Source organism: Paroedura picta, chromosome 4 (assembly GCF_049243985.1).
Source record: "Paroedura picta isolate Pp20150507F chromosome 4, Ppicta_v3.0, whole genome shotgun sequence".
Classification (NCBI taxonomy): Eukaryota; Metazoa; Chordata; class Lepidosauria; order Squamata; family Gekkonidae; genus Paroedura; species Paroedura picta.
This window is the reverse complement of record NC_135372.1, coordinates 122,065,126-122,353,483: the sequence shown is the minus strand read 5'-3', so window position 1 is coordinate 122,353,483 and position 288,358 is coordinate 122,065,126. Positions and strand designations below refer to the sequence as shown.

Genomic DNA, 288,358 nt, shown 5'->3' with positions numbered 1-288,358 from the left:
AAAATGCTACAAATCAGAGTTCTGTTGACCACATTATTATTATTATTATTATTATTATTATTATTATTATTATTATTATTATTATTATTATTATTATTATTATTATTATTATTATTATTATTATTATTATTATTATTTTGGCAGCCGATCCATGGTGAGATGGGTGGCACTAGGGCCAAATGCATATTTCACTCCCGGCCACCAGAAAATGAGAAATCCAATTTAAATGACCGCTTTCGTCTAGGCTGTACTTAGAGAACCGAAAGCACGTTGGATCATTTTACAAATTCCGGTCCATCCCAGAGGATTATTCTGCCCTGGCACTCATATATCAAGGGGCTCCAGAGCGTAGATTTGCCCTTGACCTACAAAAATCCCTCTCAGCATCCCTGCCAAGTTCCACAAGAATATCACCACCCAGTGAATGGAGATACGGCTGCACTGTAGAAGAGACGTGCTTGTGTGAACAAAAAAGAGCTGGAGAAAATCTGATCGCAGAGGACTATTAGGTCCTTCGCATTTTCCAGATTCTGACTGGCACAGGGAAATAGCTGGTGGGAGTCTGGGGTGCTCAACCATCCTTGCGCTTCCTGAAATGCCTCACCTGCATTTGATTTTCCTCACCCTCTCTCACCTCCTGCTAGGACCACAGTGACAATCTGGAGTGAGATGTGTTTGGGGAGGTCAATTCACTAGGAGCCACTGTACATTTATGCAGCCCCAAATGACCCTGAATTCCCCTCTTACAACCATCCACAGAATATTTCATGACAATAGCTGGGGTGGACTAGCCACTTAACATACAGGAACATTGGCTGGGGGGGGGGCTCCAGCCCTAGGTGACAGACTGATATAGTGGATGATGTGTTGAATTCGGGCCTGGGTTCAAATGCTGGCTAACCTTGATTGCATTTCTAATCTCACAGCAATGGGTTCGCATCCATGAAACAGGATTTAGAGCAACCCCCTGTACATGGTTGTGGTAGGAATAAGTGAGAAAATTATGTTCCTAACCCCATACTGGGTTCCAGATGCTAACTGGGTCGAATGCAGAGAGCAAGAAACAAAACCAGCACCAGACATAGCTAGAAACAGTTTTTAGCGTAACCATATGGTTTATTCACATAACATATTTACAATGCAGTCCCAAGAACACTTTCCAGGGAGTAAACCCTACTGAAGAGACTAGGATTCTGAGTTCACCTGTTTAGGATGGTTCTCTCCGTTTGGTTTATTCTTTCATTATTTAGGAAATTGGTATGCTGCCTCTCCAGATCTGCCCAAAGCAGCTCATAGCAATTAAATGAAATCACTCAACACAATGAAACAATTCAGTGAAACAAATCACATAATGAAATCGGTCGATTCAATTTCATGTATTTAACGTTCATTACCTCTCTGTAGAGATTCCTCCTGCTCAAGAGGCTGAAGACCCAGAGAAGGAGGAAGCTGAGCTGCTGATCCCACCAAACAGTTTAGACACCTCCAGGAAACCCGCACTGGTGTACGGAACAAGCCTTGGGAAGTTGAGGCAGTGGTCTCAGTGAGGCCTTCTGCCTCAGATTTGGACTTTGAACCATCAACCTGAGCCCCCATTGCAGCACCTGTGGTCTTTCCACAACTGAGTTCCTGCTCTAACCACGATAGCAATGCTGGCTCTCAGTTGCAGCACCTGAAATCGTGATAAGAAGCCTGCTACAAGACCCAGGGCCATTTGCAGCACATTATGCTACTTAAAAGAGCCTCTTGTGGCGCAGAGTGGTAAGGCAGCCGTCTGAAAGCTCTGCCCATAAGGCTGGGAGTTCAATCCCAGCAGCCGGCTCAAGGTTGACTCAGCCTTCCATCCTTCTGAGGTCGGTAAAATGAGTACCCAGCTTGCTGGGGGGTAAACGGTCATGACTGGGGAAGGCACTGGCAAACCACCCTGTATTGAGTCTGCCATGAAAACGCTAGAGGGCGTCACCCCAAGGGTCAGACATGACTCGGTGCTTGCACAGGGGATACCTTTACCTTTACGCTACTTAAACAAGGCCTCCCAAATGATTACTGTATTTAAAACTATGTAGGAAGGGTCAGTGTGCATTACTTCTTCTGAGGGCCGTGTCCCTATGAGCTTTCTTTGGGAGCCCAAATGTGTGATTCAATGTAACCCGTGTCCAAGAACTGCATGCAGAGCCCACACCAACAGCTAAATGAAATCTCCAGGCTTACACGGAGAAGGAGTAACAAGAGGGAACTCTGTGCATGCTTTGCTTGGTGGCTTCCTGAGAAATCTGGCTGGCCTGAAAACCAATTGCTGGATTTTGGCAGTCTTTTAAGTAGTGGCAGGACAGATTCCTGTCCTGGATGCTTTAGGCTGATCCTGCATTGAGCAGGGGGTTGGACTAGATGGCCTGGATGGTCTCTTCCAGCTCTAGGATTCTACGACCAGTTGGGTCTTCATCTGATCTATCAGGGCAAGGCAGAGGAAGTAATGAAGGGCAGGTCCATCAATAACTCCATATCTCTGAATACCAGTTGCAGGAAGCTACAGCAGGAGGCAGCTTGGGCCTCCGTGCCTCCAATTTGTGAGTTTTCCAGGGATTCTAGTTGGCCATTAAGAACATAACAGCCCTGCTGAATGAGACCAGCGGTCCATCTAGTCACACAGTGACCAACCAGTTCTTCTGGAGGGTCAACAGCAAAACCTAGAGGCTGAGGCCTTCCACTGATGTTGCCTCTTGGCTCTGAGATTCAGAGTTGAGTGCCTCTGAATGTGGGAGTTCCCCACTGTCACCGACATCTCCGCCATGAATCTCTCTCATTCCTTTTTAGAGCTCTTTATTCCTCTGGCCATCACTACATCCTCTGGCAGCCAATTCTACATTTTAATCACACTCTTTAGATAATAGGATGCTGGGCTAGATGAACTGTGATTCTGATCCAGTAGGGCTCTTCTTGTGTTCTCATATTCTGAGTGAGGACAAATGGCACAGGGGAAAGGCAAAAGAGGACTGCAGAACCTGGCTGGTTCTTTGGGAGGAGGGTGGGAGACTCCTGCCCACACTTCTGCCCTTGGAGTACAGGAAGAATGGGTATGCCATAAGATATCTAGGATTTGTGTAATATCAGTCCTTTGTACATATGGGCTTAAACACTTTTGCCTTGTGTGTTAGAAAAGGGCTTTGGTTTGTCACAGGTTTGGATCGGGCTGGTTTTGCAGAGTGCAGCCAGCCCAACTGGTCAGTGTCTGAAATATATCAATGGCTTCTGGCAAAGAGAAGATGTACAGATCGCAGGCCTTGTGCCCTTTGGCCACCTATATCCATCACAACAGGTAGGGACAACAAAATTTGAGTCCAATGGCACCTTTAAGACCAACAAAGATCTATTCAAGGTGTGAGCTTTCATGTGCAGGGCACACCTGAACTGAACATGCTTTGAGTTACCAGTGCGGGGGCTGCAGTTCTGTAAGTATTGCAGATGTGGGGAATGTGGGGAATCCAGATTAAGTGCCACATGAGACTCCTGTGGTGTCCAGCAATGCTTTGTGTCCTGGTGGTGTGATCAGAAGAAATTGGTGGCATTGTGATTCCAGTGGCATGTCAAATTTGCAAAATGCTGTCTGTTGCTCAGCTGTACAACTGCCTTGCAAGGCAGGTCGCTGTGACACCTGACTGCAAACAAGGAACCTGGGCTGAGGCTTGCCCGAGGCTACACATGGCAGGGACCGAATTGGAACTCAGCTCTTTCTGGGCCAAGATCAACATGTGGTCCAGTGGTTCACATTGCATGTAGCCATGATGATGAGAGGCAGAAGACAACTCCACCCGTGCCTTACCAAGTGAAATCAGCACTGCCACCCAATAGCCATCAAGCCCAGGGCCAGGTACTGAAGCAATGAAAAGACTCATGACCGAGTGATCAGGATCCCTCCTGCTTTGACCCTCTGCCTTTCTTCCCAGCTATTCATTCTCCCATTCTGCCCTTGCAACAATCTGAGACATCTGCTGGGCTAAGGCAGAGAGACCTGCCCAAGTCAGCCAGGTGGTTTCAGTGCAGAGGGGGTGGGGGTGGTGACCAGAGCACCACACAGGTCAATGCGCCTTTTTCCTGATGTGGACAGCAACCTGCATCCTTCTTCTCATCTGTGGACTACTGGCCAATTGTCAGCATGCAGCACACGGATGCAATTTGAGTCAGGCTGGGCAAGTGGTAAGGGACCCAGGGGTCTGAAATGGATCCCACCACTGCCCCCCTGCCACCAACATCCCCCCAAAGCCTGGCAGCACAGCCTCCGGTCCATCCGTCTCCCCGTCCCCCTTTTTCATCCCCATTTGTTTGATGCTGCCCCGTGGGCGGGGGTGGCGGGGTCCCCCTGTGTTTTGGGAGGGGGGCGAGCGACCGAAAGGCCAGTCGGCGGGAGGAGGCGACGGCGGGGCTCGTATGCTAATCCCGCGCGAGGGAGGGCCCCGCCTCCCCCCCCCCCCCCCGCTCGGCGAGCCGGCCCGACTGCAGCCAGGCGAGCAGCGAGGCAACGTACAAAAGCGAGGCCGGGCGCAAGCAGACCGGGGTGCCTGGAGGGGAGACCTCCCTCCTTCCCTCCCTCCGCTCGCCTCCCCCCGCGCCCGGCTCTGGTGCCAGGACCTGCCCGTCCTCGGAAACCTGGAAGGGACTTCCCGGGGCCGGAGCGCGGCGGCGGCGGCGGCGGCGGCGGCGACGACCCACCTTCTGCCCCGCCCTCGAGGGCGCCCCCTCCACCCACCCACCCACCCCCCGCCGGGAAGGCAGCCGCGACTCCGGAGCCGGCAGATCCTCGGGGACCGGCAGCAGGGGCAGGCGGTGGCCCGGCGCGCGTCTCTCCCCGCTGCCCGTCGGAGAACATGACCAGGGCCAGGAGACTCCGCGGGAAAGCTCTGCCCTGCGCTTCGCTCTCGCTGCTCTGGGTCGGCACGCTCGTCTGCCTGGCCGATGCCAAGGGCACCTATTACCGGCCCCCGGTGCCCATCCCGTTCGGCCACAGGTACAACCTCTACACCTCAGGATCGAGCCCCCAGCTGACGCCGGGCAAGCCCATGGGGAAGCACAAGTAAGCCCTCGCACCGCCGCCGTCGCGTCCCGGCTTCGGGGGGCTTTTGTTCGCTCGCTCGCTCGCTCGCTGGCGTTTGGCGAGGCGAGCCATCGGAAGAGCGGCGGGGCGGGCGCAGCTCCCGTGCCGCTCCGCCGAGGATGGAAAGTTCCCTGGAGAAAGGGCTGGCCGGGGAGGGGGAGCGGCGAGAGCTGGGCACCTGGTCACCCACCCCGACGAGGGCGCGATCGCTTCCCGGGCGCCTGCATGACCGCTCGCCTGTCCCCTCCTCCGCCCGCCCCGCTTCTCCCTTCCACGAAAGCAAGAGCTGTAGAGTTCCGATGGGTTTTCAGCATGTCCCAAAGCCCCGGGCAGGGGGGCGGGGAGGGGAGCGAGTCTCGGCGCGGGGCTTTGGGTCGCTTTCTTTTCCCGCCCCCAGCGGACTTCGCAGCGGCGTATGGGAGGTCTGCTGTCTGGGTTCGACGGCGGCGATCTATAGGAAGGGGGAAAGGCGCAGCCCAGCGAGCTCCCCCGGGCCCGCTTTCTAAGAGAGGGGGGACACCTTCCCCCCCCCCCGGCAGAGCAGAATTGTTTCCCGCCGGCACGCTGGGCAACACCCCCCCCCGGCAGCGCCCCCTGCGACATGCACTCGAGGCAGCCCCAGGTGGGGCGGCGGCCAGCCGGAGCCAAGCGCCCCCCCCCCGGAACCTTTGGCCTGCCCGGGGAGAGGCTTGGCGCCCGAGGAGCTCCGGGCTCTGCGTCGCTCCCCTCGGCTGGGTGGAGCCCGGCGGCGCCCTTGGCCTCGCCTTGGCGGAACCGCAGGCAGGCAGGACTAGTCGGGACTCACCTGCCCGCGCCCCGACGGGGCAGCGGCCAAGTGGCGGCGCAGAGGGAGCTCCCGCCCCGCCTCCTTGGGCGCCGGGCTCCGGTTCCCCCGCTCAGCGGCCTGGCAGGCACGAGTCCGAATCAAACGGCCTGCAGAGCGCCGCCTCTCGCCGCCAGACTCCCCCCCCCCCCCCCCCGTCTTGCACCAATAGTCACGGCTCCATTGATTTAGCCGATTCCCCGAGTGGATCCCTCGACAGCGCGAGCCTTTCATTCTGCACACGCTGGGTGACGCGCTCGCAATGTGCTTTTGCACCTGGCTTCCCCTGTGCGGAACGGGGATCTGCTGTGTGCATTGAAAGGAGTCCACGGGTGTGGAGTGCCTCGCGTCCACCCGGCAGGCGCGCATGGGCCCCGCCAACTCCGCCTCGCATTGCGCTGGAAGGCAGCGCAGCGCCCCGCCGCGTTCGCGGTCAGGGGAGGCGGGGGAAGGAGGACGCTGCGGGGGGCGGAGAACCAGCCGGCTGTCGGCGGAGCCCTGCGGGGGGGAGGCATCGCCTGCAGAGGGAATTGCAAACAGCCCGCGGGTGGAAAGAGCGCTGGCGGCGCGTACTGCCTTCTACCGCAAAACAACTGTCGAGGCCGGGCGGAACCGTTCGCACATCTGCGTTTTAATAAAGCCAGGAGGATCGGCTTTTCCAGCCCTCTGCGCAGAGCAAGTGAGTGGGTCCCAAACTCAGAAAAAGAATCCCCATATGAGCATAGGGACACCGGATAAGAAATCCAAAGTAGCAGCTCTCTAAAGCAGGGGTAGTCAACCTGTGGTCCTCCAGATGTCCATGGACTAGAATTCCCTGCCAGTACTGGCAGGGGCTCATGGGAATTGTAGTCCATGGACATCTGGAGGACCACAGGTTGACTCCCCCTGCTCTAAAGGGATTTTGCAGGAGGCAGGTTTCGTCTGAACCCGGTAGACTCAACGCCCTGTTCCCCACATTGGGTAATGCACCTTCATTGCACTTCAGAAGCAGTGTTCTGTTTTGCACAGGAAAATCAAGCTGGAAAAGCACAAAGAAAGTGCATTGTCCAACCTACACAGGACCTTTGATACGCTTAGCCTTTTCTCCTTTGACCATAGAAGCTAAGCAGGGTCAGCTTGGGCTAGTATTCAAAGGGGAGACCTCCGAGAAATACAGGGCTGCTTAACGGAGGCAGATAATGGCAAACTATCTCTGAACATCTTTGGTTTGGAAAACCCCATAAGGTCGCAATGATTCTCCTGTAAGTTGGCAGGACTCTCCGCCATCACAGTAGACTGCAACTTCTTTTTAAAGCCACCGTGATAAATTTACTAAAGGTTTGGGACTTGGAATGGAATAAAATATGCTGATGTTAAAGGAGCAATCTTAAGCAGGTCTACTCAGACCTACTCAGATGTAAGGCCTAGATCAAGGGTGGCCACACTCTGGCTCTGCAGATGACCAACAGTGGGGGTTCATGGTAATTGTAGTCCACGGACAGCTGGAGAGTTACAGTTTGGCCACCCCTGACCCAGGTTGTTCAGTGTGGCTTACTTTCAGGAAAGTGTCTTTAGGACTACAGAACAAGTCATCATCTTCCCCCCCCCATCACAGAGTGTCTTGATCCCTTGCTCTAGGAGACATGAGGTCCAATGAAAAGGATGCAGGAGTTGGGGTTAGGAGTGGGACAAGGATGCTTGTTCCTGGGAGATGGGTCCCCAGGTATGAGGTTTGCATGCAAGACCTCAGTCCCCTGCATCTCCAGTTGAGGGATCTCAGGTAGCTAGGCTGGGGATGTCTTCTGCTGAATGCTCTGGAGAAGCGTCTATGCTGGGTGCGAGAAACTAATGCTCACTCAGAAGCTGTGTCCTCTGTTCACATCACTGTCTCCTTCTGCTGGAGCTCTATAAGTAACCAACGGCCCACCCAGCATCCACAGGGAGTTTGCAGGTGGTGGCATTTGGAGGCCCAAGCCCATAGTCTGGTAAGGTGCTAAGCTGGGCAAGATTTCATTTAAGGGAGCAGAAATGGGAAAGCTCCTCTTTAATTAGACATGAACTATGGCAGGGACAATAGCCACCCCATGAACTACAGAGGAGGCTAAGCACTCCTGTCTTTTGCATCTCATATGCAGTAGCATGAGAAGCAGTGTGTTCTAATGGTTAGGAGTGGTGGCCTCTAATCTGGAGGAATGGGTTTGAATCCCCATTCTTCCACATGCCGCCAGTTGGGGGATCTTAGGCCAGTCACAGTTCTCTCAGAGCTCCCTTAGTTCCACCTACCTCACAGGGTGAAAGGAAAGGAAGCTGCTTTGAAACTTCCAGGTAGTGAAAAAGCAGAGTACAAAATCCAACACTTCTCCTCCTTCCTGGGCAAGTTTCTCCATTGTGTAACAGACAATATAGTCAGGGTTGTGTGTATTTTGTGACTGAATGAAATATAAAATTGTGCCCAGTGGTTTTACACCTTGGACATATCATTTTTGGATTTTTATTAGAGCAGTTTGTCTGAAAAAGGAGTGTGGAATTGTGAGGCACAGCCCAATCTCTTCAGCTGTCAGGAGTCAAATAAGGTCGATATTTGGATGGGAGACCTTGGTCTCAATGCCCTGTTGCTGGACCTCCAGCGGAAATGGTTGGCCACTGTGTTTGAGGCCAGATACTGGACTAGAAGAAGAAGAGTTGGTTCTTGTATGCCACTTTTATCTACCCAAAGGAGGCTCAAAGCAGCTTATCTTCGCCTTCCGATTCCTCTCCCCACAACAGACACCCTGTGAGGTGGGTGAGGCTGAGAGAGCCCTGATATCACTGCTCGGTCAGAACAGCTTTATCAGTGCCGTGGCGAGCCCAAGGTCACCCAGTTGGTTGCATGTGGGGGAGTGCAGAATCGAACCCAGCATGCCAGATTAGAAGTCCACACTCCTAACCACTACACCAAACTGGCTAGATGGATCATGGTTCTGCTCCAGCAGGGCTCTTATTGTGTGCTTCTTTTCTTATGGCTACCAAGGAAGACTGGAGAAAGGTTGCGGTGATCCATCTTTGCATCTTACTTGCCTTGAAAGCATCTTACTTGCCTTGTTCAGGTCACCAGAAGCTGGTTGTGAGTTCATGACACACTGCTTATAGATGTACATAGACTGCAAAAATAGGCCTGAAAGTCTGTGAGTAATGACTGCTAAGATGATGGTGATGATGAAGGTCATTTCCTGCCCACCTTTCTCAAGACCCAGAAGGTAGACTGAGCAGGATTTTCAGTGGGACCAGGGCTTTAGTGCTTTGCTTGAAAAAGCAGAATAAGTTACTGGAAAAAAAGTAAATGTATCCAGCTGTTCCTGATATAGATAACTGATACAAATAGCACCAAATGTGGGTTACCTTTGCACAAAATATGCATGAACTTAGCACCAGATTCCTGGTATCCTGAAGGCTAAATCATACTAGTCTGGAAACTTCCCAACCTGCATGTATGTGTTTTTCCCTGTCTTTGACTTGGAATTTTTAGAAATGAGAGGAAACATGGCTCAACAGTTGAACACCCTGCTTGGCCTGCAGAATGTCTCAGGTTCATCTCTAGCATCTTAGGTAACATAGGTAGAAGGTGATATGAAAGATCTCTAAGCAAGAGCCTGGAAAGCTGCTGTCAACCTAGGCAGTTCTGAACTTCTGACCTTTCTGAATTTCTGACCATTTATCAGGTCTCCCCTTCTGTTATGCCAATAAAGGGGTCTTGAGTCCTTTCTCCCCTTCCTGAGCTGGTTTTCCGCTCCCTGAAATTACTCCTGGGAGCTACTGTTTGCCCCGTAGGGGGAATTGTGCGTAGTGACCGATGCACTTGAAAGTTCCCTGGTGGACAAAGCATGACTCCCTGGGGCTATTTTAGATGGAGAGAACACCATTGGGAGGGGAGACTGTGTCCATTGTAGGTCAGAAAAAGGTAGGGAGATCCTTGCCTGGGATCTTGGAGAACTCTTCACTGTAGTACATTATACACCACCCCTCTCTGGAAATAGGCTCAGGGCAGTTTACAACATTTTAAAATTCAATTTTAAAAAACAAGACAAAGATGCCATAATGCCCCATTTTCCCGCCACTGTTGTGGTTGACCAGGCCCAGTTTTAATCATTGACTAGAGCAGGGGTAGTCAACCTGTGGTCCTCCAGATGTCGTGGACTAGAATTCCCATGAGACCCTGCCAGCCTTGTTCTTCACCCAGTGGCTGTTCCACTGCACTCCAGACTTGGCTCCTTCAAAAGTGCACATTGGAGAGCAACTCTGTCACTTTCCCTGGCTGTCATGAGCCATTGTAGCCTGAAATCCCAGATGGCCACCATTTCTCACCCAGAGTTGTGAGAGCCTCCCAAGCAGAGGTGAAAGTGAGCTGCTGTGGCTGGTGTGGAATCCCAGTCAGAAAGTGATTGATAAGGAATTGATTTCATTCAAGAGCCATCTTCTGGTTGGTTGGCAAGCATAGCTGTGCACATGCCCATCCGGGGCTCCCCCCTTCTTACCCACTCATCCATTATTGGCCATTTGGGGAAGGGGGGCTTCAACATAACCATATATGGTCATATCACCTGATAAATGTTTAACAAATTTAATATCCATATACAAAATTAACTCTCACCCACTTAGGAAACTTCCAGAGCCATCAAGAAACCCCCGGGTTTCATGAAGGAAGCCTGCCATGGAGTTTTCAGGGCAAGAAATATTTGGAGGAGGTTTGCTATTGCCTGACTCTCTTATACTGCCATTGCTGGGATGGAGGAACGGCCTACCTCCCAAAGACATACAGGCATTGTTCCATTTTGTAATTAATATCCCTGCAAGTAAATGATTTAGAGCTCAGAGACACACTGCACATGCTTAGAGTCATCGCTTCCTCGTGTTGCAGGTGAGGGACGACTTTGCTAATAAATAGTTTCAGGGCTGGGTCTATAAGATGTCCTTCCTTTGTGTAGTCGAATCTCGGAATAGACCCAACTAACCTCAAGCAGAGGACCTGATGGTTTCCACGTGTGCATTCCAATTCAAGGTCTCTTTAAATGTTCCCACTTATTTGAAAGAGCTACATTGTATGATAGGGTGCGCATGTATACTCCAGGGTGACTTTTTGTGTGGTCTTTTTCTAAAATACCATCACTTTGGTCTTCTCGTAATATGTACCTAGTTCTTGCAGCTGCCTTCTTAGTCTGATTTTAGTAAGAGAAATTAAGGCCATGTCATCAGCATACAATAAAATAGAGGGTTTTTTGTTGGCCAAGAGATGGCGGGAAAAAATGTGGGCTGGAAAGCCTCTCAACTATGTTGTTTATATACAGATTGAATAGGAGGGGAGCCAATACACAACCCTATTTTACTCCTTTATTTGTTGGAATTCTGTTAGTTAAAGATCCTAATGTTCCTACCCTGATTTGAACAGGAGTATCTGTATGTAGCTCGCGTAATAAGAGTAACTGTCAATATTTGTTCATGCAAACTTTAATCATAAGTGGTTTCTGTCAGAGGAGTCAAAAGCTGCTGCCAGGTCAACGAATGCTACATACAGACTTATCCAACAGACTTATTGGTCTATAATTTGTGGACCGTTCTGTCACCTTTCTTAAAAATAGGGACAATAATACTCAACTTCCATCCAGATGGCATTAGACACAATCCATCTATTTGTGTAAAGACTTTGTATAGCCTGGGTGCCCACCATTCTGAAAAGGTTTTAAGCAAGTCTGGAGGAATCAGATCTTCCCCAGGGACTTTTCCAGAGGGCAGTGAGGAAATTAAACCCCCTAATTTCTGCCTCTGTTACTGGAGGCTGAACTGGAAGGCCCAAGATGTCAAGGGAAGTATTTTATAACTGTGACATGGCCAGTATAGATGAATTAACTCCAAACACCTTGCTAAAATACTTAAACCAAACCTTTACTGGGATTTGTGCTTCAAATTGACACAATGAACTACTTAAACCATTTGAGAACAGTTCCCAGAATTGTGTATCATTCTTTTCAAAAACTGCCAATTTCAACTCATTCCATAACTGTCTAGCATGATCTTTTGTTTTAGTAGGCTTTTATGTTGAATTGCTGAATTGGAGAAGATGGGTCATCAAGACACTCGTGTTACTATGTCTGACCTGTCTCATACAAGAGGTTAAGGTTTTTTTTTTGGATGCTTTGCATTCTTGATCAAACCATCCATTGCTTGCATAAGGTATAGCTTTTACTGGTCTATTGTTTATTAACAGTGGTTTGAGGCAATTGACTATAGCCTCATAGCATTTAATAGCATCATTCCTAGAGTGTAAAAGAGTTAACCTCAGAGACTCCCATTCTGAAGTTTTAAAGCTTTGAAGTAATTTGTCATTTAGTTGTTCAGACCATTTAACTCTTCTGGAACCTGAAACGGTATCTTCTGTGAAACCTGGGACTAGTTTCAGTAGGATGTTAGCTCTAGTATACAGCAATAGTCTCAGAGGACAATGATCGCTCCAAGGGCAATTTCCGACCTCAAAATAATATACTAAATTCAATAAACCAGGCGATATATCAATATAGTCAATTGTAATTGCCCAACAAGTTGACAGGTTAAAGTCCCACTGGTTGTGTCATAATTGGTACCATGCAAAACATGTAAGTCAAATAGCGGGAGCAATTCCAAAACTCTCAAGCCAAACTTTGATAAATGCTTTGATAAATGGTCCAGAAGGGTAGCATGGAGAGCAATTTGGGCATTGGTGCCAGGCCTTAAATCTCCATTGTAGTAGCCAAGGAGCCCCAGGGATTCTCTTTATCCTGATCTAAGGAACTCTTGGGTGGTATGTATACATTGATACACACTAGATTTCCAGAATAGAGACCCTTAATTAAAATTGACCAGAATTGATTGGAACAACAGTTTACTAAAACTTGCACATCAATTTTTATGTCAACATTTACTAATATCGCTAAACCTCCACTACCTTACTTTGGGTTAATCCTAACTGCTATAACTGAAAAGGCCGATAACCTTGGAGGGTGGGAATCAAATTCTTGGGACTAGGTTTCCTGGAGACAGAGGATATTATGGCCCTGTAAAAAGGTTTTAAAAATCTGAGTCATAGAGCCATAGAGTCATTCTTCCAACTTCCAAGATTCCAGGATAAACTTTTTAGTTGTCAGTCCAGTCTAGAGATAGTATTAAGGTCGCCATCATGATCTTAAAAAAAACAGCTATTTTTTGAAGACATTGTAGAGACAGGGTTAGTCTGCTGGTTTGTCTGGGAAGCTCTGTCTGGGTACAACTGAGTGATACACTTTTGTGTTTCCCAATATTTCCAGCAGTCATTTTGGGAGGAAACGGGGTAACTGACTCTGATGGATACGATTCTGTTGTTCCATTCATCAGTATTACTACTGGCACCTGTGGAGACAGCTTATTTTTTGTACTGAAATTAGGTGATTCAGTCTGTTAGTGATCTCAGTTTGTTCAACAGGTGGGAGGGATGAGAAGGAGTTGATTAAGTTTTCTCATGTGGAATAAGGAATAAAAAGTTAACATTTCTTAGTAATGCAATCAGTAGAACCAGTCCCATTTATCAGATCTCCATGAACACTGTCCTTCTGATCTTCTTCAAAATGGGTTTTGTTGTTGAGGATTTATATTGCGGGGGCTTTGATAGCATCAAAGTTAAAATTAAGTTATCAAACTTGAGCTGGAAATATCCCTTTTGTACTCAAAAAGCGTTTCTGGAGCAATAGAACTATAGGAACCTTAGGAGTAGTGATCAAAAGCATGGGTCTTTGTACCAGATTAAAGTTGTTGAGGCTCAACTGAAATCAAATCAATAGGCAATATAGACTTGCCAAGGAGATCTCTTAGGTGTTGAAATACCTGCAGATAGTCACAGACTTTACAAGGCTGTAATTTTAGATGGTATTGTAGGTTCTTGCCATCTTGTTTTCTCTGCATATTATGTGTTTTATCCACTCCCATGAGGGGTTTAAGATTCTGTTTTCGTGGTAGAGTTTCGTTAGAACTAGAATTAGTAGCTTCCCTCTTTCTATGACATGAGATAAGCTGAGTAAGATTATCTATTTTAGCATCAATTTCATTTAGCCTTTCCAAAATAAACTTCACAGTTTTAGCAGTCAGGTGTAGAGGATCACTTGAAGTGTTACCTGAGTCTTTGGGATATTCTTTTTTCACAACAAATTAACTACATAGTCCTTCTCTTCTTCACAAAAATTACCAGTTGTAAGGTTGATCAGAGGAGAGAATTTATCAGCAGTTGGCAGAGTGCGTACTACATCCATTTTTAACTGATTGGCTCCCGGAGGTGAGCATGATTCTTCTTGTGGCCTTTTGTTAACGCCCATAATTAAGGGCACAAGCACAAACACAAGCAACAGCAGAGAAGAATTTCTATGAACAGGGGTGGTCAAACTGCGGTCCTCCAGATGTCCATGGACTACAATTCCCAGGAGCCCCTGCCAGTATTCGCAGATTTTTCCAGGCAAAGAACCAGTGTGAGATAAACACAAAACTGTGTTTCCCGACCTGCCATCCAAGCAAACATGAGCTCAAAACAAAGGAGAGTCTCAACCAGACTATTATGCAGATACTAGTCCCCAGTTTCAACAGTAAACATGTGTACATACAGGATATATATGCATGCACTGTGTGAGCAGGTGTATAGCCTACATTGTAAGAACTGCAGAATTATCCTTTATAGGCAGGTGTGGAATTTGTCATCTTTGATCCTATCCACACCTACAATTCTATTATCAATACAGCAGTGAAAAGGGGCAACCCACAGATGATTCAGCAGTCTCAGAAGACTCCCTCAGCATGGGACAAAAATAGGGTGTGTTTATTTGTTTAAAACCTAAATCCAAACCCAGCCTATCTGATCATGCAGAACACACTAGGGTGGCCACAGAATTTATAGGACAAGCAGAGATTTTAGTTGAAGACCTTCAGCCTTATTTAATGCCAGCAATCAAGACCTTGGGTATGTCTGCAATTTTGTTATATATCACTCCACTTTCCATTCATATTGAATTTGATTTTGATGAAACTGCAAACATGGTGCTCTACTGGTCTGTTGTTGCTGCACCTCACCAGCCCTGCCAGGGATTTCAGAACAGAAATGACCGGCAATGTTCTCAGATTTCAGATTTGTTACCTTTCAGACAGATGCAAGATTCTTGATTAGGATGACACTAGCTTTCTTTTTAAGGGTCTCTAAGTGAAGCTATGTAGCTCCTTCTCATGTTTACCAGGAGTGAAACCACCCTGTCTTCATTTCTAGAAACCTTGCCCTTTCCTTTCTCCTGTCCCTGAACAAAATCTCCAGTTTCTGCACCCTGAACTTCAACTCCACCCAACTCATCTGCCATGACCCAGGGACCTACTTTCCCATTATATTGCTTTATCCTGGCATCCTTTTGCCTCCAATAATGCCATCTGCTACATCCCTCCATCCTTAATCTCTTCCACTGTGTTATCAACTCTTACTTGCTGCATCCTGAAATTTCTCATCACTCTCCATATGTTGCTAAGTATTCTTCCTCACTCTCCATCTGTGCCAGCCTCAACACCTGTAGTCTTTCCCATGGAAGATTTCCCTGGAGGCTGTGAATGTGTGTCTTAAGCATATTTTTGTAATAAGCATATTTTATAAGCATATTTTTGTAATAATAAGCCAGGAGGCTTATTATTAGTCCAACCCACCTGCTTTAATGTGAAGCCATCAGTGATTCAAATCCTCACTGAGGCCAGTGTGAGCTGTGGGGAATTCCCTTTGCTTTTCTGTTCCAAAGACTACATAAGTCCCACAATTTAAGGTGCCTTCTTCCATCATATAATGAAGCAAGGACATCATGGAAAATGATAATGAATTAATGAATGAATGAATGAATGTAGAACATAGGAAGAAATAGGAGAAGGGGACTATTAGTAGAGGCCACATGTTCAGGTGTGTGGTTGTGGACCGATTAGGAGTGTCCATCACAGGTGTGGGATGCTAAAATCACTGTTGACCTGGATGGCCAGGTCAGGTAATTAAATGGCCCAGGGGAGACTACAACTTCCATAAGGCTGTGCAAAAACGTACATGCCCAAAATGACATTGGTAACAGATACCCAGACAAAAGCCAAGTGGTATGACTTTAGAAACAAACAAACACAGTGCTTGTTCACAATCACTGGGTGACTGACTGCTCTGCTTGCTCTTTATTTAAATAATTGACGGTTGAGTGACATACAGTGACAACAGTCCTTTGTGTGTATCGGGGTGGAATTAGGGCTGCCATTGAGCCGCGTGGAGAGAACATAAGAAGAGCCTTGCTGGATCAGACCAGTGGTCCACCTAGTCCAGCGTCTTGTCTCACATAGTGACCAACCAGTTCTTCTGGAGGGCTAACAGCAGGGCAGAGAGGCCAACCCCTTCCCCTGATGTTACCCACTGTTTGTGGTATTGTGAGGTTTTGTGCCTCTGAATGAGGAGGTTCCCCTCAGTCACCATGGCTAGCAGTCATCTGATAGACTTAGCCTCCATGAATCTATCCAATCCCCTTTTCAAACTGTTTATTCCTGTGGCCATCACTACATCCTCTGGCAGTGAATTCCACGTTTCACTTCCTTTGTAAAGTATTTATTTTCTTTTATTTACTGGTTTGATATGCCGCCCCTCCCTGGGGCAGTTGACAACACGCATTGCATGTTGTTGTTGTTAGGTGCGAAGTCGTGTCCGACCCATCGCGACCCCATGGACAATGATCCTCCAGGCATGTACATCATATTATAGATCACAGTCAAAACATTATTAAAACCCTTTGGTGCCCGGTTGTTCTTGTTCATTGCTTTGTCTATCTGCCACTTTGTGGGCAGGATGAGATATTATTTCCTTTTGTCCATCCTGAAGCTTCTCCCCATTGGCTTCACTGGATGCCTTCAAGATCTAGTATTTTGAGAGGGGGAGGAAAAATTCTCCTTGTCAACTCTCTTCACCTCATGCATAATTTTAGAAATCTCTATCATATTTCCTTGTAATCGACTCTTTTCTAAACTAAAAAGTCCCAGCCTCTTCAGCCTTCCCTCATAGGGGGAGATCCTGCAACCCCTGAATCATCTTGGCGGCCCACCTCTGTACTTTTTCCAGCTTTGTAATGCTGGCGATTGCACTATGCTCAACCATTTGGATATGTGGAATGTAACCTGCTGGACAGATATGAAATATTCACATAGAATCATAGAGTTGGAAGGGATCTCCAGGGCCATCTAGTCCAACCCCTGCACAATTCAGGAACTCACAACTACCTGCCTACCCACAATGACCCCAATTTCATGCCCAATTGTTCCCCCCACCAAAGATTTCCAGAATCCAGCCTGGTCTGGAGGAAATTCACCTATCACCCCACAGAGGTGATCAGCAATCCCCTGGAATTGAGAAGGTACAGAGGAGAGCGATGAGGATGAGCCTGGGGACCAAGCCCTATGAGGGAAGGCTGAGGGATTTGGGGATGGACGTTCAGCCTGGAGAAGAGGCGGTTGAGAGGGGACATGATTGCTCTCTTTAAGTGTTTGAAAGGTTGTCACTTGGAGGAGGGCGGGGGAAAGTACCTGTTGGGAGCAGAGGATAGGACCTGCTGTAATGGGTTTAAACTACATGTACTGGCTTGATATCAGAAAGAACAATTTCACAGTCAGAATAATTAAGCAGTGGAATCAGCTGCCTAAGAAAGTACTGAGCTCCTCCTCACTGGCTGTCTTCCAGCAGCAGCTGGACAGATCCTTATCCTGGATGCTTTAGGCTGATCCTGCACTGAGCAGAGGGTTGGACTAGATGGCCTGGGTGGCCCCTTCTGACTAGGGTTCTATTATTTGCTTCTTATAGGAAAAACCTATTTGGTCTGCTGCTACTGAATGTTTGGCATCCCTTTGCTATTGACACAGCCACTGGCAGGCTCTGTTCCTTAAAGGTAAAGGTAAAGGTATCCCCTGTGCAAGCACCGAGTCATGTCTGACCCTTGGGGTGACGCCCTCCAGCGTTTTCATGGCAGACTCAATACGGGGTGGTTTGCCAGTGCCTTCCCCAGTCATTACCGTTTACCCCCCAGCAAGCAAGCTGGGTACTCATTTTACCGACCTCGGAAGGATGGAAGGCTGAGTCAACCTTGAGCCGGCTGCTGGGATTGAACTCCCAGCCTTATGAGCAAAGCTTACAGACAGCTGCCTTACCACTCTGCGCCACAAGAGGCTCTGCGCCACAAGAGGCTCTGTTCCTTAGCTACTAGTTAAAATCGTGCCTGCTGAAGGATGTAAGAGCATGTACAGAGTTCCTCCCAGCCTGGGAAACAAGCCATAAAAACCTCCCAGCTTAGGAGAGGAGGGAAATGCCCAGGCATGGCTGTCTTTCCAGCCCAGGACACATATCCCGGAGAGAGGGAGCATGCAAGAACAGGGACCAATTAGAAACAAGCTGATATAATGTAGAAATTCACGCATTCGTAACAAACTCTTTTGCTATGTCATAGTTTTGCAACCAATCACAACAATACAAGGGGGCAAGGAATGGAATGAAATGTATAAATATGAGTGCTTATCTCTGCTGGGTTGAAGAAAATTGGGGGGGGGGTTACTTGACTGGCGATGTTTTTTTCCTTCCTTTGATAGCAAAATCAATTTTAACCCTTTGCTAGTCAAGTGGTCTCACCTCTTGTTCCTTCTTCTGGCTGGGAGTATGATGCACTTTGTGCGCAGTTCTTCCTTGCAGATACCAAACAGATGAGATCCCAGTTTCATCCATTTAAGGAAGCATTAATGGTAGCTCTCTCTGGGATGTTTCTACCTGACAACCATACAGCCCATACTCTGACTCCCTGCTGCGTCACCCGGGCAACTCTTCTTGTTATGATCCTTTTCTAGATAGCTCAGCATCCACCTTGGTTGTGGCTCCGTCAAAATTCTGTGCTCTTTCCCTGTGAATTTTCCAGGTCACTGGTACCAGCTAGTTAATTATTCCAAATGAACGAGCTGTCTGAAGGAACCCTTTAGCCAATTCAATCTAGCGGCGGGTCACTGTCAAAACCTGGGCGATTTCAGACTACATCTGGCCTGGAGTTTTTGGAAGGGTTAGGGAACCAGATTCAGAGCCAGTCTGACTATCTCTTGCTTCATTTCCGTTGCAGGAACTACTGTGCCTATGTGGTGCAAAGGAACATAACGTGCACCCTTCAGGATGGGGCAGAGAGCTATGTGAAAGCTGAGTATCACAAATGCAGCTGGGGGCCGAAATGTCCTGGGAAAGTTCTGTAAGTACATGCTTGGATGCAGCTGTAGCATGGCAAAGATTGCAGCAGACTTTTGATATCTAGTTGCCTCTGTGATACCTAGAGGATTATCCATTACACAAAGTAGCCACAAAAGCTCCACTGGTATGATAAATTCCCTCATATTCTCCTATGGAATCTTCTCTCCTGACATCCTTGCAGACGATTGGCTGACCTTTTGTGATGTCACAGTGGGCTTTGTGCCACAGTCTTTCTTGCAGCCATTGCTTTGGTTTACTTGATGCCAAACAATTTAGGGCTGGGGATTAATAGTGCAAGCCAGAGCCGAATCATACCCTTCTTGGGCCATTGACTCCAATGGACTTAGAAGAGTGTAACTCTGCCTAGGATTGCACTTTTAGGAGCTCTGGGAGAGTTGGGAGAGGAGTGGAATTTTAAGCTCCGTGAGTAAATTTTGTTAAATGAAAGATTGTATGCATTGTCTGTATACCATGAACTTTACAGCTACAAGTCAATAGGTTGAGCCTCTTTGGAGCCTCATGATGGAAAGCAATTGAGTGCAGGGAGAGACAGATGCTTATGGTATGTGATGCTTCACTTAGGGTGAGGCACACAGCGGCTTCCCAGGCTCCTGCGGAGAGTTCTGCTTTCCCACATCATATTTCTAAGTGACACGCATGCTCTCATGTATCGCAAGCATAAAAACGGGAGGGATTCCTATGCCTGCCTGCTTCCAGCACAGACCCATGAATGCCAAGAGTCCAAAAGCAACTCGACAAAACCATGTATTTCTTGGAAGCCGACCCACATAGAGCATAAATCTTCCCCATGCTGTAGATGCAAGAATTCCCCTATAAATTACAATTTAAATCAGTGGGAAAAACCGCTTAAGTTGGGTTTAATTGTAGTCACGAAGTTTATCCAGATGGTGGATCTCTATGCTCTGTCCTGATTACATACAGAAGCAGGAGAGCAGATAGTATCAAGGGGAAAGAAGATGACTTTCCTTCCAGTATCTTTGAGATCCAGCTGCATGGACAGCAGAGCCGATGCCAAATCCTGTCAGTCATCTCCATTCCCAGGAGTGGATCCAGAAGAGTGTGTCCGTGGGTGGAAAGGTTTCTGTCTGTGGAGTGTGGCTTTCTTCCCCCCACCCCTAGAATCATAGAGTTGGAACGGATCTCATGGGTCATCTAGTCCAACCCCTTGCACTATGCAGGACACTCGCAACCCTATCGCTGTAGCCCCAAATGTAGCCCCAAACTCTTCTGTAGCCCCAAATGTTACACCTGGGGGTCCAATCAACATAGGCTGGTATACCTCACACTTCTAGCCTGGAGGTGAAACTAGACTGTTTGTCAAACTTCAAATTCCATTGAAATACTAAAATTCATCTTGATTCCACGCTATACTTGGAGGCCCTCCAGAGTGACCCATCTCATGATTTCCCCAAGGTGTCTGCAACATGACTGTCTGTTATTCACCTGTATTTCAGTTATGGTTACAGTGTTTTGTCAAAAAGCCTGTGTGTTTTGTACACGCCCTTGAAGAAAAGATTGATTGTGTGTTCCTTGAAGTACTTTTTCAGGTGATGCATGGACCGTTTACGCACTGGAGGTTTCATGCCAGGCTGAAGGCTGAAGTTTTAGCCGTGACAGGTTGCCCCACCTCTTCCTGCAGCCACATGGGGGAGCATTTGGCCTGGTGCACATCATCCGCCCACGATTTGTGCTCCTGCATGGGAGCCGGGACAGTGAAGTTCCCAGTGCATAAACGGTCATAAACTTATAAAACTCACTCTTGTGGCATATTGGGATGGCCCCTGTTGCTCTGACCTGGAGGGCCTATGTAGCCCTGTTCACATTAAACACCCAGTTATCCCACATGTATGTGCGTACACCTGTTTGTAACAAAGAGTCAATAAAATGCTCACTTTAGAAATTAAACTGGGGACAGGAACCTGAATAAATGTGAATAAATGTGCAGTTCCAGTCAGTCATTCATTCAATTATACCGGTGTTGAATGAGAATTACTGAACGCACATACAAAGTGGAATCAAGTGCACACTGCACACAGATTGTACATCCGTTCACTGTAACATGTGAATCGGGCTTGTGCTATGACCAGTGATGCTTGCCTTGAATTTGCTTGAACAAATTAAGCTGTCTTATTCTGATTCATCAATCCCTCGAGGTCATTGTTGCTTACTCAGACTGGCAATAGCTCTCCAGAGTCTAGAGGGTCTTTCCCATCACCTCCTATTGGTTCTTTCAACTGGAGATACTGCTGGTTGAACCTGGGACTTTTTGCATGCAAAACACAGGCTCCGCCCTTGAAGCACGGCCTTTTGACCCTAACCTTTTTTCCTCTATCCAAAGGATAATATATATGCTAGTTGAGAACAGGCCTGCCTCATGCACCGGATAGAGCAAGCACTAGTCCATGAAAGGTTATTTGTTTAAGGTGCCACTGTTGAGGGCAGGGACCTCACCAGGAGTTGGTGTGCTTTAGAGTAGAGAGAACTATGTAGCCAGGGACCAAGGAAATTGTTTTAAAAAAAACCCACAGTGATGCAGTTCTACAAATAAAGAACTGAGGTCCAGCAGTGAGAAGTGGGACTTTGCTCCCAGTGGGGTGGAAATGTCAGGAAGGCTCCCAGTCTCCTGGCTTTCCACAAATGCTGCAAAAATGAATTATTCAAGACAGATTCTCTACAGAAGTAACAGGGTTATTATTATTGTTTATTATCAGTTTTTGTTAGCAGGGTAAATAAGTCATAGATATGCACATGCTGTATTTTAGGATAAAGGAGATAAAAGGATTTATATATAGAAGACCATACTGTGATAGTGCAAAGGAGAGATAGAGACAGCGTATGTATACATGGCTACCTAAGGAGAGAGAAAGGGAGAAGCTTCTGAGAAGAAGCAGGATATTGCCCAAGTAGCAATCTAGAGACAGACAAGAAGCAACACTTAAAAGAGTAGAAAGGTCCTGAACTCTCTGACCTAACAGTCTTCTTGCTGCCCCCTTCAGGGTCTTCTTCTCTTCTCTTTGTACACCAGACATTGCCTGTTCCAACAGCTTTAATACACCGCCCCTCCCCAAATGCAGGCTCGGGTTGACTCACATTACACTTTTCATCATCTATAAAACCACAGTTAAAAACATCATTAAAACTTACGATGCTACATTTCATCTGCTCAGGTTTCCACAGACAGTTTGCTCTTCCAATCGGGCTTCAGCTCGGTGAAGGGAAACCCAAAGAGGCCCAGAGAGTTCATTGGGTGCCCGGGTCTCAACGGGCAGCTCATTCCACCAGGCTGGGGCCATGGCCGAAAAGGCCGTTTCTACATTCCTGTTCTTATTTCATTGTTAATTGAATGTTGATTGACCGGACTTACTCTGCGTGATCTACCTGGCGCCCCAGTGAGGAAGGAGGGTGAGGATGTGAGCCTTGAGAGGGAGGCATTTGAGGACAAGAGGAACCTCAGCAGGGTGAAATGCTGTTGAGCCCACCCTCTGACGCTTCCATTTCTCCATGGGAACTCTGTAGCGGGGAGATCAATAAAGGGAGATGGGTGTTGGCAGCGAGTGTGCCCCTCAGCTGTGGATGATGGGTGTCCTGCCTGCTCTATTTAATTTCTTTCCAGCTGGGAGGGCATTTAAATGGAGTAGGCCTGTCATCAACTGATGGGAGCACTAGTCAATCCCTTTTAACTGCAGCCAGCATGCCAATAAACTGCTGATGACAGGTACACCGCCCGCTCCAGCTGGGGAGGGATTTAAAGGGAGTGGGTGGGGCACCTGTCATGATCAGCTGATTGGCACATGCTCTCCTCAGGCCTTCTCAAGCACTGCCTAAGAAAGTATGGGGGAGGCACTGTTTGCATTTGGGTGGCCAAATCATGCCCTAATCCACAGTTCAGCCACTTTGATTCAGACTGGCTGTATGTAAGGAATGGGTGGTTCGGCTCAGATGAGCCAAAAAAGTATCCGAATCAGCCTTGATCTGAGTGCATTATCCGACCTGAACCACCCATTTGGTGGAGTGTATCATTTGTGATAATGCATGCAAGGACCCCCTCTCTCTCTCTGCCACCTCCGCACCACAAATGCTAGCTATGCTGAAATACGTTGAGAAGGCAGAGGTGGCCAGTAGCTCCTCAATCCACCCGCCAATTAGCGGAGAAGGAATGAGTCGTCCTCCCTCCCTCTTTGACTCCTCCAGGGTCAAGAAAGGATGTTTTGTGAACAAAGCCAGCCTTGCAAGATGAACTTTCTACATGGCTTTGGAGGGCTGTGAAAGAGATGCGACCCCCCCCCCTCCCCAGCCAGGAGTGAATGTTTATCCAGCTGCAATAAATACTCCTTTTTGCTGACATGCGAAGGGGAGTAGTTACACTTCGAGAGGATTTTGTTGTTTTCGTTCCTGAAAAGAAACAGCCTCATTCCTAACTGGAAGCTGAGCTTCAGGGCAGCGTGGCACAGCAGAAGTGCCCTGTTGCCAGTCACTTTCCTGCTTGGGCTGGTGAGAGTTTTTCCTCTCTTTACAACCCCAATCCTCTGCCAAGAGCAAGGCAGAGAGAGGCCAGCCGTGGCCCAGATGTCTGCAGAGAGGCTGGGTGACAGCTCACGCCGATGTTGTTGTTGACTGTGGCTCAGCTGGGTAGCTTTTACCGCTCTCTGGGTTTTATAGGCACTGCCTGTTGTTTTCCTTTTAAACTACTGCAGTAATGGGGAGGATTCCGTAGGGAACTGGACTCCACTCCCACTCCTCTTGGTCAGCCAGGAAAAGCACAAACAGAAGTGGATGGCTGAGTTTTTGTACAGCACGGAAATCCATGGCAGCCTCCCAAAGGAGGCAGCCAGGAACTGATCCTTTTGCCCTGTCTTGTGGCTCACCAGAAGAATAACTCAGATGGCATGCAACCCTGCACACATGGTCCAAAACAGCTGTTCAGCAGAGGCCTGGGAATCCTGCTCCGTTTAGAACAGGCTTCCTCAACCAGGGTTTCATGAAACCCTGAAGTTTCTTGACCGCCCTAGAAGGGTTTCCCATATATGGTCAAGTTGACCCACCCACTCCCAAATGGCCAATGATGGGCCTGGAGGGGATGGGAAGGGGAGGGGCCCCATGTGGCTCTTATGTTCTTACGGATAAGCATGACTGCATAAAGTCAACTGAAAGGGCTTCTCATATTGGGACCAATGCATGTCTTTTTAAAGAGATAAGCACACGGCAGGGAGACTGAAGCAACCCCTCTCCATTGGCTTCCATGTGACTGGAAATTTGAGGATCACATGGTTCCACCAGTTGGGTGGAACGTGCTCCCAAAGGAAATCAGACCCCACGGGACCTTAACCAGTTCCTCAGTGCTTGCAAGACAGAGCTGACCCACCAGGCTTGGGGCCCAAATAACCACCAAAACTTGCTGGGAGATGGAAAGATCAGCTCCTTGGCATGAAAAGCCCCTTGCCTGACATGTTAGCTGGCAGATTAGATTACTATAGTTTTAACCTGATTGCTTTATGGTGTTTACCTGCCCTGGGCAGCTCTGGAAGGGCAGGCTAGGAAAATTAAGCATTTATTTATTTAAAGTGTCATTGAAAGTCGTTCCTGATCTTTATGAAATATGCTGCCTTCTGAAGTGTCAATAGATAACGTTTAATGGTTTCATGTGTTTAGATCCTTGTACCTGCTGTTGTCCCCAGTGTTGTCCCCAAACCAGTTTACAACATGACTCTCCCCTCCACTGTTCTTATCGTCATTGCAACCCTGGGAGGTAGATTTGGCTACGAGAAATTCTTCAGGTATTTCCCAACCCAGAGCTATGCTTTGGTCTGATCCTGCGTTGAGCAGGGGGTTGGACTAGATGGCCTTTATGGCCCCTTCCTACTCTAAGATTCTATGATTCTAACCCTATTTTGTATAAACTATGCACTTTAAAAAACCCTGCTTTCTCTCATCTCTGATTGATGGATTGTGGAGGATTTATCAGCTACTGCCCCTATAGTGCCTCGGCTTCTCTCTTCCACGAAACATTGAAAAGATGGCCATTATTGCATCCCATCAGCACAAAATCAAAAGAGCAGCCGGCTCCTGTACAGCCAGTGCAGCATGCAATGTTTGGCTCTTTGCTTCCCCCTAGTGCTAAGAAAAAACTATGCTTTGAAGATTCAGTAAATATTTGCCTAGGCTAGACCAGCCTTTCTCAATTTGTTTACTGTTGAGAAGCATTCTTGAATCATTCTTCAGGCTTGGGGAAGCCCCAGAAATGGCGTGATCATGCAGAATATGGTTGGGAAGCATTTCTGTGTGCATGCCTCCTCTGGGCCCCTCCAGACCCATCAATGGCCATGGGGGGGGAGGGGGGCAGGTCAACCTGATCATATCACTTGCTAAATGTTTAACTTTAAAAATATATTAAAAACTAATTCCACCCATTCAGGAAACCCTTCCATGGCTATCAAGAAACCCCAGGGTCTCACAAAAGCCTGGGCTAGACTCTGACCATTTGCCAGGGGTGGGTGGGGGGAGTCAAAACTAGTTTGAAGGCGAGACAAGTGTTTGTGCTATGTGCATTCATCCCAAGTTTGCCTCTGGTTTTCCAAATATCTACTCCGCCTTTGCACAGACGAATCAAAATCAAGGAAAGCTGCAGATTTGTCTTCAGTTGTGGTACTTGAATATATAGTGGCACAAGCTTTTCTGGAGGGCCATAGCCCTTTCTGTCAGCTACAGAGCAAATTTCACATTCAGGCTTACTGCCATCAAATTGTTTTCTCATGAGCCAAGTCTCTTATAAAATCCTCATGAGGTTTATCTAGTAACCGGAGTCCATGTGTATGCCCCTTGTGTGTAAAGGAAGTTGGAAGAATGCATGGATTTGGTGGATCTGGGCAGAGGACAAGATCCCAGCCCCCTACACATTCATTATCCATAAAATCTGACTGAACAAGACTTCTGTGAACACACATTAAAAGTCACGCTTAAGGGGACATAACAGCATTGCTGGCAGCTTTAACTCCGGGTGCAAATTTTGTGTGAATGTGGACTGATGGACATACTTACTCCTCTTGTCTCACATATATTGCATTGTGCTGGAAGACTTATCAGACTAACACAATGTTAGGGACAACGGACTTATTATGGGATACATAGGTTGGGTTTAGGGTCCCCATTCTGTATCCCAGCAACCAGATAGGAGTTGTAGGTTCTCCTTAGTTCCCCCATGTTCAGTGCTTGATTCCAATCATGACTATGGCACATGTGGCAAAGAGGCTTCAGGCTTCTCCTCCCTAAACTGCTTCCTCAACCTGTAGGCCTTGGGGGGGGGCACTATTAGGCCCACTAAGAAAAGCTAAATGCATGTTTGTGGTTTTCTACAGCAGTCCAAACCGCACCCTCTTTCAGCCCATTTCAGGTCAGGAAAATAGTGCTGGGGGGGTGGGGAGTAAGGCTGATGTCCTTTTCCCACATATGCTGGAGCCGTGATCTGAATTGGTCACTATGTATGAGGGTATTGCGGGGAACTCATACAGGACCCCAGTCTCTCAACTGTAAGGCTTGTATTGGCCCACACGTTTTAAGCAAGCCCTAGGTATTATTGCTGAGATTTACATGGTCAGCCCTTAATCTTGTTCTGCCTTCTCTATCTATCGACAATTAGGTATCGCACTTTCTTCAGACCCCGATACAAGATTGGCTACAAGACCGTGACTGAGTTAGTATGGAGATGCTGTCCAGGCCTCATGGGAGAGGGATGCCACGACAGTCCGACTGACCAGCCAGGACTCCTACCCCAGCACACCAGTCCCAAGATGCCTCCAACTCAGAAGATGTTCCCAGGTCCTAGAGTCCCTCCTCACCCTAAAATACATCCCGATCCATTTCCAGGACCACAGAAGAATCATTATGGTAAGTGACAAAACCTTCTTTTCAGACCATCCTTATGGTTATTGACTTAGGTGGCTGGAGCCTAGCTAATCTGTATATTTATTGGTATTTATATAAATGTAATTTGATTGAATGAATGAATGAATGAATGAATGAATGAATGAATGAATGAACCAAAACTCAACCTGAATATGCCTGGTTCATGAACTTCAGAAGAGGGATCCCACTGGAGTCTCTCTGGTCTAAACTGACCAGACCATCTCTTCTGGCAGCATCACAGTGTCTGTGGCTGCATTCTGTTCTTGGTTACCATTTCCCTGAATTCCCTGCTTCCTCATAGTGAGGCATAGGACAGCAGAAGGGGAGGGAACTAGTATTGACCATTCATGTTAACCTTCAGTATCCCAGTGGACAGATGGGATGGAGAAAACCTTACCCCTGAGTCTCTGTGGGGCTGCTCTTCAGTGGAACATTTTGATGGCCAATAAAAGTAGGGACCCCTTTTCCTGTCTGTCTGCAAATTAGCAGGGAAATTATCTTGGGTGAGGGATAAGATCTATGAGGATTTCAAACCTCCTAGATGGGAGGAAATGTGATATGTTTTTCCTTGCCTGTCAACCAGAAATTCTTTTCCCTGTCTACCTGAAATCTCCGTAGAATAATGTCCCAGTTTGGTCAGGAGCAAGTTACCTTTAATTTCCTGCTTTGTGAAGGGGATTGGTCTAGATGACCCTGGAGGGCCCTTCCAACTGCATGATTCTATAATTCTTTGCATTGAGAACCCTATGGCTTTGCCATAGATCAGGTGCAACTTGACAGCACTTTCCACAACATGTACCAGTTAATTAACATGACCGTGGACCTCTAGGAGTAACTTCTTCCTTGGTACTGCATGCTAAGCAAGGGACCAGCATACATGGCTGCAGAAGTACTATGAGAATGCAGAGAAAGTGCCTGTCTTCAGTTTAGTGCCTGTATTTCCCATTTACAACACATGCACTGAACAGGAGAGTCCTGGAGGTGCCCGTCTGAACATGCACTGCTGGGCACCGATGATGACTGTTGTCTTCTTGTTGTCTACAGGTAGAAAAATGCCTGGTTTGATTGGAGACAGGCTAGATCGGCTGGAGGAGGAAGTCCGGCGTCTCACGCAGTCCTATGACAGCCTGCATACCATGGTGAGTGGCCTGGGGGACCATTTGCGGATAGCCATCCAGGAGGACACCAGTAAGATGATCGGATCCCTGATGAACAGCCCAAGCGTGCCCGATTCCACCATGGGATTTGGGGTCATTCCTGATGGGATTGTGGATGCAGCGGACAAAGCTGACCTTTCCCCATATCCACCGGTGGGTGAGATCCTAATCAAAGTGAGCGAGGTGAGTGATGCACTGAAAACCAAGACCGATCTTCTGGATGAGGTGCATGGCATGGTCCTTGATCACGATGGACAAATCAAGCATCTCCTGGAGTCAGCCCGGCCGTCACCCCTCACCTCCATTGATATGCTTGAGGAGTATGTGGACAGCAGGCTTAGCAACCTGCGGGTAGAGTTGCTGGATGGCTTTGAGAAGAAACTGGTGAATATCCAGAACACGTGTGATTATCGAATCAAGGAAGTACAAGAGCAGTGTGAAGAAGAGAAAGCTGCCAACCTGCGCCTCCAACAGACCCTAGATGGCAAAGAGCTAGAGATCAAGAAGGAGATTTCTCAGCTAGAAACCCAAATCCAAGGGCTTACAGTTGTGGAAAGCTGCTGCAGCAACTTAAACTACCTCACCAAGCGGATGGATATCCTAGAGAAAGGCCTGCACAGCATATCTGAGTCTCAGAAGAATCTACACTCCAGGTTGGATAATGAACTTTCTGCAGTTGCTTTGGGGAGCCTCTTTGAAGGGCGCTTTGAGGACCTGGAGGGCAGGCTGAATATCTCGGAGAGGGAAACAGGAAGTTGCTGTTCAATTGTGGAGGATTCTATGAGAGGCCTTTTGGGGTCAGAGCTGGATGGCACAAGGACCTTGTTTGATGACAAAATGAGAACCTTGGAAGACAGGTTCATGACCATTGTAGGAGAAGTGAACAACATCAGCTCCACTGTGGGAGTGGATGGAGCTGTAATGCCGTTCCTGGAGGGAGAGCTTGCTACCGTAAGGCAGGAAACCAATGAGAAGCTGGAGAATCTACAGAGTCGGATGATCACCTTGGAGGGCACATGCTCACTGGGGTGCATGTCTACTTCCAAAGATGTAGAGATCTTCCGTACGGAGATTGAAGACTGCCAGAGCAAAAACCAGGATCTGCTGCTTCGGATGGACAGCAACTCTGACCTACTGCGGAAACTGAATGCCACCATTCTGGAGATCCAGAGGCGGATCGAGGAAGAGGCATCAGGCGCTTTGCAAGGAGAGATCACACTTCTGAAGATCAATCTAAATACCATGAGCAGATCCCTCACTGGACTGAAGGATTCTGTTTCCCAGTACTCAGACACGGTGCTGCACGTCAACTCATCTCTAGACGAGCGTGAACGCAAGATAGAGGATGAGGTCTACTCCATACAAGAGAAGATCAATGACCAAGGCTCACAGCTACTGTTCAGCAACAGACGTGTCCTGAACCTCAAAGGGGACCTCGAGCGGCTCAAATCCAGGATCATCAATGATCTGAGCAACTGTAAGAACGTGGCTCACAGCCTGCAGAAGGAAGTCCTCCAGTTCGATGACCGGGTGGCCCAGGTGGAGGACATGTGTGGCAGACTCGGTACAGTGACGGGAAGCTTGGACCGCATCCGAAACGAATTGGAGAACAGTGCAGGGACTGTTTGGGGCTACATGGACCATATGAACAAAACCTTATCTGCCCACTCTCAGGAAATAACCCTACTCAAGGACAACTTGTTGGATTGCCAAGCTAAAGTCACTGAATTAGCTGAAGACATCAGCCTTTTAGAAGGCAAGCTGCAAGACCGCCACCATTAGCCTCTTGAATTACAACTAACTTATACCATGAAGACTCCAATGTGATATCAGGAATTATTTGGGGGGCAGGTGTTCTTTTTTAATTTAAAAGGAGAAGGGAAGGTTACACAAAAGTCAAAAGCTGCTATGTCTTTAATTTCACTCTGAAGAGTGACAGTCTTCACTACAGCTAAGGCTGTACATTTGCCATTACTGTACTCTCTTGCAAACATTGAGCAGCTGTACCATGTAGCAAGGTGCCTTCCCGTAGTCAAGGTCATGTTTGGGTTACATTTCAGTATGTTGTTTAATTCAGGAAGAAACTGGAGACAGACCTGTCTAATAGATCCTTTGCTTGGGGAATAATTAAGACTCTGGTATTTAAGAGCTGAAACAGTGAGATTCAGTTCTTGCCAATTATATGAATATACTGGAAGCAGTAAAATCCAGTTCAGGGACCATTCAAAGCAATGTCACCATTGATGAGAAAATTCTGTCTTAAAACAAAGGCCTTTGTTGTTGTTGTTATTCTGTTTTGTAAAAAAAAAAATTACAAAATCTGGACTGGAATTCTTCGTGGCAGCATTGACTGGTATGCGAGACACTCAATTCAGAAGACTACAGGTATCAAGGAGGTATACGGCCTGAGAACCCCTCTGTGTGCACACTCTTGCCCCTTCGTTGGACTCAAAAGTCACCAAGTTCCCTGCATGAAGGAAGGTGTAGATAGGGGTGTTACATTTGTACTGATACTTGTAATAACTTTGGATCTGGGTTTTGGGTAGGGCGCTGTTTCCTTATCCTGACTTTTCAGTGTTGTTATTGCCAGTTCAGGATTCAGAAATTTGGGACCATTATTTTTTTTCCCTCCCCTACCAAGGCAGCAGGAGTGGGGAAGGAGGAAGGAAAAGAGAGGATGCCAGTTCCAATGTCAAAGATGGCAGAGCCAGCCCTGCAACTAGAAACTAGAAAATGCCAGGGCATCTGTTTCCTGCCTCCATTACTTTTTTAAAAATTGCTAATTGAGCAGGATCATTTCATTGTAAGGATACAACAATCCATGCATCAGGTACTCTGAATCCCCAGCTTACATTTTAAAAAACAAACCCACATGTAATCCTCTGCAGCCTTTGACACCAAGTGGTGCAAAAGAGCCTCCAGCAGGGGTAATGATGCCATGGTAAGTCTGGTCTGTTCCCTTCCAAAATGCACAGGGCTGTGGGTGGAGGCCAGGTCAAGCTGATCACCAGCAGTCAGCAATTCTACTTGTTTCCTGGGCTGGCTTCCTCTTTTCCTCCTCCCTTCTTCCGGGCCTTCTTGAAACCATGAAATACTCCTGAAATTCAAGGAGATAAACTTGCATTCCTCCTCGAATTTCAAGAGTGTTCCAGATTCTTTTGGGTATCCCTGAGCTCACTTGAAACAGCGAATTTGGGGTATAATTTCGGCTCAGGTATACTATGTATACTCCTATGGTGCTATATCTCCTGGCTTCTCAGATAGGTGGAGGAAAGGGAAGGTTATGTGGTGCTGGTCTGTCCCAGTGCCAGAATACACAGTGGTCTGCTCATTACAGCCACTATATGATGGCACAAAATCACTACATTTGGCAGCTGTTATCCTATGCTATGAAATGCTCCAAGTGCATGGCAAGTCATCATAAACACAAATGGCTTAACATGAGATGGACCAAGTTGTCACGTGGAGAGGCAGGGTCTGTGGCTCAGCAACTTTCGCATGCTTATTTTCTTCTTCAGGCAAGTAGCTGCAGTTCATTCTCAGCTGCATCCGTGCCTGTGATCATAGGGAGAGATGGAACTGTGGGTCCTAGCATGCATGTCTGTGGCTGTTTGAAAGCACATTTGGGTGAAGAAGAAGAAGAGTTGGTTCTTATATGCCACTTTTCTCTACCTGAAGGATGCTCAAAGTGGCTTACAGTCTCCATCCTTTCCTCTCCCCACAATAGACACCCTGTGAGGTGGATGAGGCTGAGAGAGCCCTGATATCACTGCTCAGTCAGAGCAGTTTTATCAGTGCCATGGCGAGCCCAAGATCACCCAGCTGGCTGCATGTGGGGGAATGGGGAATAAAACCCGGCACGCCAGATTAGAAGTCCGCACTCTTAACCTCTACACCAAACTGGCTCTCCAAAGGTTGAGGGACTGGAACTGTACTGCTGGCCCCACCCCCTGGCTGTCCCCATACTCAGTGGAATATTTGCAGTGAGCCTTATGGTGGTTTGAGTGTATATGCATAGGGCTTGCTGTGTGAGCACACATCAGCCCTTCCACATAGTCAAAAACCCAGTTGCATGGAGAAGTATACCCTTGCATGCACACTAATGCATATTTCAGGTATCCTACTGAACATAAGGCTGTCCTAGGGGGCAGCATTTGCAGGCACAGTACCACTCCCCCCTTTATAGGCACCAAATAAGTATGCTTTTAGCACCTCTCTGGGTCTTACATCTATGATCACAGCAGCACTGGTGCCTGCTGCCGCCACCAGAGAATTGCTCTGAGATGTCATGTTTACTTCACCTTTCATTTCTTCACAAAATGACTGTTATGACTGGTAACCATTGCACTAAGAAGCAATTTGGGTTCCAACTACTTCCTATCCTATTTTGTAATCCTCACATTGTATGTTTGGCAGCTGGAATATGAACCTATCCCATCTCAAAATTAGGTGCATTGATTTCCATGGGAATTTATATCAAAGTCTTTTCTTCATGATTACATGCAGTGTTCATACTGCTTACCCTTAAGAATTGGCTTTCTGGATCAGACAAAGATGCATCTGTTTCTGAATGGCCAACCATATACCATTGAAGATCATCGGCAGTGTAGTGTCATAAATATGGCCTACTGTTTACACCCAACATCAAAAGAGAGACTGCCTTTACTCATGGGTAGGGGTGGGCATGAACTTTAGTTCATGATTTATGAAGTCAAGTTTGTTGCAGGTAGGCCAGCACAAATTTTCCACAAACTTACAGTTTGTAGAGGTTCATGAGTGGAAACATTTCCAGACAGACTCTCATTTCAACCAAATGTTTATATAAAATGTCAATGCAACAACTTGGAGGGCATGTAGAAGAGTGAGTTTGATGTATCCAGCTTGCACAGTTCTTATCAAAGGCTCCCAAGTAAACTCAACATTCATGGAATAACAGAACAAGTCCTCTTGTGGATTTAAACTGGTTCATTAACAGGAAACAGTGAGTATAAATGGACAGTTTTCATAGCGGACAGTGTTAAGTAGTGCTGTACCACAATGCTCGGTAGTAGGACTGGTGCTTTTAAACTTGTTAATGATTTGGAATTGTAAGCAATGAAGTGGCTTAGTTTGTGGATGACATTTCAGTTTTTCAGGGTGGTGAAAACCAGGGAGGACTGTGAGGTGCTCAAGAGGGATCTGTCAAGGCTGGATGAGTAGGCATCAACATGACAAATGAGGTTCAACATGGAGTCAAAAATCCCTAATATAGATGCACCTTGATGGGGTCTGAACTGGTAGAAACTTAAGAGGCATGAGACCTTAGAATCATGGTAGATAACTCTGAAAACGTCAACTCTGTGTGTGACTGCAATAAAAAGGGTGAAAACTATGCTGGGGATTATTCAGAAGAGGATTGAAAACAAATCAGCCAGTATCATAATGCCCCTGTACAAACCTATGGTGCTGTCTCATCTGGAATACTGTGTACAGTTCTGGTCACTGCACCTCAAGACAGAGCACTGGAAAAGTGGGGGGGGGGCGCTACTAAAATGACTGAGGGGATGGAACACTTTCCCTATGAAGAAAAGTTAAAAGAGGTTAGGACTCTTTAGCTTGGAGAAACAACAGCTGATGGAGGTTTTAAAAATGCATGGAATAAAGTAGAGAATGAAGTACTCTTCCCCCTTTCACAAAATAATAGAATGCATGGGCACTCAATAAAATTGATGAGCAGTAGATTTAGAACAGAAAAAAAAGCAAGTCCTCCTTCACCCAAAGAGTATTTAACACATGGAATTCACTGCCACAGGAATCATAGAATCATAGAGTTGGAAGGGGCCACACAGGCCATCTAGTCCAACCCCCTGCTCAACGCAAGATCAGCCCTAAGCATCCTAAAGCATCCAAGAAAAGTTTGTATCCAACCTTTGCTTGAAGACTGCCAGTGAGGGAGAGCTCACCACCTCCTTAGGCAGCCTATTCCATTGCTGAACTACTCTGACTGTGTAAGTGGTGGCAGCTGCAAACACAGGAGGCCTCAAGAGGAGATTGAATAAACATATAGAGTCAAGTGATGCTTTGTATTCTTAATGTTGGGGGGACACAGTGGGAGGGCTTCTGGAGTTCTAGCTCCACTGGTGGACCTCTAGTGGATGGGCCAGTTGCCTGATCTAACATGGCTACTAGACCTACGGCCAATTTCTCAGACTAAAACAGGGAAAAGGGAAGACCTCGTCTTCATCTCTCCGCAATGTTACTACACTTGCATTTTTTTCTTATCCAAGCACTTGACAGTTTTTGTAAATTTCAGCCTTGTTTAATGTTATTTTCAACAAGTAAGGCGTTGCGTCTTTCTCAGAAAACGAAAATAGCGCTCATTGCTTGCTTGTTTTGGCAGAGTGTGGCCAATATTGGGAATAGATCCCGTTCAGTAGAGTTTGAATTGTTTCTTGTTTAAGATATTGTACATTTGTCCACTGTACTGCAAGGAGGAAGAAAAAAAGACTCCCATCAAACTGTCCATAATCGCATTACTGTGTCTTCTAAACATAACTCGCTTGGCCCAGAAGGCTTAAGTTACTGAGAAAGTAGAAAGTTGAGATACCATTTTATAGATGAGAAGAAAGGTAAGTTTGCAGCGGTTACAAAATTTGTTCTGTAAACCTCAATGCCTCTGCTTTTGAAATTGGGGGAAATGCTTTTAAATCTGCCTGATGCAAGCACTGCTACTCATGTTTTAGGGCTGCCAACCTCCAGGTGGTAGCTGGTAATCTATCAGTATTACAACTTATCTCCAGGTGAAAGAGACCAGTCCAGCTGGAGAATATGGCCACTTTAGAAAGTGGACTTGGTAATATTATACCCTCCATTGAAGCCTCCCTCCTCAATGAAGCCCACCCCCAAAATCTCCAGGTATTTTCCAACCCAGAATTGGCAACCCTATCGTGCTTATTTCACAACCATGCTTCCCCTTTCACATCTTTCTTCCTCAAAAGTCTCTCTTCCCCAAAGCAAAGATCCAGTCCTGACTTTCTTCCTCCTCGCTGAGCTGATGCTTCAGAAGAGGCCAGGGGGCTCCATCATTGAATGATGCTTAGCTTGCAGTCTCCCCCCGCTCCGTGACTGGTCATTTTGTAGCAACGACCACTATGTGTTCTCAAATTTCAAACAGGATCCCTAGGTTGTGCAAAGTTTAGGATTCCTACCTTAGAGTTCCCCTCTAGGAATCATATTCTCCATAGTTTGATGTCCAGTTAGCTGGTCACAAGCGCTTCAGCACACCTTTGGCCCAAGCAACATCCCCTACTATCTACTTCATATGTTCTGGAGCCAAGGTTTTGATATTAAAGAGAACAGGCAATTAATTTGTCCAGCTTATCCATAAGAGCAAGGTAATCAGGTGTGGAGCTTTTGAAGTTAACCGAAGCCTAATAGAAAAGTCCAGTGGCACCTTTATGACCAGCATAGAATTAAACTGTGTTGGGTGGGGTTTTAATGTGCATGCCCATTTCTTCAGCTACAGAAGTCAGCCTGTGCTTATTCCTTGCTTATATCTGCAGTATTCAGACACACAACTCTCTTGACATCTTACCCAAGGCTCTTCTGTTTATTTCCTCAAATAGCACCAGCTCGTATTCCAGTAAAGCAGGCAAGGCTGTAGCCCAGGTGGTGGGACCTGAAGTTGGCAGGTAGTTCCCACCTTGATACAGCCACAATGGAAGGACTGGAAGCCAAATAAACTGCAAGCTTCCCTGATAGGGATGCCAGTGTCCAGGTGGGACCTGGCGATCCCTTAGAATCATCTCCAGACTATAGAGATCAGTTTCCTGGTCAAAATGGATGCTGTGAAGTGTGACCTCTATGTCCTTATAACCGCACTGAGGTGCCTGTCCTCCCCTAGGCTCCATCTCCATGTCTCTTGGAGTTTCCCAATTCATCGGGCAACCTTGCTTTAGGATGCTTAGGGCTGGTCCTGCGTTGAGCAGGGGGTTGGACTAGATGGCCTGGATGGCCCCTTCAACTCTATGATTCTATGTCCAAGGAGCACCTGTTAGCCCTGGTCCTTGATGTGCAGGCCTCATTCCAGGGATGGAAGTTTAGGGCATCTCTTCCTCAACAACTCACTCTTCCGCCTTCCCATAGCTTTTGCACCTGGGCAGCTGCTAGGAGAGCAAACTGGCTGTGAAGAAGAGGGCCTAAAGCCTTCTCCGGGTACCTCAGAAATCCCAGTATGACATAGTGGTTAAGTGTGGTGTAGTGGTGGCTTCTAATCTGGTGAGCTGGGTTTGATTCCCTGCTCCACCACATGTAGCCAGCTGGGTAGTGCTGTTCTGACCAAGCAGTCTTGTCAGAGCTCTCTCGGCCTCAACTGCCTCACAGAGTGTCTCTTGTGAAGAGAAGAAGGGAAGGAGATTGTAAAACGCTTTGAGACTCCTTCAGGCAGTGAAAAGTGGGGTATAAAAAGCAACTCTTCTAATTGTAACACATCCGGCACCATGAAAGCAAAACTGGTGGTATAGGCAATTCAGAAACCTCAGCTAGGAAGAAAGCCCACTAGATTAACAGGAGCATCAGAGGTCTCCAACTAACATCAGAATTTTAGCAGGCCTCCCTGCCTAAATCCAAATATATCTCCACATTGTCTTCCTCCTCCTCTTTCCCCTGGCAAGCATGTGGTGCTGGGCAAAGCAGCCTTTTGTAATTTTAGAAAACTGTTTTTAGAATTTTTTTAAAAATTAAGATTTATATTTAAGAATTTTAAGCTGGGTGTTTTGATATGAATTTTAAACTGGATTATTTTATATGTTGTAATCTGCCTCAAGCCTTTGAGGGCATCTGACTAAAGATATAATAAATAATAATTTCATTGGCAATAGCTCAACAATTGGTTCGCCGCAAAACGCCTACGAATGGAGGAAGATGACATATGGGAAAGATTGGGTGGGTACAGTTCTCCAATCCTTTGGCCGTTATTCATATTGCTACGCTTATCACAACTTTGGGTTGCCGGCATAGTTATCGCTCTGCACGATCATGCAAGTAGAAAAGCCTATTTCTTAAAAGGACGCTACACACCAGTGCTATTGCAGTGACTCTGCCATATTGTACCTGTGCAGTTCAAACACATGGGAACGGAAGCAAGGTGTAACCAGGAGCTATTTTGTCTCTCCCAGAGCAATGTGTGTCAGTGTTTTAACTGCCAACTAACTTGTTGTCAAAGGTACGGATTGATGTGAAAGGGCTGTTGTGCAGGAGGTCATTCTGTGCAATGGGGATTCCTGTTCTTTCATATCCTTTACACGATCGCCATGGAGCCTACTTTTTATGGAGCCCTTTCAAAACAGTCTAGTTTTTATTACACTTGTCTGCAGTGCCTGTTAAAGCACTTTTTGGGTAGGAGGAGATAATTCTTTGAATGGGCCATCTGGACCAAGAATCCAGTCTTGATGCAAGGCTGAGATTTACAATGCAGTCTTGATCAGATAGCCTCTTGTGGCACAGAGTGGTAAGGCAGCAGACATGCAGTCTGAAGCTCTGCCCATGAGGCTGGGAGTTCAATCCTTGAGTCGGCTCAAGGTTGACTCAGCCTTCCATCCTTCCGAGGTCAGTAAAATGAGTACCCAGCTTGCTGGGGGGTAAACGGTAATGACTGGGGAAGGCACTGGCAAACCACCCCATATTGAGTCTGCCATGAAAACGCTAGACGGCGTCACCCCAAGGGTCAGACATGACTTGGTGCTTGCACAGGGGATACCTTCACCTTTACCTTGATCAGATACAAGCCTATGTTTTGCTGGCCCAGCCAGCAGGGAACCCAAATTATCTTAAAATATAGCCGTTTAGACTATACTACATTCAGAAGTAATCTTATTCTACTTTTCATTAATAGTAGAAACACCAGCTAATCCATCTATGAGACCTAAGTTTATCTAAGTCTTTACAGCTGAATCCAGGACCAAAACCACAAGGCCAGTCTTACTGGTTATACCAGATGATCCTAAAAAAACAAACAAACCCACATCTGTACAGAGAATTAAATTTGACACTAAGAACTTGAGAACTTTTGTTTAGGAAAGTGTTAGAATCACAGAATCATAGAGTTGGAAGGGATCTCCAGGCTCATCTAGTCTAACTACCACTGTTGCTTCCAGGTTTTCCCCAGAAATGACATCATCATGGTTAAAATGCTGCCCCCCCCCCCCGCCATGTCCCTACTCTCGACCTTTCTGCTGGCTGCTAGGCCTACTCCAGATTATTAGTTGATGAAAGTATGGAGTGAATGGAAGCAAAACCGAACAAAAATGCAGTCTCTGGCCTTCAGGTATTTAACGTTTTATTGACACATCTGCACAGCAGAGTCTTTCAGCTCCAAAGTGCATTCATTAGATATATCACAACACAACTAGGTCATGGGATTTTTTTCCTCCTTGTTATAATTTCTGTTAAGCCATCCCTAGCTCTGTCTAGATTCACCAAAAGAGGGAAGTAAAAGTGAGGTAGAAGAAGAACAAGGAGTCCTTCAGCTAAATCCTAATGTCCTGCCTTCTGAAACATTAGTTTACAAGTAGTCCCAATGTCCAGTGAGAAAAGTGTGCAGGCCCCTGTCCATGGCTATCTGTAGCAAACCACAGCTACAATAACCAAGGACAACGGCCACCATAGCACAAGACCTGGGGTGTCAGAACCACTGCATACTCCCATGAATATGGCCCGACAATCTGTTTTTGTTCAACACATTAGCCATGTAGAAAATGGCACCACTCCAGAAAGCAATGCATTCTGAAAAGCACCTCACAATGCTTCCTGATTTCAGGGCCATGTCTAAAAGCACATCACTGAATAGTAGGACCCAGGAAGGCCTGATGCATATTACCATCTCCAGGATGGACAGCGTTACAGTGAAGATGCAGTGGCAACTGTGCTCCCTTCAGAAGCAAGATGCCTTTTAAGTTTTTTTAGCCAACATGATGAACATTCCATTTTCAAATGTTACCATTAGCATCTGTGACAGGAAGTAAGTAATGGTTTTAAAGAGACTTGAAGGCAGTACAACAATATTTCCTGCAATGGTGCAGACCCACTGCTTTTGTCCTATTGTAATCTCTAATAAAATTATCGAGCAACTGAATAAGACGGGAAAGAAGTTGCCCTCAGGTTGTTGTTTTTTTAAGCCCAATGAGGTTAAGACTGAAACATACAGAGAGTAAGGCACTAAGGATCCAATTGCATACCCATGCTACTGATGGACTACCTGCCATAATCTGATGCTGTTTTGTCAGATCAAGCCAGAAGAATGACTGAGCAATTCATTCAGTTATCATTGCTACAGGATGGCAGTCTAAAAATGTGCATTTGCTCTATTTTTCCTTCCAAGACATATGGCTTCTGTCAACTGTTTCCACATCGGCTGTGGGGCAAAGAGGTGAGTGTATGAATCACAGCCATCATCAGTCTTTGGATAAACTGAACAGGAATCCTCTCTCCAACGTCAAGAACAGATGCAACTCAAACTCCTCTATGAACCTCACAAATGCTCCGAGTTCACGAGAAAAAGTGCATTCAGTCAAAAGGCATGCGTAAGTTCATCAGAACCTCGACTGAGAGGTCTCTTTCAGAACAGCAGAAATAGAAGTTTCAATGCCAAAGTGCAAGTCCATCCCGGCACTGAAGATCTACTTTGCCCATCCACCCTATTAGAGGCCAAACAGCTAAATATTCTTCAGGATGATGCATCAGTGGTTCATAAACTTCACTCCAGATCTTCCAAGTCAACAGCAGGCAAGGAAGTTCTCCAATAAGAAAAGTGGCTATACTCTGGACACTCCATGGGAAAGCTCACATCCTTGCCAATGGGTGGAAAGATGAGATCTACTATTTCGCTCAGCCGTTCATACCTAGAGAAAACAGGGCATTAAGCATTAAAGTCAGCAAGTCTCCTTTTCTGCATATGCATCTCCTGCACTGGAGCATTTATCTCCCTTGCATTTTAATAAAGCAAGGAATGTAATGCATGCACATACACTGTGTGTGTGTCACGGCTACCACAAGAGTGGAAGCAGATGCAATTTCTACCACAAAAACACCATCAAAATTACCCATTACATTTAAATATGGTTGCATCATCCTGCCATATTCAACATCAACAGCAGAGGATGATGGAGAGGAGCAAACTCATAAGCTAGATCTAACCAGCTTTTCCATTTGTGGAAGATATGAGGGGTCCCACTGTGATCACCTAAAAGTCCTATCCTTGGGACTGTGAGACCTGCATGAACAAAAGCCATGTAGTGCAGGGGCTGTAGCAAGGTTAAGAACGTAAGAGGTCTCCTAGATCAAACCAGTTGTCAATCTAGTCCAGCATACTGTTAAATATAGCAAACAACCAGTTGTCCTGAAGGGACAAACAGAACACAGAGGATAAGGCCCTCCCCTGCTGCTGCCTCCCAGCCCTGGATGGAGATGGAGGTTCCCTTCTGCCACCATAGAATCATAGAACCATAACGTTGGAAGGGGCCACGCAGGCAATCTAGTCCAATCCCCTGCTCAACGCAGGATCAGACCAAAGCATCCTAAGGCATCCAAGAAAAATGTTTATCCAACCTTTGCTTGAAGACTGCCAGTGAGGGGGAGCTCACCACCTCCTTAGGCAACCTATTCCACTGCTGAACTACTCTGACTGTGAAATTTTTTTCCTGATATCACCATGACTTATGGATGTCTACTCTGAATCTGTCTAACCCTCTTTTACAGCTATTTATGCTTGCGGCCATCAGTGAATTCCACACTTCATTAAGTAAAGAAGCATTTCCTTTTGTCTGAACATATTTCGTATCAACTTCATTGAATGTCCCCCAATTTTGGTACCATGAGAGAAAAATACACCTTATTCTACCCTATGAATAATGACTGTATATTATGTCCCTACCAAGTTGTTTTTTTCTAGATTGAAGAGTTCTAGACTCTCTAAGACTTTCCTCCTTTGTATTTTCCCCAGATCTGCAATATAATGGCCAGAATGGCACATACTATTCTAAATGATGCTGCACTGTCGCTTTATACAAGGGCATCACAACATTGGCCATTTTATTGTGAATCCTATTCCTATCTTGGAGTTTGCCTTTTTCACCACTGCCACAAACTGGGTCAATATTTTAATTGAGTTTTCCACTACAACTCCAAGATTCAATCTTAGTTGCAGATAGTTTAGATCCCATCAACATGTGTTTAAAATCGGGATTTTAAAAAAGATATTCCACTGTGCATCACCATAACACATTGAACCTCATTTGCCATGCTGTTGGTCCACTGTCTCAGTTCAGAGCTATCCTCCAGTAGCTCTTGATAATTTGCCTTGGTTTTCACCAGCCTGAATAGTTTTGTACCATCTGCAAACATGGCCAAAATGGGTTTACCCTCAATTCTAAATCATTAAATTGTAGCTATTTTTCCACCATCTCTCCATCTTCCTTTTATTTCTTCATCATCCATAGACCCAGGTGCCTCCCTAGACAGTTTCCTGCTCCTGATATATTTGAAGCATTGTTCATTGCTTGACTTTAAAGTTTCTGTCCATCTGCTTCCCAAATTCTCTTTTTGCTTCCTTACTGTGTTCAAGGGATAAAGCTTGATGGAGCCTGCCCATAAAACAATTCCACATAAACATTCCTGGGGTAGAACATGGTAAGGAGAAGACTCATTTTTTTTGTAGCAGAATGTGATTTCATTTGTGTATTAATGCCAACCACACACTGCCCTGCAGTGAGCTTCACACACTTATGAAGGTAATACAAAAATATTTTTGAAAGCTTACGTAGATTTGTGGATCTTCACAAGTTCTTGGATCAGTTCCCCCTTGGGGTTCACGGTAAATATACGAGATTCCGGCAGGTTCACTTCCTTGTAGGCATGGACATCCTACTCAAGACACAACAGAACAAAAGATCCAAATATGCAGGATCATTTGCTCAAAAGGAGCCAAGAGGAAAGACCCTCCCACTCCCCCATAACAAATGGCCTGTACTCACATTTGTTCTGTTCCCAAAGGCAGCATGGAATGGCTGCCTGTTGGAGCCAAACAGGTTTCGGATATCTGTTAAGCAGGCAATTTTGAACACCTCTGGCTTTCTCTCAATCACTTCCCTATAATGCGGTGGGGGCACAGAAATGCCACAAGTGTCAGAGCAGTGTGGGTTTTCCCCTCCCCTCCCCCTCCTCCTATGGGTGGCTGATAAGCCAGCAATTTGCCCCCTTCCCTAGTCAAATAAGGATTTCAAATGGAAATATAAGATGCCTTAAAAAAAAAGACATCTTCCCAATATTCCATTACTTCCCAATATGCCACTGGACATGGAAAGGGCATCTACACTGCTGGATATTGTACCGTCCTAATCATTCACCTCTTGGATTTTCCTATCCACATATCTGCTCCCTTTATCCACATCCTCAAGTAGTTGGGGGGACGTGCACAAAAAGCACCCACTGTCATGTGCCAAATACAAATGATCAAGGAGCCAGTGTCTACTGTATGTTTCCTGCTATAGTGAGATTTATTTATTTTTATTGATTTATTTCTTTAGATTTATAAACCACCCTTTTTGCTAGAGCAGACTCAGGGCAGTGAACAATATATAACCAACAATACATTAAAGCCACAGTTTAAAACAATTCTAAAATTATTCTAAAAATTCTGCCCATGGGTTTCCAGGGTAGGGGTACAATACAGGAGGGAGACAAACTAGATGTTGATATTTTGCTATTTTATTGGCCTCAACCGTAGGCCTGTTGAAAGAGCTCTGTTTTGCAGGCCTACGGAATTCAGTAAGTGCTGACAGGGTCCTGATGTTTTCTGGGAGCTGAATTTCTCTGGGGACCACTAGCCTGTTTGTATTGGTTGAGCACAAGGCTCTTTGGAGGACATGTTCAGAGAAGCAGTCCCAGGCGGCATATGGCCTTGAAGTTTAAAACCAAGACCTTAAACTTGACCCAGAATACAACTGGTAACCAGTGCAGCTGCTGGAGGACACGTTGGATATGAGCCACCCAAGGGGTCCTAGTCAGAACTTGGGCTGTTGCATTTTGCACCAATTGCAGTTTCTGGATTAGAGATAAGGGAAAGCCCACATAGAGCATGTTACAGAAGTCTAGTCTGGAGGTGACAGTCACATGGATCACTGTGGCCAGTTGTTCTGGGTCCAGATAGGGCACTAGTAGCTTGGCTTGGCTAAGACAGAAAAATGTCATCTGAGCTACTTCAGTGACCAGAGTGACCACAGTCATTCCCAGATTCCTGATTCTGTGCAGTGGTAAGCTGCACACTGTCAACACTAGGCAGGCAAGCTTCCTCATCTCGCCCTTTCCTTCCCAGTCACAGGACAACCAGCTTGGAAGATGTGCATGTGGCTACATTTTATAATGTTCTCCACTGCCAGCACTGGCACAAGAAACATGGCTGCTGTCTAAAAGGTCTTCACTGTGGTTTTCAATTCTGGGATCAAAAATCTGGGGATGTCGGAATGCATAGAAGTGGCAACTGTTGCTGGTGTTCACCATATTTCAATATAGGACACTGAATTAAAATATATGAGGTTTTGCACACAAAGCGCCTCAAATGCTGAATTAGCTTGCCTGCTGTTTCTGCACTGATTAAAACCTATGGAGGAGGAACCGATAATAAAAGTGAGCCTGCATAAATCATATCCCAAGACCCATCATTATGTAGAAAGCTGACCTATGAAGAGCTGAGAAGAGGCTGCTAGGTGCCAGCAGGATGGGGCCCTTTGGGAGAACACAGCCCTCGTCTTTGACACACTCCAGGTATCCTTTGGTGATGTGTGCCATCCCAATGGTTCTGGCTGAACAATAGAGGAACTTGTATCCATTCCTAGAGTGAAGAAGGCAGAACTAAAATAAGTGATGTCCACACTTAACCCATTGTTCTTCAGCTCCAGTTACATTGAAGGGCACTGGTACACATTCAACTCCAATAGTTAGGGCTGTGCTGAATATTCAACCATTTTTGGCCTGAACCTTCTCAATTTTGTCCACATCCTTTTTGAAGTGAGGCTTCCAGAACTACACACAGTACTCCAGGTGGGGTCAAAAACCAGTCAAACATTTCATAGAGTTGGGAATAAAACATTAATTTAATCTACACTGCAATCCTAAACAGAGCTACATCCCTCTAAGAACACTGACTTCAATGAACTTAGAAAGGTCTACATCTATTTAGGATTGCACTGATAAACAATCTTCTTTGCTGCAGGAGAAAGTGTAAAAACTCATATTGTTCCCAAGAGCCAAAAAGGAGGAAAAATTATTCATAGACCCATTTGATCCTGTAAGGGAGCCATCGAACCCTGCACCTGTTCAGTGAGGGACTACTGCAAATTACCCATAAAGGCTTCACAAATATCTTGTACTTACAGATGAATTTTGTGGTACAGCCTAGCAATCCCTTGGTGGGTCCAGTCTTTCCCTAGATGTGGTAAGATGTGACCCAGTGCATCAGATCTGAAGAAAAGGAAGAGAAATATTTAGAAACACACATGTACACATCACTCAAATTTGAATCTCATTCCAACTTGAGCTATAATGGCCAGAGTTCACTGCACAGTGAATAGCTGGTGAGCATACACCGGTGTCAAAGGGTGCAAAACAAGACTCCCATGGCAACCACTTACTTCGTGATGGTCCCATCTATGTCAGAGATCACCACCTTGTCATCCCAGTTCCACAAGTAGATGGTGGCTTCACAACGACATGTGCCTTGGTACTGAGTGGTCACACTGAATGCTACCTCATTGGGGCCATCTCTCAGGTTCAGACTCTTCTACAGTAAAGAGAAGTTTAAAAAAATACATTCAGTATTGAACCTTTCCTAAAGAGCTTTAGTTATTTACATTTATGCAGCCCAGACCTGCATAAATTACTCGGAATTAAGTCTCAGAGTTCACTGGTACTAACTTCCAAATAAATGTGGACAGCATGCCTTAGTTCAGAACAAAGGACCCCTTCAGGGATTAATAGGGCCACAGGACATTTCTCTCACTGCAGATGCTAATTTCCAGCCCCCAGATACTTCCCCTCTGCTCTAATCAAACTGATTACAATATACATTGTACCTCTGCATCCTTTACAACAATCCTACCAACTTACAACTGTGATGAAAATATTTATATTCCTACTTACATCTGGAAAAGGGTGCTTTGACTCCAGAAAGCTTATACTAGCCTGAAACTAGTTGGTCTCTAAGATGCTGCTGGACTTGCATCTAGCTGTTCTACTGCAGACCAACATAGCTGCCCTCTGAAATGTATTTCATCAACAACAAATTGCATCCACACACACACACCCTTTTCAATATGCTCCCAACCCCCATGCATGCAAACAGCAATTCTCATTTGTTTAAAAAAAAACACTTTGGCTGATCCATGCCATGCCTTTGTTTGTTTGGTATTGCCAGCCACAGAAGCTGAACATGAAAAAAGATTGTTTTCTAGGTGGCAGTTTGGTTAAAGCAAGGCAGTGGCTTCAGAGACCAAGTTCTGCCTCCCCACTGCTGTAACATCACTCCAGCAGCCACAGAACAAGTCACTCCTTCCTTCCACATTCCCCAAACAACCTTAAAGACCATGAAGCAGCTAATGCATGCCCAGTGAGGCCTCTTGATAGTTCAGAAAGCTATACTGGGTGCATGTGCAGGCTGATGCTTGGTTTTTAAAGATGGCTGGGAAATAAGGAGGGAAGGTGCATCAACAGCTCCAGCTCTTGGACAACGATAACGAAAGGTAGGGATAGTGGCAAAGGCTCTTGGTGGGGTGGACCCAGGAGGCACGGTTTGTTAAGCTTCCTCTGAACATCTACATTTCTCATTTGTATCTCCGCCTTCCTTTTCTCATTCCCCCAGTGTAATGTTAGTGTCTCCAACATACAACCACAGCAGCTGTTCCACAGCATGCTTGAAGTGGCATTTCTTTCAACTTGGTTTAAAGAGAAGAGCAACTGTTTATGTTTGTACATCTAAACCCTGCAATAGGGCACCATTTAGAGAGATGCTGTCAGAAAAGGGTTTAGTCTACAAAGTCCCACTCCGTTCTTTCTCCCCAAAAGCCTTGTGCCCAAGTGCAAAGCCAGCTGTGACCCTGCTTAGCTTCTGCGGCTCAAAGTGTGGGATGGTTCTTAATCTGTAACTCACAGCCCTACTGCACAGAACCACTCAAGAGCAAGGCCAAAGAGACAAGAGTTGTTATCATACAGTTACTTGACATCTGTTAAATACACAACTAGGTAAGTGTGAAAGCTTGAAAAACCACATACAATTTGATCTGAAGACAGTCTTAGGGATTTCTTGTAGGTTGGAAGAAACTTCTGTGTAATAGAATCTGCTATGGGTCTGACCCCTCGGCTGGAAGATACAGGCTCATCGTCACTGGATGAAGCATCGTCCCTCTTTCTTTATTGGCACAGAAACAGGATGAGGCATAATTAAAATAAACAACCATACATCTAAAATATTGCCCAAATCCCAGAGAGGGTTTTTAGTCCAAAACAATGTCAGAGAATATCATGGGAATCTGAACTCATGATCGTCATGAAGCATAATCCCAAGTAGATATTTAGTATGTCCTAAGCAGTAGATCTTTTCCTTCTAGAGCTTTCCCACTCAATATAGAGCATAACCTTAGATTAACACTACCAGAACAACACTCTTGAAGAATGGAAGAAGAGAAAAAAGAGAACACAAATATCTCAATAAGTCAGAAGGCCAGTTCCCATTATAACAGTGCAAGGAAGGAAATTAAGAAGTTATCTGTAAGAATCTGGGATGGGACACAATGTCTAGGGTTTGCAACAGATTTGCAACAATCACCTACCCATCCCATAGACACCTCAATTAGCAATGTGCTAATTGCCAAACTGGGTACCCAAAAGTTATGAATGACCCCTTTGGCCCTGGCTCTGAAAGCCCTTTGAGTGTGGGCATCTCTATCAACCTTTAACTGACCTCACATTACTTGACTAGAAGACGAGGTAGCAAGAGATTAAGAGAGTTAAGAGACAGAACAAGCATCCCCCCTGTTAATGAGGGGAAACATTGGATGCCACACATGTGTTAGAATTTCTGATTAATTAACATCCTCCAAGGGACAGCTACTTCTCCTGGCAGTGGGATACAAGTGGGCTTGCTATTACGTTGCCTCAGATTAATCTATTGCAGTTTATTGTGATTTTTTTAAAAACATCTACAGATAGTTATGCTTCACTCATTCTGTATCTTTCAGTCACAACTGGGGAATGAAGAATGAACAAACAGGAACTCCCTCTCCGCTTTTTAAGGTAGATAGGGAAGAAGTCTCCTCAGCATATACCCTTTCTCCAAATGTACAAGATATTAAAAGTTCCCTGGCGCTTATCATTCTCATATCAAACAACCCTCTTGGGTAGTCACAAGTTCCATGGAAAATCTTCTGACACAAAAACTTCAGGAACAAGATGAATCAGTTCTCCAAGATTCCATAATCCAGAGGTAGCCAACCTGTGGTCCTCCAGATGTGCATGGACTACAATTCCCATGAGCCCCTGCCAGCAAATGCTGGCAGGGGCTCATGGGAATTTTAGTCCATGCACATCTGGAGGACCACAGGTTGACTACCCCTGCCATAATCGATCGTTTCCTCATTGCAGTATTACCCTTCCCACCACCAGCCTCCATGAAAACATTAAGATACACCACCTCTGCTGAAAGGACTCTGTTGGATACATTTTCTGGGTGCTGGATTCTGGCTATGAACATGAAAGAGATTGGAAGTGGTTAAGCTATATTACACATTTATTTATTGTATTTATATAGAAGTAGTGCATCAGCCCAACATCATACACTCCTCAAGCAGGAATACATGGATATAGCTCTCACAAAAACTGCTACAGGTGTATGTAGGAACAGAGTAGAAAAGTATGCCTAGGAAGGCAGAAGTTTAAGAGTACATCTGAAGCTTCCAGAATGAGCACCAATTCAACCAATGAAGCATGAGATGTTTTCATGCTAGGCTATTGGGGTAGCAGAGGTTTATATGTTCGGGTACGATATGTACTAAGAATGTAGGCAAATTTATCAGCTATAGAATAATTGCTTTAGGATGCTTAGGGCTAATCCTGCATTGAGCAGGGGGTTGGACTAGATGGCCTGTATGGCCCCTTCCAACTCTATGATTCTATGATTCTATACTGCCCTCCCCGAAGGCTCAGGACGGTTTACATGGAACAAGAAAATGATTCAGGTAACATCATTCCTAGAACAAGGTGAATAACAACAATAACATTAACATAATAACAATAACATCATTAAGGAATGGTGGAACTACAAGGAGCCTTAGCTCAACTCTCACTGAGACCCAGTATGTTGGATAGATTCGTGGCAGTCGTAGTAGGGGGACGGGGGGCTTGGGGGCCAATTGGAAGCGGTGGTACTGGTCGACCGCAACCAAATGCCTGGCGGAGGAGCTCCCTTTGGCAGGCCCTGTGGAACTGGTCAGGTTCCGTCGTCTTCTTGCCTTGCATGGTAGCAGTCAGTGGAGCAAGCACTAAACTGAAGTCTCATCAGTGCTACAGATCAATGTCGGCATCAACATATCTGGAGCTGAGGCAGCTGCCAGAACCCAGGGCTTTTCACAGACCCAAAGCTGTCCAGCCCCCCCCCCCCCCACACACACACACACATTGCTAGCGTTCCACCATCTTCCCAGCTACACTCACTGCTCAGTGCCACTGATGGAGGTCTGTAGGCAATGGTGAACACGGGCAGAGCTCACAAATGGGGAGGAGGAGAACACACAAGTGAGAGGGAGATGTGCCCTTGGAAGTCTTCCCAGGGGCCCTGAAACCAGCCCTGCTACAGAGGATTGGGCATGAATGCTTCTCCTAACACAGCTATACATATATTAAAAAAAACTCTGGCTTTCACTTAACCCTCATGCACATATACAGAGTATTTGAGATGTTGTCACCAAGGCAATTAAGAGGGAATTCATGTGCTGAATCCCTCCCCCACAGTTAGAGGAAAGGAATGGCAAGAATTCATATAAACAAAACTTAAGAAAGTTTGCTACAGTCAGTCATGGTCGAGTGTGAAGAGATTCTGCTCTAGCAGCTAGGCCTACGCCTCGAGTTTGGCAAGACAGGAGATGCCTAGGAGGAAGCTAGACTTCTGGGAATGAATAAAGAGTAGGATTGGAACCAAAGAACCTAGGAATAGGAAATGACTGGCAGGAGATGAGTAAATAAGAGGGGCAGGCAGTTTGCTAATCTTTCAAAGAGACAGAGTTGCTGCTAGCTACTAGTTTCAACTTGCTAGACTTTGATTGGAGACACTGGCAGAAGAAATAGGCCAAGTGGATTTTAATGTCCTTGCACTCACCTCAGACATGGGAAACATACAGAAGAGCTTGTAACTGAACTGTTTCTGACAAGATGGTGACACATTCTAGCAGCAGGAGGCAATGCTTGCATTTTATTACCATGTATTGTTATAATAATAATAAACCTTTAATAGCATAAAACAGTAAGAGGCAAATACAGCCAAGCAGGGTAAAAATATAATAGGGTAAAATAAGCTAATATTATAAACCAAAACAGTCAAATCATAGAAACATAGCGTTGGAAGGGGCCACATAGGCCATCTAGTCCAACTCCCTGCTCAATGCAGGATCAGCCCAAAGCATCCTAAAGCATCCAAGAAATGTGTTTATCCACCCTTTGCTTGAAGACTGCCAGTGAGGGGGAGCTCACCACCTCCTTAGGCAGCCTATTCCACTGCTGAACTACTGACTGTGAAAACTGTTTTCCTGATATCTAGCCTATATCGTTCTACTTGTAGTATAAACCCATTACTGCGCGTCCTTTCCTCTGCAGCCAACGGAAACAGCATCGGCTTAGTTCTAGCTCGATAAACAACCATTAAAAATTCAGCTACACACAATGTGGTCTCTGCAGAGCAGGAACTGGAGTATAACTTCATCATTTAGCATGTATTGTTGATCTTTTTGAAGTGGCAAAGACACACCAACATTTTCCAAAGAGGGCTGTAAATATTTTTCCTCTGAATAAGTTACTATCCACATATAAATACTAGTCCATCTGAAGCCCACTCAACTGCAACTTTTTTTTTGGGGAGGGGGGGGTTGAGCAGGAAAAAAGAGTCATTGCCACATAATTTCTTCTCTTGACATGGATTGAGGAACATCACAACACTTTTACCTCCTCACTGGAAAGTTCTCTTCTCCTCCAAGAAAACCACCACCGGCCACCCCTTTTGGGCATCTTCTCCTTCTTGAGTCTGTCAACAGTACTCTGCAGACAGAAGGAAATTAGGGCAAGGATTAAATCTTTCAGCAGCAACTCATGTTCTGACACAAAACAGCTGATCTACATACCTATGACAGGAAGTTCTTACTACCTCAATTAGAAACAACAATTAATTATACAGAAAGAATACATCAGTAACCAGCCTTCCTTCGTATGATTATTCAGCTAAGAACAGCAACAACGACTTTGCCAAGAAGTAGTGCATCAGCCCAACATCATATACTCCTCAAGCAGGAATACATGGATATAGTTCTCACAAAAACTGCTACAGCTGTATGTAGGAACAGAGTAGAAAAGTATGCCTAGAAAGGCAGAAGTTTAAGAGTATATCTGAAGCTTCCAGAATGAGCACCAATTCAACCAATGAAGCATGAGATGTTTTCATGCTAGGCCATTGGGGTAGCAGAGGTTTATATGTTCAGGTACGATATGTACTAAGAATGTAGGCAAATTTATCAGCTATAGAATAATTCATAAGTTCTTGTAATTATTGGAAGGTTATCAAATGAAGCACATATCCTGAGTAAGATCACTGATATATCAACCTCAAGTACTGCCTGTTCTGATTGACAACAACTCTCCAGGGTAGAGATCTTTCACATCCATTATTCCCCATCATTTTAACTGGAGATGCCAGGGATTGTATCTAAAATCTTGGAAAGCAGATATTTTACTGCGGCATCTAACATTTTTTGATAATGGGGGTGCTTAGTTTCTCAGAATATGAATTTGTACAGCTACCTCCTATCGTCTTGTTAATAAGCACCCATTTCTAGACAAATAATATTAGCAGTTCTGCATCTAATTTTTAAAATTAGAAATTATGAAACCCTTTACTAGGACTCTATCTCACCATTTATCCTGTAATATATTTAAATATTTATAGATCATTTATTCAAGTTTACAGCTCTAGTGTATCTTTCTACCTATCATTAATCCAATCCAAAATAATACTTATAATTGCTGGGAAAGAACCAGCATGTGAAAAGTTTTATTAATGTAAATACTAACACGGGGCTTTTTAGTCTAAACACTACAGAAAGCTATAATTTACACCTATTCCTGCCTCTCATTATGTTTCCTCTTTGCTTTACATCATGTCGTACATCTTGAAGATATCTTCATTGTTGGAATTAGCTAATACATTGTGCAATATTTTGTTGCAGTAGACTTTTTATAATGCAAGTTTGCCTGTTTGGGACTGGATTTTTTTCTCCAACACTTCTAACAGGTTATGGGCCCAGATCACAAGATAAATAAGTTTGCAAGAACGCTATAACAGTCAGTTAGAAAGGAAAGCATGTCCAGAGAAGGATGGTAAGCATTGAAGATCTTAAGTTTGCAGTGGCCAAAAAAATAATGAAAATTATCAGTTGTGGAAATTCAAAGTAGATATAATCCCTGGGCAAAGATGACCTCTGGGATTTTTTTAAGCAGTGACAAGAACATGTGACAATCCAATAGAATGGGACAGGAAAAGCAAAGCAGTCAAATGCCTGCAAGTGGGAGATCCATATAATAAAAGAAGACACAGCCAAAGGGTGTGCAGAATACACCCCAAAAACTGCATGAACATTCCAATCTAAACAGCATTAAATGTTTTATATAAAGGATACAAGGTGAGACCACAGAAGCAGCAGGATATGCATGAATTTGTAAATGCCATGCTAGAACCAGTAAAACCAGTGAACCAGTGTAAGAGGAGTAGAGATGGGCACAACTCAATTTGTTGCACTGATATACTAGCTTGAAAACCAGTTACTGAGCCATTTAAAGTTTAAACCCTTGCTTTCTGCTCCCTGCAACTTTTAACAGGGAGCAGAAAGGGGCTTTCATTCAGCTGTTTTGTTTAAACCAAACAGTTTGCGTAGCTGTTTGGAACCCACTGCTTTCTGCTCCTCAGGGCTTTCTGTGGGGAGCAAAAAGCCAAGGGTTAAATGGTTCTAGGTTATTTAAACCTAACAGCTTAGTAGTAGTCCTTGCTACTCAGCTTTTTAGAAATCCCTGCTTTCTGCGGGGATCAGAAAGCAAAGACTTAGATGACTCCACAGCATTTAAATTAAACAGCTATGTGGCTGGGAGCCCTCTGCTGCTCAGCTGTTTTCCATAAAAAGCCACAAACTGCCGTGAACTACCTCAAAATTCATGGAAGTTCATGACAATTCTTCAGTTTGTGAACATTGCTCCATGAAACATGAAATACCCAGAATTTATTATGAACTTAGTTCGTCAGCCAGTTTGTGCCCATCTCTAAACAGCAGCTTAGGCTTAAGGAAGAAACAAAAGACAGTCATACCCCTGCATAGACTTCTCACTGACTACCTTGAGTCCAGACCAGAGGCAGCTCTTACACTAGAAAGTGTTATGGAGAAATTAATGTAACTGTAATGACAGACACAGAAAGGAATTTCAAACAGGTAAGACACTGAAAGATCAGAGACAGCCCTCAAGGTAGGACAGAGCACTGGAGAGAAACCGGGGTGTATTACAGCTGAGGAAAGACTGGACACCTGAAAGAAAAAGTTAAATAGTGGACAGAAATCACAGAAACACCCAAAGCAAAAGCTCAGGCAGCTGCAGGCAACTTTGCAGAGGTAATTTGGGGTGGATTCTTAAAAGCAATGCATCATGAGGTTAGTACACAGATGTAAGGGCAATAAGCCACATGATGCAAGACCAGGAGATCTTTCACAGATCTTGACCTCAGCATAAAGGAAAAGATCTTCCTTGCAGATGGAAAAAGCATCACTGCTGGTGGAATAAGATCTGAATTCTTATAGCACAGTAGTCCATTCTGATGGCAGTCTTTGAGGAAAATGTCCTATATATCCCAGCACAGAGGGAAGCCTTCTATTAGTAATACATCTCTCCAGTAATTGCCTCAGTGCAGTTTCAATGTGAGTTTAAGAATGGGGCAGAGGTTATAGATACAGGAATTATAAGCTTCCCCAACAGAATGAGCAAGCTAAAACCACAAACTCATAATTGACAAACACACCCTCCCTGTGGCAAAGACACCTACGACACAATCACCCAGAGCCTGAAAATCAGGATTTAAACACAGGTCATGAAAATGATATATGTCAAATGCATATTAAGTGCATGCACTGCATTAATCTGAAAGGAACATGCAACCTGCTCCCCAAAAGTAGTCAAAGCCAGCTGACACATTCTTTGCAGATTACCCATAGCAATGTTTGGGAAACCCTAAGCACTTACACACCAAGTAGAAACAAATAGTTCATAGCATTTTTTATGACTACTCCAGGTATATTGCCATGTATCTAATGAAGCAGAAAAGAGAAATGCTTGGAAAACTCTCACAGTTTGGGGAAACAGCCACCCACATATTTCAAAGGAAGTCATAAATGATCCATGCAGATGATGGAGGAGAGTATACAGCTAAACAGTTGAAAGAAGACTTCAAGGAACAGGCTACTGAGCATCAGGAAAACATGCCATACATACCTGAGCAGAAAGGAGTGGCAGAAAGCAAGAGCCACACACCAGCTCAGATAGCCAGATGCATGTTCTTGGATACCGGATTACCATAACGAGGCGATTAACATTAACAGGGCTCCATAGGAATTGTAGCAAAGATCCAATCCAAGCGTAAAGCACATCAGAATGTTTGGGTACAAATCCTGTACTTACATTCCCAGTGGAAGTGCTCAGAGCTGGATAATAGGCCCACAGAAGGGTTACAGTGATCAAAACTAAGAGTGCAGAACCCTAGTCCCAAGGACGTATAACAGCACACAATGTGTGGAACTGTATGCTTTGAGATTCCATAACCCAAGCTATCCGAATCCTAAACTGCTGAAGAAGACTCAGATGAGCAAGCAAAAACCCACAAAGGAAAATGGAGAGGAAGTGGAAGGTAGCAAAGGCCATGCCAGAAACTCGCGCGCGAACCGGAGTTGGTAAAAATGACAAGAATCAGGCGCTCAAACTGGGCAGCTAGAAGAATACCACCCCATGGACTTTCCTACCTAGCCGGAACTGGAAAGAAAATACCTGAACCTTTGTCTTGGGAAGGTATCTCAAAGCTGCCCGAAAGTGAAGACTGAAAGTGGAGAGAAGCAGCAGAAGGAGACATGCGATCACCTTGCAAAAATAGGAGTTGGACCCTCTCCAAAGTGTCATCTGGGCAGAAAAGCATGAGATACAAATGAATATGGTGGAATAATATGCGTACCATTGAGAAGAATGTTGGAGAGGTGGCAGCATGTCAGCAGTTTTAATAATCTAAATACTAACACAGGGTATTGCTTAGTCCCCTTGAATTCTAGGGAGAGCTGCAATGCTTTCTAGTAATTGAATGCTTGTTTTCCCTTGCCTTTTGTTGCACTTCCCTTTCTGCCTGTAAGATCTTATATCCTGAAGGTCACTCTGCTGGAAGGCATAGTTAGTTAAATGCTTTCTGCAAATCCTGTGGTGGTGACGAGCTTTACTGAACACAAACTTTTTCTAGTTCTAGAGGCAAAAGCTTGATCAAAGATGGCAGACTACCCAACTAATAGAGCAGCCAGACACTTCTGAAAGAAGCCATTTATTTCTAGTTTTTCTTTCTAAGCCTTAAATTGTTGGGCAAATCATGGCCAGGAAGCTGGAAAATTTCTAATGGACACATAGGAAAAAAATGGTTTGATATGCAGATACATATGAAGACAAAGAATCAGGGTATTTGGATGGAGATAAGAAGAAGAGTTGGTTCTTATATGCCGCTTTTCTCTACCCAAAGGAGTCTCAAAGCGGCTTACATTTGCCTTCTCTTTCCTCTCCCCACATCCTGTGAGGTAGGGGAGGCTGAGAGAGCCCTGATGTTACTGCTCAGTTAGAGCAGTTTTCTCAGTGCTGTGGCGATCCCAAGGTCACCCAGCTGGCTGCATGTGGGGAAGGAAGGGGGAATTAAACCTGGCTCGCCAGATTAGAAGTCCGCACTCCTAACCACTACACCAAACTGGCTCTCTGTGAGTGAAAGCAACCCATTATACCAGCCTGGGTCAAGGACCTTTCAGGGTGCAGGTGCGGGTTTGTTTATTTGCACAATGTTGCCATATTCTCATAAAAGCTCATATCTAAGCTTTCTTTGTGCTTCGGATTCTAAGAATTTTATTTTTGTGGAAATTTTTACTTAAGTAACCCTGAGTCCTCCAACTTACTTTGGGAAGATTCTTCTGGAAAGCTTGTAGAGAAAGGATCATGGGAGCTGCAACCGCCCAGTTATAATATCTGCAAGGGGAGACAATTTGCTATGTATATAGTTTTTTTACATTTTAACTGCCCATTATCAAAGCAGTAACATGCAGAGCATCTTCAGAAAACACACTGTAGAAGGAAGACACCATAAGATCTCATTTTATATAGAAAGGATTGGGTTCTTATCACAGTCCCACAGGGGTATCACAGTTAAGATACTTCAGCAACAGACAAAACAGCATAACGAAATGCTGATTGACACTCTGGTATTTCAGACTGCCCAAAAATTCCACTTTCATTACCTGATATTACCCTGTGCTGTATCATTTCTTCCTCCCCCCCCCCACCCCCATTTCTTTTAGCACTGTTCTCCCATGTTTTTTGTTTTCATCAAAAAATGAATTTGCAAGAAAATCTTTCTGGGAATCTGAACATTTCCCCTCACCTTGAGGACTGCTACCAAAACCCATCCAGAAGAGGTGGCTTTGGGTGTATTGTTTAGTCTTTTAATTGTATTGCAACATTTCAGTGCTGGAAGGCTCCTGCATAGAAACAAGCAGTCATTCTCACTGAGGGTACTTTCTTTTTCGCTCTGCTGGGGGCGGGGTGTGTGTGTGCATGTCTGGTCTGGACTCCTCTCCCTGCCGCTGCTTCTCTAGACTGAGAAAACTTGGAGCTTACTTGCCATCCCCAGCCCCAGTTCCTTAAAACTGCTCTTAAGGTGTTTACCAGAACAACAAAGTATCAGCGGAGGGGGGTGATTTTCATGCAGATTCTAACATGATCAGCTTTCTGACATGCTGTGCCCTTTAAATACTTCCCCCAGCCTTTGCAGACATTGATTTGTGTCCTTTTTGGCTTGTCTGAACCAAATTGCCCACACCTAGCAATGAAGTCTGCCTAATGGTAGCAAATAATTTTGCAGCAGTAAGTCACCTCTGATAGAATGCAGTGGGGCATGCCTTTTATCCAATTCAAGAACGGCCAAAATATGTGAGAAGGATGGCTGCACCAAAAGAGTAATGCAAATTTATATTTATGACAGGCTCAGGCACGTTCCCATGCTTTTGGCTTGAGAATCCTTGAAATGAGTTCTGATTTGTCACAACATTCAGAAGCAGTCAAACTGGTTGCTCCCTGCAAACTGGGATGCGAAGACTCAGACGGAGGTTTGATAACAGGCACCCAGCAACACAGTCACACATGTATAAGGATATGAGAGTTTCACACATACTAATAATCCTTGAATTAGGGGAAAGAGGGATTTCAAAGGCCATATGGGAACACATATCTATGCTTGTTAAATGCAACTTGAAAAGGCATATAAACACACTAATTGCTTTCTGGACAGTACAGGAAAAAGCCCAAGTCTCAGAGCAGGAGGAGATCATTCTACTCACTTCTTGTGGATCTGCACTACCAAGTTTGGATCCTCGATAACTGCTGGATTCTCTGCAAACTCTTGATAGGAAACTACATGTTTCATAAATTCCTCTGCTAGAAGTGAAAGAGACAAAGAGAGAAGAGGACATACTAGTTCTCCAACCACCGTGCACTGTGAAACTGGGAACAGGTAGAAACTGCCAACCCAAAATATGTTAAACAAAAGAGGCTACTCCATTTTAGGATGGAGCTCCCATATAGGGATGGCCAAGCTGTTGCTCTCCAGATGTTCATGGACTACAATTACCTGCTTTGTACTTAGCAGATCGACAGTATCATTAATGGTCTTGGCTTATGCTGGATACAGCAGTTTTCCAAGAGTATTAAGAATGCTGTTAAAGATCTTTAACTCCCTTATGGAAATACAGTTTCCCAGATTTCCACAGGAAGGCATGAATATCAAAACCGGCATGAGTTTAAAGTTCCTCCTCTTTTATTATTCCTGTAGTTCTCCTTCTCCTAATGTAGATAGTTCTCCTCCTCCTAATTTAGATATTTATATCCCAAATTTCTTGCCAGTGAGGATCCAAAGTAATTTACACCAGGGGTAGTCAACCAGTGGTCCTCTAGATGTCAATGGACTACAATTCCCATGAGCCCCTGCCAGCATTTGCTGGCAGGGGCTCATGGGAATTGTAGTCCATGAACATCTGAAGGACCACAGGTTGACTATCCCTGGTTTACACCATCACTTTCCCCTTTCCTCCATCTTATCCTTACAATGGCCACCCTTTTAAGTAGATACAAAAGTATGACTGGTCCAAGGTCACCTAGTAAGCTTCCACAGCAGAACAGGAATTCAAGCCTGTGCCTCACAGCTCTTACCTATCCAATGTGCTAACCACTATACCATCCTGACTCTTTAGGAACAGGAAGTCGGCCTGGGGCTTTCTTAGCATCAATCCAAGACAAATGAATAGGCGGCAACAAAGGAGTTGACCATTCAGTCATGTGTTCTGCCTTAGACTTGCTGGTGAGCCATTCCAACTGAGTCACTGAAAGTCTCCAACCCACCAACTTTCAATATTATACTATTACAATACTTGTGGCAAATCCTGCTGGCTAATAAAATTGATTTAGTTCATATTCTAGAAATGCATCTTAATAACGAAAATCAAGGCCGCCATAGAGCAAAAATTGTAGGACAGGAATCACATACCATCATAGCGACTTATGCCCAAAGCAACACTGAAACTGTACAGCTGGTATTGACTAATGTTCACAATGACATCCATACAATTGTAGTATTAGCTGGAGAAATACATGTTGTCAATGTTTACAAACCTCCTGAAACTTCATGGCCAGCACATGTCCTATCAACCTATCCTCATCCTTCTGTATATGCTGGAGACTTTAATAGCCATCATGAAAATTGGATATATATAGTTAATGGTAAGAATGGTGAGGCTCTTGTCAACTGGGCTGAAGAATATGGCTTGCATGTTGTTTTCAACGCTAAAGATGGTGGCACCTTCAGATAAGTGGCATGGAATAGAAAATTCAACACTGGTTTAACATTTGTCTCATCTGATTGGAAAAGTCAGCCCTTATATAAGACCACGATGGAACTTTAAGAGGACAAATTGGAAAGGTTCAGTGAAGATCTGGATAGGTATCCTGGATGGGCCCCTCCAACACATAATTTCTGCCAATTTGTTGGAGCTATTATATTTATGGCTAAAAGGCACATTCCTCAAGGAAATTGGAAGGAATATATACCAGGCTGGAGTGACCAGATTGAGAGTCTGTATCAAAACTTCCTCAACAGCAAAGTCCCAGAAGTAGCAGATGAATTCATCTATGAACTCAACACTACAGACAGACAAAAATGATCTGAAGCAACTCTGAATTTGGATTTCAGCAATTCCAGAAGGAAAGCCTAGAATCTGTTAAACAAACTTAGGTGCCAAGAAATCTGGAGTTAACAACAAACCATGTAGCTACCTGACTATTTCCTTATCCAGAGCTCCAAAAGATTGAGGTTTTATAATCAGGATAAACAAAGAACTCCAGATTTTGAAATGCACCTGCCCTGAAGACTGAGTTGTCAGGGGATTTCCAAGGCAATGCAAGATATCAAGAACAGTAAGGCACCAGGCTTTGACTGCATCTATATATAATGAATACCTTACCAACAGCGGCATGTTCACTAAGAACTGGCTTGCAAAGTGTCTCCCTGACATCATGAGAACAGGAAGACTCCCAAGGGAATTCAAGAAAGCAAAGATAGTTGCCATTCTGAAACCTGCAAAAGCTGAAGCATCTGGTGGAAAATTACAGACCTGATTCCCTTCCGAGCTCCTATTATAAACTCCTAAAGAGGCTAATCCTGAACGGAATCATTGACACAATTAACAAACATGTCCCTATACGGCATGCATGATTTAGATCCCGTCATAGATATGAAGACCGGATTCTCAGTTTAACAAGTTTCACTGATGCTGGGTATCAGAAGTGTCTAAAACATCAGCCATTTTCATTGATCTGACTGCCATTTATGACAAAGTCTGGTCTGCTGTACAAGTTTTTTCCTTTAGAACATTATTTTGACTCCTAAATAACAAAGACTTTCCAAGTTATTATCGGTCAGTCAATTAGCAAGCAGAAAAAAGTGAATGCCTCCCATCCACAAAGACATTGCTGATCGCAGGTCTATCCATACTAAAGTCCCACCGGGGTAATAAGATCTGCACAAATCCTGCAATCACCAGATTTCAATCTGGGGAATGAATGGTTACAAACATGGGTGAAATCAGTTTTGTATGATATCCATAACCTGATAAACACCAATAACAGGCCTGCAGGATTTGACTTGCCACATAAAGTATGGAAGACAGCTAATAGAATATGAACAGGCTTTGGCACTTGTGCAGACCTTCTGTTTAAATGTAGCAAAATACCCATGTCCCAAATGTGACTGTAGTGCAGCTTGCCAAACTATTTGCTATCTGTCACAGGAATGTGAACATTGTGTTTTCCAGGGAGATGCAACAGAACTCTTTGTACTCTCTCCAGCTGCAACTGAATGAATGGAAAACCTAGATATTAGTATTTAGGGGGATTGCTCAATTGCCTGTATAACCACTGTACTAGTTGGCTACATATTTTGTATTATTATATGCTTCCTGTATGTAACTCTGGCATATGACATAAATACTGAAAGTCTCCAAGACCTTTCAATGCACCATCGCAACATACTCTGATCAACTTGTCCTGGATTCTGTTCTTTTGCCCTTCATCACCATAAATATAACTGTAGCATTACAACAGAGGCCAACAAATATAAAGCACCTTTGCTAGAATGTTTGAAGTCCTAATGTATAGATTATTCTCTCCCTTTCAGGCTTACCACGTGATAATTCTCCACTATCTCCGAGACCCCCACAGACAGACAGAAGGATGTGCGGCATCAGGTTACATGCCATAGACTCCAGATTATCTGTGCCACCCTGCAAGTGAGTTCGAGAGAAGCCGCTAGGTTCAGTCTGTGCTTGGCTGGTCACTTCAGCACCACTGAAAATGAGAGAATGAGAACATATCAATACTACACAATGCTATTAATACCAAACCTTAGAGTTTGAATAGAGGAAATGTAAAAAATATGACAGGAACCCTTTAGGTTAGAAAAAAATTCTCCCTTATTGAGATATTTTGACCAGCTATAGCAGAACAATGTAGTTCCAATCTGCATCCCCTTTCATTTTTGTCTCTAAATGGAAATGTACATGAGTACCTAAGAAAGTGATTCCTATTCTTTGCAATCTACCTGAAGAAGTCACGGCTTATGATCTTTGCAATCTATTTCTTTTCAAAAATGTAAAACAATTTCCCAGAAAAAAGATATTTGGGGGGGGGGGGGGAGAGGAGGAGGAGGAGGAGGAGGAGAGTTGGTTCTTATATGCCGCTTTTCCCTACCCGAAGGAGGCTCAAAGCGGCTTACAGTCGTCTTCCCATTCCTCTCCCCACAACAGACACCCTGTGGGGTGGGTGAGGCTGAGAGAGCCCTGATATCACTGCTCGGTCAGAACAGTTTTATCAGTGCTGTGGCGAGCCCAAGGTCACCCAGCTGGCTGCATGTGGGGGAGCGCAGAATCGAACCTGGCATGCCAGATTAGAACTCCTAACCACTACACCAAACTGGCTCTTAGGGTGCCCGCCCAAGGCAATTGCCCAAAGATGTACACATAGCTAACACTGGTCCTTTTTGCTGGTAACTTGTTTCAGTTGCTTCTGTTTCCGCACTGGGAATTTCACTGCCCCGGCTCCTGTGTGGGAGCACAAATCCGGGGCAGATGAGGTGCACCATGACAAACACGCCCTTGTACAGGAGCAGGAAGAAGTGGGGCAGCCTGCCCAGGCTCAAACTTAACCTGCAGCCCAATGGGAAGCCTCTGGTGTGGAAATCAAAGCTAACAAAATATGACATTATAGAAAGTCAATGTTCTTAAACCTATAAAACCGGCATTTTCCTCCACCGTCTTTCCACTAACAAGAAGTAGAATGATGACATTTGTGGAAGCCAACCCCCATGTCCCCACTCCATTTAAGGGTAACTTCATCTCATAGATAGTGATGGTGGACAAAAGACAACCAATGACAACTCTGTAATGTAGGTATCAGTCTGTCTTACACACATGCCCAGTGCAGTAAAATCAGTAGCTCAAAGTCATACCTTTTAGGGAAATAGAGTGCCACCTGTTCAGCATCCAAGTTTGAGAGATCCTCCAGGTAAATATCAGTTGGTCCCAGGTGAGGATTTCTCTTCACATAACCTCAAAAGAAATGCAAAGTATTAAGATAAATCATGCCGATTGTTTTTGCAAAATCTTGCAACAATGCTATTGCTTTCAGTCCCTACTTACCCCTTCTCGTCTCCTGCTTCAGCTCTGAGCTATCATTGGGTTCTGGTTGCCCCAAACTAGCTTTCCCTGGGGAAGGTGCTTCCTGATCCAAACTGGATTTTCTTGGCGACGGTGCTTCGCAATCCAATTCCTGAATCTGTCCAATTGTCTCTATGTTCTCTTCTTCATTTCCTGCAGGCTTTGCCTGGCTTTCTACCTCTCCTGGGAAGGAGCACATTGTGTCTGGGTCACTGGCCACCACCTGAGCGGACGAGGGGGGCTCTCCAGAGCCATTTCCAGTAGAGAAGACAGGTGTCGGCCTAATTAAAGGAGTGACTGGACAATGTGGTGCATTAACAGTGTCCTCAGTGCCCAACTGGCATTCAGGAATGGCAACAAAGTGTGTCGTCTCACTCACAGGAATGGTAGTTGGAGTGACAGATGCTGTAGTTGCAGGACTCGTGGTAGGCTTTATTGATTCAGGTCGTTCTGATTTGCTCACCTTTAAAAAAGAAAAAGAGTCTTGAACTGGGCAGTGAAAGAGTAAAGAAGGAAAGTAAAATATATTCATTGGGTATTTTGTGCATTTGACAGCTGTTCCATATGCCCACATGCTCTTTTGCACTTGCCGGATCAGGGGTGGCTATGCATTCAGTTTTTCTTCGAAGTCAGATCACTGATGCTGTTAAATCGCCCCTTTTTAAAACGTGCATTTTTATTTTGCATACCATAGTTAATCCAGGTAAGATATTTTGCATTTGAGTGAGCTTTTCTCAAGTGGGAGAGTACATCCATTGTACTACGTGCTCATTGGTAGGCTGTGGTCAGCAGCAATGTCACCTGATTGACACATGCTGCTGGCTCAGCCTCATGGGAATTGTAGTTCATAGGCTTTCTGTTCAGCCATTGGTGTAAGACAGTTCAGGGGAGGAGACAGAAAACACAGTAAGGTTTATGCATGCCATAAATAGCATCTCTGGAAGCAGCTTACAGGAAAGAATTGTAGCAAAGCCAGTTTACAATAGCGTGAAGAAACGACGCAGAAAATGCCATGAAGGGAGAGAGTGCAATGCATAATCAAAAATACTCCAATACCCTGTTTTCAGTTGGTGAACAAGTATCCTTCTGTACCAAGAAACCATTCCTGGGACAGGAGGGAGGGAGGGAGGGAGGGGGAGTCTTGGCAATTGATGATTCAGTCCTTAGGAATATAGCTAGATGGGTTGTGAACCTACATACCAACCGCATACTGACTTGCCTGCCTGGTGCTAAGGTAGCCAACATTACACATCGTCTAGATAGGTTGGTAGACAGTGCTGGGAGTAGCTGATGTTCGTGCAACGTATTGGCACCAATGAAGTGCGGAAATGTAATGCGGACCTAGAGGAAAAAATTAGGCTGCTAAGCAGGAGATTCATGGTCTGGACCTCTAAGGTAGCCTTCTGAGAAGTGTGCCTGTTCCACATGCAGGTCCAGATAGGTAGGCACAAATTACGAGTCTCAACACATGGATGAGGAGGAAGGGTTTGTTAGGCACTAGGGTGCTTTTTGGAACAAGCAGGACCGGTACAAAACAGACAGGCTCCACTTGTGTCAAATAGCAGCAGTAAAAAGAAGATGGACATTTCCTGCAAAGGAAGCATGTGCATTTTTTAACAGAAGCATTTTCAGGAGCTCCTCTTTAACCACTCACTCACTCACTTCAGGCAGTCTTCCCCAGGACCAATGCATGTGGGCTTCAGAGCCAAGAGGCATCTCCGGATTTTTGATTTCCAGTTCAGAGTCACTTTTGGGGGCTGACTGACAACTTGGAGAAAGGCTGAAAGAGGAAGATAAAAGTAAAACAAAAATGAAAACCCTTTTACTAACTGAAGTAGTTGAGAACCCTACTGACCTAAGCATGGTAAAAATTGCCTAGATAAAGAGTCATAATAAGAAAGGGAGGATACACGGGTGGGAAATGATATCCTGATCTTCAGACAGTGCATCAGTCATGAAGCCAGGAACAGAATCCAGCTCTGCTAGTCTTCTGAACTAGGCTTAGTAGGCTGTAAAATGGACATCTTGGGAGCAATCCTAAGCATGTCTACTGAGAAGTAAGCCTGAAATAGTCAGACTGAAAGACACTGTCTACCTCCTTGGGTCACTCAGGACTGGAACTGGAGGGAAAGCCAAGAATCCTCAGGTGAAAGGAAAAGGGTGGACACCTACCCAAGCTTCCTTCTGGACCTAATGATGATTAGGGTAATGACTGGATTTCTCATTGCAGGCCACGCCAATTCAAAAACCTCATAGTGGCCAGGATCCAGAGCCCCTGAGATATTCTAATATTTTCTTTTAAAGAAAGCCATGTCATGTTATGCAAGCCTCTTCAGTTTTCAAAGGTGATTTCCCATAATGCATGCAAAGCAGTTGGGTATAGATTAAGGACAGCCAAAAGGAAATTCTTTACACAAAGAGGCTAAACTGGCCTCAGTTAGGGCCAGGACTTTTTTGGCTCTGGCCTGGGGGAATGTGCTGACTAAGGCAATCAGGGTCCTGCAGATCCTCAAACAGCTCAATAAAAAAGAGTTATTCCACCAGGCTGATGGTTAAGGCCTTGAAACGACATCAAACCTGCTGGCCTCTCTGCCCAAAATTTGCCTAATATAGCCATTGCAATATAAGCCCCCCCCCCCCCCCCGTGAGAAAGAGGCAGCTTTTAGGTAGATTAGCTTGTAACAGATTTGTTTCTTTTAGCATTTTCAAATGTTAATAACTATATTAAAATTAAACATTTCTGTACTCTTGCTTTGATGTGATCCGCCCTGAGCTTTTGGCAAGGTGTAGAATATGAATGTGAAGATAAATAAAATACAATGAGACCAGCCTAGTTAATGGCAGCCAGCCTGGTTAAAGGCAAGCCAGAAGAATTTAAAGAGTTATGGCATTTTTATACAGACTATATACATAGATAATCCATGCATGTATTAGTATATACACACACATACACACACACATATACAGTAAAGGTAAAGGTATCCCCTGTGCAAGCACCGAGTCATGTCTGACCCTTGGGGTGATGCCCTCTAGCGTTTTCATGGCAGACTCAATACGGGGTGGTTTGCCATTCCCTTCCCCAGTCATTACCGTTTACCCCCCAGCAAGCTGGGTACTCATTTTACCGACCTCAGAAGGATGGTCAACCTTGAGCCGGCTGCTGGGATTGAACTCCCAGCCTCATGGGCAGAGCTTTCAGACTGCATGTCTGCTGCCTTACCACTCTGCGCCACAAGAGGCTCTATATATACAGTATACAAGTTGTTGTTATGTGCGAAGTCGTGTCTGACCCATCGCGACCCCATGGACAACGATCCTCCAGGCCTTCCTGTCCTCCACCATTCCCCGGAGTCCATTTAAGTTTGCACCTACTGCTTCAGTGACTCCATCCAACCACCTCATTCTCTGTCGTCCCCTTCTTCTTTTGCCCTCGATCGCTCCCAGCATTAGGCTCTTCTCCAGGGAGTCCTTCCTTCTCATGAGGTGGCCAAAGTATTTGAGTTTCATCTTCAGGATCTGGCCTTCTAAAGAGCAGTCAGGGCTGATCTCCTCTAGGACTGACCGGTTTGTTCGCCTTGCAGTCCAAGGGACTCGCAAGAGTCTTCTCCAGCACCAGAGTTCAAAAGCCTCAATTCTTTGACGCTCGGCCTTCCTTATGGTCCAACTTTCGCAGCCATACATTGCAACTGGGAAGACCATAGCCTTGACTAAACGCACTTTTGTTGGCAGGGTGATGTCTCTGCTTTTTAGGATGCTGTCTAGATTTGCCATAGCTTTCCTCCCCAGGAGCAAGCGTCTTTTAATTTCTTTGCTGCAGTCCCCATCTGCAGTGATCTTGGAGCCCAGGAAAATAAAATCTGTCACTATCTCCATTTCTTCCCCTTCTATTTGCCAGGAATTGAGAGGGCTGGATGCCATGATCTTTGTTTTCTTGATGTTGAGTTTCAAGCCAACTTTTGCACTCTCCTCCTTCACCCGCATCAACAGGCTCTTTAGTTCCTCTTCACTTTCTGCCATTAGAGTGGTATCATCTGCATATCTGAGGTTGTTGATATTTCTCCCTGCAATCTTGATCCCAATTTGTGACTCCTCTAATCCCGCATTTCTCATGATGTTCTCTGCATACAAGTTAAATAGGCAAGGCGACAGTATACAGCCTTGCCGAACTCCTTTCTCAATTTTGAACCAGTCAGTGATTCCATGTTCAGTTCTCACTGTTGCTTCTTGACCTGCATATAAATTTCTCAAGAGACAAATAAGATGCTCTGGTATTCCCATCTCTTTAAGAACTTGCCACAATTTGTTGTGCTCCACACAATCAAAGGCTTTAGCATAGTCAATGAAGCAGAAGTAGACGTTCTTCTGGTACTCCCTAGCTTTCTCCATGATCCAGCGTATGTTGGCAATTTGATCTCTAGTTCCTCTGCCTCTTCGAAATCCTGCCTGTACTTCTGGAAGTTCTCGGTCCACATATTGCTGGAGCCTAGCTTGTAGGATTTTGAGCATAACTTTGCTAGCATGAGAAATTAGTGCAATGGTGCGGTAGTTTGAACATTCTTTGGCATTGCCCTTCTTTGGGATTGGAATGTAAACTGACCTTTTCCAATCCTGTGGCCATTGTTGAGTTTTCCAAATTTGCTGGCATATTGAGTGTAGCACTTTTACTGCATCGTCCTTTAAGATTTTGAATAGTTCAACTGGAATGCTGTCACTACCACTAGCTTTATTGTTGCTCAGACTTCCTAAGGCCCATTTGACTTCACATTCCAGGATGTCTGGCTCCAGGTCAGTAACTACCCCATTGTGGTCATCAGGGATGTTAAGCTCGCTCTTGTATAGTTCTTCTGTATAATTTTGCCACCTTTGTTTAATCTCTTCTGCTTCTGTGAGGTCCCTACCATTTTGGTCCCTTATCATACCCATCTTTGCATGAAACGTTCTCTTCATATCTCCAATTTTCTTGAAAAGATCTCTGGTCCTCCCCATTCTATTGTTTTCTTCTATTTGTTTGCACTGTTCATTTAAGAAGGCATTCTTATCTCTTCTAGCTTTTCTCTGGAATTCTGCATTCAATTGGGTGTATCTTTCTCTTTCTCCCTTGCCTTTCACTTCCCTTCTCTCCTTAGCTATTTGTAAAGCTTCCTCAGACAGCCATTTTGATTTCTTGCATTTCTTTTTCTTTGGGATGGTTTTAGTTGCTACCTCTTGTACAATGTTGCGAACCTCCGTCCATAGTTCTTCAGGCACTCTGTCTATCAGATCTAATTCCTTAAATCTATTTGTCACCTCCACTGTGTATTCGTCGGGGATATGATTTAGTTCATACCTGAGTGGCCTAGTGCTTTTCCCTACTTTCTTCAATTTAAGCCTAAATTTTGCAACAAGAAGCTCATGATCTGAACCACAATCAGCTCCTGGTCTTGTTTTTATTGATTGGATAGAACTTTTCCATCTTTGGCTGCAGAGCACATAGTCAATCTGATTTCTGTGTTGACCGTCTGGTGATGTCCATGTGTAGAGTCGTCTCTTGGGTTGCTGGAAAAGAGTGTTTGCTATGACCATTGTATTCTCTTGACAAAATTCTACCAGCCTGTGCCCTGCTTCATTTTGTACTCCAAGGCCAAACTTGCCTGTTATCCCGGTTATCTTTTGGCTTCCTACTTTAGCATTCCAATCCCCCATGATGATAAGCACATCATTTTTGGGCGTTGCTTCTAGAAGGTGTTGTAGGGCTTCATAGAACTGATCAACTTCATCCTCTTCAGCAGCAGTGGTTGGGGCGTAGACCTGGATCACTGTGATGTTGAATGGTTTGCCTTGGATTCGAACTGAGATCATTCTGTCATTTTGGGGATTGTATCCCAAGACTGCTTTTCCTACTCTCTTATTGATTATGAAGGCTACTCCATTTCTTCTGTGAGATTCTTGTCCACAGTAGTATACCTGATGGTCATCTGAATTAAATTCACCCATTCCTGTCCATTTTAGTTCACTGATTCCTAAAATTTCGATGTTCAGTCTTCTCATTTCTTGTTTAACCACGTCCAGTATACAAGTATAAAGCCCTTTTATAGTATAAAAGGGGAATTAGACACACTCATGGAGAATAGGTTTACCAGTGGCTATTCATTATCAAGGAGAAAGGAAACCTCCACATTCACAGTCAGGAAATCTCTGAATACCAGCAACAGAAGGCAATACCAGAAGGCCTCTGTGCCCTGTTGCTGGCCCTCCAGAGGAACTGGTTGGCCACTGTGAGAGATAGGATGATGGACTAGATGGGCCACTGATTTGATCTCAAGGGCTTTTCTTCTGTCCTTGTTGGATGGGTTTTGCGATTCAAGAAACAAAAGCCTCCCAACATAAAAATGCTTGACATGAAGATGTTGCACAATTCCATAGCTCCTTAGGTCCTGGCCTAAGTCCTCCACGTTCCTCCATGAAGTATTCAGCACACAGGGTTCTCTGATTTCTCATATGCTACCAACTCAATGGTTATTCTGCTCAAGATCACCCCTTGCATGTGAGTCTCAGTGAGTTTTATTTATTTATTTATTTATTTATTTATTTATTTATTTATTTATTTATTTATTTATTTATTTATTTATTTATTTATTTATTTTATATCCCACCTTTCTCTCCAGAAAACCAAAATGGCTTACACCATTCTCCTCCACTTTATCCTCATGACAACCTGTGAGGTAGGTTAGGTTAAAAAACTGAGACTGGCCCATGGCCACCCAACAATCTTCCATGGCACAGTAGGGAATCAAACCTGGGCTTTACCTGGGCATAGGAGGCAGCTCTCCATCAGAAAAGGGATGGGCTTCCTTTGGCTGTAAAGTCTCCGATCCTTCACTCTGAACATCAGTGAATGAGTAGTACATTGAACTGCTGATTTAAAACAAACAAACAAACAATACATTGGCACTGTTAGTTCCTTCAGAGCTTAATGAAAACAAGTGTCGATACAATTCTCTGTTTTTACAGCAGGGCTACGTTAGGAAGAATTCAGGCACTGAAACCTCTACAGGTTCAACCTTAACAGGTTTCTCACTAGCTACATCCCTGGTCCCCTGTGGAAAGTGAGGATCTGCTCAAGACAACAGGGAAGAGAAGGAATACAGCCCTTCTGTCATCTTTGGACAATTGGCAACCATTCCATGCAAGCAGGCAAATTCTTGTCCACGGCTGCCACCCTCACCTTCTCTTCCAGTTGAAGAAAAGCTAAGAAAACAAAGGAAGGGCTGTGGATCAGTGGTAGAGCATCTTCTTTACATACAAAAGGTCCCAGTCTAAATGTCTTTGGGAAACGTTTAGGTAGAAGAAAAAGAGACCTGGAAGGGGGAGTGAGAAGCTCCCTCACAAGAAATAGCCATGACCAGTTAAGGCCACTTTCTTGACATACTGAAATGCAGGGCCATACATTCAGCTGCATCTGAAGTAGAGTTGCTATCCTCCAAGTGCAGCCTGGTGGTTTCCTGGAATTGCCAAACTACAAAGACCACTTGTGGCTTTATACTTCTGACACTGTGAAGTCCTTGCCCTTTCCTGCCTCTACCCACATATCTTGGCATAGTGGTTAAGAGTGGCAGCTTCTAATCTGGCAAGCTGGGTTTGATTCCCCGCTCCCCCATATGCAGCCAAGCTGGATGACCTTGGGCTCATCACAGCCCTGATAATGTTGTTCTCACAAAGCAGTCCTGTCAGCGCTCTCTCAGCCGCAACTACCTCACAGGGTGTCTGTTGTGGGGAGAGGAAGAAGACAATGGTAAGTTGCTTTGAGACTCCTTCAGGTAGTAAAAAGTTGGCTATAAAACCTCCCAGCCTGGAGTTGGAACCCTTAAAACACTCTTCAAAATGTGAATAAATGCACATAGCTGGTGTTTATTTTCAGATTTCTTATGGCGCTCTTCCTCAAGGGTTCAGGGTAGCTTACAACATGTTGTAACAATAAAACATTAAACATTAAAATCCAGTATACATTAAAAAATCAAGATGCTCACCACTTTCTCTCCAGTGGGAGGGAGGGGGAGTAAAGTGCTATGATGTTATTGACAAATGGCATGCAGATTTTACTGCCTACATAGGGAGGTCAGCTTGCAGATGGTATCTGGTAGGCCTCACCCATAGGCCTGGCAGAACAGCTCTGTCTTGCAGGCCCTGCAGAACTGTTTTATGTCCTGCAATTCTCTGATCTCACTTCGGACAGCGTTACACCAGGGCAGAAAAAGCCCTGGCTCTAGTTGAGGCCAGCTTGACTTTTCTGGAGCCAGTGATCTTGAGCAGATTTTGCAGGCTCAACCACAGATTTCTCAGGGGAGCATAAGGGAGAAGGTGGTCACGCATGTACGAAAGTCCCAGACCATTTAAAGCCTTAAAGGTAAGTACCAACACCTTGAACCTGATTCGGTCCTCAGACTGGAGCCAGTGCATCTGGAAAAACACGGGTCGAATGTGCTCTCTCCACCTGGTTCTTGTAAGAACCCAGGCAGCTGCATTCTGGACCAGCGGAAGTTTCCATATCAGAAACAAGGGTATGGGTGGAGAGTATGGTTGCCAGCTCTGAGTTTAGAAATACCTGGAGATTTGGAGGGATGGGGATGGAGCATCATGCCATAATCTTCCAAAGCAGCCATTTTCTCCAGGTGCACTGATCTCTGCCACCTGGAGATCAGATGTAATAGCAAGAGAGCTGCTACGTGGAGATTGGCAACCCTGCTGGCTAGAGATTGTAGCAGTAGCCTCTACTTCAGTAGCCTCCACATGCATTTAATTTGAACACAACTCGTCTGCACACCTGGGCAGCCCTGCCAGAATTCCCACAATTTTGCAGGGCCTGGATAAGGGAGCTCCTCCACCAGGCATTTGCCTGAGATTGACCAAACCCAACAACATCCATAGGTCCCCCTTCAGACATCCATGACCTGAACCAGCCTGACCTCTCTGGGGGCCTATTCTAAGTTACCGTTCCTGTTAATATTGTTGCTGATTAAGATTCAGAACCACTGTTAGATTACTGTTGATATTATTTTTGACTATGTTATATGTTAGGTCATTCCATGTATCCTCCCGCAACGTTATATGTAAACCGCCCTGAGCCAGACAGAAGGGCAAGATAAAAATCTCATAAATAAAATATATGTGATTATGAAATCTGAAAGGGGTGTGTGCATCCCTCAGGCAGACAGCTACACACACACACAGGCTTTTTGTATGCATTTAAATGACCAATACCAAGCCATTGACAAACTGGCTAGGCAACATTGGATTAGAAAAACCAGGTGTCCAAAACCACCATGGATGGTCTTCCATGGCAAATGGTTTTTGTGAAAGGTGGTATGACCAGCTATTTTGGGCACTAATGCAGTTTTGGGGTTACTTACTTGGAAGCCAACAGTTTCCGCTTCTCCTCCACAGACATCTCACTCTCGGTTTCCTCTTGCTCTTCAGAAGTGGAGCCTGCTGATGACTCCCTCCTCCTGGCCTTCTTCTTACGCCTTCTTTTCTTACGAAGGGTTGCGTCAGACCTGGAGGCATCGTGGTTTCCATACAAGCTGGAAGCCTCCCTAGAAGATCTCGTTGCCGGATCGGAGTTTTTTTCGGAAGGGATGGGAGATGTACACAAGGAGATGGGAATGGTCTCCTGGAAGGCAAGAACAGATTTTCCCAAACATCTGATAGACATTAGAGTCGGCTTAAATGAGAAACCAAGCAAATCTTTGACATCGAGGGAAGCCAAATTCCATGAATGAAATTCAAAGTCCAAGAAATGCATCACTTCAGGACTAGTCCTTGATGCCTACTGAAATCAGTTAAATACACTAAAGCACAACAGCCAAGGTTTTTTTTTTCTCCTGAAGAACTTGTATTTCAAATAAACTAAACATATTTCAAATAAATTATACCCACTAGTCATTTCACGGGCAATGCTGTGTGTTACTCCGTTTGCTAGTAACCTGCTTTATGACAACAATTACCAGAGTCTTACAGCACCAGTGCCAGAGGGAAGCCAAAAAGGCACAAGCCAGAGACGACAGTAGGCAAGAAAGCCAAGTAAGAAACCCAGCAGTTTCCAGGTTTTAGCATCCTGAGGAACCCCACTTGGATTAAAAAATGCTCAGAGTTCCCTGACTCTTCTCTTCCTGACCTGTTCCATTCACTGGACAATCCCTTTTCAAAGAACCTGTGGCAAACCATGCATGCCCTTTGAAGGTTTCTGTCATCAAAACAATACAGCGAACCTCTTATCAGCAATATTCTGAAAGCCAGCTTTAGAAAACTATAACGTTTCCTAGATCAGGTCTCAGAAGGTAGCCAATATTATGGGGCCACAACTCAGAATGCCCTGACCCAATTTCCTATGCTATGCTGCCTCTTGACTGGAAGGGACTTTATGCCAGAGACATTAGGAAGGTTCCTTACTGGTTAATAACTTCTAGGCAAAGGCCATCTAAACAAAAGTGGAAAAGCTTTCAGAGCTGCTCGTAGAAAGAGAGCACAAAATCTGAACTTCTGTTATTTAACTGAAAATTGCCATTGGTTACTGTTCTCGTGCATGCAGGGACTTCTCTGTACTTCTCTGATGAAATGCTTTGATCTGGAAAATCAATTGGGTGTCAAACTGGAAGTGACTGATGACTGTGCTCGGACTTTGTCTCCACTCTGCCACTCAACACTTTGGTTTCTTAAGCTTCAGTTATCAGTTCCCAGGAACGAATCAGCACATTTCCTGAGTAGTGTGTTGAGTGGATCTAGAAGCTAGCTGATGGCTGGTGGTGGCAGTGGCTTCAAAAGCCTTCAAGAGCCAATTCCATCCCCTTCCCATGAGATGGGCAGCCCCTGTTCCTATCTTGACCGCACCTCGCGGAGCGGATTAAATAAAGCAATAAGGGCTCCGTCAGAGGGCCCTGTCCGGGATGAGGAAGGGTGCCAATAGGCCCCTTGCCGCCGGACTGACAATCGGAAGGCCCAATCGGCAGGCGCTGCAGCGGCAGCGCCGCCCATCCCGCCAACCCGACACCCAAGGGTGCCCAAGCCACGCCGAAGTAGCCGCACCGCCCGCACAACGCTCCACTCGCCCGCTGTCCCTGAAAGGAATGGAATAGGGAGATGGACAAAGAAAAGCTGTTTTTTTTATACCCCACTTTTTACTACCCGAAGGAGTCCCAAAGAAACTCAAACACATTTTCCCTTCTTCTCCCCACAATAAATACCCTGTGAGGTAGTTGTAGCTGAGAGTGCTCTAAGAGATCTGTCCTGCAACAGCTCTAAGAGAACTATGACTAGCCCCAGGTCACTCAGCTGACTGCATGTACAGCAGTGGGGAATTAAACTTGCTACTCTTTAACCACTACAACACACTGGCTCCCAGCTGTTCAGCATGTATTTAGTAGCCTGCATCCTGATACATAAAGTTATTTGGAAGCACAACAGATTCTTCACTGGGGAGGCGCAAAACAGGAGAGCACTGAAAACACATCATTGCCTTTAGTCTAGTCCAGATTTCACCAGTGTGGCAGCCCTGTGCTACGTAGTGCCCACTAGTACTTCGTGCTTCGTGAACTCTGAGCTTTTCAGAAAGTGTCTGGGGCCATTGTAAGACACTATTTATTACTGACTGCCCTCCTTCAAATGGAAATTTTTTACAGTGGAGGATTTGGAGATCTGGCAAGGACCTGGGCTTTCCATAGTCAATGTGGTTCCATTTCCCCTTCTGGCTTTCCTTCTTTCCAGGAGGTGGGAAAAGGAGGGTATTCTGCTTGGCTCAACCTCCTATAGCAGCCATTTTGAGGTGGCATCTGCCACCCCCCTCAATAATTCCAGAGGTGTCCAAAGGTTACGGATAACCTGGTTCTAATACTTAAGGCAAGTTTATAAAGAACTATGCTTTTGTGCCTCACAGTCATACCAAGAAACACAACTGACCTTTTGTTCTTCCGACTCTTCAACGAAGAAAGCTTCTCCATTGTCACCTAGCTTCATGCGCAGGTCAACGGACTCCCCATTGACTTCTATGTCAACCTAGAGTGAGGTTAATTCTTATTCTTATTTTATTTTTTTTATTTATTCCCCGCCACTGCCTAGCCGGCTCGTGGTGGGTTACAGCGTCTTATAAAAACCGTATTAAGACACCCATTAAAAGACATAAAAACCCCAACATGGCGGAAAACCCATTCCCAACCCCCACCCCCCCCCATACCACCAATAGAAAAGTTAGCACAAAGAACTGGTCCCAGTCTCACCAATTCATAACATATGACATGACCATTGCCAGCCGTTTTTAAACAAATCAGAATACATATTTATATTTCAGAGTAGGGTGCATCCATCTTAGATCTGGATGAATGTCTGATATCACATCCCTACCCATCACTTGAAGGCCACAGGCCCATTGAAACATTTAATTATTTTTATTTGTTTAATTTGTAGACTGCCCACTCTCTGCAGAGCAGGTTCAGGGCACCTGACAACATAAACATGACTGTACAGGGAACTCGGCCATGCCAATTTGGGTCTTATGGGTCTGTCTTGCTAACAGAAGATCTTCTTGTACTGGTGGAAAAGCTCATCCCTTAAAGAAATGGAGTTGTATTGAGTCTTCCCAGTGTTTGCAACAGGGCAAATAACTTCTATTTTCCCATGACAATGAGATAATGTGGATGGCCATCCTACATGTGCTTAGTTGCTTGCGTCTCACCACGTAAAGTTACTTGGGTTCCAAACTTTGGGTGAAATTACATCTTACAGATCAGAAATTACATCTTACAGATCAGTTCTCCCTAAACAAAATGGCAGCTTCAGAGGTCTCATCACATGAGGAGGTAGCTGAACTCCCTCCCCAAACTCTCTCCCCCAGATCTTCAAGAATTTCTCAGGCTGGAGTTAGCATCCTTATCTTTAGCTACAAATAAATACAAAAGGTCACAGAAATGAACAGTCCCAAATTAATCTATTCATTCAATTTATAGATCACCCCGCCTCAGGGATGGGCTCGTGGTGGTTTTCAACATTTGTACGGATTTAAAACATTTGTATAGGTTTAAGTTGTAGAATTGTCATTCATTAGTTACATACAGGGTAACAAGAGACCACTGCACATACCCAGTCAAAGCTGGATGCCTTATATCAGAGATCACTCACCACTTTCTCAGTTGAACGCAGGACACGGAGCTTCCCAAAGCGGACATGGAAAGGTGAGCACAGTAAAGAGCCATCTGGTTGCCTCACCACAATGACATCAATGCAGCCTGTCAGGGTGGCCGGATTCAGGCCCCTATAGAGCTCCTTCACTGTGCCAAAAACAGTCTCGGCCAGTTGGCCTACGTAGTTCATTGTTTGAGACTAAAAGAAAAATGGAACAAAGAAACAGTCTCAAGTTAAAAGAAGCTTCCAGAAGTTCACAAGTGAAGTTAAGGCCTTGAAAACAACTGGTTACCTTGCACCTCCAAACAGCAGATGTCACTGTACTATTTTCTTGACTGTAGAGTTCAGCACACTGTATGCTACTCTACGTTGCTGCACAGACACAAAACTGAACACCAAGCTTGTCTGCAGAATGTTCCAAGAATCTATGGTAAGTCCATGTGCTTTGATGTGGCTGGCTAGCATTTCATGATGCTTTATAATATTTTAATATTAAGATACGAGAGAGTGTGGCGGCCCGTTATCCAGTTTCAAAGTAATCAGGTTCATCAAAGACATTTACCATAGGTGAATCATGGTGCGAAATAATACACAAGGTACTTAGTATGTGGTGTAGGCCAAGGGTAGTCAACCTGTGGTCCTCCAGATGTTCATGGACTACAATTCCCATGAGCCCCTGGCCCCTTCTGCAGGGTCGCCAGGTTGGTGGCCACAGAGGCGGTGGTGGCAGTTGCAGGTGGTAGGCAGTGTGCCTGTGTGCACGCCTGGGGGAGCTTGCCTGACATGCCTGCACAGGACTTGCCCTCCCTGATGGCCAGGAGGTCTATGGGCAGCAGAAGGAGGTGAGAGAGACCATGCAGCCCGCGTGAGCTGCTGCATCTCCTTTCCTTGCTGCTCCCCTCTGGGGAAGCTGCCTGGCGTGCATCAAAGTAGCCCCTTCCGGTGGGCAGACACGGTGGCCGCCGCCTCGATTGTTGTGCACCTGCATGCACCCACTGCCTGCGTGTGCACGCCACCACCACTGAAGCTGGGGTTGCGGCCCCCAAAAGGTTGAAAACTGCTGCTCTAAATGTTTCAGTCTCCAATCACCCACTGCTCATCATAGTTCACTAGATGAGCTCACAAGTCTTAGATTGCCTAAGTTAGACCAATCTTCCCCCTTACAGTGCTTTCTGGCACCATGATGTTCACCAGTGCTTCCTAGAGCCACTCTCTTCCCCAAAGCAAAAAAAATGAATCCCATTCAGGGAGGGAGGGAGGGAGAGAGATAGAGAGTGAGAAAGAGAGAGAAAGAGAGAGAAAGAGAGAGAAAGAGAGAAAGAGAGAAAGAGAGAAAGAGAGAAAGAGAGAAAGAAAGAAAGAAAGAAAGAAAGAAAGAAAGAAAGAAAGAAAGAAAGAAAGAAAGAAAGAAAGAAAGAAAGAAAGAAAGAAAGAAAGAAAGAATAGCCAACCAGCAAACAAATCTGCCCTTCCATTCATAGTCTGCTGAACTGCTAGCTGAGAGAACTGCAGTCTTGTTTTGGAGACCAGAGGCCCAAGGCATAACTTGCATTAATCCATGCAAGCCAACACAGTCTGTTCATCTTTTTTTTAAGCCAGGACAAAGATTTGGAATGTTTTAACCAAGCTGCTAGAAGTTATGACAGACATCAAAGTCCTCCTAATAGCAATGCAGTGACTGCCAGTAAATACCTACTCTGATTAAAGCATGATGCACGCTGAATAGGTCACTGCACATTTATTTGCCATACCATAGATAATTAGTTAAATGGTAATTATTACTGCCCATTGCAAAATAAAAATAAAGTTATTATCATTATTAAAATGGTAAGATAGGGGAGAATGATTTTTATCCTGCACCTATTTGGGAGCAAGTGGGAGACTGCTGGATGGGGAGAGAAAGGCATATAGCATTGCTTGCTCCAGGTGTCAGTACGGACAAACCCACCGCAGCAATTCTGCTCAGCAAATGGCTCAGTGGCCGAGTACCAGCTTTGAGCGCAGGAGATCCCAGGCTCAATCTCCGACATCTTCAGCTAAAATGATCTTATAAGAGGTGACATGAAGGACCCCTGCTTGAAACCTTGCCGGAGAACTGCTGCCAGTCAAGAAAACAGGTTCGATTCTGGTAGATGAGGGTCTTGCACAGTACAGTGGCTTCACATGTGATCCCCTGGTCATCAGAAACAAACACTTCCCCCCCCTTACTTTTAAGGTAATTCAAGAACATGTTTCATAACCCACAATGAGACACAACTCACACACAACACGGCATCCCAAACTGCAGTTGTCATGATGGCTTGTGCCATCATGATTTCCATTCGACACATATGCTATAAAGGGACACATGATTGTTTGCCCACCAACAATTCGCATATGCACACATGCACACAGATGCACAGCCCTGTCATCCTTTGGAACTGCTTACAGACCAGTCAAGAGCATTTCAGCCACACACAGCAGAGAAAGCTACTTCTTACCCAGCAAGAGTGGGGCAATTCCATACTGGCTCCCTCCCTAGAAAGAAACCCACCTCTCCAGGGCAGAGCAAGAGAACTCATCTTGCTCCCAAGCATCCCACACGTCATTCGGAAACCTACACAAGAGTCAAATGATCCCCAACGGAGGAGGACTGCGCTCCTGCTTCCCGTACAGAGGACAGAAGATAGAAGTCTGGCTTTTCTATTGTGAGCGAGTCAAAGAAAAACACAATTCCTAGAGCTGGCCCCGCTAGCTCTAGAAGCTTCAGTGTTTTGGTCAGCTCTGTACCGCCCTGAGCCGAGAGAAAGTCACGAGAGTCCCCTAGTCACAGCAACCTGCTGAGCAGAGTGTTTTAATCGGCAGCTGGTTGTGAGTAATTTTGTGAATGATGAACAAGTAGGATTTGTGTGTGTGCAAATTTCTATTTATATATTTTCACATACTCTCTCTCTTACAACCGAATGGCATGGAAAAGTCCAAAAGGGGACAGAGATACCAGCTGCTGAAGTTCTTCATTTCAGAGAGAAATGCTGCCTGGAAAAATCTCCGTCTCAAGGTAAGAGGCAGCAGCACACTAACTGGAGGAGAAGCTGGCTGTGGGCTGGGAAACTATGACTGTGTTATGACTGTGTCCCAGGTCTGGGAAACAACATTTCGTCATGAGTCAGTGGATCCAAAACCAAGAGTGAGAAACCATCATCTAAATAGACACGCATTTGAAGCGGATGATCTCAAACAAAGACGCTAGGAGCTGCTGGTACACGTGACAAGAAGAATATACAAGCAGACAGAAGATATGCCTGTGTTGCAATACCTGCATACAGTAGGAGGTAAAACAGCAGGTTCCCTAGGAACGCTGAACTTGACTAAGATTGAGATCTCAACCGACTTCGTGCCTCTTTCTGCCAGGGCCCCAGAGGATGAGAAGCCATTACTGACAATAGCTCAGTATCAACCTTAGACCTAAAGGGACTGGAATGTTTCCAACGGGCCAGAGGCTATGAGGTCACTGAATCGCATTAATGAATTACCAATCTCAACTCAGCAGCAGAGTCATGTTGAGAAAAGACTTCAGGGCCCTGCCTTGACTTCCAAACTCTCAAGCATTGCAAGGCAAAGGGGGATGGGCCCCCTAACAGGCAGGAAGGTCAGATATTTGAATCCATGTGAGAAAGTTGCTAGCAGAGTTATTCAGCTTGGACACAAACACAAAGTGTCTTGCTTCATATTCACACATGCTACACGTAACACATACTTCAGGAGGCTACTGCCTGGGCTCCAAGTAAAGGAAGGAAGGATCTTGCTTTAGGAATGCTGCCACCTCCCAACTCAGATATGATTGCCACCATTTTTCTACCAGGGCTTTAACAGCAGTATGCTAGAGTGTCGCCAGACTAGGTTCTGGGAGGCCCAGGTTGCCATACCCACCCACCCACTCACAAAAGCTTGCTGGGTGACCTTGGGGCGTGACATGCAGATCAAAAGATGTCATAGTCCCATTGTACACTGCATTGGTCAGGCTGTACCTAGAGTGCTGTGTGCAGTTCTGGAGGCCTCCTTTGGGAAAGAATGTGGACAGAATGGAGCGGGTCCAGAGAAGGACAACAAAGATGATCAAGGGTCTGCAGACCAAGCCCTAAGAGGAAATACTGAGGGGCTTGGGAATGTTCAGTCTGGAGAAGGGGAGGTTGAGGGGGGGAAGGCATGATTGTTCTGGAATCACAGAATCATGGAGTTGGAAAGGGCAATACAGGACATCAGTTCAACCCTTGCTCTATGGAGGATTAGCCTACAGCATCCAGGAAAAGTATCTGTCCAGCCGCTGCTTGAAGACTGCCAGTGAGGGGGAGTTCACCACCTCCTTAGGCAGCCGATCCCACTGCTGAACTACTCCAACTCTGAAAACCTTTTTCCTGAAAGCTAGCTGGTATCATTCTACACTTAAACTCCTTACTGCAGGTCTGTTCCTCTGCTACCAACAGGAACCATTCCCTGGCCTCCTCTAAGTGACAATTTTTCAAATACTTCAAAACAGCAATTATGTCCTCACTCAACCTTCTCTTCTTCAGGCTGAACACTCCCAAGTCCCTCAGCCTTTTCTCATAAGGCTTGCCTGATTGCTTGCCTCCAAACCCTCTCAATTTTGTCCACGTACTTTTTGACGTGAGGCCTCCAGAACTGCACACAAGGTGGGGTCTGACCAATGTGGTATACAATGGGACTATGGCATCTTGTGATTTCGATGTGATGCCTCTGTTGATACAACCCAAGACTGCATTTGCCTTCTTTACCGTTGCATCACACTGACTGTTCATATTTGGCTTTCAGTCCACAAGTACCCCAAGATAACGTTCATACACACTGCTACCCAGAGGTGTATCTCCCATCCAGTATGCATGCTTCTCATTATTGTGACCCAGTTGGAGAACTTTGCACTTCTCCAGTTTGGTGTAGTGGTTAGGAGTGTGGATTTCTAATCTGGCATGCCAGGTTCGATTCTGCGCTCCCCCACATGCAACCAGTTGGTGACCTTGGGCTCGCCATGGCTCTGATAAAGCTGTTCTGACCGAGCACTAATATTAGAGCTCTCTCAGCCTCACCCACCTCACAGGGTGTCTGTTGTTGGGAGAGGAATGGGAAGGCGATTGTAATCTTCATTGTCATTGTCTTCTTCTTGAATTGTGTTTTGTTCTCATTTGCCCACTTTTCCAGCATGTTCAGATCGTGCTGAACTCTATCTCTATCTTCTGTTCGCCAGATCACTTTGGTGTCAACCACAGATTTAATGAGGAGTCCCTCCACCCCCGCATGCAGATCATTGATAAACATGTTGAAAAGTACTGGACTCAGTACCAAGGCCATGGCACCTCCCTGCTCACCTCCCTGCAATCGGATGAAATACTATTGACAACCACCCTTTGGGTGCGGTTTTCTAGGCAGTTCCTTATCAATCAACCAGTTTACCCTCATAATATTTGAAAAGCTCTCACTTACAGGACAGAGAGCTGTTCTTGTTGGCAACAGAGGGTAGGACTCATAAGGGTTTTAATTTTTTTATATAGTAAGAGTAGGTCAGCCGTGGAATTGGCTACCTAAAGAGATGGTGCGCTGTCTGTCACTGGCAGCCTTCAATCAACACCTGGATGAATTCTTGTCAGGGATGCTTTATGCTGGTCCTTCACTGAGCAGAGGGCTGGATTAGATGGCCAGCATGGCCCCTTACAACTCTAAGATCCTATGAGTTACTTTTTCAGCCTAAACTACTGCACGGGACAGTTCATGTGAGGATAAAATACACAACAACTGGACTTCTAGCTACCATTAAGAGCCTGATGAAAGACTTGGACTTTTAACTAATCAAACTGGAAGTTACAAAATTAAAAAGCTGGGGGAGAAAAAGATATTTCAGGCCATGTTTTATTCAAGGTTATTTCTCACGAGCATTTGTCTGCTGTTATGACAGTCAGGCACTGTTATGGGGGAAGAGAGGAACCACCATACATAAGAAGCCCATGCTAACCAATCTGGTGTAATAGAGTACCAGTCTAGCAAATGTGAAACCAAATTTGAATTCCCACTCCACTATGGAAACTTTCTTGGTGACCATGGGCCATTCACACAAATTCAGACTATCTTAAACTTTCAGCACTGTTGTGAGGACAAATTTGAAGGAGAGTAATATGAAGATGTAAACCACTTCAGGTCCCTATCAGGTTGAAAGATGGGAGACATCTAAACACCAAATACTGGGCCTATTCTGTCACTACCGAGGATCTAGGATTGAGGATACAGGAGTGCTGCAAATTTTAAAATAACATCTGTATTCATGCTAGCAGCAGCGACATTTTCACAAAACACACCTGAGAGGACAGTATTCCTTGATGCTGCTAAAACCTTCCCAGCTATTATCAGGTTATGAAGAGGAGCTGAACCATCACCAGCTGTGAAACTCATATTAGAAGTCATTGGTTTGGGCTTTTCCGCACATATACACATTAAACACACACAAGGCAGCTATATTTTCTAAGTGTAAAACCTGCCCCATCTCTAGAATACATGGGGACAAATCAGGACATGTTTCATTATGAAAATGCACTACCATTGCCCCACAGCAACTGGCTCCCACAAGCCTTTGAGTAAAGTATTCCACTTCTGCCCTGTCCTTGCTGCCTGTTGCCCCTTTACTCTCTTGCCCAGGAAGAGAGACTATTTACTTTGTAATAACTCCACTGAACTCGGTACCAAAACTCAGAACTTTATTAGAACTTAAGCAAAGCCTGGATCCAACCCTGCTAGGCCATAACCGGGCACAGCCAGCCACCAAAAACACAAGTGAGACTTAAAACTGAAGAAAGGCGATCATGCTGAAATAACTTCGCCATACAATAAAGGTACATCAACAACTTCAGAGCTGCCCACAGTATAATATACATCTCATTCAGTGAGGGGGATATCTTGCAAGAACCCTCTCTTTAGCCCCCCCTCTCCCATTCATAGAACGTAACTCTGAAACAGGACATACATACTGGTTTGGAGGGATTTCTCGGAATTTTCAAGAGCTGGCCATACAGATGCAACAAGTCTGAAGTGATGAAAAACTCCCCGAACAACCCAGAGAAGGAGTAACAGCACGGCAGGGAGAGTCACGGAATGGTTATCTGCATTCTCCGAACACCTCCCACAGGGAGCACAAACGAAGGCATGCCCAACCTGTAGATGCCATCAAGTCAAACACAGCCCTGCTTCCTGTTTTGGCTGCCTGTGGTTGCAAAATGGGGACAGATGGGTAGATTATCATATAATTCAAAAGGCATAGCATGGAGCTGGTGGGCTGTATGGAGTTTGATGAGATGTAGAATGTGGTGGGCTAAATTACAAAATTTTCCCTACCTTCTGAAAAATAAAATTACACAAACAGCATTGGGGATATGCTGCCATCCCAAACCAAATTCCCCACATGCCTAGTGATAAATACGTCCTACTAATTTTTGTGTGTGTGGTTGTCATTGTTATGATTGGGAAATGCAGGTTACTTTGATTAACACACAAATAATGCTGGCCCAGATAGGTCACCCTCTCTCCTGAGAAGGAAGTATTACGGTGCTCAGATATCAGGTGGAGAGGAAATGGTTTCCCCTTTATGGAAACAGATGAGCAGGATGGAGAGGATAATTTGCTCACCCGCCAGGAAGAAGCAAGATGGCTCATCCTGAGCTTGGAGATCCTGAGCCAGGGCCATAACTGGGGAAAGGTGCAGGAATACAAACAGAAGTCCAAGATAGGTCAGGGAGAAACCAGAAAGCAGGGAGTGAAAGAGTTAGAAGCTTTAATAACATGCTGGGGAGATGTACAAGAAAATCAGGGCATGGGGAGAAATAAAGCTAGGGTTGCCAGACACAGCCTGGCAGCCGGTAGGAGATAGGGGAAGGGAGGGGAGCAATTGTCATTGCCACACAATGATGTCCCTTCTAACACAAATCAAAAGAAGAGTTAGTTCTTATATGCTGCTTTTCTCTATCCGAAGGAGTCTCAAAACAGCTTACAGTCACCTTCCCTTTCCTCTCCCCACAACAGACACCCTGTGAGGTGGGTGAGGCTGAGAGAGCCCTGATATCACTGCTAGCGAGCCCAAGGTCACCCAGCTGGCTGCATGTGGGCGAGTGCAGAATCAAACCTAGCTTACCAGATTAGAAGTCCGCACTCCTAACTACTACACCAAACTGCTGGGCAGTTCTCCACCCCTTGCCTCCAAACTCTAGCCTCTGGGAAAGCTCGAGAGCAGTGGTCCCCAACACCTGGTCCGGGAACCAGGACCGGTCCATGGATCAGTCGGTACTGGGCTGCGGCTCCTCCTCGTCCTCCTCCCCAGCTGCTACCTTGGGGGCTGCCCTGCCACTCTGCGGCCAGCTCACCTTTGGTGCTCTCTAGTGGCCACAATGGCTGGGGCTCCTCCTCGGCGTGGCACTGCGCAGCTGCTGCTGGCAGCGCCCCTCGGAGGGCAGCAGGAAGTCAGGGGCACCGGCGGGAAAGCAAGTCGAGCAGGGGCTCAGGCGGCGGCAATGTTCCTTGGCAAAAGACTACCCCTCCCCCCAGGCCTCAGTAAAATTGTCAAGCTTTGACCAGTCCCCGGTGATAAAAAGGTTGGGGACCACTGCTCTAGAGTATCATCCCAGACTGATACTAGTGCTTCCAGATTTTGCTAGAAATGATGTAACAACAACTGCTCCACCCCCTTGGCCATTTGGCCAGCCTGCTTTGGCCAGCTGAGCATTTCTGGGAATTTGCCCACCTAAGCTGCTTTGACCAGACACTTTCAGAGCTCCAGCTTTGCTCGCGTCTATCACTCAGAAAGGAATGTCAAAGTAAAACCAATGACTTGACCAATAATCTAATTAGCGTCTTGGTTTTGTAAGTGGATTCATCCCAATAGTAATTCCATGGTTCAGGAAAGTCATAACACATTGGAAGTTGCACCATAAAGTACCGGTTCGTTTTAACTCAAACAGCTAGTTGCTGTGGCTTGATAAAAGAGCATCTGTTTTGCTCCAGTTTCAATCCCTGGCATCTCCGAGTACAGGGAGTAGTAGCAAGTGATGCAAAAAACAAATGCCTAAAACTTTGAACAGCTGGTGGCAAACCAATTACACAATACTGTACTTGATAGACTGGTGTTCTGATTCAGTTTGAAGGAGCTTCCTGTGTTCCATCATAGTAGATCTGTTTGCATCTATACATGACACAATGGTCATCATTTGCAACTGAATTGATCCGCTTGTGACTGATTGGTTTAGTGTGCAATGCAGAGAGAAACAGACTTAAGGTTAATAATGATTAATATACTACTTGTAGTATACTTGCATGTTTAAATTCTCAATACTTATTGATAAATATATACTGAAGACTCAGGTAGGGAGCTATCTTATTGCATTTATTGTTATAATTTCTTTTGATATTGTAATAATAATTCTTATTTAATGTTCAGGACTTGTCACTGATGAAAGAATCTCACTGAAAACGGATATTACCTGGATTCCGTTTTGACAGAAGTCCTAAAGAATAAAGAAACAAGGAAAACTACAAAAATAGGACACTTTTCTTTCTTTTATATATTTATCATATTGCCAGTGGATAGGTCTGTTTCTCTCTGTTTGGTTTAATCATTAGACTGTCCTTCTTATAGTCTTGTATGATTAGTGTGCAATGCGACTGTCATATCACATGAACACAGATCAGGGGTGGCCAAACTGTGACTCTCCAGATGCCCATGGACTACAGTTCCCATGAGCCCCTGGGGCTCATGGGAACTGTAGTCCATGGGCATCTGGAGAGTCACAGTTTGGCCACCCCTGACAGAAGCAGCTACTTTTTACTGATTCAGAATATTGGTCCATCAAGAGCCGTAAAGAATGGGTGGCATGAAAATCCAAATAAATAAACAAACAAACAAACAAACAAAACCTGCATCGCCTACTCAGGCTGGCAGCAGCTCTCCAAGGCCTTTTAAGCCACCTATTTGCCACCTTAAAAAAAACAAAAAAAACCTTAGGGGATTCTGGGAATTGAATCTGGGGATCCTTACTGGACTGCATCTGCCACAGCCCTCCGGCCATCCAGTGATGTGTGGATACAGCCCATCAAGTTGGATCGGTGGAAAGAAATGCTAAACAGCAGCAATTCTCTGAAAGCAATCTATCAGGCTGAGTTGTTGCACGGCGGTGGCTGCTTTCCAGAGTGTTTCATGAGCCAGGCAAGGACCTACGTGTAGCTGAAGGCAACATTAATATTGCACAGGGGAGCACAGGAGGATGCAGTGAGGCAAAACGGGGGGGGGGGAGCCATTGCCAGGAAAGGTCAGCAGACAGACAACCCAACCAAATATAAATATCACGCCAGCCATTTATATCTTTCCCCAGACCCAGGTAGTAGACAGAGACTAATTAAGGAGAAAATTGCTATCATCCAAGCAGAATGTTTTTAATGAGTCAAGGAGAGGATAAATAGGATGCAGGGAAAGGATAAAAAGACGGGTCTTTGGTGGAGGCCAGGGCCTTTAGCTTTCCTGGAAGCTCATTTAACCAGGTTGGGGCCAACAGAGCAGTCAGCTAGCTCAGGAGCAGCCTGGGATGCTTCTATCCCTTTAAACAACTGATTGGTCTGCATTAAGTAAGCAGGCAAAGCTTTCTGTGGCTGGGAACCAAAAGTTATCACCAGTTCACTGCCATAGAGTAGATCACCTTGCTGTTAAAGCTGCAAGAGTCCAGTCAAAAGCTGGCCAGTGGTGCTAGCAGAAAGGGCCCTGGCACTACAGTGAAAAAGACAGCGCAGTAGTGGTGAGTAGCTGGCTGGCTGGCGAGGGCAAGGGGGAGTATTCACAAGGGGCTTCAGTCCACAAAAGCTAATGCTGTAATGGCCTTGTTAGCTTTTAAAGTGTCACTAGACTCCTGCTTCTAGCCATCGCTGCCGCTGTGCAAGTCACCTTTTACACCCTGACTTAAAAGTGTAGGAGGAAAAAACAGCTACACCCAGGTGATAAATGAACAAAGCACTCAATTGTGGTATAGATTAGAACACCCAGCAGAAGGTATGGCCCATGAAACAGCTCTGGGGTAAAACAATCAGGAGTAAAACAATCTCTTGGGCTGCAGTCCTAAGAACACTTTCCTAGGACTAAGCTAAGGTGACGAGATTGTCCCACTTTTGGAGGGACATCTGGGGGCACCTGGCAAATTGTACTTATGTTGAAATTAAAAATATATATATATTACAATACTATTTTTGCGTTCTATGAAAATTTTTGTTGCTCCATATAGACCAAATTTTTAATCAAGAACCCCCCCCCCCCCGCCCAGTCAATGGTGTCCCGCTTTAAAGGTAAAGGTATCCCCTGTGCAAGCACCGAGTCATGTCTGACCCTTGGGGTGATGCCCTCCAGCGTTTTCATGGCAGACTCAATACGGGGTGGTTTGCCAGTGCCTTCCCCAGTCATTACCGTTTACCCCCCAGCAGCAAGCTGGGTGCTCATTTTACCGACCTCGGAAGGATGGAAGGCTGAGTAAACCCTGAGTCGGCTGCTGGGATCGAACCCCCAGCCCCATGGGCAGAGCTTTCAGACTGCTGCCTTACCACTCTGCGCCACAAAAGGCTCTAGGTGTCCTGCTTTACCAATGTTAAAATCTGGTCACCTTAGAATAAGCTCCAGTAGAGAAAATGATTACATGAACTGCTTCCAAGTTGCTCTGTTTAGGATTGCTCCACAGATGTCTTCCTAGAGTGCACTTTCCACCCAACATCATCAAGTCCGTAACTTTTGCATCTCTAATTCATAATGCTATGCTAAACTGAGTTACACTTCAGTGGACTTGGAAGGGTGCAATTCTATTTTAGATTGCACAGTTAGTTAAGACATGTTGCTTTGCAGGCACAGTCAGAAGAACTAGAAGAAGAAGAAGAGTTGGTTCTTATATGCCGCTTTTCTCTATCTGAAGGAGGCTCAAAGTGGCTTACAAACACCTTCCCTTTCCTCTCCCCACAACAGACACCCTGTGAGGGAGGTGAGGTTGAGATAGCCCTGATATTACTGCTTGGTCAGAACAGCTTTATCAGTGCTGTGGCGAGCCCAAAGTCACCCAACTGGCTGCATGTGGGGGAGTGCAGAATTGAACCCGGCGTGCCAGATTAGAAGTCCACACTCCTAACCACTACACCAAACTACAGTGGTGAAGTGAGGTCAGTTTTCACACATGTAGTTGTGCTATCAGTGCTTTAGAGACACTGGAGACCATACTTGCAGGGAGAGACTGGACAGAAGCACAAATTCTGTTGAACATTTATGCAGAGCTAGACCATTGGCATTTCAAGGCTAGCATTGACCCCTCTGAAAGATGTCAGGCCTCTTTCACATCACCTACTGCAGCCTTTTATACCCACTTGATTTTGGATGTGAACAGAGTGCACATTATATACAATCTTCCTGTTATGCACTTCCAGCATTTTTTGTGAACAGGGCAATGCATATATTTTCTGTACATATATATGTACAGCTTCAATACATATAACTTGCACTACAGACTTTGAGGGAACACATTTATCCATACCAAAGATGTACATGCATGAAAGATGTGCAAGTTGCCCTTTCACAGAACTGGCAGCTGTATATACTGAAGAGTGCATTGTGCATACATTGTCAGCACATGGGCCTGAAGGATATAGGGATGCCAGTCCCCACAGGATCCCCTGAACTTATAGTTCATCTCCAGCCTAAAGAGATCAGTTTCCCTGGAGAAAATGGCTGCTTTGGAGGGTGGATTCCATAACATTATATTCCACTAAGGTCCCTCCCCACCCCAAATCCCACCCACCACCGGCTCCATCCCTGAAATCTCCAGATACTTCTCAACCTAGAGCTGGCAACCCTAAGCATGAAAATCAAAGCTTGCCTGAAGATGCCAGGAGTTAGGATCTGGGCCCCATTGCATGCAAAGCAGATACTCTGCCACTGAACCACAGCTACTCATAGAGTCTCATACTCTTCTTTCTAGCTTCAGGTGGCTAGCTATATATTAGTCTATAATAGCAGAACATAATTTGAGTTAAGTAACTCTTTAAAGACCAACAATGTTCTCCAGGGTATAAGCTTTCCCAAGTCAGTCTTTGCTTCATCAGATATAAACTAATGTCATCATCTACTGTTTGGACTAGCCAAGGGTTCACAGAGACATTAGTATAATCCTCACTGTATAGGAGGTTCAGGAGTACTGAATGGCTGTATCTGAATTAACTTTAAACTGAATTAACTTCTGTTCTGGAAACCCATGTACATCTTTGATCAGCTTAGTGGACAGACAGGTTCATTAAACCCTTTGCTTCTCAGATTAACAGGGTTTAGTTACAGAGAGACACTTATTTCTCCTGCTAAGGTCCATAAACTATCCAAAGTCACAATGTGTGTTCAAAAAACAATAGCAAACACAATCTTCTGAGCACAAATCTGTATGCGCTCCAGAGATCTTTACTATACTATAGTCTGGTTAGCATCCCTGTTACTTCTGAGTAGTAACTATATAACTTGTTCATACTGGAGAAAAGGTCCTGAATTAGTAAATTTACCATCAACTCCTCCCACCTAGAGTTTCCCATTACCTCAGAGCCAATTCCGTACTATTAGAAGGCTAGCCCTGGAAGAATACTGTTTTCATCTAAGCAATGAGCTAACTCATGTTCACTTAACATTGCAGTAGCAGTAATGAATCACAAGATACATACAGCCATCCTCACACACCCACTGGTCCATGAGCACCAGCTAATCAGACACCTTTCCTACTTACAGAGTAGGAGAAATTTCAGTGCCACCAAAATTTAAAAGGCCCAGCCTTCTAGATCACCTCCCTTAAAGGTCAAAGCAATAGTTCCAGTCTACTCGCATACACAAGCTAATAACGGCAGACAGAAGACAGCACATGGATACGTTTCCGTATCGTGTAAGTCTGGCGACTCTTAAGAGATGTTTTTATCACAAGACTCATAATGGAAGCTGCCTGCTATGCTAGAGGAATTCCCCAGTCAGCACACAGACTTCACAAGGACATTCATACACAAAACATATTCCCCCCCCCAGTCTTCACTACGACAGTATCAAAGAAGTTTACTAGAAACACAACCACAACCACAATCATTGAGCTTGTTACCTGAGCTGATCTTAACTCCAGCTTAATGAGCCATGAACTTTGAAACAGTCACTGCCTTTAGCTTCCCCACAAGCAGCTGCTTACAGACACAATTTCACTTGGCTCCACCCACACCTGCCCGATGCTTCCTGTTTCCTTGATACCTGAGTAAAGGGGAGGGGCCTGTACTGCAAACATCAGCAGGGGAGCTTTCATTAGAGCCGACACCAACGCAGAGCTCTCTTTGCATCAAACAGCTGACATCTGACCAAAGTGGTTCCGTCAGACTTGCACCACCACTGGTCAAAGCTGCCCGATATCGCTCGGCTATAAGGAGAGGCTCCCTAGCTGGTTGGCTGATGGTTCTCTTCATGGGCAGACATGAATGGGCTGGGTTTTGCAAGGTGTGCTGCAGGAATGACAGTGGGTATTCTGAATATTTGCCTGGAAAAAAAATCTTCATGGTCTGCTTTTGGGGGTGAATATCTTTGGTAGGAGACTAATTCCTGTTTCAGTGGTACTGAGAGAGCAAAGCTCCATTGGGATAGGTAGCAACATGCCACCTGTGTTCTGGCAAAGTTGGACAAAGCTCTGCACTCTTGCAAAATGGGAATAAGAAGAACTAGAGTTTTAAAAACTTGGCCTGTTTATACTGGGGCTACGAACATCAGGCTGGGAAATTCCTGGAGATTTGGGGGTGGGAAGTGGGACTTCAGGAGGGGAGGGAGCTCAGTGGGCTATTAGTGTCATAAAATTCACCCTCCAAAGCAGCCTTTTCCTCTAGGGGAACTGACCTATGTCTATCAGGGGGAGCTGAATTTCTGCCTGTTGGGATGCTCTTAAATGCTCAGCAGCAAGGCCAGTAAAAGGATGGGGGGGAGCAGGGTCATCAACCCTTTACAACGAATGTGCACCTTGGAAGCCAAAACCTAGGATACATCTTTCCAATGCGCATGGTTGCCATCTTGTTCAAGCAGGAGTAATGTGTATATTTACCAAGCGCAGCTCTGGCCTATGCAACCTGAATGCTGAATTTTTCAAGAATCACGCACACATGTATGTACCTGATAAGCACACGTTGTTTCTGTTTATGCAACTTGTGTATTGTGAAGAGTGTGCATTGCATGCAGCAGCAACAAGCATGGGTGGTAACTCCCATATGCACAGTTGTAACCTCTGGAGAAGGCGGCTATGGGGATGGAATGTTGGAATGTTGCTGTACTAAATCCTCACACCCTTCTTTCCTACCGCAAATAAACAAACAAAAACAGAACTACACCTTGCTGTTCTCCTTTTCCTTCTCAAGTTTTACTTGGAGTCAAGAAAGCCTATCATTGTAGCTGAGATTCTGATTTTACTCTGTTCTGTTTCAGGAGACTCTTTATCACCAAGTTCTGTATTTTTCAACATCCCTCGTACTTTCATCAAAGACACCTGAATGTCACTTCCTGTGAGATTTGCACTTACCTGCCTTTATATTCTGCTTTGTATGAACAGGCGATCGGTCTTACTCATGCAATGAAGAGGGCTGAACTCTACGAAAGAACTGCTAGATTAGAGTCCAGCAGCAACTTAGAGACCAACAAGATTTGGGGGGTAAAAGTTTTCAAGAGTCAAAGATCCTTACAATGTAGACCAACACAGCTGCCTTCTGAAGCAATCTATGAAAAGTTGTATACTACGTATTTTTTAAGTTAGATGTTAAGGTGTCACTGGAGGTGTTTGGTTTTATTTTGTGTCATCTGAATTGTAAATTGTATCTTTTGTGTCCAAGTGCACAGATTATCCAAAAACCCTGTGAAATCCTGGGCGAGGGGGCAGGGAGGGGGCGGGGGAGTCAGGAGAAAACCAGAATCTCATTTCACCACAAGATGGCAATGGCCACCCTCTTCTGAGCCGCCTCCCTGCCTCCTCCAGCTCATTGGCTCCAATCTAGCTTTGGATCTTGCCCAGGAACACACACATTCTTTCTAAAGAAATAGGACGCGAGCACAGACAGTCTCACCTACGATTGTTAAGATTAGCACGGTTATGTCCTAGAACTGAGTGCATAGATCACAAGAGGACAGACTTTCTCAGTCTTAGAGCCAAATAGCACATTATGTGGAGAGGCGGTGATCAGAACTCAAGAGAACAGTCTAAGCAGCTTTACTCAGAATGCTACTCAAGTCTATTTGGTGGGATTTATTCCCAGGGAAACATCCTCATGATAGCATTGCTAAGTTCAAATAGCAGTCATTTGTTTGTTTATTTATTTTTGGATTTATACCCCACTAACAACAGAGTCAGAAAAACATATACAATAAATTGACAACATTTTAATAATCTACATTAAAATAATCTAAAAATGGTCAGTCAGTTATATGGACAGGCTAAAACAAAGAGCATCTAGCATCAACCATCACTTGTTGATTTTCATTGTAAACCGATTGGTTTATTAATTACTGTTTAATGTTTATTGTTCATTGTTATGGATTTCAGGGGAATTGGGTTTTTATGTGAGCCACCTCGAGCCTTCGGGAGGAGGCGGGATAATAATAATAATAATTTTTGAAGGGAATATAGGTGGAGGGGAGGGGGTCATGGATTGGGGTGCTGGTACTAGGGCCATATCCTTTCCTCAGTGATAAGTCAACCTCCCCCAGGTTATTTTCAGCCCTAGAAGTTGGGCGGAAAGCAGGCACTTATGTAGGCTTTGCTCTCTACCAAAACCTCAGGTGCAAGTCTCACAATGAAGGTATGATGTTTTTACATTAATTAAAGATGTTGAGAAATGTCAGACCCTGAACCAGCCATTATTCACATAGAGATAATCCTATCTGCTCTTTCCAATGGTCTCTTGAATTTCATCAAGTTTCAGTGTGTTTGTGTGTATGTTTGCTTGTTTACTGCCTAGAAGACTTCAAGGCTTTTAACATCCTCAGAAACTTTACTGTTTGGTAAAAAATACATGAAACCAGTAAATAAAAGACACTGGGGCCTGTCTTCAGGGCAAGTAAGCAGCCTATTATTTAGCATCTGCCTCTGCCCTAGTGTTGTCAGCTCTGAGTTGGGAAATACCTGGAGATTTTTTTTTTTTTTTTTGCGGGAAGGAAGGGACCTCCACGGGGTATAATGCCATATTCACCCTCCAAAGCAGCCGTTTTCTCAAGGGGAATTGATCTTGGAGAGCAAATGGAAGATCACCAGGTACAACCTGCAGGTTGGCAACTCTATTGTATCTCCCCTCCTCATCTCTGTCTCCTGATGGGTTGCTAGGCTGGCTAACCCAAGCAAAGCCTGTATGGCGAGGTCCCTCCTGGCAACCAGCAGCGGACTGGGGGAATTTTCCTGGAGAATGAAAAAGGCCCATCATCATACCAGTGACATCCGGGTGACACTCTGGTATTTGGGCCAAAACTCTATGGTAAAACTGGCTTCTACCACTGAGGTTTTGCCTACATACCGGAGTATCACCTGGCCATTGTACAGGAAGTGACATCATCACACCAGCAATGCTAGTAATTCCCCTAGTGGCCAGCTGATCAGTTGCTAGGGGTATGGCCTATCAGTGAGGGACTCCTAACTCCTCTAGGAGGGGGAGGTCTGGTAACCCTAGTTCCATGCATTGCCTCCCTATTGTAGTTGGTATGCCTGTATCCTCCCTCTGTCAGTCCTGATGTATTGGTTTCTGTTTTCTGGCATATGAGCAGCCCCAGATAATGAAATACCTCAGGCACCCAAGACCTGTGGCATGTCTGTCCAGAAAGTCCCCCTAAAGCCAGGCAGATAATTCAGTGGTGGACTGAAAATTGTATTTGTTTACATAAAACATTTTAACTTTCTACCCAATTCAAGGTTCCCAATGCTGCAAATAGTATATATGCACTTTAAGATGTGGTTTCAATGTTATATATATATATATATATATATATATATATATATATATATATATATATATATATATACACATACACACACATATATATATACATATATACATACACACACATATATACATACATATACATATACATATACATATATACATACATATATATATACATACACATACACACACACACACACACACACAAAACATATACATGTAAATAGTAAGAAGGGTTAATAAGGGAATGCCAGACAGAACTGAAAAGTCTTCACCCATTGGCAGAAGACAGTGATAGAAAGGGGCAAGCAACTCTCCTCGGTACAAATTGTTGACCTAACAAGACTCTTAAAACCAACACTCATTGACCATATTCTTTGTCCATTGATGGGTGGCAGAATGACACAAAAGAAAAAAGGTGTGAAATTTCCAAAGCTGCCCACATATTCGTCATAACATAAACAGAGCTGGCATCATAATATTTACCCAGACATATATGTCTGCCACTTAGTCTGATAAATATTGAAATGCTGAGTCATTTTACTGGTCACAGCTTTTCCATGCTTCTAAATCAGGTTAATTAGAACAGAGACTGCAATGCATATACTCTAGTATACTTGTTGGATAAAGGAAAGATGAGAGTCCATCTCTTAAACCATTTTCCCCAGGATACATAACTTTCTGATGCCTTGGGCCAGTTAAGAAAATTAAAAACCTCGCCTCATCTACCTTGTGCTCCCTTTGGAAAGTTGGTGGCACCAAGCATTTCATATCCAGACCAAAATCTGCTTTATTTCAGTGCCAAGACAGGTTCAAACGACCTCAGGCCATACTCTGGTGTCCCTTTTTTACCCTGCCCAGAATAGGTACGTCAGCACAGTAGCACAGTGCAGCCAGAACACCCTTGCATGGGATGGAGCTCTCCAGTGAGTAGGGAGGGGGGGGGGAATAGAGAGTCCAGCTTTGTTTTGGAAAATTCAGGGGATCTCAGTTGGGGGGGGGAGGTAACAGAATTGCCAGCTTTTCAACCAGCCATTGGTTTCCCACTATTTATCCTAACCAGCTGATCTGCAGAAATTAGTAGCTGATCATGTCTGCCTATTGTTTCTGAAGGTGAAACCTATTAAGAGCAGAAGGAGGCTTGTCCAGATCTCTCCTGGTCAACTAGCTCCAATGCTTCTCTACATCCCATCTATTGCCCTTGATCTCTGGTTCCTCACCCAGATTCATGTATAACTCAGATGCTCCAGCTGCTTCCCAGAGTTTTAAAATGACACCACTATGACTGGCATTTGATTTCTGTGCCACTGCTTTTATTTCTTTTTTAATGGGTATGCAGGAAGTAGCAATAGGGAAAAAGGCTTCTGGGACCCTAGAATGGCACAAGGCACTAGCTGTCAGTAGCAAAAAAAAAAAAAAAGCCTCAAATATTTCTCTTTTTCCAGGATTACAAATGACTGGCAGATTACAGAGATCACTTCCCCTGGAGAAAAAGGCTGCTCTGGATGGTTGACTGTATAGCAATATACCCTTGCTGAGGTCCTTCCTTTCCCCGCCCCACCCTGCCCTATCTCACCCCACTCCATATATTGCCATCCTGAGACTCCACCTCCAAATCTTCCGGAATTTCCCAACACAGAATTGGCAACTTAAAACTGAAGCTTTGGCAGGAAAGAGAATTCCAACTCTATTTCTTCTAATTATCTTATACTGTTATTTATTTCAACATTTAATGCCATTTCTCCAAGTGCTTATCCAAGGCATCTTAGAAAATAAATTAGACAAAATATTAAAAGATATTAATTAAAATCCAGCATTTAAAAAGCCAAAGCCCAGCATAAAAACTTAGACAATAAAAGCAGACCATAGACATCTCAGAGATACAGTTGTTAGGATAAATCACCCCTTGAAAACCTGGGTGAACAGAAACATTTTGGCCTAGTGCCTATAAGAAAGCAATATAGGCAACAGGGAATCTTCAAGAAGAAGAAGAAGAAGAGTTGGTTCTTATATGCCACTTTTCTCTACCCGAAGGAGTCTCAAAGCAGCTTACAGTTGCCTTCCCTTTCCTCTCCCCACAACAGACACCCTGTGAGGTGGGTAAGGCTGAGAGAGCCCTGATATTACTGCTCAGTCAGAACAGCTTTATCAGTGCTGTGGCGAGCCCAAGGTCACCCAGCTGGCTGCATGTGGGGGAGTGAAGAATTGAACCTGGCTCATCAGATTAGAAGTTCACACTCCTAACCACTATACCAAACTGGAAATATACAGGACATTCACATCCCAATCGCTCATCTACTCTAACCTGCCACCCCCTTGAACCTTCACAGAATCAGCCTGTCAGATGGATATCCAGCCTCTGTTTAAAAATTTCCAAAGATGGAGAACCCACCACCTCCTGAGGAAGCTTGTTCCACCGAGAAACCACTCTGTCAGGAACTTCTCTGTCAGGAACTTCTTTCAGATGTTTAGATCGAATTTATTTTAATTAATTTCATCCCATTGGTTCTGGTCTGTCCCTCTGGGGCAAGAGAGAACAAATCTGTTCCATCCTCTATATGGCAGCCTTTTAAATACTTAAAGAAGGCTATCAGATCCCCTTCATGTGGGGGAGCGTGGAATCAAACCCAGCTGGTCAGATTAGAAGTCCGCACTTCTAACTACTACACCAAGCTGGCTCTTTTCAAGGTGAAAGACATTACCCAAGTGAGGTGCCATTACCAAAAAGTCCTGTCTCTGTCATCCTGACTCCTGTAGGCAAAGGCACAGAAAGCAGAGGTTGTAATGAAGATCTGAACTAGTGGGCAGGATGATTAGGGGAGGGGCCAGTCTTTCAGATATCCTGTTCCCAAGCCATTCACTGCTTTAGAGAACCAGCACTTTGAATTGTGACTGGAAACAAATGGGCAGCCAGTACACATCTTTCAGCACTGGGTTCATTATAATCCCTGTATCCTGCCTCTGACAATCGCCTTTTGGTCAAGCTGAAATTTCTGGACCGTTTTCAAAGGCAGTTCCACTTAAAGCACAGTTGGCTTTGGATAACAGAAACGGCGATTTTATTTTCCTGGAAGAGTTTCCTGTGCCTTTCGTTCAGTTACTAGCAAAAATTCAACAGGTGTAGCTTCCCTTAGTGTAGAAATGTTGGTGGTGGGGAATCTTTCATTGTTAAATTTGTCCCTGTTATGCAGTTACAGGCTCAGAAACCATAACAGGTCCATTGTGTGTGGAAATTACTTGGGGAAATAATTTACTGCTTTACAAAAGGAACCCAAAGAACAATCAGTTCCTCCCCCTTTGCTGTGTTTGTCCAGAAGGCTTTGTGCTGGGCTGCAGGCTGGAGTTTGGGCTGGGGCAGGTTGCCCTGCCTCTTCCTGCACCCGCATGGGGGAGCATTTGGCCCAGTGCACCTCATCTGCCCCAGATGTGTGCTCCTGCGCAGGATCCAGGGCAGCCAATTTCCCAGTGCGGAAACACAGAAGGAGTTGGTAAGAAGAGAAGGATGGGAACAAAGGGGTCTTTTTGCTCTTATTCCCTCCCTCTTTCTTCCACCATAACATTTGCACAGGGGTTGGGGGTGAGTTTTGCTCAACAGTTATGCATATAATTGATACTCTGGATCAGGGGTAGTCAAACTGCGGCCCTCCAGATGTCCATGGACTACAATTCCCAGGAGCCCTTGCCAGCATTCGCTGGCGAATGCTGGCAAGGGCTCCTGGGAATTGTAGTCCATGGACATCTGGAGGGCCGCAGTTTGACTACCCCTGCTCTGGATTATTACTGACAGTAATTGTTGGTAATATTTCAGCTCAAATGTTTGTACAGTCAGATGATCCATGACGCGACTATTTCCTTTTATAAAAGATCCACAGAAATGCAAGGCCAGAAGCCATGTGGGCCACAGTGTGCTACTCAATTGCCAGCTTCTGAGACAATCCGTTCCAGACATCCAGGCCGTGTTTCAAGACAAACTCAATGTCATGACTAGTAACAGACCTCCGAATTACTGGTGGTGCCTTGATGACTAGTTGTGTAAGACAACATCAAAACGGACTCCAATGCCACCTGTTTGTTTGGAAAAGGCTAAGGTAAGCAGCCACAAATGCTGCTTAAAGAGAGAAAGGGCTACAGCCTCCTTTGGTACAATCTTCACAGACTGGGGGTCATCTTAATACAAGGAAAAGAAGAGAAAAATTCCATTTTTTCACTTCTGAGGAAATAAAGGGGAGAGTTGCTCAGTTTTGTCAGTTCCAAGATAACTGTGCTCTCAGTTCCGGTATTCTTGGCAAACCTTTTGAAAAACATTTTGAATATATAGAGCTTGTACTAATAATCTTCAAGTGTGGCTGGGGGGAAATTCTGTGGCTGAAAAAGAAAGTCTTGTGCACAGGAAGGGAATTTGACAGAGGCCATAGCTCAATGGTAGAGCACCGGTTTGGCATGCAAAAAGTTCCAGCTTCAGTCTTTGGCTAAAAGGTAAAGGTATCCCCTGTGCAAGCACCGAGTCATGTCTGACCCTTGGGGTGACGCCCTCTAGTGCTTTCTTGGCAGACTCAATACGGGGTGGTTTGCCATTCCCCTCCCCAGTCATTACCGTTTTACCCCCCAGCAAGCTGGGTACTCATTTTACCAACCTTGAAGGATGGAAGGCTGAGTCAACCTTGAGCCAGCTGCTGGTATCGAACTCCCAGCCTCATGGTCAGAGCTTCAGACAGCATGTCAGCTGCCTTACCACCCTGTGCCACAAGAGGCTTCAATCATTGGCTACTCCACTTAAAGTACTGGACAGCAGGTGATGTGATAGACATCTGCCTAAGACCCTGAAGAGCCACTACCAGTCTTGGTATGGTTCACTATTAAGTAGATAACACAGAATCACTGTGTAAAAAAATGGAAACAATCACGGTGACTAGTTGCTCCTATGTTTTATGACTGCAGATAAATTATATATAACCCTTACATATTAATTGGATGACTAATGAGTACATCACACCAGCTAATATGATCCTGTAACATGAACTTAAGAACGTTCTAGCCTTATGATACCGCAAAGACAGTTTATATAACGAGTGGAAAACAAGCAGGCAAATCTCTTAGCTTAGTGATCCTGTAGACAAGCAGACTAATAAATGGTAGACAAGCCAACAACTGTAGAGAGGTAGAGTCCTATTTTAGGAAACCTACAGACAAGACGATTGCTAAATCTTAGGCTAGCCGATAATTGCGGTACTGTGATAAATTCCGGCATTACAAAATGGTCTTACAGGAGTAAAGGTAAAGGTATCCCCTGTGCAAACACCAGATCATGTCTGACCCTTGAGGTGACGCCCTCCAGCGTTTTCCTGGCAGACTCAATACAGGGTGGTTTGCCAGTGCTTTCCCCAGTCATTGCCGTTTACCCCCCAGCAAGCTGGGTTCTCATTTTACCGACCTCAGAAGGATGGAAGGCTGAGTCAACCTTGAGCCAGCTGCTGGGATTAAACTCCCAGCCTCATGGGCAGAGCTTCAAACATCATGTCTGCTGCTTTACCACTCTGCGCCACAAGGCTCTTTCTTACAGGAGTATGTCCTACAAATAACATGACAAGTCCAAGATCATGACTCCGTAATAATATGGAAGCATCTTGGGTAGCAGGTTTTGTAGAAAAGGAACATATAGCTATTTTGATGCTCAAAAATGTTACCACATCAAGAAGCAACTGGTAGTATGACACCTATGGTTGCCAGTGATATGGAGATCAGTTTTCCTAGTGAAAAGGCAGTTTTGGAGAACAGAATACATGGCATCACATTCTTGCTGTTGGGGGCTGGGGAAGGACAGAGAGATATGTGGGGGGTTTCAAGCAAACCAATCCCTATCCCTCCTCCCAAGGGTTAATCTGTGGTATGCAGAGGTTACATCTCACAGGTGCTCACAATTAGAGCCAAGTTTAGGCTGGCTTCCTTATCACTTCCAAGGACACCACTCTGACTTGGTTAATCGCTTGTGTGGGAAACCTAGTTGTTTGTGAAAGGAGGGGGATGAGCGAGATAATTTTCTGGAGGATTCCACCAAGGATAGACCTGGCCACAGTGTACCCAAAACTATATCTGGACCTAATGATTGAGAGATGTTATGCCAGCTTTCTTGTGGCCTAAGATCACTGTAGGGTTATAGTTCATAAACATCTAGTTTCTTTAAATGAAACAAAATCTTCTGGGCCAGATAAACTGCATCCCATGGTACTAAAAGAACTTGTAGATGTAATTTCTGAGCACCTGTCCATTATTTTTGACAATTCTTGGAGAACAGGTGAAGTGCCAGAATATTGGAGGCAGGCAAGAAGGGGGAAAAGGAGTGCCCAGGTAACCACCAACCCATCAGCTTGATGTCTATAGTTGGCAAAATTTTAGAACAAATCAGCAAACAGTCAGTCCTTGAGCAGCTAGAATGGATGATTGTAATTACTAAGAGTCAGCATGGCTTTCTCAAGAAGAAGTCATGTCAGACTAATCTTTTCTCCTTTTTTGAGAAAGTTACTACCTTACTAGATCATGGGAATGATGTGGACTTTATTTAACTTTATTTCAGTAAGGCTTAGGTTAGACATGACATTCTTACTGGCAAATTGGCAAAATTTGGTATGGATCCTATTACTGTTAGGTGGATCAAGAAGTTGTTGACAGATTGCATTCAAAGGGTGCTTGTAAATGGTTCATCATCTTCTTGCAGAGGAATGATGAATGGAAATGCCTCAGGGATCTGTCCTGGGCCCTGTGTTATTCAACATATTCATAAATGATTTGTATGAAGGAACAGAGGAGGTTGCTTATTAGATTCGCAATTGATGCTAAACTGGGAGGGGTTGCAAACACACCAAAAGAGAGAATCAGGATACAGGATGATCTTGTCAGGCTGGAAACCAGGGCTAAAATGAATTTTAATAGTGAAAAATGTTCTGCATTTAGGTAGGAAAAACAAATGCACCACTATAGGATAGGTGACACTTGTCTTGATAGTAGTATGTGTGAAAAGAATCTGGGGGTCTTAGAAGAGCAGACACTGAATATGAGTCAGCAGCATGACTCGGTAGCTAAAAAGGTACGTGGGATTTTGGGCTGTATTAAAAGAAGTATAGTGTCCAGGTCACACTCAGCTCTGGTAAGTACAGTACTCACTTGGAGTACTGTGTTCAGTTTTGGGCACCACAACTGAAGAAAGATTTAAAGAAACTGGAGAGTGTCCAGAGGAGGGCTACAAAGATGGTGAGGGGTTTGGAGACCAAGTTGTATGATGAAAGGTTGAGGGGCTCTGACTGTTTAGCCTGGAAAGAAGACAACAAAGAGTTGATATGATAACCATCTTCAAATATTTGAAGGGCTGCCATATAGAAGATGGAGCAGACTTGTTATCTGTTGCTCCAGAGGACCAGAACCAATGGGTTTAAATTAATTCAAAAGAATTTTTGGCTAAACATCTGAAAGTTCCTGACAGTTAGAGCAGTTCCTCAGTGGAACAGGCTTCCTCAGGAGGTGATGAATTCTCCTTCTTTGGAAGTTTTTAAGCAGAAGCTAGATAAGTCATCTGACAGAAATGCTTATTTTATTAATTCAGGCAGATTCTGAGTGAGTGGGCATGAACGGGTATGCCAGTGTTTGTCTCTTGCGGCCCTCTGTGGCATTCCCAGGGAGTTGCTAATTGCCACTATGGGATGGTAGGTGAAGTTCCTCCACACCAGGCTAGATTCTGAAAATTCTGGGTATGTGTGTGGGAGGACCACTTGGGCATGAAATCAGGGTCACTGTGAGTAGGCAGATAGTTGTTGAGTTTTTGCATTGTGCAGGGGGTTGGACTACATGACCCTAAAGCATGCTTCTAACTCTGATTCTGTTAATTTTCTGCGGCTTCATAGGAGAGACTTTGACATGAGGCCTGCTTATGGAAGGAACTTATGATGCTCTTCCTGATCTAGGTTTCCATATGTCAGGTGGTAAGCTAGCTTTCTTGTTTTGTGTTGATTGTCTCGGGTGTAATGTGCTGTATGAACTAAAATTCCAATTTAAAAAATTTTCTTCAAATTCTTTATTATTTATATATATGTAGTGTGTGTGTGTACAGATATAATTTAAGCAAACATCTGGTTATTTGCACATACCTATCTTGGGAGCCCATGGAGTTCAGTCAAGAATTCCTTGACAGGGTGCCACCAGCCAAGGCAATATATTGCTCCCTGGAAAAATCCTGAAGTGACACCAGCCCATTCTAGGAATTTCTGGCGATTCCCACAGCAGATAGATTTCACCTCTGGGTTTTCCCTATAAGTGATAGAACACTGTCAGCTGATTTTCTCCTGCTGGCCACTGTTGTGGTGACAAGAAATAAATAGGAGACAGAGGCAGGAAGTTCCCCTCTGCTGGTGGGAAATTTGCAGCTCCAGCTTCCTTTCAAACTTAGCCCACCATTAGCACCACCTGCATGCATGAAAATAGACTGCTGAAGCTCTTCTTGGCATGAAGGTAAAGGTAAAGGTAAAGGTATCCCCTGTGCAAGCACCTTGGGGTGATGCCCTCTAGCGTTTTCATGGCAGACTCAATATGGGGTGGTTTGCCAGTGCCTTCCCCAGTCATTACCTTTTACCCCCCAGCAAGCTGGGTACTCATTTTACCGACTTCGGAAGGATGAGTCAACCTTGAGCTAGCTGCTGGGATTGAACTTCCAGCCTCATGGGCAGAGCTTTCAGACTGCATGTCTACTGCCTTACCACTCTGCGCCACAAGAGGCATGAAGGTAAATGACATCATTTGGTGAATAAATACCAATACATCTCTTAAAGGGACAGGACATTGCCCCCTCTGGGAGATCTTACCAGCACACTTTTGGTACCTTCATTGCCACCATGATTTCATAGATCAAAGGGCAGCTTTGGAGCAAATTTGGTATACTGGTTAAAAGCAACAACCTCTAATCTGCAGCAATTCATGATCAATTATCATTCTTCAGTCTCTGGAAGCTAAATATCTGGAATGATGCATCCTGCCTAAGGTGGGGCCTAGAGATCTCCCATAATCACAGCTATTTTCCCAATGATATAACACTTCACACCTAACAACAACAACAACAAATAACAAATTTAGAGACCAGTGGCACCTTTAAGACCAACACATCTGAGGAAGTGTGCATGCACACAAAAGCTCATACCTTGAATAAAACTTTATTGATTTTAAAGGTGCCACTGGACTCTAAATTTATTCTGCTGCTTCAGACCAATATGGCTACCCACCTGAATTCCAAATGGTAGACATCAGTTTCCCTGTTTCTCCCTGGAGAAAATGGCTGCTTTGGAGGGCAGACACTAGGCATTATACCATTACTAACATTCCTTCCTTTCGCAAATCCCTCCACCTACATCTCTCCAGGAATTTCCCAATGTGGAGTTGGCAACTCTGAACCTGCGTCTAATTTTCATCCATGCAAAAGCCATGTTACGAACTTTCATGCAGAGTTTTGCCATTTCACAATCTCATTTCATTTTATTTCAATTTCATTTCAACCTGTTCACTGATAACACAACGTTGTAATTTGTAAGTTTTTCATTTATTTATTGCCATTATAGCCCACTTTTCTGCTTGATTGGCTCCTCGAGCAAATTTAAATCCATAATGGTACGCATTGTATATAGCAGTTGCTATTGAAGCCACTTCCCGAATTCTGGCTGATGACCGTTTTAGCATTTTTGTTCTCTGGCTGGTTGGTTTTAGGGAGAAGATAATCTCAGCAGGAGAGAGGGGCTTCTTGATTCACTGCAAATGGCAATCCAACATTTAAACTAATTGTGCCTTTGTTCTCTTTCCAAATCTGATATGTTCAGTTCTTGTTCTGTCTCTGAGCGGCTTGTAGACATAGATGCTGATTCTTCTTCTACCCTACCAGATGTTGGTAGTTATAATTTCTCAGTCAAGCCAGGCTTGACTTGTTGCTCTGGGTCTCTTCTGTTATTGTTTGTTATGTCTTTAACCAAAAGAAGCACTATTTACTTTTTGGCTATGCAGACAGACTGAAACAATTTATTTTTCTGAGAATAATAATGACTATGGCAAAGTGGATTCTTTTTGGTTGTCCAAACACCAAAAATTCCTAGGAAGTTGTTTCCTTTTCATGACCCATACACCAAGTATCACTTTCTCAACTCCCCCCCCATTTAATTTCCCCTTAAAATGCATTTGATGATGATGTCATACGTTCAGTCATGTCCGACCCTCGGCGATTCTATAGGAAAGTCTTTGCCATGCCCCCTGTCTCTGACCGCTTCTTTTAGTTGGTTCATGGTCATGCCTGTATCAGCTTTGATCGTGTTGAGCCAGCAGATCCTTTTGCGACCACATTTCCTTTTGCTCCTCACCATGCCGAGCATTAATGATTTTTCTAGTGTGTTTGATCGCATGATGGGTCCAAAATAAGTGAGCCTTTGCCATAATATCTTGCCTTCTAATGACATAGTTGGTTGGTAACTTTGGCTGTCCATGGTATTTGCAGCATTCGTCTCCAACACCATAATTCGAAAGCATCTATTCTCCTCCTGTCTTCCTTCTTCAGGGTCCAGCTTTTGCATCCATAGGTTGTTATGGGGAAGACAACGGCATTGACTAGTTGGCACTTTGTATTAAGGCTGATATCCTTACTCTTCCATATTCGGTTCATGCCTAACATTGCATTCCGGCCCAATGTTATTCGTCGTTTAATATCACGGCTGTATCCACCAGTTTGATTGATCGGAGCCAGGAAAGATGAAATCATCAGTATATTCATTGTCAATCGTGACTTCGGTGCTACTGCCAGTAGTTGTCATGATCTTGGTCTTTTTGATATTTAGGGATAGTCCCATCTTTTCACTTTCTTCTTTTAGTCTCTTTATCAAGGTGTTAAGATCATGCACCGATTCAGCAAGGAGTGTTGTATCATCATAGCGGAGATTATTGATGTTACGACCTCCAATTTTGACTCCTATCGTAGTTTCTTCCAGATTAAGCTTCCGCATAATTACCTCTGCATAAAGGTTAAAAAGAAAGGGTGATAAGATACACCCTTGTCTCACTCCTTGGCTGACAATGAACCAATCAGTGTCTCCATATATTGTTCATACTGTGGCATACTGTTCATACTGTGGCATATATATATTGTTCATACTGTGGAACACCATATATTGTTCATACTGTGGCATACTGGTTGAACTGATGAGGTGGGTTAAGTGGAACGACAATTCCAATTCATATAAGGCATCCCATAGCTTCTTGTGATCAATATAGTCAAACTCCTTAGAATAATCAATAAAGCATAGATATTTTTTTTGATATGCATGTGTTTTTTCAAGAATCCAGTGCAAATTTGCAATGTGGTCTCGGGTGCCGCAACCATGTCGAAAACCTGCGTTTAGGAGAGACAAAAGACGGATAGGTTCCTAACTTTATCTCTAGCTAAGGTGGGGTGGGAGTGGGGACCGAATGAAGTGCTTCTGAGAAGAAGATGCTGATCTCACTATCTAATTGTCTTCTTGCTGCTTACTTCAGGGTCTACTTTGCGCAGAACACACTCCCTTTTCCAACACCCTTGAAAACTGGTTTTCCAATTATTTCTGGAGACGTCAAAGATCACTTATGGGTTTTCCTGGGAAATCATGTCACATCATCAGTCCTTCTGCCGTGGCCCAATGATGTGACATGACTTCCCAGTAACTCTGTCCTGTGTCTGGAAGCCGGCAACCCTGACAATTGCCCATCCACCTAAGTTGTACCAGTAACAGTTTGAATGGTATCTGTTTTGTAATTAATGGGAATTATGGGGGTTTTATCATGATTTTATCTTTTTATTATTGTAAACTGCCAAGAACCCAACTGGAACGGCAGTATAGAAATCTAAGTATAAATTTAAAACGAATAAAAATAAAAAGTAGTTAGGTGCAACTACATCCGCATTCAACATTTTATTAAATATCCTCACATCCAAGAATGGGAGAGTGTAATTTTCATCATGCTCAAATACTTTGCTGCTGAAGAGGTTACCGTAGTCTACTCCTGAATAATTTAAACTAGGAAAATATTTTACGCAGCAAGTAATGAGGGAACATTTAGGCAGTGATCCTTTCTGTGAAAATACAAGCCTTGTAAGTACATATAAGTACGCCTACTTAAATTATTAAATGCTGGAGGGCATTCATGCATTTCAAGTAGGCTGCATTTTGACTATCATTCCAGCTTTCTTTTTGGAAACAGCACACAGGTAGGAAAAAAGACACTGAAAAAGCATAGACATCTAACTAAACATTTGTCTTATTTCAATGCTGCTTAATATCCTTTGGTTCCTTTAAAATCTGTTCTGTTTGTCAACCATCTCCTTCCCTTGTACTGCCGTCCAGTTGTGTGGGTAGGGTTGCCAATTTTTGCCGTGGAATTTCCTGGAGATTTGGAGACAGAGCCTAGGGAGGGTGGAATATCAGGGCAGAAGAGACTTCAGCGGGCTGTAATAACATACAGTCCACCCCCCCTCCAAAGTTGCCCTTTCCTCCTGGTGAACCAATTTCTGTAACCTGGAGACCAGTTGTAATTCCAGGGGATTTCCAGGCCCCACCTGGAGGTTGGCAACCCTCCCAATTTTTCTAAAGCTACCCAATTTCACTTCTGAGCTTCTACCAGAAGTGACACTCTGCTACATATGATGCAGCATTTGCAGCATTTTCTCCTGCCACTGCTTGGAGCAGCAGCAAGCAATGCGAACTTTGGGCAGATGAGCCAGCATCCCCACCAGGGACTTGGCAGTCCAACGTCAAGTATCGGCTATTGGGGTCTGAACTGAATAACACCGGATAACAATGAGAGGGGTAAAGATATTGGGATTTTGTGCTGCAGTAATGAAAAAGGCAAACTCTATGTTACGGATTATTATGAAAGAGATTGAGAACAGAATGACCAATATTGTAATGCCCCTGTATACATCTATGGTACTGCCTCATTTGGAATACTGTATACAGTTCTGCTCACCATATCTCCAAAAGGACATTACCAAGCTGGAAAAAGTACAGAGGAGGGCAATCAAGCTGATAGTGGGTTGGACCATCTTCCTAATGAGGAAAGGCTGGGATTTTTCATTTTTAAAAATTACAACTTTTCATTTTAAAAAAATGGGTTGGAGAGAGTTCTCCCTCTCCCAATATTCTGGAACTTGAGGGCATCCAATGAAGCTGATGGACAGTAAATTCAAGATGCAGAAAAAGAAACACTACTTTACACAGAGAGTACTTAAAATGCAGAATTCTCAAGGTCCTATTTGTCCAGCTAAATTGCAGTAAGAAAACCAAGGTATGTCTCATGAGGCAATATTCCCTTAAACTGTTTACCATCAAATCATAGCTGACTTATGATAACCTCTTAATGCTTTCAAGGCAAGAGATGTTCAGAGATGGTTTGCCATTACCTGCCTCTGTGGGGCAAACCGGGTATACCTTGGAGGTCTCCCATCCAAATACTAGCCAGGAATGACCATGCTGAGCTTCTGAGATATGAGGAGACTGGGCTAGCCTGGGCTATCAAAATCAGGGCAACAGGATACGTAGTGGATGAGTATGTGGCACTAACAACAGCAAGTTTCCGATGACAGAAGGACTTTGTCATCAGAAGAGGGGAGAGCAATTTTTGTTCTCTGCCACATGCAAAGGATGACTTGGTCACATTAAGGAAAGGGAAAGGAGGGAAACAGCCAAAACTTCTTCATCTGAATTGATGCCTCTTAACCAGGGGTGGTCAAACTGCGGCCCTCCAGATGTCCATGGACTACAATTCCCATGAGCCCCTGCCAGCATTTGGGAATTGTAGTCCATGGACATCTGTAGGGCCACAGTTTGACTACCCTGCTCTTAACAGTCAGTGCAGAAAGCCCATTTGGCCAGCAGACAGCAGGCAAATGATGCTGGCGAACATAGAGGAGGAGTGAGACATTTGGCCTAATTCAAACAAGCGACTGCTGTTTGTGTTTCCACATTGCTTTGCTGCAGTCTGCCGTCCAGGCAAGCGAAAACACAGCAGCCAGCTCTTAGCAACTGTTTTTGTGACACCCTCCTCTCTCTCTCTCTCTCAGTCTGCTTTACTGAATCCCTCCAGGTCAGAGGGAATCCCCACTGAGTGGAGGATGGAGTTAAAGGGATTTCCCAGCTGGTCCACTTTTCTTCCAGGAGAAGTGATACAAGAGCCATTTCAAACCACAGAGAGAGGCAGTGGGAGGAAGCCTGCCAGAGAGTGTTGTTTTCTGTCTCTCTCAGCTGGCCTTTGAAAGGGGCTCCAATTTTTCTTAAGCAGATCAACAAAGAAGTTTTTGAAAGAGGTGATTCAGCAAACAGTAACACAAAGAAGAAGAAAGGGAGGGGGGGGGAGCAAGACAGAAACTCAGAGTCAGTTTTCCCCCCAGAATGTCAATTTCCATGTGGTGAATCTAACCAAAATAAGGTAATTTTTTTTCTCTCCCAGGGGTAACTAATTTTGAAATATCAATATCACTGATCTCAGGTTTTGGATCAGAAGAGCACTGAGTGTCTGTCATTTATCTTTCATCTACTAGGCAAGGCAAGGCAAAATTGTAATGGAATGTTTAAGGGACCTGGCCAGGGCTTAAGATCAGCTGGGCCTCTTCATGGGATCAGATCCCTGCACTTACACCTGTGCATTCTGTCTGGGGTGGCTGTGGGAAGGGAGTATGGTTTTTAAGGGGGTTATAACGTTTTACTGTTTTACCTTGTAACCCGCCATGAGTCTTTTTGAGAAGTGGCAGGATAGAAGTCCATCTATTAACCAAGCTTAACTACAAAAGAGATAGAACAGCATCTATTATCAGTGGTGTGCCAAAAAGGTGCCCTATCACACTGACACAACATTATGTAAGAACATCAATAATATGCTGTACGTGATGAAAAGATTACAAAGCCATGGATGGCTGGACATCATTTTACGCTAGACCTTAAAAAAAAAAATTAGAGTCCCAAGCAAACTGGCACAATCCTCTTCTAGACTTTCATAGTGGTCAGAACTTGAGGAATGATCAAAATGTGGAATTCAATTCCAGAGGACATAGTGATGGCCACAGGAATAAATAGCTTTAAAAGGGGATAGATTCATGTATGCTGTCTATCAATGGCCAGTAGCCATGGTGATTGAGGGAGAACCTCCACATTCAGAGGCACTAATCCTCTGAATCCCAGAACCAGGAGCCATGATCAGGAGAAGATCTCAGCCTCTATGCCCTGTTGTTGGCTCTCCAGGATGCTGGACTCGATGGATCCTTGGTCTGTTCCAGCAAGACTCTTCTTATGAGTGGGAGAGCATTACCTAGCGGGGTCATAAATGAGCCTCTTGCTTAGTACATCAGGATATGATGCTGCTTTAGGTGTGGCAATACAAGCTATTGTTTCTAGCACGACAGCTAAAGTAGATCTTCAGGACTGGGCTGTTGAGCATTGCAGGCATACAGAAATTGACAGGAGCCTTTCCGGTGACTCAGAGGCAGGACAGAGCCTACCAACGGATGTGCATAAATACATTATTAACCAAACAGGTCCTGCTGGAAAATCATCCCAAAATGGAAAGAGCAGGAATGCGAGAAGCATTTTGGCAGGGATCTTCCTATATTAAGGAAGTTTGTGTCCTTTTGGTCCAAACTAAAATAAGACTGAAGATTTGAGGATGAACAGATCTGAAGAATGGTTTCTACATTGTAAATTATAACATGTAGAAGGTTGGGCTGGGAAAGTGTTATTTTCTGAAACTCTTAATGTTTCAGTGGGTAGCCATGTTGGTCTGCTGTAGAACAGCTCAATTTAAGTTCAGAAGAACCTTCGGCACCAATGAAATTTGGTGGGTATGAGCTGACAAGGCCAAGGACCTCTAAGTCTTGAAAGCTCATACTTCCAAAATCTTGGTCTCTAAGGTGCTGCTGGACTTGAGTCTATTAAAATGTTGTCAGTGTTTGGAACTTTTTTGGATGACTTTTTATTTATTATGCTTCCTGTAAGGGGCTCACAAAGTAGCATAACACACAGGTCGTGAGCAGTGGCCTGTAAGTATAATGAATTAATAAATAATGAATATTTGCTCATTTTACCCTCAGAATGAGCCTCTTGTGGCGCAGAGTGGTAAGGCAGCCGCCTGAAAGCTTTGCCCATGAGGTTGGGAGTTCAATCCCAGCAGCCGGCTCAAGGTTGACTCAGCCTTCCATCCTTCCGAGGTCGGTAAAATGAGTACCCAGCTTGCTGGGGGGTAAACGGTAACGACTGGGGAAGGCACTGGCAAACCACCCCGTATTGAGTCTGCCATGAAAACGCTAGAGGGCGTCACCCCAAGGGTCAGACATGACTCGGTGCTTGCACAGGGGATACCTTTACCTTTACCTTTACCCTCAGAACCTCCACATTTGCTGTATGTGGGTGAGTGAAGCTCTGAACTGGGGTCTCCTAGATTATATAACCTCTACACCATTTCTTAACACAGCAGGGGGAAACTCACCTAAAGAGAAAAAAAGGCTAGAACGGCATTTATGAAGATGCTCTGAACAAACAATTGGACACCACAGCTCGATTGACATCCTGTGTGAAGTTTTTATGGCCAAGCAAACAACTTTGGCAGGCTGTCAACAGCCAGGAGAAAAAATGTCGGGTCCTTTGAACAAAGGCTTAATGAAATGTCACCCATGCCATGAAAAGCCTCAACTGCTACTTTCTACACATGAAGCCTCTATTAAAAGGACAGGATATTTTCCTCCAAGCCTGTTGGCAACCCTGATGTCTGTGCACAAGGAACAAGTTGGCAAAAGAAGTCGTGGAATCTTAGGATTCTCTTGTTTTTTAGGGTTTTTAAAGTTACTGCGCTGGAATTTGTCCCTTGAGACATGAAAAGAGCCCTCAAACAAACAAACCACAAACTATTTTGAGAACACCTTGGAAAATTAATAATTTTCCAGAAAATAACATAGTTGTTTTCAAGTGACTACACTTATTCACAACCCACGTATGCATAATTTTAAAAGGTACATTTTATGACCATCCTCCAAACCATTTGCCCTGTGCTACACTGGACTGAAAGAACACAAAAGGCTTTACGTATCTTACCTTTTCAGAGCCCTGTTGCCAAAGGCTGCCGGCAGCTCTTGTCTCCTTACAAGCTTCCCCCTCACAGCTTCCTTTTCCTTCCTTATCTGGCCTGCCTTTGTCCTTTAAATGGGACAGCTAGTATGAGATGAGATTGGTGTGAGTCAAATGCAGACCCGCTCCTCAAACAAATCAGGGGTGTAATTCTGCCCTTTCCTTGGTCTTCCTGTGCCATTACTGTCCGCCAGTGTGGGGCTGCAGGAATGTGAGGTTATGGTTTCAAACTTGGTGTATGTGCAAGGATCCCACTACTCCAGGGAAACAATTTGGCCTTGTTCACACTCATACTGTGTGATTCTCATTGCAATGCCAATAGGTCCTTATCTACCAGATCTTAGGGGAGGTCATTTTGTGACTGTCTCCCAAGTTTTAACATTCAGGATGCGCTGTTTCCTAGAAGAATGGAAAATTATGAGTTTTGGGCATTTTGTAGTATCTGACAAATTAGCATCAGAATAGTCCAGGAACATGTATATTTGTGGGGGCTCATCTATTGCTTTTCTATTCACTGGAAGGTTCAAGAGCATGGCAGGTTAGTGGATTGAGAGATAAAGGTTGTGAGTGTCCTGCATAGTGCAGGGGGTTGGACTAGATCAGCGGTCCGCAAGCTTCCGCTTGCCGCGGACCGCTACGGAGTAGTGGGTGGAGAGGGCGGCCCGCGCATGCGCGGCAGCCCCAGCGCAAACGCGCGTGCGCAGATTGCCGCGCACGTGTGTTTGCGCCCGGCAGGGGCACAAATGAGCGTGTGCAGTAGTCCGCGCATGCGCGTTTGCGCCGCCACCATGCTGCCGGCCGCAGCTTCCCCTCCCGGCCCCTCTGGGCCGCGAGCAAATCGGCCGCTTAAGCGGCCGATTAGCTTGCGGCTCGGCAAGCTTCTCTTCCCTCCCCTCCCGAAGTGAGAAGCTTGCCGGGCTGCGAGCTAATCGGCCGCTTTGGCGGCCAATTTGCTCGCGGGCTGGCGAGCTTCTCGCTTCTGGGAGGGGAGGGAAGAAGGAGCCGCGGCCCGATGCAGAGGACTTCGCAGCCTGGCGCCGGGCCGCAGCCCGCGGGTTGGGGACCACTGGACTAGATGACCCAGGAGGTCACTTCCAACTCTATGACTCTATGGAAGGAATGAGTTCTTTGCTCAGCAGATACTAATCTGTTAGCGGTCCCTGGCCCCAACCTGGTGGAATGAGCTCCGGGGAGAACCGAAGGCCCTGATGGAGCTGTCAAAGTTCTGCAGATCCTGTAAAACAGAGCTCTTCTGCCAGGTCTGTTAATATCAAATAGGCCCCCTCAGGCTACACTATTCCATCTGATGAACCCCTTCATGGACAGTTGTGTGAAGGCTGGAGGATTTTGCTTTTTACCATCTTGACTCGCTGATTTTTATTGTGTCAAGATTTTAAATAGGTTTTTATGGGGTGCTATTATGAGATCCGCCTTGATTCCAAGGAGGAAGGCGATCTATACATTGAATTAATAAATAATAAGACATTAATTCATTTTATATTACAATGGTAGTGTGTATGCATGTGAAAGAGAGAAACAGGTGAAAACGAGACCCCGCCCCTCCCCCCAAAAAAACCTCGTGACTAACTGGAGGGGGAAAGAAGGAAGGTAAGGAAATTTCCAAGCAAGAGGCAAAACGAGCACCCCCGCCCCGCGCCACAGGAAGCGCGCTCCCCAGCTAAGCGAAACGACAGCGCCGCGGTTCTACCCAATCGCCGGGCGCATGCGTACTCCCCGGGCCTGCCACCGGTTACGTCACCCCCCTCTGAGGCCCCGGCTCTCCCCTCGAGTTCCCGACGCGCGCCGAACTGTATGTGTGTCGCGCCCGCCCGCGCCGTTTCCCTCTCCCCTTCCCCCCCGCCCCCTGGCGCAGGCAGCCGACAGAGTCCACCCTCCAGCCGTAGCGCTGCTTCTGTGGCGTCGATTCGGCGGTTTCTCTCCCCCCCCCCAGCTCCTCCTCCTCCTTCTCCACGCTAGACGGAGCGAGAGTTGGGGCCTCGGCTGCCGGCTTCCGAAGACGCGCTCCCTCGCCTCACGGGCACGGGCACGGGGACGCGGCGAACCGAAGGGGAAAAGTTACCGCTGGAGGAGGTGAGTGCCGGGGACGCGGGAGCTCCGCAGGCGACCCGCCTTCCCTCGAGCGCTCGGGACGCCCCTTCATGCCGGGGTCCTCCTCGCGAGGAGCGGGGGGTGTGATTGTGGGGAGGGGAGGGGAGGGGGAGGAGGGGTGCATTCTGCCTTCTCCATCTCGGGGGTCACACCCCCCCCCTACTCCTCCTCTCATTGACCCCGTCCTAAGCCGCCCAGTTGGGTCTCGCTGTTCTTCCCCTGCCATTTCCTCTCCCCACAACTCCCCCGAGCCCCGGATCGCCAGCCCGTCTCCCGACCCTCGTTCTCGCCGGACCTTGCTTTCCCCCTTTCGCCCCGCCTGAAGGCTCCGACTTGTTGTCAATAATTGCTAACCCCCGCTTATCACATACCCCTCCCACCCCACGAGGAGGTCTCCCCACGCTGGCACCCGTCTCCCTTTGTCTTAGCACTCCCTCCCCCCAACTCTCGGGGGATCCTTAATTTCTTGATGCCTGCGTTGCAGACAGCTCTCCACCTCTTGGCACTTCCTTGGGGAGCCTGCCTCTCTCTTTGCTGGCCTGTCCCCCCAGGTCCCCAGGGACAAACGCGCACCTCGATCCAGACTTTTCATAACCTGTCGTTCTTAGATTAAGGTGACCAGATTTTAACATAGGTAAAGCGGGACACCATTGATTTGGGGGGGGGGGTCTTGATTAACAATTTGGTCTATATGGAGCAACAAAAAGTTTCATAGAATGCATAGAACGCAAAAATAGTATTGAAATATATACATATTTTTAATTTCAACTTAAGTAAGTTTGCCAGGTACCCCCAGATGTCCCTTCAAAAGTGGGATAATCTGGTCACCTTAAGGCTTAGATCCACTCCTTCCCCATCTCTGTGGCTGCCAGTACAGCAACTTGGGCTTCTACATGGCACATTTCCCTGCCCTAGTGCCCCAAGCAGTGGCCATCCCCCTCCATGAGCTTTTTCAGGGTTTTTTGTTTTTAATCAGCAATAAAATGTTGTTCTAGATGTTAAAAGTCCTCTGAATTCCTGTCTTTTTATTTCTCTTGGTAGCAGAGGTAGCTGCAACAGATGCTAGAGACTTACCTTTTTAAATGTAAAAGCTGGAAGTTCAGGAAACCTGTTAGATTTTTTAAAAATTGAACAAAGCCCCAGGGGCTTGAAGAATCCTCTACTTCTTAATTATTTTTTTTAAATATATAAAAAGACTTTCAGGGGTGGTAGGGGGTGGAATGGCCATGGTGGGCAGGGCAGCGGGATTGGTGGGTGGGAATACCTGAGTTTTCCTACCCGCTCAGCAACCACTCGGGCTTTTCTAGGACCTTTTCCCAAAACTTAAACAGCAAAATAGGCTTGAGAAACATTGGAGGGAAACTGGGCAAGCCCTGGAAGGGTACATTAATGTATCATGATGCTGAGGGGAAACACCCAGGGCTATGTGGACATAGCCTGCCTCCCATTAGAAAAACATTAGTAACCCCATTTTCCTGTGGCTTTGGCAACTGGTGGCCACTTTGTGTAACAGAATGCTGAACTGGGCAGACTGTTGGTTTGATCCAGCAGTGCACCCCTGTTAATTGCCTGTCCCTTGACTTAAAAGGAAAGGAAAGAACAAGATGCTGGTGGTTTATGTTACTTTCGCAAGGTATTTCTTGTTTGACCAACTGTTCTGGGTTTTTAACTACTGCTCCACTTCATTTTACTATTATGTTGGATTTCTACTGCTTCCGCGATGGGTGTGTTTTTTCTTTCCATTCTTTCCCAGGATATCATTTATCTTGATTTCCATTTTATTTGTTGTTCATCTAGTCCCATACAGAAATTCACTGGATGACTTCTTTCTGTTCTCTAGATATTCCTTCAATGCCTCTGTTTGAATTGGATGGCATTTGCCACCATGCCTTACCTTTTGCTTTTGAATATAAGATATTTCTGCTGCCATCAAAGGTTCTGTGATATATTGCTAAGCAGATGAAAAAATGTATTGAGAGAGATTTAATCTGACTCCAAAAGATGTCATTCCCATGTTGAGAGATCAGACTGGGAAGAACAGCTGAGATTATCAACTGTCTATTAGTTTGTAAATCCAGTATTTAATTTACTTCATTTATACATCACTTTTATCCACAATGGGGATCTGAGTGGTTTACAGCTTTCTTTCCTTCTCCGTTTTATTATTACAACGACCCTCTTAAGGAAGGTTAGAATGAGGATATGCACCTGGCTTGCGTTCAACCAGCAAAGACCACGACAACGAGCCTTCAGCTCAAGATCTCTGAAGTCCCAGTTTGACACTGTAAGCCGGGGGCAGTCAAACTGCGGCCCTCCAGATGTCCATGGATTACAATTCCCATGAGCTCCTGCCAGTGAATGCACATCTGGAGGGCCGCATATTGACTACCCCTGCTGTAAGTACTACACCATGGTGGCCAGTAGTGAAGTCAGTGTAGTGAGAGTGTGCACACTTGGGACAGCAAAATATTCACAGTTACAGATCAATCTGTAATGACGCTTATTTTTTTCCTTCTTTAAAATATTTATTTATTTTTATTTATTTATTTAGATTTATATACCGCCCTCCCCGAAGGCTCAGGGCGGTTTACATTAAAACTAGTCAACGATACATGAAACAGTCTTCGTTAAAATATCCATAATTTGTACCAAAATGAACCTTAATGATGGGCTTAAGATAAGTTAAGTAAATGTTCTTGCATAATTCTTCCAGGTTTCAAGTTTTCATAGGATGTCTCTTCTGCCAACCCTCTTCCAAATATTTCTTCACAGCCTTGAGGATTAGAAATGTAGGTCCTGAACACAAAAGCCAAGATTTCTCAGAACGCCATAGTTCTACATTTGTGCATTAACTGGCTACAAGGAGATGATGTGCCTAGGTAGTGAGGTTGTAGATAATTGAGAGTGGTTGGCGTGTGTCACAGAAATAAAGAATCACACTTGTTCCATAGTACATGTTTGCTTGGCCATCATGTTGCTGGCATGCCAGCTTATCGTGAACAGTGTCCTGCATGTGGCTCCTGTGCCAGGCAGCTGATTATGCAATCCATTTTGTAAGGCACTGTTAGCTTCAATCACATCAGAAGCTATTAGCTTAAATCACATCAGAGCATAGCAACTGTGTCTGGCAAATTAAAACAAATGTTGGCTTTCTACTTAAAAAAAAACTTGAGTATTTTGCTGCTTAAAAATATGTTTATGTTCTTTTAATTGATAGCCATTTGGCAGCAAAAGCCTCCAAAGATTCATTCCACAATGCTTTTTCTGTATTATGTTGTTGTTTTTAAAAACCCTTTATTGGGTTGTTTCATATTGTGAATTATATGAAAATTTGATTAATGCCTCTTCTCTTCCTTCGGAGTATCGTATGGTCCAAGCACAAATAAAGATATTTTTTTCTTTGTAGTTCTTCACCAAATTGTTCTCAGTTGTGACTGGAAAAGGCAGAATTCAGGTCCCAGCTTCATCTTGGCATTGTTTGATTAATTTGCCTGGTTAAGTGACACCATCAGTGGGCCAAAGTATAAGTTAGAATTTTTGCATGTAACTTACTCTGGCATTTAAAAGAATTAAAGTTAGGCTTGGTAGATTGCCATCTTGAGCAAAGGACATGTGGAAGATGGGGGCAAGTTTAATCTTTTATTTCAAACTGTTTTTTCACTCAAAATCACCCCCATATTTTGCTGTTCTTCCTGTTGGGGAAAAGTTAAGACAAACTATGTGTTTACCGGCGGGGAGCTGGCAACGGAAGGTGGGAGGAGAGGATGACTTTGAATGGGGAAATGGCCAGCAGGAAAAGCGTTTAGCACCTGCAACACACCCCTTTTCTGCTTCTGTGCAACCTCAAATGGCCTCAAATCTTTTATTTAAAATAAATGTCAGAGGAAAGTTGGATGCAGTGGGGTACATATAATTAAGGATGTGGTTTTTTGGGGGGCATTTCATGAAGGGCCTAAATACCAGTATTTGGGGAGATTTGCATCCCCCAATACCATTTTGGGATTTGGGTTCATGGGGGGGAAATTCTGGAATTCTGGTTGGCGGATCAGACAAAAAGATCCAATTCTATTGAGTCCTGAGCAAGGAGAACCCTGGCCATAGTACTTGGCTCCATTGTTTCCTGTGGGGGGAAAAATTCAGAGAAGCCAATAACCAAACACACATGCAAGAGCAACCACTGGCCAGAAGCCTCCAATGCATACAGAGCCAACAGATTCAGTGTCAAGCCAGAGAATCCAACAGAACCAGCATAAGCAAGTGACAGTGTTGTAAGCTCAACTCAAACAATGTTAAACCAAAAAATCCCAACAGAAACTTGGGCTGGTGTGGCAAGCCCAACTGAACCAACAACTCTTCATCACTGGCACTTCTGTTCCCTCCCACCCCTGTAAAGAAGAAACGCAAAAGCAATATTTTATGTATTTCTGTGCTATTTGCTTCTGCTTCTTTTAACTCGAGGCTCTCTTCATTATCTAACATCTCTTGTTCCATTGATATTGTGGGGAGTTTCTATGCTTTCTGAAAGTGGCAAGAACATTTTTGGCATCATATTTATTATCTGCATAGCAGTTCTCCCCATAATGCTTGACCCCATTGCCTGGGAGAGTTCCCTCCCTTTCTCCTGTTGCCCTGAAAACCTGCAAAATTTAAGAATAGATCTGGTAGCCTTAAAATGCCAATTCTAATTTTTGTAATGTTTTTGAATATTTCCAGAACTTTTTTGGAATTGATATCACAAATATCATGGATACCTGATTATACCTAGAAAATACTGATAGGAATTTTGCAGACATATATTGGGACTGTAAATATCCAAATGCACGTAGCCATGCATATAATGTGTGTTTTAAAAGTACTAGTCAGGTTTCCCCATCTTAACAATAGGAGTAACAGCAACAGCTCTTCTGTCAGGCCTACGGTTAAGGCCAGTTAGGACCTACTTTAGACCAACTGCTGGGACTCCATCTCCCCTTGACCTCTTATTTCCTTGTATTGCAATGGAGTAAATCAGTGGTCCCCAACCATTGGTCCGGTGACGGTACTGGTCCATGGATCAGTTGGTACCAGGCCGCGGCTACTCCTCGTGCCCCTACCCGGATGCTGCCTCAGGGGCTGCTCTGCCACTCTGCTGCCGGCTCACCTTTGGTGCTCTCCAGCGGCTGCCATGGCTGGGGCTCCCCCTTGGCATGGCACTGCGCAGCTGCTGCTGGCAGCGCCTGCCAGTGGGAAGTCAGGAGCGGCGGCGGGAAAGCAAGCGGAGCAGGGGCTCAGGTGGCAGCATCATCCCTTGGCAAAAGACTCCCCCCCCCCCCCGGACCTCAGTAAAATTGTCAAGCGTTGACCGGTCCCTGGTGATAAAAAGGTTGGCGTCCACTGGTGTAAATCACTCCCTTGGTGGCTTTGATGAGGGCAGAAAGGCAGGGTATAATTTTTTTTAATGAATAAATGATTATGGAGCGAACACATAAGAATAATTAGCTGAAGTTATGGGCATGAACTGATATGGAGAGCATCACTTGGAAAACTCAGAGGGTCACTCAGATGTCCCACCTTGACCCAAACACTGATTTCCCCCTCCCTTAGAATGTTTGTGTGTGTCACGGACAGGAGGAATACTGTATTCAGCCTTTCTGACAATCTTGTATTTATTGTCTAGGCAAGTAGGATCTTACCGGACTCAAGAACCTCTTATTGCACACAGCTGGCTGCAAAGGATTTGGGGAACTGGAAACATTTTGAGTGGGATGCCGAACCCAGATGGAAAGAGCATGTGCTATGGTCTTGCGTCACTTTCACTTGGATGGTTAACATTTCTGAGAAATGACTGATCTGGGATTAGTATGTTTTTAAAACTTTGCTGCAGTTCTAGGAGGGAAAGGGTTCTTTTGAAATGGAATACTTTTATTTCTCCCCCCACTTGTTCACACTAACCACCTCTTCTCTTGTCTTCCTTACCTCTCAAAAAAACCTTGCTACTTGCAGACGGCTCAGGCAAACATATTTTTTTCTCTCAGACTGTTCAGATGTCGTTTACTCTGTTCTTTCTGTGTGAGCTGAGCACTTGTATTTTCTAAGTCCCAAACTTAGGATCATTGTGTCCTAAGAAACATTGATGGCTAATTCTCCATGGACTTAGAGGAGCTAAATGTTTCCTCTTTAGTTGGAACGGGCTATGCTGAATGGATTTGTTTTTTTTAAGAGAACAGAAAAGAGCAAAAGAGCAACCAAATGAAGCAGCACACCACTAGTGAGGTGGTGTAGAATGAGTTTAAAAGGCAAATTACTTTCTGATGCAGGCTTCTTTTTGGGTTAACTGTTAAATATGTTGAAATGTTCTGTGTCAGTTGTAGTTCAGGTGCATCTGGCAATGGTGATCTTTAGAATTTGAAATGTTTACTAACTGTATCTGTCATCCTTGTCTGTTAGATACATATTCATAGCATTTTCATAAAGCTATGTCCATTAATACAGATGGATATTCTTCAGCTCATCAGGCTTTTGGGTTAAAGCAAACATAAATAGGTAAAGGTATCCCCTGTGCAAGCACCGAGTCACGTCTGACCCTTGGGGTGATGCCCTCTAGTGTTTTCTTGGCAGACTCAATACAGGGTGGTTTGCCATATCCTTCCCCAGTCATTACCGTTTTACCCCCCAGCAAAGCTGGGTACTCATTTTACCGACCTCAGAAGGATGGAAGGCTGAGTAAGCCTTGAGCCAGCTGCTGGGATCAAACTCCCAGCCTCGTGGTCAGAGCTTCAGACAGCATGTCGGCTGCCTTACCACCCTGCACCACAAGAGGCTAAAACAAACATATACACTTTAAAGCTGCTTTAGGGTACATGTAAATATCCAAAATTTCTACAGTGAGTATTCTGCATTATAACCTATTCCTGCAGCCTGTATATACCATGTGTATTACTTCTGGACCATATAGTATAAGTACCAACCTTTGCTTGATTATATTTAGGTACTTTTATTTTCCAGACTAGCCTAGTTTAGTCAGACCTTGAAAGCTAAGCAGCATCAGTTCCAATAAGTATTTGAATGGGAGACCACCGAGGAATTCCAGAGTTGCTATGGGGAGGCAAGCAATGGCAAAACACCTCTGAATGCCTCTTGCCTTGAAAACCCTTAGGGTTCACTATAAACTGGAACTTTGTACACACTCACACTCTTCTCCTTTCTTTCCTTGCTGCGGTGCCTGCCTCTTCTTGTTATTTGGACTGACTTTTCAAAATTGATCACTTTCTTCTTTACTGACCCATGAATCAGCTAGCTTCTTGCTTACCCCCTACAAGAAAACCTGCTTGGATCATGAGATGCAAGGGTAGTAAGAAATGGCAAGAAAGAGACCAAAATAAGAACAGCTCCATAAAAATTTGAGTAATGTACTATGGATCTCTCATTGTTAATAGTGTTCATATATTGGCTTGCTTCTCTAGATAGAAGGATTTCTACCCACAGAGCACAGACCTTCTTTCCCCCCTTTGTAGGAGGGCAGTTGGGGCTGTAGTGAGAAGGGAATAATAAAATTGCACCCCATAGGCAGAAATCCCCAAATCTGTGACAATCTTTGTGCTGTTTTCACAAAAGCCCCATGAAATAGATCCTTAATATTTTCATCCTGCAGACATAGGCTTAAAATAGTATTAATTAATTAATTAATTAATTTATTAAATTTATATACCACTGCTACCAGCAACCTAGCTTGTGGCGATTTAAAGCTTGATCACTTTGGTCATTGCTGTTATTCCTTGGCTCATATTGTGTCAGGACTGTAAAAGAAATAAGCATGGCTAGAACCAGTTGGAAGTTCCACAAATGAATAGACTTAAGAATGTTATAGTATTGCAAGGTACTTTAATGTCTTTGTTACATCTCTTGGGGCAGAGCCCTTATGGATTTTACAGATGAGGAACTGAATCTAATAGATTCTAATTCAGTTGGGATCAGAACCCAGGTCCAAAGATCTGTTGTCCAACACTGGCTATTATAATTCATTTTTTTCTGATTATAGGTTGTGTGTACAGTAGGAATGTCGTATTTCCAGGCCTTGGGCTTTATCCCCAGAGGGAATGAAAGAGGTTAAGTTCTCACTGTAAATTTAATGAATACTTAGGATTAACATATTGTAGGTTAATTTATTTCCTTACCTTAATAAACCTTGGGAAAGCTCTGAGAAGTAGGTCACTATCTGCAGGTAGACAGCATATCCTGCCAAAGGATTTGAACCCAAGCTAACATTGTATCTAGTGTACCACACTCTCCTTTCATGGAAGTTCCTGGACCAATTTTGTGGCACATGATCATTTTCTGTTAATATGTAATTGCAGAAGCTGACGTTGGCTGCAGATTGTTTACACAGTGATGGCTCTTGCTATAGAAAACCCACTGTGATTTTTAGGGATACATTTAGGCCTTCATATTTGAAAGGTGACTACTTTCACTTGTTAGAAAATTAATTTTTGGTTTGTTTGAGATAGAATCATAGAATCAGAATCATAGAGTTGGAAGGGGCCATACAGGCCATCTAGTCCAACCCCCTGTTCAACGCAGGATCAGCCCTAAGCATCCTAAAGCATCCAAGAAAAGTGTGTATCCAACCTTTGCTTGAAGACTGCCAGTGAGGGGGAGCTCACCACCTCCTTAGGCAGCCTATTCCACTGCTGAACTACTCTGACTGTGAAATTTTTTTTTCCTGATATCAAGCCTATATCGTTGTACTTGTACTTTAAACCCATTACTGCATGTCCTCTCCTCTGCAGCCAATGGAAATAGCATCCTGCCCTCCTCCAAGTGACAACCTTTCAAATACTTAAAGAGGGCTATCATGTCCCCTCTCAACCTCCTTTTCTCCAGGCTGAACATTCCCAAGTCCCTGCATAAATTCTGTTGGATTCAAATCTTGTTCCTTTGCCTAATCAAGATCAGGCATATTCAGGGGGGTAGCCGTGTTGGTTTGAGGCCACATAACAAAGTTTGAGTCCAAGTGTTGCCTAGGTAAGTAGGTCTTGCACTTTGTTCCTGTTACTGGCAAACCATCTTGTTGAATAGAACAACCTTAAGTTTAGATAATATTCTTCAGTTTGGGATTATATCTCTCTAAAGATAAAGATATAATGCCATGTTGTCAAGGTGGACAGTTTGGGGGGTGGGAAAGCTCAATGTCTTAGTCTGTAATCCTAAACATACTGAGTAAGCAGTAAGCCCCATTAAGCTCAGTCGGATTTATTTGTGACTAAACAGGTTTAGGATTTAATGGAAGAATAGTGCCTAGAAATTTGAACTATTTCTTCAACCCAGCAAAAAGTCTGGTTTCTATTACTGTGCTTTGGCCCCTAAGAATCACTGCTTCTGTCTTGAAATAATTGAACAACATTTTGTGGCATCTTCAATGTACATGCTGTAACATAAGCTTTCTTGTCCATAAAATCAGGTATTCCCTTCCAGAAATATAACCTAACATTTACTAATCCATGTGATGGGGTAAAAAAGATAACCAGGAAACATTTATTACATTTGGTTATATTCCAGTGCTCCTTGTATCGTGGAAATGTGTTTGCCTTATTCTTTTCTTTTTTAAACTTCTGATTTGGACATTTCTGTTGATTAGCAAATAGCAAAGGAGTTGTTGGAGAGTAGCCTCAGTATTCTTATTGGGTTCTTTTGACTGGATTTTAAGGGGATCCTTTTGAGTTCAGCCAGAACTGTTAATGCATTTCGTTCATTAAACATCTCCTTATTGCCTTCCTTTCCCCCTTCTGTCTTGGAAGATGTGCTTCATGCTGTGTTGCAGCATGTGGCTGTTTTTGCAGTGAGAACAGATATGCTTAATAGTAGTTCAGCGGCTATGATTTAAATTCAGTTTCATCTTAATCAGTCAACTTAACCACATTTTTCTAGTTATGCAAATAAGAAACCTGTATTATGTCTTTGGTGTGACATTAAACTTCCGGTACACTATTCTAACCTGCTAGTCTAAACCACATTTTCTTTCCACAGTAATAATGTTGATGGCCATTTCTTCTTCATGGCTATGGGGTTTTTGTAAGTAGTTTTGTTGCCTTCAGTTTGTCTTTGGAGTTCAAGGTTGAGGACTACTTTGCATGTGGTCAAAGAAGCCATAAGAAAAGTTAAGCACTTCAGGAAACATGGAGTATCCATGGAATGGGTTGTTTCCTTCTGAGTCACTAATGACTCAGATGTTCTAGTGCTTGGTGTGCTCATGCTGAGCCATCTGGCTTATTAATAAACGTCAAAACTAAGGTATTAACCATCTACAGATTTGTCAATTCTTTTTTTAGAGTAGTTCTGCTGCTTGCTGCTACTACGGCTAGTTTATCTCACTTGCTTTTGAATCTACCTTATGAGATAGAGATGAGCAAAAATACAGAAACTATTTTGGATGTGGCTGAAAACACATGTTCCTGCAATATTTATGACTAGGGGCCAAGCCCATCGCATTCAGGAATACAACGGGCACTAGATCGGGGGGGATGGGGTAGAAGAATTATGTGGATGGCCTCTCCCTCCCCCCAGGACCTGGAAAGGCTGCAGATTGGAGGCCCCCAGGAAGGGAACTCACTGGCAGGGGCAGGGATCTGCGGCCTCTGAGCCTCGGAGGGAAGTGGAAAGAGAAGGGTGTGGTCAGGGCTGGAGGACAGAAGGCAATTGGATGGCTGCTGGACAGATAGGCAAGCCAGTTGGAAGAGGAGGCACTCAGGGACGGGACAGCCGCCCTGAATGGGTGTTGCCACTTAAGCCATGAAACACTTCTTCTTCTCCAAGCCCATACCAGAAATATATTATGTGGAACAGATTAGCCCCCCACCCCATGTACTGTCACAGTCTAAGATTGGGCTTTTTCAGTGGCTCTGCAACAGCCTCCCAGAAGAGGGAATCTTCTGGCTTTCTGGCAAGGCTGGAGAGCTTTTGGGACACCTGAGCTTGGCCAAAGGGGTATTTGGTTGGGTCTCCAGATTAGAAACCCCTGCTCTTAACTATTATACCAAGCTGGCTCTCTTTCTAAATTAAATAGATTTTAATATTTTAGCATGGAACTTTACAGATGTATAAATCAGCTGTCCAGTGGTAGTCTAAGTATAGCACATGGTAGTTTCACTGGTAAGTCAAAGATAAATCACCCTTGTGAATTCATCCATGGCTTGTGTTGCAAATTTACGTTTGCCTGTTCCACAGATAGTACATGTCTATGATGCTTCTGTCACTATCCTTACAAGATTATTGTACTGAGAAATGCCACTAGTTACTCATGCTCAGAAATTATAGTGGAATCTGAAAGGCATAAATAATCAATTTCCCTAATATCTCTGGTTACCAAATTTCATACTCTTTTAAATGAATGTTGCATCAATTCGTCCGGTATGGAATAGATGAGAAATCTCACAGTACAAAGCTTTATCATCAGAATGAATACTTTGTACCAGCATTGCAAGTGGATTTTGTCAGCTTTTCCCTCTCCCCCTGCCTGTGTTTGTGAGTTCTGTCCCTCCTAATGATGGCTTGCCACGGGTGTGTGATCTAAAATAAAAAAGCTGTCGAGACGGATTTGCCAACGTGGTGTCCTCCAGTGCAGGAAAGTGCATGGAGAGCCAAGGTACCTTTCCTGAAATATGTATAGTGATGATGATGATGTTCACTGCATATGATCCATACGCATTGGATGCTGACCCTTAAAAAGTAACACATTCTTAGAAATTGGGTATAAGTAGAAGATACAATTCACAGTTAGACATTCCCATTGTTATACCACAGGTACATTGTTATGTTTATTATAAAATCTAATAAATATATAAATATAAATAAATTTTAAAAAATAGTACCACTGCAAATACACTATCTGAACTGGAGAGTCATGCTATGAACTTGGTGGAATGATTCTCATGACTGGAATGTAATGGTGGATGGATATGAACTGTTCAGAAAAAACAGAATAGATCGAAGAGGTGGAGGAGTGGCACTGTATGTGAGGAAAGGGCTTACCTGTCAGGAAATTCTAGTGAAGGAAAGCATATCTACAGTGGAAAGCATCTGGGTGAAAATAAGCGAGGGGAAAACAAACAGTGTGGTGTTTGGTGTCTGCTACCGACCGCCTGACCAACAAGAGGATGTGGATGCTGCACTTTGTGAGCAGATTGAGAAAATATCCACGCGGCAGGACCTTGTCATCATGGGTGACTTCAATTTCCCAGATGTGTGCTGGGAAACAAACTCTGCGAAGCGTCCTCAGTCATGCAAGTTTCTGACCTGCCTGGCTGACAATTTCATTTATCAAATAGTAGATGAACCCACAAGAGGTTCAGCCATACTGGACTTAATACTGACCAACAGGCAAGAGTTGGTGGATGATGTGAAGGAGGTGGGGACCCTAGGGGGAAGTGACCATGTCCTCATAGAATTCCTTTTGAGATGGGGAGCCAAGGAAGCTTGTAGCCAGACACGGATGTTGGATTTTCGTAGGGCAAACTTTAATAAACTCAGAGACATGATGAGTGTCATACCATGGACGAGAATGCTGGAAGGGAAGGGAGCATGTGAAGGGTGGGCGCTACTCAAACAAGAGCTATTGCATGCTCAATCAATGACTATCCCAGAAAGACGAAAACACTGCAGGAGCTCTAAGAAGCCTATTTGGATGAACAGAGAACTTCAAGAGGAACTAAGAAAGAAAAGGAAAATGTTCAGGAAATGGAGGGAAGGACAGAGCTCTAAAGAAGAGTACCTACAGGTTACTAGGCACTGTAGATCAATCATCAGAAAGGCCAAAGCTGAGAGTGAGCTAAGATTGGCCAGGGAAGCCCATTGTAACAAGAAAAGATTTTTCAGTTATGTGAGGAGCAAACGTAAAGTAAAGGAGGCAATAGGCCCACTGTTGGGTGCGGATGGACAAACTCTAACGGAGGATGCAGAGAAAGCAGAAAGGCTTAGTGCCTATTTTACATCTGTTTTTTCCCACAGGTCAAAGTGTTTAGGCACATCTAGAGATGGCCGTAGCCAAAGGATAGTGTCTGGGTGGCAGTTTAACATGGATAGAGAGGTTGTCGAGAGGCATTTAGCTGCACTGGATGAGTTCAAATCCCCTGGTCCGGATGAAATGCACCTGAGAGTACTCAAAGAACTTTCCAGAGAACTTGCACAGCCCTTGTCCATCATCTTCGGAACCTCTTTAAGGACTGGAGATGTCCCGGAGGACTGGAAGAGAGCAAACGTTATTCCGATCTTCAAAAAAGGGAGGAAGGATGACCCGGGAAACTACAGACCAGTGAGTCTGACCTCTGTTGTGGGGAAGATAATGGAGCAGATATTAAAGGGAGCGATCTGCAAACATCTGGAGGACAATTTGGTGATCCAAGAAAGTCAGCATGGATTTGTCTCCAACAGGTCCTGCCAGACCAACTTGGTTTCCTTTTTTGACCAAGTAACAGGTTTGCTGGATCATGGAAATTCAGTTGATGTCGTTTACTTGGATTTTAGTAAAGCTTTTGACAAGGTTCCCCATGATATTCTGATGGATAAGTTGAAGGACTGCAATCTGGATTTTCAGATAGTTAAGTGGATAGGGAATTGGTTAGAGAACCGCACTCAAAGAGTTGTTGTCAATGGTGTTTCATCAGACTGGAGAGAGGTGAGTAGCGGGGTACCTCAGGGCTTGGTGCTCGGCCCGGTACTTTTTAACATATTTATTAATGATCTAGATGAGGGGGTGGAGGGACTACTCATCAAGTTTGCAGATGACACCAAATTGGGAGGACTGGCAAATACTCCGGAAGATAGAGACAGAGTTCAACGAGATCTGAACACAATGGAAAAATGGGCAAATGAGAACAAGATGCAATTTAATAAAGATAAATGTAAAGTTCTGCATCTGGGTCAGAAAAATGAAAAGCATGCCTATTGGATGGGGGATACGCTTCTAGGTAACACTGTGTGTGAACGAGACCTTGGGGTACTTGTGGACTGTAAACTAAACATGAGCAGGCAGTGTGATGCAGCGGTAAAAAAGGCAAATGCCATTTTGGGCTGTATCAACAGGGGCATCACATCAAAATCACAAGATGTCATAGTCCCATTGTATACGGCACTGGTCAGACCACACCTGGAGTACTGTGTGCAGTTCTGGAGGCCTCACTTCAAGAAGGATGTAGATAAAATTGAAAGGGTACAGAGGAGAGCGACGAAGATGATCTGGGGCCAAGGGACCAAGCCCTATGAAGATAGGTTGAGGGACTTGGGAATGTTCAGCCTGGAGAAAAGGAGGTTGAGAGGGGACATGATAGCCCTCTTTAAGTATTTGAAAGGTTGTCACTTGGAGGAGGGCAGGATGCTGTTTCTGCTGGCTGCAGAGGAAAGGACACGCAGTAATGGGTTTAAACTTCAAGTACAACGATATAGGCTAGATATCAGGAAAAAGGTTTTCACAGTCAGAGTAGTTCAGCAGTGGAATAGGCTGCCTAAGGAGGTGGTGAGCTCCCCCTCACTGGAAGTCTTCAAGCAAAGGTTGGATACACACTTTTCTTGGATGCTTTAGGATGCTTAGGGCTAATCCTGCGTTGAGCAGGGGGTTGGACTAGATGGCCTGTATGGCCCCTTCCAACTCTATGATTCTATGATTCTATGATCCACTGGCTGAGATCTGCTGTTGGAAACAGGTGCTGCCTTATTCATTTCTATGATGTGGCTTAGCCTATGTGGAGAAATAGACTTAACCAATGCAGGATTGTTCTGTAATACTGAAATAAATGTGTGTGGAACACAGTGTGCTGATCTGTGTATTGCTGCAGCCTATATAGGTCCTGTTCAGTGTGTTTAAAGGCTTCCACTTCTGAGTAGAGCCATATACATTAATTTTATTCATATCATAGTAAAGAGGGGGGAAAGAAACAACAGGAAAAGGTATGTGTTTCCTCCCAAGGCACTGGCTAGGATAAACAAGGGCAAAGCCAGTACCTTTAGTTCATCTGAAGTATACAAATGATGTTTGTTTGCAAGGGTATAATCTTCAAATGGCCTCCCAAGTAACATTTGTATCTAATTACTAGGAAAGTTTATTAGAGTTAATTTTTCCCCTCCTGGTGAATGAGCAGTTCTTAGTCTGTGGATGACACAGATTTGTTTTACTGGGCTCTAATATAAAGCTATGTGAGTGATTGCCTCTCTTTATATGCCTGCTATTTGCTGAAGGCCATAAAGTTATCTAGATTTTTCCTTTGAGAGCAGCATTTGGTAATCAGAATAGCACCACACCTCTCATTTTATTCCTTCTTGGAAGCAGTTTGGAACAGCCTGAATACTTAGGGAACAATTTCATTCCCATAATATGCTGTTTGCTAGTTATTTCTCTATATTTGGATGACAATAGCGTGAGCATAAGTATTAAAACTGGAATGAGGCAATGACTTCAGGGACTTCAACCATTAAATTGATTGAGATATTTTATAATGTGGGCGGCTTTCAATAACTGTAGGTATGTTTCGTTTGGAGCTGATAGTCTTCGTAGGGTGAATCCGTCAGCAAAGAGGATGCATGGTGTCAATAGGAAGCCTCATAGTGATTAAGGTAAGCCAGTGGTTCTCAGACTACAAATCAGGAATTGGGGGTGGGGGGGCACCATTCTTCTGCATGCGGATCACAAGTCTAGAAGGGAGAATAAGGAACAGGGCAAGCTAGGAAGGAGACAGCTTCTTTCCGGTGGCAAGAAAAGGGGCATTCCTTTCTCTTCCATTCCTTTTCCCTGTAGCCTCAAAGAGGGAGAGGCTCATCCTGCCTGCTACCAGTTGCATACCTGAGTGCTCCACATACAGGTTGTCTGACTAAGCCAAGCCCAGATAGCATGAGAGAGGCAACAGATATGAAAACCTATGCCTATGTGCCTACTGGATCTGTACAGCCTATGGCTGGGTCCAAGCCAAGCCTTGACCTGTGGTGTTGGGCATGGCTTGCTGCTGCCTGTGGCATAGGAGGACACAGACGAGTCCCACTGCTGTTGTCTTCTTGACATATGCCATTTGGAGCAATGTCTGAGTTGAGTCTCATGCCACAGTGGCTCGATGTGATCCCAGCCAGAGGTGGTGCAGGAGGCAACAGGTGTAGCTTAACATCCATTGCTTCTCAAATGAATGCTATGGATGACTGACACAAGCTGTGTATCAGTGGAGGTGCTCGTAACTCTCTTTCATCTCAGTTTATTTTACCACTAAGGTGGTTTATAATAAGTATCCCACCTGAACTCTTTTAGAAGAAAGGAAAATTAAAATCTGATCAAATAGTCGACCCTTTTCAGGTGTTTTCTTTGGTCAACTAGCCTATCATTCCCACGTTTTCTCATTTGTCTTACTATTGCACTAGGTAGCAATGAACTCTTTCCCCATTCCTTTATTTTTCCTGAAAATATTGTTTCTTCAGACAGATAGTGGAGGGACAGATCAGTTTTTGAGCCTAAACAATGTAAAATGTATTTTACATTGAGTCAGGCTAGACTCATGTTTTTGTAAATGTAAATATTAGGCAACGTGCTCATCCAGATGGTTGCTACATCTCCTGTTCAGCATGCTCGGATTTCCCTCAACTTTGTATACAAAAAGGCCACGAGATACAGGCCATTGCTTGATATACTGTATGTTTATTAGAAATAGTAAAACTGAAAACAAAATCTAAATTGTTTAGTGTTAAATGCTGTGGGATTCTTGTATTTTATCTTGGAGTGTAAAAGTGGCATGGTGCTATTTAACAGAGTATTTCATAAGTTTAGCAGAAGTATGTTACATCACACCTTGAAAAGTTTGAGAGCCCTTGAGATATTCCTGTTTGTGCAAACATGACTTGCAGCTCAGTAATCCTGCTGAAACTAAGGGTTGGGCCTGGTCCATGTCTGAGTGGGAGACTTCTCAGGGGGGCCCTATGTGTGCTGCTTTGAGTTTTATAATGGGCAAAAGCTAGGATATAAACATAGCGAATAATTAAACCTCAGTCGAACAGCCCCTTGATGTACCTAAGCTGTTGTTCTCTCATTAACTTGCAGTGAGGAGAGTAAAGAGTAGGAGTAATAACTGTTGCCAATGTGTCTGCACAGCTGAATAACCTTGTAGGCATTCAGTTGAAGCCAGTAAGCATTGCCGTAGACTGTAGCTTAAACCAATGGGCAGCTAAGTCTATTTCTGTTTTAAAAGCAAGTAAAAAGTCAAGAGAATAGCTAAACACATGTCTCTGTTAGGGGCCAAGAAAGATCATCTCAGGGCAATGAACAAAGCAACTTTTTCTTATTAACAAAACACATTGAACTGTGTGAGGTCACACTGTGAATCTACCTTGCCTACGAAATTCCCTTCAATTCCTTTCAGTGTTTCTGAATACAACCCAAAACACCTTTAGTAACAAGCCTCTGATTGTTTGCAGTTGCTTAGATTTCTAGATCAAATACTTCTCTCTTTAGCTAGATAATATATAGTTTTGGGTCCTTTCAGTGGGGAAAAGGAGACGCTGGACAGGAGCCAGGGGAGCTCTTCTGCATACCACAAGTGAAGGGGTCAGTGCCCAAGGAGAAGGCTTTCCAATTGTGTGTAGCAAACAAGGAAACAAATTAACATTTACCCTGCCAGAAAAAAGAGTAGATGAATCCTGAATAGTGAACTATCTGCTCAGAGGTGATCTGTTTCGGCAGTTTAATCTAGGCTAATAGCCGGAAATTTTGTCGTAAGGGATCCTGAAAATACATTGGGAAGGGGGCATTGTGAGTCATGAAGGATCATCAAAAACCTAAATGCCTGATATGCCTATAATAATATAAATTGATCTGGATTTTAGGTTCCATATGCTGAGTGTTTATACCCTAGGTTTTGCCTGATCCTCTGTTTTAAAAGAGAGATTAAATCGGTCCAGTTATTTGGACCTTGGCATCTTCCTGACCAAACACTTTTGTACCTGACAAGCAACCAATCACAGCCTGATTGCTGGCAGTAGTTATATTTCATCTGGCTCCAAAGCAGGCAAGTGATGAGAAGCCTCTAAATAGATGAAGAAAGAATAATAAGTGGAAGGGGAATGTGGTGTTCTGAATTCCTCTATTCTATTTATTTAAAACATTTATATATTGCCTTTCTACTTACAATAAATCAAGGCAGCTTACAATAAAAACCAACAAATAATTTAAAATGGTAGGTATGCAGAAAAACTAAAACTAATTGAATGAAAACTTTTGTGAATAAAACTGTCTTTAGTTGCTTCTTGAGGTCAAGAGTGACCCTGGGGAGGTTACTCCGTAGTCATCAGGCTAGCACTGATTTACCTACCAAATGAACATCTTTGGTCAATGGAACAGTCAATAGGACCTTTTCCTGTGAGCTTAGTGCACTTGCAGGAACTTTTCTCAGCAGTATCATCTGAGAAGAGACTGAATGTTCAGTTGATCAGAAGGAAAGAGAGGTAAGATAGCAGGGCTAGAATCAAACATGGTAGTACAACATTGGAGTTAACAATTCTGACTGGATGCAAAACTTGAAATATTGTCCTGCATCCATTCTGGTTATGATTGCTGGAAGAAACATATGTCCATTAATCTGTACTGAAATCTGGTATAAATTGTTTTTCTCTGGCAGGAAGAAACTAGGAATACTTGCTAAAGGCTAAAGTGTGACTATCTTTTAATATAGGATAGGATAAGACAAATAAATTGCTTTTCATTTTCTGTATTAAATGCAGGTGATACTGTACTGAATTAGAAGAAGAAGAAGAGTTGGTTCTTATATGCCGCTTTTCTCTACCCGAAGGAGGCTCAAAGCGGCTTACAGTTGCCTTCCCTTTCCTCTCCCCACAGCAGACACCCTGTGTGGTAGGTGAGGCTGAGACGGCCCTGATATTACTGCTCGGTCAGAACAGTTTTATCAGTGTCGTGGCAAGCCCAAGGTCATCCAGCTGGCTGCATGTGGGGGAGTGCAGAATCGAACCCAGCATGCCAAATTAGAAGTCCCCACTCTACAGCATACTGGCTTTCTAATTAAATACAATCCGTGCTAACTGATTGCGTCAGATTCCTGCATGTACTACGAATATCTATGAACTGATCTGCACTACTTCTGGGCAAGAGCTGGTTCAGATTGCACACTCACTAGATGGTCTTAGCCCATAATAACCCATTTCAGCCTTCCATCTTCAAAATATGAATGATAATACTGGCTCTAGAGGGGCATTATAAGCATTACTGTGATAGTGTAATGAACATTAGAGCTAATATATCCTTTTCTCCTCACTGCTTTAGAAGGTAAATCTGTACCTCTGGTACAGCAAATTTAGCAAATGCGCAATACAGTAAATGTACTGTAGCAGCAAATGATTTTGAGGTAACGGCAAAACTCCTGGCTACTCTTGGCTGAGCTGCTCAGATCTTGGAGAAAAACGAAGAGCAAAGAAATGGATGGATATAAACCTGAAAGAGACAGGATGCCAAGGAAATAGTCTAGGCCAGGGGTGGCCAAACTGTGGCTCTCCAAATGTCCATGGATTACAATTACCATGAAAATTGTAGTCCATGGACATCTGAAGACCACAGTTTGGCCACTCCTAGCCTAGAGGAATAAGGGTAGGAATGGGGAGGAAGGTGTTTAAGAGGTCCAAGCAAACTGGGGACGAGAAAAGATGAGGAGTCACATGGTGATTTCAAATAACCACTCAGATCATTGGCTGCCTGCTGTTTGCTCTCATAGCCCCTGTTGCATAACAAGAATTAACACTAAGAAGCCTAGACCAATTTCAGGTCAAAGTAAGTTGCAGCAGAACTTTTTATACAAGGCTTTCAAAATAAAACCCACTTGATCAGCATTTTGCTTGTACTCGTCACTCAGTGTGCATTAAACTTTTCCTGGCAAATTATCAGTTACTTCATAGCTCAAAGTCTTGGTATCCAGTCATGGCTTCTTTCCAAAGTGTGTTGAAATTCTAGCCATTGAATATATATATTTGTCTTTGGTTTCTATTCTTACCTATGAATATTAGGTATAAAATAGCTATGAGCCTGTTGCGGGGCCAGGCTTTTCATTACCTGTGAGTGACTATGGCAGTTTGGGAATGATCATTGGACCGTTTTGTGAACTCCCCCACGAGTCTATCACTTCAGGCTAGAAAACATGATGTTCCTTCCCAGAAATTGCTGTGATGTCACAAACAACATTTAGCTGTTATAGTTACCAAACAGAATTGGAACCCTTTGCATTGAGTGGGCTAAATATTGTGAAAGTGACTTCTCAGTCCGAGGCTGAGGATGAACAAAACCAGGAATACTAGTAATTGGTATGTGTCCAGTAGAGGTCAGTTGTAGGGAAAATGTTTTGTTTTTGAAGAGTCAGGGAATTTAAGACTGGTGAAGGAGAGGCGCTACATAATCCTGAATGCTGTTTAAACATTTAGGAAGACATTGTAAGAGGCCTTGTTTTCAATCACAGATTGTAATATTGGGTAGAACATGATTGCACTGCTCAGATACGTAAATGGCTACTGGGATTTGTGTGGGGAAGTGACCTTCCATAACCTGATCTTGTAGCCTGTAGTTACCATGCCACTATTTAATTGTACTGCTCATGGGCTTTGGAGAGGTGGCATCGTTGGGTTTATTCTAAGTGAAATTCAACTCCTATTGGCATTTTTCCCTTTTAACAAATTTACGAACTATTTATAGTTTTGTCTTCCTTTCCCACTTTGTAAAGTACGGATGTAATATGTGTGGGACTCAATGTTGGGAGTACAGTAAAATACATTACAAGTCAACTTTAAAAGCTATCCATCAATAAAAACAAACAAAGCAGTAGAACAGCAATTAAAACAGTAGTTTAAACAAACAGTAAGGAGAGGACAATAAGGAACACTGATTAAAAAAAAATTACCTGTCGATGGAATACAGTGGTAGAGGACAGATGAATCTCCCAAAGATGGGATTCTTCATTTTTGGACTACAGCTAAGGACACCATGGGCTGACACTTGTCCCTCCACCTCAATAACTGTAATTATCAGATAGGTTCTTATTGGAGTATGCAAATCTTAAGTATGTAAGTCCAACAGTGTATAGGGTTTTAAAGGTCAGAATCAGGTTCAAGGTATCAGTCCTTACCTTCAAAACCCTAAACGGTTTGAGACCATCTTATCTGTGAGACTGCCTCGCCCAATCTGTCCCCCAAAGAGCACTAATAACACTGCCCTCAACCAGGGCTAGGGTCTGGTAAAATTTTCTGTTTAGTAAGAGTGCTGTGACACCTCAAACCATTCTGCAGGGCTTGTAAGGTAGAGCTGTTCCACCAGACCTATGGTTGAGGTCTTGTTGTAGACAACATCTAGGTCCACCAGCCTCTCTACTTTACTCAAATCCACTTAAGTCTTTTAGAAAATCATATGCCCCCTTCTCTTCTTTAGTGTTAATACACTTTTAACTTCATTTTATTCCATATTTAAATTCTAAATATACATGTGTGTATTTTTATATATATTGTATGTTTTAACCTAATATGATCTGCACTGAGAATTTTGGGAATAGTGGAATAAAAATGTAATAAATACATAATAAAGTATCATCTCCTTGAATTGGGCCTAGAAGTACTGTAGCAGTGAAAGAGTTAAGGGCATGATTGCTAGGGGGGTAAACTCTGTGGTCTCACCTTTCCTTGGTGCTCTAAGCATGTGCTTATTGTGCGTAATGCTTGATCCAGGGTCATTTTGCATCTCTTTCATGTAGCTTCTCCCTGCTTCAAAAAACAAATGAGTATTCCATTCACTGAATGCACAAGAGAAGCCCTGTTGGATCAGGCCAATGATCCATCCATTACAACACTCTGTGACACACAGTGGCCAAAAAACAGGTGCCATCAGGAGGTCCACCAGCAGAGCCTGAACTCGAGAATCCTTCCCACTGTTGCCACCCCAGCATCAAGTATCCAGAGCACCACTGCCCTATGTTATACCTTGAAAAGTTTTTTAAAGAGAGTTTTTTAAAGATAAGAGAGCCTGCACGGAGCAGGAAAATCAAAGAAGATAGCATTGGACTAGAGGTCCAGTTGACTCAGTTGCTATTTGCAGACTGAGTCTGCTGCTGGTCTGTTCCTTGATGTTCATACTAGGCCAACAGAATGATTTGGCCTATGTGGTCAGCAAGGTAGCATATATAGCATACTGTACATCTGGTATTTCATGGCATGCCTAGGATGGAAAGGTATCTGCTTTCCCAGGACACTTTCCACAGACGTGTGCTGTCATTGCATGCTGTGCAGCATGTAGCTTGGGAGGATGGGAAGCTGCTTTCTGAACCTGTGCCCTTTCTAAAGGAGGGTCCCGTGCAAGGGTCCCGGATGAATTAAGTTATTTTAATGCAGAGAGCATTATACAGAGAAGGGGAACAACAGTAGTAGTTCTCAATAAAGAGCTTGTGCTTGATGACAGCCCCTTAGCATCCCATTTCTGTGGTGAAATCAGAGCAGATAAGAGATTCACATTCTGTCATTTGACCAGAATTGTATGTGCTCCAGTTGAAATCTAGCAGCCAGTCATATCAGAAGTAAATTTTAATACCCATTCTCATGTTCCATTTTTCCAACCTGGGCTCCCCCTCCCCGAACTACAGGTACCCTGCTGGAAGAAATAGGCAGGAAGCCATGTTATGCCCGTTTGTTTCCCCTGCAGAGCAAATAGCAGCTCTTGGAGGGCCTTTAAACTGGGGTCCCATGCAACTGCTAGTTATCCAATGTGAAATTCATTTGTAGGTTTCTCTGTGCCTGAATTTGTTAAGCCTTAAGCGTGTTCTGTAGTGGTATTCCCTACAGGCTGTGATTGTGAAAAGAAGCAATAAAATGTAAGAGACTATCCAGTTTCCTATGGCTAACTTCAGCATCTGCCTCCCATTGGCAGTTAGTGAATATCCTGAAATGTAATTTTGTCAGAGTAATAATAATACCTTACTATTTATGTAACAAATTCATTTGGTACATATCCAGTAGCCTTTAAATAACCTTGTAAGGTAGGACAATATTAATAGCCACACGTTGCAGATAGTGCTGATAAAGAGGCCTTGATGAAAGCCATCTACAGTGCAATCCTAAACAAAGTTATGCCGATTTAAGCCCATTGACTACAACAGATTTAGAATGGTATAACTCTGTTTAGGATGCTAGTGTGCTGAGTTGAAATTTGAACTGGAATTTATCGAGTTGCACTTTTCTCTTACACTGGATCAGTTCCTGTAAGGGACCTGTCACCTGTGAGATGCCTTAAGTATCCCACATTTTCCTAGATAATTTGAAATTAGATTTAACAGTATCACAAGTACAACTGGTTTAAAATAAATACACTGCAGGTCTAGCAAAGTGACCTTTCTGGGTCCCTATTTGGGAAAATGGCCCTTGTAAAGTTTCAAAACAAAATTTGATTTTGGATGTTCCTACAATTATGTCAATTTTTGAAATGGTGAATCCTAAATCTGTGTGTGTTTGGAAGAACGCAGAGTGCTATGAAAGGATTCCTGGTGGGGGAAGGTTTGGGTGAAAGATGAAGGCTTTTATTAGGGATGTGTGAAGTTTAGAATTCGCTTGCTTTGCTCATCTTTGCAGTTGTGCTATGATCGAATGGAAGGCCTGTGAGGCAGGGCTTTTTCAGCTTTGGCCCCCGGATTTGTGAGTTTTCTGCCCTAGGAGGGTGTTATCATCCCTCTCATTCTTTGTCTTCCAGAGAATATGTTTTGCAGGGCCTGGAGTGTGTGTATTGCTGCACAGAGCATTTCATTTTATCCTGTTCTTGCTTGGGCTGAGTTTTGTGAGCTGTTATATATTCCTTATTGGTAGGATTTTAGAGTTGCTTTTTTTTTTTTTTACTGTTCATTCTACTTGAGAGCTGTTTCTATAGTCCAAGTAGCAGGTTTGGAGGGTGGATGCCATGACATCACATTCTTGCTGAGCTCGCTCCCCTCCCCAGACTCTACCCACAAATCTCCTGGAATATCCCATTCTGAAGTTGGTAAGCCTATCCGGAACTGACACACCTGGATCACTGCTCCAGTTCAACAGGCAAATTGAGGCAGAATGTGGATAGGGGGTGTTCTTAGACTAGATGCCCTGTACTCTGTAAAGCAATTTGATGGTCTGTGGGCAGTTATAATTGGATGGGGGCACACACAAAAAAAAACAACCTTGGGAGAATGAAATTGCAAGTGCAATATGGCAAGGCAGTAGGAATATGCTCCCTATCCAAAGCAGCAACTGTCCAGGCAAATCGGCTGAGAACAAAAGAGAGAAAAATAGTGTCATTTTTAAAATCCTTGCAAACATTTTTGCACCTCTTCAGAACTGTGACTTTCACATTAAACGGGTGAGAAAGACAGACTCTATCTCCCCCTCCCCTTTAGTCTAGCTCCTGGTGCTGTCGTTTTTTGAGGCATAGTAATTGTATCAGAGATTGTAATTTAACTCCTCAGGAAGCAGGGATGAATCGCTCTCCAGCGGCAAGAATCATTAATTCCGTTTAAAGGAAGTGAAATTGCAGTATCTTGAAGTTTTGTTGTGTGACCTGTGTATTTTGTACTGGGGAGAGGGTTGCATGCATTTCTCTACAGGGACCTGTTTGTTAAATTGGTTGATGGGCTTTTCAACAAAGAAGCTGGTTTAACTGGGTCTGGGTTCTGAGTAGACAGACTTAAAGGAGATTTAAAAGACAGATTTGAAGGAAGAGAGGAGGCAGAGTGCAAAGTCAAGTTCCAGATTTAAATATAGCTATGGGTTATAATGGTATCCGTTTGGTTGTGACAGCTTCTTTAAACTACTTCCTGGCTAGCTGATGCGTGTGGTATTTGGGACTTCTAGCTAGATAACGACATTGCTTCTGGTGACTTGAATTTCAGTGAGCAGTGCTTATTCGTTTTACTCTTTATGTTTTTCTACTTTCCCTTAAAAATAAAAGATCAAAAAGATTTGTCAAATGATCATTAGCCATAATAGTGAATAACCACATCTGATTGCCAGTACTGAGGACTGGTGTGTGTGTGTCACAGTTTCTCTTGAGCTCAAGGCATTTGTCCAACTCCTGCAGGAAGAAAAGGCTAACCTAAAATGCATCCTCTTTTAGTTTACCTGCCGATTCTTATATTTTTCACCAAATTATTAAAATGGGAAGTTAAACTAGGGAAATGTTTACCAGCAGTACCTGAAGACTGACGGGAAGTTGTTTTCTTCCTTATTGAGAAATGAAATACTGTTGCTTCTCCCTTTTCTCTCAAACAAACAATTGCATTCATATTTTCCTTGTGGCGTCCCAAAGCTTGCTCTACTGATAAATAGTCAATAGTGATGAAAGCTCAGTCAGAGATTCTGCTCTGGTCCAAAGAGAGCTGGTTCTGGATGGGTAAGGAGGAAGGGAAGACAGAAGCTGAGAAAGACAGGAGCTTCCTTTCTTGGACTAGAACATGTCTCCCTGATGAGCAGGTGTTCTGTCTGCAGAGAGGTTTTGCATATATACATTTTCTTTCACACCTGCAGGGTCTTATACTAATGCTGAAATCTGTATCTGTTGGCAGAGAAGCGGTACCATATGCTGTCTCCTCCTTAGTATTTCATTAGCAGAAAATGGCTGAAGGTAGCTGCATTGATCCAAGGCATAATCCAGTTCTATGAAAACTTTTATTAGGACCAGCATGTATAGCACAAAACAGTATGCAAGCTTTCAGGTTCTCCAGAACTCTTCATCTGGTTGGATGTTAATGTTGTTTAGAGCAGCTTTTTGTTGCGTATTTTCAATTTTTCCACACACACCCCACACACACATTTTCCCAGAAGACCACTAATACAACCTGATTCCAGCACCATTTTAAATCTGCATACCTGCCGAGTATTCTACACAGGGTACTTGCTAGATGAGACCTTAATATTCTGCCCTGAACTTTTTTCTCCTCTGCCTTCACATTTAAAACACCAATTTCAGTTTTATGAAAGTCGTTAAAATTGTACTCATGTTGAATTAGATTGTCCCTGGTCTGACTCACTTAAGGCCAGTCTTATCCTTAAAGAACTTGAATTGGTTGTAATTAATTTCTAGGCATTAGTAGTAATGAATGTTTTTACTTCTCACAGGTCTGATTCCAGAGGACTGCATCTGCCAGGAAGCCTAAGTTATAGGATGCCTACAAGGAAAGAGAAGGAGAAGTTAAATAATATGTGAAGAGAACATTAAAGATCTACAGGTATTTATTGATCATGATATTAATACTGCTTGGCATTGCTTCACTCTTGTATATGTTTAATATCTTCACAGCATTGTGAATAAGATTGCCACTCTACAGAGGGTTTTTTTTTGGACTAAAATGTGGACCTGGCATGCATGACTGAGATCTGTGGGCAAGAGGGCAAAACAGTTGCCCTGAAAGAGTTGGCTCTACCCATTTCTCATTCCTCCACTATTCCCAGACAAAACACCGGGAGGTAGAGGTTGCAATACTGATTTGAGAGTCTTTCTCCTTCAGGGCACTCCTCACTGCAACAATCCTGGGCACTGAATATGTGGGGCTGGTGTGGGACCCATAGTGGAGAATTTCGAGATCTGTCTGGTGTACCGGCCACCTAACGCACTAGCAGATGCCCTGACAAACCTCCTGGAGCTGATGGCTGAGTGGGCCTTGGAGTTCCCCAGGCTGATAGTTTTGAGGAACTTCGACATCCATGCAAAGAAGACCAGGTCCTTGCAGACTTCAGATCTGGTGTCTGCCATGGCAATGCTGAGTCTCAACTTGTTACTGGTCCCCTACACCACGCAGGCCACGCCCTAGATCTGATCTTTGGGATAGGGGTGCACAATTTACTATTACAATTTACTAGAGTGCCACGGTCTGACCATTTTGCCCCCAAGGCCTGAATCAGTACCCTGCTTCCTTCCTGTAGAGATGGAAAGCAGATTTATGCTCACCCAACAAGTGGTGGTTTAAGGCAGTGGTCCCCAACCTTTATTAGGCTGGGGACCGGCAGGGCATCGGGTCGCGCCCGCAGGGACCGCGCCCGCGTGGGCCACGCCCATGCTTCGGGCCGCGCCCGCGAGCCGCGCCCGGGCCGCGCCCGCGGATCGGGCCGCGCCCGCGAGCCGCACCCGGCCGCGCCCGCGGGCCGCACCCACGAGCCGCGCCCGGCCGCGCCCGCGGGCCCCACCCACGGCTCGGGCCGCACCCGCGGGCCGCGCCCGCGGATCGAGCCGAGCGGGCGCGGCCTGCACGGGCGCGGCCCGGCCCTGATTCCCTGCCCGCCCTCCCGCAGTAAGTAGCTTCCCGGGCCGCAAGCTTGCGGCCTGGGAAGTTTTTTACTGCGGGGGGGGGCGGGGAGAGGGAGCCGCGGCCCGGCGCCATGGCCTTTGCGGCCCGGCGCCGGGCCGCGGCCCGCAGGTTGGGGACCACTGGTTTAAGGTCTACATGCAGTCCTTTCACTATTGTCTTTTGGTGGCTATCCTGAAAATTTGGGGGTCTTCATCTGTTCCCTACCACTTGCTTCCCTAGATGGCTGTGATGTATACAGGAGCTGCACCCATTGCTTGACTTAGCCTCCTGTGACCTTTTGTATCTTGGCATTGGAAATGCACTGGGTCTGTAGCAGAATACAGTTAGAAGTGTGTGTATGTCTGTGGGGGGGGGGTTCTTTTGTTCAGACACTGCCTGCTTCTGCCTCAGTGTGGAACAGTTTGTTCTGCTGAAAGAATAAGCCAGTTCAGTTAGCAGAAGAACACAGAGCTATAAACCAGCATATTCACAAAGCCTCAATATGCTTGATATTTTCTAGCTGTCTGGATGTAATGCTCTAGGACAGGAACTTCTTTTCTAGCCTATCTTTTCCACATTGAGTTAGGCACAAAGTTCTGTGGATGTGACATGGAGATTATTACAAATAAACTCAGACTAAGAGAAGACACCCATGGATCTTTCCCATTCCCCTATCCCAGCTTTCTGCATTTGGCATTCAGAGTCTGAAGATACTGCATTCTGTGACTCACCATTAGGATCCGATCCATAATACAGTTCATGAATTATCAATGCCGGCTAATAATCTGCATTCTGAATTTATTCTTAAAATGTGACTAATTTGCTTGAGCACAGGATAAGAACTGGCACTAAATTTTTGTATTGCCATTTGTGAAATTCTGGCACAGAACTGTAAGTTAGAGTTTTCAAGATGTCTTGAATATGTCCATGAGCTAGCTGAAATCTCCTTTTCACAATTACGAAAACTCTGGTCTGAAAAGGTTTTTCACTGGGTACATGCTTGTCAAAGAGGGGAGTCAGTGTTGTTTGCATTGGGAGTTTGCATCCCAAGTAGCCGCACTGGTTGGGGAGAGAGGGTAGAATCATAGAATCATAGAGTTACAGGCCATCTAGTCCAACCCCCTGCTCAACGCAGGATCAGCCCTAAGCATCCTAAAGCATCCAAGAAAAGTGTGTATCCAACCTTTGCTTGAAGACTGCCAGTGAGGGGGAGCTCACCACCTCCTTAGGCAGCCTATTCCACTGCTACCACCATGAATGTCTGTTAGCACCATGAATTGTAAACTGTATGGGATGATAGTTTTAATGGGTTTTTACTGGGGTTTGTATTTTATGTGGGCTTATTATATAACCCGCCATGAGACAGCTTGCCATGGGTGACGGGATGTAAATTGAATTATTATTATTATCATTATCAATAATAATAATAATAGAATCATAGAATCATAGAGTTGGAAGGGGCCATACAGGCCATCAAGTCCAACCCCCTGCTCTACGCAGGATCAGCCCTAAGCATCCTAAAGCAATAATAATAAGTGTATGGATTGAATCAATATGTGTTATGTACCAAGCTAAAAATGTTAATCGTTATTTGCCAAACAAACACGGTATTCTACTGGTTTCCTTGATTGCTCTTTTTTGTCCTGCTATCTACAGCTCCTCCCTCCTAGCCAGCAGGGATCTTCTGGAAATTCTCAGGCTCTATGTTCCTGTTATTTAAATTACAATAACCCCTACTCTATGTCTGTTGGCCTGTCCGACCTACCTGTGGAAATGTGCTAACTGTGTCCTAGCATCTTTTAAAGATTGTATCAGAAATTCCAAATCTTAAGTCTGCTTCCATAACCAGCTGCTCTTTTCTACTAACAAGCTTTTCAGTGCAATCCCAATACAATGGGTCTGTAACAATAATTTCTAGACTAATCAAGAGTTATACAAATCTCATTAAAGAGATATTTTATGTGCTTGATTTTTGGTTCCTTTTAGCACACAACAGGAGCTTGGATTTGTTTCTACATACACTTATAAGCATTCCCTCTTTGCCTAACCTACCTCTTATGGTGGCTGTGAGGATAATATGGGGAAGGACAAGGACAACGGGCTTGGTTTTGGCCTATGATAGTGGAGGAGAAATCTTATTTACTTAGCTCTGTTTCTGCAAGACACTATGCAAGAGCTCCTGTAAGATCAAGCATTTATTCTGATCATAGTTGCTGTGTACAAAAATAAAAAGGCTATTCGATGCTGCCCTTACAGTCCAGTTTGGAGGTGCAGTGTGATTTAATAGCAGAAGTCTATTATCGAGTGGTGGTGGTAGGATTGGTGCTGAAATATGCCTAGCACTGTGTCTTGCGCAAGCAGAAAGGCAAGACAGGATACAGTTAAGTTGACGTGGCACAAGGGCTCCTTGCCATTAATTTCTTGTGTTTCTGCTTGTACAAGAACTCTTGCGCAAGCAGAACTGTTTCCTGGGATCCAGCTTGATATACATTGCCCTGAGAGCAGTGGAGGATGGGGGAGGATAAAAGGTTTAATCAATTATACTAAATATTTTCTTTCTGTCAGATACATTTCTAATAGCATTTCAGGTCAGGAGCATAATCCCCCCCCCCCCGGAACACTGAGAAGTTCATTCTACATAAAGAACAGTAAGAAAAAATAGAAAAGACAAGTGTTTGTGAACAAAATCAACAAAATTCCTTTTTATTAAGACGAGCTAAAATGACACAGAGCCACGTGCAAGTTTAAGAGTTCTCCGGATCTCTTCATGTGGTAGGATGCTTAACAAAACAAAGGGGGGTGATGTTTTGTGGAAAACAGCTTATATTACCCGCTGTGGAGGTGTGCACAGTTAACAGAAATGGCTCCCTGAAGCTGCAGGCTCAGAGTCGCTGACAGGATTTTTTTTCTTGGACCTCCTTCAGAAAAAATAATTTAAATTTTTTCAGAACCCTCTTTCAGTTTTTATTAGATGCTGTGAATTTTTGTTTTGAAATCATGTTTAACTAAGGTGGTATTCCAGTCAGGACACATTAACAGTTGTCCATAGTTTATTTTACCAGAAGCCTGTTTTTATGCTCTCCTAATCATGGTCCATTACAGCTGTCTCTTTTGCTGCTGTAGTTGCATGCTCCTCTGCCCTTTCCTCTCATATACGTTGTTTTCATTGTGCAAGGAGCCTGAGGGTTTTTTTTTGGGGGGGGGGGATTAACAAGAGATTGAAGCATGTGAGTTCCATCCCAGAGTCTCAACCAATGCAAGGTTGGTCAAAAATAGTTGGACATAGGCCTCCCTGACTAGTGTATATGGGGAAATGCTAGGCTTGTTATAGGGCAGCAGTTCTCAGACTTTAGCAACATAAGGATCCTTGCTTTGTTTTACTAATTTTCATGCTCCCCAACCAGGCTTATCGATTGAAGAAAAAAAATTATTTGTGCACATAACTCTGAAGACAAATTGGCCATCACTTCCACTTTATCTTCAAAGTTGTTATGGCTGCCCTTTGTCATCTCTGATTTAAGATTATTTAAGACCTCTCGTTTATTATCTGTGAGGTTTTTGCTATCTTTAATAATTGATCAATAAGCAGAAATTCATCAAGATGAGCTTTTTTTCCTCCAATGAAATTGCTTAGAAAAGTGGCTGGTGGAAGACAGGGAGAACAAGAAAGAAATAGTTTTATTACCTGACAACATGTTTCTCAACTGCTGTCCCCCTGGAACACCCTCTTAGACCCTTGTTTAAGAATCAGTCTTCCAAGGTGTGTTCTTGGTTTGTATGTGGCATTGTCGAAGGTTAATAATCCCAGCTGATGTCCTGGGTAAGTTGGGAGGACATCATGGAAGGTGCTTGAAAATCCTTGTTCAAATACCCAGATTCTCTAGCATAGCGATCCCCAACCTGTGGGCCATGGACCACATGTGGTCCTTCGACTAATTGGAGGTGGGCCCCAAAGGACGCCTTCCCCCCCCCGGCCCTTTACTTCATCCCCCCCCCCCGGCCCTTTACAACACACTTCGGGTTTCATTGTCTCCCATCACTCCCAGATGGGACTATCTCGTTGCAGAGAAACGAGCTCAGGGTTCCCATTGATTTGTCATTGTCATGAGTGGCGTGTCTGTATCTTATTTTGAAGGGATGTTTAAACATTACCATAGTGATCAGAGAGCGTTAAGGCAGTGGTTGAGAGTAGAGGAGTAAACTACCCCCCCCCCCCACACACACACACCGGGCCTCAGTAAAAGGCGTCGAGTGGTCCCCGGCGTTGAGTCGTCCCCGGTGATAAAAAGGTTGGGGACCACTGCTCTCAGTGGTCCCCAACCTTTATGAGGCTGGGGACCGGCAGGGCCACGCGCGGGCGTGGCCCGGCCCTGATTCCCTCTCCCCGCCCTCCCGCAGTAAGAAGCTTCCCGGGCCGCAAGCTTGCGGCCTGGGAAGTTTTTTACTGCGGGGGGGGGGCGGGGAGAAGGAGCCACGGCCCGGCGCCATGGACTTCGCGGCCCGGCACCGGGCTGTGGCCCGCAGGTTGGGGACCACTGCTCTAGCAGATACCTCTGATGTGGCAAAAGTACAAAGCAGAAAGGCTAGTGTTTTGGGTTAACAGGCAAGTAGTTTTGCACAACACTGTAAACTAAAAGTGGATATGCTGAGTTGACAAAGGGCCAGGCATTTTCGTACAGGATCCAGTAAACCCAAAGTACAGTGTTAGATATACTGCAGCAGGGAGAAGGAAAGAATGGAAATTGCCATCTTTGTGAGGCAAAATATCTTTCTGTTCACACAATAGTAGCAAACCATAATTACCTCTTCCAGTTCAGATTCCTTGGATGTAGGAAGAGCTTAAGAAATTGGTTTTGTGGCTTGCTGGGAGGAGCTACGACAGGAAACGTGGTACAGCACTAAAATGCTGGACTGCAGCATTAGTCCAACCACTGGCCCTTTATGCCATAGGACCTCCAACTGATAGTGTGCCACAAACTGACTCAGACCAGGGGTTGAAGAAGTTACCTGCTAATTAAATTGTTTGACCTTATAAAAACAGGAGTTTATATCTTCATTATAACTGATGAGCAGCAGCTAATGTTAACCGGCAACATCCTCTAATTGGATGTTATTTGAAGTTATGCTTGATCATGTTTTGCTCTTTGCTTTTTAGGGTCAAAAGAAATTGCTCACTCAGTCCCTACCCTGTTTTTTCTCTTAAATCACATGTAATTGTAGCCTTAATGGTTGTAATAAGGCTTTCCTACCATCTCTGTGGTAGATTGATACTGACCCATACATCAAGATCGGAGGCAGGCAAATGTTGTCCCCATCTGCAAAAAGGGGAAAAAGGAGGATCCAGGTAACTACTGACCCATCAGCTTTATGTCAGTTTCATGTCATCGGACAGTTGGTCCTTAAGCAGCAAGAATGGTTGGCTGAATTACTAAGAGTCAGCATGGCTTTCCCAAGAACAAATAATGTCAAACTAACCTTTTCTCTTTTTTTGAGAAAGTTACTACCTTGCTAGAACAGGGGAATGCTGTGGACAGAGTTTACCTTGATTTCAGTAAGGCTTTTGATAAGGTTCTGCATGATATTCTTATTGACAAGTTGGTAAAATCCAATATGGATCCTATTACTGTTAAGGGGATTGAGAACTGGTTGACAGATGGCACCAAAGGGTGCTTGTAAATGGTTTGTCATCTTCTTGAAGAGGAGTGACAAGTGGACTGCCTCAGGGATCTGTCCTGGGCCTTGCGTTGTTCAACATATTTATACATGATTTGGATTGGATAAAGGAATAGAGGGGGTGCTTATTAAATTTGCAAATAACACTAAACTGGGATGGGTAGCAAACACACTAGAAGACGCAATCAGAATACAAGATGATCTTGACAGGCTAGAAACTGGGCTAAAGTGAATTTCAATAGTGATAAATGTAAAGTTCTACATTTAGGTAGGAAAAATCAAATGCATGACTATAGAATGGGTGAGACTTGTCTTGGCAGTAGTACATGTGAAAGGGATCTAGGGGTCTTAGTAGACCACACACTGAATATGAGTCAGCTGTGAATTAGTAGCTAAAAAGACAAACAAGATTTGGGGCCGTATTAAAAAGAATTTTAGTGTCCAGATCAGACAATTGAAGTACTGTGTTCAGTTTTGGTCTCCACAACTGAAGAAAGATGTAGAGAAACTGGAGCATGTCCAGAGGCAGGCAACAAAAATTGTTAGGGATTTGGAGATCTAGTTGTATGAGGAAATGTTGAGGGAGCTTGGTCTATTTAGCCTGAAGAGACTAAGACATGATATGATAACCATCTTCAAATACTTGAAGGGCTGCCATATTGAAGATGGAGCAGAGTTGTTTCTGTTGCCCCAGAGGGGCAGACCAGAACCAGTGGGTTGAAATTGATTCAAAAGAATTTTCAGCTAAACATCCATAAGAAGTTCCTGACAGAGCAGTTCCTCAGTGGAAAAGGCTTTTTCAGGAGGTGGTTTCTCATTCTTTGGAAGTTTTTAAGCAGAGGCTAGATAGTCATCTGACAGAAATGTTGATTTTATGAACTTAAGCAGATTGTGAGTGGGTGGGCATGAAGGTATATTCCAGTGTTTGTCTCTTGTGGCCCTTCCTTGCATACCTAGGGAATTGCTGATAGCTACTGTAGGATAGTAGGTGAATTTCCTCCAGGTCAAGCTGGATTCCGGAGATTCTTGCCTGGGGGGGGATCACTTGGGCATGAAATTGGGGTCCCTGTGGGTGGGGAGGTAGTTGTGAGTTCCTGCATTATGCAGGGAGTTGGACTAGGTGACCTTGGAGGTCCCTTCCAACTCTGTGATTCTATGATTCTATCTTGGATCTACCCAGGCCCTTCACAGGTTCTAAGAAGAAACATTATGTGCAAAAGAACTGGCTGGAAATGTGGTAATGGTATAACCTGTGCTCATATGAGTTCTCTAAGCCTGAATTAGGAACACATCTTCCAAACTGATGTATTTGTTGGAGTAAAACTCCTCCAAAATATGAACAATACAACAAGATTTGTAAGATAAAATTCATAGACATAATCCAGAACAGAGACTTAAAGTGGATAATGTCTGGATTCAGTTAAGCAACTGGTAATTATATGACTTTATTCTAAGCAGTGTCCCGCTTTTCCGGTCCATCAAGTGCCAGAGTCTTTCAGTGCAGGCTTCTTCCTTAAAGGAACTAGTCATTAATTAAACAAAGCTCTCCAATAATAGTATTATCCCAGTAATAATGCTACTTGTATTAACTTTACCTCAACAGACTCTCCTTATTCTGAACTCTGTACAGCGATTGAGTTAAACTAACTAGTTCTTGGGGTTCCACTGGGAGCTACAGAAAGTGTTCCCATGTTATCAAGTAGACTTGCACAAGTATAACTGGAAATGCTCCAGTTGCCTTTCCCCAAAGGCTAGATGTTGATTTTTACCCAGTCTTGGATTTTTCATTACACAAGTCAGGAGGCTTTAGTACACCTCAATAAAATGTCTACCCCACTGCCATGCTTTAGATCATTGGTTTTCAGCCCATAGTTTGGGACACTTAAGTGGGTCACAGAGCCCCATTTGCTGAGATGCAGCCCACTACAGAGATGCTCTTTATTTTTACTGATTTTTTTAAAGGCATGCTATCAGTGCACGTGAAGAGAGAACAGAGGAGCCATATTAAGAGGATGAGCAGCATAGGGAGATGAGGTCACTCAGTGGTGGATTCCTCTTCAATGTAGACAGAACCAGGCCAAAACAGTCTCTTCCCTTCTCTTTCTTCCTTTGGATAAGCCAACCCCTATTCCTTCAGTCAGACCTCCTATACTGCTTATGTACTTCCTGCATGAAGCTCCCACTGATGAAGCCGTAACTTTTGGCTCCTCTTCCTATCATACTGTTGTCATGTGACTTTCTGTCATTATATTGCAGCTCAGTGCTGCCATGGGGTATTAAAGATGGGCCTTGGGTTGGGAGAGATTGAAGACCACTGTTTTACCAAAGGCATGTTAAGGAAAAAATTAATCTGTGCTAAATGATTTTAAGAATCCACACTTGGTTATGGCACAGGTTCAACTTTAGTTGCTAAGCAAGGCTTTGGAAAAGGTCACACTTTTAATCTTCCAAGTGTAGACTTTGGCCTTGGCCAGACCAAATGTTTTGCATTACAAACTCTAACTCATTAATTCCATGAAACATTTAGAAACAAGCCACTTAAATCCAGCCAAGCTGAACAGAATGGGAACATTCATCCCTATCAGCACATATTTAAAGCTTAAGTATAAAAATCTATAGATGATTTTAATTGTAGTTCATATTTCCTCCAAAGTTGTTATCTTCTTAATAAATGGCGATTCCAGTGTGCTTATAGTCAATCAAATCATTTGGCTAACACCAGCAGTAAGACTGAATTGTTATAAATGCCCAGGCTTTAAAAATTACATATTAAAACCATTAGTATTGAAGTTGATCTTCCAAAATATAATACTAGGCTCTGGAATTCACAAGCTGTGACTTTAAAATCACTTTTGCTAAGTCACTCAATTCTTAAAATTAGACGTGAGTACATTCTGTCAGTGTCTTGAATACATTTTTATCCAGTGGACTGAACCCATGTGGTTCTGTGTCTTTAAAATTGACCTATGAGAATCATTTCCTTCTTGCCTGGCTAAATGAGAAGAAATTTCTGTCCCTGCATTTGTCTCAAACCTTTGAATGAACCAACATTGCAAGGTGTATTCTCTAACATGGATGGTGGAGTTTACACTGCTTTCCAATGCAGCTTTCCCCATTGCATCAGGATGGAAATGTACATTCGGGCTGCCTTTCTCTTTCACCCCAAAGACTTCTTCAAAATACAAAAGTAGGAGAAAACACTAGGAGAACTGGTCAGTGAGAGACTCCTCCCCCCCCCCCCAGTAGAATCCTGACGGTGTTTTGTTTTGTCCTGGTCAGGAGAGGAGCAGCTGCCAAAATTAAAAGTAATCAGATTACTATATTTTGTGGCAATCTGGTTACTATATTTCAAGGACCCCTCTGTGGGAAACGTTTGAAATGTTTTTGAAGAACTTCTGTTTTTCTCTTTCATTCAAACATCTGTTTTGCTTCAACTTGCATCTGCCTGGAGTATGAATTTAAATAAAAAATACAAGTTATCATTGCCTGAATTTGACTGCAACATCAATATGAAGTAGCGATTGTGGTGGAAAATGAATGTTTTTATTATGTTGCATCTAGGTAGTTTCGTTTCACTTCCCTCCACTTTAACTGGGATCTAACAGAGCCCATTTTCTTTTCAGGGAAAGAAAATGAGTGGGAGAGGGGTTTGAAATACCAGTGGGTAATTGTGGCCCCTCAGCGCAGAAAACTAAACAGAGTGTGAAGTGGCACAGGTTGAGGGAAGAAAATATCTGCATATTTCTAAGGGGGGTTTAGGTGACTGGAATGGTGAAAGTGGAAATAGTTAAGGCTTTTAAATGAACCAGCTCTACATTTTAAAAATAGACCTAGCCTGTTCTGATGTTAACTGTTGCTCTTAGCTTTGGTTCCTTTGTAACTCTGCAAGTACATGTTATCCCTCAGCTTTGTAATCAAAAACATCCTGTTAAGATTGGTCTACTCAATACACAACTCAAGTTGCAAATACAAGTCTGCGCCAGGCTTTTGCATGAGCTTATATAACTGTTCTGGGGGGAGGGGGGGAAGACATGTACAAATAGTCCCTCCACTTGCATTTTGCCTGGTATGTTGTCACTGTGCTAAAATTCAAACTAACCTGACAATGAGAGTGAGACAGGGAAATAGTAACTTTTTTTCCTGGGAATCAAATTATTATAATATCCCAAATTAATAGTTTTTAACTATAGTAAAACAGAGCGATTTCCTTAGTAATAGACATGCATTATTACTTTATCATTTAAATCTAGCTTCTACTAGGATCTAACAGTGTTTCAGTGAGGCTGAATCAAATGGTAAATTCAGTATAGCAAAAGAACAATTAAATTCTGAATCCTTAATTCAATCTGGCTCTTGTACTGTTCACACTGTGGGGACCCTTGAATGCAACCCTAGCCATATGAGTGCAACTTTTCTGTGACAGGCTCCTATGTGGCTGGGTAGTGGCCAGTCGTATGTCTCTTGCCCGTGGAATCAACACCATGCCAGGACAGAAACTACAAAGTTTGGGGGAAAGACCCACATGTTTCTTGCATTATTCCAGATTTGTGAAGGAAAGTGGCTTGGGTAATAATGGCTCAGGAGCCATCTGTGGCTCTTCTGGGCACTGTTCCCCAGTGTGGCATCAGCACCATGTTCCAGGAAAGAGAACAAGGTCATTGCTTCCAGCCCAGTAACACTTGTAGTTACTGGATGGTTCCCACCTTGAAACAGCAGTTGCTACCAGAGCTGAAGGGATGGATTAGCTACAGCATCCGTGAGATGTGGGCTTTGTGCCAGGGAAGGCATTAAAGGGCCTGTTTACCTTTCTCCACAACCTCTGCACTCTCATCCCTGCTAAGAGGAGACTATGCTGGCTGCAGAGAAGAAAGCATAGGATCACCCGGGGAAAGAGCAGGCTGGCCATAGTGGGGTGGCGGCGGTTTTAATCCCCATTCTCCAAGGCCATCTTGCTTTTCTCAGGCTACCCTTGGCAATCTCTTTCTTCTGCATGAGCCACTGTTCCTCATGTTGAGGCAAAAACAAGACAGATGGAAGCCATCCTCCTATCTCCTGATACACTAGGGTGGGCAAAGATTCAACATTGGTAGGAAGAGATAACCCTACATACTCAGAAAGAACCTGGCGTTTTAAAACATTATAGTTAAAATACATTTTATATTACTGCTTATGTGTCTTTGGTGGTGTGGCATGTAGGAGTGATGTGGCTTTTGACTGATGGTAATATCTAGTGTGGCACTCTGAGCCATAGAGTGAGGCCACTAGAGTTACATTTAGTAATAACTTTGAGTAGAGTTAAAATGAGGAAGGTGCAGAGATATGGACCTTTCCATGAAGGAGTAGCATCCTAACTCGTGTATAGCTTTCCATCTGAAGGTGACAGCAATAAAGTTTCAAGTCTGCTCTATGAAATATGACTAACTGTTTGGAAGGAAGCAGAACCAGGAACGGTTCTAGGTTGGACATCCTTTTATTATGCTTTGCAGAGGTAGCAGGTCTCTCCAGAGCAAAGTAGTGGTCCAACTCCAGACAGAACAAACTTAAAAACATGCATTGGATTCACCAGTATGTAGACTCACATCTCAGCAGGGATTCTTCCAATAGCATTTGTTTCTCAAATGGTCTCATCTAGGTGGAAGAGAAGGGAGGCAAGGGAGGGGTACAAACATGAAATAGAAGAAGAAGAAGAAGAAGAGTTGGTTCTTATATGCCGCTTTTCCCTACCCGAAGGAGGCTCAAAGCGGCTTACAGTCGCCTTCACATTCCTCTCCCCACAACAGACACCCTGTGGGGTGGGTGAGGCTGAGAGAGCCCTGATATCACTGCTCGGTCAGAACAATTTTATCAGTGCCGTGGCGAGCCCAAGGTCACCCAGCTGGATGCATGTAGGGGAGCGCAGAATCGAACCCAGCTCGCCAGATTAGAAGTCCGCACTCCTAACCACTACACCAAACTGGCTCTGGAATACTTCCCATGCTAGCAGTTAACATGGACGTAAAGGCTGTACAGCCGATCCTGTTCAGATAGGTGAGGGAAGTGGTGTTTTCCAACTGATTCCAGCATTCTCTCTCTTAAAGAGAAAAAAAGATGAGTCCTTTAGAGTTCAAAATAGCATTAATAAGCAACACTAAGCATTCTGAATTCCTAACTATGGGCAGCACACCCATTGCTTTCCATTTAAAATGATCCTTCCAGGAAGGTGGAAACAGCATTTTGTTCTTGTGATGTTAAAATATACATAAAATATACATAAACAAACCCACAGTAAGACTTGAATGAACTACTTGAATGAACTCTACAGATATAACTAATGCTGGTTACTTATGCTGATGTAAATACTGTTTGAGACAGGATATAGGGAAATTTGCATAATCAAGCATTTCTGGAAATCTGAATTAATCTGAATTTGCTATCACTGAGCTATTAAGCAATACATCTTATTACTGTACTAGTATCAAAGCCTATTTTAAAAATGGGCTCCCTCCCAGCAGGAGCGTACTTGCGGGCTGCAAAGCCCTGTCTCTGCCTCTCTCCTTGTGGGCAACAATGGAGGCTGCAGCCACAAGGTTTCTAGCAGGCAAGGAGGGAGGGTGGGAGATGGAGGGGGAATGCCAATCAGGGTGGACCTGGACAGACAGGGCTCTGGAAAGTGTCCTCCCAGGAGGCTGTTTCCCAAATATATAAGGGAACAAAATAGTGTTAAGGATGTCTGTCTATTGTGTGGCATACGGCAGTGGTCCCCAACCTTTTTATCACCGGGGACCGGTCAACGCTTGAAAATTTTATTGAGGCCCGGGGGGGGTCCTTCTTTTGCCGCAGCCTGAGCCCCTGCTCCACTTGCTTTCCCGCTGGTGCCCCTGACTTCCCGCCACCTGCTGGAGGCCGCTGCCAGCAGCAGCTGCACAGTGCCACACCAAGAGGGGAGCCCCAGCTATGGTGGCCACTGGAGAGGACCAAAGGTGAGCTGGTGGCAGAGTGGCAGGGCAGCCTCCGAGGAGGAGCTGCGGACCGGTACCGACTGATCTACGGACCGGTACCGGTCCCCGGACCGGGGGTTGGGGACCACTGGCATATGGGAATCATGTGACTCCTTTGATGGTATAACAGATATGCTCCCTCCCCTATATATCTTTTCTAAAGCTCCTTTTTCATTATCACAAGTATGATAGTCTGTAAACTGTCCTTTCCTGTTTATCTGTTTATGATAAAGGTAATAATGGTAGGTGTATGACAATAATGGCAAATTTAAATCTTTTTCACTCTGCCAGACAATGTGGAAAATGGAAAATCAGCAGAAAAAGAAGTTCCTCCCTCTCTTTAAAAATAATTTGTGTGCATTTTGCCATAAAGTGAACACGTAAAACCAGCTTTTAAAATTGTTTTGGTTCCAGGGGTGGTAAAATTTCTTCTATGTTCATACTTGGCTCTAATGAGTACATTTTAGGATGGCTTCCCAGACTTTACATGGTTTGGTTACTTGCTCAATTGTAATATCAGGCATTTTTGGTTTAGTGATAGGCATGAACGTAAAAATTCCAGTTGGGAGTGGCTGCTGAACCGAATTAAGCTGAAATTTTACTGAACTGAACTGGCTTGCAGCCATTTCAGCCTAGTATTGGGGCAGATGCGCCTGTCTACTACTAGGCTGAAATGGCTTCCAGCCACTTCACTGGTCTGTTTTGCTTCCCCCTGCTTGGAAGTGGCTGGGTTCATGCCGATCCCTAATTTGGTATGATGTATTGTTTTTAATAGCTGCCTCAAATCAGTGCCCTAGTCAAAACTTTGGGTGAAGTTCTTCAGTTAAAGTTTACACAGGGTGTGTCTGTGGGGGTGTCAATTGAATGCTATTTAATGAAAATATGATTGGTGGTCATAGCCATTCCCCCATAGCAATGATCTGCCCTCTTTCATGCTTTCCTGTATTTTTGGTATCCAGAATAGCAGCTAAATCACAATGTGTTGCTCACATAACCGGCTCTCCTTAATTCTCTTAAGAAATTTTTGTTGGTGGAAACTCTTACTGTTACAACCGTTCTTGTGAACCAATCATCTCTTATGAATCAGATGCATAATTGATATGCAGTACATTATTGAATACTGAAATGTACATAGTGCTGATGCTAGTAGCTAGTGTGACTCTGTTGCCTAACATACTCTTTGTTTGTTTTCATAGATTCAAATTCAGAGGCCAATGGCTATTGCAACACTTGACACCCATGTTTCCTATTATCATGGATTTTCTGGAATTCAGTTTGCAAGGCATTCTCAAAAACTAATGGTTTACATGTAAACGCCAGTCTTCTCTAGCAGTTGCAGTAATGGCCAGCAAAAGGAAGTCCACAACACCCTGCATGATACCGACAAAAACGTTGGCACTGCAGGAGTCTCAGCCCACCACCGTTGGAGTTGATCGTGAAGGATTTCCGCTATCTGTTACTCATGCTGCTTCACCTGTTACTGAAACTGTTAGCAGTAATCAAAACAGTGGAACACTGTCCAATGGACATAGAGGTATTTTGGATGGTGATACATACAGATGTCAGTATTGCAGTTTTGGCTGTCAAGACAGTAGTCAGTTTCTTGGGCACTTGGATTCTGAACACCTAGAGTTTAACAAAGACCCCTCTTTTGTGTGCGTGCAGTGCAGTCTCCTCGTAAAAAGCCACAAAGAGCTTTCTAGTCACAATGCAGAGAGCCATGCTGGGGAAACCAACTTAATCTGCAGTATTGCGAAACAAGGCAGTCGGGTGATTGTGGAGCAGACAGTTGGGGATGCCACTTCCACCAGCCAAGTCTTTTCAGGAGATCTCCCAGAAGAAGGACAAGATAGTCAAGCCGAAATTATCATTACCAAAACCCCCATTATGAAAATAATGAAAGCAAAACCTGAAGTGAAAAAAATCCACACAATGAAAGAAAATGTGTCCAGTCAACCAGTCAGTGATCCAGAGAAAAAAGGAAGTGACCAGACATCTACCAATGGACCTGCGCCAGTGAGTCAGTCAAATACATTCAAACCAACACCTGTTGTCAATGGCTCAATAGTAGGAAATGTGCCTGTTTTGCAAGCAGGCATCACCCAACTTGTGCAACTGCAGCAGCAACCACCAGTTCAGCAGCAACTCCCCACATCGAAATCCCTTCCCAAAGTAATGATTCCCTTGAGCAGCATCCCAACGTACAATGCCGCAATGGACTCCAACAGCTTTCTGAAAAACTCTTTCCATAAGTTCCCTTACCCTACCAAAGCTGAGCTTTGCTACTTGACAGTGGTGACCAAGTACCCAGAAGAGCAGCTGAAGATCTGGTTCACAGCCCAGAGGTTGAAACAGGGTATCAGTTGGTCACCTGAGGAGATTGAAGATGCGCGGAAAAAAATGTTCAATACAGTGATCCAGTCTGTTCCCCAGCCCACAATTACAGTGTTGAACACGCCTCTAGTTGCAAGCCCTAACAGTGTTCAGCATCTCATTCAAGCTAGTTTGCCTGGCCACGCTGTCAGCAAACCTGAAGGAGCTGGTGGTGTGCTGATTGGCCAACCCTTAATAACCAATGGGCTTCAGAGTACAACCTCATCCCTCACAATAGCAGTAACCTCCATTCCAAAGACCCAGACAGCTAGGCAACCATCGGCTGTCTCAATTTCTAGCCCTGCCTCAGCTGTGAAAGTGGTCAGTGCCTCTCAGACAAAACCCACAACTTGTCCTAGCATATCTCCGCAGGAATTCCTAGACCCTAACATATACAAAAACAAGAAGTCTTTTGAACAGCTGTCTGCACTAAAGACAAGTTTCTGTAGGAATCAGTTCCCTGGCCATGCTGAAGTTGAGCGACTGACAAAACTCACGGGCCTTACTACAAAGGATATTCGGAAATGGTTTAGCGATAGGAGGTACCATTATCGAAATATTAGAGGCAGCAGAGCTGTATATGCTGGAGATGATACAATAATCATAGACTCAGTTCCTGAAATCACCTTTACCTCATCTCCCAAAACAGCCTCAGAATTACCATCCACGGCAGCAGCAATGCCTGTAAGCCACACTCCGACCCGTCGGCAGTCCTGGCATCAGGCCCCTGATTTCTCAGCTACAAAATATAAGGAGAGGGCTCCTGAACAACTGAGAGCCCTGGAAGGCAGCTTTGCACAAGATCCTTTTCCTTCAGAGGATGAAGTGGACCGTTTGAGGAGTGAAACGAAGATGACCAGGAGAGAAATTGACAGCTGGTTTTCAGAGCAGAGGAAGAAACAAGCCGTCAAACAAACAGCCCAACAAGTAGAGGATGATGCTGAAGAGGACTCCGTGGAGGAGGAAGATTCTTTGGGTGACTTAAAAGATTCCAACGAAAACGGTGCGTTGGATGCAGCTAGTAGCACCCAGGCATCAGGTGAGCGCAAAGTGACTCCTATAAAAATTAATTTGAAGAATCTCAAAGTGACTGAGTCAAATGGCAAAAATGAATTGTCGGGCTCGAGTGTAGATGATCTGAGAGAGAGTTCTCCAAGCAAGCCATCTGCCCCCCAGAAACCCAAACAAAGCCTTAAAAAAACAGCACAGCAAAGGCACTTGCTTAAACAACTCTTTGTGCAGACCCAACGGCCTACAAATGAACAATATGACAAATTGTGCTCTGAGTCGGGTCTTCCCAGGGGTGAAGTAATCCGTTGGTTTGGGGATAGCCGCTATGGTTTAAAAAATGGAAACCTGAGGTGGTACGCCAACTACAAGCAAGGCATCTTTCCTAAAGGCTTAGCCGGCCCCAGTGATGCCAAAGTGGAGATCCTCCAGGACTATTTTCAAAAGAATAAGACGCTCCATGAAGACAATCTCCCGGGTTTGTGTGAGAGAACTCAGATGACTGCCGCGCAGGTCAGGTCGTGGTTTGCCGAAAGGCTGGATGAAGAGAACAGGCCAGTTTCAGATACTGGCAGTGAGGATCAGTGCTCAAGCATTGGTGAGGCAGCCACCAGTCACAAGGGAGCGTCTGATGCGTTCTCTGAGGCTTCCGAGAACAGTGAATCCTGGGAGCCCGGAGGTCAAGAAGGCAGTTCAGAGCTTGCAGATGGTCCTCTGCCTGCTGGACATCCTGGTAAGAAATGTGTTCATTTCCATGATTGCTTGTGTGACTGCAGGCCACATTCCAGCACCAAAAAGTGCATTTAATAGCAATGGCAAAGACTGGGGAGTGGGAATCAGTAATTTAAAACTATAGATTAGTTTTGTCTGTGTGGGGTGGGAGGCGTCGTTCTATACCTCTTCCCATCATACAAAATTTTGCTTGCTGTTGGTCCTTAAGGTGCCTCTGGATCTTTATTTCCCTAGTCCGCAATGATTTAAGACCTGTGGCTTGCAGCAACAAATGACAGTAGTTTTTCTTCAAGGGGCCGTTGTACTTTTGTGTCTTTTTCTTTCTATATTCTGTTCTGTAAACCATGTTTACAGGGCATGCTTGTAATCCAGGTCAAAGCAGACACATCATTGGGAGATCTGTGATGGCCTTTCTTATCATTTTGAAAATAGTCATGGATGCTACCGAGAGATTGGAACCCCTCCAGGGTAAATTGTAATTCTGCAATGCGTTTTTAAAAACGAGCCAACAGCTTGCATATTAACAAAAGAAAAAATGCAAAAAGAAAAAAGTGTGTGTGTGTGTGGTGTGTGCATCCATGCGCGTGTTGCTGTCTTTAATCTTGGGGACTTGTCTTCAGAAAACTCTGGAGACTGAACAAGACCCCACATGGATCCACCTATCAGTAGGAAACACTCCCACCCACCCACCCTGGGTTATACTGCTTTTGTGAGATAAGTTTTGAGCTAGTTAAAATGCTCCTTTTCAGGCTGCCATTTCCCCAGAAGCCTCTGTCTGATTTTTCCAGTGTTGTCTATTGTGATGCAAGTGTGTGTGGTTTTTCTTTTCAGAAACAGAAGGAACCAGTGCTGCCTCTCACTGAAGGATCTGCTGCTAAATTTGTGAAGACTCAGCAACTGTGGGGCTGGTTGGAATCCGTGTAAGGCACTGCCACAGTGCCCAGGATCTTCTTTTTGCAAAGCACATTTTGGGGAAGAGCGATGACAAAGACCTTGGAATCTTGCATAGCAGCAGAGCCCAGCAGTAGTATCAGCTAGATCCTTTCTTCTCTCCTCTGGCATAGGACCTTCTATTTTGTTTTCCAGTGGACTTTTTTTGCCCTCTTTCCAACTTCAGAATCAACTTTTTAAAATTACCAACCAGCCTTCAGAAGGATCATGAATTTTGGGCACTGTGTTAAACATTCTCTTTTCATAGACTCAAGAACCATTTGGTAGAATATATTTTAAATTTTTATTGTTTGTTCTCTGAAAGCTGGATTATTGCATATATTCTCATATTTGGGTTTCTAGGTCTAGAAACTGAATACGTTTGTGGGTGATAAACAGTATACAAGCTGTACACAAAACCCGTAGAATGTGGATCATTGGAACTATTTCTTGTTGAGCATAATGGAAGAAACCTTGGGGGGTGGGGGATGGGGGATGACCCAAACTGGTATCAGGTATTATTTTGTCTTTTGTATGAAATGATGTGACATTATCCCAACAAATAGGATGCCCCTGTTAATGAAGCCTACAATATGATCTTTTTAAAAATCCTAACCTATTTTTTTCCATTTGTAGAAAGCACAGAAATTCTTGTTAATAAGAAGGGCTACGGGGTGGGGGTGGGAGAGGCAGGCTCTGAAATAACTGTGATTAGAAAGACAAGATTGGCCACATTTACTTATGAAAACCTCCCTGTATGGATCAAAATTGTTTGGGCCCTATACTTTACTTTTGCTGTGTTGACAACATTCTAGCCATGGATGAGCTGGAATAAATTGCTGGCAGCTTTGAGCTATATTGAAGATCACAATCTTACATGTATATACGAGAATCCAGAGAGAGGCCTGCATTTTGGCTCCTTGTTGCTTTGAAAGGGTTTTATTTGACATAATTTCACATGGGATCTTTAACTCAACATGCCAGGATTTTATTTCTAGCAGCAAGGAAATATTTATTTAAACAGCGAGAATTGATAGCACTAACTAATTAGCTGTTTTACTGGGTATGCATATATGCTTTTGCCTAGGCCATATGAATCTTGTCAAAATGTAGTATCAGATCCCAACTGTAGATTGTGCTGAGCATTTTCCTGGAAGTGCCAGGCAATACCCTACATTTCTTGTTGAAGGATCTAGGGTGGTAGTTGCTTGGGAGGGCCTGTCTCTGGCCGAAACGCTGGAGACCCCCTGCCAACCTGAGTGGAAGTTATTGAGCTGTACGGTCTTGTCAAGGTAACTTCATATGTTTCTGTCAGTTATGGCCATCCTTGTACAAAGGAGCTGAGTGATCCTTTGTTGTTCGGTCTGTCTCGTTCTGATAGTTCAAAAGCCTCTTGTCTTTCCATGATGTTCTTAAGAGGCACCATGACAACTCAGTGTATTTCACATTGCTGTGCTTTCCATGCTTGTGCAAAAGGTCCGTCTTCAGATTGCTGCTAGGGCTCGAAAGCTGCATAGATCAAAGCAAGGAAGGAGGTGTGTGCCCCAGATTGGTAGCTGAAGAGGACAGTGATACCTTCAGAGAGCAGATGCCGGTGAGTGGCTTGAGGCACCAGCCTCTCAGCAACGCAAATGTTCATTGTAGTGAATAGGAAACAAGCCAGAGGTCCCAAGTGAAAGAGCAGCCTTGTTCATAGAAATTCATGTTTATGCCCTTGATTTGCAGGGCTTTCTTACATGGAAGTTTAGATGCATATACACATCTATAGTAGATGGAATTATTTTATGCGTAGCATCTCCGTTAAAATGTACATGTAGAGCTTGCTCCTGCATTACATTGGCAAATTGTTATAGCTCTTTAAGGAGAGTGGGCTTTGCGTATACCTGAGAGGTGCGATAGCCGACTGGAAGCCGTCATTGCTCAACTCGCCGCCATAATTAAAGTTGCAGTTCTCAACATACTTACTCAGAAAGCAAGTTCTGCTGGTGCTGGGGAAATTCATTTTGACAGGTCAGGGTGGGCAAGTTTAGTAGCAAGCTAAAAAAAAAAAATACTAATCCTATTTGAGGCCAGAACTGATGCGTTCAGACAAGGCTTGGCAGGGCCAGTTAACACCCCTCAGGATTTAGAAGGAAAGTAATGTGTCAAATTCTCTGCAAGGAGAGGCGTTCCATCAAGATGAGTTGCACTAGCTCATGATATCATGCACAATGAATAGAGCTGGTTTAGCCCAGTTCTGTGGGGAAACATCTCTGTGGCATAGAATAAGTGAGCGTCCAATACCCACACCTGCCACAATGTAAGACACCTGTCATACGAGTGCCCAAATCTTAAATGCTGTCAGATTATAGCAATCAGTGAAGTGTAAAGGTCAAGGTGCACATTGGGACACCTAGGCCTTGATTCAGGAATGCTTTGTGGGTGTGTGAAGCCTGTTTGGCATCCCCTGTTCACTTAAATCCCTTGAAGGGACCAGCTCAGTGGACAGATAGGTACACATAGAATAATGGCCACCCACTGAACTGAAGAAAAGACTCCACTTGCAGGAAAGAGACATTGCCATCTATGTGGATCAGGTGCCTGGTCTTTAGTCAGTTTGTACCAGTTCATAATCACTGCATGATTTCACCTGTAATTCTATTTAGAGTCAAATCTGCTAGATTTTAATTTGGTTTGGGAATTTTAAGATATCGCATTCTACAGAACAGTTAATTATAGCACTAGTTTTACTGTCAGCTTATGCTTTCCGCTTAGCAAAATGCACAGGTTTTGAAGCAAAACTCAAATACAGATTGGTAGTTGCCGACCAGGTATTGATCTCTCAGTGGTTTTGCAAAAGGATTGTTACAGGAAGCTTTGCCACAATTTTGCACAGACCTTTTAATAAGTCAATTCTCTCTTCTTCTGTCTATGTATAAGAATTCGAAGTAGTTTGTGTAGAGGGAAGAACTTCCCCCATGAGCAGATTTGTATGGAAGAAGAATTGTGGGGGGAGGGTTTGTTTCCCCATTGCTGTGCAATAGTGATATTTAATATTGCTGGAGAGTGAATGTTTGATGGTGGAACAAAGTAATCAGGGCTGTGTTTTGTTTTTGTATTGATGTGTCCACAGTCTAAGTTAAAGCAGGAAGAGTTAAATGCTTGAGAACGTGAAACTTCCTGGTCTGTGGTCTTGGGGCAGGGAAGTCTCCATGCATGAAAAGAAGGTGCTCCCAATGATCAGCCAGGGTTGTCAAGTGTTTTTGTGATTCCTGTTGGGGAGGAGCTTCTCCCAGAGCTCTAGTCCGGTCCAGGAGCAGTGCCAATTGAAGAAAAATTCCTCTCCCCACACTATAACAACAAACCAATCAGGCAAAGAAAAAAGCCATTTTCCCCAATGAACAAAGCAAGGGGGGAAGGGGGGGAGGAACCACATCATGAGGAGCCCCAAGAAATTGCTTAAATCAGATCACATCAGTACCAGGAAACAGAGACTCACCAATAGAAACCCTTTGGGCAGGAAATAAGACTGCCCTACCCACAGACCACCAAGAAGGAAGATTCATGGCAAGAAAGACCTGCTCTCCAGTGGTCTGGAGCGAGACATTCCACACATGGGTCATGAAAAAGCAGTGTGTTTTTTCTTGGGGGGGGGGGGTAGAGACTCCAGCCCTTAGACTGAAATCGCTGCAAGGCCCTTCTAGCAATGGCCACCTCAGTCATGGCCATTGTGTCAATTCAGTGAAAGAACAGACTGACTTCCGGTTAGCTGCTTAACAGGTAACTTCTAAAGATGGGGGAAACCTGTAGGCTGTTGAAGCACCCATTCCTCAAAGGGTGTGTGCTGTCATACCCTCTGAATGCTCAAGGCCTGCAAACTTGTACACCAGAATGATGGATCTACCTACTAATGGTGGTTGTGGAGATTGTGTTCCCTCATGAAGCCTTCCTGAAAGAAATTATAGAATTAGATTTATGGAAGGATTTAGTTTGGCCAGTATAGAAACCCAAGGCCCCCTTCCCATTTGGACACTGCCATTCCCTTTCTTGTGGATGTTTGGGATTGGGGCAAAAAGGGGGCAAAACCTAATCCTTCTCTCTATAAAAGGCTGAATTTCCCTTTTGGAAATAGGCCAGGTCTGGTCACAACATTTCCCACCCTATCATTATAGAACATGCATAACTCCTTTCAGACACCCATCTAGCAGAAGGAATCCCCAGTCTGGATCAGGACACAAATTGCAGAAAGCCAAATTACTTTGACTTCTGATTCAGGTTATTTAATCTGCCCGACAAACAGCTGATCCCAAAGAGAAACCTTTCTGGGGGATTATTGGGTGGGGGGGGGGGGCAGGGTGGTTCAAACAGGCCCAAACTGGTGATCTATGAAGTCTCTCCAAGGATCAGGTGTTTGTCAGGTGGGGCATTCAAACCTATGTTTGTTGGGTTGTGGAGCAGGTTGAACCACCACCCCCAGCCTGAGAAACAGCTGGTCTGTGCAGAGAAGTCTCTCTGTGAATCAGCCGAGGGCAATGATTCAGGGAAAATTCAGCTTTCCTGAATCAAGATTAATGCAGCAGTGCTGAAGCTGAGATTCAGGCAATGCCAAATCGGGCTCAGGTTGGTTCAACCCAAAGTTAAAGTAACCCAACATTTTTGTTTCTGCATATCCCTAGTTTGTACATCTAGAAATGTATGTTTTGTTAAATAGCTGCGTGTCTCAAATTCTGGAAACTTGAAATGCACATAACCTGCATGGAACCAGGTTTTCCTCCTAATTTCCTCATCTCAGATTTATCTCTTTTCTTTGATAAAGGAGTATTTTGGAGTGGCCTAGTCTCTCTACAAAACTGTTTAGATTCTAACCTCTTGTTTGGGCAGGGGGGATGAGAAACTCTTTCTGCCCCCTTTGCTCAAAGAGGCACTACTAGGACATCAGGACTTGGTCGTTGACCCAGAAGATGCCCTAATGCTTGGGATGGCTTGGGAAATGGCTTCCGTCATCCCTCTTTGCATTGGAATTTGCAAATAGATCTCCATGCCTTATTTTCCTGTTTAGCTTGATTTTTTAAATAAGTAACTAGCTTTCTTGCTTTTCTACTTCGACAAATTAAAGGTTCTTCCAGAAGGGTTGAATGGCATAGACTCTGGCACTGGTCAAATCTTTCATTATCTGGTTCTCTCACTATGGCACGCTTTCACTAGGTGGATGATGAGGTTGCACTCTTCTGTATGCAAATGAGGAGACAAGTCTGGATACATCGTGCATTAAGCCAGGCTTACAAGCAAAAGAAAAACTCTTCTGCCTAGAAAAGTGTAGCATCTGCATCCCTATCTCCACTTCACAAAAAACAAACTTGGAAGCAACTTTCCACACACCTGGACCCTGCAGGAACCACAGAAAGGGCAAAACCCAGAAACAGCTTTCAATGCTGTCCAATTTTTTGTAAGCCCCCCCCCCTCCACACACACACACTTTTTTTGTTGTAAATGTATTGGAATGTTATAGTTAGGGAGTGTGGAACCGTTTGGCTCGTTTGTAATATTTATGTTTATTAGGGAAGGCACTTAATTTTATAGGTTGATAAAATTCATTTTTCTAAGTGGGCTTATCTGGTTTTTCATAATAGATGCTATTTTAACATGGAGTGGGATAGGTTGAGATAAAATGGATTAGATTCTTAGATTGCTGTTTGATTTAGTATTTGCAACTCATCTCAGTTACATTTTTTGGAATTTGCATTAATTTGTGAATTTACCCTTCTGCTATGGATAGTGTACACAGAAACATGTGTAAGGCTGTATTGCTAGATGCTGTTTGGCCTAATTTACTCAGTGACTGGTCATTGAACCAGATGATGATCTAAATTTTACTGACACCCTATAGTAGCTGATATCGAGTCAAAATTTGTACTTTAAAAGTTGTTCACTTAATTTAGTTTACTGTGAAATAACAGGATTATTGCTGCTAGTGCAGCTCTTTGTATAAAACAAGGGCTGACGGATGGGGCCAAACTTTATTTTTCAAACTGTGGGACCAGCTGGTGGGGTTCAATATGTTGGCTTGTGATATTCAGTGTAGCTGCCAGGGCAGAGAAATATTAATATAAAGGTACTCATCTACACTATATGACCTTCATGGGCTGTTTCTGAATCTGGAGCTTGTTCCAGCCTGATTATGTCAGCTAGGTGTCATTTCTGATTATTTGAAATTTTATTCCGTCACTCTCCCAAAAAAGATTTCTCAAAATCAAAATAGCTAATGAACTGTGGGGATATGGGGAATTCTGAACCAGGATTTAGGCTGTTTTGAGATCATGGGCAGGGTTTGGAATATCTACAACTGCAAGCGCAGAGTATCCCTTCAGGTGGTAATAGTCATATTAGTATTTTAAAGTCATCCTTCCTGAGAAATACTCTTAGGGGGGGAGAAAGAGTGATTGAACCACCCATTGGAATGGGAATAACACATTGTAAAATTGTTAATAATGGAATGGCAAGCAGGGGCAACAGTGAATAGTCTTCACCCTGCAGTGCAAGATACCCAGTGGTCCCTCTGTATTAGAATCCATCCTGCACAAACCCCATTGATCTAAGTGACATTCGTGTTCTTGTCTAATTCAGTGGAGCCAGCCTGATGGATTGTACCCTGTGTCACAGCTGATGCTGACATATCTTCATATCAAATGCTTGTTTTGTTAACTAGCACTAAAGAAATCTGGCTGGCAGTGTATCTCAAATTCTGGAAGCAGCCTTGAAACACACTCACCTGTATGGAACCAAATTTACCACTTTTAAAATGAAGTGTGTATGGTGGAAGGAAGAGTCTGCCATGGCTTAGAAACACTGGATTTGGCTCATAAGGAGGCATGTGGAAAATGTGCTTGGGTGTTTGGCTGCAGCTGGCTTGTTCAGTCTGTCTAGACTTGGGTCTCCTTTGCAAGCATGAGATTTGCCGTAAGACAGCACTGGAGATGAATCCCATGGACTTGGCCCATGCTTGAAGTTTGAATATTGGAGAAAACAGGGCTCAAATGCCTCTAAAGCTGAAAGCTCAGGTATCTTTCTTGTTCCTGCCTAGGGTAGGAGGATTTTTTCGCACCAGTTGAAGGGCTGCCAGTTTTACTCAGCATCTTATCTGTGGTTCTTTAGTATTGGGAGATATATGAGAGATGCTCTTAGGAAACAAGCAGCTCCAGACTTTGCTAGCAATCTATTCCAGTGCAAAAATGGTTGCCCTTACAAATCATGTCTGAATGAGATCTAACCTCTTCTTCTTCTCCTCCACCCTGAATTGGGGAAGCGGGGGGGGGGGGGGAGCAAGCTTCTCACTGAAAGGTCCCCAAAGGCTTGCATGTCTGGCAAAAGATCTGCAGTGCCTTTATGGGGCTTTCGTACAGGCTACACAGCTCTTTCAATCTGTCTTCTAAGTAGACTGCTGAGCACTTTGCCTTTGTGGGCTGAGGGGAAGCTAATTTTTATCTCTCTATCAGGAAAAGCTGAATATTTTAGAGTTTTGATTTATCAACAGGGTCACTATAATGTAGACGGCCTTTCTTGCAGGGCTAGCTCACCCAACCTCTGATGTCACTTGGATAAGGTTCCATTTTTATAAGTTGTTTTGGTAGGGCTAACTTACAAACTATGTAAAAAACTAGGGGTCTTTTGTACTTTTTGTAAAACTTCTTGAAGAGGAAAAAGCTGAAACTGCAAGTTGAAATCGGTTCTTCTGGTGGAGAGACCTGGTGCCTGCTGTAGGTGCCACTCGCTTCTGTTCAGCAATGATGCCACTTCTGCGAAGTGAATGCAGGTTTCCCTTCGTTTTGTATATGTGGCTAAGAGGGTGGGGAAAGTGCTTGCTTGTACAGTTTGGTGAAATGAGACATTTTGGTTGTTCTTAAATAAACAATGAGGAAAAAATGCCATATTTGGAGTAGTTATTTGGAGTATGGGGGGGGGGAGAGAATCATTGCATTTTAATAAAATGAGACTTTAGCATGCTGGTTGTCAGATGAGGAAATTACACTGGGTCCTTGAGGACACACACCAGGGGTGGGGGAATTGAGAAATCTCTGGAGCAGCTCTTTATTTTGGCCGCAGGGGACTAGATGTTGAAATGCATGAAGGCCACCACATATAGGAGTGACAGATAAATGGAGAAATTCCCCACCTGAATCCTTAGGAAAGTTTTCTTGGGCACCTTTACATTTATTTTATTATTGTTAACCAGACTAAGCACTCTCTTTTTTTCTAAGCACTGAAACCAGCCGAGTCTGGTTTAAGTTAGAATGTGCTAGGATTTTAGCAAAAAGAATAGGACTGTCTTCTGGCACCGTGATGGCAGGAAACATTTTTAACATAAGCCAACAGTTTTTAAGAATAAACCTATGCCAAGAAAATCTGCATTCATGGGTCCTGAAGTGCTGTGCAGAAAAGAAAAAATGACACTAAATGAAGTAAATAAAATTACTGTGGCATAACACAATTGTTGTGGCCAGTGCTGGGAGAGCCTTTGGCTTCTAGGGTATATTTGGGGGTGCTCAGATTTAGAGAAATAAATACACCACCAGTGACTACAAATGTCCCTTTATACTGCAAAGATGTGGTTCTGCGTTGGCCATCTGTCTAAGATTTCATGGCCTGCGACACGCTCCAGCATACAAACTCTAGTGGGTGGTACCCCATGGTGTGCAAAAGCAGCTGAGAACCTCAGGAGCACTTGCTGAAAACATAATGGCAGGACAGGACAGGACAGGAATAGAGTGAGTACTTCATGGTACTGCCTATCTGCTTCTTATTAAGCAAAAAAAAGCTAAAATGGCCTTAGGTCATATTACAGTGAATCAAGGGTTCATGCTTTAAATTTCAAACTTGGCAACAAACAAAACAGATTTTCCTGCTCAATTACACCACTTTCCAGCGTTTGTTCTTTTGCTCTTATGTGAAAGCTAAAACTTGTCATCCACTGCTGATTTAGTTTCTTTGGCTTCCAGCTGAAGCATCTTTGCAGTGAATAAACCCACTGAAACCTTATCTTCTACAGATAGTACCAAAACTGCCTAGGTTGTCCTTCTTAAACAACTTGGTATCTTCCACTAACTCTTGCTTGTCACTTTAAAGCAGGGGTAGTCAAACTGCGGCCCTCCAGATGTCCATGAACTACAATTCCCATGAGCCCCTGTCAGCAAATGGGAATTGTAGTCCATGGACATCTAGAGGGCCGTAGTTTGACTACCCGTTTTAAACAGTGAAGGCCAAAACATTCCTGCTGGATGCAATAAGCCTGACAACTGCAGGAGCAGCCTTCTAAAGTAGACTATCTTGCCAGTTTCATGAAGCTGGTTAAGATGTCATGTAACTGGTTTATTTTGTAGATGAAAGGGGTCCAAAACAAGCATAACAAAAGCATGAGAGCGGATTGTTTTGCGTTGCTTTCGCCTTTGCTCCTTTTCAGTTGTCCCCAACCTTTTCAGCCTACAGGCATCTTTGGAGGCTTAAGAAGGGATGGGGAGCACCACCCCAAAATGGCTGACACAGGAAGTGAAGCCAAACTCAAAATGGCTGCCAAAGGAAGCAGAGCCACACAGTCTCACTCTTTGCTTTGAGAAAGAATCACAGAACAGAAAGAAATTAAAGAAACCCTAAGGGAAGGAGAGCCTAATGCTGGGAGCGACTGAGGGCAAAAGAAGAAGGGGACGACAGAGAATGAGGTGGCTGGATGGAGTCACTGAAGCAGTCGGTGCAGACTTAAATGGACTGTGGGGAATGGTAGAAGACAGGAAGGCCTGGAGGATCATTGTCCATGGGGTCGCGATGGGTTGGACATGACTTAGCACCTAACAACAACAAGGGAAGGAGAAGGGGGAATGGAACCACATACTAAGGAAAGACAGAAAATATAGTCTAGAGCTGCTTCTAAAGAAGGTAATGTTTTTATTTCATTAGTACTTTCTGGTTAGATTGCTTTAATGCTGATGTTTATAATTTTATTTATTGTATTTATATACCGCCCTCCCCTGAGGCTGAGGGCAGTTTACATAAAATGTAGAAAACGGTACATGGAACCGTTATGTTATAGATGTCAGATTGTAATGGCCTTTTGCCACAGACAATAAAGTCCATCAGTATCACTAAGGGAAGGCAGGTACACTTACCGGTCATCCTCCGGTGTCTGTGGCTACTTGGAAAGCCATTCCATTTGAATGAGGATACCCAATCGTGAGCCCTGGCTCATAAGTGGGCCATGCCCACTTTCTAAAATCTCAGCTAGCTATGGCCACCATAACAGGAAATGCTGGACTACTCCCCTACAACACAAGAAGAACCCAATAAAAGTTAACTTGAGGATTTTATTGGCTTGTCTGATCCGTCCCCCACAACAGCCATAATAGTTAGGCAGTCCTCTTAAGAGTCAGACAAACACATATAGTAAATACTGCAGTGTATATTGGTGGTTACTGTTGAAGACCGGAATGCTCTGGCCACCCCACTCCCCCTCACAGTTTGGCAACCTAAATAAATATTCAGTTCCTGCCTTGGAGTGGCATCACTTTTCTAGCTGGGCAAAGAGCTGTAGCACACGTTTTTCTCGTGGTCCTTGTGGCAATCAGACATCACACGAGGATTCTGCTGGCCCCCTCAGGATGAGGATGGAATTGCCCAATTTTGTCACTACTGGCAGAAGATTACTCAGAAGAGGTGAAGGGGTCATGCCACATGTAAATGTCAGCTGCAACAGAAAAGTCTCAGAGTGGGCTAAATACCTTCTGCAGCTAGACTGGCTTGGAAACTGGAGCAGATGAACAGTGTCCACCTTGAGGCATACTGTCCTTGGTAGTCCACAGCCGCTGCTGAACCAATAATGCACAACACCACCATTATTTTGCTGCCATGGTGGGAGCTGAGATTCTACATAGAAAGGCGAGCAAGTTGATTTCAGTGGCAAGAGCTCTATCTCCTGCAGAGCTGGCTTTGACTCAGGTAGTCCTTTCCCTACCCCATCCCCCTCACGCCCATCTCTCAGTTGTCATAGCTATACAGCGGATTGAAGTAGTTGGGGTAAGGCAGCTTCACAATGGTTGAGGCTGAGTTCATCCAAAGAACGAGGTATCAATCAGAAGGCTAACCGATGGTCTTACAGCTTTCCTCCCACAACCCAAATTGTTTGCACATACATGTCCAGTTAACCCCAAATGACCGCCAATCAAGAACAAGGAACTCCACAGCTGAGAAGATGCATGCTTAATACTGACTCTTCCTTCCCCCCCTCCACACCATTGTAGAGGTGGCCTCAAGCAGCCCATGTTACTGGATGTGGCCTCTCAACGTGGGCCTGCTAAGCCCCAGTGGACTCCTGCTATATGGCAGAACAAAAGACGTAAATGTTCCTTTCCACTTGGAGATGACTCCCCTCAGCGCACACATTGACATGAAGGATGGTTTGTTTGTTTAAAAAAATCCTTTGCAAAGTGAAGGAAAACTTTTCATGTTCCAAAAAAAGTATCTAGACGGTTGGGGAGCTCTGAGGTAGTCTCCTCGCTGTAGCCGCAGTCACGGGGAAGGAGGGATCTGATGATACACAGTCGTGTCCAGGTGTTAACAAGAAAGAAACATTTAATATGCTTTATTTCTAGCTTGGTGTTGAGGGCTTTAAAAAAAAAAAAACTTTTGTTATGACTCAATCAAGACACGGAACCATTGATTCGTGGTTTGATTCTTTTTAAAAAAAATTTCTCCACTTGAACACCCTTCAGAAGAGAAACCGGAAAAGCTGCCTGAAAGTAGGCCAAAGCAGTGCCGTTTCCATAGAAACCAGTTCACAGCAATCCGTGAGAATCGCAAGCACTGGGGGTGCTTCACAGCTGGCCGAGTTGGGCTAGAGGCGGTTATCCCCATTCACTCTGGTCCGTCGCAGTACCCTGTGGAGAAGAAAGACAGCCCGTAGCTACGGCCAACTTAAAAGGGGAAAAGTCGCCAGTTGGAGCAGCACTGGGCAGCCCATCCAACAGCAATGTCCCCCGTGCTTCATGAAGTTGGGTAAGCCATGGAGCCTGTGGACACCTTTCCTGGTGCCCACCATGTGTTTTTAGAAAGTGGGCAAAGTCAAAAGGGGGTTTTGCCCAACAAGGCTTCCGATTGGCCACTGGAGATTTGTTCGGTTGTGCAGATTTTTAAAATGCTACTTTGGCAGCAGCTGCCACCACAGCACAAGGGTATTCATTGTGTGACCGAGGGTAAATGGCAACAGCCGTTTTTGTGGCTGTGTCCGAATTCCAAAGGTGCCTGTGGGCTCAAAAAGGCCGGAGAGCCCTGACCTAGGAGGTCAGGACCACCTCTTTGAGGCGTTGCCCGTTTTGGCCTATCAACAACAATGTGTATGAGGCTAGCCTAAATTAGCTTTGGCTTGCCTCAAAACACCCTGAACTTCACAGCCGAGCAAGGAATGGAACCCAATGTTTTTCTGGTCCAGATCCCATATCGCATCTCGCTTCACACTGGGTTGTGAACTTTTGGGGGAAAGTGGTGGGTGCCCAAGTGCAGACCGCTGCCAAGGTATACTTAGTGCACTGTTCATGAAATGGCCACCTTCTGATTCTGGTAAGGGTGCTGTTTATACAAGAGCCACAATGTTCACAGAAGATCTTAGTCATGTTTTTGCACAGTCAGTTCAAAATTCCATCCCCCGCCCTCCTGGCGTTCATGGGAATTTAATTTCTACACTGCAGAATTATATGCTACATAAGACAGGCACTTAACATTCGACTAAGGCCTGTTCCTCAGTTTCTGAGACCACGTATTCAGGAAATGACATCATTATGACTATTCTGCATTGTGTTTAATTTGCTGAAATATCCTTTCCATACTGAACTCCCTTGTGCCATGTGAGGGAACGTGTTGTGTCTCTGCAGGAGTACTGCAATGCTTCAATGACCAAACATCCTCTTAGGATTCTTGAGACAGCGCTAATTCTCTGTCTCCCACTCCTCTCTACTCATGGGCGTGTATGGAAACAGCACAGCACTCAGACTAAGGAGAGATCCATGCCAACCTCTCACATCTCCATCCAGTCAACTTCCTCAGCACACTGCGAGTTACTCAAGAGCCGACATCTGAGTGCTGAAAATAGGGGTAGGAATGGATAGCAGACTCCCCATAAAAGTTAAATTGTGCTGGGTAGGAGGTAGAACAGAAAGAGAAAGGAAGAAAAGGGGGAACTGTGCTACACTCCGTGCCCCCTTGAAATAGGGAAGGCACATACTCTACCACCAGCGGGGTGGTAGAGCTGGGTTCTAATCTGGTAAGCTGGGTTTGATTCCCTGCTCCTCCACATGCAGCCAGCTGGGTGACCTTGGGCTCATCACAGCGCTGATAGAGCTGTTCTAAATATAATGTTTCACCTGCTCTCACATGAAATCTTCAACAAGTGATGAAGTTCTAGCATCTGCAGTTGTTTTTTTTTTTGGGGGGGGGGGTGTCATCTAGTTTGGGCTGGATCTTTTGTCATCTTTCTACCAAGTTTTTCTCAGCAGAGACAGCCCTTTCTCCACTGGAAGAAGTCACAGGATCCAACCCAGTGTTTTCAGCTCCACTGTGCATTAAGTGATTACGGCCACTGAAACAGAGAGCCCAGAAAACTGAAAAACAGTCATGGAAGGTTTATGCCAAGATGCCCATCTTGGAAAGAGATTATCCACTTATAGAATTTTGCTCTAGCATTTGAATGCCCAGAAATTCCTGCTGGACTCACCTTCGATCTCGGTTGTCAAAGTGGTCCGCTAGCTGCTCCTGGGACATCCGGAAGTCCTCGAACGGCTGTTGATAGCGAGCTTCAAAGGAGCCTTCTCGGCCTCGGCCTGCCCCGAGATGATTTGCAGAGTCTCCTGGCCTATCTCGGAAGGCCGAAATCCCAAAGGGGCTAATTTCTCCATTCTCTTGCTGAAATGGAAAGACATAAGAAGTTCTTAAGGCCAAGCAGGCTGTAGGCCTAGTTCTCTGTGGTTTCAAGAACTTTGGGGGTGAGCAGAGTCTGTTCAGTTCTTCTCAATTTCAGAGAAAAGTTAGTCCTTGTAAGCAACTCCCATTACATCTGTGAAGATTGACACTCTAGCTTACTGGTGAGAAATTCTACAGACACATGGAGTTCTCCCATCTCTGCAACTAGGATGTGAACTCAATTGAGTGGCAAGGGAGTTGGATGAGGCTCAAGAGAGAGACAGACATAGGATACAAACATTTGAGAGCCGCTACATTAGAACCCCAGATTCACCTTGCCAGGAAAGATATCGATTTTTGTCAACAAGGAGGCCAGTTCCAGATCCTCACTGTAGTTGTTCTTCAAAGGCACAGCTCGGTATCCTAAAAGAAAACCAATATCCCCTTGAGTGAGAAGAAGCCACTGGCAGAAGCCAGCTAATCACAAATATGTACCTTCACTGCATACACATTTCACGAAAGGATTTATTTTTAAAGCCACATTTTACGACAACATAACATTTAGATAGAATTGTTGCTTGGTCATTTGACTTTTCGTTTTGTTGAGTTTGTTTAAATAAAGAACTGAACTGAGAATTCTGTTGCTGCCTATTTTGCATGGACTATCCTCAAAAGGAGGAGAGAGATTACAGGAGAAGGATGAATGGGAGGGTGTGGAATATAGGTGTGCAGGACACTAGGCACTGATCAGAGCAGGTACTGGGGGCAAGATGAAGCGGAAAGGAGCCCTGGCTCAGTGGTTCAGCATCTGCTCGGCGTGTGGAAGGACCAAGGTTCAATCCTCATCATCTCCAGTTGAAATCCATTGCTTTAGGATGCTTTGGGCTGATCCTGCGTCGAGCAGAGGGTAGGACTAGATGGCCTGTATGGCCCCTTCCAACTCTATGATTCTATGAAAGGACCAGGTATTCAGTGAAGTGAAAGACTTCTGCCTGAGATCCCAAATAGCCAATGCCAACCAGACCTTGACAGATCAAGGATTTACTTCGGTATAAGGCTGCTTCAAGTGAAAGTGGAGGTGCTACCCCCCCCCCCCCATACATACTACAGCATTCTCAGGTTTTAACCACCATGGTAAATCCTTTTAGGTTTTAACCCACAACACTTGGGATCAACAACACACTCTTTCCTCTCTACAGAATGAAGTTATGAGGATTCCACAGGAAAGTCTATTCAATGCCACTATGTGATGAATCACACAATTATATTCATGGATATTTGTTGACTTCTTGCACCTTCCATTCTTATTAGTATTGGCAAATGCACGTTTTTGCACAACTGTATTACCCCCAAAGAGCAAGACTCCCCCTCCAACCAGACCACCCAACATACCTGTCTTGAGGCCTTTAACCAGGAATGTGGCTTGAGCCAAGAAGTTCTGGTCACTAAACACATCTTCTTCATAGACCACAAAGCGCAGGAAGGCAAACTCGGGGTTATGGATATGGAACTGAAAGGTCTTCGGGGGCCAGGCAGGGTTCAAGCCATTGTCAACTGCAGTAAACAAAAGACAATGGAAGTTCTGTCTAGTGTATTTGTTAAAGCCAAAGGATACTTCAAATAGTAACTGGCTGGGAACTCCCAGCCTCATGGGCAGAGCTTTCAGACTGCATGTCTGCTGCCTTACTACTCTGCATCACAAGAGGCTCTATGCAAGCACTAGACTGTCATTAAAATCTTCTCAGATCTGGCCTCTCAAACTAAAAATAGCTACAACTGTTGGTTGAGAAGAACTAACCTAACAAAATTAGCCAGCAGCTAGGACTGCACTTTCTCTGCTGAACCAAATGTGGCCTAAGACCCAAATGGACATGCTTTGCTTTCTGAATAGTCATGATGCAAGGCAGAGCTCAGTGCCGCTCATAGGCCAGCATCTACTGAAAGCTGCTTTCTTGCTGAACAAGAAGATAGCATCCCATCACCTGTGCCTTTATTTCTGTTCCAGCCATCTAAGGGATCCATTGCACCGCCAACAATCCACTCTGCAACCTTACCTCTACAAATTGCTGAAGTTTCCGTTCTTAGCACCAGAACAGAAAGCCTAGTATTGTTTACGGCTGGTTCAGTGAACAGGAAGCATTTTTAGCCACATCACAAGGCCCAAATGTTGCCTGAGGCCACCTGGCCAAAGCCGGGCTGGATTTCTGCGAACCATGTCCTCACACACTGGTCTCAACATGAAGGGAAAGCAAGCAGCACAAAGCTGAGGAACAGGGCAACAGGAAGAGACCCCCCCCATGTCAAATCACCCTTTAAGTACTAGCCTAGCAACGAGGAAGCTGATCTGTAAGGTTGAGAGCGAGAGATAAATGTTTCAGGGATGCAGGATGAGGCCCAGGTACTCACCCACCGTCTCCGTCTTCTGCTTGGCATTGTCATACTCTGCTCCAGACACCTCAACCTCTACAAAGGGACAAACAATTCCCCTTCCATTTTTGGGAAGATGCCGTGCCCCCAGGACCTACACATTGTGTGACAGGGAAGAGACACGCACACGCAAAAATCATATGACTGCTTTTCCTAAGCTTCCTAGAGTACAGGGAACAGCATCCCAGTCCATCTAGAGCACTGGTTCTCAACCTGGGGGTCGGGACCCCTTTGGGGGTCAAACGACCCTTTCACGGGGTCGCGGCAGGGCAAGCAGCTGGGCGGGGAGGGGCGCTACTACTGTTGCTGCTTCTCCTAAAGGCACCCACCAATTTATATACAATTTATAACCAATTTATATACAATCTTGAACAATGGATCTTCACGCCATTGGTCAGTTTCGGTTTAATTTCTATGAAAGAACACTTGCAACATGAGGAAATGTATTAAAGGGTCGCGGCATTAGGAAGGTTGAGAACCACTGATCTAGAGATGTCCAAAAACCTCCCGTCCCTTAAAAAAAAGGAAAAACTAAGATTTAGATATTTTAGACATTCAAAAAAGTCTAGCCTGGGAAAGAAGAGGCTTCATGAATGGGACAGCCAATCAGCATTCTGCAAAACTGGTTTCTCTGGGAAATGGGAGCAACTTCTTCTTTGATTGGGCTATCGAAAAAGGTGCTGCTAAAGCTCTTGCACAGTCTCACCACTCAAGGGATGGACGTAGTGCAACCTAAATCAAGGAGCCCACGGCTAAATATGCACAACAATTCAAGAAATGGGAAGAGCAGTTTTAAGCAGAGGGTGCCACCTGTGGGTGGCAGAAGATTGCCTACTGTCACCTTTCTTCTCCAGAGAAGAATTTCCCCACAACTATTCCAGAGACTTTCTTTTCTCAACCCTTTCAAGGTATATAATAAACTAGGGGCAAAGCCAGTTGCATTCAGGAATACAGCGAGTGCTAGATTGGGGTGCGGTGGGAGAACGATGTGGATGGCCTCTCCATCCTCCCCAGGACCTGGAAAGGCTGCAGGCTGCAGGGAACTCACCAACAGGGGCAGCTCTCATGCAGCAGGGATCTGTAGCCTCCAAGCATCAAAGGGAAATGGAAGGAGGAGGGGGTGGTCAGGGGTGGGGGATGGAAGGTGATTGGCTGGCTGCTGGATAGACAGGCAAGCTGACTGGAGGAGGAGGCACTGGGGGGCTAGACAGCCACCCTGAGTGGATGTGGCACTTTAGCCATGAGACACGCTCCTCCTCCAAGGGCTTACCAGAAATATATAATGGAACAGATACTTAAGAGGCCATTCTGTTAAATCATATCCTGCTCACCACTGAGCATTTGTAACTGTACAGAGTATAGCTGTACCTTTCAGATTTCAAAACAAACATATGAAGCTCTATGGACACAGCAACAGACTAGACTGGAAATACTTCTTTACACAGACAGTGATGAAAATGTGGAATTCGCTGCCAGAGGATGTAGTCATGGCCACTGGAATAAGCTGCTTTCAAAGGGGATTAGATAGATTAATGGACGGTAAATCTAACAGTGGCTACAAGCCATGGTGACTGAAAGGCACCTCCACATTCAGAGGCAGTCAACCTCTGAATCCCACAGCTAAGAGGCAACATCAGGGGAAGGCTTTGGTCTCTATGCTGGGTAGTTGCCTATCTAGAGGAACTGGTTGGCCAGCGGGTGAGAAAGCGCTATAAAAGCCAGATTCAAAGTGCTGAAGTAACAGTGAGTGAAGGGTTGAAATTCCTCACTAAGACCGTTTATGCACTGGGAACTTCACTGCCCCAGCTCCTGTGCAGGAGCACAAATAGGGAGCAGATGAGGTGCACCAGGCTAAATGCTCCCCCATGTGGGTGCAGGAAGAGGTGGGGCAACTTGCCACGACTAAAACTCCAGTCTGCAGCACAGCATGAAACCTCCAGTGCATAAACAGTCTTGAAAGACACATCCATCACCTTAAGGATTTACTACATGGCTTGTTGGAGCCAGCACAAACCTCAATGGAGATGGAAAGGGACTCCACTCCACGCACGGTGTTCTTATCAAATGGATCAAAGAGGTCATCTCGCATGTTGGCCGGCTGCAACATGAAACCACACCGACCTCCGCACATGAACAGGGCCTGATTCATCTGCATTGGCTTGTCTGCAAAACACAGAGAAATAGTCATAGCACCATTTTAATTACACCAATTTGTCACTCTTAAATTTAGGATTTTCTCATGGCAGTGCCAAATGGACAATGAACTAAATGCCAAGTAGCAAGGTACTCTACACCTCAGGTGCAGAATGAGGGTAACTGTACCTCTTGTACAGTTGTAAAGTTTGCAAGGGAATGGGCTGGATCCTGTGGACCCACTCTGCTAGCAGCAACACCTTTCTCTGGCATAAGGAGGCTCTTCACAGCCTCTTGTGTCAGAGGAATGCTCCTTGTAATAGAGAAAGGCATCACCATAGTGCAGGGGGTTGGACTAGATGACCCATGTGGTCCCTTCCAATTCTATTACTCTATGATTCTATGACCACTAGTGGAAGAGATCCAACCCAATCTGTGTGAAAAGTGCCATATAAATGCTAAACATTATCAAGACAATTAGCTGGTTTTCTTTAAAATTGATCAAGTGTAAAAAACATAAAAATACATCTTGTATATCAAGAAAATATTACACACCATTATCCCTTCAGAAACTCAAAATAAGAATGCTCAGAGTGTTGTAGAACAGTGCACATAGCCAAACAGTGGGGAAAGAAAAGGGTTTCCTGCAGAACAAACATGCTGTGAGCTCTGGTCACCAGAGAGTTGTTGTTATGAAACAGAACACATCCAAGGGAGGAAGGCAGCTCTGACCTGGTGTCTGGAAGTTGAGCGCCACCAACTGACTACCACAGATCCACATAGGCAGGGGGTCATAGTTGGAGGAGTCCAGGCGTTGTCCCTTGGGGTAGATGCGGGAAAGCTGCAGCCGATTGTACTGGAGGAACTTTTTCCCTTTGATTTTGTTGACGTACTTTTCTGCCTTTGTTTCAGGGAAAGAGGACATGTCTCTGTAGCAGGCCCTGTCTGTACCAATCTCTGTAAGGGAAATGGGCAGACTTTGGTCAGGAAGCTGCTACCACAAGTAGTGACAAAAGCATACAGGTGTTGAAATGAACTCTTAAAAATGCAGACCACATAACACATACGAATAAATGGGTTTCAATCTATTTAAAATCAAATGGGTGGTGGGATTTTGAAGGCAAAAGATGTCAAGGAAGACTGCCATTACCTGCCTCTGTGTTGCAACCCTGGACTTCCTTGGAGGTCTCCCATCCAAATACTAACCAACCTTGCTTAGCTTTCGAGACCCTGACGGACGACCTCCGCCACCAGGTGGACCGAGGAGAATCAGCGCTGCTGATACTATTAGACCTGTCAGCTGCATTTGACACAGTCAATCATGAGCTCTTAGCTCACTGCCTCGCTGACACTAGGATACGGGGACAGCTCTCAACTGGCTGATCCCCTTCCTCCGGGGTCATGGAGAGAGAGTATCTAACCGTCACCAGTTGACATGTGGAGTCCCTCAAGGAGCAGTCCTCTCTCCTATCCCATTTAATATCTTCACGCGCCCTCTTGCTCAGCTGGTGTGGAGGTTTGGACAGGGTTGCCACCAATATGCATATGACACCTAAATCTTCCTCCTGATGGATGACCGCCCTGACTCTCCCCCAGAAGCATTAACCAGCTGCTTGAAAGCAGTGATGAAATGGCTGAAGCAGAGTCATCTGAAGCTCAACCCTGCAAAGATGGAGGTCCTGCGGCTGGGCAGGAAGGGACCATGGGAGGAAGTGTGCCTGCCCACCCTGGATGGAGTGCAGTTCATTCCGTCAGGTACCTGAGCATGATTCTGGATGCTTCCATGACAATGGAAGCCCAGGTAACAAAGGTAGCGTGGCTGGCATTTCACCACCTTCGCCAAACCAAGTTACTAGCGCCCTTCTTGGCCCTGGAACACCTAGCCACAGTGATCCATGCAATGGTCACCTCTAGACTGGACTTCTGTAACTCACTCTATTCAGGCCTACCCTTCTCCTTGATCTGGAAATTACAGCTGGTGCAGAATGCCATGGCCAGGATTCTCACTAATACACCATGGAGGTCCCACATCCAGCCTATACTCCAATGACTCGGCTGGCTCCCAGTTGAATTCCAAATTAAACTTAAGGTTTTGGTAATCACCTTTAAGGCCATACGTGGTCTGGGCCCAGTGTATCTGAGAGACCGCCTCCAAGTCTATACTCCCTCCCCAAAGAGCCTTATGCTCCACCACCACCAACTGGCTGTGGATCCCTGGCCCCAGAGAAGCACGTCAGACCTCAACAAGGGCCACAGCCTTCTCGGTCCTGGCCCCCACCTGGTGGAATGAGCTACCTGAAGAGATCAGTGCCCTGTCCGAACTCTCACAATTTTTCAGGGTCTGCAAAAGGGAGCTCCTTCACCAGGCATTTGCTTGAGGCCAACCAGCCCAAAAAAACCCACTGCTCCCCCAGACACCCCCTCTCATGACTGAAGAATCTGACCAACCCAAAGCTGTGTCAATGTTCCTGTTCCTCTTTAAATACTGTTTTGGTTGACATGTTATGATTGTTAAATTTGTTGCAGTGTTCTATGTAATTACCCCATGATGTTATATGTAAACTGCCCAGAGCCATATGGAAGGGCGGTATAAAAATCTAAAATAAATAAAATAAATTGGATAATTGGGTTTTTTTAAGGTACTTATGCCCAAGGATACCAAATTTCAACCTGACTTTGCAACAGATGTAAATTAGATTCTGAACTAACATCTAATGAAAAAAGGGCCATCTGTTTAACTTTGCAACACTTTTGTTATTTTGTTCCATGATCTGAGCAACTTTATAACACCTATAAAAAAGCTTTCATTCAACTACTGATGATTTCCAAATACGAAGGCCTATTTTTACTATTCCACATATAAGCAATACGTCCTTCTCCACAACAGCCTTTCAAAGCTCCAGAGCAAATTCTATACTCCCTTGTTCTGCCCTTCAATTGTCTCTGAATTTGTGAAAAGTGATACATAAATGAAGTTGGGAAAACAACTGGCCAAGATCTGCCAGAACTAATTCCACGACAGCAAAGTTCAATTATCACGACATTTTAACAAGAGGGAAGGCCTACCACTCAGTCGTTATCTGTAGCCTGAAGGCTGAACTCATCCCAGTTTTTTGGCTGTCACCTCTAGCCAAGATTTTCTGTGTATAACCAAAGGAAATGGCACTTACTGTCTTCATCAAAGGGGACAGGGCGACAGTAGATGACAAGTTCAGAAAGCTCCAGTGCTATCTTCTTCCTCCTCTCCATCATCTTGCCTTCTGAGAGCTGCCAAAGGAAAAAGACTGCAGGGCTTACGACAGGGGTAGTCAAACTGCGGCCCTCCAGATGTCCATGGACTACAATTCCCAGGAGCCCCCTGCCAGCGAACGCTGGCAGGGGGCTCCTGGGAATTGTAGTCCATGGACATCTGGAGGGCCGCAGTTTGACTACCCCTGGCTTACAACGTGGCACTGGAATGACCTTGCTTGCAACAACAGCATGCCTCGTCAATGCGGATCACAAGTGAGGAAGAGCAGGGCCAATGGCTTTCACTGAGGTTTGCTAGACATTGATGGGAACACTTTCTGCCCAGCTGTTTGGCCACAAAAAAAGGTATTAAAAGGTGCTGTGTTTCTCGTCCTCTGTCTCTTAGAAATTTATAGAGGGACAGCCTTGCTACTACGGAGCCCTGGGGGAGAGGTATTGTTACACGCTTCCTGTGGCAAGTAAAAATACAAACATAACCTTACTAGAAGGCTTTTGCATCTAGCCATTACAACATCCGCTGAGAAGGCCTCTCTCACCCGAGCGTCAGCAGTCTGTGCTGCCTCGCGGATTTTCTTCACCCAGTCCAAGAGGTCTTCGTGTGTGTCGGCAGCCACATCCAAGGACCTTCGCGAAATAGAAGTCATGCTGATGGAGAAGACAAACATGCGGTTGTTCTTCCCCTCGGGGCGGGTAGCTGTTGGAGGAGGAAGGGTGAGCAGAGTCAGGATTAGGCTACAGGCTCACAGGCCGAGGCCCTCCTCTAACTCCCCAGAACTGCTCGTTGATTTAAAACATCTTTACACCCCTATTTTTACTCATTTATTTATTTACTATGCAGGCAGTGTGAACACCAAACAAAAGCCAAAAAAGGGAGGAAAAGAAAATTCAAGAGTGATTTAATTTAATCCTGACTTCTATGCACAACAAGAGTGGAATTCCCCCAGAGGAAAGAAGGTAATTGCAGAATCACTGAACCTCTTGAACCTTTCCAAATTCAGCACACAACAGCTATCATATTATTTTAGATTCAGGTGGGTAGCCGTGTTGGTCTGAAGCAGCAGAACAAACCTGGAGTCCAGTGGCACCTTTAAGACCAACAAAGTTTTATTCAAGGTATGAGCTTTCGTGTGCACATACACTTCTTCGGATATTTCTGTCATATTATTTTGTTTACCATATCTACTTTGTAGTTCTGTCTAATTTCCAATTCTCTTTACATTCTCTGTTATTATTATTATTATTATTATTATTATTATTATTATTATTATTATTATTACTATTGCTGTATTTTACTTGAGACAAAACCAAGTTCAATGTATCATTCTTTATGTTCCATGTGAACCAATCTGAGACTTAGGAAAGGGCTGTACACAAATGGAATGAATGAATGAATGAATGAACGAACAAACGAATCAATGAATGCATGCATGAATCAATGAATGAAAGCTAGCAGACAGCTTTGCCTTGGAATAAATCTTAGTAACAGAGCTCTCGCAAGAAACGAGAGAACAGGGGAAATGGGAAGAGAACAGGGGAAATGGGAATAGAAATCAAGGTAGCTGTCCCTTCTCCAACACGTGCACACAAAAAGTTAAAAGTCCATTTACCAATTTGACAGGACGGTACATCCAAGACACCTCCAAGCAGGTCTCCCAAGGGGCTATTCTCATCTAGCTGTTGCTGGAAGAAAAATCATAACCGTGTACTTTTAATTATAGCCCGCCTTATGCAAAGTAATCCACATTTTACATAATGTTGAATCTGAATATTTATATCTTGTCTTCCCCTGCTCACCCACCCAAAAGAGGCTCAAAGTTAATATTAAAGAACTTGCAGTTCAATTGTGCACTGGCTACCCTCTCTCACATCCTTCCTATTTGTGGAAAACCTCACCATGCTCTTGGCATGGGTCGTATACATTTAAATGAAAGCAACCAAATAAATTCTGGTTGCTTTAATGAGTCCTGAAGAGAAAGCACTTGTGCAAGGGGAGCTCCCATGAGATGGACCCCTCTGTGTCCTTCACTGTTTTACATCCATGCAGAACTAAGTCCAAAAGGCCTGGCAGGAGACTGTGGCTGCAACATTTCTCATCCACATAAACCAGTTCCCAAATGCACAAGCTCCCAAGCACAAACAAGGAAACTCTTAAGTTTTTTTCTTTAAGAGATGAAAACAAAACAGATCTTGAACTTTCCTAGGGATTTCTTTCCCGGTCTTCCAAATGAATGCTCACCTCCCTCTCTGGCTCCAGTCCCGTTGGACTCGCTATTTCTTCTACATAATTAGATGGAAACCACAGTTGCTTCTTACCCCCATAATCTCCTCTCCACCTGTGAAAAACAAAACATTGAGAAGACTTAAGTCTGAAGGTTGAGCAATGTTTTAGGGAGACTTACAGAACTTAGCTGTATGTGCGTATGTTCAGCGCCATCACGTTGCTTCCAATTTAAGGTGACCCTATGAATTAATGACCTCCAAAACTTTTTATTATTAACAGCCTTGCTCAGGCCTTACAAACTGATGGCCATGGCTTCCTTGATTGAGTTAATCCATTTCAATGTGGGTCTTCCTTTTTTCCAATCACCTTCAGCTTTTCCTAGCCTTACTGTCTCTGCCAGTAAGTCTTGTCTTCTCATAATGTGATCAAAGTATGATAGCCTGAGTTTAGTTGTTTTAGATTCTAGCGATAATTCAGGCTTCATTTGATCTAGAACCTGCTTATATGTCTTTTTGGTGGTCCACAACATCCATGAAACTGTCCTCCAACACAGCTTTCTTCATTGTCCTACCTTCATGTCGATACACAGATTTACCAGTGGCGGCAGTATAGTTAACCTTAAGGATCAACCATACTCTGTGGTTAATTCTGTCCTGCCTCCAAGGAATGGAAGACAGATCAACAGATTCCTGCTCTGTCACTCACAGGAAATACCACCAAATCCTCTGACTTTAGAAGATGTTTCTGATTAAATGGCTAAAACATGTCAGGAATTGGATCAAAAGTTGACCCTAAACAGCTGCAACATGGCAAGGGAATGGTATGATTTGGAGATGAAAAGCAGCAGATTAGAGAGGATTGCGAGGGGGAAGCTGCAGATGGAAGGAGGACCCAACCCACTGCTTCTCCCCTTCAAAGTACCCAGTTATTTCGAGATTCACTCCTCCAGGGATGTAGTTAAGTGACTAAGTAACAGCAGCAGAAGGATCAAGATGGCAGAGGGAACTCACCAGCCTCCTTCTTGTTTCTCCACATTCTGGATGACAGCATTTTTTGTGAACGTGAGTTCATCCTCCCGCTGTGCCTTGTAGTCAAACAAAGCTTTGACAGCACACTAAACGTAAGAGATGAGAAAGGCTGTTTGATCAGCGCAAAAGCTGTGATGGGTATACATATGATGAGAGTGAGGCTGCTGAGGCCATAGTTTATGGTTAGATACTTATTTCTACCTTGGTGCATCCACCACATGTAGGAACACAGTGTGAAATTTACAACAAGAAACTATAAAAAACATTTGATGCTTGGGAGGGAAAATTTATTTTCAGACTTCTGTGGCTGAAGTTCCCATGACTGCAAGTGTATGGACATGACTGAAATTCAAAGAGGACAAACAACCACACTGCACAAGCCAGTATTTCAGGTACACAAAAAGGAACATTACTGCTTGCAAACGGATTAGCAAACAGGAGCCCGATGAGCCAGCTGATTGATACAAACCCTTCCTTCAACAAAGAAGGACTCGCTGAGCAAAAGAACCCGGCAACATCATTCTGAAAAGCGCCATCCTCTGTCAATCCCCACATCAGTCTGATAACCACTCTGGTGCAATGGTAAGACTGTACTGGGATCTGGGAAACCCAGATGGGGTTCACATCACTCTGCCAAACTAGCTTTTTGGGTGACCTTGAGGCAATCACAGGCACACAGCCTAACCTTCCTCACAAGGCTGTTGTGAGAATGAAATGGAGGAGAGGAGAACAACGTGGGTCACTAGTGAGGAAGAATTATGGGGTATAAATGAAGAACATAAACCTCCCCATTTTGCAACTCAACAAGTATACCTTCCCTATTCCATAGCATCATAAGAACCCCACTGTCCTACCAAACTGGGTACATACCAGGCTACTCCCTTTCATGCCATGCCAAACCATACTGCACAAGTGCCAGCATTTCAGAAGGGGGTTTTGCCTTGTGTGGGTTTTTTTACATACCTTAAAGGTGGGCATGGGGTTGGCTTCCACATAGAATCCTGGATTCCGTCCTTCATAGAGAGCACCATAATCTGGCTCCTGTGTACAAAGCAAAGAAGAGATATGGGAGGAGTACATTCATTCATGTCTTACTGCATAGAAAGAAATACTAGCAAAGATATTCCAAGACAGGTGGAAGAGACAGCTCAAACTTGCTTAACACCTCTCCTTGACACAGTATGTGCCCCATGGGGTTTTTATCTATGTGGATCCAGCAATCACTGACGCAGTCCCTTTGACAGGCCCTTCTCACCATCAGAAAACATGGCAGGGTCTTCCTCTAGCTGTATCATCATCATCATCTAAAGTGCCATCAAGTTGCAACCAACTTATGGAAACCCCTCTCAAGGAGTTTTCAGTTCAAGAGATAAGCAGAGGTGGGTTGCCTTTACTTTCCCCAGCATAGCAACCCTGGACTTCCTTGGCAGCCTTCCCTCCGAGTACTGACTTGGGTTGACTCTGCTTAGCTTCCAAACTCTGATAAACCCAGGCTAGCCTGGACTATTCAGGCTGCTAGATGCACAATACCAGAGATAACCTGGATGCGCATAGAGCCTCTCTGCCAGGAAAACAAGAGCTTTTCCAACTCAAGCCAAGGGCAAAGACACTGGACTCTCCCCAGTCTGTTCCCAACTTCATACTCACTGCCGTCCCAATCTTCTCCAGGGTCTCCTCGTTTATTGGATATCTCAGCTTCATCTTGCGGTACAGCGGGTTCTTCTCATAGTAACTGATTAAATCCACTAGGCTGTCGAATTCTGAGTTTCCCAAGACAACAGTTTGGCCCTCCTGCTGCACACGGCAGTGCTTGATCTTCCCTTCCGCTCTGGGGGACAACGTCAACAGAACAATCGGTGAAAAGGTATACAGAAATGTCCTCCTAGACATGGCGTCAGAATCAAACTTCTGCGTTTGCAACACTGAGAAAAATTTACCGGAAGGAGATGGCATAGGAGTTTGGCTCACTTCTCTTGCGCACCAAGAAAGCTCCATCCCGTGGTACCCTCATCAGCATACGCTCTGCCAAAGTCCGGGTGAGATTAGCATGGTACCATCTAGGGGAGATGAAAATACCATGACACAAGGGAATGCCATTGTTGGGAATGGCACGTGCCTTACTCACTTCTCATCTTTAAAAAAACCCCAACCACCCATAGTTAAGAGCTGTATCTTCACTAACTGGGATTCTAATAATAACCAGGGATTGAAGTGACTGCAAAACTCCTGCTTAAGAAGGACAATTGTGAACTTCAATTGTAGTCATGGTTAATGGAGACATAAACAGGAAGGATGGAGATTTCACAGCATGGAAGCACAGTGCTAATTTAACCTTTAACCATGGCTGAGAGCTGGAAGAATTAACAAACTTAAACGGGAAAGAACACCCAGTCCTGGAGGGTTATTGAGTAGGCTGTGACCACGTTTCCCTCCAGCACTAAATAGACCATTTAGGCAATGTGATATTTTAAGAGGCAAGAAAGATACCAATTGATACTGACTTTTGTTTATTACACATATGATAGCCATTGAAAAAGACGAAAAAGAGGTATACCGGATCTCATTCTGTCATACTGTAAAACTGAATAAACTTCAGCCATCGGTGGCCAGCCTGTCTTTGCTTCGTTTCAGGAAGCATAAAGTCCGGCATCTCTCTCTTACACACACCTCAAGTGTGCAGATTAATCCCGGCAACAGCCACTTATGTGCTTTGTTATGCTTCTAGGCTTTATTAGCCAATTCTTAATGGTTGCTGTCTCTTTATAAAGATTTCATGTTTTTATCATGCTTTATTTTTGTCAGCCACTTTGAGAAGGTGGCCTATAAATAAAATAAAACGATAAATAAATGAACAAAACAAGTCAATAAAACCAAACAGGTTCTTGCCCAAATATTTTAGGAGCCTGTTAGGGACCATTTAACGTCTCTTAATCTGCAAGAAGGGGGTCCCATGCTAGGTCAAAGGGTAGATGAGAGTTTGTATGAAAGACACCAAACTGACAAAGTTTCAACTGAGAAAGAATTCTGTGCTCCATATATACTGCATACTATTCTGCTGGCAATTAACCTGATTAAAAAGCTCTCAATCAGAATAAATTCGGGATGCCAAACAGCAGGTGCAAAGAAGATAAGCAGACCAGTCCTGTTAGATCATTCTATAAAACTAATTAGGCAATTAAGCAGTTTTTTCCCCTTGACTGCACAGGGAGGACTTATCCAAGTTAAACAGCACACTGTAATGTAACAGAATTGACCATTCGAAGGAAACTGAAATAAAGGGAGAACATCAAAGCCACCCACTTATAAGACCGCGAACTGACCTCAGCCCTAGAAACCTCACAGCTGGCAGTTCTGCTGAAATGCCCATGCAAACCACAGGACAGAGACAGCCACCAATCCCCCTTCCCCATCGACTTACTCCTTGCTCTCGTGAGCATTGGTCTGTGGCACAGGCTCTGTCAGCCTCATCTCGAATTCATTACACCTGAGCGGCACCTGCTGGTAGTGGGTGATAAGGTCATAGAGGCTGTTGAACACCAGATTGTCCGTGAGGAAGAACTTGGGGCTGCCAGCATCCTGCCGCGAATGGATCCGGCAATGCTGCACCTTCCCATTGCGCCTGCGTTGGGGGAGAAGGGAGACTGAATTGCGTCTCATGCTTGCTTTGCAACAGCTGCAACACGGCTGATCACATGTGAGAAGAGAGCCATACGATGCGGGCAGGTTGCCTATTTATTAAAATAATAATGCGGCTAGGGTCGATGAATCGTCTTAGCCTTCAATCCTCTACTGTCCTCCCAAGGATGCAACGTCATTACTGAGTGTCCCTCAAGAAGCCACAGCTATAGTTATAATAAATATTAAATCAATAATAATTTTTTTATTCCTAATCCCGCCTTTCTGAATTGTTCAGGGCAGGCAACAGCAGTAAAATCAATATACAAAAGTTAAAATAGTCAAATCATTTACAGTTCTATAAAATACCCCCAATTAAAATTTCTAGACAGGGGAGTCCTTTTAAAAGGAATTGATCTTCTAACTCTCCTCTGCCTCCCAGCGGTGAGGCCAGGCATCTTGGTGGATGTCACTATTGTGTGCCTCAACCATAAGCCGGGTGGAACACCTCAGTCTTACAGGCCCTGCAGGGCTCTGATCTCTTCTGAGAGCTCGTTCCACCAGGCTGGGGCCAGGGCTGAAAAAGCACTGGCCCTGGTCAAGGCCAATTTTACCTCTTTGGGGGCTGGGGACCCTGAGCAGAGATTGACGTAAAGATCGTAAAGTTCTTGGGGGATTATAAGGGAGACAGTCCCAGACCATTTAGGGTTTCAAGGGTTAATAGCAGCACCTTAAGCCTGATTCCATCTCCAATCTGGATCCAATGCAGCTGGGAGAGCACTGGTGTTATATGTGCTCTCCACTGATTCCTTGTCAGGACACGTGCTGTTGCATTTTGAACCAGTTGGGAGTTTCTGGAGCAGTCTCAAGGGCAGCCCTGCATAGAGTGAGTATAGGCAACTTTATTTATATAGGTAGAGGAAGGGGCAACAAGAGTCAAATTCAGGTACACCTTAAGGTCCAAAATGATTTCCAGGTTATAAGCTTTCGAGAATCTAAGTCTGTTTTGCCAGAGCTTTGGCTCTTGAAAGCTTCTACCCTGGACATCTTGTTGGTTGCAAAGGTGCTTGCTGCTGGACCCGAATCCTGTTCTTCTACAGCAGATCAGCACACCTACTCACCCGAAACGATATTTAAAGGAGAAATGGGTTCTCCAAAAAGGCAACAATGTTTATCTGAGTACAACCAGCATCTTCTGGACAGATATACCCCCAAATGTGTGTTGTAAGGGCAAGGAAGTATGTGTTGCTTTTTAAGAATCTGGGATTTTATCCTCAGGACACACAATATAAAACTGTCCAAAGCCAGTACAAGTAGAAGACCTGGGTTCAAGCCCCCACTCTGCTCGGGAGCTCGCTGCTCTCTGAGCCAGCCACTTTCCCTCGGCCTAACCTACCTCACAGAGCCACTGAGAAGATAAAACTGGAGACAGAACACCCTGCTTCTCTGGACTCCTTGGAAGAGGGGGGGGGAGGGTGGTTTCTCTTCTACATTTCAGAATCACAGAGCTAATTGATTGACGTCACACTCAGAGATCCTTACCAGAAAGAAAGGGTGTAATCGCCAACAAAGGTCTCGCTCTCACGCACCAGGAAAGAGCCATCAGGGGCCCCGGTTTCTATGCAGTACTCCGTCAGCAGCCGTTCGGCTATGTGGCGCCCGTCACGCCCGGCTCCCAGCTTGCCGTGGAACCACTTTTCAGTGGAATGGAGTTCAGTGCTGTTGCTGGCCTAGCATGGAAACAAAACATGAACTTGCCAGTTTAGCTTCCTGCAATGCTCTGGAATATAAATTCCTCTTTTCACAAAGACTAATCCATAAGAACATAAGACCTGAGCTTGGGAAAAAAAGTGGATCCAACTGGGGACAGCCTCAGTGGGACTTGGGCAAAGCGTTTCTTGGGCCCCCTTCCCCTCCTCTACTTATTACTGTGCCTCCCCACCTGCCTGCTTTCTCTTCCTTCGCTATGTAACCATCTATCCTGTAATCTGCTGTGAGCCAGCTAGCCAAAAATAACCCCCTAAAAAATCTAAAATTAAAGAAAGAAACCAGGCATAGAGACCAAGACCTTCTCCGTTATGCTTTCCCCAGCATAACTGCATTTCAGAGGTTTGTTGCCTCTGAATTTTTTGCATTTGAAACCAGAATTTAGCCAAGCAGGAGAGCAGCATTTTACTGCATACCCCCATCCTCTGCAGCAAGTCATAAGCCCATAGAGTAAATAAGAACATAAATTAGAGAAAGAGATAAGGGCCTGAAGCTTGTATCTCTCCTGCTGCCAACAATAGGAGGCATCTTACACTGCAGAAAAGAGTGTCAATGTCCATATGCAAAATACTTTCAAAATCAATACAAAAAGGTCACCAGCATGCCCTTGTCTGGATGCTGAGGCCCATGTAGTTTCCTCTCCTCAAACGGAGTAACCAGGGCAACCAATTTGCAGCCACTCCTCCTCGCTTCCTTGGACCTGCCTACAAACAGCAAAACGGACTGTGGTCCATCCTAATCCCATCCATTCTGATCCGATCCTAGCCTGGCATTGGGCAGCCAGACTACTGCTTTTCCATTGAATGAGAACCTTGAAGAGTAACCTCCTCTTAGAAAAGGAGATAATGTTCGGATAAAACTGGATACATTTCCACAGGGAACTTCAAAACCCAATGCCTTCTGCTGCAGTAAGGGGCTGTCAGAACCAATTTTTTGAAGTCTGACACATACCTCCTTTTGCTCTTCCTCGTCTTCATTTCCCAGGTCACTGGTTGTCTCCCCAGAATAATAGATTTTGCTGCTGGTCAGGACAAAGAAATGAGGGTTCCAATCCTGAAAGGAAATGAGGAATTACAATTTTCATCCCAAAGTCAATACTCTCGGTATCAAAACACAAGACTGGAGAATAATGAAGGGGGCTGTGGCAGAGAATGTGCTCTGCATGCCGTAGCTGCTGGGTCCAGCCCTCTGCATCACCAGTTACAAGATTTCAAGGGAGAAGGCTGGGGGAAAGGCCCCTGAGGCCCTGGCAAGCCACTGCTTGATAGAGCAGGCAAGCCTGGAGTAGATCATCAGTGTCTGGTTTTATATAAGCTTTACATGACTACCTGGGGCTACATTCTACCTTGTTAGACACTGCATTTTCACTAGGCTATAGCAAGTATTTTCAGCTGGATTGGTTTGTCTACACAGGAAACACAGAAACACAGAGCTGGAAGGGATCCCAAGGGTCATCTAGTCTAATCTGCACAATGCCGGAAATTCACAGCTCACCCAACTTCCTCTATGGCCCCTGCTCTAAGCTCAGAGGAAAGCAAAAAGTCCTCCCATAGTCAGGATCTCTTGGACTATCTGGCCTGGGGGGAAATTCCTTCCTGACTCCAAAGTGATGATCGGTATTACCTTGGACAGGTAAGAAAGGTCCACTGGAGCTGAGCAGTGGCTAATTCCCTCTTGCACCAAGTTCATAGGGAGCTACAGAAGCAGCACTGCAGCCATATGCCCATGGAGCTTCTGCTTCAAACCTCTTCAGAAAGAGTGCCCACCCCCTCCTGGGGAAGCCTGTCCCACTCGGGAACCACTCAGTCAGAACGCTCTTCTTAATCGAGTTGAAAGGGCTACTACTGTACAGGGAAATCACAATATCCAACGAAGCAGAGATGTGCACTGAGATATTGCAAGGCAGGCAGTAGAAGGTGCCTTCACCTTGAAGCTATAATGAAGGCACGGTGTTAAAATAGGAATTTTAAATTAAAAATGATGCTTGTCGGTATTCAACACTGAGTAACGAAAACTAGATAAGCGCAAACGAGGGAAATCATATATCTCATCCAAGAAGCCCTTGAGAAAATTACATCAAACTGCCTTTTTTAAAAGCAGCTGGAATATCTCCCAATGTAAAAAAAAAACAACAAAACACACTATGAGGAATCATTCAATTTCTACACAGCACTTTTCCTACAGTCACTGCACTGAAAGTGCCCACAGACTTCTTCATAGCAGAATTTATTAATCTATAAACTGGCACCAACTCCAGTCAGAAGCACACAGTGCTCCCAAAATTGTATCTGTCCCAAATGCCACATCACTCCCTCCCTCCCTCCGAGGTCAGCGATGACAGCTTCCCTCAAGGCCTTCCAGACAGGCCTGAAGACAGCTTTTGAATTAGATTAGCAAGAAACTGGAAAGTGGGACGACTGGAAGACTAATTCCCATTGATGTTTCCTATTTATTTAGATTTCTATACCGCCCATTTCTTGGCAGCTCTGGGCGGCTATTGGTTTTTATACTGACTGCTGGTTGTATTTTTACTGCTATAAGCTGCTTTGTGGATTTTTTAAAGTTCAAAGGTGACTGTTAAACTAATGAAATAAAAACATAGAAGCATGTTTTCAAAACGAAACCAACGACAACTTTACCTCTGTCACCCACCCATCACAACTGTCCTGAAGAAGGCTAGCCCAGTAAGTTTTGTAGCAGAGGAAAGAATTAAAACTTGGGTCTCCTAGAATATATCCTTTGATTCGAACCCTTTTACCACACTGGCTGTCTGTAGCAACAGTGCGTGCTAACATGTAAAGCTCTTCTGCCCTCCATCCCCATATACTTAATATCATTAGTAACATGGAGACCAAATCTTAGGCTCCAGCAGCCACTGAAAGCAACAAAAATATACAAATAGGGAGAAGCAGAAAGGAGGAGTCAGAAGTGTGGTGTATAAACTGTATAAACTGCTAACTGTATAAACAGAGATTTAGAACATTCTTGACCAGAAAGTGAACTGAAGTTTAGGAGATCTCAGTATGTTCAACCTGGATAACCTGAGGTAAAGCAACCCACGTGATTGATAGGATCTTCCAGGTAGAGGATCCCATTCTTTATTGAGTTGCTGATATCGTTCTCTGAGTACATGGCGGATGTCGGCACTTCTTCGTACGCGCTCCCCTCGGCCAGTTTCTTGTGCTGCAACACAAGATATTGCGATCAGTTATTCTACATGACAGCCTAGAACAGGGGGCCCTAACCTTTTTCGGCCTGTGGGCACCTTTGGAATTCTGACACTGCGCGGCAGATACAGCCACAAAATGGCTGCCGCAGGAGGCAGAGCCGGCCACAAGATGGTTGCCATGGCTTATCTTCAGTCACATTGTGAGGATCCTTGTGCTGTGGAGGCAGCTGATGCCAAGACAACATAGTATTAAAACTGCACAGTCAATCAAATCTCCAATCGCTAATCAGAAGCCTTGTTTGGCAAAACCCCTACCTGATCCCTCCCACTTCCTGAAAACACTTGGCGGATGCCAGAAAAGCCATCGGGGCACCATGCTGGGGACCCCTAGCCTAGAAGAACAAGACTGGAATTTATGTCCTGCTAACTTTTCCAGTCTCTGGGTCATCCTACAATCTCTTCCACGGCAACACCACAGAAGACAAACAAAAAGATCTGTAGGAATATTGTGGTAAAAAAAACCAAACCCTTTCCATCAAAAAACAGTGTCCGGTTCAATCTTGCTTACTTTATTTACAAGGCCCATTTCAAGGGTAGCATTTATAAGGAGGCCCAATTAAAATGCCTTTGGAAAGAGAGTGCCTAGATCTCTTCAGTGGGCTAGTAAAAATTCTCACATCATTGGCAATACAGTAAATGTCTTTATGTTATTTTCCTGGCTTTTGCATAGCATCCCTCTCTTATCCTCACCTCTTGGGGACTAAGCAACGTACCAGTGCTGAAAACATAAGCAAGCTACAGAAATATATTTAGCACGCCCCTCCCCCCTTGTCCTTTGGACCACCTGGTGTAATTCCCTCTTTCGGTTCAAGGCAGCCCACAAGCAAAGACACTGGAAGGAACTTGCCTTTATTAGGATCTTCCTCTTGAGCTGGTTTGGAGAGGGCAGCCCATCGGCAGAGATATCCACCGGCTTGGTTAACAGCATGTCCCCAAAGACCTTCTTGAAGTTCTGGGCCATGTTCCTCTGCTGAGCAATGCTGCAGTGATCTTCGATGGACAGGATGACAGGATAGCTGAGAAGGAAACAAAATCACTAGACAGCTGCCGTTTGGGCTGCAGAAGGCAGGATGGAGTGTCCTGCTTGCCACACTTCCAACATGCTCTCTCTGGGTAGCTGATTAAACAGAACACAGATCCTGCCTCACCCCAAAGGGCTTCAACCAGGTGACAATCAAGGCTTCCCAGAAGATGAAGAGCCAAGTCTCAAAGTGGCTTACAATCGCATGCTCTCCCTCTCTCTACAACGGGAACACTTTGAGGCAAGTGAGGATGAGAGCGCTCTGAGAGAACCGTGACTGACCCAATGTCATCCAGCTGGCTGAATGTAGAGGAGAAGTGGGCAATCAAGCCTGGTTCTCCATATTAACCACCACACCGAGCTGGCTCTCCACAGCTCCACATTTCCAGCTGCTACTAGCTCTCCCAGACATGTATCTATCTCAGCCAAGAAAACTTCATGAAGGTCCAGGAAAAATATTCCAACAACCGCAGCATAGCAATCATATAACCCAGAGGCAAGGCAAGAGAAAACCTGCCCTCTGCGCATTGCTCCTGAGGGAAGCTTGTTCCTCAGTCTACCATCCACACCTCAAGCCCTCTGGCATTTATGTTAGAGGCTTTACGAGTTCATGTACATATAAAAATTGAATTGTAAAACAGCTTATGATTCAAACAGTCAAAAAGTACGCCTGAAGCAAAATGAAGTGGATGTACTGAGCTGACCTGTGACTGTTTAGATTACAGAAGTCTGTGAGGCCAAATAGCTATTCATTTTAAGCAGATACAGGTGGCAGCTTAGAAAATTTCAGACTATTAAGACATTCAGAATTCTGAAAGTCGTTGGTTTTTTAAGAGAAATATGTACAGTATATACATGACACATTGATCTTTTTAGAGAGAGGTGTGACAGATATTTAATCAGATGCTTTAACTGACTCCCCCTCATATATATGTAAATAATTAGTGAAATAACACAACTAAAAATGCAGTCAAGGACAGGGAGATAGTTCTAACTGAATTTTCTTGTAGGGAGCTCAATGGAACCGAGTATGAATTGGAAAGAGGTGGGCTGTAAGAGTAAAGGCCAGAGAGTCTCAGTTGCAAGAACTGGAGAGGTCATGTTGCTCCGAAGAGTGCTGGAGAACGGACAGCCAACTCCTCCTAGCTGCTGCTTTCTGAAGTTTCAGCAGACACTGCAATCCTCTTTCAAACTCATGTCAGGAATGTTTGAAAATAAAAGCTAGAACTTTCAGGATACTGTGCAAGTCCATTAATGAGAATTTTGAAGCCTGATTCCAGCATCTATGCCGTGACTCAGCAACAGTCTTTCCCAGCAACACTCTTTCCCACACATACAATCTAGTAAATGGTGTTGGATTTAACTTTCTGAAATTCTCAGCATCAGTGTGTTTTAAAAAAACAAGTTCCTAGTCCTTATGACTGTGAAGATCATTTGAAAATGAATAAGCACTGTCCACTGAAAAATCTAAACCCAGAGGAATAGTTAGGTAAGACTTGAGGACAAAGCTTAAGAACATAAGGAGTGCCTGTTGGATCAGGCCAATGGTAAGACTAGTCCAGCATAGTGTTTTGCAATGAAACCAACCAGTTGTCCTTAAGGGTAGAGGTCAAAGGCCTCCCATGCTACTGTCCTCCAGTATTCACAACAGGTATTCAGAGGTTTTCTGCTTCTGTAGACAGAGGCTTCCTTCATTCACCATTGCTAGTACCCAGTGATGGACCTCTCCACCATGAATCTGTCCAAATCTATTTTAAAGTGCTTGTGGCCATCACTATCTGGCAGTGAACTCATCTGCTTAACTACATGCTGAGTAAAGAAGTATTTCTTTCTTTTCTCTTCAACATTTCCCACCAATTTCGCTGGATGCCCCTGAGGCTCAGTATTACTAACGAAAGAGACTTTCTCCATCCCAAGCACAATTGTATAAGCCTCTATGACGTCTTCCCTTATCCATCTTTTTTCCAAACTAAAGAAGTCTTGAAAAACCCTGCATAACTCCCTGAAAGTTTCCATCATTAGAAGCAATCGTAAAACTGCAGGATGATGCAAAATCAAATTGTACACAGCATTCTTGCTTTATTTGCACATTTGCAGAATGCTGCTTCTCTCTGTGCAGGAGCTGGATTGCCAGGACGCAGAATTTCCAGATACTGCACCTTGAATTATGAATTATTTGTATCTTGCTAAAGTAATAAAGTCGTTTTGTTTATTTTTTATTTCTTATATTTATATGTTGCCACTCTTGGCCCAGCCAGTCTGCAGAGGCTTGCAACAAAGCTGTTCCACAGAATTCATTTTTCTTGGATAACAAATTAATAAGAGCGGTGACCGTAGCATGGAAATAAAGTGCCAAATTGCTCTGGGTAGCTCAGCAATGATACGCTTGAACTGAGCATGGAAAGGCAAAGACATAAACCAGACTTCCAAATGTAGATTAGTTTGATCTGTCATATTTCCAATAGCCATATGACAGTGAAACTTGGATGATGAAAAAAAATCGGACGAGGAGAATAGATTCGTTTGAACTCTGGTGCTGGAGAAGGCTTTTGCGGGTTCCAGGGACAGTGAAAGTCACAAAGAAGGAAATACAACAGCACATAAAGCCTGATATATCACTGGAAGGCACAATCACGAAACTCCGGCTCACTTACTTTGGCCATATCAAGCAATCCAACTCAATTGAGAAAGCAATTATGCTAAGACTAGTCAGCAGTAAAAGGAAACCAGGTCGACAAAACACGATAGTTAGACACGATCAAAACAGACACTAGCCCGAGCATTATGCAACTAAAAGAAGCGGTGCAGATCAAAAGACATGGCGGCACCTGAGCCATAGGATAGCCAAGAGTCAAACACAACTGAACAGCTAACATCATTGGCAACAAAATGATGAAGTTAACATTAAGGGTAAAGCCCTGCAACTGCACTGCCACGTAACAGAATAGACAGTAGAATCCTAGTAGCACTGTGGAAATGGTTTGCAGATCTAAATTCCATTGCTGCGAACAGCCCTGCTGTGCCCAGCATTTACATCCTGACGCCATGGATGCCATGAATGGTCTGTGGATTTCAGGCATCTGAAGTGGGCGGCAATGCAAATACCTGGAGGGCTCTACTTACTCAGAGGTCACAAAAGCATGCTCCTTGATGGTGGCCAAGACATCGGAAAACTTGATCTTTGTAGTCAGCGTGTGCCCATGATAGATCACCGGCATCCCATCTGGCCCATCCCAGCAATCAACTGAAAAGGATTTCAAAGAAAAGTGCCAAAACCTGAGCCAAATCTCCGCAATGCAACCAAAGAACATTAATCAGCACCGTGGAACTCTGTTCTGCAGGGAATCCCCAGAAAACGAGGCATTGTGAGTTAAGCCTAACAGACAGTTTTTCAGCTAGATAAAACACATTTTATTGGAAGGGACAGGTGTGCAGTTTGCATGCAGAAGGGCCCAGATTTCATCCTTTCAATGGAGATGCTGAAGCATCAGGGAACAGCTGTTGGAAAAGACCTTCCAGCACTTGAGGCTTTGGGGAACTGCTGCCAGGCAGAGTAACTACAGAATTAAACCAGCTGAGGGTCTGACTCATTACAAAGGCAGCTGCACACGTTCCAAGATCTCTTCCATTTCCCTCTTTGATGCCAGCAAATGTGCAACTACTGCAGCAAAACATGCATTTCAAATCACACCGATTGTGCTGTTAGAACCAGAATGATGTGGGGTTATCGTTCACTCCTTTGCGTTATGACAAGCCAAAGGGGAAACTACTGAGCCAGTGACCCAGCTTCCTCGAAAAGCTTCAGACCCAGAGAACTCAGAACTGTGCCTAACTAGCAAGATACTAAATTACTTCTGGGCCTACGATTGCAGCAGGACTTCTTTGGCCTTGGGGAAAGGCAGTGGGCAGGACATGTGTGATGAAGGGCAAGCACTCACGTTCAATACAACGACATCCCATGCGCAGGCAACGAGCATAAGCTTCCAATGAGGATTCACTGGAGAACTGATCCCCTGTCAAGTACCTATTCATATGGGGGAAACAAAAAACCTTACATGATCTGTGGAGTCTTTGACGTAAACACCCCATAAATGTCCCACACAGGACTTGAACATTATTTCCAACAACAATATTGTATGCACACTTGCAACACCCCCAAGGACTTATCCCTCTTATTCTTTGAGCTAATCATCGTTCAAATTGGCTGAGAACTGTTCAAGAAAAATTGCAAGAGCAGTGGCTTCTCCCCTTTAGTCCTGTTACAGTTGGGCTTTTGCAAAACCAAAGGAACACTTAAAACAACGGATTTGGGACCCCTGGTCCTTCAACCTGATAGGGCCTGGTTGTAGTGGCATCCCACTGTGGTATATCTCACTAAAACCCCATTCCTGCCAGCAGACTATCTAACCGCATTAGAAGTCTCTAAAATATCAAAGAATATTCATTCTGGTGAGCTTCTGCCTCCCCCTGCCCTCCGCTTCTTTGGGAGGCAGATGCCTTTCTTTTCCGTATTCACAACAGGTGTGCCCCTGTGAAATGGGAAAGACCGAGACTGCTCTTACTATAGTGACATTCACCAATAAAATATCATGCCAGGGTTACCAAACTCCTTAGGAAGATCGGAGCACTTCGACACCTCTCTGATCTCTCTTCATAAATAGTGTACAATGTTGCAGAATTTTGGACGAAGGCATGCAGCATATGTAATCGGAGGGTTAAATCTGTAAGTTATAATCACAATTTGCACTGTAACAGCTGACTGGGCTCACCTGTGTTATGGGTAATCTTGCAAGTCTTCCACCTCTATCCCCTTCCCCACACTATTTCTGGTTTCCTTCCTTCTGGCAGCCCCCATTATAATTCACCTGGATTATAATGTCATTGTTAAATTTATTTGCTGTTCTTAGTATTGTATGTGGCAAGGTTTTAAGATGATTTTATATCACATTATGTTGAAACACAGTTGCATTTTGCAAGCAAGGGGCCTGTAATAACTAGTGAAAAACATCTTCTTTTCCTCTCATTATTTCCTCTTTCCTTTTCCCGACAGTTCACATAGCCTCTTCCATTTTCTTGCTTCTTTCTCTCTCTTCCACCCAGCTGCTTCCAAACTGCTTTTTATCAGTTCCCATATTTGGTTTTCACTCTCCCAGCAGCCTCTCTTTGGCCAACTTGCACTGTGCCAGCTGACTGAGTCCACCTGTGTCATGGGTAATCTGCAAGACTTGCAGGTGGTACTTTCCCTTGTACCCCCCTCTCCAACTTATTTCTTCTTTCCTTCCTCCTGGCAGTCCCTATATCCTCACACTTCCCTCCTTCCTACCAAGTAACCAGCTTTTATCTGGGTATGGCTCAATTGCAGAGCTCGGCATACAGAAAGTTTCAGGTTCAATCAAGGAGCTCTTCAGTAAGGATCAGGTGGTGGGTGATGTAAAAGACCCTGAAGAGCAACTCTAAGTTTGAATAGCCTATACCACCTCTGATGCACAGTATAAGACATGCTCCCCCCATCGTCAGCTGTATTTATTTACTGCATTTATACCCTGCCTCTTTATACGATGGGGATCCAAAGCTGCTTACATTATTCCCCGCTCCATTTTATCCTCACAACAACCCAGTTAAGTGGGATATGTGTGACTAGCCCAAAGTCACCCAGTTAGCTGCCATGGCAGAGTAAGGATTTTTAATGTGGGTCTCCTGGAACATAATCTAAAATGCTAACCACCATACCACACTGGCTTTCGTGAGGTTGCTGCTTTTGAACAGTAGCAAGCAGTTGAGCCTGGGTGAATCATGCAAGTCTTGTGGTTCCAAGACACCAGCGGTTACTGCTGATCTAGGGCCCTAGGAGTCATCCCTCAAAGGCCAAAACAGGTCTGGACTACTCCTCCGGCTTTTTACTGACAGAAACCAAGGCTTGGAGGCTGGCAATATTATGGGTGCGAAAAACAGCCACAGAGGACATGTTTCTTAAGGTTAAAGGTGGTTCTTTAATCATTTTCAGGGGGTTTAAATCCCCACATATACTTTTGTCAACTTTCAGGCTTTACTCAGGTTTGTAGAAAGATCTATCTTTTTTTGTCCATAGCCCCAGTCCTTATTGCTATGTATTCCACAGATGGAGACATGTTAAGCATTAGACACACTGATGATGCAACAAGGACTATGGGGATGGCATGCTGCTAGGTATGGTCTGTGATCCGTTCATGTACTGGAAGAAAGGGGCAAGAGCTGCATGCAATTGACAATTCTTTAATTGCACCCCCCCCACACACACACACACTCTTTTTAAAAAGCAAAAATGCAGGAAGATTAAATTTAAGAGAAAAGCACTATGGCAGAACATAAACAGGCTTCTTAACCCTTTCCTCTCCTGTAGTCTTGCAGCTCCAAACACCTCCCTCATCCATGTGGTGAATGATATGAGGTCAGATGACCCATCAGCAGAAGCACTATCTGCCATGGATATTTCCTTATTCCTCAAGTCATAAAACCCATGAGGATTGACAGCTATGAGGGAGAAGAGGGGCTGCAGCATGGAGGGCATAAAGGACAGAATCACCCTTTCTCTCTTATCCATCAGCACAGGTAAGTTTGCCACCTCTTTAGCACCATCCCCAACTGCACAGCTACTGATCCATATGAGCTCTGTGATCCTGGCAAGGACTGCTAGGGGAAGGGGAACCAAGAAAAGACCAACAATTCTTGTACCTCTAGATCTTGCAAGGGACAATTAGCAGGAAGGGCTAGCATTAAGCAGCCTGGCCTTATTGTACCAGTTCTCGCCTCCTGATTTCTTAGTCTTTTTTTTTAAGGAAAATAATGTTAGAAGAAGAGTCCCAGAACAGCCTATCCCATACAGCTTGGACCCCGATGGGTTGGACTTCCCTTTGTCCAGCAATGTGCAGAAAAGCAGTAGCAGAGAAAAGAACAAGGACATCATCATCCAAGGACCTGAACACAAACTCTATGGCGTTCAGGTTCTTCATAATGTTTGTTGGTATCATGCTACAAAGTCTGTATAAAGAAGTCATTGGGGAATTTCAGAGCTAGTCATATCACGTTTGGCACATCTTTTAACCATGCAGGCGTGCCAACAGCTCAGGGGTCTTCAACGTGCAAGCATCCGAGAACATAGAGGATCCTGTGAGATCCCTGAGCTTTTGGCTCACTTGAACCTACCTGCGTAAGGATCCTAAGGAGGGGGGGGGGAAGGGAGGAGATTCAACACATCATGCAAGCAGGATCTCAGGAAAGGAACAAAGTGAGCAAGATAGAAAGGGCCAGCAAGCAGCTTCCTCTCTCCTCTTACGTATTATGCGAGGAGGATATCCAGTAGTGGGAAAGGGGATTGTTCATGTCTTCTGGACGAACAACATCGAGTTCTGAGTTCCAGATGCTATTCTCTTTGGAAAACAGGAAGCTGAGAAACTGCCCAGGGAGACGGGAGGGGAAAAAAACACACACATACATAAAGTATTAATCAAGAAATTCATCAAATCAGTCACTTTACATGCATGTTCCTTGTCATATGGAGAAGGACAGGAACATGTTAACTGCTAAGCAGCCCTAAGCTCTCTTCCCAGGAAAATCCAGGCTGCAGAAGACCTTCTGTAAAAGAACTTGTGCCGAAGAACTCTTTTGAGCCATTTTACATACAGAAGATTAATTATTTTTAGTTCAGACATCAAATAACCAGGGACAGATACACAGCATTTATCCATCCCCCTCCCCATGTCAAGCCTGGCTGAAATGCTACACTGACCAAGTCCAGAGCAGCACCCCAGAGACTGTGCACTCACACAGCTTCTCCTTGGGATGCGACCTATGCAAAGTGTGGCTCGTTTAAAGGAGATACTGTGTTCATGACAAGTCCATTGGGAAAGTGCTTTGGCAGCATTGGTGTCCTTTTTAAATCAAGCCATATTTTGCACTGCTCACTACATAGTGGGAGAATCACAAAGGCCATTAGTGCTGGGGTAAAAGTGACTCCCAGGACCAGAAGAGACACTGGGAAAGTGAGGGCAAAAGAAAGACATAAGCTCAATGGGAGCCACAGAAGTCAGAACTATAGTACAGTTAGGTGAATGAGCCTCAGATCCTTAAGACTCCCTTCACTCTTTATTATTTATTTTATTTTTTTAACAGACGTGTGTAGTATAGCCAGGGTACTCTAGAATTTTCTCGCAGCCAGGCAAGAGACATTCAAAAGTGGCTTGCCATTGTCTGTCGCTGCATCATGTCCCTGGCTTTCCTTGGAAACCTCCCACCCAATTACCAGCCAGGGTCAATCCTGCTTAGTTTCCAAGATCTGGTCAGATTGGATTTGCCTGGGTTATCCAAATCATGGCTCCTTCACTCTTTGTCAGGCCTTCTCTTTGCTTCCTGTAAGTTTAGGAAGCTATTGATCTTACTGTAGTTGGTGTGATATCCAAATGCAGCTGTCTTATCACGTGAGGCTGTTCCTCTCCCAGTACCCACAATTCTAAACCATGTTGCATTAGAATTCCTATTACTGGGAAAGATACAACTGCCAGTTGGTGAAGGGGCCTGAATGAACCAAAGTGAGGTCAGACTCCCTAGACTTGAAAGTCTTCAACTGTAGCTCTTTGCTTAAGAGGAGGGACAGAGGGAAGGGAAGGGAAGGGAAGGACTATCAGGACCCAAGCATCATAGACTTGCTTATGCCACAAACAAATTGTGCCTTATTTATTCTAAGAGCTACAAATTAAAGCGTGTGTGTGAGGGGGCCTGCTTGTTTCTTGGGATCCATACCTCATCCAGGGTAAAATAAGGCTCTTCAATTTCCCGCAGCGGGTCCTTCAAGAAGTTGAACATGAACTCCTGAACCAAGAGGAGGTCAGTCGCCCAAAGTTCCTGCAAAGACGAGGAAGAAGAATGTTGTCTGTTGGCACCCAATGGCATAGACACCGTTTAAAAAAATTAGTAACATTCCGAAAGGGTGTATTTTTCCAGGGCACAGAAGATCTAGATGGCCCCTCCTCCAAATCTCCAAACCTGAACATCTTAATGGGCTAAGATCTGACATCCACTCTGTGGCACAGAATTTGGTCGGGCTAGTTGAGACTTATGGGGGGTGGTTGCTTGGAGGGCGGCATTTGTGGATTTTATTTTTGGTTATTGCTCATTGTGGTTTTATTCTTGATGTAAACTGCTACAAGCCAGCTGGTCTGGGAACAGCAGGTAATAACCCCACCAATGAATGAATGAATGAATGAATGAATGAATGAATGGATGAATGGATGAATGGATGAATGGATGAATGGATGAATGGATGAATGGATGAATGAATGAATGAAAACAGATAAATAGATAAACAAACAAGCTAAGAATTGCTAAGCAGGAAATTAATCCCCAAAACTATTTCATATACATTGTCCCAATAATCTGCACAAGATTCTTCCAAAATAGGTAATCATTATCATCTCTATACAGCAGAGTTAGGGAGGACAGAGTGGGCAGGACTTTGGCCCCTATGGAGCAACCCTGATTGTCCAACCAGGGCCAAAACTGCGTAGCTTCCAAAAAGAGAAGAAGAGCTGGTGTTTTATACCCTACTTTTCACTAGCCAAAATAGTTCCAAAACGGCTTACAAATGCCTTTCTCTTCCTCTCCCCACAACAGACACCCTGTGAGGTAGATGGGGCTGATAGAGCTCTAATGGAACTGGGCTGCAAGAACAGCCCCTTTTAAATAGCAGCTATTTTTAATTTCAGTAATCTACTCTGAAGACTTCAAGTGGAAACACGGGGTATGTATTTTTTTTTTAAATTGTGAGAATCTGATTGTTGCATAAAATATGAAATCATCTTACGTGGCAACCCCCCCCCCCCCATTTTATCACCGCACACCTTGCCAGACCTGATGCCCTAGATGCCAAAGTCAGGCGAGGCTACACTGGTGGGCTGATGGGCAAAGTCTCTGCCCCGCCCCGCCATCTGCCTGCCACTCCCTGCTCGGCTCACAGGGGGGGGGGCGCTTGTCCTGGCCGATGTGGAAGCAGCAGATGGAGCCGACTGGCCGGTTTGCTCCCTCTGCAAGCTGCCCAGGGAGACAGGCTATGGGCACCTGGAGCCCATGGGCCAAGTAGTGAGAGGGTGGGCGGCAGGGGAGAGGCAGGCTATGCTGGGTGAGTGCCATCACCATGGGCCTGCAGAAGGGCCAGCTGTGGCAATGTGAAAGGAGCCGGGGAGAGGCCGATGAGGTGGGTGGCTGGAGGGACTCTCAGTGGGTCTTATCCCCTGGTCCAGCTGCGAGCATTTGCTGTTCTGCTGCCAGTAACCTTCCAGAAGCAACTGGGCGGCTTGCTCAAGCAGGCCACCCAGAGTGAATGACATGCTGGTGACTTGGGTTAAGCACACCCAAGACTACATATCCTGAACACGGATTCGGGTGGGTAGTTGTGTTGGGTCTGGAGCAGCAAAACAAAGACTGAGTCCAGTGGCACCTATAAGACCAACAATTTTTTATAAATAAAAATAAAAATGTGTTGGTCTTGGGTGCCACTGGACTCAAACCTGCCTCTTGAACACTGGTTACTCACACCAGCCAAAGAAACTTTTCAGTCCAATTTGACTGTGGACAGGCCTTCTGACACATGGAAATAACTTCACGTTAAAAACCAGCCGTGCATTATGGCACCCCTCAAAGGCTTTTCACAAGCCTGAGAATCCACACAATCTTCCCTCCCCAGAGTAATGAAAAGGAGGGTTGGGTGTGTTTTGCTTTGGTTTGGCATATTTGGCTCTTTGACAGCAATGCTTTCCCCACTTCATCTGGCTCTCAGAAGCAGACAAACTTCTCTTGGTTCACTTCCCTGGTGTCTTACTGGCCTCTTTCCCTAAACATCAGCAGGATGAAATGGGAGATTGTGCTGGTTAGTGATTTTTCTTCTTGCATGCCAGCAGCCAAGAATGCACATCTGGGATTGCAGCCGGGTGGCAGCTGCATGCTGAGGGAACAGTTCAGACAGGAACAGCAGAAGAAAGATTGCCAGTTTATCTCCTGCGCCTGGTCAGATTAAAACTGAATTTGTATTAATAATTTTTGCAATAACATGGAATTACATTTACAGCCCACTTCTGGTTGTGAACGGCAGCTGAACCAGAGTAACTGGGGAATCTCCCATTCAGGGTTTATGGGAAAAGGCCTGCAACGGAAACTCATGATGCAGTTTATCAACTGCAAAGGAAATTCATGATGCAAATTCAGTCAGTTATTTGGCAACTTATATATATAGATAGATATATTTAGAGCCTCTTGTGGCACAGGGTGGTAAGGAAGCCGACATGCTGTCTGAAGCTCTGACCATGAGGCTAGGAGTTCGATCCCAGCAGCCGGCTCAAGGTTGACTCAGCCTTCCATCCTTCCGAGGTCGGTAAAATGAGTACCCAGCTTGCGGGGGGTAAAACGGTAATGACTGAGGAAGGGCAAACCACCCTGTATTGAGTCTGCCAAGAAAACGCTAAACGGCATCACTCCAAGGGTCAGACATGACCCGGTGCTTACACAGGGGATGCCTTCACCTTTACCTTTATATTTAGAATATTCCTACCTTGCTCCTTCTTCTTTGGAAGCACTGTGCCACAAAAACAGCAGCGATAAAACAAATCAGAAACACCAACACTGGGGGAAAAAACCCTTCCTAGTATCCAAAAACAACAGATTTATTTACCAGCACATAGATGCGGTGAAGCGCCATCTGAACTAACCTAGGTCTTAAGTTTCTTTTCAAAGCCTTGTGGTAGACTTTTGAAAAGACTTGGAGGAGAACTTTGAGAAGGCTCAGTTCGAGGGAGGTTGGTGAGGGTGGTGAAGACCATTTACGCACTGGAGGTTTCATGCTGGGCTGCAGGCTGGAGTTTTAGCCGTGGCAGGTTGCTCCACCTCTTCCTGCACCCACATGGGGGAGCATTTGGCCCGGTGCGCCTCATCTGCCCCCGATTTGTACTCCTGCAGGAGAGCTGGGGCAGTGAAGTTCCTAGTGCATAAACGGTCTAAGAGTGGTGGCTTCTAATCTGGCAAGCCAGGGATGATTCCCCGCTCCTCCACATGCAGCTAGCTGGGTGACCTTGGGCTGGTCTAGTGCTGATAGTGCTGTTTTCACAGAACAGTCTTGTCAGAGCTCTCTCAGCCCCACCTGTCTCACAGGGTGTCTGCTCTGGGGAAAGGAAGGGAAAGCAAATGTAAATCACGTTGAGAGTCCTTTGGGCAGTGAAAAGCAGGGTATAAAAACCATTCTTAGCAATGTGAAAGACAGCAAGGCCCCATGAGCTGGCTTGGTGTTGTGATTAAAAGGTCTAGAACAGGAGAGATCTAAGTTCAGATCTCCACTCTGTCATGGAAGCTCACAGGGTGTTGCACACACTCTCTCCCCCTAATTGATTTTGTATAGAAGACGAGTTGGTTCTTATATGCCACTTTTTTCTACCAGAAGGAGTCTCAAAGCGGCTTACAATTGCCTTCCCTTTCTTCTCCCCACAACAGACACCCTGTGAGGTAGGTGAGGCTGAGAGAGCCCTGATATTACTGAAGAAGAGTTGGCTCTTATATGCCGCTTTTCTCTACCCGAAGGAGTCTCAAAGCGGCTTACAATCGCCTTCCCTTTCCTCGTCCCTCAACAGACACTCTGTGAGGTGGGTGAGGCTGAGAGAGCCCTAATATTATGGCTTGGTCAGAACAACTCTAGCAGGGCTATGACAAGCCCACAATCACCCAGCTGGCTGCATGTGGAGGAGTGGGGAGTCAAACTGGCTCACCAGACTAGAAGCCACTGCTCTTAACCACTACACCATGCTGACTAGCCACCACACGAGGACATCCCAAGCTTCTTCAGGGAAGGATAGGATAACATATTTTAAAAGCATCAAGCTGTCTTCCGATGGGCATACTCACCATTTGGTATTCTAGTAAAAACGTCTGGAATTCCATCAGAGACACACGACAGTGCTCAGATCTGTCACCACTGCTGGAAGAAGAAGCACAGGGAAAGCATTGTTGGCCAGACAGTGCTATGCTGCAGAAGAAACAGCAGCCATCTCTGCTTCCTCTATTGTGGCCCCCACCCTAAGGAGGCCAAGAGGGCTCCAACGCTTCTGTCATTCTGCAAACTATGGAAAAATTAATGTTTTTAATAAATAAAATGAAATATAAACAGGCTATTGTGTCACTGGGACAACATTATCAGATATGTGCCTGAAACTTCAGCCTGGTTATTTTGTAATACGCTACCCAAAACACAAGCACAAACACACACACACACACACAATACTGAAATCTAAAGGTTGTGAAAGAGAAATGAGGTCATGGGAGCTACTTTTAAGGATCTCTCTTAAAGCATCTCTTAAGTGGTCCCATTATCAAATATCTCATTTTGATATTTTGACAACAATGTTACTTTTATAGAAAATCCTGACAAAGGAGACTAGGGGCCTTACTGAGGAAGTGTGCAATATACCCCAACAGTAACAATCAAACTTCAGCAAACCTTTCAGCCCAAGGTAAGAGAACAGTTTACCTTTCCAAGAATGGTACAACCATCTGCAAAAGAAGAAATCCAGAAGTCAGCACCCATATTTGCCCGCTCCAACTTGCATTGCCTAAGCACTGCTTCTAAAGTTCACTTATGTATCCCCCTCTCCAAAGCACGCACATTGCCCCCAAATAACAGTAACATTTGGAAATGTGTACACATAACAGCCAACAGCATCACGGATGGGGTTCATCAATTATTTTCTGAGCTGGATTACCATCTGCTACGGACAGGTGGAGATTTGTCCTTTTATTATTATTATTATTATTATTTAATTTTTAGACCGCCCTTCTCCTAATAGGTCTCAGGGCGGTTTACAACATAAATAGTTAAAACACAATAAAATCCCCATAAAAACCCCAATTAAAAGTTACCTATAACATATCACATAATATATAGCGGCGGTGGTCACAATTCTGATCTTAGTTCAGCCTGGTGGAGATAATAATGTTCAGAAGAGGGTGGCACCAATACAATACATCTAACCATGATCTCGGTGTTAGAGATCTCAATATTGGAGGGGATCCTCTGATGGATTAGTGGGAGAGCTGCCCTGGCTCAACCATATGCCTGGCGGAAGAGCTCAGTCTTACAGGCCCTGCGGAAAGCTGGTAGATCCTGCAGGGCCCTTAGCTCTTCTAGGAGCTCGTTCCACCAGGTTGGGGCCAGGACTGAAAAGGCCCTGGCCCGGGTTGAGGCCAGGCGCACATCCCGTGGGCCCGGGACAACCAGTAAATTCATACCCGCAGAGCGGAGTGCCCTGCGGGGGGCATAAGCAACCAAGTGGTCCCGCAGGTAGACGGGACCCAGGCCGCGTATAGCCTTAAAGGTCAATACCAATACCTTGAATCTGATTCGGAAACAGACTGGTAACCAGTGCAGATGACGAAGCACCGGCTGAATGTGGGCCCTCAAAGGTGTTCTAGTGAGGACCCTGGCAGCCGCATTTTGGACCAGCTGTAACTTCCGAGTCAAAGACAAGGGAAGGCCTGCGTAGAGCGAGTTACGGAAGTCTAATCTGGAAGTGACCGTTGCATGGATCACTGTGGCCAGGTGTTCCGAGGACAGGTAGGGCGCTAGTAGCCGGGTCCTTGGTGAACACAATTCCTTATCCAGTCAAGGATCTGAGCAGACTTTCACACAAAATATATACCTCCTTGTCGGATTCAGGGCTACTGCTTTGTCTAACAGCTAAATTGAATAAATTCCAAACAGTGAGCAAGGGTCAAGCATCTGGAAAGGAAGCAAGGAAAGAAGGGAGCTAGATGTTATGGAACAGCAATAATTATTAAGATTAGAAGCATCTCACCCCTTTTTGTGCATTGTACATCAAGCTCTGGTACAACTGGGCAAATTGTCCATATGTGATATCTCCATTCCTTTGCTCTACATCCTACGAATTGAGATTAGGGAGAAAAATCTTAATAAATAATGCACATCCTCAGTCCTGTATAAACGTGCCATGTTCTGGTCACCACTTCTGGTTGTTTGTGGAACACATTACCCATACAAGGATTGTGATTACTTTTGTCATGTTTCGACTAATTTGGTTTTTTAATTAGAAATCCCTGGTCTGTCAGACATTTAAAATATTCTAAATGAGAAGCAAATACTTAGGATGTCTTAGGAAAGACACTATACAAAATGATGAAGATACGTGATAAGATCTTTCAGTGGATTTGTTAAGGTAAATCTTCATCTACCCCCCCCCGCGCCCAATTTGGAAAAGAGAGGAGAAGGGTGACCCATGCTGTTTCCCCAACAGAACTTGGATTCTCCAAACTGCTACTAGACCAATCTGGGGAAAGATGCCAAGTCATCATACCAGTGCCTGTCTTTTCCCCCCTACATGGTCTATCAGCAACTGGGGGGAGCGGTCATTTATTCTGGGAATCCGGGGGGGGGGGAGTAGCAGAGATTTTAACCATTTCAACCATTACCCCAATCTAAACAAGGGTGGTTTTTAACTTATAAAAGCAAGTTGAGAGATCCAATCTCGTAAGCCTCATTGGTAGATTTCTAATGTGTTGAGAAATTCAATTTTTTCTGCCTTTCCCACAGTTTCTCTGGCTTTTTGGCAATCTTTCTCAAGCATATTTGCTCTGACATTCTGGGGAAAATGTTAGTAAAATGTGGACGGCTACTGTGTGGCTAAAGACATCTGGATTCTCCCACCCACATGGTAGCCATTTGCCATGATCCTGTACCTGCAGCTGCCATTCCTTCTTGCTATTGGGAGGCATTAAAAAAAAATCAATACTGAAATACTGTTATACCAATACACCATTGTAAAAATATGTGTAACAGTTTCACTGAATTCCCAGCTCTGCTTTTTAAAAAATTCGCCAACCCCTTTGCCCTTGCAGAGATATAAGAGGAAATCTGTATCTCCACAACAGAAGCTGCTAGAGTCATACATTTTAAAAATGAAGCCTGATATTTGGGGAACCTGCTATACCTACAGTTACAATGATCTTATCAGTAGAACTGTATTATCTGAATCATTTGGAAAAAATGGCAAAAGGATTGAGGGTGCGACCACCCCTGGGGGACTGGGGAAAGGAAACCTGACTCGGGGAAGTCTTGTGGGCAGAGCTCTTCTTCTATAGCTGCACCACACAAGCCCACCCACGTGTGGAAACCACCTGAGCAATTTGTATGCGTTCACTAAAGAGAACCTGGAAGGTTACTCAGTATGTAAGAAACATTATATTATGGTGCTGCTCACATCAATGGCTGTCAAGAGACGAAAGCTCCTTTGGAGAGGAGCCAAAGACATGACAAGAGGCTAAAGCACTTACTGTTAACCTTTCTCTCAGAAACCTCATGTTAGGGACTCGGTAATTGACTTGAGACAGCATGCTTTTCAGATCCTTTGCAGAAATCCTAGATTATCAGGGACAAATAAAAAAGAGAAATCATTATTAGGGGCGATGCCGCCGTAACATGTTTACAGTGGGACTCCTTCTAAAACCTACTGAGTTTCCTTCTAAACCTAGTAAAAGAAACCAATCACCTAGAAAATGAGGGGGAACACCCAAAACAAACAGATGGATTCAAACCCGCCAATGATCCCTAGATAAGCAGGAGAAGGTGAATATGATTTCCAAAGGACAATGCTCCGTCAGGTGGCTCTTCTACCGCTGTATTTCCTGTGTGTCTTTTCCAAACTGTAATTATTTCAAAGGCATTTGTTCCCCTCTAATGGCTTTAGAAAATACACAAAAACAAGAGAATGTCTTTCCCAAGCAATTTTTGGAAACTTTTAAAAGGTGTTGGGAAGGCAGTCTTCCCTTCAAAAAGTGTCAGGCAAAAATGATCATATTTTCTAAGATATTTCTCAAGCTACTTTGAAAACTTGATTAGAGGAACTGGAAGGGGACACAAACAGTTTTTGAACACATTTTAAAGACCCTGAAAGTCCTGCCAAAAACTACTGCTTGACATTTCCATGGAACTGCTTAAGGATATATTTTTGAGAAAGTGCTCCAAGAAGCTGCAGGATCCTCAGGAAGCTTATGGTAGATTCCTGAATGTCTAGTCCATTAAAGGAGAAAACCCTTCCCTGAAAAATGGATATTTTCCATTATTGACCTTCTCATGCAAGGTGCAGCTGCACAAGAATGTTGTGCGTGCTTTACGCTGCATAGTGAACACAGGGAGCTACTTCTGTTAGGAAACAGATCCCAAGTCAGACTGATGATTCATCAAGCACCATACTGTGTGTTCCGACTTGGCAGCTGCTCTCCAGGGGAAGGTCTTTCCTAGGACCTGCTGCCTGGGATTACCTGAAAAGGAGGTACTCAAGACTGAATCTGGAATCTTCTACAGATGCCATATCTACTGGGAGGGACTGTAGTTTGGTGGTAGAGCACCTGCTTTGAATACAAATGGTCCCAGGTTCAAACCATCTCTATTTGTCTTGTGCCTTGAGTATAACAGGGGTAGAAAAAATATTTAAAAGAGCTAACTGAACCCATACTAATGACCTCCCATCATTAACATCCAGATTTTGGGTCATCAAGTGATTATTTAATCATCAGTTGAAGCAGGAAAGTCTACACATAGCTGGACTACACTAGTATTTATGGCTTCTTTCTCCCTCAGTACCACTGAATCTATAGGGGCCTGTCCAAGAAAGTTAATCTAGAACATGTATATTATAGTAGTCTGGAATATTTTGCTTAAACATTCTGTTTTTATAATCTTAAGGTCCATCACTTATCAGCATTGCCTCAGGAGGTGGGGATCTGTTGACAGTGGCTGATATTCAGTTCTGTCCCATTTCCTACTGGTTGGTTTCAGTGTATGATTATCTCTGGCGGACAACCCACAAAGAGAATCCTGGCTGATGAAAGGTCAACCTGCCAAAGGTGGTATGTTTGCCCAACAGCTTTATCAATGCCTGATTCAGGGAGAGGAAGATAACAAAGAGTCTTACAACAGTGAATGTTAGACCCACCTTCCAAAAGAAAAAAAAACACACACACACTGAATGGACAGGGCTAGTAAGTTATTCCCTCACCTTTAATCACCTGTTTCTGAGTAAGGGGGTTAAATGGGTCATTGCTGTTAATTTTGAGTAGGGTCTGGTAACCTAAGCCATGCTATGACATCAATAAATTTCATCTGCAGAATGAGAGAGATCCTTCCCCCACTGAATTGCTTAGATCTTTTCCCACCATTTGAAACTGTTCACCATGAAGTGAGCTGAATGCACGGTATGTAGCTGTGGGCCTCTGTTCTCCCCTCGTGGGAAGGGGCGTAATGGGCAGCAACATAAAATGAGCTTCATAGATACAGAACTATTAGTTGAAACTGGGTTTTGGTAAAATGGAAGAAGCAGCCCAAAGGATTTCAAGCTCTTTGGTAGCCTTACAGTTTTGGAGTACATAACTTGTTTTATGTGCCCCTGTGTTGTCTCTTTGAAGCCCAGGTGGCCATCCAGAAATTCAGGAAGGCATTTTTCAACACAGTTCTCTTGCTTGCTAATTAACCATGGCTCACATCTGTCCAGGGAACTTCTCTTCCACAAAGCGGAAGCTAGGAGAAACCCATGCCTAAGCATTCACTAGCATTTAAGTCAGCCAAATGATGACAGATGAAAGCCAAGCAAATCAGTTTCAGATGATGAAGGATCATCTGGCAGAGGAATGGTGTGCTCCTGGCAGCTGAGAGGTGGTGTTTTTCCTCTCCCCAGGAAAACAGACTGGAGCTCTCCTTTCCATGGCAGAACAGGAAAGTAATGGATTTAATCCAGTTAAACAGATCCTCCCCAGCTGAACTCCTGAGAGAGGCATGTCACAGACAGACAGCCTAGGAGTTTGAGGATTAGCTGCAGTCATTAGGTCAGGAAATGGAACTCAGCAACTATTCATTTATTACTTCCAGATCTCAGTGGGCGATAAAAGAGGATCTACATTCTAAAGGGGGAGGGAAGGGAAACAGAAAAGCTGAATAAATGGGCCAGTGGCCACGAAGCAGCTTTTTAACATTTCTAAGGGGTTTAAGTCCATCTTCTCAAACTCCAAAAGCCCTTGCTGCAAGCAGAGATTCCAACAACCTCTCCAAACCCAAGGGAGGGTGCAGTCCTCTTGTGCAGATCACCAAGTGAAACATCAGGTACATGCGTTTAACTGCTAGTTTCACATCATCACTCCAGTTGAGAAGCTGCCAGAGCACGGCGAAATGGAACCATGTATAGAGGCAGGGTACACACCTTCTGTAACTACTCATTCTGGTATAAGCAAGCATTCTGGAGACCTCATAAAAGATAAAGGGAAGACAGACGTAAGGGTTTTAGAAAAATAGGGCTGTTTTGGAAGTGTCCATATTACACTTAATCAAAAAGTACCTTTCTTCTGCAGGGTTCAGAACGGGGGGCGGGGTGTTCGGATAAAGATGGAATAAAGGTTCTGAAAGTTCCCAGCAGAATATGATATGAACTAGCTGATGCCTGTGATATCTCCAAGAACTCCAGCTTACATTCTGCCCATCCCACTGAAATCCACAGAGCATTACTGTATTTTCTGCATGAAAAGTTTCCTTTTTATATCACAAATCTGGTTTCACCTGAAAGACTTCCTATAAGACCTCCTATAAACATTCACCTGAAAGACCTCCTATACACATATGGATACCTGAAGCCCCTGAATTGCTTTCAAGTGGGTTTCTAAGTGTGAGCTATATGCAATGTGATTTGAGAGTCAATGTGGTCTACTGACCAGCACTCCCAGTTTCTGCTGGGGAATAAACACAACGTTACAGAATTCTCTCGTAGCCCTGACACCCCAAACTAGCCCAATCTTGCCAAAGCTTGGAAGCTAAGCAGGATCAGTACGTTGCTGGGAGACCACCAAGGAAGACTGGGGATGCTCTGCAGAAGAAAGCAATGGCAAACCCCTTCTGCTCACCTCTGTCCTTGAAAACCCCATGAGGTGGAACTTCACAAAACAGTTGCAGCAGAATGAGGATGAGCATCCAACTTCCTAACCAACCAACCAGGAAACTCAAAAATGTACAGTGAGACTGGGAAAAAGATACCATCCCTCCAGAGCTGCCAGCATCTTTTTAGGGAAGGACTGAAAAATTTAGGCTTTTGATCCAAATCCACACAACCTCTTTTAAACTACAACTGATTTGCCAGCAAAAGATTATTGTCAGAAATTTTCCACAAAAGGCTAGCTATGCCCATCAAGATGATAAGGGCCATTCAAATATCAAGAGATCCTACTGCGGTAATCTGTGCAGTCTTGCCTTTTATACAAAAAGAAGCCTATTTGTCCCTCTTATAATAGGGGCTCCCTTTTAAACGCCCCATCCAGTTGCATCTTTGTTACTTCCCCTCTCGCGCTGTGGGTGGAGAAGACAGGAAAATTCCGCAACGTATTTTTAAAAAGGAGTCTTACATACACATACAAACCCAAGTGGGAATGACAAAGGCTCATTTATAGTACCAGGCTGGGTTATTATATGCATACAACACACTCAGAATTTCTGTGCTTTGCAAGCATTGCCGTCCTTCAAATGCTCTGTGACAAGTATTCAGAAAGCAGGTGGCAACAATCTTTAGAAGGCACAATACAAGCCCATCAATATGCACATTATGAAAGACACAGCCCTCCCTCTCTGACAGATGTTGCCCATTCTTTGTATTCCTCCATCTCTGCTCATATTTAAATAACAGCCATCCCAAGACCTCCCACTAGGAATGAAAATAGGGAGAAAGGATGCAACGAAAGCTGGGCAGCTCCCTAGCACTGGAAACACAGTCTTAGGCAAAGAGGGTCAGTTCTGGCATTCACAAAATTCAGTACTAAGTTAAGGCTTCTGAAACTTCCATGGTTGTGCAGTGGAACTCTGGCTCAGATCAGACTTCATGCAAGACACCAGTTAAGATTATCATAGAATTCACAGACTCATAGAATCATAGAGTTGGAAGGGACCTCATGGGCCATCTAGTTCAACCCCCTGCACTATGCAGGACACTCACATCCCAATCGCTCATCTACTGTAACCTGCCACCCCTTTGCCTTCACAGAATCAGCCTCTCCGTCAGATGGCTATCTAGCCTTTGTTTAAAAATTTCCAAAGATGGAGAACCCACCACCTCCCGAGGAAGCCAGTTCCACTGAGAAACCGCTCGAACTGTCAGCTGGCTGGTGTTTAGTTTATTAAAATTTGTATACCCTGACTTTCTTCTTGGCTCAAAGTGGCCTAAGACTGTAGAGACCAGAGACCAAAATTGCCCACTCAAACTACAAAGATTACTATGGAAACTCTGGAACATTCACTGTCTCTCAGCCTAACCAATCTCCCTTATATAAAGGGGGATAAAATGGAGGAAGGAATAATTGTGTTTATGCCATTCTGAAAACCTTAGAAAAAGAGCAAGATCAAAGTTGACTAGATAAACACTGAGAAACCTAGCTATGAAAGCTGAGAGTCCCCAGAGGGATGGCCCATGGTACCTACCAAGTCAATGTGGCCAGGTGGGCTTTTGTCCAGCAAGCGTTCTAACTGGATGTGAAAATTTATTAAATATTGCTTAGGCAGCAGCTGCAACCAGAACATCACTTGCTTTCACTATGTGACTGAAGGCAACCCATGGCAGCCATTTTGTGGCTGGTTCTGCCTCCTGTGGCAGCCATTTTGTGCCTGTACCCCTCACCCTATGTCAGAATTCCAAAGGTGTCCACAGGTTCTAAAAGGCTGGATCTAAACAATCCAGCTGACTCCTATCTGTTCGAACTGCCAGCTGCAGACTTTTGCCTCCCTAAATGGTTACACTATCCAAGTCTTGCATGCATACTCACAAACATGCCAGGCTTTGAGGTTTCCAAGCAAAGATACACATGCCAGAAATCTCTGGAGAAAGAACATAACTTTGTATGCAGCACCGGGGGGAGGGGGGGAGGTCCTGTAGACTACCCGATCCATTAGGTGCTTAGTTGCCATGGCAACACCGGCATCTTTGGTAACTTTTCTTGCCATTAGCTTTAATATCGGTGTCTCCGCCTCACTCCCCCTTTTTGAAATTTAGTGGTAATGGTTAAAGCATTTCATCTTTCTAAGGGAACAGCACTTTAAAAAAATCAATATTGAAAGGTTAAGATACTCTTAAGTTCATTAAAGGAAACCTGAAAAGGAAAAGAACCTAGTAATAGAACAGGACACTAAAATAGAAGGTCAGGCAGAGAGGATCAGAGGCAGTGTGTGCGGGACTGGCGTTAAAAATGAGAGTCACTTCAAAGTACATTAGTCCTTTCAGAGGAATGTTATTATTGCCCAATACATTTCAATGCCCTTACCGTAAAAGTCGATACTATCACTCATTTCCACACATCGATTATGAATATAAGGAAACTAATAGTTCTGAACTAAACACGCTGCACAATATCTGTTGTTTTTATAGTTATCGAAGCTTTGACAAACTGAATAACACCTTTAAAAGAACGTTCTTGATGTAAGTTTTCCACTTTTGAGATCTAAGCTCCATTGGGGGGGAATCATATCTATTCAAGGGAACTGACTCTCAAAAGCTTACACTCCAAAAATCGTGTTGGTCTTTACAGTGCTACAGGATGCAAATATAGCTCCATGTTTTTGCGATGTTTTTTGCATTACAGTTTAAACCACAGTTAATTTCTCCATCCTTACTTTAGCCAATCTTGTCCACTTGGTAATTCACATTAGTAATCCAACTCTACCTGAGTGAGTAGGTCTACTTGTTCAAATAAATAACATATATCCAATTTCAGGGTATCATCAAAAGACTGAGCACTCAACATGGTGCTATGGGTCACTTAAAAAAATTACTTGCAGACATTTTGCTTTCATCTAAGAATGCTTCTCGTTGTACCAGGATAAAAAGAAACTAAAACTCACTTTTCCAGTACGGCAACAATACTTATTACCCAACCTTAGTTATCTGACACTGACCTGAATTCACTATTCCATTGCATAAAACAGAACTGAAATGTGTAAATATGCTCTAATTTTAAAAAGCCAAGTGCTATGCTGTTTACCTGTCTTCTCTGTTGCGATCGACTGAGTTGAACTGCTTTCGAAGCCACCTGAAAAGAAATATGTTTAGAAATTTAAATCTGTCATTGGTTGCACATCTAATCTCTAGGTTTCCCAACAGTGGCCAAAAAGCAACTTTGCAAACATATCTCAAGCACATTTCCTCCATAAAATCTAAGAAAAAGAAAGGGAGCAAGAGACAGTGACTGTGTAGTGGCTGAAGTGTGTGACTAGGATCTAGGAGACTTGGATTCAAATCCCCACTTGACCACAGAACTTGCTAGGTGACCTTGGGTGCTTGTACTCTCAGCCTAAACTACCTCACAAAGCTGTTGCAGTGGTTCTCAACCTTCCTAATGCTGCGACTCTTTAATACAGTTCCTCCTGTTGTGGTGACCCCCAACCATAAAATTATGCAAGTGTTCTTTCACAGAAATTAAACTGAAACTGACGAATGGTGTGAAGATCCATTGTTCATGATTGTATATCAGTTGTAAATATATTGGCGGGTGCCTTCAGGAGAAGCGGCAACAGTGGCGGCTCCCCCCCCCCTCCTGGCCAAGCTGCTCGCCCTGCCGCAACCCCTGTGAAAGGGTCATTTGACTCCCAAAGGGGTCCCGGCCCCCAGGTTGAGAACCACTGAACTAGGGTAAAGTGCTAAAAATCTCAGGATTCCCCCACCCAAGCAAGCCAGCTGGGGGCAAGGGGGGGGGGAGGCCTTGGACAACTCTTTGAAGCTGAAAGATCCACAAGTCACATGTCAATCAATTTTAAAAGCCCTTCTAAATCTTATCTTGGCTAGTGTACACACAGTACTTCAAGCTTGAACAATGCTGGAGAATATGATGGGACAAAAATAAGAGATGTTTTCCACATCGGGGTGGGCATGCGTTGTTTCTACAATGCTGATGCAGCTGCCAGTACATCACAGTGGCAACAGGGCCTCTCACAAGGCAGGTTTCCCTACAGATTTTCTGCCCCAGTCTACCACCACCGCCATCTCTTTTGTTCGCTACCACACAAGACTTTTACACATCTCTTCCCCCATTTACATTTAAACTGCTCCCCTTTCCACCCAAAACCGTCCATCAGAACAACTGAATCATAGAATCATAGAGTTGGATGGGGCCATACACAGGCCATCTAGTCCAACCCTCTGCTCTGCCCAGGAAGAAAAAGGCTCCTCTCAAATCTCCCCTCTCTTTTTTCCGAGCCTTCCCATCTCTAGGTTAGAAATGGGTCCAAAGCCACCCAGCAAGCTTTCATGGCAGAGCAGAATTCAAACTGGGCCTTTCGGAACCTAATCTGATACTCTAGACTAGCGATCCCCAACCTGTGGGCTGCGGACCACATGTGGTCCTTCGACTAATTGGAGGTGGGCCCCGAAGGACGCCTTCTCGCCCCCCCCCCGGCCCTTTACAACACACTTCAGGTGTCTCCCATCACTCCCAGATGGGACTATCTCGTTGCAGAGAAACAAGCTCAGGGTTCCCATTGATTTGTCATTGTCATGAGTTAAAATTTCCATGAAAATAAAATGTTCCTTATGTTCATTGTTGTGGCATGTCTGTATCTGATTTTGAAGGGATGTTTAAACATTACCATAGCGATCAGAGAGTGTTAGGGCAGTGGTTGAGAGTAGAGGAGTAAACTACCCCCCCCCCCACTGGGCCTCAGTAAAAGGCGTTGAGTGGTCCCCGGTGAGTGGTCCTTGGTGATAAAAAGGTTGGGGACCACTGCTCTAGACATCACACCACACTACACTAGCAATGCTAGATGTTTCTCTCTAGAAAGAACAATAAACCTTTCAATCAAATTAAGAGCATATAAATTGTTAGCATTTAGTATGAAACACATTATGGATTTTTTGTTACATGCATAGGGTCATTTTTTTTAAATGATGGTGAAGCAGCACAACCCCCCCCCCCCCATGCACACACACACTTTCCTGCTGTTGATTTCTGTTTTACCTTTCTATCTGCAGTGGGGTAGGAGCCTTTAAGGTATCTGCCACAAGCCAGTTCAGCCCTTTGATCCACATGCTGACTTCGTCTTCGGATGTGGCTGTGCAAATAAAGAACCAAGCAGACATATAAAGATACGAGGCAGGCACTGACCCTGTTTCCATGCAGGAAGTCCCGGCACAGCTGGCCTCTAACCGGAGGAAGCTAATCCCACTGAGTTTATAAATTATAACAGAGCATTCCGAGAAGAACCATTAAAGAAGAACAACATCCCTGGACATTCATTACTGAAATACTCCTGTCTTAAACAAAGGGTGTATTTTTTGTCATCCGTAACAAGCTTGTCAATAGCTGGTCAGTTGTATCACCTGTGGCTTTAGGGAAATTTACGGATTGCAAGAAATTGATACATTTGCTCTCTATTAGCCATTCATGTGCACAACACCAGGGGATTTGATGCATGTAAGAGCAACCAACTAGATAGTATTTCAAAGGGATAATCATTTTTAGTGGACGTGCTTACAAAGCTTTTTGTGGACCAATTCTCACAAGCAAATCCGGTCACTGGAAATGTGTATTGCATGGGTCATGTACTATACTTGGTGAAATGGTGGTGGGATTGTTCTCCAGCATCCACAATGTTTATTTAGGAAGTGTATGTGCTGTCTCTCCAGACACCTGCTCTGGTTGGTTCAAAAAGTAAAACACAATTAAATAGATCAAGACAGTCCAATTTTTTTTAAAGGAAAAGACAGCAAATGCGTGTTTACTCAGTCAGTTTCTGGGAGATCTGAGGTGGTGCAATAAACACAGGACAGCAATCCTTATTTGGAACATTCATGATCCACGCTATCTATCAGTGGATTCTCAACGAAGTGAACAATTATATAAAAATACATATCCAAAAACATTAAATCATGGGAATGAAAACACCAATAAATAGCCAGTCAGCTCATGATAAAAAAAATTAAATTAAAATCAATTTGCATGATAAAATAATACAATATAACCATTATAAACTTTGAAGTAGTGGGAGCCAGTTTTGGGTGATGGTTAAGAAGGGTGAGCTCTAATCTGGAGAACTGAGTTTGATTCCCTGCTCCTCCACATGCAGCCAGCTGGGTAACTTTGGGCCAGTCAGAGTTCTCTTAGAGCTGTTCTCAAAGAGCAGTTCTGTTAGAGTTCTCTCAGAATCAACTACCTCAAAGGGTATCTGTTGTGGGGAGAGGAAGGGGAAAGGTGTTTGTAAGATGCTTTGAGACTCCTTCAGGGAGTGAAAAGCAGGATACCAAGAACAAGAGTTTAAAAGGTTCTGGATTTGAAGTAATGGATTGATTATTTGGACAACTAGATAGTATAAAAGCCTTGCATAACAACCTCATATAAGAACCTGTGTTCTGGCTTAGATCTTTTCAGCAGTACCTCTTAGCTCTTTCCCTCCACCGCAACTAGCCTCTGCAAGAAGAAGTCTGCAATTTTCAGAAGCCACTCTCTGACTCTGGCCTAGTCTACCAAAAGATTCATGAAAGGCAATGGTTTATAATGGTTTATTATTGATACATCAATTGATCAAAGCTCTAATTGATTAATCTATTTTAATTTCTGGGAGGGACATGGAACCACAGTGATTTATTTATTTTTTACTTTGGTGTGTAGGACGGAAACAAAATGCAAACACCATTAATGAAGACTTTCCTTCCTGGCAAGGTGGTACTTTCCACTTATCTCTACAAGGACAGTTTGGCTCCCAAGAAAAACTCCATTAATTCAAGATAAACAACATGCTAATCCATTTTGATATGTATTAGATGTTAAGGAAGCCCTCCACGCAGGAGTAAGGACAAGTAATGATCATTCATTGCTCTGGAAAGTCTGGCCACAGAATGGCTTCTCACAGCAAGCTGTGAACAACAACCCTACAAATGGTGGCTTTTCTTCAGGAGCCAGGCTGGTTTGCACAAACCCACAGACGGGTCTTTGGATCCACTGCCCCAACTATGAAACTCCTCAGGTGCTAAGAATGGCCATATCTCTATGTAAACCAAAATAAATAAATACATAAAGTATTTCTAGATTATTCTTCAGACTTTCCTTTCCCACAGGGTGTCTGAACTGGAGCACTGAGTTAAAGGTCATGGCAAGGGGGAATAAATGTTGTAGAAAATGCTGTCAACCACCTTGGATAATTTTTATTTGAAAGGCAGTTAACCACCAAGCTAAAATGTTCAGAAGAAGCCTCAAAGTCCTAATAAAGGTAAAGGTAAAGGTATCCCCTGTGCAAGCACTGAGTCATGTCTGACCCTTGGGGTGACGCCCTCCAGCGTTTTCATGGCAGACTCAATACGGGGTGGTTTGCCAGTGCCTTCCCCAGTCATTACCGTTTACCCCCCAGCAAGCTGGGTACTCATTTTACCGACCTCGGAAGGATGGAAGGCTGAGTCAACCTTGAGCCGGCTGCTGGGATTGAACTCCCAACCTCATGGGCAGACAGATTCAGACAGCATATCGCTGCCTTACCACTCTGTGCCACAAGAGGCTCCTCAAAGTCCTAATAGCAGCTTTCATTTCTGCAGCTGATACAGGTACCCTACCAAGAGCCCTCTTCCATCCTCTCAGCACCGGTGCTGCCACTTGCTCACTTTTTCCTCTACAAAAAGCCAAACATTACTGGAGACTGAATGAATTCTGAAGGTTTTAAGAGGAATCTGAGTGCAGAAATATGTCCTCTGAGTAGCTGTACACTCAATAGGAACAGGCAAGAAGACATCTCACCTTGCAGGCTGAGTGTTTTTAGCCTGAATTCCATGCCATAAAGGATGACAAAGCAGTGAGATGGGTCTGGTCGAGAAGACGGATCTTCCTGATATCGGTCAAAATCTCGGGAGTTTCTTCCCAGACGAATCTCTTGGATTTCACGAATATCAACTGCGCAGGTGGGATTAAAGAAATGGAATCAATGAGAATAAATAAATACATAAATCTTTTTTCTTTCTTTTTTTGCAACCTGTCGTTCCTAAAAAGCTCAGGTTGGGTAACAGCATAAAATAGACAATCCATCCTCAGAATAATATAATATCATAAAATCACATACCTATTAAAATAATAAAACAGTTGCCAGTAAACTGATCTAAGCTGGAGGGGGTCAAATCCTTGGGGGCAGATCTTCCCTCTGCCTCAGCAGTAAGGCAAGCACTTCTTGATGGTCCATCAGGGCCCCAACCCTAGGCCCAGTGGAACAGCTCCATCGTGCAGGCCCTAAGGAACTGGTTAAGGTCCTGCAGGCCCCGATTTCGAACATTCTACGAGGCTAAGACCAAAAAGATCTTCCTTTGGGCTGGGGATCCTCAGTAGATTTTGATCAAATGATCTTAATGAACTTGAGAGCCAAGTGAAAAAGGTGGTCCCACAGATACAAATGAGACTAAAGACAGAAAACAGGGATCCTTGCAAAGGTGACATGCTCAGCAGCATTGCTTCCAGAAGCTTGGATAAACACGGCTATCATGTTAACCAAAGGTACTGAACTCCACTTTTGAACAACAGTCTCCCAACATGGTCCGTTGTTCAACTGTTGTAGGGAAAGTTCTGGAGATTATTATATCTTCACATGCCCTGATTATTCAATGTGCACAAAATATAAGGGGCATTATACTATTAATAGACTACTTTGTTTCCCATGGCACCATCAGATTTTTCTCTCTCTCCTCTGTCCCAGAATTGCCATGCTAGGATGGACAGTTGTTAGTTTATTTATTTAACATATTTGTTTAGCTGCCTTTCCCTGTGCAGCTCAGGATGCAAACGTTGGCTGGTTCATGGTTCCCAAAATGAAGTCTGCGGCAGGTCAACCAGCATGAACTTTCCAGCTGGTTGTGAATTGATACATTTCCATTCAAACTGTCTCTACTCAATAAAAATGTTTACCAAACTTCTAAGCAACATAACTTGAAAGGCATATAAAGGAGCACTTGGAGGAAGTCCCCTGATAACTCTAGCTTGCACAGGATCAGTTCTATACACTCCTAAACTGGCACCTGGGGTCACCTTCTTGGAGAAGGGGTGCATAACTCGGACCCTGTAAATCCAATCCTCACTACACTTGGAGGGCAGGTAGAAGAGAGTCAACCAGAGATCCCTCATGAGTCTGATGTCTCTAGCTTGACTAGGATCTGATCTACAGAGACATGAATGTTAATTTAGCCTCCAAATTTTCATGACAGTTTGTGGTTTATGAACCAGGCACACCAAAAGCCCAATCACATTTTCCCAGTTTATGTCCATCCAGATTTGTTATGGTCTAGAAATTACCTAAGAAACAAAACTTCCTAACACCTAGTGTTAGGTGCACCTAGTCTGGTCTATAGATGTTATGGGGATGCAAGGATGAAAAGTAACTACCTGCAAAAGGGAAACACACTGTAAGAGCAGCACAAAATATAGCCAGGATATCCTGTGGTGCAAGTACATCCTAGCATTCACCATCTATCTTTGAAATATCCCCTATCTTTGAAAAATTCCCTTCCAGCCCACTCCTCCAACCCATCATTCAAGTCCAAAACAACTCTAAATTGCCAGCAGGTCTACCTGAGACCACTAGAGGTCACTGTGGCACATCCCAACAATTTAGCCAAGAACATGTTCACACAAACAAAAGCCATGTACAGTAAGTACATAGAGAGTACCTCAGCAGCAAATGCAAATGAACAAAGAGAAACAGGAATGATCAGATTTCAGTAATGGTATATGTAAGTGGTCTCAGACTCTGAGTTCTTTACTTGTCACATGAGTGTATCCAGAAATACAACTAGTTTTTCACTGGGTCTAAATTTACAGTACTACTAGAATGGTAATTCAAGTAACAATGAACTATTATGACTGATCCAGACACAGTGGCCCTAGATTACAGACATATACACACCACACACAGCTGTTACCACCCCTCGTATCCTTCCTCCAGTAGTCTTTTGCTAAATCAGGTAGTTTAAAGTAAAGGTAAAGGTATCCCCTGTGCAAGGACTGGGTCATGTCTGACCCTTGGGGTGACGCCCTCTAGCGTTTTCATGGCAGACTCAATACGGGGTATTGTGCCTTCCCCAGTGCCTTCCCCAGCCATTACCGTTACTGTTGCCCAAAGACTCTTCTTACAGTGAACCAAAGGCTTACATTTAAACCTGGGTCAGATATAAACAGGATCAGACATAAGATGTCCCCTCCTCCTAACTGTAGGAATATTAAGATCTGAAACTCAAACACAACAGCACTAAAACATGAAATAACATGGCTCCTCATTTACAACTGCTCCCCTCAACATTTTTGCTCAAATTCTGAAGACAACATCTTGGTCCAACACAGTGCCCTATTGTGCTACGGAGTCCTGGTCAGGTCACATCTTGGTAAAAAGTGACATTTGTAACTCGTCGGGCAGCTTGAGGCTACTTTTGTACCTGTCTAGTCAAGAAACTAAATCATCTTGAGAAGATAAGTATCCAACCATGTCATGATCAGGTTTGTTTGTTTAATATATATATTAAAGCTCGGGGCAGTTCACATGAAACAGAAGCGTTGCAGATAACTCAGCTTAACAATAATACAGAGATAATGGCAAGCAATATAATAGAACAATAGAATAACATGGAGAACATTACATTAACGCATACTGATGGCCCAATGGGTTGGGCGGAATTGCAGTGGGTGTCATAGGAGGGAGGCTCGGGGGGGGGGGCTGTGGGAAGTGGTGGTTCAGGTCAATCTCAACCAAATGCCTGGTGGAGGAGCTCCATTTTCCAGACCCTGCAGAACTGTTCAAGTTCTGCCAGGGCCCTGATCTCATTCCACCAGGTGGGGGCCAGGATGTAGAAAGCTCTGGCCCTGGTTGAGGTCAAGTGAGCTTCCTTGGGGCCAAGGATTAGCAGGCAGTTGGAGGTGGTGGAGCATATGCCTCTTTGGGGGTGTAAGCAGAGAGGCGATCCCTCAGGTACACTGGGCCCAGACCTTGTATGGCCTCAAAGGTGATAACCAGAACCTTAAGTCTGATCTGGAATTCAACCGGAAGCCAGTGCAGCTGTTGGAGGATGGGCTGGATGTGGGACCTCCGAGATGTTGCTGTGAGGACCCTGGCAGCTGCGTTCTGGACCAGTTGTTGTTTCTGGATCAAAATTAAGGGCAGGCCTGCATAGAGCAAATTGCAGAAGTCCAATCTAGAAGTGACCATCACATGGCTCACTGTGGCTAGGTGTTCTGGGGCCAAGCAGGGTGCTAGTCGTTTTGTTTGGTGAAGGTGGTAGAATGCCAGCCACGCTACTGTCATGATCTGAGCCTCCATTGAGAGGGAGGAATTGAGAATCACACCCAGGTTCCTAGAGGAGTGGGTCACTGATAGCTGCACTCCATCCAGGTTAGGTAGGTGTGCTTCCTCGCTTGGACCCTTCCTGCCCAGCTACAGGACCTCCGTCTTTGAAGGGTTGAGCTTCAGACAACTCTGCTTGAGCCAACCCGTTACTGCTTCCAGGCAGTATTTAAGCAGCTTACAACCTTGTTGAGCTCAGAATGACTTTCAGTACTAGCCAAAGTGACTGAAGGGCCCATCAACAAAGGCAGCAGACCTCTGAATACAATGCTGCTTTTTTGCACCTGCATAATCGGTGGCATATTATCATGTTGGCACATGCACAAAACTGATAGCAAGATCAGGGCTGCTTGATTTCCTTTCCTATTAACAAGTACTGGGTCATAATAGGTACAACATGCCAGGAATGCTGCAAGAAAACAATCCCAGAGACATATATGTCATTAATCAAATAGTAAAACAAGATTTCAGCAGATGCAAGTAGGGGGGGAAAGTACAATTCATATGAATCAAGAATATACATGCACCAAATTTATCCAGTTCCAGACAGCTCACCAGTAATTAAAGAACACTGGGAGAATCTGCCATAAAGGACTCCGGGAGACACCACATTGATGAACAACCAAACTGCAAAGTTAATTTACAAGAGTTTAATTTACATGATGAACAGTAGAGAGGGAGGGTGCACCAGCCTAGGCGTGGGGAACAGAGGCAGTAAAACACTAGGTGATATATACACATGCTGTCTTTTTTCCTCTACTACCACCTTGCTATGAGTATGTCTGCACACAGGTGATGTGTGTCAAACAGCAAAATTATGCATGGAATAGAGAAGGCAGAGAAAATACTTTCCTCCCTTTTTCAAGAACTTGTGGGCACTCAATGAAGTTAAAGAGCAGTAAGCTTAGAGCAGATAAAAGGAAGTACTTTTTCACCCAAAGAATAATTAATATGTGGCACTCACAGTCATTGGGAGTGGTGGTGGCTAGACGACTCCAAGAGGGTAACATATGGATAAACATATGGAGCAGAGGTCCATCTGTTGATATTAGCCACAACATATAGATGGAACACTATATTTGGGGGAGTGATGCTCAGTATGCTTGGTGCTTTGGGGGGGGGCAGTGGGAGGACTTTCGGAGTTCTGGCCCCACTGGTGGACCTCCTGATGGCATTTGGGATTTGGCCATTGTGACCACTGGAGATTTTGCGCCAAGCTACAGGCAGGAGTTTAAGCCAGGGCACTTTGTCCTGCCTCTTCCTGCTCCCTCACAGGGTGCATTTGGTCCAGTGCACTTTGTCCATCCCGGATTTGGGCTCTCGCACAGGAGCCAGAACAGCAAAGTTCCCAGAGTGGATACAGTCTGTGTGACACAGAGTGTTATACTATGATTGGCTTCAATTTGTGAGCCAGAAACTATTGAACCAGTGACTTGATATCCTCTTTTTTTTTTGGAGAAGAAGAAGAGTTGGTTCTTATATGCCACACTTCTCTACCCAAAGGAGTCTCAAAGCGGCTTACAGTCGTCTTCTCTTTCCTCTCCCCACAACAGACACCCTGTGAGGTGGGTGAGGCTGAGAGAGCTCTGATATCACTGCCCGGTCAGAACAGTTTTATCAGTGCTGTGGCGAGCCCAAGGTCACCCAGCTGGTTGCATGTGGGGGAGTGCAGAATCGAACCCGGCTCGCCAGATTAGAAGTTGGCGCTCCTAACCACTACACCAAACTGGCTCTCTTTTGTGTGTGTTGTCCCCCAGCAGGTGGAATAGCTCAGTTGAAGAGTCATGTAGAAAAATAAGAACAGACAGAAAAAGGAACAGAAAGGTTCTGAAAGATTCGGTAACATCCTGATCTTCCATGGAGCAAGTCAGCCACGTTTCCCCTCAACATTTCCAAAATCCTAGTTCCCCCCATCACCTAGAGGTTTACTCTTGGAGAAGGGGGAGGTTGCTAGGCCCTGTGGGAAAGAAATCAACTTACACTTCATAGGTTCAAAAGACATGTGTCCCCATAAAATGTATTACTGATGAGGAATTTTTTTTTCTCTTTCATATTGGATCCAGTTGCCTTTCTATGAGAATTTATGCTGGAATTTGGTGATAATAGACAAGTACATTTGCTTCTCAAAACAAGAAGAAAAGTTCCAGACAGAAATACAAAAAAGATATTAAGAACTATCAATGGGACAGCTTTTAGTGAGGATGACAATGGTGAGGACTGAAGCAAATACTGGTGGGAGATGAAGAGAGGTATTTTTTTTCCCTGCGGTCTTCCGACTGGCAATGAGAATTCTCAGCATTTTCTTTAACATAAGAACAGGTCAACCTGCTTCCTGGAAAAAAGACTCTGAAAAAAACCTCAGTGGAACCAATTAACGGCATCTCTGACTCACAGTTGTGTAGACACAAGATTCTTCCTGAGAAGCACAGAGATCCTTTTGCAGAGGTGTGATATAACATAGCCTGGGCTCTGCTGTCACAATCAAGATGGAAGGAACAGCAAGAAAGATAATCAGAAATGGAATAAGATACTGGACCTTGCCTGAACTCCACACATCATTTTAAGAAACCTTTTTCTACTGTGACAGTTCGGAACCAGCTCCTAGTCTGCCTCACATGTTCTTTTTTCATAAAAGCCCATTGCTCTAAACCAGGGGTGGTCAAACTGTGGCCCTCCAGATGTCCACAGACTACAATTCCCATGCTCTAAACCAGCGGTCCCCAACCCCCAGTCCGGGGACTGTGACCGGTCCGTAGATCAGTTGGTACTGGGCCGCAGCACCTCCTCGCCCTCCTCCCCGGCTGCTGCCTCGGGGGCTGCCCTGCCACTCTGCTGCTGGCTCACCTTTCGTGCTCTCCAGCGGCTGCCATAGCTGGGGCTCCCCCTTGGCATGGCACTGCGCAGCTGCTGCTGGCAGCGCCCCCCAGTGGGCGGCAGGAAATCAGGGGCGCCGGCAGGAAAGCAAGTGGAGCAGGGGCTCAGGCAGCGGCAGCAACATCCCTTGGCAAAAGACTACCCCCCCCCCCAGGCCTCAGTAAAATTGTCAAGCATTGACCGGTCCCCGGTGATAAAAAAGTTGGGGGCCACTGCTCTAAACCACCTGGTGTTGCATCAAAGCAAGAGATTTGCATCCACACACACACACACACTCTCAAACTCAAACCAAGACACAAATCTTTTGCCTTTAAAGTAAGCTCCTACATACACATGTGGCTCTTGGGGATGATTCTGAGCTCTCAGACCCTATGGATGGAGACGTGAAGCTTCAGGGGCTCCAAACACGCTAGCACATTGTCTCTCACTTGGGATAACCCTGCCACAATAGTTTTATGAGCAACAATAAACCAGCAAAAAAAAAAAAATAAATCCAAATCAGAAGCATATTAAACTGCCATAAGCAACTACAAGAGCCTGCCAGGAGACTGCACAACCCCACCCCCACCCCAACTTTGAATGGGAATTCTCATAGGAATTTAGACAGCTGCAAATTCAATGCTGAGTGGCTTTCTAGGTTTCTTAAAATAACACCAGCATGTAGAGTTTGCATCCTTCTAGAGCACTCAATGAAAACTGGGCAAGCTTCAGCAACTTGATGGAGTCCGGCTATATCCTGATAATTCAGCCCAAGAGAGGGCCTGGTCATGACACCCAAGCCTGTCCATCTGAGAACTGTGCAAGAGTCCTGGGAGTTCCACAGGGGGCCGATGTGGCAGATGCACAGATATGGACAGAAGTGGAAGTGGCAGAGTTGCGACAGAAGAAAAAAACCCAGGGCACAATTCTCCACAGTAATAGAACCAACCACATATCTACTGATCAGAAGCATGTGGAGGGGGCTACATTCAACTTCGTATTAACAGTAGTCAGTGCTTGGTTGTTTTTTTTGTAAAAGGTTGCACCTATTTCTACCAATCCTCCCCTCAGGACTAGGGAGAGCCCCTCCAAAAGGCACCATCATTTAAAAAAAAAAGGAAGTCCTGCCTGTAGTATCTCCATCCACTACGAAACAACTGACCAGCATTAATTATCTTTAGGGCTGCGGGCACACAGCCTTGAGAGCCTTATTGCACACTTTGTTGGTTCAGGGATATCCACTGCAACGTGCACCCGAGGCTGTAACAAATAAGCCAGCTTTCTCTAGGAGGCCATATGACATAACTCAGCGATTATGAACTATTTGGCACGATCAGTTTAATTCAAAACAGAGTGCGTAACAAACATAACATCCAATTTTTGTTACTGTTGCTTAAGCAGCTTGAAGGGCAGAAACTATCGTGTATTTGACTGATGCTTTAGAACAGGGGTAGTCAAACTGCGGCCCTCCAGATGTCCATGGACTACAATTCCCATGAGCCCCTGCCAGCAGCAGGGGCTCATGGGAATTGTAGTCCATGGACATCTGGAGGGCCGCAGTTTGACTACCCCTGCTTTTGAAGCATCTACTGCAGTATTATATTTTCAGTTTGTTTATTTCATGTAAGCTATTAACAGACACTGAGGTCTCTTCACGCACATCCTTTTTCTTTGTTTCCTTCCAGGTCATCACACTTCCCGTAGGTGATTGTAACGTCTTTAAACAATAAAATAATCCAGACGGTGAACCAATAAAATAACCCAGATCCTTATCCTGGATGCTTTAGGCTGATCCTGCAATGAGCAGGGGGTTGGACTAGATGGCCTGCATGGCCCCTCCCAACTATGAAGTTCAAATGGACTACACATTTTCTCTGTCTACAATGAAATCGTCTCTACCTTGTCCGTTCTCGCCTTTCTTTCTGAAGTGCAGAAAAAGGAGCTTCGGAGAAAAAGGGAGAAGATCATGATCTGTTTATTAAGCAAAGACACCAAACCCGGGTCTTCTTTCATTTCTCAAACACGCATGGGTGCATGTAGTCATCTTTATACCAATGGAAAGGGGAGGAGGGGAAGGGTCCCCTCAGACCACCCAAAAAAGGTGATGCTGGGGTTCATGGGATCTGCATAAATAAAAGCCATGTGTGATGAGGACTGTAGTAAAAGAGGAGAATTAGCTGAAATTGAGTGAAAAAGCTGGCTGGAACCAATCCAAAGATTACATCTTTTCTTGCCTCCCGCAAAGTTCTCTCATTCACATACCTAAATGTTTGTCCTTCCCCATCTTGAAAACATCCAAATGTAGATGACGTTAAGGCTATATCAAAGTCAGCCAGGTTCTTATTGCCAGGAAACAACCCAAGCATTCATCTTTAACTGCAACAATCCAGCAAGGCAATGAGATGGCTATTACTATTCCTATCCCTTTTGTCCCGTGTACAGTAGACAAAAGTAGGACTAAGCAAATTACCCTAGGTCTCAAAATGAGCTGCTTTCCTTTCTGCAACACAAAAAAACAAACAAACATGGTGCCAAGAAATCTCAGCCATGCTAAAAAATGCAAGGATGCTCCCCACTAGAGCATTCTCAAATATGATTTTCAATGACAATTCCAGAAGCCACAACACAGAATATGTGCCTTTGGGCAGGCTTATAAAGGAGATCTCATAAATGATACAATGAAACACATTGAAAGCAGCAGTACAAAAATCCTTCCGTTTGGGGGCCCTTTTTGCCTAGCATATATGGTAGTACTACAGTAATTATTTATTTGGGGTACTTTTAATCTGCCTCTCTCCACTCAGTTGTAGGAAGAAGAGTTGGTTCTTATATGTCACATTTCTCTACCCGAAGGAGTCTCAAAGCCTCTTACAGTCACCTTCCCTTTCCTCTCCCCGCAACAGACACCCTGTGAGGGAGGTGAGGCTGAGAGATCCCTAATATCACTGCTCGGTCAGTACAGCTTTATCAGTGCTGTAGCGAGCCCAAGGTCACCCAGCTGGCTGCATGTGGAGGAGTGCAGAATTGAACCCGGCTTGCCAGATTAGAAGTCCTCATTCCTAACCACTACACCAAACTGGCTCTCTCAGTTGAGTAGCCTCAAAGCAAGTTACATTTTTATACCAACTGTGGTGACTGTGGGCTGATGACTGTTTGGGTAATACCGTGGGTTGATGCATTTTCTGGTGTACCAAGAAAATGGTTAGGACCACTTCCTGGCCAGTGCCGTCTCTCCCCCCCCCCCCCCCAACATCCTTCTTGGTCCTACTGTGGAGCACCCATCCTCTCCTCTGCACAAGACCCACAACGTCACTGCCCTACCAGTAGCCATCTCGGGGTATGAAGAGAAGCACTTTCCTATTGTGTGGAACACCCAGGCAACTGTCAGAGAAAGAGTAAGAAGGGCAAGTAAAATGCAAGGTTTCTCTGACTAATTTGCACCAGTAACATTAACAGTCACAGTCAACCTTATAATGTCACTGAATAACAAAAACCACTGCAAATCATAGAGACTGAATGGAGAAGTTCTCAGAAGCAGATTTTTTCCCTTTGTTCTTCACCAAGCAACCCTTCAAGCTGAGGAACACCCCTGAACAATATACTGCATGGCATGATGGAAGGAATCCTATGGTAAATTGGGGAAATGGGGTGAAATTGCCACTATCTTGTCTTGCATGACTAGGCATACGGTTTCTTCATATTCAGAAGAATGATAGAACACCATTTCAGTCAATGCCCACTCCCTGTTGCAGCTCCCACCTTCTGTGATACAAATTATATTGTTCAGGAAGATACAAGTGGTACTTTGCTCTGCCTTCAGTGGCAGCCATTTTGTGCTTGGCTCTGTCTCTAATGGCAGCCATATGGTTTTTGTGTGTATGGGTGTTTTTGGTACTGCCCCCTATCCAAGATTCCATAAATACTCATAGGTTCAAAACAGATTATTACTCACAAAATGGAGGACAAACACACACACACATACTATGAAATTAAAGCAAGTAGGAAAGTTTGCATAGTTGCCACAGATCTGGATAGGGGAATGTTTAGACTTTGAGATTTGTAGGGTAATGGTGGAATGGGAGACCATGAAAACAAAGAAAATGATAACAGGTGTAAGGAGAACTGGTTCTGAGGGGACAGTGAAATCTGTGCTGAGGTGAGAGAAATATTCCTCAAAGTTGCCCATACATTTTAAAAGTTCAATATTGCTTGGGTGGAGGTGGGGAATTCCACAAAATCAAAGAAAGCTCAGCATTCAGTTATCAGGATTCCACAGCAATGATCTGAACACTGACATACTAGACTTTGTGTCAGCAATTTTTCCAATATCTCAGCAAAGATTCCGACTTCCATTCTAGAAACACCGTATTGAAATATCACCACAAACTTATCTTTGTGAAGAAGATAAACTCCTGTCCTTCCTTGCTTCACTATGACCAATTCCACACAAGTCAAAAAGGCCAGCCTGGCGCCTATATGGCAGCGTGGCCTCCCGGAGGGAACAGAAAATGCCCCACTCGGCACCATGGCACCAGGCCGAAGGGGGCATCTTTTAATTTGCAAGAAGGTGGGATTTCATTGTTAAGTAATCCCACCTTTGTACAAATAACCCCCCTCTACACCTCCCGCACGGTGTAACCTTTCTGCCCCAGCTACATCATGGGGGCGCTAAAATCCGGGACCAATTATGTGTGCTGCCATAAAAGATCCCCCATGGGGAAACAGGAAGTGACAAGTCAACCGCTTTAAAAACTCCTGGTAGCCCAGCGCAGTGACGCCGGTGCAGAATCGGTATCAGAGAGTAACTGAAGGACGCCTTCATCCAAACTCTAGTTTCCTACAATGCCCCAATGGAGAAAACTGGGCAAACCAGAGTTTGTCATCTCTCCACAAACCAGGGTTCTCAACCATTCCATATGGAAGAACAACTTCAATTGACTCAAACACATGCATGTGGATCTCTTGACAAACTGGAGCCTGCCAAATGTAGAAAAGTTCAAATTTTCTTGCACAGAGTGCGGGGAAAGGGAAAGTGCAATACGCAAGTCTGGCAGCAAGCCATGTGTGTGTCTGACACAAACACGTCAGACTGTAATATCCAAATAGAGCCAGAGAAGTGCATGAGCTCTACTAAAGGACACTGTTTCTGAATAACCTCTTTCAGCCCATCTTCTTCATGATACTTTAATTGCAGTTTAAAATTCCTTCTCCCAAACAAACACTTGCCGCTCTACAGATTCTTCCCAGGCACAGGCCTCATACCACAGCCATTCCATTAGAGTAACTCTGACGCAAAAATACAGCTGATTAAAAACAAACAAAACAGTCTCTCTATCCCCACCTATGTCCCCACAAGTCACAAATAAACAGCAGTGCCTCAGTCAACACCAGCCGCCTTCCTGAAGGTAAACAGGAAACCGTTCCAGAGTGGAACTCCTCTTCAGGCTCCAGGCTTTACGGCGCTCCCTCTTGTCTCGAGTACAGCAAAGCTCTTGTTCTACTAACAATGATTACTTTAGCTAGGGCCAGAGGTTACCAATCCCACACACTGGGGTTTGGTTACATAAACATTCATTCTCCCTTGACAGTGCAATCGTAGTTGGGTGAAATGAGACTTGAGCAGCTGGAAGAAGATGGGAGCGTGCGGGTAGGGGCGGAATACACAAATACCCTGGGGTGACCATTTACTTCTGTGGCTTGTGGATGAGATTGGAAATAGGCCTCAGTGGGTGACAGATGGGTGTCAACTGAGAATACTGCAAAGATCCTGAAATACAGAAAAAGCAAAGGGCACAGAGTACAGATGAGAGCACACTGTAATATTATACAATGTAAAGTCTATCAAGTTTCTCAAATGATACTTCATAGCCCATTGCAATGGCTTCCTATTCATTAAGGGTGACACCTCCAGCTAGTTTGGTGTACTGGTTTGGTGCCAGTTTGGTGTAGTGGTTAGGAGTGCGGACTTCTAATCTGGCCAGCCAGGTTCGATTCTGCGCTCCCCCACATGCAGCCAGCTGGGTGACCTTGGGCTCGCCACAGCACTGATAAAACTGTTCTGACCAAGCAGTGATATCAGGGCTCTCTCAGCCTCACCCACCCCACAGGCTGTCTGTTGTGGGGAGAGAAAGGGAAGCCACTTTGAGACTCCTTTGGTTAGAGAAAAGCGGCATATAAGAACCAACTCTTCTTCTTCTATCTATAGAACCAAAGTGCTTTCACTTTCAGAGGCTTCCCTCCTGCACTCCTGGTGGCAGGGCCAGTTGCAGAAGATGGACAGATAGCCAGGCCCAGCGCTGAGCCCGTTAACTGCATCGCTTCTGCTACTCGTCTTCCACAACTGGCCCTGCCATCAGGAACATGGGGCCAGCCACAGAAGATGGGTGGCAGTGGTGTGTATGGAGCTCAGAGCCGGCCATGGCCAGCCTCCAGACTTCATGTCAGGACAAAGCAGCCAGGGCCCAGGGCTGGAATACGGGCAGCAGTGATACAAGCGGGGATCCACACAGACCCTGGCCAGCCGCCACTGCGAGAATCAGATTGTGGCAGATTAGGCGGAGACACATAATCTACCACAATCTGATTCTCACATATTTTTTTTCTCTTAGAGCTCTGCTTTTGTGTTTAGCATAAAACTATCTTGCACAGCTTGGTGTTGCAGCCCCATTTCTGCAACTAAAGCACCCAGATCACAACTGTTCTTGAGGCATCAGAAGCATGGAGTGGGAACCTCAAATTTGTGCTGCAAAGGCGGGCACTAGAAAATGTATGACATAATGCAACTGTCAGCCTTTTGTTGCGCCCCCAACTCTTTGTTGCAGGCATTCAGATCAGAAGCGGTCTTCATGGGGGTCCACCTGCATTCACTCTTCATCTTTACTGCTTTTTGCTGATTGGTGTATGAGCACTTCCTTTTGTTCTTGTTCTTTGAAATACAGATGAGTGAGTGACCTTTGCACATTAAAAACTGGAGGGGGGTGCCCCATCTTGTTTTGTTATCTTGGTGTCATTATTTTGGGGGAACCTGCAGAACCCCTTCGTACAATAATACCTAAGGATCCTACTGAAGCAGACACAGTTTGTGTCCAGCTGACTGGAGTCAGAAGACCATGAGCAACATCCTTCCCCTGAGAACACTTAGATATTCTTTTAACAGCTGCTGGTGACTAAACCTCAACTCATTCAAGAGAATCACCACAGAACCACAACCCCCCATACCCACACGCGCACACACACACATCAGCCTAACACCTTAGGCCAGTGGAGTGAACCACAAGCAGATGAAAGGGACAGGCCAACATGAAAATCATTTTGTCACTCCAGTCAGCCAAGTCCAGGTAACTCCTTTTTCAAAAGGGTACACAGATTTTATCTGAACCCAAATGGCAGGATATCTAAGCCTTCTGTTTACAGTTCTTCACAACTTGGGAACCTAGGATGAAATGGGCGGAGAGTGGCCAAGCTTCCCTTCTCACCTTCCCCTTTCCTCAGAAGCCCCTTGTACTCCCTCCAAGCCCCTGTTCACAGTTGGGGGATCCCCCTGAACAAGATGCCATGTGAGGGGGAGGTTGTAGCAAACAGGACACAGTTGCCCCCTAGTAGTTCAGAGACAGTGTGCCACCGAATATCAATTCGGGACCAATGGCTCTCTTCCCTTCCTGAGAACGTCTCATAGGCAAGTTTTCCACGCACACTGTGTGAAAGAGTTTCTTTTTTGGTCTTGTTGAATCAATTTCCATCCCAACCCTCTGTCCTGGTAGGACTTTTGAGATTTCTGAAATAATGCAATAATTAGAGAGACACCAAGACCAGCCTCCCCTTTAAATAAATTAGGGTTTTATTCTGCAGAGCCAATCAATTTCTTACTAAGGCAGAACAAACTGCAAGTCTCTGTGGAATTCTGGAAGGGAAAAGATAATCTAGAGGGGAATTCACCCACAACACTGTAGCGCTCAAGGAGAGAAGAACAGAAATATGGGATTCTTGCCTATCCAGACTTACTTACTTAATTATTTGACTTGACCAGGTCAGTCCCCACACCCCATTCTTGTCAACTGTCAACGTTTCATCCCTCTGGGAAGATAATGAACAAGAGCTAATCTGGCTCTCAGGGGAGATGATCTTTTTGTTTCTTAAATGCATTTTTAAAATGTCTACCTATTTTCTGCATGCATACATGGAGACTCCCTGGTCTATGCAAACATCTCCAACTTATTTGTGGGTGACCACATGTCACTGCCTTAGTGATAGGCAGGGAATGAATAATGAACCGTCATAAGGTACTTCTATAACAGAAAGATTGTTATTGTTGTTATGTGCGAAGTCGTGTCCGACCCATCGCGACCCCATGGACAATGATCCTCCAGGCCTTCCTGTCCTCTACCATTCCCCGGAGTCCATTTAAGTTTGCACCTACTGCTTCAGTGACTCCATCCATCCACCTCATTCTCTGTCGTCCCCTTCTTCTTTTGCCCTCGATCTCTCCCAGCATTAGGCTCTTCTCCAGGGAGTCCTTCCTTCTCATGAGGTGGCCAAAATATTTGAGTTTCATCTTCAGGATCTGGCCTTCTAAAGAGCAGTCAGGGCTGATCTCCTCTAGGACTGACTGGTTTGTTCACCTTGCAGTCCAAGGGACTCGCAAGAGTCTTCTCCAGCACCAGAGTTCAAAAGCCTCAATTCTTTGACGCTCGGCCTTCCTTATGGTCCAACTTTCGCAGCCATACATTGCAACTGGGAAGACCATAGCCTTGACTAAACGCACTTTTGTTGGCAGGGTGATGTCTCTGCTTTTTAGGATGCTGTCTAGATTTGCCATAGCTTTCCTCCCCAGGAGCAAGCGTCTTTTAATTTCTTTGCTGCAGTCCCCATCTGCAGTGATCTTGGAGCCCAGGAAAATAAAATCTGTCACTATCTCCATTTCTTCCCCTTCTATTTGCCAGGAATTGAGAGGGCCGGATGCCATGATCTTTGTTTTCTTGATGTTGAGTTTCAAGCCAACTTTGGCACTCTCCTCCTTCACCCGCATCAACAGGCTCTTTAGTTCCTCTTCACTTTCTGCCATTAGAGTGGTATCATCTGCATATCTGAGGTTGTTGATATTTCTCCCTGCAATCTTGATCCCAATTTGTGACTCCTCTAATCCCACATTTCTCATGATGTGCTCTGCATACAAGTTAAATAGGCAAGGCGACAGTATACAGCCTTGCCGAACTCCTTTCTCAATTTTGAACCAGTCAGTGATTCCATGTTCAGTTCTCACTGTTGCTTCTTGACCTGCATATAAATTTCTCAAGAGACAAATAAGATGCTCTGGTATTCCCATCTCTTTAAGAACTTGCCACAATTTGTTGTGCTCCACACAATCAAAGGCTTTAGCATAGTCAATGAAGCAGAAGTAGACGTTCTTCTGGTACTCCCTAGCTTTCTCCATGATCCAGCGTATGTTGGCAATTTGATCTCTAGTTCCTCTGCCTCTTCGAAATCCTGCCTGTACTTCTGGAAGTTCTCGGTCCACATATTGCTGGAGCCTAGCTTGTAGGATTTTGAGCATAACTTTGCTAGCATGAGAAATTAGTGCGATGGTGCGGTAGTTTGAACATTCTTTGGCATTGCCCTTCTTTGGGATTGGAATGTAAACTGACCTTTTCCAATCCTGTGGCCATTGTTGAGTTTTCCAAATTTGCTGGCATATTGAGTGTAGCACTTTTACTGCATCGTCCTTTAAGATTTTGAATAGTTCAACTGGAATGCTGTCACTACCACTAGCTTTATTGTTGCTCAGACTTCCTAAGGCCCATTTGACTTCACATTCCAGGATGTCTGGCTCCAGGTCAGTAACTACCCCATTGTGGTCATCAGGGATGTTAAGCTCGCTCTTGTATAGTTCTTCTGTATAATTTTGCCACCTTTGTTTGATCTCTTCTGCTTCTGTGAGGTCCCTACCATTTTGGTCCCTTATCATACCCATCTTTGCATGAAACGTTCTCTTCATATCTCCATCAGAAAGATACATAAATACAAAAGTGGAACAACAAACAGGAGGTAGGATGAAGGGGGGATATAATCCGCCCACAATATTTGTGACAGGCTTAGACACAGATATTTCATAAAATGATTTGTGCAGACATTCAATAAATGAGATTCCAGTGTGGAAAATATATGAACCAAAGTGGAGACATATTAGAGACTATGAAAGGCATATTATGGAGCAGTCAGGTGGGCCAGGAAGAATTTGCTATGACTGCAACAATGCAGAAGAGTGAGTGACCTTGAAACTGGAGCAGACTGGTCTGGATCAACCCATGACCAATGGCAGAAAAAAAAGAAAGAAAAGGAAGTCAGTTTCACTGGAAAAATCCAAGTGGAAGTTCTAGTTGTGCATGCCTATTCACAAGATGTCATAGTCCCATTGTATACGGCACTGGTCAGACCACACTTGGAGTACTGTGTGCAGTTCTGGAGGCCTCACTTCAAGAAGGACGTAGATAAAATTGAAAGGGTACAGAGGAGAGCGACGAAGATGATCTGGGGCCAAGGGACCAAGCCCTATGAAGATAGGTTGAGGGACTTGGGAATGTTCAGCCTGGAGAAAAGGAGGTTGAGAGGGGACATGATAGCCCTCTTTAAGTATTTGAAAGGTTGTCACTTGGAGGAGGGCAGGATGCTGTTTCTGTTGGCTGCGGAGGAGAGGACACGCAGTAATGGGTTTAAACTTCAAGTACAACGATATAGGCTAGATATCAGGAAAAAGTTTTTCACAGTCAGAGTAGTTCAGCAGTGGAATAGGCTGCCTAAGGAGGTGGTGAGCTCCCCCTCACTGGCAGTCTTCAAGCAAAGGTTGGATACACACTTTTCTTGGATGCTTTAGGATGCTTAGGGCTAATCCTGCGTTGAGCAGGGGGTTGGACTAGATGGCCTGTATGGCCCCTTCCAACTCTATGATTCTATGATTCTATGCTTATCTCAGGGACTATAAATACGCTTGGAAAAGGTAAACCCCTCCTCCTAGATTCAACTTTTAATGTCTCCTATAATATAAAGTATTCAACAGCTTTAGAAATTATTTTTAGTGTCTGTCTTCAACACCAGCTGTCAAGCAAGGCAAGGTGAAGAAAAGAATTAACTGAACAGTACTTAACCTCTATGGAAGTACAAATAATGACATTTTAATGCAATTGAACTACGAATGTTCTGGTTGTTCTTAATCAAGAGGAAAGCAGTAGGGAGAGAGGTCCTCTTTCTGGACAAGTCAGTTAAGAAAATATGAGCTACACACTTGTGCAAGGCAACCATTAGCTGTGACCAGAAATTATTAGTTTGTTCTTCATGCTACGTTTGCCACCTGAACACATGGAACTGCCTTATACTAAACCAGACCTCTGGTCCATCAATATCAGTATAGTCTACTCCAGGGGTAGTCAAACTGTGGCCCTCCAGATGTCCATGGATTACAATTCCCATGAGCCCCTGCCAGCGAAAGCTGGCAGGGGCTCATGGGAATTGTAGTCCATGGACATCTGGAGGGCCACAGTTTGACTACCCCTGGTCTACTCTAAGGCCTCAGGCTGAAGTTTTCTGCATCATTTATTGCCTGATCCTTTAAATGGAGATGCCACGGACAGAACCTGTAACCTTCTGCTTACCAACCAGATACACTATTACTGAGTTACATTCTCTCCTCAACTTTCTGAAAGTTGGCCCCTCTCCTCTCTAATTTGAGTATGTTGCCAGGAATGTGTTACAAGCATAGCTTGCTTCCTTGGAGATTCAACACAACACAATTACCACCTTTGACCGGACACCATTCTTCAGAATACCGGGTCTAGCCAGAAAACAGTCTGGACTTTCCTTGACTGCCAACCTATGTATGAAGTCCTAAGAGTATAACCTCCCAGTGGAAGGAAGAACAAAGAGAGTTCATCAGCTGTGAGCCAGCTGTGCTGAGAACGGCAGAATATAATAATAATAATAATAATAATAATGATGATGATGATGATGATGATGATGATGATGATGATGATGACGACGACGACGACGACGACGACACATCACAGATTTTGAAGATCCACAAAATGTGTTCAGATCTATGCCTTTAAAGCCAGAATTTTTTTCTGTTTTTTTTTTAAATCAGACCTTTAAGACTGTTGAGATGGTGAAAGGTGGTTGGTCTTGGAGGTGCCACTGGACTCAAGTGTATCTGTTTGTTAACTCGGCTAAACTTATAATCTGGTTATTTATGCATAAATTGCCCTTCCTGGCAACTAACCTCCCCCCTCCCCAATATGTAAGGCTTGAGGAAACCTGTTTCAACATATCTGCACACAAAAATTTGTATTCAGAACAACATTTTGTGGGTCTTAAAGGTGCCATTGGACTCCCAGCTTTGTTCTATTGACAGTTCTGAGGGACTCTGACAGCAAGCCTAAACCCAGCTCAGAGGAAAGTACCTGGATCCTGTAATGGACCGCATAACTTCACACACATTTAGCAGCTTGATACTGAATCAGACTATTATCTATCCAGTTCATTACTGTCTACGTTGACCATGGCTGCTCCCTGGGATCTAAAGTTGAGGTTTCACATCACCTACTGCCTGATCCCTTTAACTGGGTATCAAAGTTGGGACCTTCAGCATACAAAGCAGCTGCGCTACCAATGAGCCTTGGCAATTCAAATTATCCGTTTCATTACCGTGTCTTTATACCGAGTATGGGTGTTCTTCTTCCCAACCAAGCCCAACCTTTGCTTGTTACTAAATAATCCTGCCACTACTAGAGTTGTAAAAAGTAGTACAACGTTTTTAGGCGTTACAACCTAATATGTTACCTTATTTATTTATTTGAATCTGATAATTTTAATTTGGAACTACTTGACCCGAGGTTCATGGAAAGTTTGCGACGGAGCAGCTTGCTTCCACTTTTTAGGGAATTTTTAGGGAATTTGAATATGATTTTATTTATTTTAAAACTTTTGTGTTTCGGTTTAAGCTTTTGTGCACATGGACACTTCTTTACACTTCATGCACATGAAAGCTTATACACAGAACTTAACTTTGTCCGCCTTAAAGGTGCCCCTGGACTCAAATTTTGTTCTATTGCTTCAGACCACATGGCTAGAAGAAGAAGAAGAAGAAGAAGAAGAAGAAGAAGAAGAAGAAGAAGAAGAAGAAGAAGAAGAAGAAGAAGAAGAAGAAGAAGAAGAAGAAGAAGAAGAAGAAGAAGAAAAGAGTTGGTTCTTATATGCTGCTTTTCCCTACCCGAAGGAGGCTCAAAGCGGCTTACAGTCACCTTTCCTTTCCTCTCCCCACAACAGACACCCTGTGAGGTGGGTGAGGCTGAGAGAGCCCTGATATCACTGCTCGGTCAGAACAGTTTTATCAGTGCTGAGGTGAGCCCAAGGTCACCCAGCTGGTTGCATGTGGAGGAGCGCAGAATTGAACCTGGCATGCCAGATTAGAAGTCCACACTCCTAACCACTACACCAAACTGGCTACCCACCCACATCTATCTTCTTAGCAGCCCTATCAGATTTTACTTCCCAACCAGGTGTCCAAAGACCCCTGAGCATCCACGAGAGTTCTGGAGGGGGTACACAACCTTTCCTCTCCTGTCTTAATGGACACAAGCTAGGAATCACTCACCTCCATTGATCCCCCTCCCTCGTGTGAATGAGTTCTCTCATGGTTACTTCACCTGGGAGGGGGCAGAGCCTGCATGCCTACTCCCACCTTAAACAGCATCCCGTCCCCATCCTCCCCAGTCCTCCTCAAGTCTACCTGTTAGCACAGGTGGTGTTGTCACTTCTCCTGGCATGCAACTTCGGGGGGGGAGCATGGCAGGGAGGTGTGTCTAGATTGCATTACTTCCAGGGATCCTTGAAGCCTGAAAAATTATTTCGGGGGCTCCTCCAAGGTCAAAAGGTTGAAAAAGGCTGACCGAGACAGAAGACTTTAATATATATCCTTATGCCTATCAAAACAACTTCTAACTTATGAAATTTAATTCCTTGTCATATACCATTCTAGCAGTAGTAAAGTTTGCTTTCAATGATCACTGTACTCATGAACTATCCTCCAGCCAAATTCTGAAATCTATCTTCTCAACCCTATTAGTGTTTTTATAGTGTCCTCCAGCACCGAAAGGAACAGGAGAGTGCTTCTCTCTCATGTTACGCTTTCATGGTCGAGCAAGAACTAAGCCAGACACATTGGCCTGTTCAGGGATGACTAGATACAGACTGTGAAGTTGCTCCCTCATTTGTTCCTGCAGCTTCACCCTGGAAGGATCATTTGCAGGGTCGTAGGACCCACATGATGGAACAGCAATCTGGGGGCGGGAGTGAGGAGGGACAATGTGGGAAAAACACTCTCCCACAAATATCTCACCTCTGAGGACAGGGGCTCATAATGTGACTAATAATGTTTTGGAGATTAGAGGGCAGGCCAGTGTGAGTATTCTGCTGGTTACTATGATGAATTCCTACATTTTGAAACAGTGCAAACCCTCATGCTTCCTCAAGGCTCTCCTCCAACACCCTTATGTCTTCCTGTCAGCCAGATAAAACTAAGCCTCAAGTCCATTTAATGCTTACTTTTTATTAGTCCCCCCCCCCATTTTGTATATAAGACAAAGAGCTCCCTCAAAAAGTATTTATTCAGATATCCTGAGTTCAGTGACACTTATTCCTAGGGAAACTCTAAAAAGCGGTAGTCAAAGTAACATAAAATTATCTTGTGTCAAGAACTATTCTCTCTTCTGCCGCTGATACAGAATGCAGTTTACTTTCCACAAGCAAACCCTACCAAACTCATCAAAATACTTTTTATATTCGTAACATAGAGAAGTTTGGTTTTTTCCTGATTACATAACTTGGGATTGTAATGTGCTTGTTTTTCTCAGGGGGGGGGAGGGACACTCTGCATTGTTTGCAAAGTGCAATGTAACCCTCCCCCTCCAGAAATCACACAAAATGTATTTTTGTGCATTACAAAAAAGAAATTGATAATAATCTGACTAACAAGCTGACTAGACAGGTTACTTGGTTCTGAAAAACATTTCCGCTAAAAGCCGGGTGAATCATTTGCTGAAAGGAAATCTCATACTGTCCTCTTAGTATGTCCTATCAGTAATGCTGTAATATTTTATACGCAGACCAACTGAGCAAGATATATCGTCTCTTAATGCTCTCTGCTTCTGTCATCAAAGTTAGACTCATGTCAATAAACCTGAATTGCTGCCTGCTAATTATACTGCTGTTATTTTTAATGTCAGCTTCAAACTGGAACCATTTCTACAGGTTAAGAAAATGTCTATTTTCCCAAAACTGTCTTTAAAACAAAATAAACAGAACTCCTTTTTAGCATACAGTGTACTATATTATTTTTTTACTTTGTCAGAAGGGTCAGAAGGTGAATTTCCTCCAGAACAGACTAGCCAGGAATTCTGGGGGGTTTGGGGGGGAAAGACATAAGTTGGGCGTGGAGCTGGGGTCACTGTGGGTGGGCAGGTAGTTGTGAATTTCCTGCATTCCTCAGGGGGTTTTCCAGGCTGGGGACCAGCGGCAGAAGTAAAGGTGATTGCCCGGCCACGCATGCGCGGCCTGGCCGCACATGCGTAATGCGCGTGCGCGGCCCTGCTTCCCTCTATGATTCTATAATTCTAAGGACCAAAATAAACAAGATGAAACCCAAGTGGAAGGCTGAATAATACTATGTATCCAGTGGTTTACTTCCCAATTTAGCACTTTGGAAAAGACTTATGAGCTTCCTTGAAGCAAATCATATATTTTTATGAACATCTTGAAATATCTATTACCTCTTTCTTCTGTGCACACACTCCAACAAGCCTGGCTGCTATCTCTGCCCACCAGTTCAATAGTCAATTTCTCCAGTCATTCCAGAGAGATGTTCTCTGTAACAAGCAACTGCCCTTTGAAGACTAGGAAAATTGGTGGCAGGGAATCTGCTTGGTGTGCAGAAGGTTCCAGGCCAACCCCTGGCATCTCCAGTTAACTCAACCAGGTAAAAGAAAACATCTTCTAGAGGCCCAGAAGACCTGCTGCCAGTCAGAGTAGACCAGGGGCGAATGCTGGCAGGGGGCTCCTGGGAATTGTAGTCCACGGACATCTGGAGGGTCGCAGTTTGACTACCCCTGGAGTAGACAATACTGATCTTGATAAAACAAGAGTCTGACTTAGTATAAAATGACTACCTGTGTTCCAAGACCACTCAGGCCTCACTCTACAGCCTCAGGACCAAGAGCTGTTGACAGGTTCACTACCTCTCTTCCAGCAAAAACTCACATAACTGTCAGCCACTGTCAAAGTTAATACCATACAGGTGGCCATGTTAGTCTACAGCAGCAAAATAAAGTAGGAATCCAATTTGTTCAATCGTAAGCATCTGGGAGACAAGAGTTCACTGCAGAGGCATGAAGTGAAGGTTTGTGCTGAATTAAAAGTTCATGCTGAAGTAAATTCTGTTAAGTCTCTTAAGGTGCCAATGAAATCCTGTTTTTCTATATACCTAAACTAAAGTTATTAAGGAGAGTGTGATTTCTTATTTTGCTTGAAAAAAGTGGTGGAGGAGTCCCACTTCCCTCTGCCATTTTCAATAACTCGCCTGAAAATGTTATCTCTCTTATTAAGGGGGGTAGGGGTGAAGAGACCAAGATATAGGTTGTAGCTGCAGTTTTGAAACTATCGATGGTTTTAAGAACTTATGAATATATATTTTTCTCCACTGACAACATGTACAGAGAAGAATGGCATAAAACATGAAGTCCCCACCCAGGATCAAGCATATTGGTCCTGTTCCCAGGTACATAAATTTGTCTCAGAGTGAGCACATTTCGTCTCAAGAGTGAGCACATCTATGCGTATATCAACTGTATGAAGATAGGCTCTGGTTCATATGAGTGGGAACTTTCACAAGACTGTTCACATGTTACAATTGCGCACCTTTTGGGCTTGTTCCATGCATATCTTTAACCCTCCCCCCGCTCCGGAGGAGCGGGAGGAATAAAGGAGTAAGGGCAAGTGGGGAGGAGTTAGGGCGGGCCCTGTCCGGGATAAAAACTCGGAGGGCCCAATCAGGAGCCGCGAGGCGGCTCCTGATTGGGCCCTCCGAGTGTCACTCGAGGGCCAAGCAGCCAATGGGGAGCCGCGCAAAGCGCGGCTCCCCATTGGCTGGTTCGCCCAGCCTCGCCTGGGCCGGCCGGGGAGTTGCCGCTCAGAGGAAGAAGCCTTCCCCAGCGGTAAGTCCTCCGGCCGGCTTCCCCTCGCCCAGGGAGCCTTCTGCCGGGCCCTGGGGCAGGCTCGCCTGCCCTTGGGCCCGCCAGAAGGCCACAAAGCCCACTCCCGAAGTCCCGAGCCTTCTGCCAGGCCCTGGAGCAGCCGAGCCTGCTCCTAGGCCTGGCAGTAGGCCGCGGAGCCCGCCACCCCGGTCCCGAGCCTTCTGCCGGGCCCTGGGGCAGCCGAGCCTGCCCCAGGCCCGGCAGTAGGCCGCAAAGCCTGCCGCCCCCGTCCCGAGCCTTCTGCCGGGCCCTGGGGCAGCCGAGCCTGCCCCTGGGCCCGGCAGTAGGCCGCAAAGCCTGCCGCCCCCGTCCCGAGCCTTCTGCCGGGCCCTGGGGCAGCCGAGCCTGCCCCTGGGCCCGGCAGTAGGCCGCAAAGCCTGCTGCCCCCGTCCCGAGCCTTCTGCCGGGCCCTGGGGCAGCCGAGCCTGCCCCTGGGCCCAGCAGAAGGTCCCAAGGCCACCTACCTTACTCTGTTCCTCCCTTCCTCCCAGCATTCCCTTTCTCCTTCCCTTCCTCCCAGCATTCCCTTTCTCCTTCCCTTCCTCCCAGCATTCCTTTTGTTTTTCCCTTTCTCCCTTCTTTCCTCTCTTCCATCTGCCTCTTTCTGGCTACCTGTTTCTCTCCCTCTTCTTCTGTCTCTATCTTCCTCCCTTTCTTTCTGTCTTTCTGTCTCTCTTTCTCCTTTTCCTCCTTCCTTCACCCCATCCCTCCACCCATCCATCATCCTAGGGCCCGCTGTATTTTGCCCACAGCGGGCTTAATATCTAGTTTAGTATAATTTGTCAAGAAGAAAAGCCAAGGATATGCATGTACAGGCTTTGCATGACTGAGAATCCTGGCAAAGGCAGGATCTCTGTCATGATACATGCATGTGCACCTTGTATGTGCACATTACATCACGCATGCACAGGGGAAGGAAAGGAAGGTACGAATCTTTAACTGCTCCTTGCGGAATGGATAAAATAAAAGAGTAAGGGCTCCGTCGGCGGGCCCTGTCCGGGATGAGGAAGGGTGCTGATAGGCCCCTTCCCCCGGAATGACAATCGGAGGACCCCAATGGCAGGTGCAAAGCACCTGCTGACTGGGCCCTCCGATTGTCAGTCCGGCGGCAAGGGACCAATGGCGAGCCGCGCAGCGTGGCTCGCCACTGGTCCCTTGCCACCGGACTGACTTAATCGGGAGGCGCTTTGCGCCTGCCGATACGCCCCCCCCCCTCTGCGTTCCCAAGCATACAGCCACCCCCCCCCCACCGTGCCATTACCTGCCTCCCCTTGGACAGGGCAGGTCGCCGCATCGCAGGATCCTGTGATGGCGGCAGCAGCGTTACCGGCGGCTGCGGCCGGCAAGAAGACACCTCGCCGCTGCCCCGCACACGGAGGGGTGGCCACGGGACTGAACTGGCGCCGGCCCAAGCGCCAGTGCCGCACACTTCCATGCGCCCTCCGCCGGCGGCCCACACTGCCAGCAGTGGCCGCCGGCCGCACACGCTCCCCTGCCGCCACTCCCGCCTGCCGCAAACACGGAAGCACCCCGCACCCCCAGCCGCCTCAAGACATGGCAGCAGCCACGCTGGCACCCGCCCCGCCCGCTCCAAGAACACACCAAGTTCGGCGGCAGGCGGCTGCAGCGCCGCCGACCGCTGTGATGCCGTGCCCGCCGCCTTCAGAAGAGAAGCCCTCGACTTGCTCCTGGGCTCCCGCCCGCCACCATCTCATGTCTCCCCCCACAGCCACAGGTAGGCCACCAGACGTGGAGGGAGTACAGGATGAGCCGGATGCGGCTCACAGGCTGCCCCACGGAGCCGCTACCACCCTAATCGCGACCCCACTAGTGCCCGCTGTATTTTGGGTGCAGCGGGCTTACTTACTAGTATCTAAATAAATCAAATTGTTCTACCAAGACGAGTCAACAAAAAAAATTAACTACTCTAATCCCAGCAGGACCAGAAATTTAATTTTCTGGCATCTAACCTGACCTGGATAGCCCAAGCTGTCCTGATCTTGACTTGGAAGTAAAACAGGGTCATCCCTGACTATTATTTGGATGGGAGACCTCCTAGGAATACCAGGGTCATGACACAGAGGCAGGCAATGGCAAACTACCTCTAAATGTCTCTTGCCTTGAAAACTATATGGGGTTGCCAGAAGTCAGCTGTGAAGGGAACATGGTTCCAGTATTTCCAGTTGGATTAAATACAGGAAGAAAAAAAATAAAGTGGGAAAGGCTGGAAAAGAAAAGGTGCTAGCCAAGACGTATACATTCTATATAAGCAACCAGTCCCCCCACACAAACATACACACACAGACACACAAACACACACACACCCCATAAGAGAGCAGCCAGCGATCTGAAGGTTCCACAGAGGACAAAAGCCAAATCGATAATGAGAAACTGATACAGCTCTTCAGAAATCAACCAAGCTCTGAGGAGCAGCTATGGGGGAGTATGTGGAAATTCAGGATCAAAAGGGGCTCCTGTTTGTGCCATAGTATTTTTGGCTAACAATAAAAGGCTGGGGAAGAACCACAGGAATGAACAGTGCATACTTAAAACACGCGAGGAATTAGAACATGGCATGCTACCCTGAAACAAAGGGATACTGAGAGATGGGGACAGATAGCAGTACCCAAAATAGGCTATTAGCACGGAGACGGCAATTTAAAAAATACCCCCTAAAAACATAATAATGTTTCCCATAAAGTAGAAAGATGCCAGGCTCCTTTCCTACACCCCAACAAAATGATACCAGAGTTTGATATTCTTAAGTTGTACTATTATCTCCTAATTTCTGGTACAACTGCAGTACAATACGTTACTTCCAAAATCTTGTGTGTGTGTGTGGGGGGGGATAGAAACATGTACTCAATTCTAGTACACAGATGAACACACATGAAATTGCTTTATCCTGAATTAGATCAGTGGTCCATCAAGGCCGATTTTGTCTACTCACACCAACAGCAAGAAGAAGAAGAAGAAGAAGGAAGAAGAAGAAGAAGAAGAAGAAGGAAGAAGAAGAAGAAGAAGAAGAAGGAAGAAGGAAGAAGAAGAAGAAGAAGAAGAAGAAGAAGAAGAAGAAGAAGAAGAAGAAGAAGAAGAAGAGTTGGTTCTTATATGCCGCTTTTCCCTAACCAAAGGAGGCTCAAAGCGGCTTACAGTCGCCTTCCCATTCCTCTCCCCACAACAGACACCCTGTGGGGTGGGTGAGGCTGAGAGAGCCCTGATATCACTGCTTGGTCAGAACAGTTTTATCAGTGCCGTGGCGAGCCCAAGGTCACCCAGCTGGCTGCATGTGGGGAAGCGCAGAATCGAACCTGGCATGCCAGATTAGAAGTCCGCACTCCTAACCACTACACCAAACTGGCAACTATCCAGGGTCTTAGGCAGGGGTCTTTTCCATCATCTTCTGCCTCTTCCTTTCAATTGGAGATGCCAGCAGTTGAGCCTGGGATCTTCTGCATCTAAGGCAGAGGTTTTGCCACTTCGTTGTTGTTGTTATGTGCGAAGTCATGTCCGACCCATCGCGACCCCATGGACAATGATCCTCCAGACCTTCCTGTCCTCTACCATTCCCCGGAGTCCATTTAAGTTTGCACCTACTGCTTCAGTGACTCCATCCAGCCACCTCATTCTCTGTCGTCCCCTTCTTCTTTTGCCCTCGATTGCTCCCAGCATTAGGCTCTTCTCCAGAGAGACCTTCCTTCTCATGAGGTGGCCAAAGTATTTGAGTTTCATCTTCAGGATCTGGCCTTCTAAAGAGCAGTCAGGGCTGATCTCCTCTAGGACTGACCGGTTTGTTCGCCTTGCAGTCCAAGGGACTCGCAAGAGTCTTCTCCAGCACCAGAGTTCAAAAGCCTCAATTCTTTGACGCTCGGCCTTCCTTATGGTCCAACTTTCGCAGCCATACATTGCAACTGGGAATACCATAGCCTTGACTAAACGCACTTTTGTTGGCAGGGTGATGTCTCTGCTTTTTAGGATGCTGTCTAGATTTGCCATTGCTTTCCTCCCCAGGAGCAAGCATCTTTTAATTTCTTTGCTGCAGTCCCCATCTGCAGTGATCTTGGAGCCCAGGAAAATAAAATCTGTCACTATCTCCATTTCTTCCCCATCTATTTGCCATGAATTGAGAGGGCCGGATGCCATGATCTTTGTTTTCTTGATGAGTTTCAAGCCAACTTTTGCACTCTCCTCCTTCACCCGCATCAACAGGCTCTTTAGTTCCTCTTCACTTTCTGCCATTAGAGTGGTGTCATCTGCATATCTGAGGTTGTTGATATTTCTCCCTGCAATCTTGATCCCAATTTGTGACTCCTCTAATCCCGCATTTCTCATGATGTGCTCTGCATACAAGTTAAATAGGCAAGGCGATAGTATACAGCCTTGCCGAACTCCTTTCTCAATTTTGAACCAGTTAGTGATTCCATGTTCAGTTCTCACTGTTGCTTCTTGACCTGAATATAAATTTCTCAAGAGACAAATAAGATGCTCTGGTATTCCCATCTCTTTAAGAACTTGCCACAATTTATTGTGCGCCACACATTCAAAGGCTTTCGCATAGTCAATGAAGCAGAAGTAGACGTTCTTCTGGTACTCCCTAGCTTTCTCCATGATCCAGCGTATGTTGGCAATTTGATCTCTAGTTCTTCTGCCTCTTCGAAATCCTGCCTGTACTTCTGGAAGTTCTCGGTCCACATATTGCTGGAGCCTAGCTTGTAGGATTTTGAGCATAACTTTGCTAGCATGAGAAATTAGTGCAATGGTGCGGTAGTTTGAACATTCTTTGGCATTGCCCTTCTTTGGGATTGGAATGTAAACTGACCTTTTCCAATCCTGTGGCCATTGTTGAGTTTTCCAAATTTGCTGGCATATTGAGTGTAGCACTTTTACTGCATCGTCCTTTAAGATTTTGAATAGTTCAACTGGAATGCTGTCACCACCACTAGCTTTATTGTTGCTCAGACTTCCTAAGGCCCATTTGACTTCACATTCCAGGATGTCTGGCTCCAGGTCAGTAACTACCCCATTGTGGTCATCAGGGATGTTAAGCTCGCTCTTGTATAGTTCTTCTGTATAATTTTGCCACCTTTGTTTAATCTCTTCTGCTTCTGTGAGGTCCCTACCATTTTGGTCCCTTATCATACCCATCTTTGCATGAAACGTTCTCTTCATATCTCCAATTTTCTTGAAAAGATCTCTGGTCCTCCCCATTCTATTGTTTTCTTCTATTTGTTTGCACTGTTCATTTAAGAAGGCATTCTTATCTCTTCTAGCTTTTCTCTGGAATTCTGCATTCAATTGGGTGTATCTTTCTCTTTCTCCCTTGCCTTTCACTTCCCTTCTCTCCTTAGCTATTTGTAAAGCTTCCTCAGACAGCCATTTTGATTTCTTGCATTTCTTTTTCTTTGGGATGGTTTTAGTTGCTACCTCTTGTACAATGTCGCGAACCTCCGTCCATAGTTCTTCAGGCACTCTGTCTATCAGATCTAATTCCTTAAATCTATTTGTCACCTCTACTGTGTATTCGTTGGGGATATGATTTAGTTCATACCTGAGTGGCCTAGTGATTTTCCCTACCTTCTTCAATTTAAGCCTAAATTTTGCAACAAGAAGCTCATTATCTGAACTACAATCAGCTCCTGGTCTTGTTTTTATTGACTGGATAGAACTTTTCCATCTTTGGCTGCAGAGCACATAGTCAATCTGATTTCTGTGTTGACCGTCTGGTGATGTCCATGTGTAGAGTCGTCTCTTGGGTTGTTGGAAAAGAGTGTTTGCTATGACCATTGTATTCTCTTGACAAAATTCTACCAGCCTGTGCCCTGCTCCATTTTGTACTCCAAGGCCAAACTTGCCTGTTATCCCGGTTATCTTTTGGCTTCCTACTTTAGCATTCCAATACCCCATGATGATAAGCACATCATTTTTTGGCGTTGCTTCTAGAAGGTGTTGTAAGGCTTCATAGAACTGATCAACTTCATCCTCTTCAGCAGCAGTGGTTGGCGCACAGACCTGGATCACTGTGATGTTGAATGGTTTGCCTTGGATTCGAACTGAGATCATTCTGTCATAGGCCTCCCCAAACTATACTCACTGTGTTTGCATATAGCCCAAACAGCAGAACATAGCATGCAAGGCAGCTAATGGATTTTTCTCCCAATGGACCAATGAGTTTCACAAAACTCATCTTCAAGGGGGAAAACAACCATCCCAGTATTATCTTTCCATTGGCAGTGCAAATGAATTCAGATTCTCCAAACACACCACTATATAAAACAGGGGCATATTCTAAGGCTATTAGGAAGAACAAAACAACTTAACACAGTTTGCATTACTGCATTATTAGCAAGACCTTGATACGCCCATGAAGAACACAGGATAAAATCCAAAATTAAGCACAAATTAAGCACTTCTGAGGCCCAGTGGGCACAGTGGGAGAGAATGAAGCAGTTGCTCGCTCACATGTCACCAACATCTCCAATTACAACAATGGGAATTAAAATGTTTCAATGGGTCAGGATCATGCATGCATCACAGATTGTTATTGCATACTTGTCAACTGGTGTCTCACGCTACACAGTGGGCCGGGCTTGAACCAGAAAGACCACAGCTCAAAGCCAAGTTCTAACTGTGGTGGGCAAATGAATCACTACTGTAATTGTTCATGCTATTCCTCTGTGGAAGGAAAGCAAAAAGAACATTCTGCTCAATCCTTAAAGTGCAATTAGCAGATGTTGTTATGTGCTGGGAAACTACAGTATTTGCTGGCGTATAAGACTACTTTCCCCCCCTGAAAAACATGCCTCCAAGTGGGGGGGTCGTCCTATATGCCGAGTGCACTTCAGTTGGGATAGACATAGCTGCCTATAGTGGCCCATAGTACTGTAATGTAATGTAACAAGCTCTATATTTTGAGTGGAAATTGTTGGGGGTTGTCTTATACGCCGGCAAATACGGTAAGCTACATAAATGCTTAAGAGTGTTGTTTAGCAAAACACCCAGTGAAATACTTCTAAGTTCTGCTTCTTCAACTGTAAAACACACTTCAATGGCAATGGTTTCCACTTAAGGGTTTTTTTTTAAAGGATAGTACTCTGAAATCAATGCAGAAGAATGCTTGTAGGGACACCAAAAACAGAAGAAAATAAAAAGAATGTGGGGGAATCTATCTTATTTTAGAGACAGGCAAATTAAAATAAAGGTTGAATTCTGGAACACAGTTGCAAATGAAAGCCTTATGAAAATCCTTCCAGATATTTACACACAGACGTATGAAAAATTGGAAGCACCTAAAGAAGCAAGCAGTAATTCATGAAATTTCATGTCCCACCACACATTTTGTTAGTCTTTAAGGTGTTACTAGACTCCTGCTCAATTCTGTTGAAATATTTCTATACAAAGATGAAAAAAGCCAGAAATTTGTCTTCTTCAAAAATAGTCAAAATTTAAACAGTAGCATATTAGGAGGGGCAAAAATCAAAGTTTTAGTGTATAATTTGTAATTAATAATTTGAATGCAACTAAAAAGAAAAAGCAGAAATAGAAAGACCAGTATGATAGAAAAGAAAAGAACAGAAACAAAGACCAGGCATATCCAACTCATTACAATTGATTTTGATTCCAGTCTTCCATATCATAAGACCTCACTTATTAATTCAAATTTATCTTTTATAGCTAAATAATTTTTTACATTTTAATATAAGTGTCATACTCTCTGAAACCACAAGTCATCAAAATATTTTTATCTCTATGTTGCAAGAAGTCCATAAGAGGTTTCCACTCAGTAATAAAGGAAGTTGTTGACTTTTCTCTGAGCAATGATGTAAGTTTAGCCATTTCAGCAAGTTCTCTAATTTTCATCAGCCAGTCTTCCAAAGTAAGAATCCTTGCAGTTTTCCAGTTCTGAGCATACAATATTCACACTGCTTTTGTCATATATAACAACAAATTGCCATGTTTCATTTCTAGTTTTTCTGTCAATCAAACCTAACAAAAATGCTTCTAGTTTCATTTATGTATAAAATCTTTTGTATACATGCATGTATTTGTGCTCAAAATTTCTTTGCTTTAAAGTCTATCACATATGATAAAAGTACCTGGTAAATGGGTTACAACTGATGATTTGTTGGAGGAGGGGAGGAAAAGACTGAATATTGACAGAGATCTTTAATATACAAACTTTTGGTATATAAAAGGGGGTAGAATTGGAAAATTGTGAAGTTTAAAAAATTGTGAAGGATTGTGAGATAGAAAGGAGAGAGGTTTTAGCAACAGTTTCTGGTATTATTAATGAGAGCAAGTTGGATTATTTTTATCTCTTCTATCAGAGTTAACTGGAAATAGCTTATGGACTTGCAGTGCTGTCAGAAAACCATATATAAAAGATAGAGGTTAGAGATTTTAGATCAAAGGAATATACATATTAAATCAGAAGGAAAATAGTTACGAAACTAACTAGAAAGATATAGAGCAGGGGTAGTCAAACTGCGGCCCTCCAGATGTCCATGGACTACAATTCCCAGAAGCCCCTGCCAGCATTTGCTGGCAGGGGCTTCTGGGAATTGTAGTCCATGGACATCTGGAGGGCCGCAGTTTGACTACCCGTGATATAGAGTATGGGTAAACTCAGAATACATTTATATAATTGTTCACTAAGTCTGTATTCTTTCCCCCTTCCTGTTTAACTTGTATGCCAAGATCATTATCAGAGAGACTGAACTCAAAGAATCAAAAACTGGAATTAGGATTGGAGGAAGGAATATAAATAATCTTCAGTATGGTAATGACACTACCGTCCTGTCAGAAACAAAGGAAGGCCAGACCTTTCTTGGTGGATGTTAGGCATGTTTACTGAAAGCCAGTTGAACTCACAGAAAACCACATTCACAGTTCCCATCAACAAAAGCCAGTTGAACTGAATGTGCCCTTGAGTATTTCAGCAATTCCATGAAATATGTGAGCTTTCTGCCTCACAGTGTGGCCTTACTAGACAAATGATACAATCTAAAGCAGCAGCCACATTCACAATCCCCATCAACCAGGAGAGCCACATTTACTTCCATGTGTGGCATGGGGGGGGGGGAAGAGTTCCAAGGGACATGGCGTTACAACCAAGAAGGCCTGTTTGGAGACAAATACAAAAAGAAACAAACAGACAAATTTGGGAATTAACTGGGCCACGATATTACATATCAAAGGATCTGCAATGGGTGGCGAATGAATAACACAACTCAAATAGTGAATACCCTGAACAGGATGCAGAGAAGTCAGCCTCCTTCTCCCTGCATAAGCATCCAAAACATCTGGGTGATTCACGCTGGCTCCAAGCCACTGAGCAGTCTCTGAGACAGATCTGTCTCCTCACTGCCAAGGACTAACACATATCTTTAAAAAACCTGCCATCAAATATTTAGGCCCTGGAACATGGCAGCTCTAAGAGGAGTCTTGTCCTAGTCCCCAAAGCCATCTTAGCCATGAGATCCTGGACTCAGTATTAAAGCCTTTGCTCTCAATTGATGGGTCACAATAGTCACCAAAATTATCTTTTCAAGATAAACTGTTTAAACAGTACTGTGCTGCAACCACCAGTTAGGGCATCTACTGCCATGACTGACTCACTCAGGCCTAACAAGCCCCTCCCTGGACCTGAATAGTAAAGGCAGTGGGGGAAAACCTTTCCCGTTCAGCTCTTTGACCCTCAGGAATGAAATACTTTTTTTTCTGCAGCAAGGAGTTCTGGAGTTTATGCCTGCTTAGATGGTATGTCGCTTCCCACTTTTATCTATTTACTTCAATGGTCAATGATGGGCCTGGAGGAGATGGGAAGGGTAGGGGTCCCAGATGGGCATGTTCACAGCTATGCTTCCCAAGCATATTCTGTGCAAATTTGCCACTTCTGGGGTTTCTAGAAGCCTGAATAATGTTTCAGGGATTTCTCAACAGTAAAAAAGTTGAGAAAGGCTACTGTAGAGGGAAATGCCATGGACAACATATGGCATCTGCATTCTTCATACTAAAGCATACACATACCACAGCTGGATTCAAGTGGGTAGCCATGTTGGTCTGAAGCAGTACAACAAAATACAAGTCCAGTAGCACCTTTAAGACCAACAAAGATTTATTCAAAGCATGAGCTTTAGAGTGCATGCACTCTTCCTCAGACAACACACAATATAACAGGAATCATAAAAGTACAGCTATAGGGAGAAAGTAAATCAGTAACAAATTAGTACCACAACTGATGAGACAGGCTAGAACAGCGGTCCCCAACCTTTTTATCACCAGGGACCGGTCAATGCTTGACAATTTTACTGAGGCCCGGGGGGGGTAGTCTTTTGCCACTGCCTGAGCCCCTGCTCCACTTGCTTTCCTGCCGGTGCCCCTGACTTCCTGCCGCCCGCTGGGGGGCGCTGCCAGCAGCAACTGTACAGTGCCACACCAAGGGGGAGCCCCAGCCATGGTGGCCCCTGGAGAGCACCAAAGGTGAGCCGGCGGCAAAGTGGCAGGGCAGCTCCCAAGGCAGCAGCCGGGGAGGAGGACAAGGAGGAGCCGCGGCCCGGTACCGAATGATCCACGAGCCGGTACTGGTCCTTGAACCGGGGTTGGGGACCAATGGGCCAGAGCACTGCCAACTGGATGTTTCTGTTTATTGTTACTTTAAGCAGAGAGGAGTCTGAGAAATGATATTGACCAAATGACATGAAATCTACCTGCAGGTAAAAGAGGGAACAATGTTCCACCAACGTTACAAGTGGCAAAAGGCTGGGCTTCTGCAAGCTGGGCTTCAACCCAGTCCTATTCTCTTGATGATCAGTACGAAGACAACCCCACACTCTGGCTAAAAATGATGACTCAATGACATTTTATTAGTATATACGAATAACTGTGCCTGTTCTAACACATTTTCATGGGCCACTTTGCTGTACAGCTAGAGAACTGACTAATAGCACAAGCCTCTGTAGGTTTACTCAACTGAAAGTCTCACGCATCCCACATGGTTTACTCCCAAATAAGCCTACACCAAATTGCAATGACCAATGTATGATGTAGCAGGTATCATTAGAGAGTACAGACAATTTGTGATCTACACTAGCATGCTTCAGAGGGGGAGACAATATCTAAGACAAAAGTTAGCAATTCCCTTCGTCATAAGATCTCAACGCAAGAGCCTTCAAAAATAACAGCACTTGAAAGCAAGCTTCCCAAAGAAGATTTCATTCAACCTGTAACTGATTACTGAACATCTGCTCAACTCTCTTTCTTAAGTGGTTACCACACCATTTCTGCCACAGGAATTTGAGATTATTCATCTGGCAGTCAGCATCTGCAGCTCACAACAGCAGTTTTTTATGGATGGCATTAGCTGGTCACCAGGTTCAGTAAACACCTTACTTTAACACACCGAGATACTTTCTTTTGTGCCAACTTAACCAGGAAACATGCAATGAGTCACCTGGTTTCTTGCCAAAGATGCTCACAAAAGCTTCTTCTGCCACCTGTTTGCTACTTCCAAGTAGGCAGCAAAACTCTGGAGTGTAAGATGGTTTGGTTCAATGGGTGAGCAGAAGTTGCTACAGAAAAAGAAGGTATTGCACTAAAGGTAAAGGTAAAGGTATCCCCTGTGCAAGCACCGAGTCATGTCTGACCCTTGGGGTGACGCCCTCTAGCGTTTTCATGGCAGACTCAATACGGGGTGGTTTGCCAGTGCCTTCCCCAGTCATTACCGTTTACCCCCCAGCAAGCTGGGTACTCATTTTACCGACCTCGGAAGGATGGAAGGCTGAGTCAACCTTGAGCCGGCTGCTGGGATTGAACTCCCAGCCTTATGGGCAAAGCTTTCAGACGGCTGCCTTACCACTCTGCGCCACAAGAGGCGCCACAAGGTAGGTATTGCACTGCTGAGGGTTAAAGGACTGAGAAAAAAACTATGGTCCTCCAGATGTCCATGGACTACAATTCCCATGAGCCTCTGCCATCAAATGCAGTTTGACTACCCCTGAGCTAAGTGCTAAAACTGCAAAAAGGTGAAAAGACTAGCAGGGGTGCCCAAAAAGCACTTCCCTCAAGACAATATCGCAGCCTACCTGCTATTATGGGATGAGTTTTTAGCGGGCAGTAGAACACTGGCACTTCCCACTTTGGTGACAGTGATTAATAACCATTTCCACGCCCCTACCTTTCCCAAAGTAATTTGGATTCCTAACCCATAGCCTTACCCCCACTACATTGCTCATGCTACTGTTGTAAGCAAGTCACTTTCCCCTGGATATATATTAACTTCACAACCACCACATTTTACGTTTGCTCTCCTTGTAATTTCATAGAACCACATTTGCTCCTACCTAAATGCTGCCATTTTAAAATAAGCGCAATACTTTCCTAGCAAATCTTGATATAATGCTCCTAGTGAAACTGCACAATTATTACATTGACCTCATTCCGTACGCCACCCCCATCCAAAATTAACACATAAATGAAATCCAGAACTCCTTTTATTTAGATGGAGCCATCTGTGATGGTAGTCAGGACTACAGATTTCCTCTTCTATATTACTGTTGCTTCTCCAGCTGTGTACAGAGGCCTCCTACATAAGACCACTGTGCTGGAGGTTTTCAAGCAAAAGTCAGAGTTATGTCGGAAAGGTAACAGTTACGATTTCCTGTTAAGCAGGGGGCTGGAATCTATGGCCTTTCTGATTCTATACACACTAAGATAAGATCTACTGAGTACACATCCCAAATGAACATGTACAGGACTGCAATTCTAGTCACCTCCTCAACCTTCTCTTACAAGATGCTCAAAGGACATCAGACAATTCCACTGCTGTGAAGGAACTCACTTCCTCTATGGCCTGAATTCCAGCCCTCAACAGAAACTCCCACAAAATACAAATGTAAGCTCATCTCAAATGAGTGATCCTTAAAAACAAATATAAGTCTTTAGTACCTTTAGAGAATTAACAATAAAGAAATGTATTTAACCAAAAGAACAATGATCCTGAACATAAGACAACCCCCTAAATAAGTCACATACAAAAAGTTGATTTTTAAATTTGCATGCGTGACTTATATGTGTTTATTTATTTATTTTGATTTATATTATATTTAATTAGATTTTTATACTGCCCTTTCCATAGGGCCCAGAGTGGTAAGTTTGAGATGTGTGCCACCAAGAAAAACGGGGGGGGGGGGGAGACATATGGGTAGATAAGGAATTCTGTTACCCCTTTATTCATTCTGAAGTTGCAGAACCAGTCTTTCAGGAAATGCCCAAAAATCACTGAGGAAGAAACGTATTTGAAGGACAGTCCCCTCCCGTATACCCATGTGCACCCAGCTGCTGACTATCTCAATGCCTAGGGGCACCCATCTGCATCAACCAAAACCCAGGCCTTTTCCACCATAGCTCCAATTCTGTGTAATGAGCCCCCCTCTTTGGAGATCTTCAGGAGTCACTGCGAGGCCTGGCTCTTTTGCCAAGGCTTTTGAGGTGGGTTGAAAGGCTGGCATCTTTTAAGGGGAGGGGAGAGATTTGGGGTTTGCTATGTTTGCATAACCATGGCAGGTGACAAACAACAGACAGCGACTATCCAAACACACAGGCAACATTCAGACATCTTTCCCACTCCCTTCTGGATAAAAGAGATTCTAACCCATAGTTTAATCCGAGTTTCTGGGAAAGAACTTGACCCCAATTTGTTACAGGTCCACATTTGGAGACTGAATCAACTAATTCCTAAACTGGAAAGTCGTTGGTCTGTGCTTTGCTCAAGGAAGGAAGTAAAAAACAAAGCAAATGCAGACTCCTCATGAGCAAACTCTTTTTGCTTGCAGCACCAAAAGCCAGGTTTCCTCTACAATATTTGCATTCCAGAAATGTGGGCTTCTTATATTTGGACTGCTTGACTCCTTAAGGGTCCATTTGTTGTCATACTGCCATCTTCCCCCCCTCCCCGCTAGCCCCCATGTGGATAATTAAGGAAAATTCTATGGCTTGCAGAGTTCTAAATGGCATCCTGCCTGGACCACGTGAAACTTCTGGGCCCTATGGAGCTTTATTTCCTGGCATTAGCCCATTTAACATTATAAGCCTGCTGCAACAGACAAAAGCATTAACGGAGTTACTCATATATGGAAAGAAAAAGCCCTGTACAAATGGAGTTAATGCATAAAGTCTGGAAGGAAGAGTCAGCGCCAAATGATTGGAACGAGTCTTTAATCTCATCTATTTTTAAAAGCAAGATAATCTAGAAAGTAGTAATTATAGAAGCATCTCATTACTAGTTACAACCTCCAAGAGTCTGTCATGGATCGGGCTGAATGCAGGAAGATCGCCATCACCTGCTGTTATTAACATGGATCCCAAAAGCCAGTCAATGCCTCAGCATTAGGTGCCATAAAGATAATACCCTACAGCAGGGTCCTCCAGATGTTCGTGGACTACAATTCCCATAAGCCCCTGCCAGTGTTTGCTGGCAGGGGCTCATGGGAATTGTAGTCCATGAACATCTGGAGGACTACCTCTGCCCTACAGACTATTCTGTAGATCAGGGGTAGTCAACCTGTGGTCCTCCAAATGCAGGCAGGGGCTCATGGGAATTGTAGTCCATGGACATCTGGAGGACCACAGGTTGATTACCCCTGCTGTAGATAACTCCTGGCTGGTAAAACTCGAAAACAGACCTTGATGGAGCTCTCCAAAGCAACTCAATGCAACAAGCTTTTCCCAGATTTTTAAATATTTGAAAGCATTTTTATTTTTGAAAGACAAATATGAAGTAAATACACAAAGAAAAAAAAAAGAGGTTACCTAACATAATTAAATATATCATATATCAATAACCAAAATATGAAAGATTCAAATGAGTAGCCGTGTTGGTCTGAAGTAGCACAATAAATCAGAGTCCAGTAGCACCTTTAAGACCCACAAAGATTTATTTAAGGAGTGAGCTTTTGAGTCTGAGGAAGAGTGCTTGCACTCGAAAGCTCACACCTTGAATAAATCTTTGTCAATCCTAAAGGTGCTACTGGACTCTGATTTTATCAAAATATGAAAGACAGAGTATTTCTCTCCAATATCACCTTTGTTACACTTAAAAAGCTTTTGGGACGTTGTCTATAACATACAATGATAGTCACTTTACTTCTGATGGGTCAATTTATTTGTCATTTTATATTTCAGCTTTTCATAATGAGTCTGTTTTGCTACACATGGTTTCGCCTCTTCTGTATACTCGCTATTACTTTTAACAGGTAGCTAATATAACAAAAATACAGAAATATGAAATAAGTTGATGTGGCCCAAATGGGTTCCTACTACCCAAAAAAGGAATTGTAATTGAAAAATTACAGGTGTTCAGTCAGGTGTTACAGTCCATTGGTACAGGGAGCCAGCAATCACAGATAGATCCTCCTGATCTATGCAGCTGCACTGTTGTTTCCAAGAGGCAATGTGTATTTTCAGCATCAGTACATATGACCCATGTAGTAGGTACAGAGGCTGAATGAACATGCAAAATCCAAGTGTTGCATCCTTCAGCCAATATGACAAACATGCTTATTAGGAAGACAAGGGATAGGATGCATTTCTGATATGAATAGCTGGAGGAATCCCGATACAATCTACAAAGAGCTAGTCTACTGAAAACTTCCAGTTTGCTAACCTTGTATACAGACTGCAGTGAACACGTTTTCAATCATGTACAGCATGCACCCAATTTTTATTTGTACGCACACTGAGTACTTCTGACACATTTGATGTGTGTGCAACTGAATGCACAATTTAAATGCCCCATTAATAAAAGAAATGGTTGCCAGTTTTATTTGTTTATTTCTACAAATGAAAACACATGCAGAACATATACACATTTCTTGTAATGCGTACAAGACGAACCGACAGGAGTAATGAAAATGGCAAATTCAGTGTCAGACATGTTTAGGAAAGCAATGAACTATAATACAGCTATTATAATAATGCCTTTCATAGAAATAAATGGTACCCCTCTGTTTAGAATACCTGTACACTTGTGGTTGCTCTATCTAAACATAAATTTAGAAAACTGGAAAACACACATTTTCCCTATAAAGAAATGTCTCGAATGAGTGTTAGGTGGGCTGCAACCTCAACTCAACCACCTGACTCCCCTCCAGTTAGGCCTTCTGGTCCATCCTATAAGAGGGGTCACTTCCTGCTCTAGATAACTGGAGGGTCCCACCTCTGCCATGGTGCCTGCTAAGAGAGGTGAGGGGGTATGAACCCCCGTCAGCTGAGTTGTCGCCTTCATGGAGTCAGAAAGATGATAGCCTCTGCGACCTCAGCTGGGTCATGGAGCTGCATTTGCAGTTCAATGCAGATCATATTTCTGAGCATATTTCATGTCTACCACATAATCAGGTGCAGAATTTATCTTCTGAAAGTTAAGAATGTAAATTTCATTTGCTAGAACAGCCATCCAATTGTGAGAGTGTATTATTAAATATACAACTTAGCCCACATACAAATTAACATCTTTTGACTAGATGACCCTAGAGGTCCCTTCAACTATGATTCTATGATTCATTTTTTAAAAGAAAAATCAACACGTTCATGTGTCAGTCATTTGCAAAGATGAAGTATAATAGGGCCAGTATGGGGGGGAGATACATTCAACAGATAAAGAATACCCTGTAATGTGCTCTGATAGTTTTCCAAGCTTGGAAATCATTTAAAAATTTTCACAATGTATAATTGGTAAACAAATCTGTATCACTTGCAATGCAATCGATGCTATGCAAAGTTACTCCAGTTTAAGATCACTGAAGCTAAAAAACCTTTTGACTACAGTAACCCTATACGGGTTGCACCGATTGCTTAAATGTACAGTGTTTTACCTCCATGCTTAACATGTACAATCATCTTCCTTTTTATCTGGAACATTTTAATGCTGCCATTCCACCCAACACATGAACAAATGACACTAGAAGGAAGGCCAGTAACCTTTATTGGGGGTATACCAGACGAAACCAAAAGTCTCCATCTGCTTGCAAAAGACACCAATAGAAGGAGACAGATGAATCTCCATGGGGAGGGATTTCTTAATTTTCGGTGCAATGGCCAAGGAGGCCCTTTCTCAAGGCACCACCAATCTCCTCTCAGATTGTGAAGCCAAGAAAATCAGGAGCTCTGAAGATGGCCAGAGTGTACAGGGAGGTTCATATGGGTGGAGGTGATCCATAAGATATATTGATTTCAGGCCATACAAAGCTCTGAAGGTCAATATCAGCATCTTGAATTGAGCCCAAAAGGAAACTGGAAGCATGGTGCAAGACTGGAGTGACATGGTCCATGACAGTCAACACTCTGGCCAAAGCATTCTGTAACAATGTTAGTTTCAAGACAGTCTTCAAGGGCAGACCCACGTACACCACACTGCAGTAATCTAAACTCAATGTTACCAGGGAATGCACAGCAGTGTTAAGAACTTTTCTGCCCAGGCATGGATACAATTGACTTGCCAGACAAAGCTACCGGTGTCAACTGTTTATCCAACAGCAGGTCCAGCATGACCTTGACAGCAGCCCCAGACCAGGATGCCGGCCAGACCTGCAGGACTACCCACTCAGGTTCCTTCTCAGCCACTCTAGTACAGGTATAACATTCTGCTTGATATCCCCACCTTCACCTTCACTTGACAGCAGGCTTATAACATACAGTGAGCTACTACATGCTACACCCCATGCCTCATTTGTCTCATAGAATTATAGAGTTGGAAAGAACCTCCAAAATCATCTAGTCCAACCCCCTGCACAATGCAGGAACTCACACCTAGCTGCCCATCCATAGTGACCCCAATTTCATGCCCAAATGATCCCCTCAAAAAACATCTCCAGAATCCAGTCTGGCATGAAGGAAATTCACCTACCGTTCCACAATGGAAATCATCAATTCCCTGGGTATGCAAGAAAGCACACCAGTACTACCCTGTCTTCTCAGCCCTCTTACTCCCTGCTTCATCGTTCTGTGGACCTCTCCCATGCATTCTTAGGCAATTCGTGCATGAGTCTCCTCCTGACACTCTATAACAGGGGTAGTCAAACTGTGGCCCTCCAGATGTCCATGAACTACAATTCCCATTGTAACGCTGACAGGGGCCCATGGGAATTGGACATCTGGAGAGCCACAGTTTGACTACCCCTGCTCTATAACAAGCCTCATAAAATTAGGAGAATGTGTTAGTTGACCTGTTTCTGGTGAACTTTTTAAGACTAAGTAGAAAGCTAATGAAGGAAGGGATATCACTTAAGAACTCGTGGCATACTCACTCTCACCCTTTGGCCCACTCAAAACTATCCATTGTCCTCCCACATGATTAACTCTGCGAATGACAGCTAAATTTGAACACAGAGACAATTGGGCCCAGCGCTGCAAAGCTCTGAGTACTAGGTCTGAGGTTTCACAACAGAGGGAAAAGAATATTCTTATCACAGTTGAAGCAATGCTCCTTCCAGACTGTTGCTATAGTGATTGAGGGCCCACTATGGAAAGAAAGGAAATAAAAGATGCAGCATTACTGGAAAGGTGCGTTTTGGAGATTCGTGACAAAGTGACGAATGATTTACTGAAGATGAGATCCTCTTGATGGTGGTCGACTCGTGTGGATTTTTCTCTCAGGTAAGTGTTTGGCCGTGCGTATTACACAGAGCAGATCCACACAGTGTTCTGTGGGAAAGGAACACAGCAGATGCCAATGTGCAGGGGATGTTAACACAAGGTAACAGGAGTCTTGCTCCGTCAGGCCAATGGTTAATCTATGCCAGCATCCCGTTTCCTGTAGTGGCCAACCAGGTGTTGCAGAAGGCCCTCAAATGCAGCACCAAGGCTAACACCTATCTATTCAGCAGAGTTATATTCCTCACTCCTTCAGCAAAGAGCTCCAAACATTGTCATCTTGTCATCATTTTAACCACAGAACAAAAACAAGGGAATATGCTGGCTCTGGGTTACCTAGCAAGATTCATGCCAGAGCGGGAATCTGAACTCAGGTTGTCCTAGTCCAGCCCTACATAACACTTCTTCCCCTCAGCCCCGTTGTTCTCCACAGCAACCAGTGTTTAGACCACGGGTAGTCAAACTGCGGCCCTCCAGATGTCCATGGACTACAATTCCCAGGAGCCCCCTGCCAGCGTTTGCTGGCAGGGGGCTCCTGGGAATTGTAGTCCATGGACATCTGGAGGGCCGCAGTTTGACTACCCCTGGTTTAGACAAATACTACCCGGAAATATGGAGGTCCCATTCAGATACCCCCCATGAAAACATTCTCTTTTTAAAGCACACCAAAATAACAGTTATCACTACATTCTGTCATGGCGAGTTCCACAGGGAATTATGGGTTGCAGGAAGAAGTACTCTCTTTTGTCTCGTTAACACAAAATTATTCTTCAGCCAAAATGCAGGTTTCTTGAATTCTAAATACTCAGACAGTTAATACAGCAACCACAGGGAAAGATTGTCCTTTGGGCTGCATAGTCTACAAGCCTGCTATAATGCCCAGGTTGCAGCCCCCATGCACAAAATCTCTCATGGAGAGCCAGCCTGGTTGTAGTGGTTAGGAGTGCCAGCTTCTAATCTGGCGAGCCGGGTTTGATTCTCCACTCCCCCACATGCAACCAGCTGGGTGACCTTGGGCTCACCACAGGCACTGATAAAGCTGTTCTGACCAAGCAGTGATATCAGGGTTCTCTCAGCCTCACCCACCTCACAAAGTGTCTGTTGTGGGGAGAGGAAAGGGAAGGCAATTGTAAGCCGCTTTGAGCCTCCTTCGGGTAGAGAAAAGTGGCATATAAGAACCATATCTTCTTTTTCTTCTTCCCCTCATCCCAAGGGACACAGCATCCCTTCCACGTTTACAGACAATACAACCGAATGTAAGCCACTTGGAGACTCCTTCTGGAAGAGAAAAGCGGCATATAGAAACCAACTCTTCTTGGTTTCAGTGCAGGAGGTTGTTGTGGGAACTGATCCGTCTAGCAGTCTCTTTAATGATTACGGATTCAGTAAGAAGTATACCATTGATCACAGTGCGCTATACAGAAACGTTGGGATATGTCAGAAGGATGTGAAGCAGCGAATCAGGGACTTTACAGCCATGAAAACTCTAACCACTGCACCACACCGGCTGTGCAACATGCAGCAGCACAGCTCCCCCAGAAATTATTTCAGTTCTTATTATTCTAAAGGCCTGGGGCAGAAGAGAACATGCAACACGAGCTCAAGTTCAGCCTTCCTGCAGGACGCTTCAGCTAAGAATACTATTTAATTATGACCCACAGTTCACTGCAGTGTCATGGTCTTGGACGGTGAGTGCTTTCCACATTTAAAGAAAAAAAAAACAAATCAACAGAAACATTCAAGTCCTCATGGACAATCTAACAGACTAATTTATTACTTGCCTACCCCAAATATCTCTAGAGCAACTATCACTGGCAAGCTGGCTACAGAGGGTTTTTAAACACATAACCCTGGCTTTGAAAGCTGTTCGAATGGCATACAGTGAGCAGTGAGCTCGGAGAAGCAGGGACAGGATCCGATCAATCATGGCACGTAAGGTTGCAAAACAGGGGAAACAATGCTCTGCCGTCCTGCAAAATCACAAGCGGTACCTACAATCTCTAGAGCAGGGGTAGTCAAACCGCGGCCCTCCAGATGTCCACGGACTACAATTCCCATGAGCCCCTGCCAGCAAATGCTGGCAGGGGCTCATGGGAATTGTAGTCCGTGGACATCTGGTGGGCCGCGGTTTGACTACCCCTGCTCTACAACAAAGAAGGGGTGGGGAAGATCTCTCTTCTGCCCACCCTTTTAGGAAAGCCCAGTCTAAACCACTCTACAGCCACCGTAATTACTGTGTGCAAAGCTTTGGATAGCAATATTAAATTAGGATGCTCAAAGGATCCTCTAGCAGGGTTTTACAAGAGGCTTACAGCTAATCAATTTGCCATCCAGCTGTGCAAACATCTGTCTCTAGGGCTAATAAATTGGTCACTAAAGATTTATCTGAAAGATTAGTGGGGGTGGAAGGTGGGGGGGGGGGGTTGTTTGCAGATTTCACAGGACTGGCCAGAGCCTGCTGCACAAGAATACAGCCAACCATCAGAAAGAGCAAGATTTACTGTGGCATATAAGCTTAGAACCCGCCCTGCCTCACACACTCAGAGGTGACAAACAGTAAAGCCACAAATTACAAAAATGGACACATTTGAAGTCTGCACAGAAAATGTCCCAGTCCCTCTTGCAGGTCATGGGATTCTGGGCTCACTGCGTATAACTTTTCTTCGTCTGTATCTTTTCATGTGTGCCTTTATAAACGTACTTGCCAATGGAACACAGTTATTCATGTCTCTGATGAAGTGGGCCATGTAACCTAGGCAAGAAGATTGTGTAACAATTGTGCTTAAAAATCCATCCATCTGCCTTGATGGATGATTTCTGGTGCCAGTTGGACAGGACGGTTCGGCTATTCTCATGATGCTAGATCTGTCAGCAGCGTTTGACATGGTCGACCACAAGCTCTTAGCCAGGGGTAGTCAAACTGTGGCCCTCCAGATGTCCATGGCCTACAATTCCCAGGAGCCCTTGCCAGCATTCACCAGCGAATGCTGGCAAGGGCTCCTGGGAATTGTAGTCCATGGACATCTGGAGGGCCGCAGTTTGACTACCCCTGCTCTTAACCCACCACTTCGCCGGGACCAGGATTTGTGGAACAGCCCTACAGTAGATGTTCTCCTTCCTATGGGTCCAGACCCAGAAGTTTGCAGTGAGGGAAAAGTTATCACACCACATTCAACTCTCATGTGAGGTTCCACTGGGGGTGGTCCTCTCCCCCACACTTTTTAACATCTTTATGTGCCCTCTGGCACAGCTGGTCCAGAGTTTTGGGCTAGGATGTCATCAGTATGCAGATGACACCCAGCTCTATCTCCTCATGGACAGCTGCCTGCGCCCCCCCCCCCCCGGCCCACTGATATATTCTCCAAATGTTTGGAAGCCATAGCTAGATGGCTCAAGCAGAGTCACCTGAAACTCAACCCCTCCAAGACAGAGGTCTTGTTACTGGGAAGAAAGAGGGCAAGCCAGGAAGCACTTTTGCCCCATTTGGCTGGGGTCCAACTGAACATCTCACCCTATGCCAGGAACCTGGGTGTAATCCTTGATGCCTCTCTTTCTATGGTGGCACAGGTCACAAGAGTAGCCTGCCTGGCATTTTTCCACCTTCGCCAGCAAGGCTACTAGTGCCCTACTTGCCCTTGGAACACCTGGCCATGTTGATCCATGTGACAGTCACCTCCAGGACTGACTTCTGTAATTCACTCTACGAGGGCCAGCCCTTGTCTTTGACATGAAAATTGCAGCTGGTACAAAATGCAGCTGCTACGGTCCTCACAGGAACACCTTGGAAGGCCCGCATCCAGCCAGTGCTGAGGCAGCTGCATTGGTTGCCAGGTGCAGCCCAGATCAAGTTCCAGGCTCTGGTTTTAACCTTAAAGGCCCCTCACGGGCTAGGACTCACCTATCGCCTTATGCTCCCTGCAGGGCCTTGTGCTAGACAGGTACTAATTTGTTGGTAGTTCCTGGCTCACGGGGAGTTCACCTGGCCTCAACCAGGCCCAGGGCCTTTTCAGTTCTGGCCCCAACCTGGGGGAATGAGCCCCCAGAAGAGCTGAGGGCCCTGCAGGAACGTTTGCAGTTCCACAGGGCCTGTAAGATGGAACTCTTCTGTGAGACCACTGGTTGAAACCAGGGCATCTAGGGGCCCCTCCTCATCTAAGCACAGCTATAGCCTGCATTGAATGGCTAGCACCCCAGGACTTTTCCCTGAGACACTAGAGAGGGGAGGTGGAGCTTTTTTTTTTCCGCCACAGGATCATGGTTGAGTTTTTAATATTTTTAATCTATGTGGGGTTTTATTATTTTATGATATAACCCGCTGTGAGACGATACCCAACAGTGGTGAGGCAGCTTGCCAGGAGCAGGAGGAGACAAATCCAATAAAATAATAATAAGTAATAAATAAATAAAATAATAACATCCAACCATCATTGGATCCGCCGGACCTGGCCAGCTACCACCCCGTCTTGTATCTTGTGTTTCTGGGGAAGGTGGTTGAAAAGGCCACAGCAGACCAATTTTTAGCATACCTACATGAAGCTTGGGTTCTCGATTCTTATCAGTCTGGCTTCTGACCTGCCTATGGGGTAGAGACGGTGCTAGTTGCCCTAATGGATGATCTCTGGCTCTAGCTACAGGCAGGTTGGTGCTGCTCATGTTGTTAGACCACACAAAAGCATTCAGTTTGGTTGACCACGAGCTTCTGGCTCTTGCCTTGCTGGCACTGGAATTCTCCTTTCTCCAGGGCCGCGGACAGAGGGTCATTGTGGGAGACAGTCGTGCCACTTCTACAGGGCAGGGTATTTTGGGGGGATAGGAGGCAACAGAGCAGCGGATGCCTGCCCCAGCCTTGTTCTCAGCCCAGTGGAGTAGGCTGCTGGATTGTTTCTGGCGTTTGGGGGGGCGGTCGGGCAATGAAGCATGATGTCATATCCAGTGGGAGTGTTTGGGTGATGTCACTTCTGATGACACCTGACTTTCTGGGGCATGGTGTGGAGGTGTGGCCTGCTAACATCACTTGGGAGGTTTCTCAAAGCCTGAAGAATGTTTCAAGGGCTTCTCAACGGTAAAAAGGTCGAGACAGGCTACTCTATGCCCTGTTGTGGACCACCAAAGGAACTAGCTGGCCATTATGTGAGACACAATGCCGGACAAAAAGGCAACCCCGTCTGGTCCAGCAACGCTCTTCTTATAACTAGCCCAGGGTCACCTTGCTAGCTTTCACCACAGCATGAAGCTTCAAACACAAGTTGCCCAGGTACCAGACCAGCAGCCTAACCACTACACCCCATTAGCTCTAATTTAGATTTGTCTCGTATTGTAGATTATTATATCAAATACTACACCCTTCATGCATACAATGAAAATATTCCTGGGTAAGCCCGGGGAAACTAAGAGAAACTCTGCAGATTTCAACATGCCAAGTCAAAAAAGCTACAGGCCAGCATGAGCTTTTCTTGACATTCTTATTCATGCAACACTTTTTCAAGATGCATTTATATCATAAATGGATTCACGTTATCTATTTAGAGAATTGTTGTGCTACGTCTGCCAAGAACCCGTCCGAGGCAGCTTACAAAATAAAAACTATCAAAACAGTAAAAGTTACCAGTTAAAATCTAGCATCCGCTTCATTGTCATTGTCACCAAAGCTGACAGGAAAGTGGAGGGGTGTGTGTGGGAGTGTGGGGGGGGTTGTCTGGAAGAACACATTTATTCCTTCCATTTCACACCTCCTCCTTTGCCTGCTTACCTACAGACTGATTTTTCTTTATCAGAGAACCAGGCAAGCAACTATTTTTCTAGAATCTGGGTGCTGGAATACGGGGTTGAATCCCTTGGATATGGGGAGGAAGCTCTACACTATTTCAAAAACTGTGTTTTTCATCTTTTAGAAAGTGCTAATGCAATCGGAGTAAAAAGCCCAGAAAGAGAAAACGTGCAAACACGCTACGTTTAGGGGAGGCAGAATCTAAAAACCAGCTCCCTTGACAGAGAAGAGATCCAAAACAAAAACACAGTCTTTATTTCTTTGTTTTTCAAACTTGAGAAAAACAGGAAACCTGTTTTCCTCTTATAGTTCGGATGACATCTCAGCAGACCTAAAGGGAAAACTGGAATATCTGTATGGTCAGGTGATCAAGACCAGCATCCTTCATTGGCCCAAAAGATGTTTATGATAATAAAAGAATAGTTGTTCCTGCATTGGCAAGGGGCCGAACCTGTTTTAAATAACAGCTGAGGGAAAATGAATAGATACATTTGCTCAGAAGCAAGTGCCATTAAATTCAACAGGGCTCACTCCTAAATTAAATGTGCCCAGAATTACAGTCAAAGAGCCCATTTTGATCAGAAGTCTTCAAGTATAGATTGAGCATACATGGCTAACATATTAAATCGAGAAGGCATCTGGAGAGGGACTGATGCAGAACTCTTCATGGGGCAGAGTTTGGTGCTATTTAAGAGCCTATTTTTCACCCTCTGTCCAGCAGAACAGTCACCATACCCCAATAATGCTTCTTTCGCCTGAATCAACATAGCAAAGACTTTAGTACAAGCAGACACTATTTTGGCTCTTCCAAAGGCAATCAGGCTTTCCTCAGGTAACCAGACTGGAAAACTCTTGTAACTTGAAAGGGGGGGGGGAATAGATGATTAACATGGTGTGAACAGGCAGATTAGACAGTCCTTTGTGGCCATACTTGCAAATCTGAGAGCGCTTCCAATTCAAAGCATGCATGCACAGCTTGGTTTAGATTAGAAGGCCTCTAGCAGGGCACCCCTCTTGCAAACAGGCATGCACTTTAATCTCTAACAAATCGTGTTTTTTAAAACCCTCTGGTTAGTCTTCTATTGCCCGAGGCTCATATTATCTGCTGTTTCCCCGCATTGTGAAAAGGCACACACACACAGAGACACACACTTACTCGCGCCTTCGATTTTGTCCGAGCCTCTGCTCCAGATAATCTGCCTGGTTTCCAGCTTCACCTGGAACGTCTTCCTTTCCGGCCTCTGGGATTTCTTGGAGTAAAACAAAGTCATGACGGTGCCCACTTCGAGGCTCCTGCAGAGATGCACCCCTTCGGCTTCGCTTTGGAGGCAGGGTCCGTTGGTGAAAAGCGACGCCATGGCTCTCGCCTCCGTGTGCACCCCCTCCCCCTTTTCCCCAGCCAAGAAAACTTTGCAAACAAAAGGAGGAGGACTTCTTCTGCGCCGAGGCTTGGGGGGAAGGGGAGCAAAGGCTTTTTTTTTTTTTTTGCAAAAATTATGGGGAGAATTTTCAACTCCACATCCTTCCCGCCTTCCCTTCGTTCTGCACTCGGAGGCAGCAAACAATTTTCTCCCTATAATGTCCTCCAGAGAAAAAAAGGGGGATGGGAATGCCAAAATAAATCGCGGCTTATGCGCAAGGGCTCAGCGGGTAAAAAAGTCTGTCGCTCGGTGCTCTCCAGCCGTCAACTTCGCAGTCCCCCAAAGCAGCAGAAAATCGCCTCGGTCATGCACCATTTTTTATTGCTCCCCCGCCGCCGCCGCCTTCCTGAGCGGAGTCTAAAGCGAAACCAACCAGCCAAGCAAAAGGGATGGGGAAAGAGCCGGAGCCAGAAGAAGGAGGAGGCGAATCCCAGGCAGGAGTTTTCCCGGCGTCGTTGGATGCTCAAGGGCTCGGCGGCGATCCAGAGCGCGGGGCCGAAGCAGAGGCGCCTTCGCCCAGCCTCTCCGCCTCTCCTGTGCAGGCAGATCGCTCTCTCCGAATCGATCGGCCCGGCCGATAAAGATCTCCCGAGAGTTCAGCGGGGGGGGGGGGGGAGAATCCAGGAATCCGAGTCGATTTCAAGGCTCTCTTTTGTGTCCCTCTCGCAGCCAGCGGGGCGGGGGTGGCGGCGCAGGATTCGGATTCCACATGACAACATGTGCACGGGGGAAGGGAAGGAGGAGGAGGAGGAGGGGAGCTGGCGAGCGCTCTGGCCCCGAAGAGCGCGGGCAGGAGTGGAAATGCGGGCGCAGGAGCCCCGGCCTGCCGCTTCCCTCCCTCCGGCCTGCCTGCCGCTCTCTTAGCGCATCGCCTGCGGAGGGGGGCCGGCTCCGGCGCAGAGGAAAGGTGAAAAGAGCGCAGAGGCGCTCCCCCGCCTCGCATGAAGACAAAGCGGCGAGCGAGCGCCGGGGCGGCGGAGGGAAGAGGGCGGCTGGGCTCTTCTTAAAGAGACACGCCGGGCTCCGCGAGGCTGCGGCCCGGATACCCAGCGTGGCCTAAGGCGGGCGTCCGAGGCGTACGCCGGCGTCTTCCCCGCGCACAGAAAAGGACAAGGGGGGGATTGAGAAGCAGGCGGCCGGGCCAGTGCACTTCCTCGGGAGTAAGCGGGATTCAGCTCGATTCTGCTTTCCAGTTTGGGAAGCGGAGCTGCCGGCCTGGGCGCGTTGAGTCGGTGGGAAAGGCCGCGTTTGGGGGCCCGCGGAACAGAAGAAGAGATTGGTGCTAGGAAAGTTCCCTTGGAACCGTCTTTTTCTCAGCGTGCCCCCAGATGTTCCCAAGATATGGAGACATTAGGGTTGTATTGAGGCCAGATAAGGATTGGGAGACTCTGATTCGAATCCCCACTCTAAAAAAAACAAAACAAAAAAAATGGGGGGGGTGCAACTTGAACTATATAAACCCAACTGATAACAGGACCTCCAAAGGTTGAATGTATGTACTAATGTTAAAATTATTTAACTTTTATTGTGCACAATCTAAAAAATGTTAAGGATTAAAAACATATATACAGCCCATAGGCCATTGCAAAAGAGTGTGCTATACACCAGTGGTCCCCAACCTTTGTATCACCAGGGACCACTCAACGCCTTTTACTGAGGCCCGATGGGGGGGGTAGTTTACTCCTCTACTCTCAACCACTGCCCTAACGCTCTGATCGCTATGGTAATGTTTAAACATCCCTTCAAAATAAGATACAGACACACCACAACAATGAAGTGTGTTGTAAAGGGTTGGGGGGGTGAAGTAAAGGGTTGGGGGGGGAGAAGGCGTCCTTCGGGGCCCACCTCCAATTAGTTGAAGGACCTCATGTGGTCCGCAGCCCACAGGTTGGGGATCGCTACTATACACTATATAAATCCATAGACCGATGCACTTCAGCCCTTGTAGGGCCCTCTTCAAAGGTCTGGTTGTAACATACCAGTTCATTATGTATGAAATATGTATAAGGTAAAGGTATCCCCTGTGCAAGCACCAAGTCATGTCTGACCCTTGGGGTGATGTCCTCCAGCAGCAGCCACTAAAAGCTCCAAAGCAAGAGCTGTAAAGTATCAATGTCAATCAATGAATGAAGATATCTATCAACCATTAGCATTCTTCCAAAGGCTGCTAAAAATTTCAATGGTGTATTGGCTTATTAGTGCATGTATTGCAATGAGTGAAGTTTCATCAGAACAGTTTTTTTTTTCTCAGCGTGTCCCCAGATGTTCCCAAAAGCAGGATGTGGAGACATTAGGGTTGTATTGGTTAGAAGGCCAGATAAGGATTGGGGAGACTCAGGTTCAAATCCTCTTTCTGCAATAGAAGCTTACTCCGGTCACTCTCAGCGTAACTGACCTCCTGTGGTTGTTAGGCTAAAATGGGAGCCAGAGAGACCGCCTCCCTGCCTATACCCCCAGAAGAGCTCTATGCTCTGCCACTTCCAACTGGATGCAGATCCCCGGCCCTAAAGAGGCACATTGGACCTCAACAAGGGCCAAGGCCTTTTCAGTCCTGGCCCCCACCTGGTGGAATGAGCTCCCCAAAGAGATCAGGGCCCTGCTGGAACTTCCACAGTTCCGCAGGGCCTGCAGGAAGGAGCTCTTCCACCAGGCATTTGCTTGAGGCTGACTGACCCATAACATCTACAGGTCCCCCTCCCCCCAGACTGAGATTGAACCTACCAAGGGAGTGACAAAGTTATTGTTGAAATACTGTTCTAGTTCTAGTTGGTATGTTATTGTTGTTATATTGTTAGATTGATACTGATACTGTTCCGTGTAAATGTGCCAAAATGTTTTCTGTAAACCGCCCAGAGCTGTAGAAAAGGGTGGTATAAAAATCTAAATAAATAAATAAAATACTACCACCCTTAGTTTCTCTCCGTAGAAGAAGGCCGGGCTCAAAATGCACTGCATGGATGAATACAGAATATCTCACACAAGCCTTGTAAGTCACAGGAAAGTTGAATTGCACCTGTCAATCAGCCTCCTTTCATAGCCATCCATCAAGGCACAAACTTTAAGGCAGGGGTAGTCAAACTGCGGCCCTCCAGATGTCCATGGACTACAATTCCCAGGAGCCCCTGCCAGCATTCGCTGGCAGGGGCTCCTGGGAATTGTAGTCCATGGACATCTGGAGGGCCGCAGTTTGACTACCCCTGCAAGGTTTAAAACTGCCTGTTTTTCATATCTCGGCACTTCCATGCAAAAACATTGCAAACTGCCCTTTAGTTTTTCAACCATGCACACCAACAGTAGGGAAGCTGCAGAAAAGGTTTTTGAGGGGTATGGGGTTATTCTGCCATTTTATCCTCACAACACCTCTGCGAGGTAAGTTAGACCTGGTGTCCCGACATGGTGCCACTGAGCACCACTGCATCTGCAGACAACTTTTCTGCTGCCTACCAAGTGTTTTTAAGAAGGGGAGGGGGGACAGTTAGGTAGGATTTATACCCGGCAAGATTTTTTAATAGTCTGTGCACATTTTGTGTTATGTCGCTTTGGCAGCTGCTGCCACAGCACAAAGATCTACACTCCGATACACAGCTGAGCTGTGGCAATCGCTCTGGCTGGTTCTGCTTCCTGCAGCAGCCATTTCGTGGCAGATGTTTTGCTATTGTGCCCACCGTGCTGTCTCAGAATTCCAGACATGGCCACAAGCTCAAAAAGGTTGGGGACCCCCCGGACTAAACTAAAAGAAAGATTGGCTGGCCCAGTGGGTCTCAGACATGAACCCTTAAACCACATTTGCTCTCAATTCCCCGCTGCTGTTCCAGTCTCAGAGGCAGTGATGCATAGGGATTCCCAACCAAGGTTCCCTGTAAGAGCTCCTCAAGAGCTCCCTGGACTTTCCTCTATATCCTGCCTTAATGAACTTGGCCACAAGCTATTTCCGGCATTGCCATGAAAGCAGGGAACCAACTACTTCCATTGACCTGCCAGTTTAGCGTGGTTACGGCACCTGAGAAAGGGGGCAGAGTCTGGATGCCTACTCCTGCTCTAAACTGCTTCTTTTCTCTCCCCTCCTCAGGCGTGGCAGGGAGGTGTGGCCAGATGACATGACTTCTGGCCCAGTTCCAGTGCTCCTCAAAGCCTTCAAAATATTTCAGGACTCCTCCACATTCAAAAGGTTGAAAAAAGGTTGGGCTAGAGCAGTGGTTCTCAACCTGAGGGTCGGGACCCTTTTGGGGATCGAACGACCTTTTCACAGGGAGAGCAGCAGGGAGAGCAGCTTGGGCGGGGGGGGGGGATCTACACAACAGCCTTGTGGGGTAGATCAAGATGGAGCGTTCGTCTGTCTGGAGCAGCGGAAAAGAGCGAGATCAGCAGGCAGAACTGAACTGAGAAACCCTGGGGGGAAAACCAATTTATACACAATCATGAACAATGGATCTTCACGCCATTGGTCAATTTGGGTTTGATTTCTGTGAAAGAACACTTGCATAATTTGATGGTTGGAGGTCACCACAACATGAGGAACTGTATTAAAGGGTCGTGGCATTAGGAAGGTTGAGAACTACTGGGCTAGACTACCAGACTAAGATCTGTGAGCCCCAACTATGAGTGAATCCCCCACTCTGCCCAGGAAGCTTGTGGGGTGACCTGGGGACAGTCGTAAATACTGCCAGCCTAATTCACCTCACTGAATCTTCTTTGAGAATAAAATGGAAGAGAGGAAAAAAATATAAACCACCTTGGGTCCCCATTTGGGAGAATGGTGGGATATAAATTAAGTAAATAAGATCCTGAGGGAGATTGTGGTATGTCCATGGTGGTCCATGGTGGATGAGGCAGCTCCTGTCACCCCTCCCTGTTCCATTTTCAAGAGCCTTAAAAGTACAACTCATCTCCAGCCTACAGCTGCCTTAAAAGAAAGGGCAGCTTGAGAGGATGGACTCTGTAACCTCACATACCCCTGGTGATCCCTCCCCAGATACTGAGCCCAGATCTCCAGGAATTTTTCAAGATGGAGTTGGCAGTCGTAGTAATTGGGGCAGCTGCTAGTAGAGCACAATTTCTCCACCATGTGAGGATGCCGTAAGTGGCAAGCCCCACCTACCCCTGGTAGAGAGCCAGCTTGGTGTGCTGGTTAAGAATGGAGAACTAGGATTGATTCCCTGCTCCTCCTCCACCTGCAGCTAGCTGGGTGACTCGTTAGAGCTGTTTTCACAGAGCAGTTCTGTCACAGCTCTCTCAGCCCCACTTATCTCACAGGATGTCGCTTGTGGTGAGAGGAAGGGAAGGTGATTGTAAGCCACTTAGAGACGCCTCCAGGTAATGAAAAGTGGGTATAAAAACAAGCTCTTCAGCTATGACACTGAACAGTTGTCACTCAAAGTCAGGTTCAACCAACACGCCACAAGCCTCTCAGTCAAGCAGCATCTCTTTGTAGCAAGTGGTTTGGTTGCCTGATTTCTGTTCTGCTTCTCAACAGCTTGTGGCAATAAAAACGGACTGACTGGCTTCTTTCAAAATCTTTTTTTTTAACCTAATTGTCTCTTCGTTAATGACTCGTCCACCAAGAGCTGATTTTAGAGATGATGGAAATGGTCGTGAGAAAATTAAAAACAAAAAAGGAGGCAGGGTAGCCTCCACATTAACTTGGAAATCAAGACTTCGGGTTATAGAAGTGTTTATTTGTCCCAGAGATGCATTCAGGGACGAGGGAAAGATACTCTGCCTCTGTTCACAGGCAGTCCTGCAATCATGGCTGAAATCTGGCCTTTAAAATCTCTGGCTTAAATCAAAAGACCTATTTAAGCAAATTTAAAGTAAATAAGCATTTAAAGTAAATAATAAAATGAGGGACATTCTGAAGCTGCAGGGTCTAAAACAGCTGAAATTAATATTCTCAAGCGTTGATGGAATTACAATATTTGCAGTTTTACCCCTCAGATATTATCATGATTTTAATATTAGGTTTTAGATTGTATTTTAAGATTTTATGTAACTTAAACATGTTGTAATCCGCCTTGAGTCAATGAGACAAGGCCGAATAGAAGTTTAATAAATAACAATGCAGAATTTTGTTTCTGCATTTGTAATGCTTCTGTTATCAATGATGCTAGCAAACCTCAATGGTGAAATTTGATAAGGTGTCAAATACTAATGGAGCCCACTTCTCACCCTTCCCCCATCTGCTGCAGCCCACAACGCTGCCCCCCACCATGGATGCAAGCGTGTGCCATATCAGCCATCAGATACTGGTTCATAACCAGACCGATGATCCCTCTCCTGTACTCTGAAGCAGTACAGTCTGTTCTGTTACCTCAGAAACGTGTAACCTAGGACTCAGCATTCATGTGCCAGAATTGGCATATATGTGCAATAGAGACAGGAAGTTTCTATTTTGTGAGAGAGTTAAAATAAGTAGAATCATTACATGTTAAACATTCAGACATGACAGGTATTGCCAGGAGCCCATGTGATATAATGGCTAAGAGTGTTGGGCTGGACTAGACCCAGATTCACCTCTCTGCCGTGGAAGCATTCTGGGTGACTTTGGGCCTTTCCCACTCTCTCAGCCTAACTTATCTCACAGGGTGGTTGTGAGGGCAAAATGGAGGAGAGGAGAATGGCGTAAGCAGCCTGGAAAGGAAGGCAGCATATAAAGGAATTAAATAAACATGATGGGGCTTTTTCTTCTTGTTAATTGAAATGTCAGAGAATATGTGGAGAAAATTTGGCATCAACATTTGCCATGGCGAAGGGGGAGTGTAGATTTTGTCTGAAACAGGGATATTCCTTACGTTCTTTGAAAGTCTGAATTCCTTTTTTACCCTGGGCCTGTATATTCTGAAATAAGGGACAGCTGATTGTTAGTTGGTACCTTCTACGTGTGTCTTAAGGGAGAGAGGCAGCTGAATATCTAATTCAAACCATAACTGATAGTTGGCCATCAGAGACAACTGCCTCAGACAGAAGACTACTATGATGTAGCATAACATTTTGCAAGTTTCGTACAGTTGCCCAGAATGTGCCATTCCCTTGTCACTAATACTTAAAAAGGCACCAGCATGCAGGAAACACAAGCCTCTAAGCACATGAAGAACACTGCCAGGTTTCGTTATGTGTTTGTTGTTCATGTATGTCAGGGGTAGTCAAACTGCGGCCCTCCAGATGTCCATGGACTACAATTCCCAGAAGCCCCTGCCAGCAAATGCGAATGCTGGCAGGGGCTCCTGGGAATTGTAGTCCATGGACATCTGGAGGGCCGCAGTTTGATTACCCCTGATGTATGTAATATGCTTGTAGAAATATGCTTCCGCCAGGCCTATGGTTGAGGCCAGGCCAGTAAGAGCCATAGGCCCCCCTCAGGCTCCGCTATATTAGGAGTTATACGGGTTAGGGGGTTTTATGGGATTATACGGAATCTATATTTTATGTAACCCGCCTTGAGTCTTTGGAGGAAGGTGGGCTATAACAGCAGCAACAACAACAATAAATTGTGCAGTCTTAGTTATGCTGTTGCCTCATATCATGGGCATGTTTTTAAGTGACAGTTGTTGCTATGTACAGATTCCTGCCATAGGATAAATTTCCAATGTGTGTGCACACATCGTTCATTCTTGAGTAACTATTGTTCTTTCTCCTGCCATTGCCAGACAATCATAAGTGCATGAGTTGGCATATGCCATGTTTGTGTGTGTGTGTGTGAGAGAGAGGGGGTGGGGTGGGGGGGATCAGAATGGAAGCTGCTGCATTTGTCACTATAGGGCTGACTTGAGATTTTCCATGTTCCCAAATTAGTTCGACGTGTTCTGTGTATAGAATTGGCTTTGCAGAGTTGTAGAGTCTTTTATGCAATGTTCTTGGGGTTCTGTATTTCTGACAATGATCTCTACAGAGAAACCCTCTGACTTTAGCATTGAAACAGCACCGTTTCCTGTGTCGGTAGATCATATCTTGCCAGCAAGTGCCTCACCCAAACACAGCTCTGTTGCAGCAGTGTTCGGAACAAGTGCTTCTCAACAGCCTAACAATCCAATATGGTTTCCTGGAGTATGCCCCCAGATCAGGTCACAAATGTGTTTGGGAAGGTCCCTACTTCCCAGGCATGGTAGGGGCCTGATTTGGATTGGAACCATGACGTGTGGGGAGAAGCGACTTAGGCCTTCCTTCCCTACAGGATCTATCTGACTTGAAATAACCCTGGAGAAATACTATTTGCTCTGCTGGGTAAACTGACAATGTATTTATTATTATTATTATTATTATTATTATTATTATTATTATTATTATTATTATTATTATCTGGATTTATAGCCCGCCACTCCCCTAAGGCTCGTGGCAGGTATCAGCATATAAAACCCCCCGATAAAAACCCGATACATAAAAACCATCCTAATACATTATCACATCAACCAACCCCACACGGCGACATTACCCAGGGAGGAGACCAGGGATTGCCTGAAAGGACTGCAGAACATGGGGACCCGATCTCACCAGATAGCGCTGGCCTAAGCCATAAGCCTGGTGGAAGAGCTGCATTTTGCAAGCCCTGCGGAAAGCTGGTAAATCCCGCAGGGCCCGCAGCTCTTCCGGGAGCTCTTTCCACCAGGTAGGGGCCAGGGCCAAAAAGGCCCTGGCCCTGGTCGAGGCCAGATGCGCCTTCCGGGGGGCCGGGAACCACCAGCAAGTTAGTCCCCGCGGAGCGGAGCCATCTCAATACATCTGAGCTAGGAATGCCAGCTTCCAGGTGGGGTCTGGAGATCTCCGAGAATCACACACAACTACATGGATCAGTTTCCTTGCAGAAACGAGATCAGTTCCTTTGAAGGGTGGACTCTACGGGATTATGTACTTCTTGAGGTCCTGTCTCTCCCCAAACCCTTTCTTCCCCAAGTACCACCTTCAAATCTCCTTTCCAAACTTGGATTTGGCACCCAAACTTTGAAGGCCCAATTTCACTCTCAAATGTATCTTACAAGAATAATTAGGGAACAATACTACCTGTTGCATAAGGAACACAGTACTATGTGAGCTGTTATGTTCTAATTTATTTGTACACGTTTATCCAATATTTTCTCCATGGAGCTCGAAACACCATATCTCTCTTCTATTTTATCCTCACGACAAACTTGTACGTAGGTTAGGTTGGGAGGTCACCTCAAGGTTATCTAATGGCATTCAAGACCCTGATGAGTATTTGAACCCAGTTATCTCTGGTCGTTTACTATCATTCTCAAACCAACTACACCACTCTGGGACATTGAGCTGGAGAGTTGCTTTCAAGAAAGCCATCTGAAGTGTCCAAGTCTCTTGGTTGGTAAAAGCCACTTATAGAAAATAGGCTGCCAGCCATATACTCATACAGACTGGCTGCCTAGTTATTGTTTTCCCTGAAAAACATTTTTTGAAGATGTTTGGCTGTAGTTTGGGATGACACAAAGTGGGTTACGACTTTCTCACCTGTGGGCCAAGAGGGGGGAGGGGAACAGGACAGGCTGAGAAAGGAAGCCACTGGGAGATTTGGTGATAAATTTGGGTTTGCCTCTACATAGCAGGCAAACATGAAAGACAGCTTGTTACTCAGTCTGAGGAAGAGTGCTTGCACTCAAAAGTTCACGCCTTGAATAAATCTTTGTTGGTCTTAAAGTGCTACTGGACTCTGATTTTATTGAGCTTGTTACTCAGTAATTGACTAGTTCCATATCAATTGTACCATATCAATTACTTGTTCCATATCAATTACTCTAAGATTCTTGTGATTTGTGATGGAGAGGGCAGAAAGTACTTCTAGGGAAGGCAAAACAAGCTTAGAAGAAGGTTCTACTTCAACTAATGTTGAGAAGAACCTATGTAAAGCTTGTATAAAATCCCATTTTGTCATTTTTTTAAAAATGTGTTTAGGATCCCCTCGTCTGTTTGACTTTGGCAAATGTGTGCTAAATATCTCAAAACTCTAAGCTTGTGGGAAAATCAAAATGACCTAACCCCAGGATGGTCGACTGCTGTGGGTTTTCTTTCTGAAGCTGGAGAGACAAAGGGAAATAGGGGATTTTGAAAGAATGAGAGGAACAAAACGGCCCCTGAAATACTTTCCATATCAGCCTTTTATCCACATAAGCTCCTCTTTGTTCTGCTTCCAGCCCAGCTTTGCAACTGGACTGGCACTGTCAAATGTCACAAGAAACCTGATGTTGTTAGGAAAAGAAATCCACTCGCTGTTGGAGATACAAGCCAATTTTATGGGCGATGGGGAGGAAACACTTTCTGGTTTATTTTTAAATCAGGGTCACGAAGGCATCGCTCAGGACAAAGAAGGCTGGGCTTCTGGCTCAGGTGCAAGGCCAACACCTTAGGGGATTCTGATTCATTTCCTGCCTCTGCCACAGATTTCCTTTCTGACCCAGGGTAAGTCCATACAAAGGAAAGGAAGTTTTAACACCTTTTATCAATGGCATGTGGTTGTAATGTGGTTGTAATGCTTGGATTGTAGCAGCTTCAGTAGGTAGGTAGGCAGGATTCAGTTACTGCTTGATTTTCCTTTTGTTTAGTTTATTTGTACTCTGAAAACAGAATATGAACAGGCTTTAGCAGTTGTGTAGACCTGTTGTTTAAATGGGGCAATATACCAGGTCCCAAATGTGATTATGGTACAGCCCGTCAAATTATTTTCCATTTGGCACAGAAATGTGAATATTTTGCTTTCCAGAGAGATGTGATGGAGCTCTTTGTACTCTTCCTAGTGGTGATTAAATGGATTCAAAACTCAGATATTAGTCTGAGGAAGAGTGCTTGCACGCGAAAGCTCATGCCTTGGATAAATCTTTGTTGGTCTTAAAAGTGCTACTGGACTCTGATTTTATTAGATATTAATAACTAGATTGTCCAATCTGGCTGCATAATTATTGTACCAGTTGGCTGCATATCTTATACTATTCTTTATTATTCCTTGTGTAAATAAATAATAAGAAATAAATAATTCCTTTCTCCCAAGCAGGGGCCCAAAGCTGCTTGGACTTTTCTTCTCTATTCCATTTTTATCCTTCCAACAAACCTGCAAGGTAGGTTAGATTTGCCCATTGTCACTCAACAAGCCCAAGTTTACCCAGCAAGGTAAATAATATTGCCCACAAATAACATCTAATTAAAAAGAGAAGAGCTAATTTTTGTACCCCACTTTTTACTATCTGAAGGAGTCTCAAAGGGGTTGGCTTATAGACACCTTTCCCTTCCTCTCCCCATAACAGACACCCTGTGAGATAGGTGGGGCTGACAGAGCTCTGAGAGAACTGTGACTGGCCTGTCACTCAACAGACTGCACGTGGAGAAGTGCGGAAACAAACTCAGTTCTCCAGATTAGGGGTTGCTGCTGTTAACCACTGCACCAAGTACTATTAAATTGGTTTTCTCCAGGCAGGCAGCCATCTATGTAGTTCAAAACTTTGCTTACTGCATTTTGGATATTCGACCAAAGGAAAAATATAACTTCAGGGACATTCTCTGTGCCAGTTCCTGCCATCTCCAAAATGCTGCAGACAATGTATGCAAAGGCTGATCTTCCCAGTGTAAAAAATAGGCCTGCCTTTTAGATAGTGTGGTTATTTCTTGCATGAGCCAGAACATGTGAGCCATTGTATTTACCCAAAGTAGTTTCAGGGTTTCCGATAGCAGCTGAGATCTCAGCCTAGCAACACTTATCTGCTTGAGGACACATTTCTCAAAACAAACCATAACATTATTGTAAGGATTAAAGGCCTCTTCTGCTATTGCATGCCCAGGTTTACGATCAAAAGAGAATAGCAGCCTGGCTTCGTAGAACTACAATCACTGGACCGCTTTCCTGAGACTAAACCAACCCCATTCAGTAGACCCAAGTAGGATTGCTTGGCTCACCTGTGTTGAGCATAAACCCTAATGGGCTGGACCCAACCCATCTTTTTAACTTGGTGAGAAAGCACCTGCATGGTCAATGGCCACATGGGATGGGGGCTGCAATAAGTAGGGAAAATAGGCAGGATTAAGCAATAACATTGGCTAGATCCAACCCAACCATTGAAAAAGAGACCTTAGATTTTGTTAGATGTGCAATAAAAACCAGTGACTAGCAAAGGGAATAACTGGGATGGTATTCTTTTCTCTCTACAATACAGATCTTTTCTGAGCAGTGGGAAGAGGACGAGTGATGCATACCTGAGTGTGCAGTGATTCTACATGAACCACCTGGGATCACTTAGAATCATAGAGTTGGAAGGGGCCATTCAGAGCATCTAGTCCAACCCCCTGCTCAATGCAGGATCAGCCCTAAGCATCCTAAAGCATCCAAGAAAAATGTGTATCCAACCTTTGCTTGAAGACTGCCAGTGAGGGGGAGCTCACCACCTCCTTAGGCAGCCTATTCCACTGCCGAACTACTCTGACTGTGAATTTTTCCCCCTGATATCTAGCCTATATCGTTGTACTTGAAGTTTAAACCCATTACTGTGTGTCCTCTCCTCTGCAGCCAATGGGAACAGCATCCTGCCCTCCTCCAAGTGACAACCTTTCAAATACTTAAAGAGGGCTATCATGTCCCCTCTCAACCTCCTTTTCTCTAGGCTGAACTTTCCCAAGTTTCTCAACCTATCTTCATAGGGCTTGGTCCCTTGGCCCCAGATCATCTTCATCGCTCTCCTCTGTACCCTTTCAATTTTATCCATGTCCTTGTTGAAGTGAGTCCTCCAGAACTGCACACAGTACTCCAGGTGTGGTCTGACCAGTTCCGTATACAATGGGACTATGACATCTTGTGATTTTGATGTGATGCCCCTGTTGATACAGCCCCAAATGACTTCACTTAGTACTTGCCTTGTTTTAATACTGTGACAAAAAAAAATGGCCAAAAGCTTAACAGCTCCCACAGACACTTCCTGGCCATGAAGATGCTGTGATACGATCAACCACAACTGCTTGGGTTTTGCTTGGCCTTTTGCTACTGCAAAGTACAGGGATCCTGCTCACATAGTTAGAACTAACCTTCTGTCAGTTCTGAGCTGGGAAATTCCGGGTAATTTAGCAATGAAGCCTGGGAAAGTGGGTTTGGGGAGGGGGAGGACCTCAGTAGGGTATAACGGCGTTGGTTCTGCCCTTCAAAGCAGACGTTTCCTTCCGAGGTACTGTCATCTGGAGACCAGTTGTAATTCCAGGCCATCTCCAGGTGTCACCTAGAGGCTGGCAACCCTAACCCTCATGTAATCATCCCTGCAGCCTTGCATTATCTGAAAAGGGCTTACCACCCCAACTGCATTGCATTTCTCATTGTGCATGCAAGGGTCAGAGCTGAAAGAATTATTTCTGTTGGCATTTACCTTGTTTAGCTCTGGGCCAGATTCTTGTTGGTTTCCAAATTACTGCAGTCTGGACCCGACTGCATTCTTCATTGGGTGCTCCAACCTGTTGATTATATTGATTTACCCTGTGCAGTCCCCATTGACTCTCAGTGAGAAAGGTGGAGCATTAATAACAGATTTTTTTTTAATCAAGGTGTTCCATGAATGGCCCCTTCCTGTGAATTCTGGAGCCAGAGTTGCCTTGAGAGGATGCTTCTTTTCAATAACATAAGTTGCCTATGGAGCCACCTTGTACTGAGTTTGACCCTGGCAGCAATGGCAGTCCGGAGTCTCAGCAGGGAATCTTTCAAATAAAGTCCTGCCCAACCCTTTTGAACTGGAGATGTCAAGGATTAAACTTGGGACCTCCTGCAAGCAAAGTAGATGCTCTGACACAGAGTCCTAGTTCCTCCTTTGTCTAGATGGGGAGGCTGAAATATAAAATGCATACACCCCTCAATCTATTTGTACACAAGAAGGGCTCCTTAACTGTCAATAATTTGGAGAAGAAAACTAGAGCTGTTTTTTTGTATGCCACTTTTCACAATCTGAAAGTTTCTCAAAGTCGCTTATAATCACCTACTCTTCCTTTCCCTACCACAGAAACCTTGTGAGGTAGGTGAGCCTGAGAAAACTCTGAGGACGCTGACCTGGCCAAAGTCAGCCAGCTAGTTGCATGTGGAGGAGTGGGGAATCAAACCCGTGTTTCCAGATTATAGGCCATCACTCTTAACTGCTACACCACACTGGCTCCCAAGCTGGGTTATGCCAACTACAAGCTGAGGTTAGGAAAGTGATCATATGTGGAGTTGGGAATTGATATGCTGTTGCTGCGCATCTTGCGGTGACTCTTAGATGAATATCGGGGATACACATGAAAGGAAATTGTTGCCACAACTGTATCATTTGCACCAGATAATTCCAGTGATTAAATGGAGACGAGAAGCGTGTTGGCCTTGATATGACCAGCATTAACTTTTGGGATGTCCTGGGATGGTCAGGCACTATTGCATTAGGTCACTCCATCCAGGCCAGCCTCTATTCCATGATTTAGATCAGGGGTAGTCAACTTGTGGTCCTCCAGATGTTCATGGACTACAATTACCATGAGCCCCTGCCAGCAAATGCTGGCAAAGGCTCATGGGAATTGTAGTCCATGAACATCTGGAGGACCACAGGTTGACTACTCCTGATTTAGATGACTAATATATTATCTAAAACATTATCAGGGTGGCCTAAACAGGCAACGAGGAGGAAGAGGAGGAGGAGGACTCAGAAAATAGGTAGAGCACACCAGGCTACCTTGACCATGGAAGCCAAGTAATGATAGCTCTGGGAAATATTTGGATGGGAGAACACTGAGGGTTGCCACACAGATGCTGGCAGTAACAAAGCACCTGTGTTCAATGCTTGCACTGAAAACTCTATGCAAGGGTGGCAAACTGACTCTCCAGATGTCCATGAACTACAATTCCCATGAGCCCCTGCCAATTGAGTGGCTCATGGGAATTGTAGTCCACGGACAGCTGGAGAACCAAAGTTTGGCCACCCCCTGAGCCTACAGCTTTGCCATATAACATTCTTTCCCAATGATTCCCCTAACAGAAGTCCTAAAAGGCACTAGGCCTGCAGTGAGGGGCTCTCAGTGCATGAAGGTTTTGGACAAAGCTCAGAAATTTTGGCTGCAGGATCCTCCACATCTCTGGGGTCCATGGAGTACACCAGGCCGACAACTACATGTACAACAAAAAAGTCTGAAAGGGGCTTAATAGGGGTGATACTATTTGCCTCCATGCCATGAAAGGCTTCGGCTGCCAATTTCCCTACATTAAAGGGACAGGACATATTGCTCCAAGCCGGTTAGCAACATTTGCCACATCCTACAAGCAAAACCAAGAGAATGCAAGCAGAGCACAGCCTAGCTCTCTAAGGACCTTCTTCACATTTTCCATGTCCTTATCTGTATTTTATACAATTGCTTGGACCATGGCTGTGCAAGTGGACCTTTCAACCTCCTGTCCACACCAGCTACAGGGATGGGATTTCTCCAGGCTCCAGTGCCTAGAGGTTTGCATAGATTAACAACAGCCAGGGTTCCAAAGCCTTTCTGAATTTGCCTGGCATTGTTAGGAGTTATTTATATTTCAACTCAATATTGTCTGGAATTTTCCTCCTACAGCAAATTCACCCAGGAAACAAGTACCACCCTGGAATGGCCGTTTTGGACACCGTCACGCCTAACCCTATGAAGTATTTCCCCTTTTGCCAGTGGGTTACCACAAGACAACTCTTCCATCTATAACTCATGCTGAGGGTATAAACAAAATACTTACAATGTGTAGAAGCAACCATCATTCAGAGTGAAGCCACCAACCCTAAATTCTATGAACCTTGTGTAACTACTACAGCATGCTCTAACCTGGAGAACCAGGTCTGATTTCTCACTCTTCCCTGAGAAGCCTGCTGGGTGACCCTGGGCCCATTACAGTTCTCTCAGAACTCTCTCAGCTGCACCTACCTCACAAGGTGCCTGTTGTGGGGAGAGAAAAAGAGGGCGATTGTAAGCTATTTTGAGACTCCTCAAAGTAGAGAAAAGTGGAGTATAAAAATCAACTATATTCCTGCTCTTTCCATTGATGCACTATACTCCCCCTTTTCCTATACAACTTACCATAGATTCAACTGGTAGCACTATCTGTTAGATGAGTATTCCTTGACCTGGGATTAGCAGTATTATATTCCCCATGTATGCCATCAAAAAAGAGTGTCATCTTAAATTGTCACATAACTTACAGGTATGCCTAATAAAAATCTTTTGAGTGTGATCATCTACCGTTTGCAGAGGCCCTCTGCTGGAGAGAATCAGAGTTGTTCTAGCCTAGGGAATCTCCCACACTCGTTTCTCTTTCTGGAGGACTGAACCACGTCCAGCCAAAATAACCCCAACCCACGTGTTTTTTATTTCTTATTATTTATCATCTTGCTCTCCCATGGAACTCTGCAGTGACCCAATGCTTAAACACACTGTACTTTTGACGTTTCCACAGAGAAGGCCAAATGTTACCTCATGTAATAATAAACAGCAGTTTGGAAATCCAAGGAAGGTAGTGTAGCTCACCATACACAACAGAAATTGGTACTTCTTGGTGCAGGAGTAGCCAGAAGTCTGTATCTGGAGCTTCCAATGCTAGATATAGCAGGGAAGTGTATCCCCTTGACACAATGAACATGGGGTGGGTTTCCTAGACCACAGTCCGTATGTTCTGTTAATCTGAGGTGTCTACCTATGCAGTCAGGTTCCTGACATATTGAAATGATTCGGTTCTTGGATGCTTTCTTTGTGCGTCAAAGCCAGGGTGAGGCAATACCAGAACAAAACTCAAATAACTGTCAAAATAAAATTACATGTAAGCAATTTTGATCCTGCGTTGGCCAGTATAGAGATGGAGTTCTGTACTGGAAATGACAAAAGGGGCATCTTTGAAGAAGAAGAGTTGGTTCTTATATGCTGCCTTTTCCCTACCCGGAGGCTCAAAGCGGCTTACAGTCGCCTTCCCATTCCTCTTCCCACAACAGACACCCTGTGGGGTAGGTGAGGCTGAGAGAGCCCTGATATCACTGCTCGGTCAGAATACTTTTATCAGTGCCGTGGCGAGCCCAAGGTCACCCAGCTGGCTGCATGTGGGGGAGTGCAGAATCAAACCTGGCTTGCCAGATTAGAAGTCCGCACTCCTAACCACTATACCAAACTGGTTCTTTATGGCTCATCAAATGTAGCGACTAGAGAAGAAGGGCTGGCGTTTACAACTATTTCTGGCTTTTCTAATTCCGTTGCTGTTTTTAACTGGCATTGTTACTAGCAAAGTTCATCACCGTACAGTCAAGCCTTGAACTCTGGATTTCCTACTTGGTTTAAATGTGGACAAAGGAGTAGGGAACCCCTGATGGGAAACACCCTCCCCCGGGAAGTGAGGCTTGTTCTTGAAGTTCCTGTCAATATACCTCAAGCGCAGAAAACACAAACACATGAGGATGATTGGAGGTCTGGGTAGGGGGATGCAGGTATAAATAGAAAGCACATTCGTCCTGACTTTGAAGGTTGCCTGCAAGCAGTTCCTACACTGTTGTTGCCACAGACTTCTGACGCTGCTTTAAGTCATAGAGTTCAAGAACATCCCTCATCACAGTCCAAAGAAGAATGTCTTATTTAGGGCCCAATCCAATGCAGTGTAAGCTTAAACCCATTTATTTCAAGATAGGTAGCTGTTTTAGTTTGTAGCAGTAGAAAATAGCAAGGATCCAATAGCACCTCTGCTCACTTCTTAACTTACTATCCTTTTATCTGTTAAATGTCTTCATTATGCTGCATGCCAGTTTGCTGCTCGCCCTCTACCTATACGTATGGCCTGGTTACTTCCATTGCAATATATCTGAAGAAGTATGTATGGACACCAAAGATTATACCTTGAACAAAACTTGTTCTTAAAGTTGCCATTAGACCAGAATTTCATCCTGCTTTGTTTTATCCTTACTTTCCTTATCTGCCCAATCCCCCTTTGTGCAATCAGAAGCGTTTTCTGCTTTGTCCTCTTGTGACAAATCTGTCTGAACTGGGTGCTTCTTAGCTTCAACTCCAGGTTGAGTTTAAAAGCTTTTCGTGTTAACATGCCAGAAGTCTGGCTCCATTCTGATTCAAGTCCAGCCCTTTTGGACTTCAGAGGCTTGGCTTGTCCCAAAATGTTCCCCAGTGCCTAATGAATCTAAAGCCCATCATTCTACACCATCAGCCCATTCACATATTGAGATTTCCAAGTTCGCTTGACTAGCTGGCTCTGCATGTGGAACAGACAGCATCCAGAGAAAGCTATCTTGGAGGTACTGCCTTTTAGGCTGATTCTGCACTTACTTTGTTTATTCCGTTGTGGATCCTGCTGAATCCAGATAGATTTGAACTCGGGTCTCCCCCCCCCCCCATTGAAACAGAAAAGTGGCACATGGCTAGGGAAGTTCAGAAGGGGAGGGGGAAGCCAAGCACAGTTGGAGCCTCTTTGTTGTCTTTTCTTGACCGGGGGGGGGGGAGAGGATTGGAGAAAGCAGAGGAGGGAGAAAAAGACCTACTGAGAGAAAATTAGGGCTTCTGCTGAGAAAATTAGGGCTTTCCCTTTTAAGGAAAGCTTACAGCCTTGGCCAAGCAGGGCTTCTCTACCATGGAGTCCTCAACAAATTTGAAGCAGGCACTGGATCAGCATGCTTTCTCACGCTTTCTTAATCAGATTCTTCAAATATTGACGGTTATATCCACTCAAGGATATTGCAGGATAAAGGTAGGGTCACTCCGGATCAATCATGCTCGTTGCAGAAGGAAAATTTAAATTGGACAAAGTCAAAACGGAAATCGCATTCAGTAGAGATGATAGGGACTGAATCGACCTGGGATTGGAATAAAAGCTCCATCAGACTTCACCTTAGTCTCCTATCTATAAGCAACTCAAATTTAGTTTCCAGAACTGTATAAGTACACTTCTCTGCATCATTGATGCCAA

The 288,358-nt window shown here is 44.7% G+C and overlaps 4 protein-coding genes and 1 long non-coding RNA gene across 18 annotated transcripts in view; 2 read left to right on the top strand and 3 right to left on the bottom strand.

Annotated features, from left to right (window-relative positions):
- LOC143836298 (uncharacterized) overlaps positions 1-6,007 on the bottom strand; it is an 8,434-nt gene extending 2,427 nt beyond the window's left edge. Inside the window, exon 1 of the long non-coding RNA XR_013230568.1 lies at positions 5,895-6,007. This is a non-coding gene — a long non-coding RNA (uncharacterized LOC143836298). The remainder of the gene's footprint in view (positions 1-5,894) is intronic.
- Positions 4,482-30,578, top strand: EMILIN3 (elastin microfibril interfacer 3). Of its 6 annotated transcripts, none has more exons than XM_077335442.1 (4): positions 4,482-5,002; positions 19,055-19,177; positions 26,831-27,078; positions 28,141-30,578. In XM_077335442.1, exons 1-4 carry the CDS (start codon positions 4,863-4,865, stop codon positions 30,033-30,035), a joined length of 2,406 nt encoding a protein of 801 aa, XP_077191557.1. In that variant the 5' UTR covers positions 4,482-4,862; the 3' UTR covers positions 30,036-30,578. The 6 variants fall into 6 exon arrangements, with proteins under 6 accessions (XP_077191557.1, XP_077191556.1, XP_077191560.1 ...); XM_077335441.1 differs by having other exon boundaries at positions 4,500-5,068; XM_077335445.1 differs by lacking the exon at positions 4,482-5,002 and adding an exon at positions 6,467-6,591.
- A 7,977-nt stretch (positions 30,579-38,555) lies between these two features.
- On the bottom strand, positions 38,556-89,682 carry LPIN3 (lipin 3). Of its 6 annotated transcripts, none has more exons than XM_077335436.1 (21): positions 89,574-89,682; positions 75,263-75,463; positions 74,048-74,143; positions 71,506-71,765; positions 68,906-69,013; positions 63,782-63,899; positions 62,102-62,582; positions 61,912-62,011; positions 60,589-60,752; positions 57,197-57,293; positions 55,760-55,829; positions 54,612-54,740; positions 50,487-50,579; positions 47,968-48,017; positions 46,551-46,686; positions 44,915-45,063; positions 44,658-44,744; positions 43,963-44,115; positions 42,260-42,374; positions 42,046-42,149; positions 38,556-40,129 (listed from the first exon to the last, which is right to left on the bottom strand). In XM_077335436.1, exons 2-21 carry the CDS (start codon positions 75,452-75,454, stop codon positions 39,985-39,987), a joined length of 2,847 nt encoding a protein of 948 aa, XP_077191551.1. In that variant the 5' UTR covers positions 75,455-75,463; positions 89,574-89,682; the 3' UTR covers positions 38,556-39,984. The 6 variants fall into 6 exon arrangements, with proteins under 6 accessions (XP_077191551.1, XP_077191549.1, XP_077191553.1 ...); XM_077335434.1 differs by lacking the exon at positions 89,574-89,682 and adding an exon at positions 89,431-89,553; XM_077335438.1 differs by lacking the exon at positions 89,574-89,682 and adding an exon at positions 89,431-89,553 and having other exon boundaries at positions 68,906-69,010.
- Positions 89,683-112,194: 22,512 nt separating this feature from the next.
- Positions 112,195-165,405, top strand: ZHX3 (zinc fingers and homeoboxes 3). Of its 3 annotated transcripts, none has more exons than XM_077335431.1 (4): positions 112,195-112,521; positions 138,643-138,752; positions 153,655-156,572; positions 157,403-165,405. In XM_077335431.1, the coding sequence occupies exons 3-4, from the start codon at positions 153,800-153,802 to the stop codon at positions 157,432-157,434; spliced, it is 2,805 nt and encodes a 934-aa protein (XP_077191546.1). In that variant the 5' UTR covers positions 112,195-112,521; positions 138,643-138,752; positions 153,655-153,799; the 3' UTR covers positions 157,435-165,405. The 3 variants fall into 3 exon arrangements, with proteins under 3 accessions (XP_077191546.1, XP_077191547.1, XP_077191548.1); XM_077335432.1 differs by lacking the exon at positions 112,195-112,521 and adding an exon at positions 132,762-132,837; XM_077335433.1 differs by lacking the exon at positions 112,195-112,521 and adding an exon at positions 132,768-132,854.
- Positions 165,406-169,136: 3,731 nt separating this feature from the next.
- PLCG1 (phospholipase C gamma 1) lies at positions 169,137-270,592 on the bottom strand. 2 transcript variants are annotated; one of them, XM_077335428.1, is made up of 32 exons: positions 269,199-270,592; positions 219,916-220,068; positions 217,150-217,243; positions 215,182-215,229; positions 208,456-208,540; positions 206,964-207,047; positions 205,640-205,662; positions 205,018-205,090; positions 200,878-200,979; positions 199,415-199,533; positions 196,041-196,126; positions 195,226-195,346; positions 191,929-192,097; positions 190,913-191,035; positions 188,804-188,905; positions 187,628-187,815; positions 185,889-186,089; positions 184,408-184,527; positions 184,118-184,298; positions 183,434-183,511; positions 182,453-182,556; positions 181,458-181,554; positions 180,829-180,901; positions 179,758-179,915; positions 179,143-179,239; positions 176,705-176,929; positions 175,854-176,002; positions 173,819-173,933; positions 172,805-172,966; positions 171,747-171,835; positions 171,228-171,415; positions 169,137-169,398 (listed from the first exon to the last, which is right to left on the bottom strand). In XM_077335428.1, exons 1-32 carry the CDS (start codon positions 269,398-269,400, stop codon positions 169,356-169,358), a joined length of 3,852 nt encoding a protein of 1,283 aa, XP_077191543.1. In that variant the 5' UTR covers positions 269,401-270,592; the 3' UTR covers positions 169,137-169,355. The 2 variants fall into 2 exon arrangements, with proteins under 2 accessions (XP_077191543.1, XP_077191544.1); XM_077335429.1 differs by having other exon boundaries at positions 205,018-205,087.
- Positions 270,593-288,358: the final 17,766 nt, after the last annotated feature.

What these genes read in the sequence shown, in the direction of transcription:
- EMILIN3 (XM_077335441.1), top strand. Translation starts at nt 4,863, where the DNA reads ATGACCAGGGCCAGGAGACTCCGCGGGAAAGCTCTGCCCTGCGCTTCG. An exon ending in AAGCCCATGGGGAAGCACAA is followed by an intron (nt 5,069 to 19,054) that starts GTAAGCCCTCGC and finishes TTTCCGTTGCAG; the next exon opens with GAACTACTGTGCCTATGTGG. An exon ending in ACCACAGAAGAATCATTATG is followed by an intron (nt 27,079 to 28,140) that starts GTAAGTGACAAA and finishes TGTTGTCTACAG; the next exon opens with GTAGAAAAATGCCTGGTTTG.
- LPIN3 (XM_077335436.1), bottom strand. Translation starts at nt 75,454, where the DNA reads ATGAACTACGTAGGCCAACTGGCCGAGACTGTTTTTGGCACAGTGAAG. An exon ending in GCACTCTATTTCCCTAAAAG is followed by an intron (nt 60,753 to 61,911) that starts GTATGACTTTGA and finishes TCTCATTTTCAG; the next exon opens with TGGTGCTGAAGTGACCAGCC. An exon ending in GAGAACTTTCCAGTGAGGAG is followed by an intron (nt 48,018 to 50,486) that starts GTAAAAGTGTTG and finishes TCATGTTCATAG; the next exon opens with CCAGAATCCAGCACCCAGAA.
- ZHX3 (XM_077335431.1), top strand. Translation starts at nt 153,800, where the DNA reads ATGGCCAGCAAAAGGAAGTCCACAACACCCTGCATGATACCGACAAAA. An exon ending in TCTGCCTGCTGGACATCCTG is followed by an intron (nt 156,573 to 157,402) that starts GTAAGAAATGTG and finishes TTTTCTTTTCAG; the next exon opens with AAACAGAAGGAACCAGTGCT.
- PLCG1 (XM_077335428.1), bottom strand. Translation starts at nt 269,400, where the DNA reads ATGGCGTCGCTTTTCACCAACGGACCCTGCCTCCAAAGCGAAGCCGAA. An exon ending in AAAAACACTCAGCCTGCAAG is followed by an intron (nt 217,244 to 219,915) that starts GTGAGATGTCTT and finishes TTATTTGCACAG; the next exon opens with CCACATCCGAAGACGAAGTC. An exon ending in GTTGTACCATTCTTGGAAAG is followed by an intron (nt 205,091 to 205,639) that starts GTAAACTGTTCT and finishes TTCTTCTTCCAG; the next exon opens with CAGTGGTGACAGATCTGAGC.